This window comes from Armigeres subalbatus, chromosome 1, assembly GCF_024139115.2.
Source record: "Armigeres subalbatus isolate Guangzhou_Male chromosome 1, GZ_Asu_2, whole genome shotgun sequence".
NCBI classification, from domain to species: Eukaryota; Metazoa; Arthropoda; class Insecta; order Diptera; family Culicidae; genus Armigeres; species Armigeres subalbatus.
In genome coordinates this window covers 209,949,509-210,237,866 of record NC_085139.1, presented here as the reverse complement: position 1 = coordinate 210,237,866, position 288,358 = coordinate 209,949,509, and the positions used below count along the sequence as shown (strand labels likewise).

Below are 288,358 nucleotides of genomic sequence, written 5' to 3'. Positions count from 1 at the left end.
AAAAATATTTTTTTATTAAGTTGAAATTATTCTAAATAACTGTTTTGACTATTGTCCTCGACTTACGATAATACAGTAATATATGTACAGTGCATTTGAAATATGTGTAATGATGAGGATAAAAACTACATCGAAATAAAGTTCAATATTCACAGCCTTTTAAAAAGCAAAAATAGTAAAAATATTAATTGAATTGAAAAGGGAATAAATGAAGGATAATAAGCATAAAAACAACGTTAAATATACTTTCAGCGAAGAAAGAAATAGTTTCATAGTGAATTCAAAAAACAAAACGTATAAATAAAACAGTGTAATAAATATGTAGGATGAAAAAACTATACAGCATGAAAATGTAGCAAATCGTGCGATGCATTCATGGTATCCTTAGAGCTCGTTCCCAAATGAGGCTTGCACAATCTATAATAGAACAGAATGGTTAATAAATTTTAAATGTGTACGTGTTAGTTAAACAGACAAACAAACAAAACATTTTCATTATTCGCATTGTTCATGAATGATCGATAATTGATAGTACCCATGGAGGATGTTACGTTTTTACCCAGTTTACCACTTCGTTATCTGGTGTACCGCATGCCCAACAATATTCAATCAACAGATCTTGTTGTTGAAAATATTTCAATTGATCAATAGGGTAAATGTAATGTTTGTTTGTCTGAATAATCATTTTACCTGTACTAGTTTGTCCTCAACTTGAGAATTTTCGTTGCGTTCACCACTTAACTGAGAAAAACCTGAATCAGTTATTTGTGATAAAATAATTGGTTGATCAATTTTATAATAATCATGTAACTGATTCTGTACATGATCATTCGATCCCTGATTTGATCCTTGAAAATATATGGGGACGGAGAAGTGTTGGTGATACGGGACACTACGTTGCGTAATTGTATCAGTAGCTTGCGATGTCACTTGGAGTACCGTACGGTTCATTTCCATATCCAGCCCAACTTGCGTTGCTAAATCTTCAGCTCCAGCGTTTTCAGATCCATCAATGATAGGCTCCTCAATAACTAGTGGTGGATTTTCTGTAATTTCGACGAGCGGGCTTACGAAATTTACATCATCGGTTGGCGAACTTGAATTGGGGAAATTGTAGAGGATTCCGAACGACCCAAGTCACCATTTAAAATACGTTCAGTTCCACCTATTGAAACTTGTGTTGATCCGAAACAGGCTGGAGAATGGGGAGTAGCCTGACGGTTGATGGAACGAGCTGCAACATTCTCATTTTTTTGCGCCATGATCGATTCGTACTTGATGCTTTCTTGAGATACGAGTCTCTGTAGCTCCTCCTGCAGAATCAAGGCAGTCAACCTCGGCAGTTTTCTTAGTTGAGCAGCCAAGTTCTGAGTAAAATAATAGAATTCATCCTGAACAGTTGCTGCTGTTGGTGCTACCGATGATCGTATTGTGTCCAGTTTGCTGAGTGCATTTTGTATGTGTGGAGATAAAGCTTCTTCATGACTTTTCTTGCCTTTGGCCGATGATTGCAAGGTAGGACCTTTACGTTTTTGCACCTTTTTGGAAGGTGCAGTTACCGGTGCGTGATCTCGTGCCGTCTGTGCCAACTTCTGATTTCGATCGGCATACGAGCGAGAATTTTCCCCGTTTTCGAACATACTCGCATATTCCTCTTCATACTGTCTGATCTGATCTGCTGGATCCTCTACCGATTCCGAAGATGACAGGGATTCGTATCCTATTGGTCCTCTATTCTCTACCAGAGCTACAGGTACAGTTTCTGAGACAGCTAAATTGTCTTCCTGCAAATGAAAAAATAAAGATATAAACAAATACCTTTAGCGATTTGCAGCTATACTTTGGTATTGTATAAGCACTCTGCCGTTCAGTTTTAACATTTACTATCGAAGTCAATGTTTTGATTGTGATGGAAAAATACTTACAATATTGTTGTAGGACTCCCTAGCATCACACTTTGCCAAAAACTCGTTTGCGGTTTTGTACCATGAAAGCTTCGTATGGTAGATATCCGCAGCACCAGCTCCAGACTTCTTAGAAGCATTTATTTTGTTTTTCTCGATGTTATATGTGTCCCTGATAACCTTCCATCTGCGTTTCACTTCGTCGACCGACTCTGCTCCAATTGCCTCTCTAACCCACTCCAACGCTCCTATTCTTTTTTGTTTGTTTTTGTAGAAAATATTGCTGTAATTCCACAAACACTCGTTTTTTCGGTACGCTTCCAACAATTGCATAATTTCTTCACAGGACATACGCTTCTTCCGGTTAGATTTTCAGCGGCCATTTTGATTTTTGTTTTAAAATTGCACGACCCGCGATCCGACTTTGTCAAACGACGAAAACTGATTGAAAAAATAAAACAGTATGCATGCAGCTTGTTACTCGAGTCGGTAGTGTGTGTGACATCTTTTGCTGCTAGCTGCTAGTTCTAGCGTCAAATTCATAAGCTTCTGATTTCGCCCCGCTAGTTTTTACTAGCTGCTAATTGATGTTTACATTATGCTAGTTTGATGCTAATTTTAGCGGATAGTGAACTAGCGGCTAGTATTAGCTTATATGTAAACGGGCCATTAATTACCAAAACTTTTTGCCCTAGCTAGGAAAATGGATTGAGCTAGGGCTCTGTTTGGTAGATCTTACACCGCAACACACTAGGTCAAAGTGATCTACCGTGTTACGGGAAAATTGCCCATTGCCCAAACACCACCAATAGTTAGGTGAATGCTTCCGCTACCTGTTGATGGTGTTGGTTTGCGTGGGAGAGCTATCATATACGTCAAATCGTCGTTTGAATCTTTGTTTACAAAAGCAGATAAGTCGTTTTGAAAATTTTGTCTTGATTTACATTGCAAAGGGTTTATAACGGTGTTTAATAAGAGCAACATTTTTCTGATCGAAATCTATGATGGCCATATTGGAAATGGAGAACCATCTTTAAATCAGTGAAACTTATCACTGGAATTTATGATTAGACGGTGTTTATGCCGCAAAAGACACGTTTTTGGTCAAATATATGAAAAACAAACATATTTGGGTGTAATACCAATTAATTTAGTGAAGATTTACGTTATTGATGTAATAATAATTTTAAATTCATTGCCCAAAACTATATTATTTTGCGGGCGCGTAGTACTTAATCTCATTTTTGCACTAACTTTCACCATGAAATCTAGCGCGCACCTCATTTCCATGAAAGCACATTGGAAAAAAAAACTTGAAAAATTATTATTTTGTAGTCATCCTCATCATGATTTTCATCAACACTTTAGTTGGTTATTATTTGTTTGCAAGATTTTGTTTCTCTTTTTTCAAAGCAACATTTTTGACAGCTGCCGCAGCCAAATTCCCTTTTTTACGGGCGGCTTGAAACGGATTTTTAAATACTCTTATAAGAGGTTCATAGTGGTAATCTAAAGAGGGCCATTTGGACATATCTTACTCTTATAGTGGTCATCAGAAGGTAATCCTGTAGTAATGGGTTTTATTGTCAGTTCTTGTAATTCGATCTTGAAAACCATTCCTAGAGCGGAATAAAACTTAAAATGTTACTTGGGATACGACGGCACATCATCTGTGGAAGTCGGGCCTACTACGGGCTCCAGAAGAAACTGTGGTCAAAAAAGTCAAAAAAAGGTACGACACGAGTTGGGGGTGGGGAGGGTGGTAGCCTTTCTCAGGAGCATTTTCTCAGGTTAAGGAGCATTTTTAATTGGTTTAAGGAGTATTTCTTCTTTTTAGGGAGCATTTTCCTTAGTTTTCGGAGCATTTTTCTGTTGAATAGGGTTACCAAGCAAAACAATTAGCTTCATACTCCAGGGGCTATACAATGGTGCATAAGATTCTACTTTATGACAGCCAATTTCAAGGTACTTTTCCAACTATTTCACAATAATTCTTATATCAATATACTGCGCAATTATCATTAGTTAAATAGCAAATCTTTGTTTTTCTAAGGAGCATTTTCAATTGTTTACGGTACATTTTTTTCGTTTCTACGGTACACTTTTCAAGTGTTTACGGAGCATTTTATATATTTCAAGGTAATTTGGTCAATAATTTAAGGAAAAATGATCAGTTTTTTTTAAGGAGCATTTTTCAATTGTTTAAGGATAATATCATCTGTTTTAATGGACAACTTTTGGGCTGCCTGGTAAGATCCTCATCCAAGACTTGTGGAGAGAAGGTACTGAATGGGATGAAAAAATCAGCACAGACGTATACGCCACGTGGCAACGATGGGTCGAAGTGATTACGTACATCGGCGAGATTAGAATTCCAAGGTGATATACCTCCCACGCCAACCAACAAAGCTACCACGGTTCCGAACTCCCCGTATTCGTTGACGCGAGTGAAGTGGCGTATTCCAGTGCGCTTTATCTACGCACGTTCGTCGAAGGTAGACATCCACAATGCTGTTTGATTGCGGCCAAATCAAAGGACACTCCACTGAAGCTGTGGTCAATCCCGAGATTGAATTACAAGGCTTGTAGCGGTATTCTAGATTAGTTAATTATGTTTGCGTTGTATTGTACCTAATTGTAGAGTCAATACCGGAATTCAGTAAAGTTATCACGAACAGCAGTATAAGATCACTCGCATACAATAAATGAATTCATGTCACTTACTGCATGGAAGTTCACTATGAAAAATTATTATCGTTCACTCACTTGGCGCGCTCGTTCACTCATCCAGCGAAACATGCTCTGGATCAAGCGGGAAGGAGAAATACCTCCCATTTGGACCACTTGTTGTTCTAGGGGTTAAGAATAAGAAATCGTTGGAAAGGTTCTGAATAGACTAGATAGAGGCGAAGGATTCAAGAGAGAAAGGGACAAAACTAATAATTGGATCAAAAGGTAATCCGAAATCGTCTTTTGATAAAATCGGCCCACGATTTCCGGAACGAATGTGAAAACCCCCCATTGCGACTTATCTGAGGCATTCCAAGTTCTGACTCGTCCACTTTATTCTGACCCGTGGAAGAGGCAGCAGTGTGAAGAATCTAATTTTTATACTCGCGGTGTGTTTAGGAGGTTTGTTCAACGTGAAAGTGTCTTTATATCCAGTGTAATTAATTATTAGATTTCCTTTCCATAGGCAGTGCTAAATATTAATAAATTAGCAAGTGCGGTACTGTGCGTGATTGTAGATAAGAAAACAAAAAGGTAAAAACAAAAAGAAATGTTAATCGCTTTGAGTCTCGATCCTTAGCTCATCCATGTATGCAGCCGTCCAACGGCTTTTTGTTCCCAGTATTTTTTTGGACCACCGCTCCCCTCCTGCTCGGCACACCGCCCCTTTAGCGACACGTTATTTCCACACTGTTGACCCCACGCGCCAGCTATAAAGTTCCCCAACGCCCGGCCGGAGTTGGAAGGGAGTCGCGCCGACAACATCGCACTCCGGAAGAGCATAAATTTGCGCCTGAAGACCGTTCACGCGACGACGTCGAGATTGGCCCACCAACCGCTCGATTTAGGTGCCATTCACTCCACACGCTTTGTTCACTGGGTGAACCAGCGCAGTCACAACGACGCAACGCAGGAGGAAGACTTCGGTAAAGTAGAAGCACGTGAGTAAGCTTGTGATCGGAGACCTACAAATGTAGTGTATGGATGAAAGTGTTTTCGAGAAAGCGAAGCTTGGAAGAGTTTTCTTATTGGAATAGCCTAGGTTAAAGCATGTAGAAAATTCGCACAGTTAGGTAGTTATGCTGAAGTTTAAATTAATGGAAAGGAAGTGAGACATAGGGTACCCGATTAAAAAGTATGCCGACTAGCTGTAATAAATAAATGTTAATAGTCTGTTATAGGTGTTTGATGATGTATGTAGACTTCCTTCCGATGATTGCACTGGTCTAAAGGTTATTTTCACGTTTCGTTCGGTTCGTTTGTTGTAGTTTTGTTGTTGTTGTACTCCGAGTTGGGACTGCTTGGGAAACTCAGTCCTCCACTCTGTCTCTGAAGCTTTCGGATAGGGTTAACGGAAAGAACTTGGCCAGTGATGATAAACCGTCGCTCATGTGCATCGTCTGGTAGAAAAACGTACTTTGGATTACTTTTCTGAAACTGTTAGGGGTTGCGAACCGAGTATTTCGAGAACTAGAGCCTCTACTAGCACGTTCGGGTAGTTAATTAAATTCGAACCCGCCCTGAAGCGGAGTTTAGCCGGGCAACAAAAACGACAAGTGGTCCTCTGAAGAGGTGGCGCTTAAGCCATTTGTTAAAACAATTACTAGCGCACTAGTAGAGGGTTAGTCCGCCGTCAGGCGGGCTACAGGCTGCATCTTGGGAGTTCGCTGGTCAAAGTTCGTCAGAGAAAACCATACTATTCCGGTCTCCAAGATAGTGTTTTGGACGGACTCCAGAACGGCTCTAGCATGGATCAAGGCCGACCCAAGAAACTTCAGGCAGTTCGTGTCGTTTAGTGTGAGTAAGATACTGGAGCACACGACAACGAGGGATTGGCGATGGATACCATCGAAATGAAACCCTGCGGATGAAGCCACTAAATGGGGCAGCGGAACGTATTTCACCGACAAAACTAAGTGGTTTCAGGGTCCAGGCTTCCTGCGTCTACCGGAAAACGAGTGGCCTCCTTCCAACGAGCCAGCTACCACTACCGAAGAAATCCGAGCAACGATCTTACACCACTTTTTTTTCCTGGAATCGCCTGCTACGAGCAACAGCATACATACACCCTTCGTTTTCAACATAATCTGTCCAAAAGGAGCCTAAATACACGGGTGCTCCGGTACCATCAACAATATCGTCACGGAAACGCAGAAACAGTGGCGAATGAGGTCCACCAATAATACACCATCCCGAGACTTCGTATGGTGGTCAAGAAAGTAAGTCGTAACTGCGCAAGTTGTAAAATCCGTCGGGCTAGGTCAACAATCCCTGCAATGGCTCCACTTCCCCCTGCGCGGTTGGCGTACCACGAACGAGCCTTCACATACACTGGAGTGGATTACTTCGGTCAGTTGATGGTGAAGCTTGGAAGGTCGCTTTGTGGCCCGCCGAATTCTTCAGCGATAATGGGATGAATTTCCAGGGGGCTGATCGAGTACTGCAGCACCAGATAAGCCAGGGACTGTCTGCAACGTTCACCAGCACCAATACGAAGTGGAACTTCATGTCGCCGGGCGCACCTCATATGGGCGGAGCCTGGGAACGCCTAGTTCCATTTCATTTATTTAGTCTACATCTAAACAGATAACACTGAATCAACAATTTGACGCCACAATACACGGTTCGAGGCCGCATCTCTCCATCCTCGGGTACGCCGTACGCTCGCCAGGTCGTTTGGACCTGCCCATCTCGCTCGCTGCGCTCCACGCCGTCTCGTACCTTTTTTTTTTTTTTACAAGGGAGAATGCATTTACACACTAACCCAGTACACGTGCATTGTAGTTGCCAAACTACCACACGGAAGTGTACTGGAGTGTCGGACTCGACCATACCGGTAATACCGGCTAAACTCCCTTGGGCTCCACCATCGTTTCCCCAGGAACTACCTCCCACTACTACTTCTGGGGATGGCAGTACTAAACGTACTCGCTCGTTCTCGCTCACACAGGCACCCGTCCCGTGCGAAACTGACTTGGGTGCTCGCTCTATCGCACCCTCAAACACACCCTACATACTCTGTTGCACCTCTGTCATGCTGTGCGGGTCTGACTTTTGTGCCCACCCTTCTCATGCCATGTGGGTCTAACTTGTATGCCCACCCAAACCCTTGATTCATGCTCATACACTCCATGCTTGCACACACGCTAACGCTCCTATGGGTCTGACTTGTGTGCCCACCCTTCTCATGCCGTGCGGGACTAACTTTTGTGCCCACCCTTCTCATGCCGTGTGGGACTAACTTGTATGCCCACCTTTATCGTACCATGTGAGACTGCTCACCTCTTTCATTCAGTTCGCGCTGACACATACTACTCGAGTCATTCGACCTAACACTCCCTCTGGCATCCCTTGTGGGACTCTTCGCTTAGGTTCCCACTTCTGACATACCATGTGAGTCTGACTCACCTCATTCATGCCATGCCGTCTCGTACCTGCCGGATCGAAAGCGAGCACCATCTGTGCAGGGTTGTTGTCATGGTTCATTCTCCGCCGCCACACACCGTCTTCTTTCACACCGCCAAAGATGGTCCTAAGCACCCGTCTCTCGAATACTCCGAGTGCTGCAAGTCCTCCTCGAACATTGTCCATGTTTCATGTCCGTAGAGGACAACCGGTCTTATTAGCGTCTTGTACTTGACACATTTGGTGCGGTGGCGAATCTTTTTTGACCGCAGTTTCTTCTGGAGCCCGTAGTAGGCCCGACTTCCACAGATGATGCGCCTTCGTATTTCACGACTAACATTGTTATCAGCCGTTAGCAAGGACCCGAGGTAGACGAATTCCTCGACCACCTCGAAGGTATCCCCGTCTACCGTAACACTGCTTCCCATGTGGGCCCTGTTGCGCTCGGTTCCGCCCACAAGCATGTACTTTGTCTTTGACGCATTCACCATCAGTCCAACTTTTGTTGCTTCACGTTTCAGGCGGGTGTACAGTTCTGCCCCCTATGCAAATGTTCGGCTGACAATGTCCATGTCATCCGCGAAACAAATAAATTGACTGGATCGGTTGAAAATCGTACCCCGGCTGTTACACCCGGCTTTCCGCATGACATTTTCTAGCGCGATGTTGAACAACAAGCACGAAAGTCCGTCACCTTGTCTTAGTCCTCGGCGCGATTCGAGCGAACTGGAGTGTTCGCCCGAAATCTTCACACAGTTTTGCACACCATCCACCGTTGCTTTGATCAGTCTGGTAAGCTTTCCAGGGAAGCTGTTCTCGTCCATAATTTTCCATAGCTCTACGCGGTCTATACTGTCGTATGCCGCCTTGAAATCAACGAACAGATGGTGCGTTGGGACCTGGTATTCACGGCATTTTTGAAGGATTTGCCGTACAGTAAAGATCTGGTCCGTTGTCGAGCGGCCGTCAACGAAGCTGGCTTGATAACTTCCCAAGAACTCATTCACTAATGGTGACAGGCGACGGAAGATGATCTGGAATATAACTTTGTAGGCGGCATTAAGGATGGTGATCGCTCGAAAGTTCTCACACTCCAGCTTGTCACCTTTCTTGTATATGGGGCAAATAACCCCTTCCTTCCACTCCTGCGGTAGCTGTTCGGATTCCCAGATTCTGACTATCAGTTTGTGCAGGCAAGTGGCCAGCTTTTCCGGGGCCATCTTGATGAGCTCAGCTCCCTTACCATCCTTACCAGCTCCTTTATTGGTCTTTAGCTGTTGGATGGCATCCTTAACTTCCCTCAAGGTGGGGGCTGGTTGGCTTCCACGTTCTGCCGGGTACCTTGCTGCAGCGCGACCCCCCGCACTGCGTCCTTCTCCTAAAAAGTCTGTCTGCACTCTTCGTCGAACCAATCGTTCCGTCGACTTCGACCCACATACTCGACGTTGTTCTCCGCTGCGTCGTTGATGGCTGCTTTGACTGTATTCCAGCAGTCATCAAGAGGGGCCCCATCGAGCTCACCCTCTTCCGGCAATGCTGCCTCGAGATGCTGCGCGTATGCAGTGGCGACATCAGGTTGTTTCAGTCGCTCTAGGTCGTACCGCGGCGGTCGGCGGTACCGAACATTGTTGATAGTTTGGGGCGCAGTTTAACCATCACCAGATAGTGGTCAGAATCGATGTTAGCGCCACGATATGTCCTGACGTCGATAATGTCGGCGAAGTGCCGTCCATCAATCAGAACGTGGTCGATTTGTGATTCTGTCTGCAGTGGTGAGCTCCAGGTGTACCGATACGGGAGGCTGTGTTGGAAGTAGGTGCTGCGAATGGCCATATTCTTGGAGGCGTCGAAATCAATTAGTCGTAGGCCGTTTTCGTTCGTCAGCCGGTGAGCGCTGAACTTCCCAATAGTCGGTCTAAACTCCTTCTCTTGGCCAACCTGAGCGTTCAAATCTATGATGATTTTGACGTCTTGGCTTGGGCAGCTGTCGTACTCACGTTCCAGCTGCGCGTAGAATGCGTCCTTATCAATTATCATCATCAGTGCTTCCGGAGTGTGGGATATGGACATTGATTATGCTGAAGTAGAAGAACCGGCCTTTGATCCTCAACCTGCACACTCTCTCGTTGATCGGCCACCACCCGATCACGCGCCTTTGCATATCGCCCATCACTATGAAAGCTGTTCCCAGCTCGTGTGTGTTGCCGCAGCTCTGGTAGATGGTATGATTACCTCTAAACGTTCGCACCATTGATCCCTTCCAACAAACCTCCTGTAGCGCTACGATGCCGAATCCACGGTCCTTGAGCACATCGACGAGTATGCGTGTGCTCCCGATGAAGTTGAGAGATTTGCAGTTCCACGATCCGAGTTTCCAATCGCTAGTCCCTTTTCGCCGCAGTGATCTTCGCCGATGGTTCCGGTCCGTACTATCTTGTTGATTGTTCGTTGCGTATGTTTTTTAAAGCCTGGCTCGCAGGGCCTAACACCAAACCCCCTAAATTTCCGGAGGACCATTTCTCCTTATTCCCGGTGGATCATGGTGCACAGTTTCACTTAGAGTGCCTCGCTGGCACTCGGACGATGATCAGCCGCCCCTAACATGGAGAACAGACGCTCAGTAAGATTTGCACCTCCGGAAGGGGCAAACCCACCTTCCCTGTCAGCATACGACCATAGTTCCCACCGGGGTTGGATACCCGATCTTCCCTAAGGTTGCTCGTATCCAACGAATGCAACTTGTAGCAAGTAAATCGGGTAATGCTAAGTTCCAAAAAGTTTGTCTGGTCATTTTTTCAAATCAATGGTTTTCCGAAGCCATTCTGGGTCCTGAACAACTCTGCAGAATTTGGGACCGATTGGTTGCTTCCTCGCTTTCCGCATCGCGTTTGAAGTTAGTATGGAAATTAGTATGGCAGAACGTATATTTTTGCATTTCTACTACTAGAGGTTTCAGTTCATCGTAAACCAAGTGGCACATTGCGTTAAAGTATAACCCAAAGGATGCCGAAAAACTTTGCTGAAGAAGGCACGTTGCTGGAACGTCCACGAAAAAAGTTATAACGCTTCGAAGATTGAGTGTTCAAACCATATGCAAAAAATCGTTTATTCTGCCAGCACTGTCGAACTACGTAGACCAATGATTTAACTGAGTGTTATTTCAAAATAATTGATCCTATATAGCTTTAGAGCTAATGGAAGCTATCCGGAATCATTTCACAAAGAAAAAAATCCGACAAGAAGGAAGATGGGTTTTGCCCTTCGATAACCATAGGTCGTCCGGTAGTGCTGGCAGAAACATTGATTTCTTGCATATGGTTTACACAATCAATTTTTGAAGCGTAATAACATTTTTTGTATACCTTCCAGCTACATACCATCTTCGGCAAAGTCTTTCGGCATCTTCCAGACTATATGCTAACGTACTGAGTCACGTGAATAATGATAAATTGAAGCCGATAATAGCAAAAATGTAAAAAAGTACGTTTTCCCATACTAATCTCCATGTAAATTTAAAACGCGATGCGGCATGCGAGGTCGCAACCAATCGAGCCCATATTTTGCACAGTTGATTGGGGTCCCAAAACGATTCAGAAAAACTTTGATCTCACTTGATAGGATGAAGTTTGCGTTTTTCCATACAACTGCGCCCCGCTCTAATACACATACACACACATACTTAAAGACATCATCTCAGTTCGTCGATCTGAGTCGATCGGTATCACTCTGGGTCTCTGGGCCTTCTATCAGTAAGCCTATAGAGGCTTCCGGTACAACTTTGATGTACGAGAAAGGCAAAAAGGTATTAGGCTAGATATACCAGTTGTGGCTTTAGCACCAGTTGTTGCACTGGTGTTCATATGCCAAATGGCCAATCAAATCACCGCAAACCAAGTTCATATCGATAAATCATATTCATATAAAACCTTTGATCTCCTCCAAAACAAACAAAGCATAATTGTAAAAATTGATTTTGCTTAATTTTTAACGTCCTTTGCACCAGTTGTCGCACTAGTGGTCCCATAAGAAAATAATGGGATTTTCCAAATAAGGAACCAAAATTAATAATAGTGCCACAACTGGTGCATGCGTTCCTATTATGAATTAATCAATTTTGATGATTACAACAAATTTTATTGTGATTTCCACAGCTGTTCTAAGGAGCAGGAAGTAAAACCTTTCGCTTGATATATAAAGTCCACCCACACGCTTTTTACTTATTTCTAAAAAAAAAGTTGTTCTTATGTATGGCGACAATTGGTACACCCACCCTATTAAAAACTAAAAATGTATCGTAGCAAATAAGGATGATCAGGTATCAGGTATCAGAACGTCTGCTCCAGGGGCACGTTCACCTCAATTTGGGAGATTTGTGCCATCGCCTTCACAGCCTTTTTCATCACACACCTGACGGAAAAGGAAGTGAACTAAAGAAAAGGAATGTGGATGGGAGAACAAAGGGAATGTTTGGAAAAGGGCCCTTGAAGAGGGCATACAACGCATAAGCGTACAAGAGCTTATAGCTCCTTACCACAACGGGTTATGAACAACAAAATACTCCAGTTTCCAGCTATGGAAGAATGGCCAGGTACCCATATAAGGTGTAAAGTATTTACTGAATTCAGTTTCTCAATTTGAGTTCGACATGCGATTACAAACTTCGACCTTGAGTTGGCCGAGGCGAGAGCTTTAATAGCTGCTTGGCTATCTGAACAGAAGTATATTACTTTGCCCATAATGCGTTGCTGCAGTGCAGATTGCACTCCACACATGATGGCAAATATTTCCGCTTGAAAGACAGTGCAGTGTGTACCCAGTGAGTGTGACTGTTCCAATCTCAGCTCACGCGAATAGACGCCTGCACCTGCTCTACCTTCGAGGAGAGAGCCGTCAGTGTAACAAACAATGCTGTCCGACATACTTCTCTCCAAATAGCCAGATGTCCACTCATCCCGCGAGGGGAATTGTGTCGAAAATGTCCTATAAGGAAAACTACTAACTTGTGTGAGATCACTTGGAGCAAGGAAAATTTTGTCCCAATTAACCATAAGCGGTAACAACGAAGTGTGTGTAGAACTGCGGTTTACAGGATTCTCTTCCATAAAACAGAGAACCCATAGTCGGTAAGTACAAGAAAATGCTTCTTGTTTGAGATGTATGTGTAGTGGGGCCACGTCGAAGAGAACTTCGTTGTTGAGAGAAGTTGAAGAGAACGCACCAGTCATTGCCATTAGGCACATCCTTTGAAGATGGCCTAATTTAGACTGAATTGTCCTCACTTCCCCCTTTTGCCACCACACAAGTCATCCATAAGCCAAAATTGGTTGCATAACTGTTATGTAAATCCATTTGATATATTTGGGTTTAAGACCCCAACTTTTACCAAAGGTTCGTCGGCATTGGCCGAAAGCCATACACGCCTTTTTGATTCTGAACTCAATGTTAGGAGTCCAGGAAAGCTTTGAATCCAAAATTAGACCCACATACTTTACTTGATCAGTTACATTGATTTCAGAACCAAAAAGATGTAATGGACGAATACCATTACGGTTACGTTTTTCCGTGAAAAGAACAATAGATGTTTTATTCGGATTGACCGATAGGTTATATTGGCGACACCAACTTTCAACTACCTGAAGAGCATTTTGCATCAGGTCGAATAAGGTAGTAATGCACAAACCCATTATCAATGTAAGATAGTCGTCGGCAAATCCATAGGTAGGAAAACCGCCATTATTGAGTAACCTCAATAGCGTATCTGCAACGAGATTCCACAAAAGTGGAGATAATACTCCCCCTTGAGGGCATCCGCAGACACTTAATTTCCTAATCGCTGCTTGACGTAATGTCGAGTAGAGATGTCGGTTTTTAAGCATCTGGTGAATCCATTTGGTAATAATATTAGGTAGCCCATGACAACGTGCGGCTTCCAATATTGCATCGAAAGACACGTTGTCGAAAGCACCTTCAATATCTAAGAAAGCACCCAAGCACGATTGCTTTTGAGCGAATGCTTTCTCGATATCGTACACAACCTTGTGTAGAAGAGTCACGGTGGACTTTCCAGATTGGTAAGCATGTTGATTAACATGAAGAGGCATGTTTGCCAAACAGTCATCACGAATGTGATGGTCGATAATACGTTCTAAGCATTTCAGAAGAAATGAGGTCAGACTGATGGGTCTAAAACTCTTCGCTTCTTCATACGAAGCACGTCGTCCTTTTGGGATAAACTTTACAGTGACATCCCGCCAGGATATGGGAATATACCCAGTAGCAAAACTGCAAACTAAAAGCTTTTTCAAAACATGTTTGATATGTTGAAAAACCTTTCTGAAGTAGAACGGGATAAATCCCATCCTCCCCTGGAGATTTGTAGGGAGCAAAACTGTTAAGTGCCCATTGAATCGATTCAGTAGTTATGATTCTACGTGCTTGAGCCCAAGACCCATAGCTACATGAAAAGACATCAAAATCATCCGAAGATGTTATATCGACACATTCAGGGAAGTGCGTATCAAATAAGTGTTCTAACGATTCTTCATCAGAAGAAGTGTAGTCGCCATTTGGCTTGCGAATTTCGCCAACTTGGAAATCCTTGGATCTCGCAAGAATTTTATTCAATCGACTGACTTCACTCAAATTAGAAACATTTGCACAAAGGTTTTTCCAGCCGGATCGTTCAGCAGATCGTAGAACCTTCTTGTAAGCTTTGCGAACCAACTTGAAAGAATCCGTCCCTGCTGAATGGCGTCTGTTCCAACTCCTTCTGCACTGCTTCCTTAGCTTAGCCAAATCGGAATTCCACCAAGGGGTTCCTCTTGAGGTTTTTACAGAACGTAAAGGGCAAGCTTCTTCGAAAGCTTCCACGATGTGCAACGTTGTAGTATCAACTGCATCATCCAAGTCGGTAGGAGTTTCTATAGAAGGTAGATATCCATGAAATTTGGTAGAGAGCAACTCTGTGTAAAGATCCCAGTTTGTTGAACGGGGATTTCTAAAACGCAAGGTCTGCGAAGTAGCATTCAAATGATCAAAGTAGATGTAGCGATGGTCAGATATCGATTCCTCATCTGACACATGCCAATTCGTCAATTCGTGACTGATTCTATTGGAGCAAAGGGTTATGTCTAACACTTCTGCTCTATTAGATATCATAAAGGTTGGGCGATTGCCTATGTTAACTAAACTAAGTTTGGTACTACTTAAGTATTCCATCAAGCTGGAGCCTCTCAGATTGATATCCGAGCTACCCCAGATGATGTGATGAGCATTAGCATCACTGCCGACAATAAGCGGAAGGCCTTTAGAAGTGCAATATATGTCAACTTGTTATTGAAAGCATCCGTAGGTGATGGTTCATCATGTGGTAAATAAACCGAACAATAGACGTATTTCCTGACAGGTGTTCCGCCAGTTGCATCAATTGTGACAGCACATACATCTCTGGTTGTTAGTTCAGAGATAAGTGTAGCAACAATAGCATTGTTAACAAGCACACATGCACGCGGCATTGATCGAGAGTTTGCCATTTCTTTACTGAAAGCAGCAAAAACCGGGTTCACTAGGTTACCTAGGTAGAAGCTACCCTTGCGAAAATAGGGTTCCTGCACCAAAGCCACTTGGGATTTGCCATTTTGCATGAGTCTACAAAGATTAATCGTTGCTGTTCTTTTATGCTGAAGATTGATTTGAGCTATCTTAACTGAAGCCATTGCAAATTAATATAATGCACTCCACAACTTCAGCATTAATACGAACAGCAACGATGAAACCAAATTGGTATCTTATCAAGAAAGTCAAAGGCGAAACAACACAGAGTAGAATGTGTATAACGCATAAAGCGAATCCATATAGGTGACAATTTGTTGAAAAACTAAATAAAAACATGCTCATAATCCCACCCTTATTTAACCTCAAGTTGAGATTGAATAAGAGTAGCCGATTATTTCGGAGAAGCAAAAAGTCAACTACGCCATAGCTCCGGTTAGCGCAGTAAGGGCTAGATACTGTGAAGGGTGCCCTGGTGCTTCACAGGCTCCGTTAGCGGTTAGGTTCTTTTTAGACCCCCCTAACCATTCATTCGTAAGCACGGTAAGCATAAAGCCGCACCACACTAAGAATTTGGGGACACCTGTATGGTGGACTTCTACCACCGGAACAAGCAATCCGTAGCGTTATTCTTAGCCAGATAACTGGCTGCCGACACCACACAGCTATCTTGGCTTTTCGGGGAGAGAAGTTGACATTGATTTTACGTCAACTCTCAATGTGGCCGAACAGCCTGAATAAAAAACTAACCTATTAAAAACTAAAAATGTATCGTAGCAAATAAGGATGATAGTGTTAAGAAAACACAGAAAACCTAGTTTAAGAGATGATTTTTAAACAAAATTTTATACGGTTTAGATAAATAAGGCACCCCGGACCACTAAAGTAACTAAAGTTTATTCGTAATATCGTTCGTCCCATTTACAACGGAGTCGGCACTACCCATCCTGGGGCAGGATTGTCAGTCCGCGTAAACTGGCTTTGAATCCAGGTCCGGTACTGTCTGAGATCGATGTACACTCCCGGATTGTTGGCAGCTCCACATGTAATTCCAAACGACAAAACGCCGGCCAGCTGACCATTGCAGTAGATGCCACCTCCGATGTTGCCCTGACACACGGTATTGGCGTTGGCCGCAATGGTTCCGGCGCAGAACATCGTCGACAGGACGCGATTGGCATGCACAGTAGCAACGTTGCACGACGCTGTTGCGATTGTCGGGGCGGTGATCACTCGCTGTGCAGGGTTTAGTGCGGCGTTGGCAGCATTTGTGGCAGCTCCCCATCCAGCGTACAGACACTGGGTGTTGTCGGCTAAAACACGGGTGTTGATCACTGCCGGTTCGATAGTGTTGTGATTCTCTGGATACAGGGTTCCAAGTCGGATCACCGCAAGGTCGTTATTGCCCGTTAGCCGATTGTAGTTCGGGTGTACGAAGAGGTGCGTGACGTTTCGAATCTCTCTGCGACTGGTAGCCGGTACCAAATTAACATCACCGGCAATCACACGCAACCAAACTGGATTGATGAGGGTGAATGTGGTTGGGTGCATCACGCAGGAGGCAGCGGTCAGCACATGTTGACGGTTCAGAATGGTTCCACCGCAGTGCAGGTTGTAAGGGGAATCAATGCTCACCGCTGCAGGATATTGCCCCGGTAGAGTAACGGTACCTCCAGTCAAACGAGACGACGCATCTTCGTCAGCGAAGGCGACTAAAAAAAGTGGGATGAAATTCAAGTAACTTTTCTACATTGAATAATAACTTACCAGCAGCGATCACCGTTAAAATGAGCAACAGTTTCATTTTGCCAATCCAACCGTCACGGGATGCAATCAGATACTGCCAGTACTGAGTGATGTGCTGCACGACTATGCTTCCGAATTCGATGGGCTTATTCTTATCGCTTGCAGTGATTCCTCCCTGATTTCACCACACTTCGGCACGGTGATATGAAGTTTGATTGAAATCCCCGAAAATGAGGGGTCTATAATCTGAGATAATGATAACTAACTGAGATAACGCGTTTGCCTCGGTGGAATATTCACATCCATCCCATCAGTACGCTTCGCAGTCTACCAGGATGAAGTTCACGATTGCAGTTTTGCTACTTGGTAAGCTTCCTTCGCGTTCGATGTTATCATTTCCCTAATGTTTTTTTTGTCCAAAGCCTTTTCCCTCGCAAATGGTTATTTGCAGGATAACGATGAATATGATCCGTTCGAGCCGTTCATCAGTGGCGGTACCAATAGCGTGCTTGGACAGTTTCCTTCGATAGTTGCCGTTGGCGTTCCTACCCCAACTAATGCCTTCTGCGGTGGCGTGATTCTAAACGAAAACCATGTCCTGACGGCGGCTCGTTGTGTACTCACCGTCCAGAACACATTGCTATTCCCGAATCAGGTCACCATAATGTCCGGCGTTCTCCAGTTGAACTTTGCCGCTGCCCGTATTGGAGTGTCCGCAGTGTACGTCCATCCGCAGTACAATCCGTTCACATTTGCCAACAATTTGGCCGTGCTCCGCACCACGTCAAACTTCTTCCCGCCGGAGGTTGCTGTTCCCAACATTGGCTTCGCCGTCCTAGGAAATGAGATACCCTTCGACGGATTGGCGTGTCAAGCTGCCGGATGGAACAATGCTACCGCGACACCCGTCCAGCAGTTCATCAACGCCCCCGTCATCAACAGAGACACGTGCAACGCGTTGGCGGTGAACTTGGGCCGTATCGACGAGTCGATGCTCTGTGCTGGAATAGTAACAACCGGGGCTGGTGTTTGTGCTAGCAACATGGGAACCGGGCTATTCTGCGATGGCCAGCTGGCTGGAATCTTGTCCACCGGGTTTGGATGCGGAACGGCGAACAATCCCGGAGTGTACACGCAGATCCGCTACTACCAGCAGTGGATACGGCAGCAGTTTGATCGACAGGATATCCCTACCGGAGGATCCTCGCCGATTCCAATTTGGTAGACATATTTGGGAATAAGTTAAATAAATTTGCTTAATTAATTAACGGCTAAAGCATTCAAATTGAATCCGAAACCATAAAGGACAGTTCCTTTGAACCATTATTGCCTTTCTCGTGCAAAAAATGCTGAAAAATATTATTGAGTGCTGTGTAGCGTGTTTCGCGCATAAAAAATAGTGTTTTGGCAATAACTTCTGATCCCATTGTCAGATCTGGCCAATTTCAAATAGCAAACAATGGGACGACAGTTGAATGGAACTTGTTGCTAGTAATTCGGGCAATGTCAAGTTCCCAAAAGTGCATCTACAAAATTTGTTACACACACAGTCACACATACTGTCACACACACACACTGTTTACAAAGGCACCCATGGGATCACAAAAGGCGACTATCTACAACAGGTAGAGATAACGGCCCGGAGGGGGACCCTTTTAACATGGAAACGAATACAAAAAACAACGAAGGAGCAGGCGGAGCGAATGTTTTCGCAAAAAGTGGGAAGTTGCAGCGATCTCCAGTGATGTCGCAGGCAGCAGTAGCGAGTACCAGTAGTACGGCCAAGACTGCTGAGAACCAGGTAGGCCAACAGGCGCTCGGATCCGGGAATATGGTGTTCACCCAAAAATCGGAAAGTGGTGCTATTCAGAAGGAGCTACAACTTGAGAGGACCAACCTGATGGAGGTGCGGAAGCGAGTCAACGAGCTTTATGACTTCGTGAAGGACAAGCACAATGTTCACACGAAGATCAGGCTTCTAGTGACGAGCATCAAGTTCGCCATAAAAGCAGCCGAACACGAACAGATCGCGCTAAAAAAGAGAGCCGAAGCCGCTGAAAAGGTGCTGAAAGAAGCGGCGGAGCATACAGCAGCTGAGAAGCAGCAGACACCTAAAAGTCCCCGAATCACTCGCACGGAAAAACGAGGAAGGGATTCGCCTGGCGAGCAGGAAGTCACGAAAAAGCAACGGAATGTGCAGGACTTTACCAGCGTGCTGAAGGAACGCATCAAAGGTGGTGAGTGGCAGACCGTGGAAAGTCAGCGGCAGAAGAGGAAGAAGCAGAAGGAGAATATGGAAAAGAGGATCGAACAGAAGAAAAAAGAAAAACGTCGTTCTCCTCGGGAGAGAGTGAAAGGTGATGCCCTGATCGTAGAAGCGAGCGATAAAACGTCGTACGCAGCTATCCTGAAGAAGGTGAGAGAGGACCCGGAGCTAAAAGAGAAAGTGGTGAGAACTAGGCGTACCCAAAAGTGAGAGTTGCTGTTCGAGCTGAAGAAGGATCCTACGATCAAGAGCTCGGCATTCCGGGAGCTCATTGCCAACTCATTGGGCAGTGACGGTAACGTAAGAGCTCTAACGCAGGAAGCAGTGGTCGAGTGCAGAGACCTGGACGCGATCACGACGGAAGACGAACTGAGGGATGCACTGGTCTCACAATGCAAGCTGGGGGAAGTGCAAATGACGATTCGACTGAGGAAAGCGTACGGTGGCACACAAGTAGCAGCGATACGACAAAATGGTGGAGGCGGGCAAGGTGAAAGTAGGATGGTCGGTGTGCCCGTTGAGATTCGCCCCACGGGTCACCAAGCAGATGGAGCGATGCTTTAAAAATGCATGGCGTTTGGCCACCAGGCACGAAACTGCAAAGGCCCGGATAGATCCGGTCTATGTAGGAAATGTGGTGAAGAAGGACACGTTGCTAGGGACTGCACGAAGCAACCAAGATGCCTGCTCTGTAAACCGGAGGACGGAACGAGCATACGTCGGGTGGCTTTCAATGCCCTGCATACAAGAAGGCGATGGCGGGCCGGGATTGATGGAGATCATCCAGTTGAATCTCAATCATTGCGACACCGCACAGCAACTGTTGTGGCAGTCGACAACAGAAGCAATGTGTGACGTGGCAATTATTGCTGAACCGTATCGGATCTTTTCTGATAACGGCAACTGGGTGGCGGATTCATCGGGGATTGCGGCTATCCAAGTGATGGGCCAATTCCCTATTCAAGAAGTGGTAGACAGCCCAAGCGAAAGTTTCGTTATCTCCAAAATTAACGGGATCTTCGTGTGTAGCTGCTACGCATCCCCAAGATGGACCTTGGAGCAGTATAACCGGATGCTGGATGCACTCACGGAGATGCTGATCGGCCTTAATGTGATGTAATCAGATGTAATCATCGCAGGCGACTTCAACGCTTGGGCAGTGGAGTGGGGAAGCAGGCTGACTAACCCCAGAGGTTACAGTTTGCTGGACGTCAAGCTGTGCAACGAAGGTACCGTTAGTACATTTCGCAGAGATAGCAGGAAGTCCATCATCGACGTCACGTTCTGCAGTCCGTCGCTGGTGAGGAACTTGAACGCAAGAGATAGTGAGGACTATACACGTAGTGATAAACAGGCGATCCGGTATAGTGTTGGAACACGAATGCCGACGGTACGACGAGAGATTAGGACTAGCGAGCGAAAATGGAAGACGAAGGACTTCGACAAGGACCTGTTTATCGAAGCACTTCGAGCCGTCAGCGCCGCTACAGATCTCGATGCAGATGAGATGACAGAACTTTTGGGAGGGCATGCGATGCGACGACGCCTAGGACACTGGAGCCAAGGAGAAGCCGGCGGCTAATTTACTGGTGGAACGGAACTCTTGCTAGTCTTCGTGCTGCGTGTCTCAGAGCCAGAAGACGCTTTCAAAAGCAAGGTCCGAAACAGTCAGAGAGGAGCGTAAGATAATCTTCCGTTAAGCTAGATCGGCCTTCAAACGGGAGATAAAAGTCAGCCAATCAAACTGCTTCAAGGAGTTGTGCCGAGTAACCATTGCAGGTATGCAAGTCTCCAACGACGAGCTGTCATCAGTGGCGAAAGGTCTGAAGATGAAGAAAGCTCCGGGTCCGGATGGAATGTCGTCAAAAACGCTTTTAACAGTGGCAGCTGGGAGGCCATCGCCGCAGCGCTGCACGGTATGCGGGTTCCTGACTACTTGTGTAGAATCCTTGAAAGTTACTTTCAGAACCGGATCCTGGTTTACGAAACGAATTCGGGGCAGAAGTCGATTAGGGTTACGGCAGGTGTTCCGTAAGGTTCCATACTAGGCTCAACGCTGTGGAACATTATGTACAACGGAGTTCTAAAACTGAAGTTGCCCAAAGGCGTGAAGATCTTCGGATTCCCGGACGATGTCGTCCTTACAATAACCGGAGAGTCGTTGGAAGAAGTAGAAATGCTGGTGGCGGAAACGACCGACGCAGTTGAAAACTGAATGAACGGAGTCAAGCTGCAGCTTGCTCACCACAAAACAGAAGTGATGCTGGTTAGCAACTGCCGAGAAATCCAGCGGATCCAGATTACCGTAGGAGGGCACAACATACCATCCGTGCGGGCTTTGAGGCATCTAGGAGTGATGATCGACGACCGGTTGAATTTCAACACCCATGTGGACTATTCCTGCGAAAAGGCGGCTTAAATGGTCAGTGCGTGTTGGGAGAAATTTCGTTCCGGACGAAGAGCAAACACCTCTTGCAAGCAGGTCTTTTCGACACAGCTTCAAATCTGAAATTTAGTTTATTTAGTTCATTATTTAATCCATTTTTAATAATTATTAGCACTTACATTTGGTGTTCTTTGTACGTAACCGCAGAAAGTTGAACAGCGTGTTTCGCCTAATGGCCGTTCGAGTCGCGAGTGCGTACCGAACTATTTCCTCGGAGGCAGTTTGCGTTATCGCAGGGATGATTCCAATCAGCATAACCCTAGCAGAGGATATCGAGTGTTACCAACGGAGAGATACCAGAAATGTGAGGAAGACGGTGAAACTGGACTCTATGGTGAAGTGGCAGCAGGAGTGGGACAATGCGGATAATGGAAGGTGAACCCATTGGCTCATCTCCAATGTGTCGACGTGGGTGAACAGGGAGCATGGTGAGATGAACTTTTACCTTATACAGTTCCTCCTTAGCCGTGCGGTAAGACGCGCGGCTACAAAGCAAGACCATGCTGAGGGTGGCTGGGTTCGATTCCCGGTGCCGGTCTAGGCAATTTTCGGATTGGAAATTGTCTCGACTTCCCTGGGCATAAAAGTATCATCGTGTTAGCCTCATGATATACGAATGCAAAAATGGTAACCTGGCTTAGAAACGTAGCAGTTAATAACTTTGGAAGTGCTTAATGAACACTAAGCTGCGAGGCGGCTCTGTCCCAGTGTGGAGATGTAATGCCAATAAGAAGAAGAAGAAGTTCCTGTCCGGACACGGTTGTTTCCGCCAATATTTGCACCGGTGTGGCCATGCGTCATCGCCATTCTGCCCGGCGTGTATTAACGTAGAGGAGACTCCAAAGCACGTGATATTCGACTGCCTGAGGTTTGCAGAGGCACGTAGAAGAATGCCTGCCATAAGGGCATTCGCAGAGCGAATGTGTCGCGACGAAGGTACTTGGAATGCGGTAACCAGAGTCGTGACGCAAATACTGTCAGAGCTGCAGCGTCGATTGAGGAGGGACCAGCAAGTAAGCGTTGGTTTGGAGGGAAATCCAGCACAGTGAGCAGTGTTTGGTCTCGAGTCGTCGGGCCGCCAGCGAACCGGAAGTCTTCTGCCAACCGGAATCGTCGGACCGCTGAAGAAAGAAGTAAGAAGAAGGAAGTGCTTCGGGTATGTAGGGCACCGCCAGTGTCGACGTCATGCACCACCGGAACTGTCAAACCCCTCTGCAATCCGAAGACGAAGTCGGCGCAATGCGCGAAAGCGTCCCCTGCGATAGCCGTCGGTAGTCGGGGCACCATCAGTGCGGAAGTTTCCTTCACCGGAACTGGTGGACCACCCTCGACGCCGGGGGAAGTCAGGAGGATTCGAGTGAGGAAGCTTGTGGCTCAACCGCCGAGGGATCGAGACAACGGCGGCGAACTAGCCTAAGCTAGGGGCCGGAATTTAAGAAGAAGTGCATGAGCACAGAGTCGGAGTCGAGGTCTACCCAGACTGAGTCCCAACGATTCGCGGACTCGGACAAGGTCGAATCGACCGTGGGCGTGCCAGCGAAGACGGTGGTGCCAAAGTCTACCCAGACTGAGGCTCATGTCCTAGTCATCAAGACGGACGAGGCTACGCACTCGGACGTCTTGAAGGCGATGAGGAGTGACGTCAAGCTCGGTGACCTCGGCGCCGACTTACGTCGAATAAGACGTACCCGGACGGGCGAGATGATCCTCGAGATGAAGCGGGGCGTCTCGCAAAAGGGCACCGCCTACAAGAAGTTGCAAAGTCACAGTGCAGGTAAGATGGGCACATGGGTTGATACCGCACAGATAGAAAAATCAATTGAAATTTAAGCTAAAAGTCATGCACATAAATGGAACGCCATTATTAGCGTAATTCCATACGGGATATAGCCTTAATGTATACAATATTCGACGTGAATCGTCAATATTGCATACAAGTTGTAAGCAATCTTGTTAGCAAGAGGACCATTTCAGCGTAGAATAGTGTAAATATTCGCATGTAAAGATTTACGCGTTGTTTATTTTTCATTACTTTTTTCTGTGCGGAGATAGGTACGTGGGTCAAGAGACGCCATGGGGAAATCACTTTCCACCTGACCCAGGTCCTTACAGGCCATGGTTGCTTCAGACAGTGTCTACACCGGTTCGGACCCTCGGCCTCGACCGAGGTTGGGAGTAAACGGCGGAACACGTGTTGCTCGTGTGCCCACGTTTTTGCACAATGCGTGACCACATGCTTGCCACATTGCACAAAACCCCCCAAAAACCTTCTTCAAAAATTCATTTGAGAACTCTTCAAAAAAAAAATTTCCTTAAATAATCTAATAAAAAGTCCACCAAGACTGCTTCTTCTTCTTCTTGGCATTACATCCCCATACTGGGACAGAGCCGCCTCGCAGCTTAGTGTTCATTAAGCACTTCCACAGTTATTAACTGCGAGGTTTCTAAGCCAGTTTACCATTTTTGCATTCGTATGTCATGAGGCTAGCACGATGATACTTTTATGCCCAGGGAAGTCGAGACAATTTCCAATCCGAAAATTGCCTAGACCGGCACCGGGAATCGAACCCAGCATGGTATTGCTTTGTAGCCGCGCGTCTTACCGCACGGCTCAGGAGGGCCCCCACAAGTCCACCAAGAATTCCTTCGAATATTTCTCCAGGAATTTCTTTAAAAGCTTCGTAGATTTCTTCAGAAATTCCAGACGAGTTCCACCTTAACAACATTCATGAACTATCATAAGACGAGTTTTGTACTATTCCAACTAATTCCACCACGTTGTATTGCTTTACAGATACGCATTTTGTCCTCAACTGTAAGGCCATTTTCAGTGTCTCGTACTTTACTCGACTTGACTCTAGTTCATTATTTGTTTTTTATTGCGATTAGTCATCGGCGTGGCAAAATCATGATCGGTGGCGGCGGCGTGGGTAAAACAACCGGCGGCGGCGGCGCACAGGTCTATTAAACTGTGTTACAGACAACTTGAGAGAATCTTCATGTTTGTTTTAGCATCGCCGTTTTGACAACCTACAATTAACCTCGTGACGGTGCTGTCAAGTGACGGCAAACCCGAGTGCGAAACTTCAGAATCGTATTGTTTTGTGGTGAGTTATCGTGCAGCTACTAAGTGATCCATAAATCAAAGCCAGTTTTATATTTGTTTGCAGATATCTCCCCTTTCTCGCTTGGCCCGTCCACAGCAGCAGTTTTCAATTTCCTTGTCTTGAACCGAATACCGTTGACGGGACGGTCTTTGCTTTTCTGCGCTCTTCAATTTTCCAGCTCTTCAAAACAGCTCACTGTTTTCACTAATTTCCCCAAGATCATGACGTCCCATAACACGAGTTTGTATCGGTAGTGACGAAATTGAGGGGGTTGAAGGGTTCGTGCACTTTGGTTCACTGGTAACCTCCGATACCAGCAAATAAAGTCGGTGAAGCATCGTGGCAGGAAATCGTACATACATACTATGGACTCCACAAAATGCTCCGATCGAATAGAATTCGCCGCGGTACCAAACTGACTATCCACAAAACTCTTAGACCGGTAGTTCTCTACAGACAAAAGACCTGGACGCGTCTCGCGGAGGACCGAAGTGCACTTGGAGTTTTCGTAAGGAAAGCGCTACGTATCGTCTATGGTGGGGAGCACATGGCGGACGGTATGTTGAGAAGACGAATGAACCACCATCAGCAGCTGTTAGAAGAACCATCCATCATTCACACCATGACAATCGACTGCGTTGGGCCGGGCACGTAGCCAGAATGTCGGACAGTAACCCGGTGAAAATTTTTCTAGACAAATATCCGACGAACACAAGAAGGGGAGGTGAGCAGATTTGCAGACCCCCCGTAGACTGCGTGGCTGCTGGTGACGTACAGTCATAAACTGTGGCTGAATTTAAACGAAAGTCGTGTCTTGCGGAGGCCACCTTGGCTGAATAAATAAATAATAAGCGTCTCCGGATTCGATGATTAAATGGGACTGCAACTTTTTATCTATGATCTGTTTCGATTCATTTTTGTGAGACCATCAACATGCTAGTCTAATAGACATCAAATACGGCTAAATATCCTCTCAAGAGTGGACAGCTACGCTCCTAAGCAATTGGTTTCCTTTGAACGTATAACTGAGGTCATCACCTGACCAGACTGGCGAGCTCACGTTGCAAAATGTGGCACAATCTTGATTTCATAGAAACAGAAATAGATATTGCGAAAAAAAAATGAAATCTCGCAATTTTGCACAGGTCAAAAGCAGTATAAAGGTTCCCCCAAACACACGCGACGCGATTATATCGCTTGGCGACAGCGATTCTGTCGCCGTTGGTATGGAAGCGTAAATAGAACATTGCCTGCAGCGACCCAACGATAGAATCGCGGCGACTAGTTATCGCGGTCGCGGCGATGAAATCGCTTAGGTCTGGGGGAGCCTTAAAGCGTATGACCTGTTAGATGTCAAAACCGTCGTGACATGACATTACTGCTACAACCAACGACTATTTAGGACATAAAAATCCTAAAATAATTTCATACAAGCGGTATTTAAATTGAATAACAACAGAAGTGAACTCTGAAATTCGTTTATTATTGAAGAAGCCTCTTGAATATCTGATTTCGATATTAGGCGATGGTTATTAGGTTTTTTTTCCTTCCGAGTTGTCGGTGCTCTTTTGGGCTTCAAAGAAAATACGCGTCAGGTGAGTCATTAAAATTTTCTAATTACCATGATTCCGCTTGACCTGCTCATAAGATACGCTTATCTTATCGTTCAATCTCTGCCCATAGAATTTGAATTCAAATTGCATAATTGCGAAATAAATTCACCGAGTTTCGCCATGTTTTGACGCGATATTGCGAATCGCTTCCTGTGTTGATCCATTGCAATTTAGGGGGTTTTTCGTCAACAAAGCTACCGGTCTTGACACAATCTCCCTGAGGTTGATGAATATTCAGGAGCTTCCAAGAAAACGAAATTGATAGCCCACCCTTATCGATAAGCCCAAATAATCTCTTGAGTCGTGATAATTCACCGCACACTCGACCCACCGCCAACCGGTTCGATATCATCCACACACGACAGCTTTGATGGAGATTTAGGCCAGTTTGCCATATCTGTATCAGTCGCATTCTGGAAGTAGCCCAAACATGAAGCTCCTCGTGGTGCTATTTGCTGTTTTCGGTGAGTTGTACTCAGCAGACAACTTCTTATAACAAAATTGTATATTTTCAGTTGACTTTTTACAGCTGCTACCGCTGCGGAGTATGAACCTGAAGCTCGATTGATCGGTGGCACCAATGCCGCGTGGGGCCAATTTGCTTCGGCCGTTTCGATCAACACGCCATTTCTGCTTCATTGCGGAGGCGTCATCGTGAACCCTCAACACGTGCTCACATCGGCTCAGTGCGTTCTGAATGCTCAAAATCGGTTGATCGACCCCTTCTGGTTGACCATTGTGGCTGGAGATATCGCCCTGTCCCCGGTTGGATCTCGTCGCCAAACTCGGAAAGTGTCTCGAATCTACGTTCATCCGCAGTTCAACGTATTCACCCGGGAAAATGACGTTGCAGTGCTGCGGTTGGATCGTCCCTACGATTTGCCTTCCAATACGGTCAATTTGGCGCAACGTCGATTGCGGGTTACTCCGAACAATGAAGCGTGTCAGTTTGCCGGATGGGGAGCGACCTCGAATGCGGCCACTGCTGCCGTCAATGTGCAGCAGCGATTCCTTCCGATAAACATTAACGACCGCGATCTGTGCAACGGAGCCGCAATGCATGCCGGTCGTGTGCTGGAAACCATGATCTGTGCGGGTAATACGGCTGCCTCGGCCAATGCGGCCCCTTGCTTGGGAAATCTCGGTACGGGACTGTACTGCAACCGTCAGCTGGTGGGAATTTTGTCATTTGGACTGAACTGTGGTGTGGCGAACAATCCACCGGTATTTACTCAGGTCCGTTACTACAGCCAATGGATCGATCAGCAGTTCAACCGCACCGAAGGTCTGGCACCGAATTGGACTCCGGGGGTATTGTAGGTGGGGAAAAAGGGAAAGATATGTGTGCCAAACAGATATTTGTGTTTTAACAACCAATTTGTTCAGGTCTGGAATCCTTGTCTATATGAATACAAAAACAGTAAACAGTTGCTTAAGGTTAATAAATTAGTCCAATTGTCCAATTTCTGCGTAATTTTTGTGTGTAAGGCTTTTTTACCCGTATCCAATTTTTTTTTATTGCTATGAGGAAGTCTCTCTAGAGCGGACTTCTTGGCAAGTAAGTCAATATATATAACAGTACTTCCTTCCCGCTTGCGAGTTACGGTGCAGATCAGGACCGCTCTGACAATAAGGACCGAGCTTACAATAAACTTGCTCTCAACTACTCAACTCGCATAAATCTTTACAATCCCACGACCCACGTATTGGGTGATCGAGATTTGTAGCTCTTATCGTCCATGCCCGACAATCGCGCATTCATGGTTCTGAAATTCTCGCTTAGCCAATTAAGGGTCAATGGAAAAAATGGTTTAAGCACAAGCACATTTAACATCCTAATAATCTATTTATCAAGGTTTCATCCACTGCCCTTCCTTGCAAACAAGTTTTATTCATCATTGCAACTTACTTATTCACTGACACGTAGCTGATGCTATCGGTTCCGATCCTAGGGCCCCGCACATCTGTCGGGTTTTTTCTTTTTGTTTAATGATTTAAGACAAAACACATTTCATAGAACTTCGGTCATTCATTCATTTATTTAGTTTACATCTAAACAGATAACACTGAATCAACAATTTGACGTGTGTGATTCACACACACACCGTCTTCTTGCACGCCGCCAAATATGGTCCTAAGCACCCGTCTCTCGAATACTTGTCGTGTACATAACACATTTGGTGTTATTGATCGCAGTAGAAGCCCGCAGTAGGCCCGACTTCCACAGATGATGCGCCTTCGTATTTCACGACTAACATTGTTATCAGTCGTTAGCATGGATCCAAGATAGACGAATTCCTCGACCACCTCGAAGGCATCCTCGTCTATCGTAACACTGCTTCCCAGACGGGCCCTGTTGCGCTCGGTTCCACCCACAAGCATGTACTTTGTCTTTGAAGCATTCACCACTAGTCCAACTTTTGTTGCTTCACGTTTCAGGCGGGTATACAGTTCTGCCACCTTTGCAAATGTTCGGCCGACAATGTCCATGTCATCCGCGAAGCAAATAAATTGACTGGATCTGTTGAAAATCGTACCCGGCTGTCACACCCGGCTCTCCGCATGACACTTTCTAGAGCAATGTTGAACAACAGGCACGAAAGTCCATCACCTTGTCTTAGTCCCCGGCGCGATTCGAACGAAATCTTCACACAGTTTTGCACTCCATCCATCGTTGCTTTGATCAGTCTGGTAAGCTTTCCAGGGAAGCTGTTCTCGTCCATAATTTTCCATAGCTCTAGGTGGTCTATTCTGTCGTATGCCGCCTTGAAATCAATGCACAGATGGTGCGTTGCGACCTGGTATTCACGGCATTTTTGAAGGATTTGCCGTACAGTAAAGATCTGGTCCGTTGTCGAGCGGCCGTCAACGAAGCCGGCTTGATAACTTCCCACGAACTCATTCGCTAATGGTGACAGACGTCGGAAGAAGATCTGCGATATCACTTTGTAGGCGGCATTAAGGATGGTGATCGCTCGGAAGTTCTCACACTCCAACTTGTCGCCTTTCTTGTAGATGGGACATATAACCCCTTCCTTCCACTCCTTCGGTAGCTGTTCATTTTCCCAGATTCTGACTAACAGTTTGTGCAGGCAAGTGACTAGCTTTCTGGGCCCATCTTGATGAACTGCTTTATTGGTCTTTAGCTGTTGGATTGCATCCTTAACTTCCCTCAAGGTGGGAGCTGGTTGGCTTCCATCGTCCGCTGAACTGACGAAGTCATCTCCTCCGCTGCCTTGACTTCCACTGCCTGTACTCTCAGCGCCATTCAAATGTTCCTCGTAGTGCTGGGGTTGCATTGCGCATCTCGAATCGAATCACTCGATTCGTACGTTCTTGCATTCGTTTCGAAAAAAATGCGGCAATATTTGTATTTCGTTCGACTTCATTCAGTCGCAGTACAAGATTTCGAGTGGTGCTGAACTAGCTCAATCGAGTATGTCCTGTCAAACGAAATGTAAACAGAGAGAATTAGAGATAGCTTTCTCCGTGTTTAGTATGCTGCCTACTGGAGAGACAACCTCCACCGCATGGCGAATGTGAGTAAACAGAGAGAATAAGAGTAATTTCATCTGCGTGTAACATGCTGCCTGTTGGAAAGATGCATCCTTCAGGACATGAATTGGCAGTTAATTTATAAACAAGCAAATTGTGCTCAATGACTATTATAACCGTTTCAAAATGACCTCTTCGAATTTTTAAGAAACACAGCGGCTTATGCGCCACCCCCAACGATTGAGGGACCACTGGTCGTGTGATGTTACGTTGCCCGACTAAGCTAATTTAGCATGAGTTTAATTCTCGGGGAGTTCTGAACGGTTGGAGAGTAATTGTAACGATGGCTATGATTTTGAATGAAATCCAACTGAAGCGGACGAAAACGAAAGAGTGAATCAATTCGCACGTGCTCAGAAAAACGAAGTGGAACGGAAAGAAAACGTAACCCGGGCGAACTAATATACCACAGGGCTCAGGTAGCATAAATGAATGTAGAAAGGTAAGTTTAGCTTAAATTCATTTTAATTATATTATGTATCTTTTTTCGTTAAACATAGTTGTGTGTTGTGTGTTCATGGCCATGAGTGACATACCTGCGCAGGGTTTTAGCAAACGACGACTGCTGGTTCACCGGAGGTTCGCAGATTCATGCGATGATCTGCCGTCGCAGAGGCGGGACTAGGCCTATCTCCGGGGGGCACCAAGATGTTGGGCACCAGTGTCGTTAGGGCGTGCTCGAAAAAAACCAACGGCCGATCTATAGTTGCGGGGGAGGACGTCGGCAACTCCAGTACGCTGCCCGATCGTACGTAAACCGCACGCAGGTAGGCCGGAGGATGTCTTCTCTACCCCGTTTGTCTGCCAGAAACTGGCGGGCCGGAACGAGCTGTCGCCACAGAAAACGCGCCACGCGGACGGGAGCCGAATCAAGATGGCGGATGTCTAGATCCACGGATTCTAGGTCCAAACAAAAAAGCGCCTGTTGGACGCTTTTATAAAGAAGGAAAGCTCACAAGAGCAGAGTTTTCGCCACTTGTGGTATATATATAAACCGGAACGAAAAGGCTAGGAACCACGGTGACTAACTTCTGTACTCTAGCCGACGGATTTTAGAAATGAGCGAGAAGAATGGACATTGCAGTAAATGTCCAACAAAAATTAAAAAAATGTCAGTATTAATACTAACACACTTAAATTTATACGAGTCCACAGTTTATTATTTTCAAATTCATATGCCATCTTTACATAATCCGAGAACTTATAAAAATGTTATTTAAACTTAATTGGGAATGGTTCATGAAATAATATTTTATTGTGCTACAACTTAGTTATTTATTTTAAAGTTTTAAGTTTATTTGTGTTAATCAAAGAATATTACCTACAGACCCTAACAATATACAGACAACGTTACACTATAAAAAGCGAAATTATTTATTGAGTAGTTGCAACCGATTAAAACATTATGCCGATTCGATATGTTTTGTAAATTAAGTTATTGTTACGACCCAAATTATAAGTTTTGTGTTTATTCGAGTGTATGCCACAGATCCAATTTTGAGCTAAATCATTTAAAGTTAAAGGAGAATTCGATAATAAATTACTTTGATGTTTCCATGTGTTTTAGTTAAATGCACTTGGGTCATCTTTTGCGCGTAGATTTTCCCGATAGATTTTTCACGCGGTTTATCGAAATTGTCAAGAAACACGTGAAAACTGCGAAAAAAAAAAGATTTTAGTTGAAGTCGTTCTTACGCGGATTTCGGGATACTTAGAGATTGCATATTACCTGGCAACTATAAAAGTAGGTCAGGGTGTCTACTCATCTGTAAAAAACGAAATTCCCTGATTTTTACAGGTTTTTACATTAATTTCCAGGTAAAAACAAACGGGCCATATATAGATTTTAGCAGCAAAATAATCAACTCAATAAAGTAAATATTGCGAAAAATATTCCAGGAATTACTTCGCAAGTTCACCCAGAAATTGCTTCAGCCAGAGTTTGAATCCAAAAGAGAATTACAAGGTCTCTCACTTATCGTCTCTGTATACATATACGATCACGGTGCTTCATTTACCGTTATTATGAAAATAAATATACCATTCAATCTGCAGTCGCCATTCGATTCCTACTATAATTCTACGTTTCTGGACAAATTTTCAAAAAAATCGTTGGCTAGATTTTTGAGTTATGCCATTTTTAAGTTTTTTGATGAAAAATGCCTTGTAAATCAATTAAAAATCCATAGCACAACGTAATAAATTGCAAACGAGTTTTTTTTAATGCAAAATCAATTAAATATCTATCTGCCTGTATATAATGGTCATACACTCCATGTTATCCGGAGCAAAACCGACTGTAATATCTTGTTCTAGGTCGCTCGTTCTAGGGCCGCCAGTCACAGATCCCCCGGCACGCCTACAACACACGCATTTTACGCGCATCTTCCAGGATTGCACACAGCCAGCGAGTGCATGGTCTACCCTGGAGCCAATGTCCTCTTCCAGCTTCTATGCTAAACATGACTTTTGCTGGTCTCTCTTTCGGCATACGTGCATTATGTCCACCCCACTGTAATATGCCGTATTTTAAAAGCCTGCCAATGTCTGCATTTTTGTACACTTGGCGCAATTGATTCAAGCGTCTGAGCCATTCTTAATTTTCCACCGCACTGCCAAGTATTTTCCACTCAAATACTCCTAAAATTCGATGTTCTGCATCTTTTAACGACCATGCTTCATGGTCGTACATGGCTACTGGACGAATCAACGATGTATACAGAGCTAGCTTTGTCCGTGTTTGTAGGCTGCGAGACTCTAGCTGGCTACGAAAATCATAGAAAGTTCTACTTGCAGCTGCAACACGTGACAGCTGCAACAGGTGAAAACCTCGCGGATAACGTCATTATCACATATAATGAGTGTTCCAAGATATATGAATTCGTCGACAACCTCAAATCGCATCCAACCCATTCAACCTCGGGACTAACACCGTTTGGGCTGCAACGCTCACTGCCAGCCACCAGGTACATAGTTTTGACAAAATTCATGATCAGTCAGTCCTATTATTTAAAAGATTCTTCCATTGCACTGCAATCTACACCAATGATGTCGATGTCATACGCAAAACCAAGGAGCATGTAAGACTTATTGATGATGGTTGCCTTTCTTTGCACACAAGATCTTCGAATTGCACCTTCCAGAGCTACGCACAGTTGTTCCACTATAGGGACAGGGGAGTAAATTTCATTGAGAAAAATCATTTGGTTTCAATCGAAATTTTATGAAAAGTTGTAATTAACATCATATTTTTACCATAATGTATCAACTGAAACTATAGTAGAGTGTATAATTACAAAACAAAATCATACTACCTCCACTATTGGTGCTACCACCACTAAAGGTGCGGTTACCCTATTGCTTCAAAAGAAAATGTTTATTTTTTTTGAGGGTATAGAGATTTAATTGATTTTGCACAATAAAAAACTTGTTTGTTTTTAAGTTATTACGTTGTGCTATGGATTTTTAATCGCTTTTTTGGGCGTTTTTCCTCGAAAAACTTAAAAATGGCGTAACTCAAAAATCCCACCAACGATTTTTTTGAAAATTTGTCCAGAAGCGTAGAATTATAGTAGGAATCGAATGGCGGCTGCCGATTGAATGGTATATTTATTTTTATAATAACGGTAAATGAAGCACCGTGACGATATGTAGCATACCGCGAGAGACTTTTTTTCGCAAGCTGCCATGATAAGAACTAACTCGGGAGGCTATACCTCATGATAAGTTTCTTTTAAAAAGCTCCAAACGCGGGGACCAGTGGTTCTGATGATGCATTTCAACTTGTTCTACAAAACTGTGAGGTCTGCAACACAAAATGAGCGAAAACAAAGCGAAAATCATCACTTCTGTGTGGGGGCTGCCTATCCGATTTTGTTTTCTGACACTTGTATACAAGTTTGATAAATTTGTTATCATGGCTTGTTATGATTCGGAACAGTTTTTGCCTTTCTTTTATCGTTGTTCGTTGTCTATTGAGAGCGTTGTCTGCAAACCCTGGCTTCAGCCATAATTATTTAGACATAATTGATTGAAATAATGAGTTTAATTCATATTGTCGTTCTTTGGGTATGTCTAGTTATTATATCCACACTTTTTGGAACAAATCGTTGACTGATTTGCTCACAACAAGTTGCATTCGACGGGGTATCCTGTCCCATTGTTTCCTATTGAAAATTGGTCAAATCGGACTATGGGATCAAAATTTATGGCCAAAATATTAATTTTTGTTATGAACGAGAAAGGCACTATTACCGCTAGGGTGATTAATAAGGATTTTTTTGACTGTGAGGTATATCAATGAAACGTAAATCAATGAAAAATCGGAACCCATTTACCTAAAGTGCTATTTTAGACTTTTCTTATGTGATTTTTTCAATATCCTCCCTAATGCACCGATGGAGGCATCATCACTGCTAGGTAGATTGATCTGATTTTTACAGTGCCTCCTGGCTATTAGAATGAATAAATTATTCCTTTTCTTTGAAGCAGGGTAATTTCTATTCATGTTTCTTCCTTTTTAGCTGAGTTTTCAAGGGTGCCCACAACCGAACCACAAAATTGAAATGTTCAAAAATGTCAAATTTTCAAAATTGTTAATATTTTTTTCAAACCGATGAAATCAAACTATTTTTGTTGCTAGTTGTAAGGTTATTAGTATAGCTTCCATTGGTAAACAAATGTCGACATAAGATCAACTAGGGCCGAAGTTATGGATCAAAGACAAAAGGGTGCCCACAACCGAACCACTTCCCTTAATATATGAAAGTTCAAAACAACTCGAAACATTTAGGGCTCAAAAATTCTCCTTGAAATCCTTCTAGAAGCTCGCCTGGGAACTTCTGAATTCCTCCGGAAAGTTATCCACAAATTCCTCTAAAAATCGTTCGAAAATCCTTCTCATGTAATTGTAATTCCTCCTTATCTAGAAACCCCCCACTAATTTTTTTTTTCGGAAATTCACGAGGAAATTCCTTGAAGATTTCTTTTCTTTCTCCAAGATTTACTTCTAGATATTTCTTCGGCTATTCTCTCTTCAGGAAGAATCCGGCATTTCCTTCAGGAATGCATTCGAGAGTTCCGTCAAGAATACATACGGAATTTCTTCCCAAAATTCTACCAGAAGTTTCTTCAAAAATTTATGACGGAAATCCTCCGATTTAGCTCCTTGATGTCACTTGTAAATCTATTTTTTCTTCTAGAAATTCTTCTAGGAACTTCTTTGGGCATTCCTTTCGGAACTCTTCCTTTAATTCCCCCGGGATAACTTCCAGGATTTTCCGGGAATACCTCCAAACATTCAATAGCGAAATCCTCTAGCATTCCAATCTGGAATTCTTTTCGCAATTACTTCAGAATATCCTTCAAGAAATCCTCTAGAAATATCTTCATGAATTTCTCCTGGAATTCGTCCAAGTATTTTCCCAGAAATTCTTACAGGTATTTTTCCGGGAGTTTCTTCAGGCACTTCTCCAGGAATTCCTTCAGGAATTTCTCCGGGAGATTTTCCGCGGAAGTGTACTAGAATTCCTTCCGGACTTCACTCGGAATTTACTCGGATATCTGCCAAGAGTTCTTCCAGAAATTTCTTCGGAACAATCCGCAGGGATTTTCTTCAGCAATTCATCTGGGAACACTTTCAGGATTTCATCTGAGAATTTCTGCTTTAATTCCTCCTGGTATTTTTCTGGGAATTCCTTTAGGAACTTCTCTAAGAATTATTTCAGGACTTCCATGTGGGAGTTCCTCCGGAAGTGCTTGTGGGAGTTCCAGAAGTTCTCCCAGAAGTTTTTCCAACAAATTCTCCGGTAATACCTCCAGGAACTTCGCAGGGAATTCCTGGAGGATATTTGGCTGGAATTTCACGGGAAATGGGATTTCGGAAGTTCCTCTAGAAATATTTTTTCTCTTCCTCTAGGGTATTCCACCGGATGTTCCTCTGAAGTTCCACCAGTTGTTCCTTCGGGAATTCAATCAGGCTTTCTTCCAGGAATTCATTTAGCATTTCTTTAGGCATTTATATACAAATTCCTCAAGAAGTTCCTCGGAGAATTTCTCTGGGAGCTCTTACGGGAATTCCTCCGGGAGGTTCTTTTAACCCGTTTCGGCCCGGGCTACGATTTCAAAAGGTAAAATCCACCGTTCTCTTGTTTTTCGACCGATTTGCATGAAATTTGGAGGAAAGATGCATTAAACCCTAAATTTTTGTGTAGATGTATTGATTTTTTTTATTTATTCATTTAATTTTTTTCTATTTGCTAATTATCTACTACATGCATTCATTTCTTAGACTAGGTGTTCCGTGTTTTCTTAACACTATCATCCTTAGTTGCTATGTTACGCTTTTAGTTATTATTAATACATTTCAATTGCCTCTGGCAGTTAGGATATTTCCTCTGGTTGAATTAAACCATGTAGGAATTACAATGTTTACTACTTAAACTAAACTTAACCTAATTTTTACTAAGGGTACAAGGAGCTTATCGTTGCAATAGAAGATTGCAACGATTTTTGTCTAAAATTGGAAATGATTTTGTTGGACATTTGTTGCAATGTCTCAATAATAGAAATTCTATGAAGTTCATTGGTACTATACCACGGAGGCAATCATTTTCAAAATTTTATGTTGAATCCTCTGGAGTGCCTTCTTTCTGGTATTGCAGCAACTAGTCCATATTGGCACAGCATACAACATGGCTGGTCTAAAAATTTGTTTGTAAATCAAAAGTTTGTTCTTAAGACAAAGTTTTGATTTTCTGTTTATAAGTGGATATAGACACTTAATATATTTGTTACATTTGGCTTGAAGGCCTTCAATGTGATTTTTAAAAGTTAATTTTTGATTTAGCAGAAGTCCTAAATATTTAGCTTCGCTAGACCAATTAATTGGAACCCCATTCATAGTGACAATATGTCTGCTACAAGGTTTCAAATAAGAAGCTCTTGGCTTATGTGGGAAAATTATAAGCTGAGTTTTGGAAGCATTCGGGGAAATTTTCCATTTTTGCAAGTAAGTGGAGAAAATATCCAAACTTTTTTGCAATCTACTACAAATGACACGAAGGCTTCGCCCTTTGGCTGAGAGACCTGTGTCATCTGCAAACAAAGATTTTTGACATCCTGGTGGTAAATCAGGTAAGTCAGAAGTAAAAATGTTATACAATATGGGCCCCAGTATGCTGCCTTGGGGAACACCAGCTTTAACAGGTAATCTATCAGACTTAGAATTCTGATAGTTTACCTGCAGTGAGCGATCTGATAAATAATTTTGGATCAGTTTAATAATGTACAGAGGAAAATTAAAATTCATCAATTTTACAATCAAACCTTCATGCCAAACACTGTCAAATGCTTTCTCTATATCAAGAAGAGCAATTGCAGTCGATTATCCTTCAGATTTGTTGAGCCGAATTAAATTCGTTACTCTTAATAACTGATGGGTGGTTGAATGCCCATGGCGAAAACCAAATTGCTCATCAGCAAAAATAGAATTGTCATTAATATGAACCATCATTCTATTTAAAATAATCTTTTCAAACAGTTTGCTTGTTGTTTGAAGTTTGAAGAAAGCAAACTGATTGGGCGATAACTAGAAGCCTCAGCTGGATTTTTGTCCGGCTTCAAAATTGGAACAACTTTGGCGTTTTTCCATTTATCTGGGAAGTATGCCAATTGAAAACATTTGTTAAATAAATTAACCAAAAAGGATTAAGAGCTCTCAGGAAGTTTTTTTGATAAGTATGTAGAAAATACCATCATCACCCGGGGCTTTCATATTTTTAAATTTTCTAGTAATAGATCTCATTATTATTTATTTAATCAGACTAAGGCCGAAGTGGCCTGTGCGGTATATAAGAGTCTTCTTCATTCGGCTCGGTCCATGGCTACACGTCGCCAACCACGCAGTCTACGGAGGGTCCGCAAGTCATCTTCCACCTGATCGATCCACCTTGCCCGCTGCGCACCTCGCCTTCTTGTGCCCGTCGGATCGTTGTCGAGAACCATTTTCACCGGGTTACTGTCCGACATTCTGGCTACGTGCCCGGCCCATCGTAGTCGTCCGATTTTCGCGGTGTGAACGATGGATGGTTCTCCCAACAGCTGATGCAATTCGTGGTTCATTCGCCTCCTCCACGTACCGTCCGCCATCTGCACCCCACCATAGATGGTACGCAGCACTTTCCTTTCGAAAACTCCAAGTGCGCGTTGGTCCTCCACGAGCATCGTCCAGGTCTCGTGTCCGTAGAGGACTACCGGTCTAATTAGCGTTTTGTAGATTGTCAGTTTGGTACGGCGGCGAACTCTATTCGATCGGAGCGTCTTGCGGAGTCCAAAGTACGTACGATTTCCAGCCACTATGCGTCTCCGAATTTCTCTGCTGGTGTCATTTTCGGCAGTCACCAGTGAGCCCAAGTACACAAATTCTTCTACCACCTCGATTTCGTCACCACCGATGCAAACTCGCTTAACATTGGGCGGCTACAAGATGGTAGACTGGTAGATGGTAGATGGGTGGCTTACATTGTCTTCTCTTGAACCTCTTCCTATCATGTACTTCGTCTTTGACGTGTTGATGACTAGTCCGATCCGCTTAGCTTCCCTCTTCAGTCTGATGTAGGCTTCCTCCATCTTCTCAAAGGTACGTGCCATAATATCTATGTCGTCGGCGAAAGCAAATAGCTGGACGGACTTATTGAAAATTGTACCACTCGTGTTAATCCCTGCTCTTCGTATTACCCCTTCCAAAGCGATGTTGAATAGCAAACACGAAAGACCATCACCTTGCCGTAACCCTCTGCGGGTTTCGAAGGGACTCGAGAATGCCCCTGAAACTCGAACTACGCACATCACCCGATCCATCGTCGCTTTGATCAACCGTGTCAGTTTATCCGGAAAACCGTGTTCGTGCATTAGCTGCCATAGCTGGTCCCGATCGATTGTATCATATGCGGCTTTGAAGTCGATGAATAGATGATGTGTGGGCACGTTGTATTCGCGGCATTTCTGCAGTACTTGGCGAATGGCGAACACCTGGTCCGTGGTGGAGCGTTCGCCCATAAAACCCGCCTGGTACTGCCCCACGAACTCCCTTGCAGTTGGTGCTAGTCGACGGCATAAAATTTGGGAGAGTAACTTGTAGGCGGCATTTAGCAATGTGATTGCGCGGTAGTTGCTACAATCCAGCTTATCGCCCTTTTTGTAGATGGGACACACGACACCTTCCATCCACTCCTGCGGCAAAACTTCCTCCTCCCAAATCTTGGTAATGACCCAGTGCAGCGCTCTAGCCAGTGCCTCACCACCGTGTTTAAATAGCTCTCCTGGTAGTTGGTCAACCCCAGGGGCTTTGTTGTTCTTCAGCCGGCCAATCTCCTCCTGGATTTCCTGGAGATCCGGAGCCGGTAGAATTATGTCCTGCGCGCGTTCTCCCAGGTCCATCACCATACCGCCATCTTCGTCTGCCACATCGCCATTCAGGTGTTCTTCGTAGTGCTGCCGCCACCTTTGGATCACCTCACGCTCGTTCGTAAGAAGGTTCCCGTTTATGTCCTTACACATATCAGGCTGTGGCACGTGGCCCTTACGTGAACGGTTTAACTTCTCATAGAACTTTCGTGTGTTATTAGCGCGGTACAGTTGCTCCGTTTCTTCACGGTCTCGATCTTCCTGCTGGCGCTTTTTCCTCCGGAAAATCGAGTTTTGTCTGTTCCGCGCCTGTTTATATCGTGCCTCGTTCGCCCTCGTGCGGTGTTGCAGCAATCTCGCCCATGCTGAATTCTTCTCTTCCACTAACTGCTCACATTCGCCGTCATACCAGTCGTTTCTCTGATCCGGGGGCACCGTGCCAAGTGCAGCGGTTGCGGTGCTACCAATGGCGGATCGAATATCTCTCCAGCCATTTTCAAGAGACGCTGCGCCTAGCTGCTCTTCCGTTGGAAGTGCCACTTCCAGCTGCTGCGCGTATTCTTGGGCTAGTCTACCATCTTGTAGCCGCCCAATGTTAAGCCGCGGCGTCCGACTTCGACGCGTGTTGTACACCGTCGAGAGTTTTGAGCGCAGGCATACTGCAACGAGGTAGTGGTCGGATTCAATATTCGCACTGCGGTAAGTGCGGACGTTCGTGATGTCGGAGAAGAATTTACCGTCGATTAGAACGTGGTCGATTTGGTTTTCCGTTTCTTGGTTAGGTGATCTCCATGTGGCCTTGTGGATATTTTTGCGGGGAAAGAAGGTGCTTCGGACTACCATTCCGCGGGAGGCTGCGAAGTTTATGCATCGTTGGCCGTTGTCATTCGATACGGTATGCAGACTATCCGGTCTGATGACCGGTCTATACATTTCCTCCCTTCCTATCTGAGCGTTCATGTCACCGATGACGATTTTGACGTCCCGCAGTGGGCATCCATCGTATGCCTGCTCCAGCTGCGCATAGAACGCTTCTTTCTCGTCGTCGGATCTCCCTTCGTGTGGGCAGTGCACGTTGATGATGGTATAGTTGAAGAAACGGCCTTTTATCCTCAGCTTGCACATCCTTGCGTTGATTGGCTGCCACCCAATCACGCGTTGGCGCATCTTTCCCAGCACTATGAAGCCGGTTCCCAGCTCGTTGGTGGTGCCACAGCTTTGGTAGAAGGTAGCCGCTCGATGCCCGCTTTTCCACACTTTCTGTCCTGTCCAGCAGATTTCCTACGACATCGAAGTTGCGGGGATGTAATTCATCGTAGATTATCCTGTCGCAACCTGCGAAACCTAGCGACTTGCAGTTCCATGTTACAAGCTTCCAATCGTGATCCTTTATTCGTCGCCTAGGTCGTTGCCGATTGTATCGAGTCGTATTATCTTCTATGTCATTCGTAATAGTTGTTTTTAAAGGCGGCTTATTGGGCCTGCGCAAACCTCCTGTCTCGTCGGAGGGCCGTCGTGTCAGGGCTGTTTAGCGTCCCACCTAACACCAGGACTTGGGCTTGTGCGCTTTGAGCGGCACACGGTCGCTTTGGTGGGGCCTACTTGCGGATACATGCACCTTTTTATAGAGGTTTAACAGGGCCCACTGTCAAACCCCACCACATCCTAGGCAAGCCCCACAACTCGCAGATGGCCTGCGGAGGGGTCGTCAAGCCCTTGGACATAGTCCCTGCTGCCCGCGATAGATCTCATAGTAATAGATCTCACTTCATCCAAATTAGTTGCCCGACGAAGGGTCAAAAACATTCTCTTGATTGAGAATGTCTTCGAAGCTCCGTGTAACCTGATCCTCAACTGGACTAGTGAGACCTAGACTAAAATTATGGGCACTCTCGAACTGCTGAGCAAGTTTTTGAGCCTTTTCGCCATTTGTTAATAAAATTTTATTTCCCTCTTTAAGCGCTGGAATTGGCTTTTGAGGTGTTTTAAGATTTTTCGTTAATTTCCAAAAGGGTTTCGAACTGGGATCCAACTTCGAGACATTATTCTCAAAGTTGGTATTTCTCAGAATAGCGAAACGTTTATAATTGCATTTGGCAAATCTCGCCATATAACTTTCAAAGCAGGATCGCGAGTTCTTTGGTATTGCCTTCGCCTCACATTTTTAAGATGGATCAGTAGCTGAAGATCGTCGTCAATAATAATGGAGTTGAATTTAATTTCACATTTAGGAATTGCAATGCCTCTGGCTACGACAATTAAATTTGTCAAAGATACGAGCGCATTGTCAATATCACTTTTGGTATCCAAAGGAATATTAACATCAAAATTCCTATCGATATATGTTTTATATAAATCCCAATCAGCTCTATGATAATTAAATGCAGAGCTGGTTGGGTTATAAATGGCTTCTTGTGAGATTTCAAATGTCACAGGAAGGTGATCAGAGTCAAAGTCAGCATGAGTTACCAATTGGCCGCACAGCTGACTTGAATCCGTTAAAACTAAATCAATTGTAGAAGGATTTCGACTGGAAGAAAAACAAGTAGGGCCATTGGGATATTGAATAGTATAATATCCCGCAGAACAATCTTCAAATAAAATTTTGCCGTTGGAATTGCTTTGAGCATTATTCCATGAACGGTGTTTGGCATTGAAGTCACCAATTACGAAGAATTTTGATTTGTCGCGAGTCAGAATTTGAAGATCAGCTTTCAACAAATTCTTTTGCTGCCCATTGCATTGAAAAGGCAAATAGGCTGCAATGAAGGAAAATTTACCAAAATTTGTTTCAACAGAAACTCCCAGGGTTTCAAAAACTTTGGTTTCAAACGAAGAAAATAATTTATGTTTGATACGTCTATTAATGACAATGGCGACCCCACCACAGTCGCTGTCAAGACGATCATTTCTGTAGATAAAATAATTTGGATCTCTTTTAATGGAGAGTCCGGGCTTTAAATAAGTTTCTGTTATAATGGCAATATGCACATTATGAACTGTTAGGAAGTTGAATAATTCATCTTCCTTACCCTTTAGAGAGCGGGCATTCCAATTTAGAACTTTCACACAATTATTTAGATCCATTAAAACGGAGTCCGATAACATTTTTTTGTGTGTACTCTATACCAACCTGAACAGCTTCAGGAATGGTATTTGCTTTGAACATTGCATCAATCATGTGATGCAATTGTTCAGTTAAAAAATCAAAATTGGAAGCAGTCATGCTACCTGTATCGGCAACATGACCGTTATTTTCCGTTGGGACATGGGTATAAACCTCATTTTGAGAAGAGAAATTTTGTCTACCAGCAGCGATGTTTGCATACGTAGGTACATTCGAAAAATTGGAATTTACTGAAGTGCTTGCTACCCGTTGACGAGCGGCAAAATTTGTTTGTGAATTGTGGTGGGTATGAATTGCTCGACCGGTAACTGGTTTCGAAATTTGAGCGTTTGAAAAATTTCTACCCGTCGAATCTGGGATCCGATTGGAATTTCCCGTCATTAATTTTGCACGGGAATTCAAAACTTTTTTGCGTGAAGGGCATTCCAGAAATTGGATTTATGATTGCCCCACAAATTGCACATTTAAATTTATTGGAATCTTCTCTCACAGGACATGCGTCCTTGGCGTGAGAGGTTCCACCACAAATCATGCATTTAACATCCACGTGACAATGTTTGGTTCCATGACCCCACTTTTGGCACTTACGGCACTGGGTGGGGTTTTGGAAATTTCCTCCAGGCCTGCGGAAATGTTCCCATGTAACACGGACATGGGACATAATACAGGCCTTTTCCAAACTTTTCATATTATTAAGTTCACTTTTGTTAAAATGAACTAAATAAAATTCTTGAGAAATGCCCCTCTGGGAAGTACCAGAGTGTAATTTCTTTTTCATCTTAATTACTTGGACTGGCGAAAATCCAAGTAATTGAGAAATTTTAATTTTAATCTCATCCAGTGATTTATCATCACTGGGGAGACCTTTCAAGACGACTTTGAACAATCGCTCAGTTTTGTCGTCGTCTTCTTCTTCTTCATTGGCATTACATCCCCCACTGGGACATTGCCGCCTCGCAGCTTAGTGTTCAATTAGCACTTCCACAGTTATTAACTGCGAGGTTTCTAAGCCAAGTTACCATTTCTGCATTCGTATATCATGAGGCTAACACGATGATACTTTTATGCCCAAGGAAGTCGAGACAATTTCCAATCCGAAAATTATGTTTTATCAGTTTTGTCGTCGTATGTGAAGAATTTATGGCGCTTCTCAGTTAAATACTGAAGAAGACGTTTGCGATCATCAAAGGATCCCGGCAAAACGCGGCAGTCACCCTTCCTAGCAATCTGAAATGAAACCTTGATCCCCTGAAGGTTACTCAAAATCTCATTCCGGAAGCCAGAAAACTCGGCAACAGATACCACAATTGGCGGAATCCTTTGCTTTTTCGCATGAATCGAATCACCTGGGCTAGAGGTAGATTCGATTTGCTCAATATCATCATTAATCAAATGGAACTGATTGCTCAGTTCGATTGGAGAAGAGTTATTTCCGATATTAGAGCTAGAAGGAATATCTGAATTCTTCAGCTTCCTTCTATTTTTTCCGCGCTATGGCAGGACGGTCTTGAAACCTTGTTTCTTTGAAGGAAGTGGAGAATTCAGAGACTCCCCCTTCCTCTTGTTTTTATTAATGCTCATGGCTGAGCGTGGAGACGTGACCTTCTAAGAGGTTTTTTCCCAGAACGGTGTCCCTGCAGGATTACCACCGCTTGTCGGAATTTTACTTCCGCAAACGGGTCCAACGTAAAACGAAGGTACGGGTCCTTGCAAAGATCGTAACGGGATCAGTGAGTACAAATAGCGCTAAGAAGCACCGTTGAAATTAAAATAGCTTCGGGTAGTATTAAAAACTTCCTTCCGCAAAGAGAGAAAGAACCGCACAGCACGAAAGCACGATGCGGTCTGATGGTAAATTTGCATGCAAACCATCATCATTTCGTCATCATAATCATCATGTCATTGCATTTTCGCAAATGTTCCTTGTAAAATGTAAATATTAGTGTTAGGTCTCCTGTCATTTGAGCTTTCTATAAATAGGCTTATTCAAGGAACTTTGCAACACCAAGTATCAACACCACAACCACATATACACAGATTGATCAAAAACCTTACAGGGCGTTGGATGTGGAATTTATTCTGAAAATATCAACACAGCCATCTGTCTACCACCACACCTGTCAATCTTCAGCGCGGAAGCCTTCGCCATTATAACACTGTAATTCAGGCCTGAATGTCATATTCAGCGACTCAAGAAGTATACTGGAAGCCGTATCCAATAAAAATGCGCATCATCCATGGATAGCTAGGATCACAACAATCTTAGAAGAAAAACAAGGAAACACCACGCTGTGCTGGATTCCAGCTCATGTTAACATAACTGGAAACGAGAAAGCAGATCTTCTGGCTAAACGAGGAGCATCTATCAAAACTTCTATTGACATAAAAAACCCATACGAAGACTTCAAACGACTAACAAATGCACGTATAACATCTGCTTGGTGCAACACATGGAACGATAACACTAGTAAACTAAGGCATATTAAAAACACACCTTTCGAATGGGCTTCTTCCTTCAATAGTGATAGATTCATTGGCCGAGTCATCACTAGACTAAGGATTGGACACACCAAACTCACGCACGGACACTTCGCAAAGAAAGAAGATCCTGCCATCTGCCCTTCTTGTGGCACTAGAATCACAGTAGAACACATCCTAATAGATTGCCGAATTTACGACAAAGAAAGACAAAAACACAAACTCGGATCCTCATTACATTTGTTACTAGGAGATGATGCCAAAGCTCTCAAAGCAACTATTGATTTTATAAAGGATGTAAAACGGCAAAAAATGCTCTAACCAAACCAGAACCAGCAGCTCTAGAAAAAACCCTACACCCCAATCATCAGTAGAACCAAGAGCATTAATTCAATTTGCAAAAAAGAGAGCTAACCGCGGTGGAGGTTGGTACTCGGATTCTGATGGCTTTTCCGCAAACGTGACCTTTAAGTGGTCTTGTTGTGTAGGGGTTATCACGCCTATCTAGAGAGTAGGAGGTTGAGGGTTCGAGTCCCTCCAAGACACGTGGATTCTTTTTCGCAAATTTCATATCAATTTGTCCATTTCAAAACATATGCTGTGCATATGCACAGCCAAGATATTTAACAAAAAAATGGTTTTCGTACGGCCGAGTTGCCGAATAATATGCAATTAATTGCAAGAGCATTAAGTTGAATCCAATGGAATGCTCCATATCAAAGAACTCAAAAGGAAAAACTCGAAATGAAGACCAGGACGTCCCAATCGCAAGAAGTACACACCAGCTTTAACGAATCATGCTTAATAATATCATCGCTGAGATACAACCCTACACCACCATGATGAACAAAACCAAGAAGCAGATGAAGAAATCAGTAACAGTGATAAAATGAATTAATAACTCTGTAATCCTATTCCTTTCTCTTTTGTTTTTAACGGACCCGAATAATCAATACGGTTCAAAGGTCTATCATAAAGAACCAAACCAAAACAATATGTAATTTTGTAATGCACAAGAAAGTCATCATCGCCGCTAGGTGTTATTTGTTTGATTTTCCAGTTTGACGCTTTTATACGAACTTCAGTGTGCGTGTATTCAACCAACCCGGCCGGGATAACCCGGTTGTAGATGTTATAGTCGACAAACGCTACTACGGGAGAATGTAGCATGTACACGGTTAGAAAAAAGTACCTAATATTAGGTACTTTTCACTCAAATCGGGGGTTCAGTGCGGGAACCCAAAATTAAGTAGTTTTTTCTAGAAATTAAGTGAAATTCACTTAATATTAAGTAAAATATACTTAATTTTAAACAAAAACTATCCAAAAGTTAGGTAAATTTCACTCAACTTTTGTAAACATGAGATTACTCAACGTTGGGTTCCCACACTTTAATGCCCTTGTTGAGTGGTTTTTCTCTTCATTTTATGACAACAAAGGGAAGAGGAAGGGAGATGCAAGAGAAAATAAATACCTAAAATTAGGTACTTTTTTCTAACCGTGTAGCTTAGACAATATTAATTTGGTAGTGTAGTTTGCAATGCCCAAAATTGCTCGAATGAAAAGCTTTTCCGAGACACACGATTGGTGTCCGAATATCAGCCGAAACGGTTTGAATAGAGCCCGAACAGAAATATGTAGCGCGCGCAATTTTTTGAAATAATTTCGTTATTCGTAATTGGGTCCTTTCCGAGCGCGGTCAGCTACTAATTCGTTCACCTGTATTCGTAGAACTTAAATAAAGTTTAGAATAAGTAATAAAGTGGTTGTTGAATAAAACGGAGTGTTTTGAACAAACGGAAGTGTCTTGTGCGTCTTATTTTGGGATCTGATCACTACACCGGAAGGGTCACAACATTGGTGCCGTGACCAGGATAGTGATCTAGGAAGGAATCGACGCCGAGACGCCATTGGAACCTTGGACAATAGTGATCTACACTCTATTATACGGAACCAACCGCCATCGAGATCGTGACGATCTTTGGACGTAGCCATCGCGGTTTCACCAACGGTTTATTAGTGGCATTACTCGGACCTTGGCCCTCGGAATTGGCCATTTGGACAGCGGATACGATCGGTATTTCGGCGTGTGGAATTGGCCAACAAGAGCTGGTGTAATTTTATTATACAAGGCCTTAACAAAAGGCTCAATTGGTGAGTCTCTGTCCAGACATCTTTTTATTGGTTGGAAGGTGCTTCTCTTGTTGGAATTTCAGAACAATACGTTCACTTCTGTGCTTTCTTGAGACGCCATCGCTATCTGCTCCAAATATCGTACCGCTAAAACCTACGGAGGACGAATCCCAACGAATGGAGTTCCAGTTCGTGTTCTTAGAATTTTACCCATTCTAAAAAAGCCGTTGCTGTAGGAGAATTACATTTATACAAGGCCTAATTGACAGGCTCACCAGGTGAGTTTCTGTCCATCAACTGTAATTCTCGTTAGAAGGTGCTTCGCTGCTTGTATTTCCACAGAAATCGTCATCTTTGAGTACCGGGTCGATATTATCGTTGTGTTTGGCGCTAAATCCATTTGCATACAAGGCCTAGTTGACAGGCTCACCAAGTGAGTTCCTGTCCAACAAACGATAAATCTGGTTAAAAGGTGCTTAGCTTCTTCATGTTTTACAGTGCTACGTACCATTCATTGTCTGGTCTGATTGCCGTTGCCGTCGCTGAATCATTATTATACAAGGCCTGATTGACAGGCTCACCAGGTGAGTTTCTGTCCAGAAAACGATTATTTCCGTTAGAAGGTGCTTCGCTGGTTGCTTTCCTTACAGTTCAAGGCTTCAAGGAAATCATCATCATGTCGAAGAAGCAGAAGTTGCTTATGCGCACCAGGGACAACCTGGTCGAATTTGTCATGCGCATCGAGCAGTACCTGAACAGCACCGTTCAGTTCGATCATCAGCAGGTCATCATACGCATGGAAAAGCTCGAGCAGAAGTGGAAAGAATTCGAAGGGGTAATAGGCAACATCGAAGGGTTAGAGGACAACGAAGACAACATTCTACAGCAATTGCGAGTGGAATTCGAGGAAAAATTTTACACGGTAAGGGGAGGGTTGACGAATAAGTTAGCGAGACAGCATGCAACACAAAACACACAACCTAATAACAACACATCGAATGTACAAGCTGCGGTTCGACTTCCTCAAATCAATCTGCCGGAGTTCAACGGTGATTTTGAAAATTGGTTGCCGTTTCATGACACGTTTGTGGCTTTGATTGACTCTTCCGCCGATTTGAGTAATATTCAAAAATTTCACTACTTGCGTGCTTCTCTCAAAAGCGATGCGTTGAAATTGGTAGATTCTTATTCTATGAGCTATGCTAACTATATGGTTGCTTGGGATGGTTTGGTGGCTCGTTTCTCAAACAACTATCTTCTCAAGAAACGACATATGAACGCGCTTTTTGAATATCCGAGGATAAAAAAGGAATCTGCTGTTGCGTTGCATGATCTCATCGATTGCTTTGAGCGGAACACAAAAATTTTGGATCAACTTGGAGAGAAGACCAACGGTTGGGGTGCGATGTTAGTGCATTTGATGGTTTCGAAACTCGACGAAATTACGCAAAAGCGGTGGGAGGAAAACGTCCCACCGGAAAAGGAACCTACATTTACATCGCTGGTGCAGTTTCTTAAAAAGCAGACTCGAGTTTTGGATGCAGTTTCTGTTGATCAGCATTTATTCGTTCCGACTACGTCTTTGCCACATAATAGTTTCGAGCCTCGAATGGCCAAGGTTTCGGTCAATTCGGCGACTGAAAATTTCTCCTCGAACTGTTTTGCCTGCCAAGACAAACATTGGATCTCTCGGTGTCCAGCATTTGCGAAACTTCCTGTTGATAAAAGGCTGCAACTCACCAACTCCAAGCGGTTATGTAGTAATTGTCTGGGACGAAATCATTTGGCTCGAGATTACCCTTCAAAATACCGATGCAAAGCTTGCTCGAAGAAGCATCATTCGTTGCTGGACCCTGGTTTCCCTGGTTCTGGTTCTGGTCCCTCTTCTAATATCTCTCCAGCAGCGAATGTTGACGTACAGTTACCTGGTCCATCTTCATCTGGTGGTGGTTCAAACCTTTCTACTACTGTGGGTCCTTCGACGGCAACAATATCATCGAATTTGGCGGTAGGAAATACTAGGTCGCACGTGTTCCTGCAGACGGTGTTGTTGAAGGTGAAAGATGCATTGGGAAGGACGCACATCGCACGAGCTCTCCTAGATTCTGGCTCGCAGGCTAATCTGATGTCAAGGAGACTATTTCAACTTCTCCGGCTTTCTCGACTGGATAGGAAGGTGGTAATAACGGGAATCGGAGGATCGCGCAGCCAATCGGCATTTGAAGTCTCCACCACAATATCTTCACGCGTCCAGAAGTATTCGATTGCAATGGAATTTCTGGTTTTGGATAAAGTTACTGACGATCAACCTTCACGGTCTATTCCGTTGATGCACTGGAATCCTCCTTCCGATATAGCTCTAGCGGATCCGGAATTTTTTGTCTCGGCTCCGATCGATTTAGTGCTGGGTGCTCAATACTTCTACGACTTTCTAGTACGCGATGGTGGCCGGTTGCAGGTTCGAAAGTTTGGTAATGCTCTTCCTGTGTTCGTGCAAACAATATTCGGATGGGTTGCGACAGGTGAATCCAAATGCATGGATGAAATAAGCAATGTCAGTTGTCACGTAGCTAGAGTAGAACCGTTCGAGAAAACTATCGAAAAGTTTTGGGCTTTGGAGGAACTTTCGAACAAAACACCATATTCGCAAGAGGAAGAAGACTGTGAGGCGACATGATTGGAGAGTCTAAACAAGGTGCGATACGACGGTTTTCCCAAATAGAGAAACGCTTGGAACAAGATTCCGGTTTGCGTAAGCAGTATTCAGACTTCATGCAAGAATATTTGAGTTTGGGCCACATGAAGTGTATAGGCGAGGCAAGCGATCCGCAATTGGATGAAGGAAAACGGTCTGTTATCTCCCGCACCACCCGGTGTTTAAGGAGTCAAGTTCGACTACCAAGGTGCGCGTAGTCTTTGATGGGTCTGCTAAAACGTCTACTAATTACTCGCTGAATGATGCTCTGCTAGCTGGTCCAAATATACAAGACGATCTCCTCGACTTGATGCTCCGTTTCAGAAAACATGCTGTCGCATTAGTCGCTGATGTCACTAAAATGTACCGACAGATCAGGGTTCATGAAGACGACACACCTCTTCAGAGAATTGTATGGAGATTTAGCACTGTAGAACCTCTTCAAGTGTACGAGCTCCAAACAATTACCTATGGTTTAACTCCATCTTCATTCCTTGCCACTCGAGTTTTGAAGCAACTGGCTTTGGACTCGAAGAACAAATGGGATCTTGCTACTTCAGCGGTGCAGGAAGATTTCTACATGGACGACTTTTTATCCGGAGCTGATTCTGTACCCGAAGCTATCGAACTTCAAGAAGAAGTGCAAACACTGATGTCGCAAGGAGGTCTCGAGTTGCGGAAATGGTGCTCCAACAAGGTGGAAGTTCTGCGTAAGATTCTCAAGGAACTGTTGGGAGGAGAGGCAACATTGCACTTCGACGATCTACAAAAAATAAAAACGTTAGGAGTAGGTTGGGAGACCGGACCAGACCAGTTTTGCATCGAGGTTCAACCACCCACACACGAGGGTTATTTAACGAAACGCAAAATTTTCTCGACGATTGCGAAGCTGTATGACCCGCTTGGTTTGGTGTCACCAGTCGTGGCATGGGCAAAAATTCGTATGCAGCAGCTTTGGATTGCGAATTCTGGATGGGACGATCAAGTACCGAATGACGTTATGGTGAAATGGGAGGAATTTTCTTCGCAATTACAATGCCTGGAAGAATACAAGGTTCCGAGATACCTTTTCTTGCTGGGATCATCATCGATTGAATTCCACGTATGCACGGATGCATCAGAAGCAGGATATGGTGCATGTATCTACGCACGCTCGGAAGACCAGGAAGGAAACACAAAGATTCAACTAATTGCGGCCAAATCCAGAGTTGCACCACTAAAACGCATTAGTTTACCGCGACTCGAACTTTGTGCTGCTTTACTTGGGGCTAGGTTGTACGCTCGAGTATCGAAAGTTTTGCGCATGGAAGGTACTCGATGCTGGTTTTGGACAGACTCGACTGTAACTCTGCACTGGATTCAAGCAACACCAAATTCATGGCAAAATTTCATCGGCAACCGTACGGCAGAAATCCAGCAACTAACGCATGGCCATTCATGGAACCACGTGAGCGGAAACGAAAATCCAGCGGACCACGTTTCGCGGGTAATGCTTCCCAAGGAATTGATCGGAAACACTATTTGGCGGAGTGGACCATCATGGCTATCACGAGGAAAAAACGACTGGCCTAAGAAGTCAAACGTAGTTCCACCCGAAGATCTTCTGGAGCGACGAAAATCGGTTATTGTGGCACAAACAGGATCGGACCATAATTTTCTGTTCTACCGATACTCTTCTTTCCAAAGACTGGTTAGAATAACAGCTCTGCTTCTTCGCTTCAAAAACCAATGTCAACGAAAATTCGCTCCTAGTCCTAATACATTCGTATCAGTCCATGAATTGGAACAGGCCAAGGAAGTCCTTTCAAGGGTTGCACAACAGGAGGTTTTTACGGAAGAGCTCAAGGATTTGGCTAAAAATCGACCGGTTTCTAAACAATCACCACTACGCCTGCTTCATCCATTCCTAGACGAAAATAGCCTAATTCGTCTGCGTGGGCGTCTGGATCACTCTTCTGAAAATTACCAAACAAAGCACCCTATCATCCTTCCAAAGCATCACCCTCTCACATACCTAATCACTGAATACTACCACAAACTCTGTATGCACTCTGGGCCTCGCATGACACTTGCCTCTATGCACCAAGAATTTTGGCCTGTAAACGGCAAACTAGTCGCCAACTCTGTGTTCCGTAAGTGTTTGCAATGCTTTCGTCAAAACCCTACCCCTATCGTTCAACCCGTTGGCCAATTGCCGAAGCAACGCACCGCACCAAATAGAGCTTTCGCTGTGACCGGAGTGGATTTTTGTGGCCCTGTCTACTTGAAGCCTGTACACCGACGAGCTGCGGCACGAAAAGCCTTCATTTTGGTGTTTTTGTATGCTTTGCATCAAAGGCCGTACATCTGGAGCTAGTATGCGATCTGTCAACAGAAGCCTTTATCGCCGCACTACGCCGCTTCATCGCCCGGCGCGGCATGCCAACGGAAATACACTCCGACAATGGTACAAACTTTAGAGAAGCAAATAACACCCTGGTTGAACTGCATCGTCTTTTGGAGAACAAGCGCACGAGAGAAGCAATCAACAACGAATGCAGCCTGAAGCGAATACAATGGTATTTCATACCACCGCGAGCACCTTCATTCGGCGGATTGTGGGAGGCGGCCGTCAAAACAGCTAAAACGTCTTTGGTGAAAACACTCGGAAGCACTCAACTGCCCTATGAAGATTTCGCAACCATCCTGACCCAAATCGAAGCCAACATGAATAGTCGCCCGCTGACATCATTGTCGGGTGATCCTGGGGAGCTAGACGTTCTCACACCTGGCCATTTCCTAGTCGGTACGTCGCTACAAAGTCTGCCGGAGCCAGACTACACCAGTATCCCTAGCAACCGATTGCAACATTACCACGAACTGCAGAAGCTGGTCCAACAACACTGGGATCGATGGCGTAAGGAGTACCTCTACGAGCAGAACCATCAAAGGAAGAAGGCTGGATCAGCGACGAACATCCAAGTTGGGCAAATTGTGTTGGTACAAGATGAAGGAAAACCATCTATATCATGGCCGCTGGCACGAATTGTGCAAATTCACCCTGGAGATGATGGCGTAGTTCGCGTTGCGACACTACGAACTTTGAGTGGAACCTACAAACGTTCAACCTCGCGTATCTACCCATTACCATGCGACCAACAACACAACACCGATGAGATCTCGACACCTGCCAGCTAAAGTCCTAAAAATAAGCAAATATTAGTGTATAATTATAGAAAATAAGTCATTCCTAGTGGTACAACGATGAAGCTATGTCTGTTTTCTTGTTTTGTTGTAAATTTGGAACGTCAAATTTAGGTGGCCGGCTATGTAGATGTTATAGTCGACAAACGCTACTACGGGAGAATGTAGCATGTAGCTTAGACAATATTCATTTGGTAGTGTATAGTTTGCAATGCCCAAAATTGCTCGAATGAAAAGCTTTTCCGAGACACACGATTGGTGTCCGAATATCAGCCGAAACGGTTTGAATAGAGCCCGAACAGAAATATGTAGCGCGCGCAATTTTTGAAATAATTTCGTTATTCGTAATTGGGTCCTTTCCGAGCGCGGTCAGCTACTAATTCGTTCACCTGTATTCGTAGAACTTAAATAAAGTTTAGAATAAGTAATAAAGTGGTTGTTGAATAAAACGGAGTGTTTTGAACAAACGGAAGTGTCTTGTGCGTCTTATTTTGGGATCTGATCACTACACCGGAAGGGTCACAACACCGGTGCAATGTGAATAGAGATGTCGCAAATTAATCGATTACTTCGATAAATCGATTAATCTATGTGATAATCGATTAATTTTGAATCGATTATTACCAAACGATCAATCGATTCAATAATCGAGAGGAATCGATAAGTTACTAATCGAATTATCAGGAATTTACGACATCATAAGGATGCCGCAATTGGATTGATTACCTCGATAGATCGATTCATCGTTGTGATAATCGATTAATTTTGAATCGATTACTATCCAACGATTAATCGATTCAATAATCGACAAGGAACTGGCAAAAATCCCAGCATATATAGAAACGAAAATTTCCTGACCCCGGTCCCGGCCCGGCCCGGGCGCAATGAGAATAGGCCTAAGGCTATCTGACGTTTTGTTTTCACACGGACACCGAAACGCACCGAAGCGTTTTCCTATAAAACAAATCCTATCCTTTCCGTGCGCGTGCAAGAGAAAGATGATTAAACGTCTGAGTCAGACAACCTTGTGGAGCTTTTTAGTACAATTGCTCAAGTTTGCCACCGAAGCTTTATCGAAAGCTCCTCTATGGAATCATAAACTGATGCGCATATGCCCCTAATCATTATAGGGGAGTGTTGCATTCAACGTATTCCTATTTAACAATGGCTAATAAAGAACAAATTGATTTGGAGTTTAACTTTGGCTTTCTAAATCTAAATTAATTGGGACGGTAAAGGTAGCTTTAGTGTCCAATTGTTATAATTGTTTCCGTAATAATTTAGATTAAGTACCCCTGTGGTATTCTTTCTACACGACAATGCAGGGAGCCAAAACACAACCGAATGCTGTTAGAGACCGAACAGAAGTGAACGGATCAGATCTTTTATACGTAGATATAACTATAAATGATGACCATGCTTTCAGACCACAGTATATCTATCATACAGTGCGAGCTCTATAAAGCGAACACTACAGCTCTCCACCCTTTTAAGCTGCATCATAATTGATCCTAATTATACAATAAAAATATTTCGAGCTGACGATGGTCAAATATAAATTCACATAATGGGAATGATTTCATTTCGACATCAGATTATCTGAACGTATTAACTTATGATACAATTAAAAATTTCAATCGATTCAATTGTAAACAAAATCCTTAATCCTATTTGGGGGTCTAGCCCTTTTCGATCTACGCAGTGGAACGTCCGGTAATCCAGCCGCCTGAGCATCACGCTTTCTTCTTCGACCATTGCCGATTAGTTTCGACAGGGAGTTCCCCCGCTATCTTCCCGTTGTTCGCCCCTTGGCACTTCCATTATCTCTCGTGGCGGTATGAATACATTGGGATGCGTAGGTATAGTCAAAGTTTTGGGCATCTTCAGCTGGTCGCGATGCGCGATGATCCGCGCGCTTCCAATCATGATCTGGAAAGTAATGATTGAAAATCTTCGTACATAAATAGCTTTTAACCATCTTGAATGATTATTTGGATTGTGGTTCTTATACCACACCTCATCTCCTTCAGCTAAATGGTCTAGTTTATCTAAGCGTGTAAGCTGTATGACATTGCTAGTTTTGGTTTGCTCATCATTTGTCTGAGGTGCAGATAAGAACTTTTTCGGGACCCACTTACGGTTTAACATATCAACCAATGTCTTTGGCTTATATGCAAGCATCTTTTCAGAAGGGAATGTGCCATCGATAGAAACTGTATTACGGTAATTAAAAAGAAACAAATTAATCTGGTCCTCCAATCTTAATTCTGCCAATTCTGGCTCAAGTAAGAACTTTTTCAACACCTCCTTTACAGTCTTTACTGATCTTTCCGCCTGGCCGTTGCTGGGTGGATGGTAAGGCGGACTTTTTAGAACAATTATTCCCTGCTTTTCTAGAAAGTTCTAAAATCCATATGAATTGAAAGGAGGACCTCCGTCGGAAACTAAAATGTCAAGAAGACCAAAACGTGAGAACATTTCCACCAATTTGAGCAATACTTGACTACATTCAGTTCCATTTTTCATCCATTCTACCTCTATCCATTTGGAGAAACTGTCAATCATTAACAAAAAGGTGTGGTGATGAAAGTGGAAGAGATCGATGTGGATCCTACTGAATGGCCTGGTAGTGGGTTTCCATTTAGAAAGAATTTTTGACTTTGGGACTATTTCCTTACAACTACAAATTTCGCAAATGTCAATGAATCTCTCAATGGCTGAGTTGATTCCAAACCAGTACACATACCGCCTTGCTTGTTGCTTCATTTTCACAATGCCTGCATGGTTCGAATGTAATAATTTTAGCACTTTTCCTTGCAAGCTTCGTGGTATTACAACCCTGTCTTTGTATAACAGATAATCTCCCACGATCTCCAGTTCATTTTGATTAGAAAATACGTCATTAAACTGTCTATTTAAACGCTTAGGCCACCCACTCATGAAATAAATAGTTTTTTGAAGAAATTCATCTTGTTGTGTAGCCTTTGCTATAGCGATGCTGTTCATTGGGAACTCGTCTCCAAAATTGATATTACAAATACGGTCTACATCGTACTCCCTAGGAACTTCACATTCTGAAGGGTAACGCGAACAAAAATCCGCGTTCCCCATTTTGGCAGAAGGCCTGTAAAAAATATCAAATTCATAAATGGAAAGCTCGAATATATAGCGTTGAAGTCTAGTAACAAATATTGAATTCTTTCCCGTTTTACCAAAAATACCAACTACCTAGAGGTTTATGATCTGTGTGAACTGTACATTTTTTCCCATACAGGTATTTATGAAACTTCTTTATAGTACACACTAAGGCCAATGCCTCAAGGTGGAGTATAGGATAAGATTTTTGCGCATCATTCAAGGAAAAAGATGTAAATGAGATTGGTGCATCTGATACCACAACTATGGGCTTCAACGGATCAGAATAGAGAATTCCATAAATCGGCTCTCAAAAGTGCTGACTTACAAATCTCAAATGCCCTTTGACATTGTTCGCTCCATTCATATTTCACATCCTTCCTTAACAAATTGTACAAACAGTACAACTTCGATGATAAATTAGGTATGAACTTATGGTAATAATTAATTAATCCCAAGAATGGTTTCAATTTGTGGGACAATCAACACCAGGCCATGCAGTGGACAATCTCGACGGAACGGAACAACGACCGGACAAACTCGAGACACCCGCGTCACCGTGGAAAAGAATAAAAAGAGGAAACGTTTTAGATTCGGTGTGCTCTTTATTCGAACGAATGATTGGAACTAAAAAAATAACTGTAGGGAGTGACGCACCCCTCGTGCAATGTAAGTTAGGGAGAGTCGGCATATCCGGGTATAGCAGGAGAGAGAGTATGTAACGGGGGTGAGAGAAAGGATAGGAAGGGGGATTGAAGTGACGGCCATTGTATGGGACAGACGTGAGTGTTCTTGATAATAGAGAAGATCAAAATTATTATACTGTTATAACCGTGTTCGAAATCCAAAATCCTTACATCTGGCGACGAGGATGATGGAAAAGCTGGTGAGTAACGCTAGAATTGATTGAAATAGTCTTCAAAAAAAAAACGACTGGTGGAGCTGATTCTTTGGTTATGCTACAGGGCATAGTACCGGGAAAAGATAGGTTAGGTTGAAAAAAAAAAGAAAATGCTGAAATTTGAGAAGTGCATCAAAAGCGAGAAAAAAAAGAAACTGTTGGCAAAACTGCTGTCGGGAGACATGCCTCTGAATCTGAAGTAAGCAGTGGTGTTCTGAGGAACGCCGTCTGTGAGCGTTCTGAGGAGCTGGAGTGTCACAAGGTGGATCGCTCTGAGGAGTGAGAAGTGCATCTGAGGATGATGAATTGCTATGAAAGCATAAAGAAATGACTATATAAATGCCTTGAATGACTATATAAATTGCTTTCGTAAACACACAGTGAATCGTTCTAAGGAATCAATTCCATGTATGTGTGCCGATAAGTGCTGGGACACATACGAAGCAATAACTGAAAAAGTGTGCGTAAAATTGAACGTTTTCTTGGTATGGGTAGCATTTTGTCGAAATAACGATTGGTAACGTATTTTGGTTTGGATGCTGTTGACATTTGCTCACTCTAAAAAACTGTTTTGTTAAAGTAAGAAGTTTTGAACCAGAAAAAATATAAATATTGGGAACTTTTATTATTGGTCAACTTCGCTCAGTTAAGTATATCAGTTATTTACATATAATGCATTTCACAGATTGATGAATCTCGCCCGGTTCCTCCATTTCGTTGTGAGGAGATCGAAAAGAACCAACTGGCGAAGGAATGGAAAAGCTGGAAAACAGCGCTGGAAATATACTTCGATGCCTATGATATTGCGGATCAGAGAAAAATGCGTGCCAAACTATTGCACTTTGGCGGAAAACAGCTTCAACGAGTCTACGAGAACCTACCAGACGTCGATAAGTTGCCGATTGTTTCAATCAAAGCAAACTGTTACGACGTGGCGGTGGCCAAATTGGATGAATATTTCGAACCAGGAAGACAGTACATTCTGGAACGGAGTCGGTTGAGAAAAATTCGCCAGGAGAAGAGCGAAAGATTTACCCATTTCGTGCTCCGCATAAGATAACAACTGGCAGATTGTGGTTTGGAGAAATATTCTCCGGAAGCGCGTGAAGTACTGACCGACATTTTCATGATAGACATTATTGTGGAAGGTTGTACATCGGAAGAGCTACGACGCCGTATCATGCAGAGAGATGCTACGTTGGCAGAGGTTGAAGCTATGGCTGCTATGATGGAAGGAGTGGAACAACAAATGAGCGATTTGACGCCCATTAATGTCAAAGAACCAGCACAGAAAAAAGTGTTCCGAATGGAATCTCATCGGGTAAGTACAGATCAGTCGTCGGACGTAATCGAAAGTTTCAAAACAACCGAGAGATCACGTGTTTTAATTGCGGGACGCAAGGATACATAGCGTCTTCTACGGAATGCAAGGCGAGGGATCAACCATGTCGCCGCTGCAAGAAAACAGGGCATTTTGAAGCTATATGCAGGATGCCGAGAAAGAAACGGTTTACGAAATGCTTCACACCTAAGGGAACAAAGAAAGTGCGGTTAGTAGAACCCACCAACGATGACTCATCGGCAGACTTGACAGCGACCAAAGCGGAAGAGCCGAAATCTTAGTATTGCTTCCATTTCGGAAATGACACAAACGTCATTGAATGTACGGTCGGTGGTGTTCTGTTGGAGTTGTTGGTGGATTCTGGATCCGATGTAAATTTGATTCACGCTACAGCATGGGAAAAGCTGAAACAACAGAGAACCAACGTTTACGAGATGCGGAAAGGATGTCAGGAAGTAATAAAGGATATGGAAGCAACGTAGCTTTGAATGTGTTGGGGTCATTCCGCACCGAGATCAAGGTAGGAAACAGGACAGAATTGGCAAAGTTCTTCGTCGTACAGGAAGGGCAGCGGTGCATTATGGGTGACGCGACTGCGAAAGCCCTCGGAGTCCTGAGAATTGGCATTGAAATTAATCAGCTGGAAAAGAGGAGCACCCCATTCGGAAAGATTAAGGATGTTCAAGTGCAGATCCATATGGATCCTGCATTCAAACCGGTATTCCATTCGGTCAGACGCATACCGCTTCCATACGAGACGGCAGTGAAGGATAAATTGGATCAGTTATTGGCACAAGATATCATAGAGGTGATTGTTCCTAGTTTTTAGACATTGATTTACGTTGTCGTTGCAATTATTATCTGAACTGAATAAACATCCAATTGTTTGAAATGATTAACTATTTCATAAAGCAACAATAGAATTTTATAGTTTTAAATATTTGCGAAATTTAAGACGTAATATTTTTTTTTAGGTCAAAACGGGACCTACCAGCTGGGTATCGCCGTTGGTTGTTGTGGGTAAAGCGAATGGTGAGCCCCGTGTATGCTTGGATTTGAGGCGCGTGAACGAAGCAGTACTGCGAGAGCGGCATCCCATGCCGGTCGTTGATGAGTTACTCGCGCGTATTGGGAAGGGCAAATTCCGTAGTAAACTCGACATCCGCGACGCTTTCTTACAAACAGAATTGGCTCCAGAATCGCGTGACGTCACAACTTTCATTAATAGTCGAGGACTTTTTCGATTCAAGCGGCTCCCATTTGGCTTAGTATCTGCACCGGAAATCTTCCAAAAAGTAATGGAAGAGATATTGGCCGGATGCGACGGTACGGTTTGCTACTTGGACGATATTTACATAGAAGGTGATGATTTGAAGCAACACAACCTACGTTTGGACAATGTTTATGAACGTTTGCACAAAAGGGGCGTGATGTTAAATAACGAAAAATGTATTATTGGGGTGTCTGAGCTTCAATTCATCGGGCACGTAATTTCGGACAAAGGGATTCGTCCTTCTCCCTCTAAAGTTGATGCACTCGTATCATTCAGAAGGCCGGAGAATGCTTCCGAAGTGAAAAGCTTTTTGGGTCTGGCGAATTACATGCATAAATTCATCAATAATTTGGCTACTTTAGATGAACCACTCAGAAGACTGACTGAAAGAGATACACAATTTGAATGGTCAACTGAACATCAAACATCGTTTGAGGCAATCAAAAATGCACTGTCGAATGAAGCGAGCTTGGGGCATTTCAATACAGATCATTCTACTTCTGTAATAGTGGATGCGAGCCCCACTGCACTGGGAGCTGTACTAGTCCAGACAAACGAGACTGGAGTACATCGGGTTATATGTTACGCTTCTAAATCGCTTACCAGGACCGAGAAACGGTACTGCCAAACAGAGAAGGAAGCGTTGGCTGCCGTTTGGGGGGTCGAACGATTCCAAATGTATCTCTTTGGCAAAAGATTCGACCTCGTGACAGACTGTAAAGCCCTTCAATATCTTTTCACGTCACGTTCAAAAGCTTGTGCCAGGATAGAAAGATGGGTGTTGCGTTTACAAGCTTTCGACTATTCCCTTAAGCACATAGCAGGCGAAAAGAATGTAGCAGATGTCCTTTCACGACTATCAACATTGGAGCCCCAGCCTTTTGATTACTCTGAGGAGCTGTTTGTGAACGAAGTAGCAACAGTTGCGGCAATAAATGCTGCCGTGAGATGGGAAGAAATCAAGACTGTCTTGTCTTGTCAAGACGTCTTGATGCGAGGGGATTGTATTGTTGTCCCCAAATCTCTGAGGGACAAGGTACTGTCCCTAGCCCACGAGGGTCATCCTGGCGTCCGTATGATGAAAAATCATTTACGTGTAGCAGTTTGGTGGCCCAGGATGGACAAAGATGTTGAGGTTTATGTTAAGAAATGTCATGAAATTGTCATCATCGTTAAGAAATGTAGAGGATGTATGCTCGTGTCTGCACCAGACGCCCCAGAGCCAATGAGTCGACGGGATTTGCCATCGGGTCCATGGCAAGACATAGCTATAGATTTTCTGGGCCCTCTACCGGAAGGTCAATACCTGTTGGTAGTTGTAGACTACTGTAACATGATAATTTCCAGAATATCATAAATAAAGTATTTTGACGCTTTCAAGTTATTTACGACATGCTTACATGTTGGTCGAACATTACATCGCTTGGATGTACATTTCTATATTTCTTCACAAAGTCTTTTCCCACGAACAAATCTGGGTCATGTCGCTTAACAGCTAATTGGTTATATTTTACAGCTCAATACCCATCATGGGTGGCAACATTCTAGAACACTTGCATTCCCATGCATGTAACACTGAGTCATCAAATGACAACACATTGCACCACTTGACAATCGGTCTAGTGGCATCGAATTTCATGAGAACATGCAAAGCGCAAGAACATTCCTTTTTCCGTTCTTCGCTGACCTAACCCAACAGCGCATAGGTTGAACTAGCAATGCGTTTGTGCATGCTTATTAGTATTGGTTAGTATTCTTCTGATTGGACAAATTGGAAATGGGTTGTTCCTATCTTCTAGTTAAGCAACGTACTAGATTAAGCCGATAGGTTAGCTGTAAGCAAAGCAACTTAATAAAGAACAGATTATCGACAACCATCGTGAAAACTAGACTTCTCAGTGTTTCTTATTTATGATGTGAATTTCTTAAAGGATAACGAGTATCCTAAACTACTACAGCAGGTATTTTGAAGTGTGTGAGATGACTAACATTACAGCAGAATGCACCATTGACGAGCTCCGTACAATATTTTGTCGTTTTGGTGTCCCTGTTACTCTCACCGCAGATAATGCTCCACAGTTGAGTAAGAATTGTGAACAGTTCTTCGAATTCTGTCGAGACTACGGCATCAAGCTCATCAACACGGTTCCGTATTGGCCTCAAATGAACGGAGAGGTGGAGCGCCAAAACAGAACAATTCTCAAGCGGCTGCAAATTTCGCAGGAACTTGAACAGGACTGGCGATTGGAACTTCGGAAATTTCTTCTTACGTATCGTGCCTCGGTTCACTCCACTACAGGCAAGTCCCCAGCCGAACTGATGTTTGGACGGAAAATCCGCACAAAACTTCCACATTTGACAGATTCTTGGGAAAATGACGAGGATACAAGAGATCAGGACTCAATTCGAAAGGAGAAAGGTAGGGAGTACAGCGATGCCACAAGACGTGCAACGGTAAAGGATATTGTCGTTGGTGATACTGTACTTCTCAAACGAATGATAAAAGACGATAAATTGAGTATAGCATTCATGAATGAAGAAATTTGTGATCGTTAGGAAGCAGGGAGCGGATGTGATGAGTTAAATCTCTGTCAAATGGCAAAGAGTACAGAAGAACCACGGCTTACATCAAGAAGATAGGAAAACCAGAGTTAGCAACTTCAAATGTTAGTAATGCAGGAGAAGAAAGATACAAACGTCAAAACGATCCGGTCCCGAATTCCTCTAATGAGATACCTGCAGAAACCTTCAAAGCACCATCGCCAGCTCCACCAGAGAAGCGGAAACGAAAGGAGCCATCTTGGTTCGATAATTACATGACACATTACATTAAGAAGTTTCAAGGGGGATGTAGGGAGTGACGCAGACGCACCCCTCGTGCAATGTACGTTAGGGAGAGTCTGCACATCCGTGTATAGCAGGAGAGAGAGTATGTAACGGGGGTGAGAGAGAGGATAGTAAGGGGGATTGAAGTGACGGCCATTGTATGGGACAGACGTGAGTGTTCTTGATAATAGAGAAGATCAAAATTATTATACTGTTATCACCGTGTTCGAAATCCGAAATCCTTACACTTACATTTCTTCTCACTTCGTTTTCGGTATCGTCGCCGTTTAACGGCAACTGACGTTTGCTTTTGATACAGTGTTGCTAAAAAGAATATATCGCTTATTCTTCTCTGTCAATACAATTCAGTTACATTATTAGGAATATGAGCATTTTGAATAGTTGATATTTTGTCAGAGCAAGGCATCAAGCCTTTTTCGCCAATAATATGGCCTAAGTATTCCAGTTCCGTCACGAAAAATTTACACTTCCCCCAGTTTACTTTAATGTTTGCATCGCTAAGTCTTTCCAGTACTAATACTAGTTTCCTTTTGCAATCACTTAGGTCTTTACCTGCTATTAAAACATTGTCCAAATATACATAAACACCATCAATTCCTCTTAAAACTTGCTCCATAATTTGTTGAAAGATTGAGGCACTAGAAGAAGCACCCTGAGGCAATCTATTGTATGTGTACAACCCCTTAATGGTGTTTATAACCATAAACATTTTGGATCTTTTAGATAAAGCCAATTGAGTATAGGCTCCTTCCAAATCTAGGGCGCAAAAATATCGACTTCCTGGAAAATTGGCAAACAAATCTTGTGCGGAGGGAAGTGGGTATGTGTTAGGAATGATTTGTTCGTTGATTGAAACCTTACAATCAATGACCAGTCTTATTTCATTGCTCTTTTTCATCACCACCACTACAGGCGATGCCCACTCGCTGGTCTTTACCGGTGTTATAACATTCTCCTTCTCTAATCTATCCAAAAAATTTAATACTTTTTCCCTAAGTCTATAAGGAACGTCATACGCTTTTTTAAAAATGGGTATTTTATCTCTAAGTACAAGTTCAGCCTTACAGCCGACTATTGGTGAGGAAAAATCTTTCACAAAAACTTTAGAAAACCTTTGCTTTATCTCATCTATTTCGTTTATCTTGCAAGACTATCATATTGTTTACCATATTCATATTGTTTACCATATTTAAGTTAGAGAAACATTGCCTCCAATTTGGGAAAAATTTGTCCAGCCACGTTTGGCCCATTAAGGGAATAAAATCATTGCTGCAATTTAAAACTAAAATTTTCACTTGTCATAAGACGAGTTTGTACAATCCCATTGAATTCCACCACTTAATTGTATCTTGACAGTGAAGTATATTGTAACGCGAAATCGATTAATTACACTTTAGCGTGTATGCAAATTTGACAGGTCTGCGCTGCGCGCAACACTGTCTGAGTTTTGTTTATAACAATAAACGAACCGACAGGTTCTTTCCAATCTATCACTCGAACAAGACGGTTCCCTTTTTTACACCTCCCGAGAAAACCCACTACTTAAACCTCCTTACAGCAGTTCGTTTGCTGTACAATATAGTGGCGACGAGGAAAATTTTGATTTTGATACGGTGCAGCAGCAGTGAAGACAGTAGTGTATCTCCGGGATTATCTTGATTATCTTCCGTCGGAAGTCCCTTTTGCAGTCCGCATCGGTAGGACAGAAGATAAAAGTGGTAAAAAGGTGTTGAATTGAAGTGTTAAACTGTGGCGATTTTTTTTTCGGTGGTGGCAAGCGCGCTTTTGCCAACCGAATCGCCATTTGTTTTTTTTGCGTGGTTTCTCCCGCAACAAAAGAAGAACAATTTGGAAACCTAATAATACAACAGTGACAACCGTTTTATGCAAACTATTAATGGTGTTTTCTTTTATTTTAAACAGAAGTGTATCATCATTTTGCACAGCAGGGACATTGTGCGGCAATTCAATTAAAACGGGTCCGCTCCTCGGTCTCATTGGAAAATCGGTTGTTTCGTGGTGAGATTGACCAATTCATCGGGTGAGTAGCACAATTTTGGTCCTCATTGGCGTTTAATTTTTACTTTTTGCTATTGCCAAATATTGAGTGCGTAATTAATAGATAAATTGAAAAAAAAATGGCGCAGAGTGTTGCATGCTAATTGTTAAATAAATTGTTTAATTATTTAATTGTGTTACCTTTTGTTTTATGAAAAGTTGCGCAATAATTACAAAAGAAAAGTGAGGCGCGTTTTAAAATTTTTATTCATTTTGGAAAACAGTGAGTGATCAATGCTTTTTGGCTTTATTTAATTATACAATAGGAATAGAACACAATAAGAAAACAATATAATAATAATCCTGATTGTTTGTCAGTGAAAGCATTGAAAGTAATTATTATTTTGATTAATTGTCAGTGAATGTATCTAAATTATTGAACCGATTTATTGTTTTATTTGCAATTTGTGTTGTGTATTGGTTTCAAACATTGTGTATTGTTTTTTTGCTTAGATTTTGGCAGACATGTCGTTTGTTGTAGCCTTAAACATTGAGCCTTACCGTAAGGGCCAAACTTTTGCCACTTGGATCAAGCGTCTAGCGGTCCATTTCCGGGTGAACAAGGTCAAGGATGCGGATAAAAAGGACCAAATGTTCATTCTCGGTGGCGATTATTTGTTCGGTGTCGCAGAGAAGTTGTACCCCACGGAAGCTTTAATGGACGAGGTGGAGTATGAGACTCTACACTGCCAAAAATATCTATATAAGATATATGTGTCGCCGTTATAAATTTTTGCAATAGCTCCACCCTAATATAATCGATATAGAACCACACATAAATTAAATAATTGCTAATTCGAGACCACACATAAAGTTTATTTGGATATATATTTTATTAGTAGTTCGCGTGGAGAATGGTTATGTGTGCGCTGATATACATCATAAGTTAAATCTATGGATTTTTGCCAATAAATATGTGTGAATTTTTAGTAGTGTAGTCCAGAAGCTTAAGGAGAGGCTCGATAGGACCGATTCGGTCCTCATTCAGCGGTACAATTTTAGTACCAAGGTACAACAGCCTGGTGAAACCGCGAGCGATTTTATTTTCACGCTCAAGCTGCAAGCGGAGAATTGCGAGTTCGGCGATCAGAAGAATCGGCTCATTCTTGACCGGATTCTGGTTGGTCTGTCGGACAACAATCTTAAACATCGCCTCCTCACGGAGGATAGTTCTAAATTCACGCTTGAGCAAGCGGAAAAAAATATCGCTACGTGGGAAATGGCGCAACTCACACCAGGACTCTATCGAACAATGATAGCTTCCATGAATGATCGTCACCCTCTAACTGGAGGAAGAGGCGCGTTAGTGCGGCGGATGAAGGAGTTAGCCGAAGGTTTCCGTCGTCCGGTGAAGAGTCGACTTGGTGTGCGACCAAAAATTCGCCCTGCGGAGGAGCGCCATCACTATTCGCCACGGCCTCGCTTCCCATCGCATACTGCACAGCGCCGGGATCAGTCAGCTGGTCCGTCCCATCAGCGAAACAGAGCGAATGACCAACAACGAGTTGATCAGCGTATTTGCGACTACTGTGGGCGCAGAGGTCACGTGCGGAGGAAGTGCTACAAGCTGAAGCAGGAAAAGAGAGGGACTGTGCAGCACATCGACACCCTTGCTGCATCCAGTACTGGTAGCTTGGCTGAGCGATTAACACGATTGAGGTCCATGGATTGTGACTCGGATGGTAATGATTCAGGTGACTTAGAATGTATGCATGTTTCCTCTATAAACAAAATAAGTAATCCATGTCTATTAAATGTATTTACTGAACACCTTACTATACAGATGGAGATTGATAGTGGCTCTTCGGTAACAGTTATGGGAAAAAATATGTTCAATTCTAAGTTCAACCTTCCTTTATCAAAAAGTTTTGAAACATTTGATAGTGGTTAATGGTACCAGGTTAAAGATTGCTGGCGAAGTGGAGGTATTGGTTGAATTCAATGGCAAGAAGGCTCGATTAAACATGTTGATACTTGATTGCGATTACCAGTTTATTCCATTGCTGGGAAGAACATGGTTGGATGAATTTTTTCCCAACTGGAGAATTTTTTTTGGTAATTCTATGCCAGTGAACAATTTATTGGACAAATCAAATGATGCACTAATTGCAGAAATAAAGTTGAAGTTTGCTGATGTGTTTGTCAAAAACTTCTCAGTCCCGATTAAAAATTTTGAAGCTGACCTGGTTTTAAAAAGTGATGTTCCGATTTTTAGGAAAGCATACGACGTTCCCTATCGTCTAAGGGAGAAAGTTTTAAAATACTTAGACAAATTAGAAGCTGAAAAAGTAATTACTCCTATTCAAACCAGTGAGTGGGCATCTCCTGTAGTTGTTGTCATCAAAAAAAAATCAACGATATAAGGCTTGTAATTGACTGCAAGGTTTCTATTAACAAAGTTATCATACCAAATACTTATCCTTTGCCTGTTGCTCAGGATCTTTTTGCTAGATTGGCAGGGTGTAAAATATTTTGTGCGTTAGATTTGGAAGGCGCGTACACACAACTCTCCTTATCCAAACGATCAAGAAAATTTATGGTAATTAACACAATTAAAGGACTTTTTACCTACAATAGATTGCCTCAGGGGGCTTCCTCGAGTGCATCTATTTTTCAGCAAATTATGGATCAAGTATTACATGGTATGGAAAACGTTTGCGTCTATTTGGATGATGTCCTTATTGCAGGAAAAGATTTGCAGGATTGTTTGAAAAAACTTCATATGGTTTTAGATAGATTGTCTAAAGTGAACATCAAAGTCAATTGGGATAAGTGCAAATTGTTTGTAGCTGAACTGGAGTATCTGGGTCATATAATTAGCGAAAAAGGGTTAACTCCTTGCCCTAGTAAAATTTCAACTATAAAGGAAGCTAAAATTCCAACAAATGTGACAGAACTTAAATCATATTTAGGTCTTATTAACTATTATAATAAATTCATTCCAAATTTGTCTTCAAAATTGTATCATTTGTACAATTTGTTGAAGAGCAATGTAAAATTTGAATGGGATTGCAATACTGCTTTTGTAAATTCAAAGCAGTTGTTGCTAAAAACGGATTTTTTGGAATTTTATGACCCGGAGAAACCAATCATTGTAGTTACTGACGCATCTGGCTATGAATTAGAAGGAGTAATTGCTCATATTATTGACGAGGTTGAAAAACCAATTTGTTTCACTTCATTTTCTTTAAATGCAGCTCAAAAGAAGTACCCCATTTTGCATTTAGAAGCTCTTGCTCTTGTTTGCAACGCTATATTCTTGAGTTATCAATTTATGACTTCGAAATCCAGTACAGGCCGTCTGCCAAAATGGGCAATGCGGATTTTTTTTCGCGATTCCCATTAGAAATTTCAGTACCCAAAGAATATGATCAAGAATTTGTGAAAAGTATAAATTTTGGGAATAACTTACCTATTGATTTTCTGGCGATTGCTAAAGAGACAAAGAAGGATAATTTTTTGCAGGAATTTTATGCGGCATGGTTGGCCTGATAGAATTAATAAAAGTTTTGTTAATATTTTTTTCGAATCAGCAAGATTTGGAAATCATGGATGAGTGTTTACTCTTCCAAGATCGAGTAGTTATACCACAGAGTTTGCAAAGCGAGATTTTGAAACTTTTACATGGCAACCATGCTGGTGTCGTTAAAATGAAAAGATTGGCACGCCGCTGTATACTGGTTCGGGATCAATACAAATATTGAAAAGTTTGTTGCTGCTTGTGACATCTGTGCAAGTATGGCAATATTTCCAAAACAAAACATTACTTCAAAATGGATACCTACCACAAAACCATTTAGTAGAATTCATATAGATTTTTTTTCACTTTGAGCATCGTACCTTTCTGTTGATTGTGGACAGTTTCTCTAAATGGGTGGAGGTAGAATGGATGAGGAAAGGTACTAATTGTGATGCGGTTTTATCAAAACTTGTTCAATTTTTTGCTCGTTTTGGATTGCCAGATGTTCTAGTGTCCGACAATGGTCCTCCTTTCAGCTCGCATTCTTTCAAAGGGTTTCTTGAAAGACAAGGGATAAAAGTACTAAACAGTCCTCCATATAATCCGGCTAGTAATGGTCAGGTGGAGAGGCTGGTAAGAACTGTGAAAGACGTTCTAAAAAAGTTCTTGTTGGAACCAGGAATGTTAGAATTGAGTTTGGAAGATCAGATAAATCTGTTTTTATTCAACTATAGAAATGATAACATGACGATCGAGGGAAGTTTTCCTTCTGAAAAAGTCTTTGCTTATACACCTAAGATGTTAATCGATTTGGTTAGGGGAAGGGGGGGCAATATGCCCTAGCTAAGCAAACACTGCTCTATTGTCTGATTTGTAACGCTATTCATGGGTATTTTTACATTATGTATCAGTTAAACAAGTTAGCTAGTTGATGCCATTCAAAAATTGTCAAAAATCTCAATCATATTGATAATATTCACATTTCAAAAAAGTGGTGATATTTTATTGCCGGAAAACTCATGAGGCAAAACGCCTTTTAGCTGGCAACTCCTAGGGAACAAAGTACCACGCGTCGGCGAATCAGCATTCTAGTATGGATAGTCCGTGGAGACGCAAGTACTTTGTAGGTTATTGCCACTAGGGCGGTTTTGCCTCGCCAAAATGTTAGATGTTTCTTCAAAATGTGGAAATTTTCGGTTTTTCCGACCTTCCCAAGCACTATTTTGAAACTATCTTTGCCTATCCTACATAATTTTAGAGCTAGTTTTGTTACGGACATATTAATGACGGTAAATATGAGGGAAACCACAAAAGGCGTTTTGCATCGGAGGGGCGTTTTGGGGCCTCTTCCCCTAACCCTAAAAAGCATTATAAGCAGATGCTTGTACCACATTCCCCTGATGATGAATTAAAAACTAGTCGTAAAAACAAGGATCATCTACCAGATCCTTTAGATGACCTGATGCCTGGGGACATCGTCTGGTACAAGCATAACATGCCACATGTCCGTGAAAAGTGGATAAAAGCATCGTTTCTAAGACGTTTTTCTAAAAACTTATTACAGATCATGGTTGGAAACGAGGCGACAACCACCGTCCATCCCACTCAAATCAGAGTCGCTAAGGATGGACGCGGCACATCGGGCGTGCCAAGGCGAGCGATGCGTGTTGTCGAGGATGGTTGGCCGTTACCGACTGACGACGACACTCCTGGTTCTGGTCGGCCGCTTCCGACTACCGTTGAACCCGCGATTGCACCCTTACCCCTAGAAGAGAACGATGTCTGGCAGTTACCAGATCCGAGCGCGAGGCAGACCCCAGTGCTATCAGAAGAAAGTGAAATAATAACAAGTAGAAGTAGGAAAAGAAAATTTCCGTCAGAGCCGGTAGAGCTTTCTGGCCTACCTTGGCGATCAAAAAGAGCTAGGAAACCTAGAATAGAAAGTGAATTTGAATATTTTTAAGTTATTGAATTTTTGTTCTTTCGGATAATAGCCTTTCTTTCTGAAGTATATTGTAACGCGAAATCGATTAATTACACTTTAGCGTGTATGCAAATTTGACAGGTCTGCGCTGCGCGCAACACTGTCTGAGTTTTGTTTATAACAATAAACGAACCGACAGGTTCTTTCCAATCTATCACTCGAACAAGACGGTTCCCTTTTTTACACCTCCCGAGAAAACCCACTACTTAAACCTCCTTACAGCAGTTCGTTTGTTGTACAATATAGACAGATACGTATTTCGACCTCAACAGTAAGGCCGTCTTCAGTGTCTCGTACTTGACTCGACTTCGGCTTAACAGATTTTTTGTAATTTTTTCCATTGTTCAGAACTGTTCGGTAAATAATTTTACTGATTTTCAGTGATATAGACAGATATCACCGAAAATCAGTAAAATTATTTACCGAACAGTTCTGCTGTTGAGATTTCGGAAAAATTTTACAAAATTTAAAAATTCGGCGATTTATTTTAAGTGTGTGGTTGCCATCATCTAATGTCGGCAATCAATTCCAAGATGATTATAGCTTTGAACAAAATTGCATCATTCATCACAATCGATTTAAAAGATAAGCCCTTGCATGTCCTGTCGGTTGTTAATGTGGATTGATTGGTTAACGTTGAAGCTTATTCCAATCAACAATTTATCATTTTGCTACAAATCACATAGAGAATCTTTTTCTAAGACTTTGTTATCGCTTCGATAGAATTAGTTAGGTTGGTTGGACACTTGTGCAGTTTGATAGGCTGACGCAGATCGCTCAACTGACATCTCCCATTCGAGCGTTCGGTACACGCTCCGTCAAGGTGACAGAACGGGATGACTACCTACCGATGTGAAGGCAGTTCCTACCGGAGCGCACAGGGATTTGTTTTGCGATAACAGCAGGTGGATGCGGTCAAATATTTATCACATAGATTTATTGCTCGGTTTATGGTGGTTGTGAAGGAAATTACACGCTGTCGTTGCGTTTACGACGAAGCAAGATGGATCGCGCATTAGGCTCAAGTGCAGTTTATTTATTATTTACAGTAACCCTCTATAGGATTTTGACCGTTATGTTGTGTTGTGACAGTTGATTCGAAGTAAAGCGATCAGTGATTTGCCAATTATGGATCCCTGGTGAAAATATGCAGCCCACGGTATGTACCTTTCCTCGCTGACAGTGTTTTTTTCCTATGTAAGGGGGGTATTGTGGTGCTGCAATCTGCTCAACAGACTTCCTGGGTTTGACGTCTAAGAAGTGCGGGGTTGGTGACAGCATCCAACAGCAAACGAGGGAGGCAGAACTACATCCCCGACCCGCTAAATCATTTCCATTGCCGCCAAGCCCATCGTCCCTTCGGTACAACCAGAAAGTAATGGTTAAAAGGGGGGCCAGTACACAACGCACCCTCGAGGTTAGCTGCGTGTCCTTGCATCGAACATCGTGACTCGCTTTTTTAGAAGAACACCATGGTATCGTGCCAGCGCATTGCCGGCTTTCCAGGTGGCCTTACCACGCCCTATGTCCTCGGAAGGTGGGAAGGGTCGACTTCGCGCCTGCTCCCTCTGCACGGCTGGTATCAAGAATGATGATGTCGCGTGCACCCCAAATTGACCTCTCTGCGGTAGGACCTATTCGCCAACACACAGAGGGACCCACCGACGCAGTGCCTACGCCTGCCCCAGCCTTGACGAGGAGCCCTTTCCGTCCTCGGGCTCGGCACCCGCCCGGTTGACCGACGCCGCGAAAGCGACGATACCATGTTGTTCTTCGCGCGGCCACTTGTTCGATGGAAGAGTCGAGTTCGACCACAGGGCACCGGTATGACCCATGAAGCCGAATCCGAACCCTTGGATCACTCCCTATTTGCGCCTGAACTAGCCATTCCTCGAGACCACGTGCCATCTTCTGTGTAGCTCCGAGACGATTTGGACGATAGCCGATAAAACGGCGTTCCAGCCAACCTCATCTTTACACATCCTCCGGACTAGGCTGACTATTTGACCATTGAGGCCATCCTGACAGTCCTACGGATGCCTCTCGTGCCGCGCATTTCGAAGCACTCTATGTCTTCACCGATAACGATGTCAATAGGCATCATACCGGTGATGATGCTGAGTGCATCGTGTCACACGGTACGGTACGCGCTCGCAACTCTTAGGCACATGAGCCTATACGTACTTTCTTAAGGTCTGAGGGAAGCTCTCTCGCGGTAGAGCGCTATTTTCGTACTAAAATGTCTATAACTCGGAATTGGGAACGAATTTCGCTTATCCCAACTGACAATCTCTTTGAAATTTATCAAGGAATGTTCCTACAAAATTTCATGGACCTACTATTTCCCAAATTTGAATGAATGTCTCAATACTGAGCTATTGTACAACTGAAATTTTTGCTTCTCAGTACCTCTCTCCGATGATTTGAGACACAAAGGAACCGAATTTCGCAAAACCCAACTGACAAAAGTTTTGAATTTTCCAACAATCATTTTGATGTAATAAAAAGTATATGTCACCGCAATAAATTTTGCAGGAAGCTCTTTTTACTTCAACCAAGTTTTTTAAATTCCATACAAAAGTTACCATTTCGGGAGAGCAGCCAACAGCACATTTTCTTGTGGCGCACGGCAGGAAATGAGCGATGAGAGCGGTAGAAAGTCCGTCAACTTTGTATCTAGCGTGACACTAGAAAAAAGCGTATTCCTATTTGGGAACACGAGGATACCAAATATATAAATTGAAATCAAATATTGGAATTTGATGAGATAAATAATCGAAAATAAAAAAAACAAATAAGACAAATAGAACAAATAAGCAAAATAAAAGAGACAAATAAACCAACTAAGACAATCAGTACAAAAAAGATAATCAAGACAAATTCCTACAGAAGTCCCTCCAGGTATTCCTCCAGAAGTTCCTCCGGAAGTACCTCCGGAAGTACCTCCGGAAGTACCTCCGGAAGTACCTCCGGGAATTCCTCCGGAAGTTCCTCCGTAAATTCCTCCAGAAAATCCTCCAGAAGCTCCTCTAGGAAATCCTCCAGAAGTTCCTCCAGGAATTTCTTCTGAAGTTCCTTCAGGAATTACTCCGGAAGTTGCTCCAGTAATTCCTCCGGAAGTTCCTACAGTAAATCCTCCTGGAATTCCTCCAGAAGTTTCTACAAAAATTCCTCTAGAAATTCCTCCGGGAGTCCCTTCGGAAGTTTCTCCAGGAATTACTCCAGAAGTTACTCCAGTAATTCCTCCGGAAGTTCCTCCTGGAATTCCTCCGGAAGTTCCTCCAGTAATTCCTCCGGAAGTTCCTTCTGGAATTCCTTCGGAAGTTCCTCCAGAAATTCTTTCGGAAGTTTCTCCAGCAATTCCTTCAGAAGTTCTTCCAGGAATTTCTTCGGAAGTTTCTCCAGGAATTTCTCCCAAATTAATCCAGGAATTCTTTCGGAAGATCCTCCAGAAATTCTTTCGGAAGTTACTGCAGAAATTCCTTTGGAAGTTTGTCCAGAAATTCCTTTGGAAGTTTCTCCAGGAATTCCTTCGGAAGTTTCTCCAGGAATTCCCTCGGAAGTTTCTCCAGGAATTCCTTCGGAAGTTTCTCCAGTAATTCCTCCGAAAGTTCCGCCAGGAATTCCTTCGAAAAATCCGACAAGAGTTCCTTCGGAAGTTCCTCCAGGAATTTCTTCGGAAGTTGTTCCAGGATTTTTTTCGGAAGTTCCTCCAGAAATTCCTTCGGAAGTTCCTCCACGAATTCCTTCGAAAGTTCCTCCAGGAATTCCTTCGGAAGTTCCTCAAGGAATTACCCGGAAGATTTTCCAGGACTTCATTCGGAAGTTCATCCAGGAATTTCTTCGGAAGTTCTTCCAGGAGTTACTTCGGTAGTTCCTTCAGGGGTTCCTATGGGAATTCCTCCGGAAGTGCCTTCGGGAGTTCCTCCGGAAGTTCATTCGGGAATTCTTCCGGAAGTCCTTTTGTGAATTCCTCCGGAAGTTCCTTCGGAAATTCTTCCGGAAGTTCCTTCGGGAATTCCTCCGGAAGTTCCTTCGGGGATTCCTCCGGAAGTTCCTTCGCGAATTCCTCCGGAAGTTCCTTCGGGAATTCCTCCGGAAGTTCCTATGAGAATTCCTCCGGAAGTTCCTTCGGGAATTCCTCCGGAAGTTCCTTCGGGTATTGCTCCGGAAGTTCCTTCGGGAATTCCTCCGGAAGTTCCTTCGTGAAATCCTCCGGAAGCTCCTTCGGGAATTCCTCCGGAGGTTCTTTCGGGAATTCCTCCGAAAGTTCCTTCGGGAGTTCCCCCGGAAGTTCCTTCGGGAATTCTTTCGGAAGATCCTTCGGGAATTCTTCCGGAAGTTCCTTCGGAATTCCTCCGAAGTTCTTTCGAATTCCTCAAGAAGTTCCTTCAGGAATCTCTCTGGAAGTTTCTTCGGGAATTCCTCCGGAAGTTCCTTCGGGAATTCCTCCGGAAGTTCCTTCGGGAATTTTTCCGGAAGTTCCTTCGGAAATTCATCCAGAAGTTCCTCCAGGAATTCCTCCGGAAGTTCCTTCGGGAATTCCTCCGGAAGTTCCTTCGGGAATTCCTCCGGATGTTCCTTCGCGAATTCCTCCGGAAGTTCCTATGAGAATTTCTCCGGAAGTTCCTTCGGGAATTCCTCCGAAAGTTCCTATGAGAATTTTTCCGGAAGTTCCTTCGGGAATTCCTCCGGAAGTTCCTGCGGGAATTCCTCCGGAAGTTCCTTCGTGAATTCCTCCGGAAGATCGTTCAGGAATTCCTCCGGAAGTTCTTTCAGGAATTCCTCCGGAAGTTCGTTCGGGAATTCCTCCGGAAGTTCTTTCAGGAATTCCTCCGGAAGTTCCTTCGGGAGTTCCCCCGGAAGTTCCTTCGGGAGTTCCCCCGGAAGTTCCTTCGGGAAATCCTCCGGAAGATCCTTCGGGAATTCCTCCGGAAGTTCCTTCGGAAATTCATCCGGAAGTTCCTTCGGGAATTCCTCCGGAAGTTCCTTCGGGAATTCTTCGGAAGTTCCTTCGGGAATTCCTCCGGAAGCTCCTTCGGGAATTCCTCCGGAAGTTCCTTCGGGAATTCCTCCGGAAGTTCCTTCGGGAATTCCTCCGGAAGTTCCTTCGGGAATTCCTCCGGAAGTTCCTTCGGGAATTCCTCCGGAAGTTCCTTCGGGAATTCCTCCGGAAGTTCCTTCAAGAATTCCTCCGAAGTTCCTTCGAATTCCTCCGGAAGTTCCTTCAGAATTCCTCCGGAAGTTCCTTCGAATTCCTCCGAAGTTCCTTCGGGAATTCCTCCGGATGTTCCTTCGCGAATTCCTCCGGAAGTTCCTATGAGAATTTCTCCGGAAGTTCCTTCTGAATTCCTCCGGAAGTTCCTGCGGAATTCCTCCGGAAGTTCCTGCGGAATTCCTCCGGAAGTTCCTGCGGAATTCCTCCGGAAGTTCCTGCGGAATTCCTCCGGAAGTTCCTGCGGGAATTCCTCCGGAAGTTCCTGCGGGAATTCCTCCGAAGTTCCTTCTGGAATTCCTCCGGAAGTTCCTTCGAATTCCTCCGGAAGTTCCTTCGAATTCCTCCGGAAGTTCCTTCGAATTCCTCCGGAAGTTCCTTCGAATTCCTCCGAAGTTCCTTCGGGAATTCCTCCGGAAGTTCCTTCGAATTCCTCCGGAAGTTCCTTCGAATTCCTCCGGAAGTTCCTTCGGGAATTCCTCCGGAAGTTCCTTCAGAATTCCTCCGAAGTTCCTTCTGGAATTCCTCCGGAAGTTCCTTCGAATTCCTCCGGAAGTTCCTTCGGGAATTCCTCCGAAGTTCCTTCAGGAATTCCTCCGGAAGTTCCTTCGAATTCCTCCGGAAGTTCCTTCGAATTCCTCCGGAAGTTCCTTCAGGAATTCCTCCGGAAGTTCCTTCGGGAATTCCTCCGGAAGTTCCTTCGAATTCCTCCGAAGTTCCTTCGGGAATTCCTCCGGAAGTTCCTTCGGGAATTCCTCCGAAGTTCCTTCGAATTCCTCCGGAAGTTCCTTCAGAATTCCTCCGGAAGTTCCTTCAAATTCCTCCGAAGTTCCGTCGGAATTCCTCCGAAATTTCTTCGAATTCCTCCGGAGGTTCCTTCGGGAATTCCTCCGGAAGTTCCTTCGGGAATTCCTCCGGAAGTTCCTTCGGGAATTCCTCCGGAAGTTCCTTTGGGAATTCCTCCGGAAGTTCCTCCGGGAATACGGAGGAATTCCTGGAGGAACTTCAGGAGGAATTTCTGGAGGAACTTCCGGAGGAATTCCTGGAGGAACTTCCGGAGGAACTTCCTGGAGGAACTTCCGGAGGAATTCCTGGAGGAACTTCCGGAGGAATTCCTGGAGGAACTTCCGGAGGAACTTCCGGAGGAATTCCTGGAGGAACTTCCGGAGGAATTCCTGGAGGAACTTCCGGAGGAATTCCTGGAGGAACTTCCGGAGGAATTCCTGGAGGAACTTTTGTAGACAATTCCTGGAAGAACTTCCGAAGGAATTGCTGGAGGAATTTCCGGAGGAACTTCCGAAGGAACTTCCGAAGGAACTCCTGGAGGAACTTTCTTTATTTTTCTTCTTAGTCTTGTCTTATTTGTCTTATTTGTCTTATTTGTCTTATCTATCTTATTTGTCTTATTTGTTTAATTTGTATTATTTGCCTTATTGGTCTTGTTTGTTGAATTTGGATTATTTGCCTTATTGGTCTTATTTGTCTTATTTGTCTTATTTGTCTTATTTGTCTTATTTGTCTTATTTGTCTTATTTGTCTTATTTGTCTTATTTGTCTTATTTGTCTTATTTGTCTTATTTGTCTTATTTGTCTTATTTGTCTTATTTGTCTTATTTGTCTTATTTGTCTTATTTGTCTTATTTGTCTTATTTGTCTTATTTGTCTTATTTGTCTTATTTGTCTTATTTGTCTTATTTGTCTTATTTGTCTTATTTGTCTTATTTGTCTTGTTGTCTTATTTGTCTTATTTGTCTTATTTGTCTTATTTGTCTTATTTGTCTTATTTGTCTTATTTGTCTTATTTGTCTTATTTGTCTTATTTGTCTTATTTGTCTTGTTGTCTTATTTGTCTTATTTGTCTTATTTGTCTTATTTGTCTTATTTGTCTTATTTGTCTTATTTGTCTTATTTGTCTTATTTGTCTTATTTGTCTTATTTGTCTTATTTGTCTTATTTGTCTTATTTGTCTTATTTGTCTTATTTGTCTTATTTGTCTTATTTGTCTTATTTGTCTTATTTGTCTTATTTGTCTTATTTGTCTTATTTGTCTTATTTGTCTTATTTGTCTTATTTGTCTTATTTGTCTTATTTGTCTTATTTGTCTTATTTGTCTTATTTGTCTTATTTGTCTTATTTGTCTTATTTGTCTTATTTGTCTTATTTGTCTTATTTGTCTTATTTGTCTTATTTGTCTTATTTGTCTTATTTGTCTTATTTGTCTTATTTGTCTTATTTGTCTTATTTGTCTTATTTGTCTTATTTGTCCTATTTGTCTTATTTGTCTTGTTGTCTTATTTGTCTTATTTGTCTTATTTGTCGTATTTGTCTTATTTGTCTTATTTGTCTTATTTGTCTTATTTGTCTTATTTGTCTTATTTGTCTTATTCGCCGTATTTGGCTTCTGTCTCTTATTTGTCTGATTTGTCTGATTTGTCTTATTTGTCTTATTTGTCTTATTTGTCTTATTTGTCTTATTTGTCTTATTTGTCTTATTTGTCTTATTTGTCTTATTTGTCTTATTTGTCTTATTTGTCTTATTTGTCTTATTTGTCTTATTTGTCTTATTTGTCTTATTTGTCTTATTTGTCTTATTTGTCTTATTTGTCTTATTTGTCTTATTTGTCTTATTTGTCTTATTTGTCTTATTTGTCTTATTTGTCTTATTTGTCTTATTTGTCTTATTTGTCTTTATTTGTCTTATTTGTCTTATTTGTCTTATTTGTCTTATTTGTCTTATTTGTCTTATTTGTCTTATTTGTCTTATTTGTCTTATTTGTCTTATTTGTCTTATTTGTCTTATTTGTCTTATTTGTCTTATTTGTCTTATTTGTCTTATTTGTCTTATTTGTCTTATTTGTCTTATTTGTCTTATTTGTCTTATTTGTCTTATTTGTCTTATTTGTCTTATTTGTCTTATTTGTCTTATTTGTCTTATTTGTCTTATTTGTCTTATTTGTCTTATTTGTCTTATTTGTCTTATTTGTCTTATTTGTCTTATTTGTCTTATTTGTCTTATTTGTCTTATTTGTCTTATTTGTCTTATTTGTCTTATTTGTCTTATTTGTCATATTTGTCTTATTTGTATTATTTGCCTTAGTGGTCTTATTTGTCTTATTTGTATTATTTGCCTTATTGGTCTTATTTGTCTTATTTGTCTTATTTGTCTTATTTGTCTTATTTGCCTTAGTGGTCTTATTTGTCTTATTTGTATTATTTGCCTTATTGGTCTTATTTGTCTTATTTGTCTTATTTGTCTTATTTGTCTTATTTGTCTTATTTGTCTTATTTGTCTTATTTGTCTTATTTGTCTTATTTGTCTTATTTGTCTTATTTGTCTTATTTGTCTTATTTGTCTTATTTGTCTTATTTGTCTTATTTGTCTTATTTGTCTTATTTGTCTTATTTGTCTTATTTGTCTTATTTGTCTTATTTGTCTTATTTGTCTTATTTGTCTTATTTGTCTTATTTGTCTTATTTGTCTTATTTGTCTTATTTGTCTTATTTGTCTTATTTGTCTTATTTGTCTTATTTGTCTTATTTGCCTTATTTGTCTTATTTGTCTTATTTGTCTTATTTGTCTTATTTGTCTTATTTGCCTTATTTGTCTTATTTGTCTTATTTGTCTTATTTGTCTTATTTGTCTTATTTGTCTTACTTACACCAGCACCACTGTTATCACCCAAATACTTTTCAAAGCTTGTGTGGAAACCTTGTTCAGAAATCCTCCTACGATATTTTCTAATGTTGTTCTAGAAACGACTCATGTTTTCATTTTCCAAAACCAGCTGGAGTTTGTTTATTTTGATTTCCTCTTTGCGTGGCGCTGCTGCTGTTCTCTCGCCGAACCACTGCATGAGTGATACATTTTGTTCCCCATTGTTGCCAATTCCTTTTGTTCTCCGTTTACGGCAAATTCTCAAGCAATTGTAAACTGCATAATGATGAAATAATTTTGGCGACACTGACAGCATCATTCTGGCGGGCTGAATTGGGCAATTTTCTCTCTCAGAGAGTGCTATCACGTGCTTTTTTAACGGAAAACCCTTCCCTCAGACCTTAAATCGTTCTGTAGCAGTTAATACGCTGGGCCGTGCCCCCACTCCTCCACAATTACGATCAAGTGGGCTGCAGTCAACTCCACCTCTTCGATCGATTCGCCGTAGACCTCCAACGTAATATCGTCAGCGAAGCGGACGATTACCACGCCCACTGGGAACTTCAACCTCAAGACACCGTCATACACGACCTTCCATAACACCGGACCCAGTATGGAACATTGCGGAACCCCTGAGGTTATGTCAATGCACTTCCGTCCGCCTCCGTGTCGTATACCAGTAATCGATTCTGGAAGTAGCTTCCGAGAATCTTGTACAGGTACTCGGGAATTCCAAGACGCAGAAGCGCATCTGCAATAGCTACCCAACTGGCACTATTGAATGCATTCCTTACGCCTCAGCAATGGCCGCTTTGATGGCCAGGTTCGGAATACCATCCGGCCCTGGCGCCTTACCTAAACTAAGGGACTATGCAATCCCCGCAAGTTCTGCCACAGTTATTCTTTCCTCGTTGGCCCCTCTGGCCCCTGGCAGCTCCACAAAATGAGGCCAGGGACTTTTGTCATGAGGTGGGAAGAGCCCCGCGATGATCCTCTCCAGCATCTCTGGAGACCGCTCTGTAAGGGCCATCGCCTCACGTGTCTTGGCCATTACAGGCTTTATTGAAAGATCTATTGTCAGTCTTCAGAGCAGCTCTAAACCGGTGGCCTCGCATTTCTAGGGTGGACTTTCCAAGGTATGGTGGCATCGCATGCACGCAAGAGTACTGTTACCAGTTGCTCGCCGCTCAGACCACGAGTATTGTACTCGCGGCGGAGCGCTTCCTTAAACACCTCGTCGTCGAAGTACGCTGTCTTACACATACGAGGGCTAGGCCTCGCCTATTCTTCCGTCCGCTAAATGCTGGTCGTATAGTCGATACTGTAGCAAACCGCCAGGTGGTCGCTGTGAGTGTAGCCATCATCTACCCTCCAGTTCGAACTACTCGTTTGGTCAGGGCTCCAGAACGTAACGTCGATAATCGACTCGGCCCCGTTCCAGCTGTAAGTACTTTTGGTACAAACATTGACCAAGTCCACATCCAACATGGCCAGTGATTCCAGGAGGATCTGCCCCCGTTGATTCGTAGAACGGCTTCCCCATTCCACGGCCCAAGCATACCGCTATCACCACTGGCCTACATCAAGTTAGCCGTCAAATAATCCAGCATTCGACCGAACTGCTCGATCGACCATCAAGCAGGTCCATGCAGCTGCAGAAGAAGACCCCGTTGACTTTGGCAATGACGAAGCCTTCATGTGTCGAAGACACCAACTCTTGGACTGAGTATTTTCTTGTTGTCCATATTGCCGCCATTTTAGACCCATGGGTGACCCAATTACCGTTCCTGGCGGGTACCCGGTAAGAATCCGCTATGATGGCGATATTCGTCCCCCATTCAGTAACTCTCTGACACAGCAGTTGCTGGGCTGCATCACAGTGGTTCAGGTTTAGCTGCGTTACCTGCACTGAGATTTTGCAGCGCGCTTAAACGCCGGGCACTTCGAATCCCCCATGGGGTGCTTGCTGTTCACAGCATGGCTGGAACAAATCAAACAGTTGGGAGGGTTCGTGCAGCATTGTGCCTTATGTCCCTCCAATCCGCAGTGTCGGCAGAGCTTGCTTCTGTCAGGGTCTTCGAGTTGCTTGTGTATGCCCACAAGACACACCGACCATCCCACCTTGACGCTCCCTAGCTTGGGCTCCTTGGAGGCGTCCACTGCAGATAACCGAAACAATGTTACCTGCGTCCTTGTCGGACCTTTCTGTAGCCGAACGGCTGCAGTGGGCGTCTCCACTTCACACTGTCGCTGCAGTGCCGTGACGAGCTCTTCGACTTCGGTGATCTCGTCCAGGTCTTGAATCCTTAGATTCACCAATAGAGGTAGTAAACTATAGAGGACGATTGTCGCTGCTGTTCCCTTTGTTATCGTTTCCAAACATGTTGGGTACCTATCTGTCAAAACGTTCTGATTTTTCCTTTGTTGACATTTAGTGTCTTATCTTCGCCAGCAAAAGATGTTTCGCCAGTGACGACAGCGACAATCTTCCTCTATAGTTTATTACCTCTATTGATTCACCTCCGTCGTGAGTGCCCTCACCTTGACCGTCTCGCCTAGGACTTCCAACTTCTTGTAGATGGCACCCTTTTGCGAGACGCCCGCTTCAGCTCATCTCATTGACTAACTGCGAGCTGTTCGTTTCTTTGCCACCCGAGTGTTATCTGACACTCTTCTTTCGCGATCTGTCATTCCACTTGATGGTAGACTATCAGTCGCGAGGGATCCGACAGTGGTTTCACAACCGATTCGACCGTCGACAGTGTTGCCGGTGGCAAACCGGTCGACAAAATGACCCTTTCGGCCAAATGACTTTCGTCCAGATGGGTTTCAGCCTAATAATTTGTTCGGCCTAGGGGCATTCAGCCAAATGGCTTTCGGCCAAACGACTCTCCCCCGCCAAAAAACAAATCCAATGTTTCGTTCAGCCGAAGGAAAATTGTGCATCACTGCTTCGCATTTTCGCTTCATTGAGTCACATAAAACAATCTTGTGGAAAACAGCTTCAAATTATGTACAAACGTCAAATTTATTTTAATATCATTCACAGTAACAAGTGACGGCGTGCTTCGAACACACCCCAGAAGATGAGCTGCTGCTGTAAACCGTTGTCAGTTGTTCATCTACACACCACACAAATATCGTTCCGCGAAGGGTTACTTAGAGAGCATCCATAAATAACGTAACGCTTAGAAGGGGAGGGGGGCTTGCCCAAAGTGGGACAATCCATACAAAAATTGTGGTTGCTTCATACCAAAAGTGTGACATAGGGAGGAGGGGTGGTTTAAAAATAGCCAATTTTAGCGTTACGTAATTAATGAATCTTCCCTTATTGATAAGAGAGTGGAAGTATAAGACATGTTGATAGTTGTTTGCTACTCGACTGGAGCATGCTTCTTCCGATATGGAAAATGTGTACGAATTGGTAAACAGACAAGAAATGGAGATTCTGCTGATACGATCGAATATACTTACCCATGCTAAAAGTAACTCAACAATAATTATGTTGATATTCTTCTTTTTCTTTGTTGGCCGGACATCGCTACTGAGACATTGTCGCTTTGCATCTTAGTGTTTATTAAGGCTCTATAAATCGTAATCAATCCGATAATGACGATGATTTTATTGAAATCCGCACTAATATTAATGCAGTTCTGAGTTAAATTCAAAATGTTGGGACAATTTACCGACTTCCACCCCTCATTGCATATTCATGGCATTCTCATATAAATTTTTCATTTATCTAAACTAACAATTACTGAGGAGTTGATGGAAAAACGCTGAAAACTTTTGCTTTTTTCCCAGGCCGACATTCGTACACAGTCCGTCAAAGTTACCGGGTTCGGTTAAAAATTTACCGAATTCTCAACAGCTGAACAGTCGGTAGAGTAGAGTGGGGCAAGAGTACGCACTTAGTTTTCAATCGATCATGTGGCCCTTATGAAGCAAGCTTCTGCATATCAAATCAGTGTCGATGATTCATATACTCTTCCTTTATGTTACCCAGTGGAAAAAATATTGAAATTATTGAGATTCGTTTTAGTAGAACCCATAATGCAAGACAAGTGAAAAACGCACTCTTACCCCACCGGTGGGGTAAAAGTGCGCATCGGGTGGGGTAAGAGTACGCATTTATCCAATCATGTGCTTTAAGTATATATTAACACAAATAAGAGTTAATAACATTTAATTGATGTTTAATGAGCATATATTAGGGAATGTTTAAAGATTACGTAACTCTTAAAGGGGGAGGGGGTCCTAAAAATGTGCACTTTCATACGAAAAACCAGTGTTTTTTATATATACAAAAAAACTACAGAGGTAAAAATATATAGTTACGCGTGAACCTTTCCGATCAACCAGCAAGGTCAGCATAACCGCCCTTGCTAAGACATCATCGCGCCACCGAGTCACCACGCCACCAAGTCACCGTTGTTACCAAGGTGTAGTCAGCAGTTTTGGAGGAGTTCGACCCCGTTGGCCAGGTATTGCAGCGTAGACAGATTTAATTAATAAATAGGGTTCGATCAGCAAACGGACAGTCAGTCTTTATTCAGAGTAGGAAGTGTTAGTTACAATTAGATCTTAAGTAGTGAAACCGTATTAATGTACTAAAAAGTGAATAAAGTTATTTTTTTATAATAAACATTCTGTGAGACTTATAATTGGCGCAGCCGTACGGAACTGGCTGGAGTGAATCATTGTGATAAAAAAGTGGAATAGTTACGATTAATAACCGTGATTGAAGTGATTCCGTGGAAAGTATTCCAAAATATTTGAAACATCCGAAGCACCACAGGGAAGCTTTATCATCAAAGTGAACCGCTTAGGACTTGAGGATCCCCCCGCAGTGAACACTTGGACAACCAACACCGTCCAGCCGGGACTACGCACAACGACAGCATAAAATCGTGAGTAATTTTATTTAATTATCCTCATTCAGTGCAACTCAACTGCAAAGCGGGCATCAGTGTGTGATATATTCATAAACATTCACGTCGTTAGTTTGTACTACCAGATAGGCAAACTAAGAGAGAAGCGAATCAACACTTTACGTGGGCTTCTTGGCATGTAAGAGAGAAGCGAATTAACACTTTTTAGTGGGCTCCTTGACTACTTCACAAACAGAGTTTTTTCTTTGTCCCCCTCTCATACGCATTTTATTGTGGTTTTCAGAGGTTTAATTTGATGTCAAGACCCAAGTCTGCGTTAAAAGAAACTCGAGCGCTGTTCAAAAGGTACAAATTAAAATTACCGACAGTAGCTCAGACTCAGAAGCTTCCAGTTTAGATTCTGGTGAATTCTCTCATATGCCAGTTGAAGAGACCCCAGATATCTGCTCTCTAACTTTAGAAAACATTACGATGGAACAGATTTCCGCCCAGATGAGTAACCTTACTCAAATTATGCAACAGTTAATGGAACGGCAGGATCAGCAACAACTGGCTATTAACTCATTATCATTGAACCAGCCAAACGTCGCTGCAACGCCGCAACAAAATAGAGGAACGATGGAAGACTTTTTTAAGCTTCCTGATCCAATTAAAGTCATCCCAAAATTCGATGGTAGCCGAAAGCAGTTGACTGCTTGGCTCACAACGGTCGAAAACACTTTAGAAATTTTTAAACCCCTAGTAACACCAAATCAGTTTGCCATCTATGTGTCTGCTGTACACAAAATAGAAGGCAAAGCTAAAGACATAATTTGTCTTGCGGGAAACCCTCAGACATTCGAGGAAATTCAAGAAATTTTAACCAACGCTCTTGGCGACAGGCAGGAGCTAACAATTTACAAGAGCCAACTTTGGCAAAACAAAATGATGGACACCATGTCCATCCATAAATACTATTCAAGGTGTAAGGAGATTACGCAAAATATCAGAGATTACGCATTTATTGAGGAAGATGCCCTAGCCGCATTTCTTGCAGGGTTAAAAGAGCCGTACTTTGGTTACGCTCAGGCCGCTTGCCCAGAGGACATGGAAGCAGCCTATGCTTTTGTTTGTAAATTTAGATCCAAAAAGGCAACCGCTTCCAATATGGAACAACTTCCAACAAGAAATAGACAGAAACACAAGAACTTCAGAAACGATGAGAAAAAAGAACAGACGGAAAGACAAGACAGGCAAGATAGAAAATTTGAAAATAAGGAATCAGCTCAACCTATGGATATAGGTTCAACCAGATCAAAATTGACTCTCAACAAGAAACAATTATATAATACCGAAATCGCGTTCCGCCGTTTCCTCTAAACCTACGCACACCGGACACTCGGGCGAGGCCGAGTGTCCGAACCGGTGTAGGTACTGTCTGAAGCAACCATGGCCTGTAAGGACCTGGGTCAGGTGGAAAGTGATTTCCCCATGGCGCCTCTTGACCCACGTACCTATCTCCGGTATCAACCTATGTGTCCATCTACCCTTAGTGGAACTGTCCCACGCACGCTGCCATTTGACCATTGAGGCCAACCTGACAGTCCTACGGATGCCTCTCGTGCCGCGCATTTCGAAGCACTCTATGTCTTCACCGATAACGATGTCAATAGGCATCATACCGGTGATGACGCAAAGTGCAACACGTGTACACGGTACGGTACGCGCTCGCAACTCTTAGGCACATGAGCCTATACGTACTTTCTAACTTCGTTCTGTAGCAGTTAATACGCAGGGCCGTGCCCCAAGCTGGCCCCCCATACCTCAGTATGGACAGAGCAACGCTAGCCAGAAGCTTGCGCTTGCTGGCATAAACCGCAGAGCTATTGGACATCATCCGGGACAATGCCGCTATAGCTGTGGAGGCACGCTTGCAGGCGTAATTGACGTGGCTACCAAAGGTGAGCTTATCGTCGATCATTACCCCCAAGAGTTTGATGGAGCGTTCAGAGGTGACCGTGCAGTTGCCTGCCCTTATCACCGCTTGTTGCTCCGACTTTCGGTTGTTAACAACAACCACCTCAGTCTTGTGGTGAGCCAGTTCTAACTTCCTGGAACTCATCCACTCCTCCACAATTGCGATCGAGTGGGCTGCAGTCAACTCCACCTCTTCGATCGATTCGCCGTAGACCTCCAGCGTAATATCGTTAGCGAAGCCGACGATTGCCACGTCCACCGGGAACTTCAACCTCAAGACACCGTCGTACATGACGTTCCATAACACCGGACCCAGTATGGAACCTTGCGAAACCCCTGAGGCTGCACTTCCGACCCGCCTCCGTGTCGTATACCAGTACTCGATTCTGGAAGTAGCTTCCGAGAATCTTGTACAGGTTCTCGGGAATTCCAAGACGCAGGAGCGCATCTGCAATAGCTGCCCAACTGGCACTATTGAAAGCATTCCTCACGTTGAGAGTCAATACTGCACAATAGTGAACACCCCTCCTCTTACGCTGGATAGCTATCTCCGCGGATTTGGTAACCGACAAGATAGCGTCTACGGTCGACTTACCCTTTCGGAAGCCAAACTGGTTACTCGATAGACCATCCGCACCCTCCGTGCGTATCAACAACCTGCTGAGGATGATCTTCTCGAGCACCTTCCCCGCCGTATCAAGCAGGCATATTGGTCTATGTGCCGACGGATCCCCCGGTGTTTTTCCCGCTTTTGGCAATAGGACCAAGCTCTGCCTTTTCCATGCTTCAGGGAAGACTCCCTCGTCCAGGCATCTCTGCATGACAGATCTGAACATCTCGGGAGCCTCGGCAATGGCCGCTTTGATGGCCAGGTTCGGAATACCATCCGGTCCTGGTGCCTTACCTACACTAAGGGACTGTGCAATTCCCGCAAGTTCCGCCACAGTTACTCTTCCCTCTTTGGCCATTCTGGCCCCTGGCAGCTCTACAAAGTGAGGCTAGGGACTTGGTTCATGACGTGGGAAGAGCCTGCGATGATTGCGATGATCCTCTCCAGCATCTCTGGAGACCGCTCTGTAGGGGCCATCGCCCCATCTGTCCTGGCCATTACGATCCTATAGGCGTCACCCCATGGACTCGCGTTGGCACTTTGACACAGGCTCTCGAAGCAGACTTTTTTGCTTGATCTAATCTCAGTCTTTAGAGCGGCTCTAGCAGCCACGAACGCCACCCGTCGTTCAACAAGCTCCTCTTCTGTGCGTGCTCGCTGCATCCGCCTCCTTGCCCGTAGGCAGACGCGGCGCAGGTTCGCAATTGCTTGAGTCCACCAGTAAGCCGGTGGTCTCCCATTCCTAGGGTGGACTTTCCTAGGCATGGTGGCATCGCATGCACGCGAGAGTACAGCTGCTCGCCACTCAGACCGAGAGTATTGTTCTCGCGGCGGAGCGCTTCCTTAAACACCTCGTCGTCGAAGTATGATGTCTTCCACATACGAGGACTAGGCCTCGCCCCTTCTTCCGTCTGCTGAATGCTGGTCGTATAGTCGATACTGTAGCGAACCGCCAGGTGGTCGCTGTGAGTGTAGCCATCATCTACCCTCCAGTTCGAACTACTCGTTTGGCCAGGGCTCCAGAACGTAACGTCGATCATCGACTCGGCACCGTTCCAGCTGTAGGTACTTTTGGTACCGACATTAGCCAAGTCCACATCCAACATGGCCAGTGATTCCAGCAGGATCTGCCCCCGTTGATTCGTGGATCGGCTTCCCCATTCCACGGCCCAAGCGTTGAAGTCCCCGCTATCACCACCGGCCTACGCCCCATCAAGTTAGCCGTCAAACAATCTAGCATTCGACCGAACTGCTCGATCGACCATCGAGGAGGCGCATAGCAGCTGCAGAAGAAGACCCCGTTGATTTTGGCAATGACGAAGCCCTTGTGTGTCGAAGACACCAACTCTTGGACTGGGTATTTCCCCGTTGTCCATATCGCCGCCATTTTAGACCCATCGGTGACCCAATTACCGTTCCTGGCGGGTACCCGGTAAGGATCTGCTATGATGGCGATATCCGTCCCCATTCAGCAACTGTCTGACACAGCAGTTGCTGTGCTGCATCACAGTGGTTCAGGTTTAGCTGCGTTACCTGCACTGTGATTTTGCTACACGCTTAGACGCCGGGCACTTCGAACCCCCCATGGGGTGCTTGCTGTTCGCAGCTTTGCTGGAACAGATCAAACAGTTGGGAGGGTTCGTGCAGCATTGTGCCTTATGTCCCTCCAATCCGCAGCGTCGACAGAGCTTGCTTCTGTCAGGGCCTTTGCAGTCCCATTGCTTGTGCCCCGGTCCCAGGCACTTGAAGCAAACTTCGGGTTGCTCATATATGCCCACAGGGCATACCGACCACCCCACCTTGACGCTCCCTAACTTGACTACCTTGAAGGCGTCCGCTGCAGGTAGCCGAACCAATACTACCTGTGTCTCTGCCGGACCTTTCCGTAGCCGAACGGCTGCGGTGGACGCCTCCACTTCACACTGTCGCCGCAGTGCCGTGACGAGCTCTTCGACTTCGGTGATCTCGTCCAGGTCTTTAACCCTTAGATTCACCTCCGTCGTGAGTGCCCTCACCTTGACCGTCTCGCCTAGGACTTCCTCCGCCAACTTCTTGTAGGCGGCGCCCTTTTGCGAGACGCCCCGCTTTAGCTCGAGGATCATCTCGCACATCCGGGTACGTCTTATTCGACGTACGTCGGCGCCGAGTTCACCGAGCTTGACGTCACTCCTCATCGCCTTCAAGACATCCGAGTACTTAGCCTCGTCCGTTTTGATGACTAGGGCATCGCCCCTGGAGCGATTGACGCCTACCCTAGACTTCTTACTACCCTCATTCGCCTGGGCCTTCTTTTCGGCCCTTGACGTCTTCGGTTTCCTCTTGTTCTTGACCAGGGTCCAGGAGGCGTCATCCCCCTCTATTTCCCTGGTCTGGGGCGGCTGAGTGCTCTCAGCCTGCCGTAACCCCTTACCACCGTCTATCCTGGGTGAACGGACCTTTCCAGGTCCTTCCTCCCCCGGTTTTGGAGGTACCTGGCCGGGGTTCAGCTTCCCAGCCCCACTACCCTTGTTCGGGGTAGTAACCCTCCGCGTTTTGGAGCTCCCCATCCCCTGGAGACTGTCTCCCCCGTTTTTGTGTCAGCTTCGTTGGAGCAGCCACCCCCGACGTGCCCGCGAATACTTGAGCCTCAGTCTGGGTAGACTTTGGCACCACCGTCTTCGCTGGCACGCCCTCGGTCGATTCGACCTTGCCCAAATCCGCGAATTCTTGGGCCTCAGTCTGGGTAGACCTCGACTCCATGGATTTCACGGGTTCGCACTTGGCCGTCCCGACCGCCGTTTCCAGCTTGGCGTCCAACATCGACTTTCGAAGTTTCAGCAAGGTCCTCTTGAGGTCCTTACTGATATTATGCTTCGATGACGCAAAGTCGATGATGGCGTCCAGCTGTTCCGTCGCCACCTCGAAGGCCGAAAGCCCATCGCGTTTGCGGTTCATCGCCTCCACAGCCCATGGGCCGTCAATAACCTCTACCGGCGTTTTTTTAGCCGAGAGGAAGGTTAAGTGACCCACGCTGCGCACTGAGCTGCCGACTATTGCCTCTGGCCTCCTAGGCGGAGACCTGAACAACCCACCTCTTGCGAAGGGGTTGTCGCCTATACTACTACCACTAGTTGAAGAATTGCCTTGGTTTTCCATTTTGGTCCCACGAGTTGCTCGGGAAAAGAGGTCCACCACGCCAGAGCCCAGCATGACGCGGTAAGGGACAATTACTGTGGAGGGTGCCCAGTAGGGTGTCCCAAAATTGGACAAAGTCTGGGATTTTGGGGGCTCAACCTTCAAATGAAAGCTTAGGGTAAAACAAAGAAAAATTGTTCTACGACAACTCTGGGAAATGACGTTTAGGGGTGGCCCCGACGCGTTTTATGAAAAAAGTGCATTTTTTTAGGTAACATCGAAAATACCGGTATCCTTTTTATATTTTTTACATTTAACTTAGGGTCTATACTGTATGGTAAATTTTTGATACCGCATGTTTTAGGTCTATATATTTTTCACTGATGCTTTAAATGCCCAAAAATGATGAATTTTTCTTAATATTTTTTTATTAATGCATCCAAAACGGGTATCCATCATAATGCTTTCGAAACTAGAATATACATAGAAAGATGGGGAATTTTATAACGAATATTTTGCTAAAAATAGCAACCTTCTATCTCTATCCGTTTAAAAGTTATTCACAATTTACTGCAGCTTGGAAAAAGACTTTTTGAAATTTCGGATTATAATACCTGCAGCCGAATTCCGAAGGTTCAAGAAAAAATTGAAAAATTTCTTTATAAATAGAGATTTATAAATTCTCTTTCTCTTTCCAAAAATGTCTTCTCTTCATACCGTATTCCGATAGACTGAAGAGAAAGAAAAAACTAAAATTTCTTGCGAAGAAAAATATTAGTTCACAAATTTTCCACTAGATGTCTTTTGACAATTATTTGCATACCGTTTGCTCAAAACATCCTCATATCGAAAATAAAACTTGCTTTCGCTTATTGTTACCGAAATAATGAAGGGAAAAAATGATAAATATTCTATTTAGTGATGAAAATATGCAGTAACAGCAACATTGTTGTGATTTCCAACTGTCTTTAGCTTTAGCTTAGCTTTAGCTTAGCTTTAGCTTAGCTTTAGCTTAGCTTTAGCTTAGCTTTAGCTTAGCTTTAGCTTAGCTTTAGCTTAGCTTTAGCTTAGCTTTAGCTTAGCTTTAGCTTAGCTTTAGCTTAGCTTTAGCTTAGCTTTAGCTTAGCTTTAGCTTAGCTTTAGCTTAGCTTTAGCTTAGCTTTAGCTTAGCTTTAGCTTAGCTTTAGCTTAGCTTTAGCTTTTTAAATCTGCGTACTTTTTATTATGATAGTTGATTGTGCACATATGTATCATGATATTTAAATAATTCGGATGTTTTTGAATGTTTGCCTTGAAAAAATGTAATTAAATAATCAATCAAACACGATTCTTCTTCTTTCTCAATGGCTCTACATTCCATCTTAAACTTGGCCTGATTTTAAACTTAGCGTTCTATTAGCATTTCCACAATTATTTATTGAAAGCTTTTCTATGCTTGCCATTGCTTGAGTATGTATTTTGAGTGTTTATCAAGTACAATGGATGCATACCCAGGGAACCGAGAACATTTTTCACATTATTTTACACACATTATGGGATTGAAGACTCAATTATACCGTCAAATTTCATCCCAGAAAAATCTCTTATCGAATTTCTCCCACCAAAAGTTGGGAGAAATTTAAACTCTTTTTCATCTTTTTCATCTGTCAAAAAATTTCTTCCACACTTTCGTCGGAATTCCAAAATAAGAAAATTTTGAAAATCTCTTCGAGAATTTCTTTTCTTACAAGAGATTTTTTGACCGGAATTCGGCTGCTGGATCATGTTTAAGTAAAAAAACGCCTACTTTTCCATACCAACCAAATGAGCGCTTTAATAACCAATATAGTATTCATATGAGTTGCATAAAATTGATTTTAATACTTATTTGAGTGTTATAATGGAAACCCAACGATGGACCAGCAGTAACATGACTGACTACAAATTGTTCAGTTAGTCTGAGTGAGTGCTCAAATAGATTGATGAATATGGTTTCAAAACTACCCGTAGGTAGGTTCAGTTCGTGTCATGGTTTGTCGAGCTGTGCAATGTTTCTCGATAACATGGAAATTAGTTGTTTTGTGACCATCTTGAATTTTTGCAAGAACGATCATGTGAAGCATACAATAATTATCACTGAGTAGATAAAAGTTACCGAGTACGATTTTAATCTATCTCCTGAGCTCGTTCTGAGAGAAAAGAGTGGTGAGTGATAGATGTTTTTTGCCACAAATTACGAAAAAAATATTCTCCTTCGACCCAAAAACGCTTGATTTCGTCTCATCGAACTTGCAATTGAAATTGGAAGTCACTATTTGGTCACTTTTTCTGCAACTGAAAGCCACACTGAAAATAATCCACACGTTCTTACCTAATGTCCCTATTTGATAAATTTATTTGATATCAACATATGATTATTTATATAGTTTCCCACGTTTTTCAAATGTTTTACCTGCACATCCTAATGTAATTCACATTAAATTTGTGAACAACTCTTTTTTGCCGCCGTTCATAAAGAATCCACCATACTTTAAAGTGAAACTGTAACGAATTTTAACCATGTGTAGCGCCACATTGTTCGAACGTGTTTGACGTTTGAATGTTGCAACAATCTGCAGTCAATTTTTTCTTTCATTCAAAATGGCTGACAGGCAACAAGAGATGGAAAATTTACAGCAAGAAACCTCAAACGGCGAAATAAACTTGTCTGTGGATCTGGTTAATCTGCTCAACCGTAAGTTTTTCTTCGTTTTTTTGGTTTTAGTGGATATACTAATTACATATAATTCCTGGATATTGTGTATAGTTTGCTGACGCATCGTCAGTAGGTTCATTTCTTTCGCAGCTCGGAATCACATCGGATATTGGCACAGAGACGCAGGTAATATCAGCGACGGAAGACGCATTCTCCGATGACCAGAACCCGGTTGACGAATCCAATCAGCTACAGAGTTACAGTGTTGAGGTTGAAGAGGTAAATCAAATATTGACGATTTTTTTTAAACAAAACAGGACAAAATGTTTCTAATGTTCAGTGTTTTCAGGAAAATTTCATCGATACCGGTGAATCAACGGTTGAGTGTCCCATTGACGGCGATTCCTCCGGAGTTGAAAATGTCGAAAATTCCATCGGATCGTCGGAAGCAAATCGTGCAAGGGTCGAAAAAGAATCCCAGGAAGAGTCATTTCTGGCGCCGAATTCATCACGATTGCTGAGCTTGAAAGTAGAGGTAATGAGTGTGTACGTGTGCTTTTTCGTTTTCGGCTAAATTCACATATTCTAATAATTCCTACAGATAGCTGATGAACCTGCAACTGAAGAAGACATAAATCCGCCGTCGGCGATTAATAGCTCGGAATTGGAAACCGAAGCCGATGCTGAGGTTAGCAAAGATACTACTACAGTCACACAAAACAAACCGGACAGTTCGAGCATAAAGAGAACGCTTCTCCCAACGTTAACGCCAGCGCAGGAATCGGCCCAGTCGAGAGCAACGGTGGAGTTGAATTAACGCCAAAGTTGCTGCTTGAAATCTTACAACATTCTATTATCGGGCAGGACATAATTGCACGAGCATCCAAAGGTGTGCTTTCGGACGGACGCCAACTGGAATTGGCTCAAATAATCGCAGAATGGCATCTAGAGCACAGAAAAAAACTCTATGAAGATAATCTAAGAAGTTACGCAAAGACCATCACTTTGCTGTTCAGGAATGAAAAACTGGTAAGCTAAATAAATGTTGCTCTTTGTAATGTATAGACATATAACTTGTAAAGTTCATTCATAAAGTAGACCTATTTCTTGCACTTTGTATGCATATCAATTGTGTATTTGGTTCCTTTCACGCAATTGACTGATCGAATACCACTGAGAACGTAAAAATACAGTGAATCATTCTAATTTTTATTGAAAAGACTGGAATAAGTCAATTATTTACATGAGACGATATTTATAGAGTCATGTAACAGCTACTTATGAAGGTTGAACGTATTGCGCTCGAAAATGGTTTCGGCCTGAGACGAGACCTGCAAAGGCGCTGCTTCTTTTTCTTGTTTTGACACTTGTTCTTCTTTTCATCACAGTTGACCATCGAGTTTCAACTGTTTACTTGACTGTTTCACCTAAGCCCCAGGTGGACCCTTCTGAGCACAATAAAAGTGTATCCAATTCACGAAATAGTTAATTCATTTTCATAAGGATTTTTATACCGGGAACAAAACACAGGTTTATTACTGGTTATTAACAAGCTAAACGGAAGGTTTGGAATACTCGTTAAAGTAAAAAAGTCTTGGTAAAACAAAAATGATGTGGAATATTTTATTTGGGATACCAATACTTTCACTCAAAAAGCTGCTGGTTGCACCTGACAGTTCGTGACAGCAGTTGACTGGCAGCAGCTGAAGTTACATTTTTTCCTCTTTGCAGGTCTCGTCTCAGGTTTCGGCCCATCTTGCCTCAAGTTACTTTACCACCAAAACTACAACAGGCCTTTACATAAATTTTTATTTTATTTTACTCTTTCAGGAGTCCTACTACCTACCGAAAGGTGGAGACAAAAAGAACCCTGGAGGTAAAATATACAATAAGGTAAATACGATAAAATCAAAACTTCGGAAGCGTGAGAAATGTGAAGCCATCCATGTAAAGCGTTTTAAGCTTGGAAACTCAAACGACATTGATCGATGTGATGACCCAGTTGATGACCCTGTGGTTAATGAAGCTCGGAGATGGTTGAACATTAATGACGGACCTTGGACAACAGTTATGGATATGTGGAGGGCTTGTTTTCCGCTGCGGAGACAAATTTTAACTAAATCGATTGTTATCGTTGAACTCGAACATTTCAATCATTGGAGATTTATTGCCACGGAAAACGGACATCAGCTGGTAAGTAATTATGCTTAGAAGTTCTTGTAATGTCATCACATAAGTGTTTTTAGTAAAACGTGTATCTATGGATACAACTTGGCATTTGACTCAACAAAAATTGTATTACAATGAAATAGTTTTTTCCATATTAGCAATCCATAACTTTAAATGCTCAGCACGACAAACATTATATTGGCGGCCTTAGCCAAATGTATTGCTTCTTTGGTAAATACATAAGTAGATTATTGGAAGATTTGCTTTTCAAGTGCTAGAAATTCACTCTCAGATTTTGCAGCCGCTGATTTTATACATTCTCGTCTTCAAGTGAAGAGGACATTCTGGAAGAAATTAGGCTGGTATTTAGAAATCTTTTGCATTATACATTATAGTATACCGACCTTTGTCCGAAATCAGCAGTGGCATTCTGATTGCGAAGACCAACGAAGAATCCATCCACTTGACCGCTTCGAATAGCTGAATTATAAAACGAGAAAAGAAATTTTATTGACGCTTTTACAAAATTGCAATCAATCTAGAGACTCTGTCAATAGTCAAAATGAATTTTCAATGTATATCATCCAACATGCTGATGAGAAGTATAATAGGGTGGTAATGTTTTCCAATTTCGCGATTCCATCTACCAAAATTACCATCAACCATCTCTCATGCAGCTTCTTGTCCACAGTTATCACCACTGGTGCCTATTCATGCAATCTGGATGCCACTCGTTGACGTTGTAGTTTCGTTTTTTTCTTACAGGCAGCCCATCTTTTAGCTATATTACAAATCTCCTCGACTGGCGAAAGAGTATACAAATAAATTAACTGTTTTTATACAAAATACAATCATAGTTACCTTTTTTCGTTGAAGGGTTGCTAAGCTTTCCAGATTGAAATTTATTGCCTCTGCTTTGTTTTTTCTTCCTGGCCGACCTAGGGGTTGCAAACGGATTAAATTCAACTGTCGGTCTTCAAGAAAGCTTCTAGGACAGCTCGAGATTCCTCACTACTCGGCATCCAAGAATCGGGCTAACAAAATAACATTTATTTTTTCATCTGATTTTGTACACTGAAAACCAAAACTACACAAAAGTGGGTTGTTTAAACTCAAAACCGTAGTTTAGGTCAATTATCAAAATTTGAGTAAAATACCTTTTCTGGCACTACACTCAGAAATAGACCAAACCAGTAATAACATACAAACAAATCTCGCTTAACTTTTCACAAGGACCTAAGTAACATTCTTTCAAGAAATAATTTTAATAGCGCAATCAACAGAACAACATGAAAGCTATTGATTGTAGTATTCTCGCTTAACTTTTCAAAAGGACCTAAGTAACATTTTTTTCATGAATTAATTTGAGTACTGTAATCAAAAGCTTTCATGTTTTTCTGTTGATTGCGCTATTCAAATTAATTCATGAAAAAAATGTTACTTAGGTCCTTTTGAAAAGTTAAGCGAGTATTCAAATTAATTAAAAAAAATGTTACTTAGGTCCTTTTGAAAAGTCAAGCGAGAAATCATTTATCATATTTTCAAAGTTTATACTACGCTACAGTAAAAAGTAATCTATGCAAGATTAAATCGTTACACGGCGAGGATACGGAAGTAATACTAATCGAGTATAAATTACACGTAAACAAACGTGGGGTCAACCAGGAGAAAGGCAGTTGGCATAGCTTTTCCTCAGAGTGTATGTAGTTTGCCTTTAATCACATGTAAACAATTCACCTAAATCAGAGTTTAATTTATCCGAAGTGGATCTTGATCGTTTTGATCAACTCAAAATGCTCAAAATTGAGAACATTGAATTTATTCAAATGTGGGTTATTGGGCTGAGCAATCCTGATGAGGTGCTTGCATCTTGCTCTACACGCTTAGTTCACTTTACCTATTTATGGGTACTTGATTCACCCATATTTGGGTGAAAGCATACTATTTACATATAATATGGGTGAAATATACCTATAAAATCTGTAAAAATCACTTATAAAGTTGGTGAAGCCAGCTTCACCTATATATGGGTAAATGAACTTACCCATATTTGGATGAAAAAAATAACATTTTCGTTCAGTCGAAAACATCATGGATACCGGTGTGAACCTCGGTGTAAATATTTAATCTGATTCTCTCAATGTTAAGTGCTTGCATGAAGGATTTTTATATTTACTGGTGAGTATTCAACTGAATAGTTAATGTCTATGGCAAGACGCATTTCATTTTTACCTTTTACAAACATTTTCTTTTCAAATTTCAGATTTTCTTTTTGGCCAAGGTTAAGAATTAAAAAGCAACATGACAGAAAATTCACCTCACTGCATTCAAAACTCATGGTCACGGGAAATTGGAGTAGCAGGTAGCAGATGGACAGCTACAACAAAGAGGCGTATTATTCCAATTTACATGTTTGGTGTGGTGGTGGGCGGAATATCCGTGTTTGAGCTGCCGCTCAACAATCGTCAATTGGCGTCGTCGGCCACGGAAACACCTGCAGCATAGATTCGGATGCATCATGAGCCACGTTGTGATTAGCAGTAAGTCGCTAGCAATAACCACAACTAATGGTCCGGAAAACAAAATCCACAACAGCAATGCTGGTTTTACATCGGAAGATGCCAAATATTCCGAAAAGACCGTCTCCTAGAAGTATTGTTAATTTTTAAACAGTTCGCTTTTCACTTGTGATGTACCAAGAATATAAATTGCATAAATAAAAATGATTTTCATCACGTAGTTTTATAAACCTTTTCTTTCGCAATTAACGAGGAATCGAAACAAAATGCAATTGTGAATCCATAATAAAAACAGCCCCCATCTCAAAGCTCAGAAAAGTACCTAAATTTGGGTAATAATCACTGTTCCTATAAAACACCCAAATATGGGTAAATGATGATTCACCCATATCTAGGTATGTGCACTTTTTGATGATTTTGGGTACTCTTCACCCATATTTGGGTGAACTGAAGTAAGCGTGTAGTTTTGACAACAATTATGGGAAGAAAAGGGAAAACTACCCAAATTTGGGTAAATTTTTTGTTCGATGTTCTCATCAGTGCGTATATTGAACTCAAATTTTGGGTTGATTTATCTGTCCGTGTACTTATAATTCAGTAAATTATGCTTAACTTCAAGATAAAATTACTTAATTTTGGGCTCTCACACTAAAGCCCCGATTAGAGTGAAAAGTGCCTAATATTCGGTACTTTTAGCTAACCGTGTAGTCGCAAACTAATTAGAGTGAAATCAGGAGTGATTCAGTTTCATTCCAAATTTTCGACCACTATTCTAGTTTGAATCTGGAGCCAAATAGAACAAACTCTTTGGTTTCCCCAGCAGTGTTCTATTCATGTTTTTCAAATTTTCAATTAAATGAAACCATCATGTTGGCGCCAAGAAAAGCGCCGTAATTGCAAAGTGGATTGATCCGTAGATAAAATGACGCATTCATACACCAAAACAAATTGGGTTGTTTAGGGGTATATATGTTTTTACATATTCTGAATCTGCATAAAAAACTGAGCCTAACCCCATTTTTTCAGAATTTTTGGAGCCCCGGAACTATTTTTAATTTGCATTTTAAATTTGTATGGGACTAAAAATTTGTTCTTATGCTGCATGGGCCAACTGTCATTCTATGAAAGTTAGTGTCATTCTATCGATTGAAATGGCTTATTGTTTGCTGCACAAAAATGTAAATAAAAGGTTTACAAACAAAATAAAAATATGTTGGAGATCAGGAAAGCATGCTCTTTATGTTAAACTATAAAAAACCTCATATTTTTCTTTGCTAAACAACCCAATTGGAAAATATTTGAATCTCGTGATTCAATCGTGGTTCAAAACTGCAGAAAATAGAACGGAGCGTTATACCAGTTTTATTTTTTTGACATTTGACTGGTATAAAAAATGAATCTAGAACAGCTGCTGGGAAAATCAATGTTCCAGATTCATATTCAAACTGACAGCCCCGAACGATTTGAATCACTGCTGATTTTACTCTTAAGACAAGTTAATTTAAGATTAATTTCATCAATTTATCCAATTTTCTCATTTTCACATCGTCATCAAAACCGTGAAATCAGTTCAGAATTGGATACCACAAAAGGAGATTTGTGAGTTAAATATATAATCCATTACTATTTGTCAGTTGTAAGGGAAACTTGAACAAATTTAAAGTTTTTTCCATGAAAATGTGTGTATGTATGTTTTTGGTCGGTTCCAAAATTGGGTCCTTACCTAACGGTCCTTACGGTCCTTACCCGGGAGGGGCATGGAATCTGCTATATACCAAGACAGTGGACACTGTGATCCTCAAAATGTTTCTGTAAAGTTTGTTTCGGAAAGTCATGTAGTTTGATACCCATACCCCTTTTGTCTAATACCTGTTATTTTAGTTCTATTTATTAACCTTTTCAATAATATTGCTGCAGGTCGATATCGATTATGATTTGCTTAAAATTGGAACCGTTGATGCAATGATGAAGTGGCCAGCAATATTATCCGGTATTGAAAAGTTTATTGAGACTAAGCCACTGGATGAGACGTCATCGGAAATACTCCAAACTGTAACGGCAGACGGTTGTAATGAAGGTATGTAGTGAGGCATCACATTAGAGTAGTTAAAAAATCGATTTTAATTGACCAAGCTCATTCAATTCTATCTCATGATCTGACTTAGTACAAGCCTTTGCAAGTTTGTATGGAAATTATTTTTCCCATTAATACATTTTACCTCAAAAGATCTCTTTTGGGAATGAACATTTATATCCTTTTTTCTGAACCATGAAACTTTCATATATTTAATAACACCTGAATTGTCTCCGAATGAAAATATCAGAATATGAGCCAGATATGACAAGAATTATTGATCACCATAAAGCCTTTTGTTTTCATACCATTTTAATTTGGTTTTTAAATATTTTCAGGCGTTCGTTTTTGCGGAATATTGCTGCTGCTAAACTGTATATTGCACCCTCAGAAGATCTCTGTGAATCATCGACCAACTATCTTGAATGGTCAGGAAGACACTATCATTTTTGCTTCTACGTACGAAGAAGCCGCGAAAAAAGTAGAAGAAGTTCATCGACGATACAAAGAACTATCGATTCCATCAACTCCAAAATTGGTGGTTTTTGGTGAAGATTATAGGAACCAGTCAGGAGTATATTGGATTTACTACAAAAACTTCTACTATACTGTGTCGACAATTACCCGAGCTATCGATGTGCTCGTCAAATTTGTCGTGGTATTCGGACTGAAACCATCAAAAATATCATACCTTGTGTGGCTATTCATTTTCCATCACGTATATGGAATAAATCGTCCTGAGAAGTACGCAAGTGTAACAAAACTAGAAGAGTATCTGTCAACTTCCACCATGCCGCACATTAAGTGTTTTGTCCTGAATTGTACCCGTACGTTTGATTCGGCTACACAGTATATTCATCATCTTCTACAAGATCACCGTGTACCAAGGGACTATCGATTCCCATGTACCTTCGGCGGTTGTCCTTCGGTGTTTACAAAATTTTGTTCATATAAACGACATGTGCTGAATCATGATATTATGTTAAACGCTGACGATACTAATTCACAACCATCCGGAAGCGGAATTTGTACGTTGAAGCCATCAACTAATGAAAGTATCAAGGGCGACGAGAAAATAGGGAGCGAAGATAACCAATCCGTAGGGGAAAAGGATGGAGTTCTGGAATCACTGACAGCTATAAACACAGCAAGTATCAACTTCTCGTTGGATTTACATAGAAGAAACAACTTAACAAGAAATGATGTGAGGAGTGTTCAGGACAGCACGCAGCAGCTATATTCGATGATCGCGAACCAAATACAACGGATACCTCTACAGTGCGATGCAGATACCCAGTTTAAGCTTAACAGTTTGTTAGAAAAAATGATGACCATGTTCAATTTTATAAACACTGACTTTAAACTATTTAAGGTACTACAAAACAGAAACATTTTTAAATTGCCTGATGTTGTCATTGTAGAGAAAACAAATGTTAAAAGGTGCAAATAGGCCCTCATGATGATTTAGAGATAGATAATGATAAGCAATACATTGCTATAATGGACATAGAATTTCAGTTAAAATCATACTTCGAATGTAGAGACGTTTTAAAACAAACACTCATGTTCATGTCTAAGTTGGAAAATTCCAGTAAGATAAAAAATTTCGTTAACGGTGCTAGATGGAATACTGTAAAACAAAAATACCCTAATGATATTGTTATACCTTTGAGTTTCTACGCAGATGAGTACGAAATAAACGATGTACTCAGCTCTCATAATAAGAAGGATGTTATTTGTGGATTATACTACAATTGTCTTATTACACCAGATGAATATCGATCTAGGCTAAGCAATATTTTCATAGCCGGCGCTATAAAAAAAGTTGCTATAAGCGAAATAGGCATTAATAAACTAATTTCAAAGGTAATAGCTAGATTTGTCCACCTAGAAGAAAACGGATTATATGTTACTGTCGACGGTGAAAACCATTTTCTACGTTTTGCATTAGTGCTTTGCCAAGGAGATAATTTAGGAATTCATAGTTTGCACATGTTTTGCGGTGGATTCAATGCTAACTATTATTGTCGCTTCTGTCGACGATGTAAGGATATGCTGCAGAATGACACTGATGAATATAAAGAAGAGTTACGAAACGCACAAAACTACGCTGTAGATATTGCTACAAATAACCAGAAAGAAACAGGTTTAAAAGGAGAATCAGAATTTAATACATTGCCGTCTTTCCATGTCACTGAAAACTTGTCTGTGGACGCTATGCATGACATATTTAGCACGGGAATTTGTAAATACGGGTTTACTAACGCTTTAAACTATTTTATATATGAAAAGCAATATTTCAATCGTCAGCAGCTTAATACTCGTAGAAGAGCAGTGAGTAAGGTCGCATTGGATCAATCATTAGCTCGAATGCCGGATATCGACGAATTTTTCGATACAAATAGAAAATCTAAGTCAGAACAACATCAAGTGAAATGCGTGCATTTTGTCATTATTTTACTTTCATAGTAGGCCCTATGGTAAAACATGATGACCCTGTATGGGAATTTGTTAAAGTTCTTGTAAGATTAGTTGAACTCTCTTTGTTTCCATCATTTTCGGACACAGATATTGCTAAGCTTAGAACTCTAGCATCTCAGCACCATAAGCTGTATCAAGAACTATTTTCTGAATCACTAAAACCTAAACACCACTTCATTTTACATTACGGTACTGTTATTGAACAAAGTGGTCCAGTTGTAAAACAAATGTGCTTCAGATTCGAAGCGAAACATAAGCAATTCAAACAATATGCGCATGCAATTACTTCAAGAAAAAACATTTGCTACACCCTCTGTGTCAAGGCTTCCCTTCAGTTCAGTTATGATTTATTAAATGAAACCTTTTCAATTCCACAAAAGAAGCAAAGTTTTCTGAAACTGATTTTAGACGCAAACCATATTTTGATAAACTTGTAGGATCACATGACATTAACTTGGAGAAAACAATTTTATTTGCTTCAAGCTCGTATATCAATGGAATTATGTATAAACATGGATTATTTGTTACTTATACAAATCAAGATGTTACTGAACTATTGGAAATTGTTGAGATTCTCAAAATCGACTCAATTACATATATAGTTGGGCAGCTATGGCAATGTGGAGTTTTCAATGAGCACTTACTAGCATGCGAAGCGCAAGTTTGCACACAGTTATTTCAGATTATAAAATTAGCCGATCTTGATGGCCCTCCATTGATGATACATAATATTGATAACAGGATGTACTTTAGGAAAAGATATGATTTTACCGAGGAAGACAGTGATATATAATATTCAGTGTAAAAATAAAATAAAATGTTAACTTTTTTGTAATAAACATGTATTTTGTATAAGCATAATTCTATTACTAAGGTTTCAGGCACATAAATTTGTGTAATTCTAATTTTTATAAACAACATTAGTTGTACATGCCATGCTATATTATGCTGTAATAAATAAGTTAAATAAAAATGCTAAAACACCAAAATACTTTTGTGTAAATCATTTCCTGTGTTGTTTACTAGTTACGCCCTTTTTAATCTTGTGGTTGGAAATAAGATAATAGATTTCAAAATTGTTTCACTTTGAATTTCATGATAATTACATTTGAATTTCCAATATGAATGGCTATGACATCTTTCAATTTTAACCATCGATTTCAATTATCAAACACGTTACATCGATATGTGAAGCTTTACCAATCAAACTTGGATCATACACTTTGTATTGACGTGTAAGGCTAGTGGATAACACATGATTGACAAGTAGTGAAAAATCATATGTAAAACACGTGACTTTATGGTTTGAAATCCTTTCAGTGCACTATTTGGTCCCTTTTTTCGTCAGCTTTGGTCACTAAAGTCACTATTTTGAGTGGCTTCGGTCACTACCTGGGAGGGAGCTCTCGATACTACACATCAAATTAATTACATACTGTCGTCATGCAACAAGTAAATTTTCAACAAGAAAAAACAATCAACGTAGGCGCAACCTGAAAAGACTAAATTCTGTTTTGCGTGTTATTGTTGTTACATTGCCTTCAAAAATTTGCTTGCCGAGAGTTTCGTTTTCGGCTCACACTGACAGCTAGATTTCGGCTCGGCTTGACACACACATTTTTCGTATCTGTTTCTCCCTCCCAGGTCACTACCAGCCCTGATATCAAAGAATATTGTGGCCAAATTTCATAAAATTCGGTCGACAAAAACCCCCCTGCCAATAATAGAACAAAACCTGCCAAAGCCGTCTGTTCCCCTACAACACTTTGAACTTAGATCTAGTCTCGGTGATTTTGCATCCATTGTTTTGTAATGTATTTGTTTTCATTTGGTGCAGGTCCTAGCTGAATCGGTGGTAACTATTTTTACCTTCCCATAAAACTTGATTAGTTACTGAAATGACTTAGCTGAAAGAGAATACCCGCAACGCAGCGGAAATCTCACCAATGAAGATGATTGTTCATCAAGCATTGTTTGTTTTTATCAATTTTGTTGCCAGTTAACGCGTCTTTCTTATTTGTTTATGAGCCCTAAATTTCCACTGTCAGGCTAGCAGCTTAAACTAAATCAATCGATACCAATATTGCCCACCACCGGTCATAATTCAATTTAATCCATCAGATCGAGAATAGTGATAGTGCCCCCGATGATAGACCTTCCGCAGTGATAACACAAAGCAAAGCTCTCCTTGCCATTACTGTCGTCACCCACACCTACTGATTACCGACAGAACGTGAGTCCCGCTTAGAATGAGGGAGAGTGAGTGCACACGATCGGTGACCGCCCGGACGCTTAGAATGCGCGAATATTTCAAGAGCTGCGCTCCCTCACCATTGACAACAACACGCTCAGGCTAAATATCCCTTAATGTTGCGTCCCTGAGTAGGTACGTTGGCGGCGGCATATCGTTTATGATGTCGATTAACGTCACGCACTTTAGTCCCCGGTGGTGCACAGTGGTCGGGAGCCGAACAAAATATTGACACTCGATTCGTTTAGAATTTCATAGATTGGATTCTACTCAGAGCTTTTTGATCGAAAAATCTTACTTAATTCTAGTGAAGAGTAATGGGAGTGGAATAGATATGGAACAATTTCGGATGACCAACACGTGGCCTAGAGAGATTGCTATTTAAAATGCATAGCCATGTAACAATGTCGAAATGCAACACAAACTTCCGTATATACTCGACAAGCGCTTTTCGAGCTGCACTGAAAATTCTTCCCCCTGCGGCATTGTTTGATAAGAAATACAGTCTACATCTCGATGTTTTATACCTCGATATCTCCTTTTGTTGTCTACATCTCGATATCTCCTTGTCTCGATTTGTTCTTTTCATATTCCATTCCGCAAGCCGAGATGTGTTGATTAAGGATGAGAGCACTTTAAAAAACAAACGTGAGATGATCGACAGATGGAAGCAGATTTACGAGGAACACCTGGAACCGGCCTCCTGAGAGAAGGATTCCTAATCTCTTGATAGGAAGCTTTGAAGACTCTTGAAAGGAGGCTTCCAAGCCTATTGAAAGAATTCCTAACCAGTTGAAGGGAGGCTTCCAGGATGCTAGAAGGAAGACTTTCGAACCTCTTGAATGGAATTTCAAACCTCTTGAAAGAAGACTTCGGAGATTCGTGAAAAAAGGATTCCGACCCTTTTGGAAGGAGGCTTTCGAGCCTCTTGAAAGGAGGCTACCAAACCCTTTGGAAGGAGGCCTCTGAGCCTCTTGAAAGGAGGCTTCCAAACCTCTTGAATTGCGAACCGAGATTTTTGAAAGCAGACTTCAGAGCCTCTTGAAAGGAGGCTTCCGAGCCTCTTGAAAGGAGGCTTCCGAGCCTCTTGAAAGGAGGCTTCCGAGCCTCTTGGAAGGAGGCTTCCGAGCCTCTTGGAAGGAGGCTTCCGAGCCTCTTGGAAGGAGGCTTCCAAGCCTCTTGGAAGGAGGCTTCCGAGCCTCTTGGAAAAGGCTTCTGAGCCTCTTGGAAGGAGGCTTCTGAGCCTCTTGAAAGGAGGCTTCTGAGCTTCTTGAAAGGAGGCTTCTGAGCCTCTTGAAAGGAGGCTTCTGAGCCTCTTGAAAGGAGGCTTCTGAGCCTCTTGAAAGGAGGCTTCTGAGCCTCTTGAAAGGAGGCTTCTGAGCCTCTTGAAAGGAGGCTTCTGAGCCTCTTGAAAGGAGGCTTCTGAGCCTCTTGAAAGGAGGCTTCTGAGCCTCTTGAAAGGAGGCTTGAGCCTCTTGAAAGGAGGCTTGAGCCTCTTGAAAGGAGGCTTCTGAGCCTCTTGAAAGGAGGCTTCTGAGCCTCTTGAAAGGAGGCTTCTGAGCCTCTTGAAAGGAGGCTTCTGAGCCTCTTGAAAGGAGGCTTCTGAGCCTCTTGAAAGGAGGCTTCTGAGCCTCTTGAAAGGAGGCTCTGAGCCTCTTGAAAGGAGGCTTCTGAGCCTCTTGAAAGGAGGCTTCTGAGCCTCTTGAAAGGAGGCTTCCGAGCCTCTTGAAAGGAGGCTCTGAGCCTCTTGAAAGGAGGCTTCTGAGCCTCTTGAAAGGAGGCTTCCTGAGCCTCTTGAAAGGAGGCTTCCTGAGCCTTTGAAAGGAGGCTTCCGAGCCTTTTGAAAGGAGGCTTCCGAGCCTCTTGAAAGGAGGCTTCCGAGCCTCTTGAAAGGAGGCTTCCGAGCGTCTTGATAGGAGGTTTCCAAGCCTCCTGAAAGGAGGCTTCCGTGCCTCTTGAATAAAGGCTTCCGAGTCTCTTGAAAGGAGGCTTCCGAGCCTCTTGAAAGGAGGCTTCCGAGCCTCTTGAAAGGAGGCTTCCGAGCCTCTTGAAAGGAGGCTTCCGAGCCTCTTGAAAGGAGGCTTCCGAGCCTCTTGAAAGGAGGCTTCCGAGCCTCTTGAAAGGAGGCTTCCTGAGCTCTTGAAAGGAGGCTTCTGAGCCTCTTGAAAGGAGGCTTCTGAGCTCTTGAAAGGAGGCTTCTGAGCCTCTTGAAAGGAGGCTTCTGAGCCTCTTGAAAGGAGGCTTCGCGCCTCTTGAAAGGAGGCTTCTGCGCCTCTTGAAAGGAGGCTTCTGAGCTCTTGCTAGGGAGGCTTCTGAGCCTCTTGAAAGGAGGCCTGAGCCTCTTGAAAGGAGGCTCTGAGCCTCTTGAAAGGAGGCTTCCGAGCCTCTTAAAAGGAAGCCTGAGCCTCTTGAAAGGAGGCTTCTGAGCCTCTTGAAAGGAGGCTTCTGAGCCTCTTGAAAGGAGGCTTCTGAGCCTCTTGAAAGGAGGCTTCTGAGCCTCTTGAAAGGAGGCTTCTGAGCCTCTTGAAAGGAGGCTCTGAGCCTCTTGAAAGGAGGCTTGAGCCTCTTGAAAGGAGGCTTCCGAGCCTCTTGAAAGGAGGCTTCCGAGCCTCTTGAAAGGAGGCTTCCGAGCCTCTTGAAAGGAGGCTTCCGAGCCTCTTGAAAGGAGGCTTCCGAGCCTCTTGAAAGGAGGCTTTCGAGCCTCTTGAAAGGAGGCTTCCGAGCCTCTTGAAAAAAGGCTTCCGAGCCTCTTGAAAGGAGGCTTTCGAGCCTCTTGATAGGAAGCTTTGAAGACTCTTGAAAGAAGGCTTCCAAGCCTATTGAAAGAATTCCTAACCAGTTGAAGGGAGGCTTCCAAGATGCTAGAAGGAAGACTTTCGAGCCTCTTGAATGGAATTTCAAACCTCTTGAAAGAAGACTTCAGAGATTTTTGAAAAGAGGATTCCGTCCCTCTTGGAAGCAGACTTCCGAGCGTCTTGATAGGAGGTTTCCAAGCCTCTTGAAAGGAGGCTTCCAAGCCTCTTAAAAGGAGGCTTCCAAGCCAGCCTTTTGAAAGGAGGCTTCCGAGCCTCTTGAAAGGAGGCTTCCGAGCCTCTTGAAAGGAGGCTTCCGAGCCTCTTGAAAGGAGGCTTCCGAGCCTCTTGAAAGGAGGCTTCCGAGCCTCTTAAAAAGAAGCTTCCGAGCCTCTTAAAAAGAAGCTTCCGAGCCTCTTGAAAGGAGGCTTCCGAGCCTCTTGAAAGGAAGCTTCCGAGCCTCTTGAAAGGAGGCTTCCGAGCCTCTTGAAAGGCGGCTTCCGAGCCTCTTGAAAGGAGGCTTCCGAGCCTCTTGAAAGGATGCTTCTGAGCCTCTTGAAAGGAGGCTTCCGAGCTTCTTGAAAAGAGGCTTCCGAGCCTCTTGAAAGGAGGCTTCGAAGCATTTTTAAAGGAGGCTTTCGAGCCTTTTGAAAGGATGCTTCTGAGCCTCTTGAAAGGAGGCTTCCGAGCCTCTTCAAATAAAGCTTCCGAGCCTCTTGAAAGGAGGCTTTCGAGCCTCTTGAAAGGAGGCTTCCGAGCCTCTTGAAAGGAGGCTTCCGAGCCTCTTGAAAGGAGGCTTCCGAGCCTCTTGAAAGGAGGCTTCCGAGCCTTTTGAAAGGAGGCTTCCGAGCCTCTTGAAAGGAGGCTTCCGAGCCTCTTGGAAGGAGGCTTCCGAGCCTCTTGGAAGGAGGCTTCCGAGCCTCCTGAAGGAAGAATTCCTAGACTCTTGATAGGAAGCTTTGAAGACTCTTAAAAGAAGGCTTCCAAGCCTATTGAAAGAATTCCTAACCAGTTGAAGGGAGGCTTCCAAACTGCTAGAAGGAAGGCTTTCAAGCCTCTTGAATGGAATTCCAAACCTCTTGAAAGGAGACTTCAGAGCCTCTTGAAAGGAGGCTTCCGAGCCTCTTGAAAGGAGGCTTCCGAGCCTCTTGAAAGGAGGCTTCCGAGCCTCTTGAAAGGAGGCTTCCGAGCCTCTTGAAAGGAGGCTTGGAGCCTCTTGAAAGGAGGCTTCTGAGCCTCTTGAAAGGAGGCTTCTGAGCTCTTGAAAGGAGGCTTCTGAGCCTCTTGAAAGGAGGCTTCTGAGCCTCTTGAAAGGAGGCTTCTGAGCCTCTTGAAAGGAGGCTCTGGGCCTCTTGAAAGGAGGCTTCCGGGCCTCTTGAAAGGAGGCTCTGAGCCTCTTGAAAGGAGGCTTCTGAGCCTCTTGAAAGGAGGCTTCTGAGCCTCTTGAAAGGAGGCTTGAGCCTCTTGAAAGGAGGCCTGAGCCTCTTGAAAGGAGGCTTCTGAGCCTCTTGAAAGGAGGCTCTGAGCCTCTTGAAAGGAGGCTTCTGAGCCTCTTGAAAGGAGGCTTCTGAGCCTCTTGAAAGGAGGCTTGAGCCTCTTGAAAGGAGGCTTCCTGAGCCTCTTGAAAGGAGGCTTCTGAGCCTCTTGAAAGGAGGCTTCCTGAGCTCTTGAAAGGAGGCTTCCAGGCCTCTTGAAAGGAGGCTTCTGAGCCTCTTGAAAGGAGGCTTCTGAGCCTCTTGAAAGGAGGCTTCTGAGCCTCTTGAAAGGAGGCTTCTGAGCCTCTTGAAAGGAGGCTTCCTGGAGCCTCTTGAAAGGAGGCTCTGAGCCTCTTGAAAGGAGGCTTCTGAGCTCTTGAAAGGAGGCTTGAGCCTCTTGAAAGGAGGCTCTGAGCCTCTTGAAAGGAGGCTTCTGAGCCTCTTGAAAGGAGGCTTCTGAGCCTCTTGAAAGGAGGCCTGAGCCTCTTGAAAGGAGGCTTCCTGAGCCTCTTGAAAGGAGGCTGAGCCTCTTGAAAGGAGGCTTCCTGAGCCTCTTGAAAGGAGGCTTGAGCCTCTTGAAAGGAGGCTTCCTGAGCCTCTTGAAAGGAGGCTTCCAGCCTCTTGAAAGGAGGCTCTGAGCCTCTTGAAAGGAGGCTTCCTGAGCCTCTTGAAAGGAGGCTCTGAGCCTCTTGAAAGGAGGCTTCTGAGCCTCTTGAAAGGAGGCTTCTGAGCCTCTTGAAAGGAGGCTTCTGAGCCTCTTGAAAGGAGGCTTCTGAGCCTCTTGAAAGGAGGCTTCTGAGCCTCTTGAAAGGAGGCTTCTGAGCCTCTTGAAAGGAGGCCTGAGCCTCTTGAAAGGAGGCTTCCGAGCCTCTTGAAAGGAGGCTTCTGAGCCTCATGAAAGGAGGCTCTGAGCCTCATGAAAGGAGGCTTCTGAGCCTCTTGAAAGGAGGCTTCTGAGGCCTCTTGAAAGGAGGCTTCTGAGCCTCTTGAAAGGAGGCTTCTGAGCTCTTGAAAGGAGGCTCTGAGCCTCTTGAAAGGAGGCTTCTGAGGCCTCTTGAAAGGAGGCTCTGAGCCTCTTGAAAGGAGGCTTCTGAGCCTCTTGAAAGGAGGCTTCTGAGCTCTTGAAAGGAGGCTTCTGAGCCTCTTGAAAGGAGGCTCTGAGCCTCTTGAAAGGAGGCTTCTGCGCGTCTTGAAAGGAGGCTTCCGAGCCTCTTGAAAGGAGGCTTCCGAGCCTCTTGAAAGGAGGCTTCCGAGCCTCTTGGAAGGAGGCTTCCGAGCCTCTTGGAAGGAGGCTTCCGAGCCTCTTGGAAGGATGCTGGTTTGGTTTTTTTTTACACGGTTTAGTTTTAGTCGTGTAAGATCTTCAGCGTGAATGAAACAATGAGTTAACCCCACGAAAAAAATTACATAAAAATCAAATATTGACACTGACTATAACAATATTATGGTAGAAGTAATCAGCTGACATACAATTTCTATAAACATAGAAGCACCTTGTTCCATAGCTATCCGTTCGTCCAAATGTCCGCGAATCTAATTCAAGGCTCAACCATGCATCAGGTTAAAAATTAAAACAATGCCACCATTGTTGTCCGAGTTTTGTTCGCCAACGCGCCACTGTGAGCCATTCCCCCGCGCTTCCATATCGCAACGGTAATACAGTTTGAGTGCCCCCTTCTAGCGTTATGGGAGAAAATTCTGCACGCCGCCAGAAGAATCAATTAAATTTTGCCACCGGTCGGTGGTGGCCTTTCAGTCAACTGCCAATGCGCCCTGTGGGTGGATCTTCCGCAGGATAGGATTTCGCACCGGTCGAGATTGTGATTGTGCATCCCGTGAGAAAGTGCAAAACAACGCGTGAACAACTGGTTGGACAAAGGCGGAGTAATTTTTTCGATAGCTAAGTCAACTTGATACAGCCCGTGCCTGGCAGTGGCAGCTCACCACATAGAAGATCGGTTTCGAAAATAAAAGTGCATAATTGTGGTGTTTTCTTTCTGACGACGATATATATATTTAGTGATCACCAGTTAGTGCGTTCGGGGTGGAGATTGAAATTCGAAGAAAAGCTACAGATTTATGAGAGGCACGTCGAGTGTTCGTGTTCCACAGATCGTGTGCTGACGTTATCCTTGGCGGGTGAATTGATTCCTTCTATTGGACACAACGCGAAGCAACATGTCGTAAGTACAATGTAAATGATTTCAGTATGTATATGTAAAAACATTGGTAATTAACAGGGAATTTCCTTTACTTGTCTTAACATGTTCAGAAGATTTATTATGAGTTTTTATTATGAGAAAATAAACTAGAGACAGTGATGCCAGAATGCCAACCGTTGTTGCTGAAACTGTTTCCCCAAACAATACGTCCCTTAGGTAAATTTGTGTGTTTTTAGATTAGGATTGTTTTTAGAATTTTCTATCTGGCCTGGTTCAATCAATATCAGTTGAAAGAAAAAAAAGAGGCTGCATATTTTTTAAGCATATTTGACAAACATTGACTCCGCTCCCAGGGAAACAGACAAATACGTAAAACATTATTTGAAGGTTTGCAGAAACATTTGAATTGAATCAAGTTTATCAATGTAGGTAAAAACAATTGTCAATCGCTCAAGTGGAAATTTTCACTGTCCGGATCTGGGGGACCGCAAAATCAATTTCGCACCACAATCAAATCTAACAAATCATGATCGTTGTTCGAAAGGTGCCTTTGATCAATTTCAAAATTGATCCAAAACACCTAAAGTAAGGTAAAACACCAATATTTTGATCATTTTTTTTTTCAATCCAAAATTTTGTACCAAAGCAGGTGAATAAATTTTAAGAAAATTCCCAAACGAATGCGAAAGAATTTTCCAAGGAAGTGTAAAAGAATTTCCCAAGGAATTTTGTCGAAATAATTTCCCGAGGAGATTAGAAACAATTTCCTGGAAAATTTCGAAGAAGTTTCCGAGGAAATTTGGTTGAATTTTCAGAGGATTCCTTGGAAAATTCATAAAAAAATCTCAAGGAAATTCGTTTTCCAATTGAACTGGGAACAATTTTCCAGGAAAATATGGAAATATTTCTTGAGGAACATCGGAAAAAACTCGGGAAGCTCGGAATAGATTCCCGATTAGATTCAAAAAAAGATTCTCGCGGATTTTCTGGAAAATTTTCCGGGAAAAATTGGCAAGAATTTCCCGAAAAAATCAGAAATTTCCCCGGAAATTATGAAGCAGTTCAAGTAGAAAATTCAGTGATATTTCTGTAAAATTTACCAAGGGACTTCTTGAGAACTTCCCCACAAAATGCGGAAAACTTCCCAATCAAATTCAGAAAAATTTGTCAATGGAATTTGGAAGAATTTCTTGAAGATTTTGAGATGAATTTTCTGTAGAAATTCTAAAAAACATTCCCGAGGAAATTTCTCTTAGGAATTAAGAAGGTTCTCATTCGATTTTTCTTAGGAGATTCTCCTGAATTTTCTTGCAAATTTCCTCTGGGATTTTTTCCAAATTTCCTTCCGAAATTCTTTCGAATTTTCTCGAGGTTAATTTCCCAAGCAAATTCGGAATAATTTTTCAAGATAATTCGGAAGATTTTACCAAGGAAATTAGGAAGATTTTCACAAGGAAAATAGGAAGACTTTTCCAAGAAATATCGGAAGAATTTCCCAAAGAAATTCGGAAGAATTTTCCAAGAAAATTCGGAAGAATTTCCCAATGAAATTCGGAAGAATTTCCTAAAAAAATGCGGAAGAATTTCCCAAGGAAATTCGGAAGAATTTCAACGTAAATTCGGAAGAATTTCCCAAAAAATCGAAAGAATTTCCCAGAATAAATCGTAAGAATTTCCCAAGGAAATTCGAAAGAATATCCCATGGAAATTCGGAAGAATTTCCCAGGGAATTCGGAAGAATTTCCCAAGGAAATTTCCCTTTGGAATTAAGAAGGTTCTCATTCGATTTTTCTTGGGAGATTCTCCCGAATTTTCTTGCAAATTTCCTCTGGGAATTTTTCCAAATTTCCTTCAGAAATTTTTTCGAATTTTCTCGAGGATAATTCCCCAAGCAAATTCGGAATAATTTTTCAAGATAATTCGGAAGATTTTACCAAAGAAATTAGGAAGATTATCACAAGAAAAATAGGAAGACTTTTCCAAGAAATATTGGAAGAATTTCCTAAAGAAAAACTAAAGAATTTTCCAAGAAAATTTGGAAGACTTTCCCAATTCGGAAGAATTTCCTAAAAAAATGTGGGAGAATTTCCCAAGGAAATTCGGAAGAATTTCCAACGTAAATTCGGAAGAATTTCCCAAAAAAATCGAAAGAATTTCCCAGAATAAATCGTAAGAATTTCCCAAGGAAATTCGAAAGAATATCCCATGGAAATTCGGAAGAATTTCCCAGGGAATTCGGAAGAATTTCCCAAGGAAATTTCCCTTGGGAATTAAGAAGGTTCTCATTCGATTTTTCTTGGGAGATTCTCCCGAATTTTCTTGCAAATTTCCTCTGGGAATTTTTCCAAATTTCCTTCAGAAATTCTTTAGAATTTTCTCGAGGATAATTCCCCAAGCAAATTCGGAAGAATTTCCCAAGGAAATTCAGAAGAATTACCCAAGAAAATTTAGAAGGATTTCCGAAGGAAATTCGGGAGAATTTTCCACGAAAATTCGGAAGAATCTCCCATGAAAATTTGGAAAAAATCCCAAGGAAATTAAGAAGAATTTCTTAAGGAAATTCGGAAGAATTTCCCTAGGAAATTCGGAAGAATTTCCCTAGGAAATTCGGAAGAATTTCCCTAGGAAATTCGGAAGAATTTCCCTAGGAAATTCGGAAGAATTTCCCTAGGAAATTCGGAAGAATTTCCCTAGGAAATTCGGAAGAATTTCCCAAGGAAATTCGGAAGAATTTCCCAAGGAAATTCGGAAGAATTTCCCAAGGATTTTCGGAAGAACTCCCAAAGCAAATTTGGAAGAATTTTCCTATTTAATTCGGAAGAATTTCCCAAGGATATTAGAAAGAATTTTCCAAGGAAATTCGGAAGAATTTTCCAAGGAAATTCGGAAGAATTCTCCAAGGAAATTCGGAAGAATTTCCCAAGGAAATTCGGAATAATTTCCCAAGGAAATTCGGAAGAATTTCCCAAGGAAATTCGGAAGAATTTCCCAAGGAAATTCGGAAGAATTTCCCAGGGATATTTGGAAGAATTTCCCAAGGATATTTGGAAGAATTTCCCAAGGATATTCGGAAGAATTTCCCAAGGATATTTGGAAGAATTTCCCAAGGATACTCGGAAGAATTTCCCAAGGAAATTCGGAAGAATTTCCCAAGGAAATTCGGAAGAATTTCCCAAGGAAATTCGGAAGAATTTCCCAAGGAAATTCGGAAGAATTTCCCAAGGAAATTCGGAAGAATTTCCCAAGGAAATTCGGAAGAATTTCCCAAGGAAATTCGGAAGAATTTCCCAAGGAAATTCGGAAGAATTTCCCAAGGAATTCGGAAGAATTTCCCAAGGAAATTCGGAAGAATTTCCCAAGGAAATTCGGAAGAATTTCCCAAGGAAATTCGGAAGAATTTCCCAAGGAAATTCGGAAGAATTTCCCAAGGAAATTCGGAAGAATTTCCCAAGGAAATTCGGAAGAATTTCCCAACGGAATTCGGAAAAATTCCCCAACGAAATTCGGAAGAATTTCCCGAGGAAATTCGGAAGAATTTCCCAAGGAAATTCGGAAGAATTTTCCAAGGAAATTCGGAAGAATTTCCCAAGGAAATTCGGAAGAATTTCCCAAGGAAATTCGTGAGAACTTCCCAAGGAAATTCGTGAGAATTTCCCAAGGAAATTCGAAAAAAAATTTCAAGGAAATTCGGAAGAATTTCCCAAAAGAATTTCCCAAGGAAATTCGGAAAATAATCCCAAGGAGATTCTGAAGAATTTCCCGAGTAAATTCGGAAGAATTTCGCTAGAAAATTCGGAAGAATTTCCCAAGGAAACTCGGAATAATTTCCCGAGTAAATTCGAAAGAATTTCCAGAGGAAATTTGGAAGAATTTACAGAGGAAATTTGGAACAATTTCCCGAGAAAATTCGGAAGAATTTCCCAAGGAAATTCGGAAGAACTTCCCAAGGAAATTCGGAAGAATTTCTCAAGGAAATTCGTGAGAATTTCCCCAGGAAATTCGTGAGAATTTCCCCAGGAAATTCGTGAGAATTTCTCCAGGAAATTCGTGAGAATTTCCCCAGGAAATTCGTGAGAATTTCCCTAGGAAATTCGAAAAAAATTTCAAGGAAATTCGGAAGAATTTCCCAAGGAAATTCGGAAGACGAGCATCGTTCAGGTATCATGTACGTAGAGAATGTGTCCCCGAATTTCTCTGCTGGTACCGTTATCGGCGATCACCAGTGAGCCCAAATACACGAATTCTTCAACCACTTCGATTTCGTCACCACCAATACAATCTCGTGGTGGGTGGCTTACATTGACGACCTCTCTTGAGCCTCTTCCTATCATGTACTTAGTCTTTGACGTGTTGATGGCTAGTTCAATCCGTTTAGTTTCGCTTTTCAGTCTGATGTAGGCTTCCTCCATCCTCCTAAAGTTTCGTGCCATGATATCAATGTCGTCGGCAAAACCAAATAGCTGGACGGACTTCGTGAAAATCGTACAACTCGTGTCAATCCCTGCCCTTCGTATTACTCCCTCCAAAGCGATGTTGAATAGCAGACCCTCACCTTGTCGTAACCCTCTGCGCGTTTCGAAGGGACTCGAGAATGCCCTTTAATTCGAACTACGCACATCACCCGAACCCTCCTCCTTAGCCGTGCGGTAAGATGCGCGGCTACAAAGCAAAACCATGCTGAGGGTGGCTGGGTTCGATTCCCGGTCCCGGTGCCGGTCCAGGTAATTTTCGGATTGGAAATTGTCTCGACTTCCCTGGGCATAAAAATATCATCGTGTTAGCCTCATGATATACAAATGCAAAAATGGTAACTTGGCTTAGAAACCTCGCAGTTAATAACTGTGGAAGTGCTTAATGAACACTAAGCTGCGAGGCGGCTCTGTCCCAGTGTGGGGATGTAATGCCAATAAGAAGAAGAAGAAGAACATCACCCGAACCATCGTCGCCTTGATCAACCGTATCAGTTTATCCGGAAATCCGTTTTCGTGCATTAGCTGCCATAGCTGGTCCCGATCGATTGTATCATATGCGGCTTTGAAGTCGATAAATAGATGATGTGTGGGCACGTTGTATTCGCGGCATTTCTGCAATACCTGACGTATGGCGAACACCTGGTCCGTGGTAGAGCGTTCACCCATAAATCCCGCCTGGTACTGCCCCACGAACTCTCTTGCAATTGGTGTTAGTCGGCGGCATAAAATTTGGGAGAGTACCTTGTAGGCGGCGTTCAGCGATGTGATTGCGCGGCAGTTGCTACAATCAAGCTTATCGCCCTTTTTGTAGATGGGACACTCCTGCGGCCGTACCCCATCCTCCCAAACCTTGGTAATGACCCAGTTCAGCGCTCTAGCTAGTGCCTCACCACCGTGTTTAAACAGCTCTCCTGGTAGTTGGTCAACTCCAGGGGCTTTGTTGTTTTTCAGCCGTCCGATCTCCTTCTGGATTTCCATAAAAAAAATCGAATGGCTTGCCAAAAGTAGGACCCATGCCCATGTTTCGGAATGGACAAATTGATATGAAATTTGCGAAAAAAAAACCACGCCTCTTGGGGGGACTCGAACCCTCAACCTCCTGCTCCCTAGATAGTCGCGAGAACCAACCCCTGCACAACAAGACCACTTAAAGGTCACGTTTGCGGTAAAGCCATTAGAATCCGAGTACCAACCTCCACCGCGGTTCACTATTTTTGCCATTTGAACGTCATGTGCTATACTGTTGTTTATTCACAGTCAAGCGAACCACATTGTTTATTATCGAGAACTTCACACACTACTTTCTTGCTAAATGCTAATGCTAAAGTGCAGACTTCCCATCTCCTGTTGCATCATATACGATTTTGAGTTGACTGGGTTCTGTTCGCGTTCAAGTCAAGTGACTTGCTCAATTGGTTTGCCCCGTCGTAGCATTGGAGCTTGCTAAACCAACCGAATGATGACACGAGCCACTCACTATCTTTCGTATTTGTAAACAACGTGAATGACAGGGGCGTTCGAAAAAACCCTAAATAAATTTTATAGCATCATCATACTGAAAGCCGTTCGGCATTGAGTCAGCTTAGTTGGCAAAATTTCGGGTTTTTTTTCTCTTCGGGTTCAAAAATATAAATATTTTCCTGCCCTAGGACAAAACAATAATTTGTTTCATCATTTTATTGTTTGACATTTCGTGCATTATCTATCGCATATTTACGACCGCATTTAGATTACTTGACCTAAGAATAGCATCAGGCCAACTTTGCGACAATTAAATGAGCTTTATGATTTTATTAACCCAAGGTTCAAACCATCTTGATACGGATTTATTGATAGCTGGGCCTTGAGGATTTGAGATTTGAAAGAATCGGATGGTTTTGCCTTTCTCGCAAGGTACACTGGGGAAGTGTAAAATTCGACTTGAAAAATTGTACTTGTACATACTTTACAGTTTTAACCACATCATGTGTTATAATATACTTCAATGTTGACACTAATTTACTTAAAAATCTGAATAATACGTACACCAACAAGGTTAACGCTTGTCATTTTAGGTGAGTAATTTCAATTCTCAATTCTTACTAAAAAGTGAGTAGTGCGAAATAAGAAGTGAGACGTCTCACTTCTCCCTTTCCACTAAAAATTTCACTGTGAAAAGTGAGAAGTTCACTGTCTACAGTGAGAAGTTAGATATTATTACAGTCAATCCACCATGAGTAGATATTGAAGGGACCATCGACTCATGGAAATATTGAGATGTGGAAGAGAAAATCATTGAAAAGCTGTTTGAAGCGACTATCACAGTAAACCAGAGAATATTTTTGAATTTGGCATAATTTTCTTCCATGAGTCGATATCGAGTCATAGAACGTCCCACTTCTCACTACTCACTTCTCACTGTGAAAAGGGAAAAGTGCGAAGTGGATAGTGAAACCTCATTTCTTATTTCGCGCTACTCACTTTTCGGTAAGAAGTGAGAAGTGAAAAGTGAGAATTGAGAAGTGAGACGTCTCACTTCTTACTCCTCATTTCTCACTTCGCACTGTGAAATGTAGGAAGAACGAAGTAAGAAAAGAGACGTCTTTCTTCGCAGCGAAAAGTGAGAAGTGAAACGGCAAATGACCTATTTGGCCGAATGGCATATACGGCCGAACGACTTATTTGGTCGAATGACGTGTTCGGCCAAATGACCCATTCGACCAAATTACCTTTACGACCAAGTGACCTATTCGACCAAATGACCTTTCGGGCCAAATGACCTTTTCGGCCAAATTACCTTTTCGGCCAAATTACCTTTTCGGCCAAAAGACCCTTTCGGCGAAATGACCTATTCAGCGTGATGGGCTAGTGGCCTTCGGCCAGGTGGCATTCTTTCAAATGGTTTCAAAGGGCTCTTCTCAGTTGCCGCGAAGGCTTTGGTTCGCTCCAAAAATAAACTTTGTTCGACGAATTGAGGCGATGTCTGTGTGTTTTCGAGGTGATGTCTGTGTGTACACGAAAAAAAACTCTCATTTACCGGGAACTTAATTTTAACCGATTTGCTCGCGGAAAACCTAATTGGGAAACATATATAGAAAAAAAACACTTTTTGACACTTATACTCAACCGATTTGCTTGCAACAAGTTGCATTCAATAGGAAATTTAGTGTAAACAAATGTGAAAATATGACTTTTCCACCTGTTAGTGTAAGTAAGTATGCTGAAACCGTATGGCATTGTCTCTCTTCAGCTTGTGCGAAGACAGAAGTGACGTCACATGTTTACATTCAAATCGAATGTGTAGATGCGTTCTGAGTCTGGCTTGTTTTTTGTATGCCGTGACCCTTCTTCATCTACTCAAAGTTACGCACCATACCCTTTGCGTGTTTTCAATGGACTCGAGAACGTCCCTGAAGCGCAAACTACAAGCATCATCCGATCCATTGTCTCCTTGACTAATCGTGTAAATTTGGCCGGAGATCCATATCCGTGCATTAACTGCCACCGGTGGTCTCGATCGTCGACTGTGTCGTATGTACCCAATCTGATTTGCGTATGAGGCTGATTCGACCTGCGTTAGACCACCTGTCTCGACCGATGCGCTTTCTGATACAAGCTCGTTGAACAAATTCCAAATGTCGAGATGATTGTTCCTTACCGCATCGTGACATCCGCTATCGCGCTGCTCCCGGATGATTGGTCATTGTCCAGTGATTTAAGGCCGATAAGAACCCAATTCAAAGCGCCAAATAATGATCGACAATTATTGGTCGATTTGGACAATGCTGATAAGATTGATTGGGCCCGGTGCAGAGACGCAACGAGTGGAGTGGAATTCTTCAATGTCAGCCCCTTTATCGGACAGACGTTTTTGCATTTATCATGACGGCAACGACAGAGCGCTTGTCTACGTCAAAGGTGCTGCTATAGATTTTGGATGAGTAACACAACTCGTTCGGAGGCAGTGTGATACACGACTATTCATTGGAGGTATTTCGATAAATACTGGAAAAACGGCCATAAGCGTGCTCAATAGTTTTAATTGGAGTTGAGAGCCTTGTTGAGGTTGATGAAATCGCGACCACGCGTTGACAGCACTAATTCCTTCTGCGATTCACGAGCGATAACTGATGGATTAGGCTTCTGCGCGGATCGCAGTGGTCTGTGACTGCGAAAAACTTCAACTTTCATTGTCGCAGTGTTAGTTGAAATGTTATTCATGTAGCTTAGGAGCGTTATTGTTGATTCATAAGAGTGTTCATGAGGCTCAGCTTTTTCCTACTCAGAAAACGTACACAGCAAAAAAAAATGGAAATTTTACATCAGATTTGATGCACATCATCGCCGTCGTAAATCGCATGTATTATTACATCTGTTTTGTGTAACAAAAAGTGACGTAATTGGCATTTTTTCGCCAAAATTGAACTGTGTAAAACGTAATATGTTCGACGTAATGATAAAATAATCTGCCAGCAGAATCCTTGCTTCCGGCAGCTGGGTTAGGGGTGTTTGGGAATTTTCTTTCATGCTTCCAAAATGCACTTGTAAAAAATGTTATATTTTATTTCTCATAATTTTGCACGTAAATATACAATATAATACAAATTATTGATTTTCGTTTTAATTTGCGACATTTTGACACATCGAATTTTTGTAAAAAGTTTGAAAAAATAGCAATAACTTTGTTTTTTAAGGTTTTTATTCTAAGATTTTCAGTTCCTAAGGCTTAACGTTTAGGTTTAGTATTTTAAGATATTTGGATTTTTAGTGGACCTGTGCGCCGATAAAAATATTGTCGCCATGGCATGATAGATCATTTCCAGTTGGCGTGGACTTATTGTATACATAGAATTTTTGACAATGTTAGATTTACTGCACTTAACGAAGAAATCCTTCGGAAATTCCTCCAAAAACACCTTCGGAAGTTCCACCGCAAATTCCTTCAGAAGATCATTCAGTAATTCCTTCAAAAACACTTCCAGAAATTCCTCCGTCAAATTCCTTAGCAGTTACTCCCACAATTCCTTCAGGAGTTTCTCCATATAGAGTACTCCAGGAGTTCCTTCGAATATCCCTCCAAGAGTTCCTTCGGAAATTCTTCCAGCGATTCCTCCGGAAAAGCCCCATGAGTTCCGACGGAAAGTCCATCAGGAGATCTTCCAAAAATTCCTCCCGAACTTCTTCCAGGAATTACTGCGGCAAGTACTACAAAAACTGCCTCGAAAATACCTCCGAAAATTCTTTCAGGAATATCTCAACGAGTTTCTACAGAAATTCCTCCAGAAACTCCTTTGCCAATTCCTCCAGGAGTTTCTTTGGAAACGAGTTCCTCCCGAAGTTGCTTCAGAAACTTTTTTCGATATACCTCGGCAAGTACCTCCAGGAATTCCTCCAGATGTGTCTTCGGAAATTCCTCCAGAAGTTTTTAAGAAATTCTTCCAAGAATTTTTCCAGTTATTCCTCCAGGAGTTCTTCCGGAAATTCCTCCAGGAGTTCCTTTGAAAATTACCCCAGGAGTTCATTCGACAATTCCTCATGGACTTCCTCTAGGAGATCCTCCGAAAAGTTCTTCAGAAGTTCCTACGGAAATTTCTTTGAAAATTCCTTCGGAATTTTCTTAAGGAGTTCTTCCATAATTCGTCCAGGAGTTCCTTAAGAAATTCCTCCGAAAATAACTCTAAGAATTGCTCCAAAAATTCTTTCAGTAGCTTCTACGGAAATTCCTTCAAGAGATCTTTCGGAAATTCCTCCAAGAGTTACCCACGAGTTTCTCCGGAAAACTCGGCAGGGACTCCACTGGAAATTCCTTTTGGATTTTTTCCAGAAATTCCTCCAGGAGCTCTTTTGTATATTTCTCCAGAAATACCTGCAGATGTTCCTCTGGAAACTTTCTCCAGAAGGTCATTCAAGAATTATTCCAGGAGTTCCTCTTGAAAATCTTTCAGGAGTTTCTTCGGAAATTCCTCCGGAAATAGCTCCAGTAGCTCATTTTAATATTCCGAATTATTCCTAAAATTCCTTCAGTAGCATCTAACGGAAATTCCTTCAAGAGTTTTTTTTCGGAAATTTCTGCAAGAATTGTATATGAGAATTGCCGGAAAGTTTGGCAGGAACTCCCCCGTAAATTCCTTCACGAACTCCTCTAAAAATTCCTCAAAAAGCTCTTTCGGGTATTCGTCCAGAAATACCTGCAGAAGTTCTTCCGGAAACTCATCAAAAGATTGTTCCGGAAATTCCTCCAGGAGTACCTTCAAGAATTATTTCAGGAGTTCCTCCTTAAAATCTTCCAGGTGTTTCTTTGGAAATTCCTCAAGAAGTTTCTCCAGAAGTTATTCCAGAAACTTGTTCCGAAATACCTCGGCAAGTACTTCCAGGAATTACTGCAGAAGTTTCTTCAGAATTTTTTAGGAAATTCTTCCAGGAATTGTTCCAACAATTCCTCCAGGAGTTCCTTCAAAAACCCTTCCAGGAGTTCATTCGACAATTCCTCCTGGACTTCCTCCTGAAATTCCTCCAGGAGATCCTCCGAAAAGTTCTTCAGAAGTTCCTACGGAAATTTCTCTAAAAACTCCTTCGGAATTTTCCCAAGAAGTTTTTCACGATTATTCCAGAAGTTCCTTTAGAAATTCCTCCAAGAATTACCCACGAATTTCTCCTGAAAATTTGACAGGGACCGGAAATTCCTTCAGAAGCTCTTTTGGATATTTCTCCAGAAATTTACGAACGTTACGAATTTCTCTAGAAATTTCTCTAGCAGCTATTTCGGGTATTCCTCCAGAAATACCTGCAGAAGTTCTTCCGGAAACTCTTTAAAAGATTGTTCCGGAAATTCCTCCAGGAGTACCTTCAGAGTTCCTCCTGGAAAGTTTCTTTGGAAATTCTTCAAGGAGTTCCTTCAGAAGTTACTTCAGATTTTTTTCCAAAACGTCTCGGCAATTACTTCCAGGAATTCCTCCAGAAGTTTTTCAGGAAATTCTTCAAAGAATTCTTCCAGTAATTCCTCCAAGAGTTTTTACGGAAATTCCTCCAGGATTGCCTTAGAAAAATCCTTCAGGAGTTCATCCGACAATTCACCCTAGACTTCTTCCCAAAATTCCTCCAGCAGATTCTACGGAAAGTTCTTCAGATGCTACTACGAAAATTTCTCTAAAAACTACTTCGGAATTTCCTTAAGGAGTTCTTCCACAATTCCTCCAGAAGTTCCTACAGAAATTCCTTCGAAAATACCTCAAAGAGGTACTACGAAAAATCCTTCAGTAGCTTCTACGGAAATTCCTTCAAGAGTTTCTTCGGAAATTCCTCCAAAAATTATCCACGAATTTCTCAGGAAAATTCGGCAGGATCTCCCCCGGAAACTCTTCAAGAAATTTTTTTTCCTAAAATTCCGCCAGGATTTCCTCCAGAAGGTCCTCCAAGAATTATTCCAGAAGCTCCTCTTGAAAATCTATCAAAAATTTCTTCCTTTGGAAATTCCTGAAGAAGGTTCCTTCTGGAATACCTCAATAAATCCTCCAGAGACTCGTCTACTAATTCCTCCATAAGTTTGTTGGGATGGTTCTCAAAGAATTCACCCAGAAATCCTCCTTCAGAAATTCTTTCAAAATTCCAGAAATTCCTCCGGAAATACCTTCAGGAGTTCTCCAGGAATTTCCTCCAGAAGCTTCAGCAGAAAATTCACTATGCGTTCCTCCGAAAATTGCTCCAGATGTTTGTTCGAAAATTCCTCTAAGTTCCTCCAAAATTCATTAAAGTTTTATTTTTGGAAAGTCCTTCAAGAGTTTCTCCGAAAATTCCTCCAGTAATTCTCCATGAATGTCTTCGGAAAGTCTGTCAGCAACTCCTACAGGTGCTCCTTTGGAAATTTCTCCAGAGAAACTCACTGGGTTTCCTCCGGAAGCTCAAGAAATATTTTCAGAAATTCTTCCATGAGTTCCTCTAGAAGGTCCTTAAAGAATAACTTTAGCTTCTTCAAAAAAAATTCAAAATTTCGCCTTGGAGAATCTTCTTAATTTAGGCATTTGAAATTCAATAATTAAAAATTAAAATTATAATTTTGGATTATAAAAATTAAGAAATCGTTTTTTTCTTTATTATAAATTTAAAAATTGGAATTTCCTAATCCACAAAAAAAATAAAAATTTAAAATTTTGTTCTAAAAATTTCAAACTATAAAAATATTATGAATTCCAAGTTACACACTCAGATCGTGATAATCTCAATCGCCTCCGTTTAATTGTGTCGGAGCGCGCTCATTTATAAGATTTTAGGATTTAAGGATTTTAAGATTTTAAGATATTAAGATTTTAAGATTTTAAGATTTTAAGATTTTAAGATTTTAAGATTTTAAGATTTTAAGATTTTAAGATTTTAAGATTTTAAGATTTTAAGATTTTAAGATTTTAAGATTTTAAGATTTTAAGATTTTAAGATTTTAAGATTTTAAGATTTTAAGATTTTAAGATTTTAAGATTTTAAGATTTTAAGATTTTAAGATTTTAAGATTTTCAGATTTTCAGATTTTCAGATTTTAAGATTTTAAGATTTTAAGATTTTAAGATTTTAAGATTTTAAGATTTTAGGATTTTAGGATTTTAGGATTTTAAGATTTTAAGATTTTAAGATTTTAAGATTTTAAGATTTTAAGATTTTAAGATTTTAAGATTTTAAGATTTTAAGATTTTAAGATTTTAAGATTTTAAGATTTTAAGATTTTATGATTTTAAGATTTTAAGATTTTAAGATTTTAAGATTTTAAGATTTTAAGATTTGAAGATTTGAAGATTTTAAGATTTTAAGATTTTAAGATTTTAAGATTTTAAGATTTTAAGGTTTTAGGATTTTAAGATTTTAAGATTTTAAGATTTTAAGATTTTAAGATTTTAAGATTTTAAGATTTTAAGATTTTAAGATTTTAAGATTTTAAGATTTTAAGATTTTAAGATTTAAGATTTTAAGATTTTAAGATTTTAAGATTTTAAGATTTTAAGATTTTAAGATTTTAAGATTTTAAGATTTTAAGATTTTAAGATTTTAAGATTTTAAGATTTTAAGATTTTAAGATTTTAAGATTTTAAGATTTTAAGATTTTAAGATTTTAAGATTTTAAGATTTTAAGATTTTAAGATTTTAAGATTTCAGGATTTTAAGATTTTAAGATTTTAAGATTTTAAGATTTTAAGATTTTAAGATTTTAAGATTTTAAGATTTTAAGATTTTAAGATTTTAAGATTTTAAGATTTTAAGATTTTAAGATTTTAAGATTTTAAGATTTTAAGATTTTAAGATTTTAAGATTTTAAGATTTTAAGATTTTAAGATTTTAAGATTTTAAGATTTTAAGATTTTAAGATTTTAAGATTTTAAGATTTTAAGATTTTAAGATTTTAAGATTTTAAGATTTTAAGATTTTAAGATTTTAAGATTTTAAGATTTTAAGATTTTAAGATTTTAAGATTTTAAGATTTTAAGATTTTAAGATTTTAAGATTTTAAGATTTTAAGATTTTAAGATTTTAAGATTTTAAGATTTTAAGATTTTAAGATTTTAAGATTTTAAGATTTTAAGATTTTAAGATTTTAAGATTTTAAGATTTTAAGATTTTAAGATTTTAAGATTTTAAGATTTTAAGATTTTAAGATTTTAAGATTTTAAGATTTTAAGATTTTAAGATTTTAAGATTTTAAGATTTTAAGATTTTAAGATTTTAAGATTTTAAGATTTTAAGATTTTAAGATTTTAGGATTTTAAGATTTTAAGATTTTAAGATTTTAAGATTTTAAGATTTTAAGATTTTAAGATTTTAAGATTTTAAGATTTTAAGATTTTAAGATTTTAAGATTTTAAGATTTTAAGATTTTAAGATTTTAAGATTTTAAGATTTTAAGATTTTAAGATTTTAAGATTTTAAGATTTTAAGATTTTAAGATTTTAAGATTTTAAGATTTTAAGATTTTAAGATTTTAAGATTTTAAGATTTTAAGATTTTAAGATTTTAAGATTTTAAGATTTTAAGATTTTAAGATTTTAAGATTTTAAGATTTTAAGATTTTTAAGATTTTAAGATTTTAAGATTTTAAGATTTTAAGATTTTAAGATTTTAAGATTTTAAGATTTTAAGATTTTAAGATTTTAAGATTTTAAGATTTTAAGATTTTAAGATTTTAAGATTTTAAGATTTTAAGATTTTAAGATTTTAAGATTTTAAGATTTTAAGATTTTAAGATTTTAAGATTTTAAGATTTTAAGATTTTAAGATTTTAAGATTTTAAGATTTTAAGATTTTAAGATTTTAAGATTTTAAGATTTTAAGATTTTAAGATTTTAAGATTTTAAGATTTTAAGATTTTAAGATTTTAAGATTTTAAGATTTTAAGATTTTAAGATTTTAAGATTTTAAGATTTTAAGATTTTAAGATTTTAAGATTTTAAGATTTTAAGATTTTAAGATTTTAAGATTTTAAGATTTTAAGATTTTAAGATTTTAAGATTTTAAGATTTTAAGATTTTAAGATTTTAAGATTTTAAGATTTTAAGATTTTAAGATTTTAAGATTTTAAGATTTTAAGATTTTAAGATTTTAAGATTTTAAGATTTTAAGATTTTAAGATTTTAAGATTTTAAGATTTTAAGATTTTAAGATTTTAAGATTTTAAGATTTTAAGATTTTAAGATTTTAAGATTTTAAGATTTTAAGATTTTAAGATTTTAAGATTTTAAGATTTTAAGATTTTAAGATTTTAAGATTTTAAGATTTTAAGATTTTAAGATTTTAAGATTTTAAGATTTTAAGATTTTAAGATTTTAAGATTTTAAGATTTTAAGATTTTAAGATTTTAAGATTTTAAGATTTTAAGATTTTAAGATTTTAAGATTTTAAGATTTTAAGATTTTAAGATTTTAAAATTTTAAGATTTTAAGATTTTAAGATTTTAAGATTTTAAGATTTTAAGATTTTAAGATTCTAAGATTCTAAGATTTTAAGATTTTAAGATTTTAAGATTTTAAGATTTTAAGATTTTAAGATTTTAAGATTTTAAGATTTTAAGATTTTAAGATTTTAAGATTTTAAGATTTTAAGATTTTAAGATTTTAAGATTTTAAGATTTTAAGATTTTAAGATTTTAAGATTTTAAGATTTTAAGATTTTAAGATTTATTTTAAAGATTTAAAGCTTTTAAGATTTCAAGATTTTAAAATTTTAAGATTTTAAGATTTTAAGATTTTAAGATTTTAAGATTTTAAGATTCTAAGATGCTAAGATTTTAAGATTTTAAGATTTTAAGATTTTAAGATTCTAAGATTCTAAGATTCTAAGATTCTAAGATTCTAAGATTTTAAGATTTTAAGATTTTAAGATTTTAAGATTTTAAGATTTCAAGATTTTAAGATTTTAAGATTTTAAGATTTTAAGATTTTAAGATTTTAAGATTTTAAGATTTTAAGATTTTAAGATTTTAAGATTTTAAGATTTTAAGATTTTAAGATTTTAAGATTTTAAGATTTTAAGATTTTAAGATTTTAAGATTTTAAGATTTTAAGATTTTAAGATTTTAAGATTTTAAGATTTTAAGATTTTAAGATTTTGAGATTTTAAGATTTTAAGATTTTAAGATTTTAAGATTTTAAGATTTTAAGATTTTAAGATTTTAAGATTTTAAGATTTTAAGATTTTAAGATTTTAAGATTTTAAGATTTTAAGATTTTAAGATTTTAAGATTTTAAGATTTTAAGATTTTAAGATTTTAAGATTTTAAGATTTTAGGATTTTAAGATTTTAAGATTTCAAGATTTTAAGATTTTAAGATTTTAAGATTTTAAGATTTTAAGATTCTAAGATTCTAAGATTTTAAGATTTTAAGATTTTAAGATTTTAAGATTTTAAGATTTTAAGATTTTAAGATTTTAAGATTTTAAGATTTTAAGATTTTAGGATTTTAAAATTTTAAGATTTTAAGATTTTAAGATTTTAGGATTTTAAGATTTTAAGATTTTAAGATTTTAAGATTTTAAGATTTTAAGATTTTAAGATTTTAAGATTTTAAGATTTTAAGATTTTAAGATTTTAAGATTTTAAGATTTTAAGATTTTAAGATTTTAAGATTTTAATATTTTTAAATTTCAAGAATTTGATATTTTAAGATTTTAAGATTTTAAGACTTTGATATTTTAAGATTTTATGTGTTGAAAAAAAAAAATCAAAATTTCAAATATTCAATTTTGTTTTTTTTTTTAACTGCATACGTCTTTTAAGACACGGCCAAAAGATGCTAATCAGGCCGTAACTGCATTGTTAGACTTCTCGCATGTTACTATTGCATCGCCACTACTTCCGTTAATCCCATTCCGCCAGATTGCTCTTGTAACGGACTCCATCGGGTAGTAGGTGGAAGCATGATCCTGGCGGTTTTTGCCTGCAAAAAATATTAAATATTTTTTTCACCGTTCAGTACCGGTCGGGGTTTTCATTTTAGTCGATCACAAATTAAAACTTACCAGCGTGGTTTCATTTCTCCTGCTTCCTGCTCTTGGTTGATCTTTGCCGGAACCTCGACTGGCATAAATACTATTTTGGAGAAGTATAGGCACGATCTTGGTAGTTTGGATCTGCAATTGGATCCCCAGGGCAGCCTGACGTCTTATTGGCAAGAGATCGATTACCCGGGTACGATGATGAATCTGAAAAACATCCCACAATTACTTTTCGGGCGATCGGAAAAACTATCCATAAGAAACTTACCTGCACAACTTCATTTACAATGTCGATTCCTTGTAGGTATCAACGTAGCATTTTGTGGGTCCATAGCATCCTTCTCGTTATTTGTCTCTCTGTAAAATGATGTGATGCATTGCGCCGGCTGGGTGCAAATAAAACTGTATAAAAAACTTACCTACAGCAGATTTTCTACCAATACCAAGTCGGAAACACTGTTTTCATATATCAATCACTTACTAAAGACTTACTTCTGTTTTTGAAAGCAATTAAACTAATATTATATCCAAAATCATTGTTTTTCGATGCGAGCGAATGAAGTAAAAATTTGACTGACTGCCGGCGGTAGAGCTTGCTTTGTTGACAATTTACATGCTTTGTTAAGCGATATTAATCAGTTTGGCAGGTAATTTAGCGTTGGATCGACGTAGCTGAGAAAAAAATTTTCTCGATTGAATGCTGCAGCGAGGAATGTAATAAAGCGCCAATATTGGACAATATTACATAAAATTCGTTATTACGTGCGAATTTCATGTACGTTCCACGAAAATACGTCGCGGCATATTAATATATTTTTTGCTGTGAGTGATGTTCAGAGTGAATGTATTGTCGCTATTGCACATAATATTTCCGTCGAGATTCGGCTGTTTCGACTCACAAAAGTTTTATCAAACTTTTGCTATATTTTCCACCACTGTGAAGCAACAAGCTCTCGAACATGTGCATCTGAGTACAAAACAGAAGGCAAAAGGCGGTGGTGCACACAAATGCAATTGCAGTACGAAGTCCCATATATCTAAACGGGTACATCGTCAGTGATAGCGACCTTCGTTATCAGAAGATTGCCCGCTGATAAGCTTGTCGAAGCTTAACACTAATCCTGGCTGGTTTACGAGCACTTCGTCGCCGAACGATGAGTTTGTTCTGATTCAGCTCGAGGCTTGGACAACGGTTGTTTGTGCAGCACAAATTACGAGCTTTTTGAAGGCGCGTGCATCGGTGGTTGCATTGACATTGATTGGAATCAGCCTTTTCTTTAATTAAATAAGTCGAGAATCGGGTGACATTTTCAATTACCCGGTAATTTGTGTTCAATGTCGCTACACACAAAACATGCATTTAAAGGAGATGTTCCGACATACGAATTACGAATTCAGATTTGCATTGCTAATATGTACAGAACAGATTCACAGTTGATATTTGCCTTAATAATTATCACATAAAGCGCCAAATCTCATTAGGGTAAATGCGATTTGGCTTAGAGGCCATCCCCCGTTTATTATAGTGGTAAGACCACGGCTATGGTACTGAAGGTGGATGGGTTCGTCCGAAAATTTTCGGGCTGTTGGGAGAAAGAAAAGCCCATTTCAGTTGAACTCTTTTTATTCCCTTTCGGATGGGGAATGCGCAAAACGTTTTCTTTAGATGTTAAGTAAAAGCGATATAAACATAACTAACTAGTGGGAATGTTTCAGAATGTTTTGAGCGCCGGTTAGCGATTGACGTTTTCGTATTGGGTTTTATCCATATTTCAAATAACGAACAAGTACCGTAGAAAGGAATGTTGACCGATTTAATTTCAATTATTCAACAAAGTTCGCACCAGCCTCAAACATTCCAACGCAGCCTATTTTGGATTTGGATATTTATTTTTCACATTTCTCTTATGTAAAGTTTAGATGCGGCAACTGCATTGATCACCTCAGTAGAATTCAATTAGATTGCCAAAAATTGAACGTGTGAATTGGATTCAGGTGTTTGGGTGTTCAATTGGCACAATTTGAACTGCTGCTGACCACCTGACATGTTCGTGGGCAAATACCGGATGATGCGTTTTGTACGGCGCACTAAAAATGTAATCCGATACGATCTGGGACAATCTGTCAACTACCCAAAGAATACAGTAGCTTTATCGTGAACTCGCGCATATTTACATTTTTTCTTAAAACCTTTTGTCTTTAGTAGCATTTTTTTTTATTTTGGTTACCGATTAACATCAGATTTTGCACGATTCAATGATACCGATATTTAAAATATGGCAGTCCTGTCCATGCAGCAATCATACCTAAATTATAGTACACTTTTTCTTCTTCTTCAATGGCTTTATATTCCAGTTGGAACTTGGCCTGGTATTAAACTTAGTGGTCTATTAGAATTTCCACATTCAAGTTCAACTTTGTTACTCACCTGTTCAGCGGTGAGGTGTTTGTGGTCTGCTTCATTGCAATAGAGATCAAGCACCTCGGTGTGGCCTGACAGGTGTGGGCTTAATGGCCTTAGGTAACACACACCTCCGGTCGGGCCCCTCATGTACGTACATGTGTAGGACTTGTCCCCGTAGCCGGTAGCCCACCGACCGTGCTACCTGCAGTTTTGCCTTGCCCAGTACCTTTCTGACTTCCGCGGAAAGACCTGGAATGTAGCCTTCTGCGTACCTGAAAAGCTTCTACCTATCCGAATTGCGTTAACTTGGACGCCACATCGGCCTTCAAGTACGTGTTTCAGATCAACGAACTTCGGTGATTTTATTCAGCTGTTTTCACTGGATTGCCTCTTATCAGTTCTGGGCCAGAACCTCTTCCGTTAACTTTTGCGCACAACTCTTCCGCGCAGCATCCCATTTCAGGACGAGAATCAACTCGCCCATCTGCGTTTTGTTTTCTGCCTCCCCTACACCCAACCGGTGATTGTTTGATTTACTAACAAATCTGTATACTGCCCCTATTCGTATAAGCGTTGAATGTTTCAAACTCGTTTTACATGGAGGCATACAAAAAAATCTATTAAATTGATTAAACATGCAAACATTGCTATGGAACTATTGAATGGATCATAATTATATTTCTTTTCTGTGCAAAAGTGTATCAACATTTGGAATGTGACTGTTATGCGAATAAATAGCAATATGGGACAACACAAGTGGGTTTTGATTTTCAAATTTCTTGAACGAAGTCTATTATTTTATCAGTTTTTCTTAAACATGAGGACATTTTAAGCTTATTTCTGAAAAAAAAATCAAAATCGCCAAAAATCGACATTGGACTCTTATGCTAATCGCGGCAGTATAGGAGCCTACCAAAACCTGTATATGCGAAACTGAGCATATGCGAAAACGCTATTTTTTTTAACAAATTTTGCAAGCATTTTTTACAATATTTGTTTGTGAGCTTACATTTTTTTTGTGTAAGAATCTAAAAATTTCGCATATGCCCAGTTCTTTACAGGTTTTGGTAGGTTCTTATGAAGGATTGAAATATCGACATCTTTGGTTACCTTAGATGGATTATTGTTTATTATTTATTGTTTATTGTTTGCTTTTAAATTCATCTGACAAAACATTGTCTTAATGAATAAAATCTTATTAACTAATTCGCATATCCTAATTAATCCGCCGGATGAAGGTTACCAATGGAAGATTGAAGTCGAATTCAGCGTACACCGTGTTGAAGGATGCAGCCATTGCACGGATCGGTTCATGTGGGCCGTATTGTCTATTGCGGGCTTCAAGAGAAAGAAAATTCCGTGGTCTCATAATCCGTTCCGGTGCGTAGATATTGAACTGGCGCAGAATTTCTGGAGAATCTATGAATCCGGTTAATAATTTAGCAGTAAAAGCTATTTGTGCGATTCGACGTCGGTTTTCCAGAGTGTCAATTCCTATCAGTCTGCATCGATTCGCATATGGGGGTAGATTCACCGGATCGCGCCAAGGTAGGTGTCGCAAGACACGACGAACGAATTTCTTCTGTACGGACTCAATTCTGTCGATCCAGTAAGTCTGATAGGGGCACCAGACGATGCAACAATACTCTAGTTGAGATCGTACGAGCGAACAGTAGAGCGATCGTAAACAAAATGGGTCTCGAAAAGTCATTCGCAATTTTGAAGATGAATCCGAGCGTATGGTTGGCCTTATTAATGATTTCATTGTAGTGGTGCTTGAAAGAAAGCCCCTGATCTAAAAGCACTCCCAAGTCTTTCATGCTGTCCACTCGTTCCAAAATAATCCCGGACATGTTGTATTCAAATAGTACTGGATGCATCTTACGGTGAAAGGAAATTGATTTGCATTTTTGAATACTAAGCGTCAGATTGTTAGTGGTACACCAGAGCTCGAATTTGCTTACAAGCTCCTGCAGTTGCATACAATCTCCAATGCTGTTGATTACCATGTATATTTTAAGATCATCAGCAAAGAATAGACGGCAGCCGGGTGGAAGTACATTTGCAACTTCATTGATGAATAGAGAGAAAAGCAGGGGTCCAAGGTTACTGCCCTGAGGCACTCCAGAGGGTTTGAAAAATATCAGATTCAGCACTTCCAATTTTGACACAAACCGTGCGATCAGTGAGATATGTTTTAAGCCAGGAAACCATGTCGTGACAAATTCCGAGCTTTGCGAGTCTGCTGAGCAAGATACCATGATCAACTCTATCGAACGCCGCCTTGAGGTCAGTATAGATTGCGTCCACTTGTCTGCCTGAATCGATATTGCGGATACAGAGTGACACAAACTCAATAAGATTAGTTGACGTTGACCTCTTGGAGTAAAATCCGTGCTGAGATGTCGTAATGTAGTTTTTACAGCTTGCAAACAAAGCTTCGTTAATAATAATTTCGAATATTTTTGAGCAGCTGCACAGAGAAGTTATACCTCTATAATTTTCAACGTTCGATTTGTCACCTTTCTTAAGAACTGGACATGTTGTAGAACTGGGAACATGTACGAAAATTTCCATTGCGTAGGGTACTGGCTTTGTCGTAGTGATAAATTAAATAGTAACGTAAGAGGTGACACCAACGTGCTTGAGAATCCTTTCAGAATAAGTGAAGGAATACCATCGGGTCCAACAGCTGCAGATGATTTCAGCTTTCTTATTGCAGATCCAACATCTTGCTCGTTAATCCGGAAGCAGCGAAAGTCGAAAACGTTCTCTGGCGTTTGTCGGGTGGCATTTTCGATTTGACTATTAGTCGCAACATGGCTGTTGAACGCGTGCATGAAATGAGATGCAAACAATTCGCATTTATCCTCGTATGACTGAGCCCAACGTTCTTCAAAGTGCATCGATGATGGAAGACCACTCTCCTTCCTCTTAGAGTCAACAAACGACCAGAATCGTTTCGGATTTTGTCGTAGGTCTCGTTGCATTCGTACAACATATTTACCGTACAAGAATCGATTGTACAGTCAGTAGTCATTGCTGCAGCGGGTGAAATGTTGCTTCGTGCAGGCGTTACGATGATTGGAATATTGTCTTAAGGCAGCTGCTCTCAGCCTCTTTAGACTGCGTAGACGACAATTCGACCATGGAGGTTTAGGTACAGGTCGTTTCAGAGGCACATGAGTTTGAAAAATTCTGTTGATAGTGTCACAGAAATATTCAACACCCTCGTCAATATTTTGTGCAGTCTCAATCGGTGACAAGTCAATCTGGGCGAACTCTACCTGAAGTGCTTCAAAGTCGGATCGTCGGAAATTGTATGTGGGAGCAACAGGGGACTCATCATAAACGATTGGCGTAGGCAGCATCAGTAATAAATAGAGCGCTGGGTGATCGGCGTCAAGATTTACCAGTGGATCGATAGATTCTCGTACTGCACAACAATCTAGAGCAGGTTCATTGGCAAAGACTAAGTCCAGAAAACGCCCATTTTGGTTGGACACCATGTTAAGCTGTGCTAGTTCGTTAAAACACATACCATCGATCAGTGCGCTGGCAGAGGCAGAAAGTATTGAATTTGAGGCAGGCTTTGGGAGTCCATCATCTGATATTTCCCACAACAATCGTGGTTGATTGTAGTCACCAAACTGAAGAAAAATATCGTTGTGTTTCAAATCAGCCATGACGTTTCGAATGGAATCTAGATGGTTATGAATGCAAGACAGATCGTTTCGACGATCGGGCGGAAGATACAGAACGCCAATGCTAATATGTTTGTTCTCACATTTGATTCTGACCCACAATTGTTCCAAAGAGTAACTGATCAAAGCAGGGTCGAGGAAGCAGGTAAGCCTTGAAGAGACAGCAATCAGAACACCACCGCCGCGGGTTTTCTGGCTGTTTAGAGGACAACGATCAGTTCTGAAAACTGTGTACTTATCCCCGAAAAATTGTGTAGAAAGCAGGCGCGCGTCTAGCCACGTCTCAGTCAACACGATGACGTCATAATTGCAATCCAACGCCGCGATGAAAAAGTCATCAATTTTGGTTCTCAAACCGCGCACGTTCTGATAATAAACGCTGATGCTCTCGGCACTGGAAGGACACTTGTTGTCACGTTGCTTCGGCGACGATTGATTCACAACTCGGTTTTGTGGTGCGTAATTGCAAGTGTTATGTACATCAGGAAGAGAACTGTTCGGACGGCATATATACTTGCCTGCAGTGGGAGTTTGGAAGCCCCCTTAATTTAAAACAGGGTGATGCACTCTCGAATCTACTGTTCAATATAGCGCTCGAGGGAGCGATTAGGAGAGCTGGTGTGCAAAGAAGCGGTACCATAATCACAAAATCGCATATGCTCCTGGGATCTGCGGACGATATCGATATTATCGGGATTGATCGCCGTGCCGTGGAAGTGGCTTTTGCGCCTTTTAAGGGGAAGACAGAGAGGATTGGACTCACGATCAATACCAGCAAAACGAAGTACATGGTCGCTGGCAATCAACGTGGGTTCATTAGTGGTGGTGGTAGCGAAATGGTGTTGGATGGTGAACATTTTGAAGTGATGGAAGAATTTGTGTATCTTGGAACATTAGTGACGTGCGATAATGATGTTACCCGCGAGGTGAAAAGGCGTATTGCAGCTGCAAATAGGGCTTATTACGGACTTCGTAACCAGCTCAAGTCCCGTAGTCTGCAAACGAAGATAAAATTCGCGCTGTATACTACTCTGATTCTTCCGGTGGCTTTATACGGCCATGAAACATGGACGTTAAAGGAAGTTGATAGGAGAGCTTTCGGAGTGCTTGAGCGTAAGGTGCTGCAGACAATACTCGGCGGTAAACAGGATAACGGTATGTGGCGGCGTCGCATAAATCACGAGTTGTACCAGGTGTATAAAGGGCTGGATATTATTAAGCTTATTCAACACGGCAAACTACGGTGGGCTGGTCACGTTGTTCGTATGCCGGAAGAACGTCAAGCGAAGATAATATTTAGTAGAGAACCCGGAAAAGGCCGCAGGCTTCGTGGAAGGCCGCGTACACAATGGCTTTTTGCAGTTGAAGAGGACCTGTGGGCGCTCAATGTTCAGGGCGACTGGAAGCGAATGGCCCAAGATCGAGTCAAGTGGAGAAGGATACTCCATTTGGCGCAGGTTCATCGAAGAGCTGTAGCCCATCAAGTACTTGATGAGTATGGGTATTGATGAGTATGAAGGATTGGTATAAAATCAAACATTCGCTGTTTGGATGTAGGGCACGTATCAGGTGATCGCGTAATTTCTATTCCGCCTGCGTTGGGGTTAAAACTCAGAGTGACTAACTTCGTAAGAAGCACTTACTCTGGGATGGAAGGATGCTGCTATGATGTAGTTCCTCTGTGAATTCCTCTGAAAGTTCCTCCGGGAATTCCTCCCGAAGTTCCTCCAGAAGTTCCTCCGGAAATTCCTCCGGAAGTTCCTCCGGGAATTCCTCCGGGAATTCTTCCGGAAGTTCCTCCGGGAATTCCTCCGGAAGTTCCTCCGGGAATTCCTCCGGAAGTTCCTCCGGGAAATCCTCCGGAAGTTTCTCCGGGAATTCCTCCGGAAATTCCTCCGGGAATTCCTCCGGGAGTTTGTTCAGGAATACACTTGACGTTTCCTTCAAAAATTCCTCTGCAAATATAAAAATACCTCCGGAAATTCATCAGAAAGTTCCTCGAGGATTTCCTCGGAAATTCGTGCAGGAGTTCCTCCAGAAGTTCGCTCAGGATTTCCTTGAGAAGTTTTATCAGGAATTTCTCCGGAAGTTTGTTCGGGAAGTCTTTCTGAAGTTTCTTCAGGAATTCCTCCGGCAGCTCCTTGAGGAATTTCTCCGGAAGTCTTTCAGTACTTGTCATAAGACGAGTTTATACAATTCCATTCAATTCCACCACTTGATTGTACCTTTGACAGATATGTATTTCGACCACAACAGTAAGGCCGTCTCATACTCGACTTGCGAGACACTGAAGAGCCTTATCTATATATAACACTTGTGGAGGAATTCTTGAAGGAAACTTCGAGTAAATTCCTGAACAAACTTTCGGAGGAATTCCCGGCGGAACTTGAAAAATATTTAAAATACATACTGACGAAAATAAACAAATAAATAAGACAAGTTAGATCAAAAAGACAAGGGAAGTCAATTTTGTTTTCGCATTAACTTTTATCCGTACCCAAGTACCTAACGAGCACTGCAAACAGGACTTTGACAGATGTTGCTTCAACTATTCTATGAAAATCGCACCCCCATCTAATATTCCAACGGAGCCTATTTTGGATTTGGATATTTATTTTTCACACTTCTCTTGTGTAAAGTTTAGATGCGGCAAGTGCATTGATCACCTCAGTAGAATTCAATTGGATTGCCAAAAAATGAACGTGTGAATTGGATTCAGGTGTTTAGATTTTCAATTTGCTCAATTTGAGCTGCTGTTATTTACATGACATGTTCGTGGGCAAATACCGAGTGATGCGTTTTGTAGCGAGCTAAAAATGTAACTCGATACGATCAATGATCATTTTCCATTTAGTTACCGAATAATGCAGGATATCAGATGATCATTTTAAAATATTTGACGAGCCCCATGGTGACATTCTGGAACTTGCGAAACGTTCTAAATTTTAGGTCTTGGGGTCTATGCAGTAACTTCCTTCCAAATATCTTCGGCATATGCCAAAACTCTTTCCAAACAGATTATTCTAAAATTCGAATAATCATCTGATATCCTTGCCCTGAATCGTGTAAATTAACTGCATTGGCATTTGTCTACAGTATGTTGTGACATTTATCCCTCCTGACTGGCATGATTTGGAATTTGACATGTTAAGATATTATGCAGCGTACACACTAGTCAAGCAGTTTGACGAACATTGACTCCGCCCCGAAGAAAAGAGTTTTGGCATATGCCGAAGATATTTGGAAGGAAGTTACTGCATAGACCCCAAGACCTAAAATTTAGAACGTTTCGCAAGTTCCAGAATGTCACCATGGGGCTCGTCAAATATTTTAAAATGATCATTTGATACCCTGCATTATTCGGTAAGTAAATGGAAAATAATCATTGATCGTACCGAGTAACATTTTTAGCTCGCTACAAAACGCATCACCCGGTATTTGCCCACGAACATGTCATGTGAAAAGCAGCAGTTCAAATTAAGCAAATTGAAAATCTAAACACCTAAATCCAATTCACACGTTCATTTTTTTTCAATCCAATTAAACTCTACTGAGGTGATCAATGCACTTGCCGCATCTAAACTTTACACAAGAGAAATGTGAAAAATAAATATCCAAATCCAAAATAGGCTCCGTTGGAATATTAGATGGGGGTGCGATTTTCATAGAATAGTTGAAGCAACATCTGTCAAAGTCCTGTTTGCAGTGCTCGTTAGGTACTTGAGTACGGTTAAAAGTTGATGCGAAAACAAAATTGACTTCTCTTGTCTTTTTAATCTAACTTGTCTTATTTATTTCTTTATTTTCGTCAGTATGTATTTTAAATAGTTTTTAAAGTTCCGCCGGGAATTCCTCCGAAAGTTTGTTCAGGAATTTACTCGAAGTTTCCTTCAAGAATTCCTCCACAAGTGTTATATATAGATAAGGCTCTTCAGTGTCTCGTAAGTCGAGTCGAGTATGAGACGGCCTTACTGTTGTGGTCGAAATACATATCTGTCAAAGGTACAATCAAGTGGTGGAATTAAATGGAATTGTACAAACTCGTCTTATGACGGAGAAATTCCTCAAGGAGCTGCCGGAGGAATTCCTGAAGAAACTTTAGAATAAAGACTTTCCGAACAAAATTCCGGAGGAATTCCTGATAAAACTTCTCAAGGAAATCCTGAACGAAATTCTGGAGGAACTCCTGAACGAATTTCCGAGAAACTCCTCGAGGAACTTTCTGATGAATGTCCGGAGGTATTTATATATAAAACTTGCAGAGGGTTTTTTGAAGGAAACGTCAAGTGAATTCCTGAACAAACTTTCGGAGGAATTCCTGAAGGAACTTCTGGAGGAATTACTAAAACAATTTCCGGAGCACATACGGTTGAAATCTTGTAATGAAGACAAAACCCCTAGATGAATTATTGCAAGAGTTTCCAGAAGATTTTTTTTTTAGGAATTTCAAGAAATTCTGGTTGCAATTCTTGAGGACTATTTGGAGTTATTTCTGGGAAAATGTGCACAGGATTATAGAATACCATTAGATTGAAGTGACCAGACGTCCCGGATCATGCTGAATCTACCTGTCCCGCATTGCCAGGCGTCCCGGAAAACATCCCGAATTCTAATATGAAGCTATCTGTAGAATCCAGGACACGTGAAAACATCTCCGAATTATCCACCTAGCGGGGATGGTGCCTTTCAGATGCATTTTGAAAATTTATGTATTTTGGCCATAACTTTTAAGCAAATAATCCGATAACAGGACAGGATTCCCCGTCGAATGCAACTTGTGGCGAGCAAATTGGTTTAAGATAAGTGCTTAAGGGTAAGGATAAGTGGCCTGCTATCAGAAATTATTTTTTGAGTGAACCTCTAGCCTTTTTGTTACACCTTGGTGTTCAAAAAAAGCAAAAATATTTTGGTTATTTTAAATAATCTATGTACATAGTTTCCGTCAGTATAAAAGAATTCAGGGATTCTGAAGGATCAACAAAAGTATAGTCGATTTCTCAGGCTCTGCATTTCGCAGAAAAATTAAAAATCTAAAGCATTTGTATAGCCTGGATAATTTAGAGAATTTGGAATTTTCTCATTTGGACTTACGTTTTCAAAAATCACGCGAGAACTGAGTTTGTTATGGCTTAAGTATTGTGCATTTGGTATTATTCCTTTGGTATTTTACCTCTTATGCAGGGCTAGTTCATAACAGAGTATGGTATCAATGACAGAATTAGGTATTATTGAGCCAATTTCTCCTGCTCGGGATTTATCTATCAGGCCAAACGACTTGTGGCCTAGTGACCTTCGGTCAAATGGCTTCCAGCCGCAAGACTTGAAAAAACGAAAGGCCCTTCCTCCCCGCATAATCGATTACTATATATGAAAGATTAACTTTATCATTATCGACCATATTGCACTATACTCGAATAATTCTACTAGCTGTAGGTGAAAATTATACATGAAACACAACTCAAGTTGTTTCGCAGACAACCTGTACAGTATTATGCAAAACGACTATATGGGTAATGGGCGGTTAAGTATAATTACCATATAAAAACATCAGATTTTCAGTACAAAATTATTGATGGACCAAAAGACAAATAGAGTTTTTATAATCCATTTCGGAATGCAAAAACTGAACAGTATATTGTTCTTCAATATTCGGATTATAAGGTTTCATTTTGAAATGGATATCTTGTGTTATAATAAGTGTATGGTTCGTTGAAGTGATTAAACGCCATGGTATATCACCCAACAAGTGTAAATGTATAAGCCACTTAACATTACGTAAAATTAATTAGAGAGTACAATGTTTTTCTTTTCTTTTTTTCAAATTCAGCAGAGCTCTGTCTAGTAACGCACCTTTAAAAACTGAACATCACGAACAACATCGCAAGCACTTATTGTTAGTGCTGATGGTTCGAAAACCAATCACTGTCAATAAAAATGTTTTTGCAAATTCGGTTAACTTTTTTCTTCTCTATAGATCTCAAACTACGTTTGCGATCTCTACTCCGCCCATATTTAATACAGCAATCGCCGCCTTCTTTAGGTTGGCGACCTCTTGATAACAACCATTTCTGATTGTTTCCTGATCAGCTTGACTTTCGTGGGACCAACCGTTAAGGCAACTCGTTCAGCAACCTTGTCTGGAAAGGAACAAATATTTTGAGCAACATGAAATTCTGCTCTCAAACAGTTAAACTTACTGAAAATGAAATCCAATATGTGAGGGTCCAATTTCCCTGGCTGCTGGATACAGCGGAGATCCATCTGGTTTTTTTCAGTTTTGCATAGCGATGACAGGGTTGACCAGTGACACTCATGTCTTTTAAATTTATCCGCTCCTACCAAATGGGTAGCCAATAGCCCAACAAACATGCTGTCAGACGTGGACCTCCCGTTTAATTCTTCAATTTCATGTACAGTCATTGCAATTCCGTCGTCTCCGATGAACTTGGCCTATACGAAACCAAAGTAGAAAATGAAAAGTCATTAATGTACAAAAGCAATGTCGAATCATTTACATCTCATTTGTTACAAAATAAATAGTAACCCAACAAGAATAGTGTCATTAGTGTCACATTTTTTTCATGAATTAATTTGAATATTGCAATCAATAGATAAATACGAAAGCTTTTGATTGCAATATATTCAAATTAATTTATGGAAAAAATGTAACTTAGGTCCTTTTAAAAAGTCAAGCGAGATTTATTAAAACATTGAGTTGACCCCACGAAAAAATTGAAGGAAAATTAGATAGCATTTCAAAAGATGTAGAAATTATGGAACCGAGACATCTATCCACTGTCGCCCAGTAAATCTTGAGAGTCGATGCCTTCAGTTGCCTGCAGAAGTGATGGATGCGTAGGTCCTACGGTGCCTTGAGCGTTCGATTTTGGCAATACTGCCTGCCCTTTTTGATTAGTGGTTCTCTGTTCGGATGATGATCCAAACAACGGAAATCCAAAAGCTTGTTGTGTCTTTCCAGCGTTTCCCTGTTCCTGTGTAACAGGCATATTACTTCCGCTGACGGCGTCTGATTTGGGTTGAACGATGATTTTCGGATGATCGTATTGCTCTTCTGATACTTCTGTGGAATGTTGAACGAAAGCTTTGGAGTCGAAAATCGTAATTTCCTCAACTACCACATTTTCAGAATTCAGTTGCTCAAACGATGGGGCAGCACTTAATTCTGCGGAAGATGTTTGCGATATGGTAACCAAGTCTCGCTTGGTTTCCTTTTCCTGCGGTGTATTGGATAACGGATCTTGTGATTTCATTTGCAATGAGTCAACGGTTTTGTCTTCAATTGCAACGTACGCGTAACCAGAAGTTCCAACCGTTTCTCCTTGCTGCTCGAGTGCAGCTTGCAACTATATATAAAAATGAAATAGAATTAGTAGTTTGTCGACAAAGGCTGCGAACTAATATACGATTTTGTTTACATTGATGATTTCAAGAGGCCCGGAAGCCTCCTTTCAAGAGGCCCGGAAGCGTCCTTTCAAGAGGCCCGGAAGCCTCCTTTCAAGAGGCCCGGAAGCCTCCTTTCAAGAGGCCCGGAAGCCTCCTATCAAGAGGCCCGGAAGCCTCCTTTCAAGAGGCCCGGAAGCCTCCTTTCAAGAGGCCCGGAAGCCTCCTTTCAAGAGGCCCGGAAGCCTCCTTTCAAGAGGCCCGGAAGCCTCCTTTCAAGAGGCGCAAGCCTCCTTTCAAGAGGCCCGGAAGCCTCCTTTCAAGAGGCCCGGAAGCCTCCTTTCAAGAGGCCCGGAAGCCTCCTTTCAAGAGGCCCGGAAGCCTCCTTTCAAGAGGCCCGGAAGCCTCCTTTCAAGAGGCCTGGAAGCCTCCTTTCAAGAGGCCCGGAAGCCTCCTTTCAAGAGGCCCAAGCCTCCTTTCAAGAGGCCCGGAAGCCTCTTTTCAGGTGGCCCGGAAGCCTCCTTTCAAGAGGCCCGCAGGCCTCCTTTCAAGAGGCCCGGAAGCCTCCTTTCAAGAGGCCCGGAAGCCTCCTTTCAAGAGGCCCGGAAGCCTCCTTTCAAGAGGCCAGGAAGCCTCCTTTCAAGAGGCCCGGAAGCCTCCTTTCAAGAGGCCCGGAAGCCTCCTTTCAAGAGGCCCGGAAGCCTCCTTTCAAGAGGCCCGGAAGCCTCCTTTCAAGAGGCCCGGAAGCCTCCTTTCAAGAGGCCCGGAAGCCTCCTTTCAAGAGGACCCGAAGCCTACTTTCAGCTGGCCCGGACGCCTCCTTTCAAGAGGCCCGGAAGCCTCCTTTCAAGAGGCCCGGAAGCCTCCTTTCAAGAGGCCCGGAAGCCTCCTTTCAAGAGGCCCAGAAGCCTCCTTTCAAGAGGCTCAGGCCTCCTTTCAAGAGGCTCAGAAGCCTCCTTTCAAGAGGCTCAGAAGCCTCCTTTCAAGAGGCTCAGGAAGCCTCCTTTCAAGAGGCTCAGAAGCCTCCTTTCAAGAGGCTCAGAAGCCTCCTTTCAAGAGGCTCAGGCCTCCTTTCAAGAGGCTCAGAAGCCTCCTTTCAAGAGGCTCAGGAAGCCTCCTTTCAAGAGGCTCAGGAAGCCTCCTTTCAAGAGGCTCAAGCCTCCTTTCAAGAGGCTCAGAGCCTCCTTTCAAGAGGCTCCAGGCCTCCTTTCAAGAGGCTCAGGCCTCCTTTCAAGAGGCTCAGAAGCCTCCTTTCAAGAGGCTCAGAGCCTCCTTTCAAGAGGCTCAGAAGCCTCCTTTCAAGAGGCTCAGAAGCCTCCTTTCAAGAGGCTCAGCCTCCTTTCAAGAGGCTCGGAAGCCTCCTTTCAAGAGGCTCCAGAAGCCTCCTTTCAAGAGGCTCAGAAGCCTCCTTTCAAGAGGCTCAGAAGCCTCCTTTCAAGAGGCACGGAAGCCTCCTTTCAAGAGGCTCAGAGCCTCCTCTCAAGAGGCTCAGAAGCCTCCTTTCAAGAGGCTCAGAAGCCTCCTTTCAAGAGGCTCAGAGCCTCCTTTCACGAGGCTCAGGCCTCCTTTCAAGAGGCCCAGAAGTCTCCTTTCAAGAGGCCGGAAGCCTCCTTTCAAGAGGCTCGAAGCCTCCTTTCAAGAGGCTCAGGCCTCCTTTCAAGAGGCTCAGAAGCCTCCTTTCAAGAGGCTCAGAAGCCTCCTTTCAAGAGGCTCAGGCCTCCTTTCAAGAGGCTCAGAGCCTCCTTTCAAGAGGCCTCAGAAGCCTCCTTTCAAGAGGCTCAGGAAGCCTCCTTTCAAGAGGCTCAGGAAGCCTCCTTTCAAGAGGCTCAGGCCTCCTTTCAAGAGGCTCCAGCCTCCTTTCAAGAGGCTCAGAAGCCTCCTTTCAAGAGGCTCAGGCCTCCTTTCACGAGGCTCAGCCTCCTTTCACGAGGCTCGGAAAGCCTCCTCTCAAGAGGCTCAGAAGCCTCCTTTCAAGAGGCTCAGAAGCCTCCTTTCAAGAGGCTCGGAAGCATGCTTTCAGGAGGCTCAGAAGCCTCCTTTCAAGAGGCTCAGAAGCCACCTTTCAAGAGGCTCAGAAGCCACCTTTCAAGAGGCTCAGAAGCCTCCTTTCATGAGGCTTAGAAGCCTCCTTTCAAGAGGCTCATAAGCCTCCTTTCAAGAGGCTCAGAAGCCTCCTTTCAAGAGGCTCAGAAGCCTCCTTTCAAGAGGCTCAGAAGCCTCCTTTCAAGAGGCTCAGAAGCCTCCTTTCAAGAGGCTCAGAAGCCTCCTTTCAAGAGGCTCAGAAGCCTCCTTTCAAGAGGCTCCAGGCCTCCTTTCAAGAGGCTCAGAAGCCTCCTTTCAAGAGGCTCAGGCCTCCTTTCAAGAGGCTCAGAAGCCTCCTTTCAAGAGGCCTCAGAAGCCTCCTTTCAAGAGGCTCAGGCCTCCTTTCAAGAGGCCTCAAAGCCTCCTTTCAAGAGGCTCGGAGGCCCCCCTTCAAGAGGCTCCGAAGCCCCCTTCCAACAGGCTCCGAAGCCTCCTTTCAAGAGGCTCGGAAGCCTCCTTTCAAGAGGCTCGGAAGCCTCCTTTCAAGAGGCTCGGAAGCCTCCTTTCAAGAGGCCCGGAAGCCTCCTTTCAAGAGGCTCGGAAGCCTCCTTTCAAGAGGCTCGGAAGTCTTCTACTTAGAGAACCGGAAGCCTTTTCTAAGAGGACCGGAAGCCTCGTTTTAAGTAACCTGGCCGCCTTCTTTCAAGTGGCTTGGGAGCCTCCTTTTAAGAGGTCGAAAGCCTACTTGCAAAAAGCTTAAGAGGCTCGGAATGTTCCTTTTAAGAGGCTCAGAAACCTCCTTTCAAGGGACTCGGAAGTCTCCTTTCAATTAGCTTAAAAGCCTCGTTTCGAGAGGCTCGGAAGCCTCCTTTCAAAAGTCTCGGATGACTTCTATCAAGAGGATTGGATGCGTATTTCAAGAGGCTCGGAAAGCTCCTTTGAAGAAGCTCGGAAGCCTTCTTCCAAAAGCAAAAAATAGGGGGTACCTCAATTAATGCAAAAGTTCGAAGGGGTACCTCTTATGAAAAAGGTTGAGAACCGCTGCTATAGTAGAAGAATCAGAACTCCTATTTGGCCAGATAAATTCGATTTTAACTGACAACTCTGACACATACTTTATTTTCCATGCGATACAGACTAACCAGGTAAACGAACATGTCTATGAAGCTGAAATATTAGATGAATTGTATCTCGTAAAGTTGAACGATTCTCTCACTAAGTTCATTAAAATACAATCAAATAATGTCGTTTATCTTTGTAAACTACAATATAAAATGCATACAGATTAGTTCGATTAAAGTGTTATATTTGCAAACAACAATTGTACGGATTATAATAACTCTTTATTTATATATTGGATTTATGTTTGGAGAAATACACAAATGTATAAAAAGGCATGTCTCTTTTTATTCTAATGCTTTTAAAATCCACCTAAAATTCTACTTATATTCTGGTGCATGGTGTTATAGAATGTATTTTTTGTGTAAATCGTGTAAACCGTATCCTTAGTATATAAGTGCATGTCGAATTACTATTGAGAAGCAATCGGTTACGATACTTACATAATTTTATCGGAGGCACGAAAGAATATACTGCTATTAGAATTTGTTTTTTTTTTCTTCAAATTAGTTTCTAAAATCTGCATTAGGTTTTTTCGGTCTATAAAACATATACAAATATTAGCTGGATGGTTGCAGATGTAGTAACAATGTAATATGTTTGCATAATAACGTTCTGTACCCTTCAGAATATTGTTTTTAAATAAACTAAACGTTACTATGGAAACTTGTCGTACCGTTACCACATCTACAGTCCTTCATTTAAAGTTTTTTGAGGTTTGCTAGATGAGAAAAATCTAAAGTGGATTATACAGAATAATTGAAGCAGCATACATGAAATCGATGTTACATTCTGCATGGTTATTTTATAATCATATACGGTACAATCTTAAAGATAATGTGCTGTTTGATCATTCATCAACAACAACATAAATGGTCACAATATGGTTTATTTCTAGTCAATCATATGTCACAGGAAATGGTTTTCATTTATGCGGGTCGGCTATCCAACGAGATGAAGCATCGATGGGTGTGCTCCTCTTAGCCATGATGTCCATGATTCGAGTCCGGATTACATTTTGTTTTAAGTATAATAAACTCTAAACATTTTATAAGTTTGTCGTATGAAATGCATTTCATAAGATAAACTTATGAATATCAACACGTTTTCTTATGTCGAATTCCAAAAGAAAATCGTATGATGCTTCTAATTTTTTTATGCGAAAGGTGTCCCACCCAAAAGTAAATTTCGCTATCCGCAAAAATCAGTGCGCGTACCTACCTTCATGATATGATTAGTCGTGATCTTAGGTTGTGATCAACGTACTGTCAGTCCGGTTGTGTGATCATATGTTTCTAATCAAAACAAACACGATGCCGCGCACACCAACATATCCAATGATTATTTTGTTGACCATTAGTTCCAAGTTTTCTTGGACAGCATACCGTTAGATTAAATGAATAACAGATTATGAATTATATCTCCTCAAAAGGTACTCTAACTGCACAAGCTGATCAACAAAGATTCAATAATGTGTACGAATGTGTAATGAACGAATTCCAATCGACGCGTCAAAGTTCTACAGCCTTATGCACCAACACTTTCTACCAATACCGATCGTTTTCCAAACCATTTTCTCCACCTGAGCCGTTTCATTCACAAAACGGTTTTCGACTCGGATTTTCTACATCTGGTTATTTTTTCCGCTTCAACCTGATTTGTTTTCTGTTCAGAAAACACTCGGTTCAGCATTTGAATCGCATTTGGGAAAACTATCGCAAAATGCTACTCTTTTCTCATCTTTGAACTTGACAGTGATCCAAAAAGTCTGTCGCGCATGTATTCATAGCACCGCCGCCGATATGTACCGCGCGCTTTTACTTAGACTTGGAGGTTACCGCATGGTACCGTTCGGTAGAATCTGCCGACAATTTTTATCTCACGAATGGAAAACAAATAGAGTCATTGTAAATTGTTTGCGCTGAGGTGCCTATCCACGATTCCGACCGGCTGCGAGAGAGAGAGAGAGCTCGAACATGCGTTGACCGAAATTTAGCAATCTACGGTATCTACGTGCGAGCAAAACAATCGTTCGTCATTACTTCCGAATTAGTACCCAGCCGAGCAGAAAAATCCGCCAGTAGCCACATACAAGGACCGAAATTCACCGCCGCCGGTGTGTTCGGTTCAGTTGAATGTGCTCGATCGGTCGTTAAGGATCGCGCGTGGGTGTCATCCGTTAAGCTCTGATAGATCGCCGATCGCGCCGCGGCCAGTTGTTGATTCAGCGCGTAATAAACTACGAAGCATCGCCGCCGCCAGCATGGATCTGCGGATCCCTCGCATCGAGATAAGGTGAGTGAACGCACTCTCGTGACCGGTGTTGATGTGCGGTGTGTTGGATGCCGCCGGCCGTTAATGGTATCACGTTTTTGCTCAAACAGGGGGGGGGGGGGGGTTGGGAAATAAATCATCGGACGGGAAGCAATGACGTTCGTGCCTAGTGGGTGGCGAGCTATGTGCGAAAGTGATCAAATTGTTGAAGGGCAAACAAAACTACAATGTTATCAAATGTTAACAGGGGAAGTCGATTTAATATTTTTTGTGCGTTGTAAAGAATGGGAAGTACATACGTACTTCACTTTATTTCCGATACATGCGCGGAGATAGCAATCTCTCTGAAGAAGGATGACTTACGTAAGAAGGCAATGGAAGAAGTAGAGTGACGGGAGTATTTTGGTACACTTTAGAGAGTTTTCCGTCAATCCGACCAACATAAGCGCGATTTCTCAACACTTTGTCACTAATTTATACGTTATTACAAGGCTTATTTCTGCGTTATAACAACTTTTTTTTCAGGTTGAGCGAACAGAAATTGCTCAAAAGTTATAGAAGAAACATTTCTCAAACGTACAAGATACTCAAGGTCGGAACAGGGAAAACATACTTCCTTATTATTATTTGCTCAGGCTAAGGGAGAAGCGGCTTCCGCTGTATGCCAGACGTCTCCGTTCAGCTCGGTCCACGGCTGCACGTAGCCAACACCACACAGTCTTCGGCAGGTCCGCAAATCGTTTTCCAACCGATCGATCCACTTTCTTCGCTGCGCGCCTCGCCTTCTTGTGCCCGTCGTCGGATCGCTGTCGAGAACCACTTTCATCGGGTTGTTGTCCAATTCACCGCAGTCGTCCGATTTTCGCCGTGTGAACGCCTGAAGAGCGCTTTTTGCGATAGTCAGCTTGGTATTGCGGTGAATTCTATTCGATCGGAGTCCAAAATACGTACGATTTGCTCTCTTCAGGCTGATTTAGGTTTCCTCAATTTTCGCAAAGCTAAGTGCCATAATATCAAATCGTCGGCGAAGCCAAGTAGCGGAACGTATTTCGTGAAAATCTAACCACTTGCAATAGCAGTAACGAAAGACCACCACGTTGTTGTAACCCACCTCGCGTTTTATAAACCATTCGGCCGAATGCCATTTGGCCGAAGGCCAATAGACCGAAAGTTGTTTGGCCAAAAATACCATTTGGCTGAATAGATTATTGGGCTGAACATTTAGCCGAACAGGCCATTAGGATGAATCGATCATTATACCGAATAGGTAATTTGGCCGAACAGGTCATTTGGCGGAACAGGTTTTTAGCCGATCACGTCATTAGGCTCAACAAGTCATTCGGCCGTAAAGGACGTTTGACGTCTAACTTCTCACTTCGCAATCATTATTTCTCACTGTAAAAGTGAGAAAAAAAAAGTTGGAAATGAAGATTGAAAAGAACGGCATCTCCCTTCTTACTTCGCTCTTCCCACTTTTGACAGTAAGAATTCACTTAAGTGAGAAATGATTTGTAAGAAGTGAAAAGTCTCGATTCTCACTTCTAACTTATCATTCCTTACTTCTCACTATTCATTTCTCATTTCTCAGCATTTATGTTACCAAAGTTCCTACTATTTGTGTTTTTAACCACTCCGCCATTATGTTTTTAATCACTCCGTCTATGATATCGAACAATCAATTATGTGAGCAAGTGACGACGGAAATCTTCATAACCAGGGTTTGAATCCACAGAAGAATGAGAAAATCTCTCACTTATCATGTCTGCATAGACTCTCGATAGGTAGCATACCGTGAGAGTTGTTTTTCGGTAGTTGTTACGATAATGAACTGACTCGGGGGAAGGGGGGGCTGCAACTCATGATAATTTTCTTTTAATAAGCCCCACTTGCGGGGGACACCGGTTCTGATGATGCATTTCAACTTGTTTTACACAGCTGTGCGAAAAAAATATGGTCCCCAACATAAAATGAGCGAGAACAAAGCGTTTTATCAAACCCCCTCGGTGGGGGCCGCCTATCAGAAATCAGTTTTTTTTCGAACTTGTATACAAGTGCGATAGTTTTGTTTCATGGCTTGTTATGATTCGATGAGGTTTTTGCCTCTCTTTTATCGTTGTTCGTTATCGATTGAGAGCGATTTCTGCAAACCCTGTTCATAACTTTTGGCTGCGTGACTATATTCGTGGTACACGGTTAGAAAAATTACCTATTATTAGGTACTTTTCACTCAAATCGGAAGTTCAGTGTGGAAACCCAAAATTAAGTAATTTTTTTATGAAATTAAGTAAACTTCACCTAATATTAAGTAAAATATACTTAATTTTAAATAGAAACTAACCAAAAGTTAGGAAAATTTCACTCAACTTTTTTAAACATGAGATTATTTAACGTTGGGTTCCCACACTTTTATGCCCTTGTTGAGTGGTTTTGCTCTTCATTTTATGACAACAAAGGGAAGAGGGAGGGAGATGCAAGAAAAAAAAGTACCTAAAATTAGGTAGTTTTTTCTAACCGTGTAGGTGTGGGGAAGGAAAGGAAAAGAGGGTCGAATAAATGACAGAAGGTTGAAAAAATAATTGGGTCAAAAGGTCGAAAGGACGGAAGATCGAAGAGACAAAAGGTCGACAGAAAAAAAGTCGAATAGACAGAGATTGGAGGTTTCATTTTATCAATCATAGACTGTGCTTACGAGGTATGCCATACATTTTAAACGAGGTGTATATTAATTCCATCATGGGGATAGTGTTTCTTAAAATCGAATTTGCGACAATATTTTTATTTGTTTAACTCAGCTTACAAGCGTTACTAGGATGAGGATAAATTTATTTCGTTGAATAGTAATTTCTATTTTATTATTTTGTTATTTTTTCAGTTACTTATTTATTCGATATAATAGTTATGGTTTATTGCCAGGAGTTCCTTCGAAAATTCATATCTATATTCCACTAGAGAATTCCTTCTAAGATTCCTCTAAGACGTTTTACTGGAATTCCCGAAAAAGTTTCTCCAGAAATTTCCCAGAAGTTTGACCAGGAATTCTTCCGGAAGTTGCTCCAGAAATTCCTCTACAAGTTTCATTCCTCTGGAAGTTCCTTAAGAAATTCATCCGGAAGTTATTCCAGGAATTTCTCCGGAAGTTCCTCCAGGAATTCCTCCGGAAGTTCATCCAGAAATTCCTTCGGAAGTTCCTTCAGAAGTTCCTTCAGGTATTCCTCCGGAAGTTCCTCCAGAAATTCCTCCGGAAATTCCTCCGGAAGTTTATCCAGGAATTCTCCGGAAGTTCTTCCAAGAATTCCTCCGGAAGCTCCTCCAACAATTCCTCTGGAAGCTCCTTCAGAAATTGCTCTGGAAGTTCCTCAAGAAATTTATCCGGAATGTCCTCCAGAAGCCCCAGTCTACACAAAATCGTATATGTCCTCCACTTTAGCATTTTATGTGACATCATATACGATCTTGTGTTGACTGGGACCTCCAAAAATTCGACTAGGACTCCAGAAATGTATCCGTAGATTCTTTCAAAAATTCCTCAGAACATCCATCTTATATTATTGCCAAGTATTTCTCCGTTAATTCTTTCAAATATACTCAAGAAATTACCTTATTTCCTCGGAGATTTCTTCAGAAATTCCCTTGGAAATTTCCACACCTCCTTTCCCATAACTTCCACCAGAAAACCATTCAGAAATTCCCATGTAAACTCCTCCTGATATTCTCTCCGGAGTCACTTCGGAAATTCCACTCAGATCTCTTCATTAACTACTTCAAGGTCTTTCCAGGTCTTCCTCAAGGTCTTTGAATTTCTTCATAAACCAACGTGGAAGCCCTCGATAGCCATCTCCTACTCGCTTTCAAAACTCTTCCAAGAACTCTGCCGTAAATTCGAGATATTCGTCTGCAAATTTACCTGGCTATTTCTTCAGATATTCTTTCAAAAATGTCGTTAAATCTCTTTTGGAATTACCTTCAAAAAATCGCTTTGAAATTCCTCTGGAAATTATTTAGGGAATTCTTCCTGAAGATGCTGCTGGAATTCTCAAATTTTCTGCGGGTACTTCCACTGAAATTTATACAAAAAATCATCCAAAAGCTCTTAGGAATTTCCCGATTTTTTTTCAGGAATTCACAGCAATTCCCACTTTTTCTCCCAAATCAAGAATTTCCTCGGAATTCCTACAGAAATCTCTTTATAAGTTTCCCCGAAAATTTCCTCAAGAATTCCCCGGAATTTCGTTTTGGTATTCCTCCAAGAGCTGCGCCGGGAAGTTCTTTTTTCAGGAATAATTTCCCGAGAAATGTTTGTGGGAATATCCGAAAGAGTTTCCAAAGGATTGCCACTTCCCATTTCCATTTCCCAAAAGATCACTGGGACTTGAACATTAATTTTGCACGGAGCCGTCGCATGGCAGCCATGCAATTCGGCTCGCTTAAGAAGCAGGCTATGAAGAGTCCTACGCTTTTACACTTTTGCATTTCCTAAAAGGGACATAAAATAATTTGATATAACGCCATTTGACATAAGGTTATTTGTCATAAAGGCCATTTGGCATAATTCAGAAAAGCGAAAAAGCTGAGGATCATTTGGCATAACGGACATATTCTTCTTCATCTTCATCATTGGCATTACATCCCCCACTGGGGCATGGCCGCCTCGCAGCTTCGTGTTCGTTAAGCACTTCCGCTGAATGCAAGTAACACAATGAAGTAAAGTGAATATTGTTTTCGACACTTTATAGATCTGATCTTATCTACTACATTCTTCTTCACCTCTACTCTACAGGAATGTAGTGAACGTATAATTCAAAAAAAGTTTATGCAAAAACTATTTGAAACATAACACAATGAGGCCGAAAAAGCTTCAGATTACCAAATTCAGTTTTAGTCCAACCCAATCCTAATGCAATACAAATCCTACTCATATCAAACACTCAGTCCAAATCAAGTCGAAAACCAATTCAAATCCAATCCAAATTACACGTTATCCAAATGCAAGCCGAATTTAATAAAATGCTCAATCATATCTAAATCCAATCCAATCCCAATCTAGCCAAATCCAATATCTCATTCAAATCTAATCTTATCAAATCTAAATTTATTATTTATCCAATCCAAATTTAATCTGAATCTTAATCAAATCCAATCCAACGTCAATCCAAACCAAATCCCTATTTAAATCCAAGTCCAATCGAAACCTCATCCTAATTCAATCCAAATCCAATTCAAATCAAATTAGAAAAATAGTCCAAATAAAATCCACATCAAATCCAAGTGCAATTAAAATCCAATCCAAATCTAGCCATAGCCAATGAAATACTCCAAAATCCAATCCAATTTTAATCATTTTTTTTTTTTTTGCAAATCCAATGCAAATTAAATCTTAAACCATTAGAAATCCAATTCGAGTTCAAATCCAATCTAAAATCAATTACTCTTTCAAATATAATCTTTATTTCAATCTGAACACAAATTCAATTCAAATCCGATGTAATACGAATCCTATCCAAATCCGATCCAAATTTAATACAAATCCAGTCTGATTCAAATTCAATGCAAACATAGCCAAATCCAAATAATAACTCATTCAAGTCTCTTAATGCAATCCAAATTTAATCCGAATCCAATCCAAATCCAATTCAAATCCAATCCAAATTTAGTCCAAATCAAATCCAATCCAAATTCAAGTACAATTCAAATCCGATCCAAATCTAACCAAATCCACTGAAATACTTGTGTGGCAGTGAAATAGCACCTGCCGTTTACTATGTAAGTAAATATTAAATTTCTTTGAAACCATCGAAGTAGGCCTGATACCAACAATCGAATAAACAATAATCGAAGCAGTCGTTGCACGTGGATGTCAGTCACATGTGCTGCACCATCAAAGGTAAATGGTGTTACTGGAGACTCCCGCTTGTATATTAACAAAACAAACTTCACAATACTTTTTCAAATTTCATTCAAATTCAATCTAAATTTAATTTAAAATTAAATTTAATTAAATTGCAAATCCAATCCAAATCCAATCCACATTCATGACAAATCCAATTCAAATTCAATCCAAATACAGTCCAAATCCAATCCAACACAAATCTAGCCACTTCAATTACTCATTTAAATCTGATCTTCATTCAATCCAAATTTAAGCTGAATCTAATCATAATCCAATGCAAATCCAATTTAAATACCAATTCAAATCTAGATCCAATGGAAATTTCAAACCAATTCAATCCAAATTCAATTCAAATCAAATGTAGCCAAATTAAATCACTCATTTAAAAATAATCTTTATCCAATCCAAATTTAATCTGAATCCAATCCAATTCAAGGCCAATTTAATCCGAATCCAAATCCATTTCAAATCCAATCCAAATGTAATGCAAATCCAGTTCGAATCAATTTCAATCAAAACCTAGCCAAATCTAAATAAATACTCATTCAGATCTAATCATAATCCAAACCGAATTTAATCTGAATCCAATCCATTTCAAATCCAATTTTATCCGAGTCCAATCCAAACCCAATCCAAACTTAATCAAAATCCAGTCCGAATCAAATCCAATTCAAATCCAATTAACATTTAGTCTAAATCAAATCCAATCCAAATCTAGCTAAATGCACTGAAATACTCATTCAACTTTAATTTAAATCCAATTTATATTTAATCTGAATCTATTGCAAATCCAGTCCAAATCAATCCAACACAAATCTTGCCAATCCAAATACTCTTTTAAATCGAATCTTCGTCCAATCCAAATTTAATCAGAATCTATTGCAAATCCAATCCAAGTGCAATGAAAATCCAGTCCCAAATCTCAATTCAAATCCAGATTCAATGGAAATCTCATCCCAATGTAATATTAATCCAATCCCAACCCAGTTCAAGTCCATTGAACATCTCTAAACCAATGTAAATTCCACACGGTGTGTCTATGGGGAAATATTATTTTTCAAAAATCAGTATCTCTGAAACACCCACCACGTGAAAGTATATGCTCTCCTCTTTCATATAGTGGGTAAACTAAAATGTTCTATCGGGGGATTTAGAACAATTTTTATTTTTTTCACTATTTTTGGTGCAAACTCCATAGAAATCTCAAATGATAGCCGATTTAACCCCCTGAAAAATGTAAATATGGAAAAATGACCCTCGATAGAACATTTTAAAAATGCACATACGTGAAAGAGGAAAACCTATACTTTCGTGTAGTGAGTGTTTTAGAGATACCGATTTTTTGAAAATAAGCCTCTTCGGACAAACACACCGTGTCCAATAAAGAGATTCAAATTGAAAACCCATCTTTAAATATAATTTTGCTAGAATATATTTTCTAATATAGTATCAGAGAACAAGAACAAGTCGTACGAAAATGGTTGCAGCAACTTCATTGTGACTAAAACTGGTTCTATTTGAGTTGCAGTAACCTGTGTGAAACATTTTTAGCGGCTAGGGCCGTCCTACTCCACTGCCCTTCCGTCGGGGATGCTAGCATATTTCCTTTATTTGTCTCCATTTTACGCTTATATTTACTTGATTGCTTTCCCTATATCACTTCTTCCGGGAAGCACTAGTAAGACCTACAGATAAAAATCGTAATTCTACCAGCTGCGTCTTTGTTGTGACCCGACCTAGATTTCTAGTCTCGACCGTTTGTCGCAACAATAAGCCATTTTATAGAAAGCTCATATGACAGGAGACCTGACACTAATATTTACTTTTTACAAGGAACATTTGCGAAAATGAAATGAAATGATGATGATGATGACGATATTATGATGGTTTGCATGCAAATTTACCAAAACAGACTGAGCCGTTCACTCAAAATTTCGATCAACTGATGGAATCTGTCTCATAAAATTGCTTATACTCAGAGATACTCAGCAAACTGGTTGTCATTTCGCTCTCACACACGGCAGAAATAAACTACTCAATAGTGAGTTCAATTCACCCACCCTCGAACATGCGTACGGGAAGCCAAAATTGAGTAAATGGGGTCGAAGTAGTTCGCCTTTAAGGCTACTTTACACCACGGGATTTTGGTCCCCGTGCATTTTAAATGGGGCCGGGAAAAAGTACCCAACGGAAAATTTATTTACGCAACTGAAGATTTATTTCACTCAATTTTGAGTTCAGGCAATACACTAAAAATTGGCTACCCGTACACTCACGTAAAATACCTTCCGAAGTTTATTAGTTTGCCTTATGAAAATTAGCCACAAGGAATCAGTTTGAAAATCATAAGGCAGCCTTATGAACCAGCATGAACTTTGGATGAACCAAATCCATAATAGACATATATGTTTATCTTATGTTTACCTTACTAGTTTCATTAATCAACCTTATGAAATTTCATAAGTTTGTTTAATGAAATTTCATAATATGAATATATATGAATATAAATTTATCTCAATGAAAATAAAACAAAGTTTTTATGAGAATACACTACCAAAAATCCACACATATTTATTGGCAAAAATCCATAGATTTAGCTTATGATGTATATCAGCGCACACATAACCATTCTCCACGCGAACTACTAATAAAACATATATCCAAATAAACTTTATGTGTGGTCTCGAATTAGCAATTATTTAATTTATGTGTGGTTATTAGGGTGGAGCTATTGCAAAAATCTATAACGGCGACACATATATCTTATATAGATACTTTTGGCAGTGTAGAATAAGGTTTCAGAACTTTATTTATATTTTGATAAGATTAAAGAGTTGAGATTGAATTTTACTTTTGATAACTTTAAGAATATTTTTACATATTTATACAATCATAAGCTAATCTCTGTCGTTTGTGGATTTTTTTCTTCGGAATGTTGCCTAATAAATTCTTACTCTTTATCCGAAAACTATATGTGACTATTTGCCACATGTTATATTTTACTATTACATTGGCTCCTATTTTAGAAGACAAAGACAGCTGATGAAATCTCTAATCTAGTGTCGGATGACTCCAATAAAGGCCATCACATCGGTACCGATATCGAAGTCAGCACGACGAACTTTAAAAAGTCGCAGCTCGCACGGTTTTGATGTTGAGCAATTTTATTATTCAATTTATTATTCAAGCAATTTTATTATTACAGCTGTTTGTCTAAACATCCGAACAGAATCCTTCTGAGATTCCACCTCTTGAGATTTCGAGCAAAATTATTTTGAAATCTGTTGGGATACCTAATTTTGAATTTCGGAATCTCTGAAGGTCTTATAAGGATTATTTTCCCATTCCTGAAATGAAGTATTCCCGTCGGAGTCCCTTAAGAATTCCCGTCAGAATTTTGAAAAGATTTCCGTCAAAATCCTCTAAGGATTTTCATCGGAATTCCTTAATAATTCCCGCCGTAATTCCTAAAAGATTTCCGTAGGAATTCCCAATGCATTCCCGTCGGAATCCCTAAAGAATTCTTGTTGGAATCCCTGAAGAATTCCCGTCGGATTATCGAAAAAATATCGTCAAAATGCTTTAAAGATTTCCGTCGGAATACCTGAAAGATTTCTGCCGTAATCCCTAAAGTATACCCATCGAATTCCCTAAAGGATTCCCGTTAGAATCATTAAAGCATTCCCATTGGAATATCTGAAGGATTCCTGAAGGATCCCGTCAAAATCGATTCAAGATTCCCGTCGGAATGCCTTAGGAGGTTTCTGTCGGATTCCCTAAAGTATTCCCGTCTGAATCCCTAAAGGTGCCTAAAGTATTCCCGTCGAAATCCTGAAAGGTTCCCCTTCAGAATCCCTAAAAGAATTCCTAAAGAAAGAACTCCCTAAAATCCCTAAAGAATTCCCGTCGGTATCCCTGTCGGAATCACTCAAGGATTTTCATCGGAATCAGAATTCTCTGGAAATATTCGAAGGATTCCTTTTCGAATCCCTTAAGGATTATTTTCCCATTACCGAAAGAATCACAGTTGGAATCCCTAAAGGATTTACTTTGGAATCAAAATCTATAAAGGATTCGCTTATAAATTCCCTTGAGAATTCTTAAGCGAATCATTCGGGAATGCGTAAATTAATCCTTTGGGAATGCCTCAAGGAATCCTTTGAGAACGCCAATGGAGCCTTCTGATCCGAGTATTGTGTGATCACCTTTTCGTGGCTCATCTGTTGCTAGCTTTTCCCGGCTGCGTACGACGTCACTTGAGCTTGCCCTCTCCCATATGCCGTTCCTTATCCAGATGCACATTTTCGCACGTTCCCTCGTTGTTTTGACCATCCAGCTTGCCATCCAGATATTCGTGATCCGATCGGTTGTGAACTTTATTGTCGCGTGAATCCACCGTCCGAAAACGCTCCTCCACCTCCACCGGCTTTATAGCTGATCGAGCTTGGAACAATTTCGAATTGCCTGTTTTATTCGTACCGTTGCCAATACTATCGGCATCCTTATTGGCTTCGGTTGACCCATTGCCGGTTGAGGGAAAATTGATGCAATTGCTGAAATTAAATTGTTGGATTTAGAATTTCTTTATGATTTATTTGAGGTCACAATTTTATCTGCAATTACTTCAGTTTTTAGATTTCATAATAAACTATAACATTATGTTCGAAAAGTTAACGTTGAATAAGTAAAGTCCTATTAGTGATTCTTTCGTAAAACTTACATAGAAAATGATGGGCCCAATCCGCAAACTGCTTGATACTCCGCTAATAATGTCGTCCGGCTCCTGCACTCTGCAGCACCTCGGGATGTACAAATCCACTATGAACTGCTTTCCACAACCGATGCCAGTCCCTTGTCTATCGAATACACGTTGAACTTGCCATCACGAACAGTCCTCTCTTTGCTAGGACTGCTTCCGCTGTTTTCTGATTTCCGTATTTCACCGTACGTTAGCCAATTTGGTGGCAATGTGAAGCGATTAATGCCCCAGAACTGGCTGTTTTAGGCTGTGTTTTGTCGATCAGTTTGACCAGAAAAAGGGATGTTCGCAGCTAAAAAGCAATACTTATCAGAAAATATTGTTTTATTATGCGTGAAGCGCACTTACCTGTCGGATGTCTGTTGTGGCGAATCAATCGCTACCGTCTGCCGGAGTTCCCACTTCCAGCATAAGTTTTCGGGTCAGCTCCAGCATCTATCATAATTAGGTGACTTCCAGAAATTACCATTGAAATGGAAAAACCAAGCAGCAAGCATTGTGAGCCGGAAGATCCAAACTGATGTCGCAGATGTATTTTCGGTAAAATTACATTTTATACTGACAGATCCGTCGGTATCTGGATCAAATCTGTAAGTATTGAAACATAACAAGTGATTAAAAAGTAGTGTTTTTAAGCATTTAAAAAGCTCACGAAATACGAGAAATACGTAATAGCGGATGCACAGCACCAGGACGGAACATGAACATCGGAGATTTTAATCTTATGACCATGAAACAAAACAATTAGCGCGAAACTCTTTTGAATTTTAACTAAGTATCTTTGATCAACTTCTTACCTGTATCTGATAACGGACGGTTGCCCAAAAACGTGCAGAAATTAAAAATTTGGAAAAATAACTTGGTCGACCGGAATGCAAAACAAAAACAATGGCGATAATATTTTCCGGTGGATGAACACATGAACATATTGCTCCATAAGATTGCCTTATGATTTTTATTCATAAGGAATAATATTGGGATTCATAAGGCATAGGTATGTAATTAATACGGATGATTATGAATTTCATAGGAGTCTTATAAAACGGTTATGAAATGAACTTTTAGTGTTTCATAAGGGGTAACTTATGAATTTCGATATTTTATTTACGCCAGTGTATTGAACTGGCGTCGTTGCACAGAAAAAATAAAGAACCTAAAAAAAAAGTTTAAAGAACTCAACTTTAAGTACGAAGTTCGAATTTTTAACTCAATAGTAGGTAGTTTTCTCACTCTCTCTTTTGAATGTTATTATAAACAAAGAGAGCTGCATCGACCCAACGTGTGCTGTTCCGTGGAAGAAGCCAAATTTGAGTTGTTTTCACCGTAGTCCCGGGTGAGTGAAAATAACATAAATTTGAGTTGGTGGAACTTCATAGTGGGTGAAAATTCAACACGGGAGTAAAGGCAAAGTACTCACCGGATTTTTTCGCATTTTACTTATTTTTGGCTTCTTCCACGCAAGGGCGGTTTTGAGTGAAAGGAACCGTAAAGTAAGTTGTTTAGCGGTTCCGTGTGGATTGCTTCGCTCTTTTGTTTTTGACAACAGAAGAAAGAGTGGATGAAGTCTAGGCCAACATTTGAAAAGGGCGTAACAGCCAAAAATTATTCTTCGTCTTCATATAAAGTTATATATGTGGACAAAGAATCAGAAGGAATAAATTTTGGCTGTTACGCCCTTTTCAAATGTTGGTCTAGAAGTTGAAAGAGAAGAGAAAAAATAACTCAAAAGTAAGTTTAAAAAACTCAACACTGGGTACTTTTTTTCTTCAGTGCACGATCATCCCGAAAAGTTTCTTGCTGAGTGAAATCAAAATATCTAAGGTCGCTCGCTATACGTTTAAACGAAATATACTACAAAAGAGTATATTCTAATTGGAAAATAACTGAATGCAAATAACACAATGAAGTAAAGTGAATATTGTTTCCGACACTTTATAGACCTGATCTTATCTACTACACTGAGCAGCCGCTCAAACATCAGAAGTCGATTATGTGCTTGATCATTTAATTGTATTTGGCATGTAGAATTTTATCACTTGTTCAACAATCCCATTTAGTAAAATTACCGTTGGGCAACCGCCAGCTAATCGAATGGCGAATCGCAAACAAACATATTATTTATGGGGGTGTTCTCATGTAAATAAACATGTTTTCCGATCGCGCTAGAAAATTTCAAAGATTTCCGTTGGACAATATTTACCCATTTAAATCGAAACCTTGAAACAATAAGCCTTGCAAGCAAATGCTCTCTCAGGTGCAATTATTTCGCACAAACGTGAGCTCACGCCTAGGCTTATCGTTTCCAACGTCATGGTTTGTGTTTGCTCCTACACCTAATGTTCAAATTATCAAAAAACGAACCGAACCAGTTGTTTCAATTGACTCAAATCAAATAAACACCGTAATTAAAGCAAGTGCAAATTTTCCGAATCTCGTGCGAGCTTGGTTACCACACTAATTAGCTTTGTTTAGTATGGTCTTATCTATATCAAAGCCCACATCAATTCGCGAAGTAAAAAAATGATTGCCCAAAATTTCAGTAGGATTAATTTATAACCATAATAACATTAAGCAAATACTCATACGGCACGAGGAAATGAAAACAAAACAATCGCATATCAAACGGGACCTGTTGTCAAGACCGGCACGTTTCTGTCACCTGCGGCAACTGCACTCATCTGGACGCGAGAGGATGTTTTGCGAAAGCAAAAACGCCTTTTGGTAAAGCCGAAGCAGGTTATCTCCAGTGCGGGTAGCAGATTGCCCTGCAAATGATGATCACTTTTACGGTTGCGACAACTTATCAGTGCGTGCAACTCGTTAAGACAAAGATTAATTGTCTTGTTTTGATCGTGATGACGTGCGGCGAATGGGAAGAACACCAAGGTGTTCAACGCATCGCATTATGATGTGACTCAGCGGGGATTCAATCAAACGATTCTGATGCTAGTCCGACCCGACTGACTAACCACACGACACTCCGTCACGAAACGAAACAAGAGGAGAGCAGTCAACATTTTGACCATCGCTATCCAGCTGTACCACTGTTGACTGCTCTCCTTTAGAGACAAAATGCGCTAGTTTTTCACTTTTCGTGTCGTGACGCGAGAGCATTGGCCCCTTCGGTGACGATAAAAATAGACAACAAAATGTGTGAAACATGTCTAACTACGAGAAGTCTAGAGCAACATTTGAAAAGGGCGTAACAGCCAAGATTTAATCCTTCTGATTCTTCATCCACATATAAAGCTTTATATGTTAACGAAGAATCATAAGGAATAAATTTAGGCTGTTACGCCCTTTTCAATTGTTGGTCTAGAAGTGTGGGAACGGTAGTCTTTAGACGACTTCAAACACGTCACACATTGGCCAACTATGCGGTGGGAGCAGATACCAACAACCGAGTCAAGTTCAAGAATATTTGTGACCAATTAGAAGCTAGGAAGCGTCCTCAGCTAGATTTATTAGTTGTATCCGCAAGCCTGTGTGTGAGGTCAGCTGGCAAAATATTCAAGAAAACGTACTAACTTTTCGGGTAGTCTGCCAACATGGGCTCTCACTGTTTATGCAGTTTAAAAAAAATGGCATTGACACAGGCTTTTGAACCGAGATCCTCACATGGACATCAGTTCATCCGGATGTCATTATCAAATTACCATGTTATAAATTACTTATAGTCATAGCTATACTGCCCACAATCGCATATTTGTCCCATATGGATGGGTAATCCAGCAAAGATGGGCCTGATATGCGATCATAGGCAGTATACTGATCTTATGAACATGCTTTAGGCAGGTAGACCAATCAAAAGCCAAAGCATCCTCCGTATTTCGAAGGAAAAGCCTTGGAAATTTACATATACCTAATAGGATCATACAGCCCAGATCCTACTCTTCGTGCTCCAAGATAAAGTAAATTCCGACGTCCGTCGTAGAAAATCCTGGAACGGAGATGCTGATGTCCGCGAGAATAGTCGGGGCATCAATTTCTCCCTTCAGCATTTTTGCAACAAATGCAGCTTGCGTGATTGAGCGTCGTCGTTCGATGGTTTCTAATCCGAGAAGTTGGCAACGTTCCCCGTATGGTGGCAAATTGGAGGGGTCGTTCCACGGAAGAAAGCGAAGGGCATACCGCACGAATTTCCCCTGCATTGCTTCAATTCTGGTAATCTAATTAGCGTGGAATGGACACCAGACTCCAATACTTGACTCCAGAATGGATCATACCAGCGAGCAGTAAGGAAAGGTGGTCGGTTCCCGGCACTGGATGGGTGTAACGAAGTAACGAATTATGCTTGGAAGACAATTTTATACTGAACTAATTATTGTATAAATATTGACTAAAAGAAAGCATATCAATGAAAAGAATAAGAAAACTATTTCCATTCAAACCAAATGTCCCTTCGAAAAATTGTCCTTCCGACGAAATATCATTTGACCAAATGTCGTTAGACTAAATGTCAATCAACGAAATGTTCCGAAGCCGACTACGATGAAGAACTGGCAAAATAACATTGCGCCGAAAAATAGAATAGAGGCTATTTCACTATCAGTACCTAATATTTTGCTATTTCGGTAGGTTTTCAATTTTTCTATAATCCACCAGGGTCTCCAGAAATTTCTGTTAGCTCAGGTGAAAAATCCTCATTGGCTTCCGTATTCGTTTCTTCCACTGCTGATTGAACTTCCTCACGTCCATTGAAGTCAGTTTATCCATGTATCATGTGGATTATTTATTAAAATTAAACCAAAAATATATTGACGAATTATTCATTTAACCGTATACAACATATTACCGACTAAACACTTTCAACATTCGACTAAATGCCCATTTTACTGAATGCCCATTCGACTAAATGTCCATTCGACTGAATGTCCATTTGAATAAATTTCCAATCGACTAAATGTCCATTCGACTAAATGTCCCTTCCACCAACTGTCCTTTCGACTAAATATCATTCGACTAAACGTCATTCGAAGACATGCCATTCGACGAACTGCCCCAAAGCCGGCTGAACGGGACATTTGGCCGAATAGGGCATTTGACCGATTATGTCATTTGAAAAGTGAGAAATGAGGAGTGAGATATGAGAAGTGAGTAGTGAGACGTCTAATTTCTCACGCCGCATTTCTCACTCCTCATTTCTCACTTCGCACTGTGAAAAATGAGAAGTGGGTAGTGTGAATAGGACATGTGGTCGAATAGGACATTTGACCGAACATGTGATTTAAAAGTGAGAAATGAGGAGTGAAAAACGAGAAGTGAGTAGTGAAACGTCTTACTTCTGACTCCTCATTTTTCACTTTTTACTGTAAAAATGAGAAATGAGAAGTGAGCAGTGAGACGTCTGCTAACTTTTCACAGTGAAAAGTGGGAAAAATGTAGTGAGAAGTGAGACGTGCCACTTTTCACACCTCACTTCTCACTTTTCAAATTACCTATTCAGCCGGATATCCTGCTCGGCAAAATGACATGTTCGGTCAAATGGCCTATTCGGCCAGATACCTTTTCTGCCAGATGACCTTTTCGGTTAAATGTCCTATTGTGCTCTGACCAGCTGTATACGTACTTTGATACAAGGATGATTTCGATCATTTAGTGATTTGGGTTTGATCATTTAGTAATTTGTTAATAACACATTTTAAAAGAGCCTAGGGCTGAAAACCTCTCATATAAAGACAAAAAAAAAACATTTCAGGAGTTGAATTTTAGAATGTGTTTTATAATGGACTTTCGGCGCAATGTTGTTTTTCTGCCACTGTGGCAAACAGTTCGTTGTTCAAATTCCACTAATTACGAAGTAAAAACACTAGTTACAGTAGCCATCCTTGCCTGTAAGAATAAGTTAAAAATAGCAGTAATTTGATAAGACATTTACATGCAAACTTTTTTTTGCAGTCCTATGACAACAACTACAGAGCAGTTATCGGACCGCTAAACGTCCAAAACATGTCCAGTTCATAACATGACATGACAGCAGCATTGTGCAGCATTGTCACATGCGCTTCGATTGCATTTGACGTCAACTGATAACCGTTTTACGTCTAAGTAAGGTGGCATGAGCCAAGTGAGATGTGGCCATGTTTGATTTATTGGATGGTTAGCGTGAAGACTGTTCCAGTTAGTATTTTGTTGTTTCGAAGACGATAATCTAAGGACAGCATTTTGATCTGGAATAATCATGCATTCAATGCGAAAAACATTGGTCTAGCTAGTCTTCTTTGACAATAAATAAAATAAGAAATTGGTGTGAGATAAATAAGAATCTTAGAGCGAAAACAAAAGAAAATATTACTGCAGAACATACTTAGGAATTATTTACAGAACAAAACAATCTAAAACCTAGTTGACCATTTCACACTTTTTTTTAACTAATTTAATTTGCTAATTATCTAATACATGCATTCATCTCTTAGACTAGGTTGTAGTATTCAGAGTAGCGGCCATCTCACAATGCGGCGCAGCAATGAACCGTTGCATCATGACGTCATACGACAATTTTTATTTACCCGTATTTTTATCACTTATTACTAATATATTCAAATGGAGAGTGAAGTTTCATGAGGGCAATGTTAACATTTTTTTCACGATAGAGATCAGTATTAGTGCATATGCAACATTGAAAGTTCGAATCAAGTCTTATCTGAAACTTGCCACATTGTACGCAATAGCAGAATCAATTCACAGTCTAGAATCACTTATACAAACTAAAATCATTAGCCGCTACTCTGAATACTACATAGGTGGTCTGTGTTTTTTATCACTTATTATTAATATATTTCAATTGCCTCTGGTAGTAAGGACTTCTCCTCTGGTTGAATTGAACCATGTAGGAATTACAATATTTTTAGCTGAAACTAAACTTAACCTAATTCATACTAAGGGTACAAGAAGATAAACGTTGAATAATAGAAGAGTTGTGGAAGCATTCGGGGAAAATTTCCATTTTTGCAAGTAACTGGAGAAAATATCCAAACTACAAATAACACGAAGGCTTCGCCCATTGGCGGAAAGGCCCGTGTCATCTGGAAACAAAGATTTTTGACACTCTGGTGGTAAATCAGGAAAGTCAAAAGTAAAAATGTTATCCAATATGGGTCCCAGTATACTGCCTTGGGGTACACCAGTTTTTACAGGTAATCTATCAGATTTAGAATTCTGATAGTTTACCTGTGGTGAGCGATCTGATAAATAATTTTGGATCAATTTAATAATGTCCAGAGGAAAATTGAAATTCATCAATTTTACAATCAAACCTTCATGCCAAACACTGTCAAATACTTTCTCTATACCAAGAAGAGCAACTCCAACATTGGACCGAATACGACATTTGACCGAACAAGTGATTTGAAAAGTGAGAAATGAGAAGTTAGTCGGCTCACTTCTCCCTCCTTATTTCTCAGTTCTCACTGTGAAATATGAGAAGTGAGATGTGAGTAGTGAGACGTCTCACTTCTTACTTTGCACTACTCACTTTTTACAGTCAGAAGTGAAAAGTAAGTAGTAAGAAGTGAGACGTCTCACTTTTCACACCGCATTTCTCACTTTTCAAATCACATGTTCGGTCAAATATCCTATTCGGCCAAATGTCCTATTCGATCAAATGTCCTATTCGGCCGAATACCTTATTCGGCCAAATGTCCCATTCGGCCAGATGACCTTTTCGGCCAAATATCTCATTGGGCCAAATGTCCCATTCGGCCAGATGACCTTTTCGGCCAAAAGTCCTTTTCGGCCAAATGACCTATTCGGCCAAAAGTCCTTTTCGGCCAAATGACCTATTCGGCCAAACGTCTTATTCGGCTGGATAACTCATTCGGCCAGATGGGTTTCAGCCTAATGGCTTGTTCGGCTTAGTGGCATTCAGCCAAATAGCTTTCGACTGAATGGGTTTGGGCCGAACAGGACATCTGGCCGAATGGAACATTTGGCCGAATAGGAAATTTGATCGAATAGGATGTTAAACTATCACTCACTGAAGTTAAACTATCAGAATTCAGAATCTGATAGATTACCTGTAATGTATATAAGTATATAAGTGATAAAGTAATAAGTGATAAAAAAACACGGACCACCTAGTCTAAGAGATGAATGCATGTATTAGATAATTAGCAAATTAAATTAGTTAAACAAAGTGTGAAATGGTTGTCTAGGTTTTAGATTATTTTGTTCTGTAAAAAAAATTCTAAGTATGTTCTGCAGTAATATTTTCTTTTGTTTTCGCTCTACGATTCTTATTTATCTCACACCAATTTCTTGTTTTATTTATTGTCAGAGAAGACTAGCTAGACCAATGTTTTTCGCATTGAATGCATGATTATTCCAGATCAAAATGCTGTCCTTAGATTATCGTCTACGAAACAGCAAAATACTAACTGGAACAGTCTTCACGCTAACCATCCAATAAATGAAACATGGCCACGTCTCACTTGGCTCATGCCACCTTACTTAGACGTAAAACGGTTATCAGTTGACGTCAAATGCAATCGAAGCGCATGTGACAATGCTGCACAATGCTGCTGTCATGTCATGTTATGAACTGGACATGTTTTGGACGTTTAGCGGTCCGATAACTGCTCTGTAGTTGTTGCCATAGGACTGCAAAAAAAAAGTTTGCATGTAAATGTCTTATCAAATTACTGCTATTTTTAACTTATTCTTACAGGCAAGGATGGCCACTGTAACTAGCATTTTTACTTCCTAATAAGTGGAATTTGAACGACGAACACACAGTTGCAGAAAAAAACCATTATAAAACACATTCTAAAATTCAACTTTTGAAATGTTTTTTTTTTGTCTCAATTTGAGAGGTAAAATTACTAAATGATCAAACCCAAATCAATAAAGGATCGAAATCATCCTTGTATCAAAGTACGTATACAGCTGGTCAGAATAAATTTATTGTACCAAACTACTTCGCTACGATAGACTAATTGGCAATTTGCTCAATTTGATCCGTGCATTTAATTTGGTCCCGTGCGATTTGCATCCGATTCATTTGCCACCAGTAAGCCGCAAACAGCTCGTGCCAACTATCACTGACCGAATTCTCTATCACGATTCGATCACATCCCTTTGCACCTATGAACGTTAAAAATAAGTCGCATCGATTGAGAATAACCCACAGCCAGTGTTTGTTGCTGATTCCATCTGTGGAAGGTGGGAAAAAATCGTCAAATGTGAATGTTGATCCTGTTGATGGTTAATGAAGTAAATGTCGGGTAATATACCGACGTAATTACTCAGTAACAGGTTTTTGCTGTTGCAATATGGCGTCAAAAAGGATATTGAATTGGCAATTTTGAAAACTAAACACTTTCAGACATTTTGAAATTGAATTTAAATTTCGAATTCACGTCATTTCGTCGTTATCGATTTTCCATATAATTCCCCACGGTGAAATCCATGCTGCCAGAAGAGCGATTTCCCCCAATGCAGATAACAAGCCGAGAAGTTGGTGGCATTCCGTGTCTCAAATTATTTATCAATCAAATTCAATTTGCAAAATCCCTCATCATTACGCGCATCAAATGGGAAAATCGATGCCCTTGAAGTGTGCCGCGTGTTCGCACCGCGACTGGGATTTTTTTCTGTACACAAACGGAACGGTATTCTATCGGACAAATGGATTGTAGAACACACGTACGCAGGTAAGGTACGTTCATCGTCAACGGTGGAATTTGGCGTGTTCAAATGCGTCGATTAGGTCGGGTCGATTATGATGAATTGGTGTATCGTCGCGACACCGGCGACGATTCGTTGTCGTAGTTTGCTTCTGTTTGGCTGGATGGGCTATCTGTGGATTGTTTACTATGGAGCCGAGAGATACAAACTTGCCTATACGGATGGCGGTCAAAGCACCTGATAAGTCCATGGGGTGGCATTAAGGCAGATACTGACCCAGCCAGTCTGAAGAGGTTCAGCGTCATTTAGTTATCATCTTCTCATCCGACTAGTGGAATGTACTCAAATCGAAGTTGCTTTATTAGTGAGTAGTTAGTGTTTGTTAGTGTGTTAATCAGCTGATGTGAATCTACTCGAATCTAAACCGGTGGAATCTTCACGATGCATAAGAATTCAACGTTTTACGGAGACTTTGGGATCAGGTAATTCAAAATAAAGTGTATTTGGAATTTTAAGGAGTTCAAAAGTAGGTAGCGAACATGTGTGCTGGGCAAAATATGAAACAAATTGTTTTTTTTTCTGTTGTAAGTATAGTTTTATTTGTTGCATAAATGAAGAAATGCATCTGGATTTGTGTTTATGGATAACTAAGTACTAAGTTCTCTATTATGTCAACAATAGAAAAGTGTGCTAATTTAGTTAGTAACATTTAGACATCCAGCCCATAACTTCATTTCGTTGGATTAATTGTTCGGAAGGGTAATAACCAGACCGATTTTGTTGCGGCAACTCAAATGTGACTAAATTCGGTTGCATAAACACAGAAACTTTTGTGCAACGTGTGTGCTGCTCGGGAGCTGCATACAATGCTGATTCATACTGCTGTGTCAAAAGCTCTTAATACCGTAGCATAGCATAGAACTCTTGCACAAATCGTAGAGTGAGTTGCTTAGCTTACCTTAGCTTAGACTGACTATACATATCAATGGTTGCTACTCCATGATTGATCAGTGCTGGTGCGAAGTGCACTTCGATCCAAGTGAATAGTGGTTAGGATCGACCATCTATTCTCGAAGGGCACGTTCCAGCAGCTCCCAAATATTGCCCAATAACGGGGCAGGCTAAGTCCTTACAGTCAGTTGGGAAAGAAAAGGAATGTTAGTGTGCGATTATTGTTGCTACTAGAGACCGAGAATACCTCTGCATCTCCACAATAACCACGGAAAGAAACTTGTGTTAGTTGGGTGGGGTAATCAGAAACATAGATCGGGATTCACCATGGAAAGTGATGTGACCTATGCAACTTCTATTTTACTAGTTATTACGAATATTTTTATTTGGAATATAGTATTAGCATTTCCTATCTGATGTTTTACATCGCAAGAATAAACAAATTATCGCTCAAAGTGAGTTATTATTCATTTGAATTTGTACTAAAACGCCAATTTCAGGTCATTAGCAAAGATGCATTGCAACGTGACTTTTTACCGACCTGTGTAATTAGGAAAACATCACAGAAATATACTTGCAACGAGTAGCTATATCTGGATAAGTAAGACATAATGTGGCTAGCTGACATAAAAGAAAACTGTCTGATTTGAATTAGTTGACTAACTCAGTCGATGGTTGTTTGTTTTTACTGTTCCGAGTGCTTGGTATGAAATCTTCCCATTCTCTCGGATGTTTTAAATTTCAATTGATCAAATTTAGACCAACAAGTGAAAGGGATGATTCCTTGTCTACATACGGAGACCAAACAAAAGAAAATTGCCAATTTTCATAGTCAATGAATACCAAGTAAACGGACTCCTGGAATTGAATGATGCGGAGCGTGACAATATGGTCCACACAAGATCTTCCGGCACGGAATCCGGTCTGCTGGCGCCAGAGAGCCACATAGATCTTCTCCTAAATCCGGACAACTTTGCATAGAACTTTGAGGACGGCACACAGCAACATAATGCCTCGCCAGTTATCGTATACAGTCAGTTCCCCCTTTTTGGGCACCTTCACTAAGATACCTTGCATCCAGTCGACCGGGAAAGTTACGGTGTCCCAGATACTACGAAATAAACGATGCAGTAGTTGAGCGGATGTCATGGGGTCAGCTTTGAGCATCTCGGCTGATATGCGATCGATCCCTGGGGCTTTATTCGATTCCATGCTTTGGATGGCTGTTTGAATCTCTAGCAGTGATGGAGCTTCGATATTGACGCGTGTTATACGTCGGATCCTAGGCAGATCATGCCGAGGTGGTGATGGCCTGGCTGGCACTTGAAAAAGTGGTTCGAAGTGCTCGAACCAGCGTTTCAGCTGGTCAGTTGGGTCGGTCAATAACTTATCAATCGCGTCTTTCACAGGCATCGTTGCATTCATATTCGCCCCGCTTAAGCGCCGTGAGATATCGTAAAGGAGGCGAATGTCTCCGGTTGCTGCGGCTCTCTCTCCTCCGTCGGTCAGAGAGTCCGCCCACGCTCGCTTGTCCCGTCGACATGAGCGTTTTACTTCCTTCTCAAGAGCCGCGTATCGTTGACGGGCTAAGACTTTGGCTCCTCTCGTTTTTTGATCGATCTATCGCGGCTTTGACTTCTCTCCTCCAGGAATTCAAAATTCTCCTCCAGGAAAACAAAATTCTGCGAACAGCTCTCCGTTTTCGCTCATTTCTCCGAGACCATGGCGTCCCATAATGCGCTCATGGTTCGAGTTGTCGGATCCGATCTTCGCATTGAAGTCGCCCAAACAGATCTTGATATCACCCTTCAGAATTCTATCTACGACGGCATTGGGTTGACTGTACAAGTTCTCTTTGTCTTGCAGATCGGCAGCATCGGTTGGTGCATAACATTGGATTATAGTAAGGTTTCGGAAATCTGGCAATCTAATTTCTCACTTCTCACTTGTTACTGTTCACTGCTATTCAGTGTTCACATTCATTGCTCAGCACATACTCTCATACTCACATACTCTCACGCTGTACTTACTTCGAACATCTCACCTCTTACTTCACTTAATGAGGAAACAATTTTCAACTATTCGGCCGAACATTGGCATTCGACCAAGTACATAACAAAACATGGTCACCACGCTAGATAGAATGTGCGATTCTGATAGAATGTAAACAAACAATGTGAACAAATTTCATTCATATTAACGGGGTCCACTTTTTAATTTGATCAAACAAACTGCTCTTTTTCTGTTTTGTTTTGTTTCTACGTTCCATTTTTCTTTTTTCAATCCCACATGCTAAATGACGTTTGAACACTTTTGAATTTGAACGATGTTCAAACCAATGGGGTTCACATTAAAAAGTGTTCGAATTAAGGTGACTGGGAGGCACGACACACCGGTATATTATTCCCAAGATTTTTTTATGTACAGCTTATCCGACTTCGTCAGTATAGATGGGAATAACCAGCGCGGGGGGGAAACATACATTTTCAGTGCAAAACGTAAACAAACGAGCATAAATCCCATAGAAAAATCCAAGATGGTTGAGTTGGGGATATTGACAAGTCAGAACAAAAGATATTTTAGTTACCAGATAAAGATTGTCACTGTCGTCGCTGTCCGGAACATCTTTTGCTGGCGAGGATAGGGGAGCTAAATGTCAAAGAAGGAAAACATGTTCTGGACAGCAGAACAAAGGGAACCGAAGCGACAATCTTTATCTAGTAACTAAAATATCTTTTGTCAGAACACCGCCCAATGAATGCATCCTGATTATTCCTATCTTTTGTCTCTGTCTAGCTTTATCATCTCGTAATTTTGGGGCGGCAGGCTTCGAGTTTCTATTGATTGATGTAACCAGGGATGCCAGATATACAGACATGTCTGTATTTATACAGACTTTTAGTCTTGCATACAGACCACATGCAGATTACAGACATTATACAGACTTTTGATTGATGTTACAGACTTTTACAGACATTTATTATCTTTGGAGGAAAACCGAAGCAGAAAAACATGAAAACCTGAGAATCTCCGACAATCTGGGAGGTGGTCCGAGATAGTGAAACCGGTTCCAGTGACCCCAATGCCGACTCCACCCATGCGTAAACCTGTGTTCATAGTTGTGGAAATATCTGTGGCTCAACCACCGACCTTCTAAGAGCCACGGAATTGTCACCCGTTCTGAAATTGCAAACTATTTATATTCGCCGCACGCCGTAGTGTGTCGATTCCGGTCCCCCTCAGCTAGGAGAGGGATCTTGTATTCTCCAGCAGTGGATGCAGCGAACGAGCTGCAGATGGCCGCCAGCGCACGGTGGCCAAAAGGCAGAATGTCAGCCTCGGCAGAGGCAGACTCGGCTGGTGTTGCGATTAACAATTCTGAGGCGACTCGAACGTTGGAATTGAAGGACCTCCTGTTGTTGATTCGATGAGGATGAGAGAAGGTCCGAACCACGTTGTCTCTGGTCCGACAATTTGCTTTGAGTTCGCGGAAGTGCGAAAGGAATGAGAGTCTCCGATCAATGGATACTCCGAGAACTATACACAATATTTTTGTTGGAGATGGGTTAGTCACCCAACCGGCGGAATGAGGATGTATCCTCGAACGCATTTGCTGGTTGACAGAGTCAACCAAGTTCCGGACAAAAGCAAGGAGGTTGCCGAAAAATCCTCATTCTTGCCACTGTTAGAAGTCCTGATGAAGGCCTTGGTAATGTTGTAGATCCGCGTGCTTGCCGTCATTGTAGGCGTTGTGCAGTACATCTTCCAGATATGCGAAGTATGTGTCCGTACCGTATTCCGGGCGGAACGCTTGTTAGCGAAAGCCGAACCTATTATCGACTTCTAATTTACAGCCGTTGATTAACAAACCTTTCCACGGCTTTGAAGACACCTCTTGTCAGAGAAATAGGCCGGTACATTGTGACATCCCGAGAGAAAATGTTGTTTTTCTGGATGGGTAAAACGAGGCTTTTCCGCCATTCATCCGGAAAGATTCGATCAGACCATGCTTGGTTGATCAACCCCAGAACCAGACTTTGGCGGAATTGGGAAAGTTTTTGATGATGAAATAACCAACCATATCGGAACCTGATGATTTTCCATTACTCATTGAGAGGGCGAAGGCAGCTCTGAGGCGGAAAACGCAGAATTGAAATTGACGTTTTGTGAATCCGGGGAGACTCTAAAGATGGAGAGTGTCCGCTGAATCTCAGCTGGATAATCGCTAACGGAAACTAAATGAATTACAATTATTTTTATTATACATTTTTAATTATTTCATAGAGCGAAAAATTATTTCGAATTTCAGATTATTGAAGCCTTGATAGCCTTGAAAGCCTTCATATCAAAAATGTATGGTTTTGAGTAATTTTCTATTTCCAGTAAACCTCCATACAGACAAATACAGACATTTTACTGAGATAAACACAGACATTTAAAAATTGTATCTGGCATCCCTGGATGTAACTGTTAATGTATCAGAATGTATATTGCGAGTAAGCACGCGCCGGTGATATTTTTTCAAAGTCATATTTGTCGTAGAATAAAAAGATAAGCGATGAACATGATGATGATTTGATTATTGTATTACCGTATTACGAAAAACGGTCATATTACCGGGGATTCACGGTACCAAGTAGTCTAAGTTCCACTGAAAACGATAATCTGTTCAGGGAAAGAATTGTCCGAAATAACAGCGTACTTGCTTTAAAAAGAGTAGGGAAAACACCATCTCCAAACTCAAACAAAGTACCGGAATGGCTGCGATAAGAGAGGCATACTTGAAGAGTGAATCGCTATCTTCCAGAGTGCTATAAAACCAAACTTGTTACTTGGGAGGGGCTTCCCCCCAGGGTCATTTATAACACACTATCCGAGTCGCTCAAAGGATTTTCAATCCAGAACGTTTGGCAAAAGAAGCCGACTTATCAACAGTGCTTTAAATAATCGAATGTTTTTGGTGAAGCCCATCGGCCTTTCTTGACACCCTCACATTCATATTCGACTGAACACCGTCAATTTCCGATCGAACGTCAGTCAATGAGTATTTATTTCAGGCATTGCCATATCTTCTGAACACAGGATATTATCTTTGCTTGTGAAAAGGTTTTATCTCGAATCAAAGAGCATTTGATGCTGATCCTGATACCGTGGGTATATGAAAAAGTTTTTTCAGCATTGGAATCGAATGCAAATGAAGCGTTTTTCATTGATACAGATGCACGAAGACCTTTAGTTCATTTACACATTAAATACTATGAAAAACATGATGAAATAATGCATGAAATCAACACTTCCTGAATCAAAATACGTCCAACATGGACGGATTTCGAATCAAAAGATCAAAATTCGTACAACTATGATATGGAAATGCTAATATCATCTTCCAAACTTGGACGTACATGTTCATGATAGCATTAGAGGCGAAAGTATAGAATTGATAGTTCCGTTAGGATACGGCAGGCATGAAGAATGTTTTTATAGAAGTCGATTTGAAAGCGAGCGGAGGGCAATATTTGTGATGGCACATATCGCACGACCTTCCTTCTGCCAAGCTCCCGTATGAAGGGGGAGGGAAGAATATCAGTGTGGAAGCTGATATATCTTCACTGGCAAAAGGAAGGTGGTTTGACTTGCTCATATGCCATCGCGTGCGGAAGGATTTGCTATCGACGAGTACTGTCTCCAAATTTCTAATATGACATCAGCATTTAGTCGAATAGGATTTTTATCGCACAGTTCTGTTTTCTCATTGCGTCCGTCTCGTCGCAACCAACTTGGCTGCCTCGGAGAGAACAAAGCAGAGAAAGGCACTGCTGCTGTACCGCATGAACATGTACGTCCAAGTTTGGAAGATGATATTAGCATTTCCATATCATTGTAAATCGTTTAACTTCACGTAGAAGTAACACACACGAAATCATTAATTTAGTCGTACAACTAGTTTTTAACTAAAATTTAAATTAAAACATTCTGATTGACTAAACCACCACGGTTAATATTTCAATACGCACCTTGAGAAGCGATCCCTTCGATTTATATTCCGCTTATAATTAAAAAAATACTGTAAAACTGAACACTTATATGATGATTTAAACAATTACCAACATAGACCTGTCGCAGACGTACAACTGAAGGACACTTTCAGCGCCAAAGGTCAATATAATTAAGGCTAATTATGTTTTCTTCGAACGCATTGACTATCCTCAGTACCAATCATATGATTGAATCTGTGAAGAAGTAAACTGAGTAAGTCTTTCAATAGCCATACGACGTTTGTCAAATTTCGGACCGAAGGAAGGTGAAGGTGAAAATTTTATGCTCTGCTACGTAGTTGATCTCTTAATTTAGAGGGCCCGCCTACCAGGTATAGTAAAGAGTTTGTAAAGGGCATCTTAATTTTCAAAAACTGTTTTGACGTAAACTACGTCTAATGGAACGTACACACGGTCAAGCAGTTTGACCAACATTGACTCCACCTCTCGTTTCAAACATCCATCAAGTTTCACCAACAGCGACACGAACAATCAATTTATTCGACCAACAATATCACACACGAACGACAGATGCGCCAACTTGAGCACCAACCATCAAAAAATATATGGAGGTTTGTGCAACTTCACTACAAATGCTCAAATATGTTCGGCGAACCTTGACTCCACCCCCGACAACTCAAACCAAAATCAAACCGTTTTAATTTTTTCCAACCGAGCCGCCAACTGTCAAATGGTTGTTCGAACAACTTCACGCACGTTCAAACAAAGCAGCAACCGAAGCGTTTTCTTGGAGGCGGAGTCATTGTTCGTCAAACTGCTTGACTTGTGTGTACGTTGCATAAGACTTTGGCTCCTCTCGTTTTTTGATCGATCTATCGCGGCTTTGACTTCTCTCCTCCAGGCCTCATCGGTGATCCATTGTTTTCTGTAGGTGCGCAGTTCGCCCAGATTGTTCTCGCTGGTGGCGATATCAGTAGTACGTTTATTCCGTACATCAAGAAGGCTCCGTTTCCATTTTCGGCTGATGCAGTTGTGGTCGATTTGATTTTCTGTAAAGCCGTCACGGGAGACCCACGTGACCTTGTGAACCGGTCGATGAGGGAAGAGCGATCCCCCGATCACCGTGTCGTTATTACCACAAAATTCTGCGAACAGCTCTCCGTTTTCGCTTATTTCTCCGAGACCATAGCGTCCCATAATGCGCTCATGGTTCGAGTTGTCGGATCCGATCTTCGCATTGAAGTCGCCCAAACAGATCTTGATATCACCCTTCGGAATTCTATCTACGACGGCATTGGGTTGACTGTAGAAGTTCTCTTTGTCTTGCAGATCGGCAGCATCATTTGGCGCATAACATTGGATTATAGTAAGGTTTCGGAAATCTGGCAATCTAATTTCTCACTTCTCACTTGTTACTGTTCACTGCTATTCAGTGTTCACATTCATTGCTCAGCACATACTCTCATGCTCACATACTCTCACGCTGTACTTACTTCGAACATCTCACCTCTTACTTCACTTAATGAGGAAACAATTTTCAACTATTCGGCCGCACATTGGCATTCGGCCAAGTATGTAACCCTAAACCGAAACAAAAGATGGTCACCACGCTAGATAGAATGTGCGATTCTGATAGAATGTGCGATTCTGATAGAATGTAGGTAAACAAACCAGAGCATAAAATATTCATCTTCATGAAGCAATTTCAGTCCGAATTTTGACAAACATCGCATGACTATTCAAAACATAGAATGACATAGTCAGACGACTACTCCACCAATTCATTCATTCGGCTGTCACTGAATGTGCTTACAATGTGCAGGAAAAAACATAATTAGCATTGTTTGATGTTTACCGTTGAAAGTGCCTCGTGGATGAAAATCGGATTCAGTTCTATGTGATAAACTACTTTACTCATTTAAAACTTGTTCAGGTTTCAGATAATTTATCAATTTGCAGAACGTACATAAATATTCAATGACTAATATTCAATCGAATATTGACAGTCCAGAGGCGACTATGAATGTGCCTGGAAGTGAGCTGACAAGTGAAGAGAGATGGACGCCACCAAAATTTTTCGATTATTTTACACTCTGAAACAAACAATGTGAACAAATCTCATTCATAATAACGGGGTCCACTTTTTAATTTGATCAAACAAACTGCTCTCTTTTCTGTTTTGTTTTGATTCTGCGTTCCATTTTTCTTTTTTCAATCCCACATGCTAAATGACGTTTGAACACTTTTTAATTTGAACGATGTTCAAACCAATGGGGTTCAAATTAAAAAGTGTTCGAATTAAGGTGACTCGGGGAGGCACGACACACCGGGTTATTTTTCCTATCTTTTGTCTCTGTCTAGCTTCATCATCTCGTAATTTTGGAGCGGCAGGCTTTGAGTTTCTATTGATTGGATGTAACTGTTAATGTATCAGCACGCGCCGGTGATATTTTTTCAAAGTCATATTTGTTGTAGAATAAAAAGATAAGCGATGAACATGATGATGATTTGATTATTGTATTACCGTATTACGAAAAACGGTCATATTACCGGGGGTTCACGGTACCAAGTAGCCTAAGTTCCACTGAAAACGATAATCTATTCAGGGTAAGAATTGTCCGAAATAACAGCGTACTTGCTTTAAAAAGAGTAGGGAAAACACCATCTCCAAACTCAAACACAGTACCGGAATGGCTACGATAAGAGAGGCATACTTGAAGAGTGAATCGCTATCTTCCAGGGTGTTATAAAACCAAAGTTGTTACTTGGGAGGGGCTTCCCCACAGGGTCATTTAGAGCATCATTATCGGTCGCGAGCATTTTAATCACCCGCGCAGCGCTTTCATTTTAGTTTCGTCACTCGTTTCCGTATCGGTCACTATTTTCGGCTCTCAATTTGGTTGCTGTATTCCGTACCGGTGACGTTTGACAGTTGACCGGTAAAGTGTCAAGTAATGATACTGCGCTGCCAAACGGCTTAAACTCACCACCGGTAATCTTGCTCTTATAACACTATTGCTACGTTTTGACAGGGCAAGTGAAATGAACAACTCAGTTGAATTCAATTGACTTGCCAAAAATTGAACATGTTCAACTTTTTTTCCGTTCAAGTGAATTGAATTAAGATGTTTACACGTTCAGTTCGCGTTCGGTTCAAGGGACCATCCAGAAACCACGTGGTCATATTTTTGAAGATTTTCAACCCCCCCCTCCCCCCATGTGGCTTATCGTGGTCATGTGGCAGACCCCCACCTCCCCCGCTATGACCACGTGGTTTTTTTTTCAAGTACAAAAATTAAAAAAAAAACCTTATGTAACTAAAACATATGGTTAATTCGATCAATTTTGAAGATGGACAATTTCAAATGATTCAAAACCAAACTAAACCCAGCATGGAAATTGTAAATTTTCATGAAGTCGAAAATTTTGATGATTTTATTATGTTGTAATGTGTATCAGGTATTAGGATATCTAGAACTCGCACACCTTCAATGCATCAGGAGGATACAAAAAAATGTGGACTCGCGAATATAAAAATTTCGAGAAAAATGTATAATGGTTTAGAAATTTTCCAAAATATCCCTACATTTTTAATTTTTTTTAAATTTTTTTATTAGTGTTTTTTTTAAATAACTATAAAGTTCATCATTGAATATCCCTATAGATTCCAAAGAGTATTTGGGACTTTCCATAGCTCTGGAGATACTGGATATTCTTAAGAAGCGAAGCATCTGAACTGAACTCCTACAACGAAAAGTTTATCAGAGAATCACAAAGTTAATATGTAATCTTAGAGATGTAAATAAAATCTCCTACTGTTGTTTTTGCCTTTCTTGTATACAAAGTATACGTAAAGGCTATATGTTCGCTCCAAAAACGAACTTTTGATAGGAGTCTCGGAGACCCATAGTGTTATATACCGATCGACTCAGCTCGACGAATTGAGGTGATGTCTTTGTGTGCGTGTGTGTGTATGTGTGTGCGCAAAATAATCTCACTCATTTTCAGGCACTTATCTTTAACGGATTTTCTTGCAACAAGTTGCATTCGACGCGGAATCTTGTCCCATTGTTTCGTATTGAAAATTGGCCCAATCGGACTATGGGTTTCGAAGTTATGGCCAAAATTCATTTGTTTACATAAGAAACACGTACAAAATTCTCACTCATTTTTCAGGCACTTATCTTTAACGGATTTTGTCGCAACAAGTTGCATTCGACGCGGAATCTTGTCCCATTGTTTCGTATTGAAAATTGGCCCAATCGGACTATGGGCTTCGGAAGTATGGCCAAAATATATTTTTGTATAAGAAAAATTCTCACTCACTTTTTAGGCACTTACTCTTAGCTGATTTACTCGCCACAAGTTTTATTTGACGAAGAATCTTGCCCAATTGTTTCGTATTAAAAATTGGCCCAATCGGACTATGGGTTTCGAAGTTATGGCCAAAATTCATTTGTTTACATAAGAAACACGTACAAAATTCTCACTCATTTTTCAGGCACTTATCTTTAACGGATTTTCTCGCAACAAGTTGCATTCGACGCGGAATCTTGTCCCATTGTTTTGTATTGAAAATTGGCCCAATCGGACTATAGGCTTCGGAATTATGGCCAAAATATATTTTTGTATAAGAAAAATTCTCACTCACTTTTTAGGCACTTACTCTTAGCAGATTTACTCGCAACAAGTTTTATTTGACGAAGAATCTTGCCCTTTTGTTTCGTATTAAAAATTGGCCTAATCGGACTATGGGTTTCGAAGTTATGGCCAAAATTCATTTGTTTACATAAGAAACACGAACAAATTTCTCACTCATTATTCAGGCACTTACCTTTAACGGATTTTCTCGCAATAAGTTGCATTCGACGCGGAATCTTGTCCCATTGTTTCGTATTGAAAATTGGCCCAATCGGACTATAGGCTTCGGAATTATGGCCAAAATATATTTTTGTATAAGAAAAATTCTCACTCACTTTTTAGGCACTTACTCTTAGCTGATTTACTCGCAACGAAGAATCTTGCCCAATTGTTTCGTATTAAAAATTGGCCCAATTGGACAATGGGTTTCGAAGTTATGGCCAAAATTCATTTTTTTTTACATAAGAAACACGTACAAAATTCTCACTCATTTTTTTTTACTCATCTTTAACGAGTTGCATTCGACGCGGAATCTTGTCCCATTGTTTCGTATTGAAAATTGACGGAACCGGACTATGGGATTCGGAGTTATGGCCAAAATAAATTTTTCAAAATCTCACTCATTTTAGTCACATATGTACCCTCAGCCGATTTGCTCGCAAGAAGTTGCATTCGATGCAGAATCCGGTCCCATTGTTTCCTGTTGAAAATTGGCCGGATCGGACTATAGGCTCAGAAGTTATGGTCAAAATACTTTTTTTCACCAAAAGTGCGTAGAAATTACTCACTCGAAAGAAACGAGAAAGGCACTATCACCGCTAGGTGGATTAATCTGGGTTTTTTTTAGTAGTATTCCTGTAGAAATTTCAGTATTGTTTTTAGAATCATCAATATTAGAAATGAATAATTATAAATTTATTTTTTTTTTAATTGTTCATTGCTAATATTGATTTATTCATGAAAATTTTGTATTTTTTCGTTGAACATTTTGATTTCTTTCTGGAAAATTCTTATTTCATTATTGCAATTTTTGCTTTTACAAGTGCTAATTTATTATTGTTGTGTGTATTATTGTTCTTTATTGTCAATTTCCTATTTTATTATGGAAAATTTCTATTTTTTCTCTACTCAAGAGATTTTCAATCCAGAGCTGGCTCTCTCAAAATTTCTAATTCTTCATTGAAATTTTATTTTTATATCGACTCGTGGAAGCCAATGATGCCATACTAAAAATATTTTCTCGGTCACTCTGATGGTTCTTTCGAATAATTTCCCAAGGAACTTCTATTCCACATCTCGAATATGCTTCAGTCAATGGTCCTTTCATAAGCGACTCATAGAGGAATGAATGTATTATAGACCAATTATTATTTTGAAGTTCGGATCATTCGTTTTATCTAATTAACGAACTTATGAATGATAATTTCGGGTACCTTGTCTCTTGGATCTCATGTTAATGGAAATGCACATTGAGGTGCATGATTAATTTTTTCGATCATTAATTATTCAATATCATGAAAACTAGGCTTCTTAAGCCTAAATTATTGCCTACATTTATTGCATGGTTTAGTTTTAAATTCCAAGATCTTCTTAATTTTCAAGAATAATTATTCTAGAGTTGCAAGGAAAACCCTTCGGAATATTTATAAGAAATTCTTCGGAGTCTCCCGACATTTTTTTCCGAAATTCTGTGGAAGAGTTCCGAAAAATGTTCGGTAGAAGTTTTGAAGAACTAGAAGAATCCGTAGAAGGATCCGAAATGCATATTTACGATGAAAATTCCAATAAACATCAAATTCCGAAGAATTTCCATTTTAAATAAGAAAAAAATTTTGCTTATTTTTTTAGAGAATTTCTTAAAGATTTTTTTCAAAATCCTGGGCAACTTTAATGAATCTTCAAAGGAAATTCTTCTAAATTTCCAATGAATTTTTTTTTCGTTTTCCAAAAGAAATTCTTAGAAATTTCAGCAGTTTTTTTTAATTTCCAAAAGAAATTATTCGGAATATGCCAAAATATTTCCGATGGAAATTCCTAAGATTTTCCAGTAGAAAATCGAAAAAAGTTCATCTGAAACACAGATAATGAATTTCCCGAGGAAAATCTGATGTTTTTACAAGTGGAAGTTACGAAAAAAAAATGTAATTTTGAAGCATTTCCAGTAGGAATTCCTTAAAAAATTAAATCAAAATTTTAAAGATTTTCTGATGTGAAAATTCCTTAAATTTTCTAAATCATTTCCTGTGCATCTTTGCATGGAAGAATTTCTGGTGAAGATTCGGAAGAACTTGTCGAAGAAATTCATTAGAATGTTTTTCCACCGAAAATTATATGTACAGGGGTTAGACAAAAAGGTTGAGATAGGCAAAAAATTGTCGAAGTTCAAATCAGCATAACTTTGCGTAGAATGATCCGATTTTGATCAAACTGGAACCATCGGACGCGGAAACTCTTCTAGTATACTGGCCCTATGCGAAACCTATGATTGCCCCTTGGCCACCGGTGGTGTTCCGGGTTTTCCGAGGGTATGTTAAAAATGCATTTTTTCTGCTGCTTGTCATTTTATATGACGTTTACTGCTATCATGTTTTATGTTTTCCCCAGAAACTAGAACTAATATGCTGATCAATGCTGGCTGCAGATCGAAAATCCGATAGGTATACGCAGAGATATGGCCATTTTCGTGAAAACGGTACTGGATTGGTCATACACCCTGAACAAATGTCACTTTCGCAGAACTTCCTGAACCTGTTACAAATTGGCCAAAGAGTCTCACAGTCCTCAAAATATATCTCTAATAAAGATCCTATATTCATCGTCTTGGGAAAACATGAATTTTGACACCCATATATGCATGGTTCCAGATGGTGCCAAAACCGGCCCCTCCTGGAAGGCCCATGGAACCTGCTATAAGGGTGGCAGTGGACACTATCATTCTGGAAATGTTTCTGTAATCATCGTCTCGCAAATCCATGAAGTCAGATACTCATATTTGCATTATTCCGATCTGTTATCATTTCATCATGTTTCCGGAACAGTTTTTACGGAAATGGCCGTATCTCTGTGTAGCTTAGATGGATTCTTGATCTACAGCCACCATTGGCCGGCATATTAGTTCTAGTTTTCGGAAAAAGCATAAAACATGATGAAAGTTAACGTCACATAAAATGACAAGCAGTGGAAAAAATGCATCTTGAACATACCCTCGGAAAACCCGGAACATCTCCGGTGGCCAAGGACCAATCTCAGGTTTTGCAGAGGAACAGTATACTAGAAGAGTGTCCGCTTCTGGTGGTCCTGGTTTTATCAAAATCGGATTATTATACGCATAGTTATGCTGATTTGAATTTCGACTTATTTTTACCAATCTCAACCTTTTTGTCTAACCCCTGTATTTCCCACGGGACTGTTTTTAATTTTCAGACAGAATGCACATAGATTTTTTTTCGGAGTTTTAAGGAAATTTTTTCGGAATTTACACTAGAGATGTTTTGCTTTTTTTTCATTATCAATTTTAGCAAAATTTCCAAGCAAAATTTTTCAGTGGGAATTGTTCAAAAAAAAATCTGAATGCCAGCACTTTATCAGGATTTTATGAAGTAATGTCAAAGTTTTTACAGGATTTTTACTTGATTTTTCCTGAATATTTCTTTTGAATTTTTCTTCTTAAGATTTTTTCTTGGATTATTGTAAAAACATGAACATTTTTCAAAATTTTAGCTGCAGTCCGCTGATGCAAAAGTGTCGGCGGCGTGATGCCAAAAACCATCTGCGGCGGAATTTTTTAAATATATTTTTCCATTTTTCCTTTCTATTTTTTTTGTGGAAATTAAGACTGAATGGCAACCTGTTTTTTCGTTTATTTTTGTATGGATATAGGATCTTAGGCTAAGATGGTCTAATAATGCAGATATGCATCGGCGTTGCGACCGACGCTGCGTTATCGATTTTTCTCGATGCATACCTACGTCTTTTTAACGCTGAGTTGAAAAGACGCTACGTAGGCATCGGCCCTTAGATGCGCTTTGCGTTTAATGATTAAATCATTGAATTTCAATAATTTGTATTTTTTACACAGCTATTGTTATTCACCAAAAGTTTTTCGTGTAAAAAAAACCACGTGGTTCGAGAGCAACACCCCCCCTCCCCCCATGTGGCTTATCGTGGTCATTTTCCAAAGCCCCCCCTTCCCCCATATATGACCACGTGGTTTCTGGACGGCCCCCAAGCGACTTGCTCAATTCACTTGCCTTGTCTAAACGTAGCATATCCGAGTCGCTCAAAAGATTTTCAATCCAGAACGTTTGGCAAAAGAAGCCGACTTATCAACAGTGCTTTAAACAACCCGGGAGCAACTTGACATATGTAGTACAATGTATCTGTACTGTACCCCAAAATTTTGGTCCGGGTGGTCCTATCAAACTCGAGATTAATCGAATCATTTCACGAATAGGGCGAAAACCATAATGGAACGTACACACGGTCAAGCAGTTTGACCAACATTGACTCCACCTCTCGTTTATTCAAACATCCATCAAGTTTTACCAACAGCTGCACGAACAATCAATTTATTCGACCAACAATATCACACACGAACGACCGAAGCGCCAACTTTAGCACCAACCAACAAAAAATATATGGGGGTTAGTGCAACTTCACTACAAATGCTCAAACATGTTCGGTGAAACTTGACTCCACCCCCGACAACTCAAACCAAAATCAAACCGTTTTATTTTTTTCCAACCGAGCCGCCAACTGTCAAATGGTTGTTCGAACAACTTCACATACGTTCAAACAAAGCAGCAACCGAAGCGTTTTCTTGGGGGCGGAGTCAATGTTCGTCAAACTGCTTGACTGGTGTGTACGTTGCATAATGTGTACGCTGCATAACGCTTTAGCGGCAAACTATCGAGTGGCTATCGTCGGCGTCAGCGGCACTTCAGTGAAAAGTTTCTCAAGATTCTGATTTGGTTTTGTTACTGTTTGTGACTGGGAAGGAGAATTATTGGAAGTCAATCGTTTCTTTTAAGTATCAGTACTGGAAAAGGTCGTGATCGTCATAAAACAAAGAGCAAAGCATAAAGTTGCCGTCGGCAGCAGAATCACGAGTGCGCGTCAGAAGTGCAAAAATGTATTCGCATGGATGGAAATAAAACCTCAAACAAGTAGCAGACTACCTACTAAAATTATAATCTTGACGAGAAATTTTACTTAACTGCTACGGCTGCTATCCATACGAATCATTTTCTACAGCGTCTTTCTTTGACGCGCGCGTGATTCTGCTACCGATGGAGAATATCTGTCATTACCAAGCGAATCATCTGTACATTGATCAAAATTAGTCTCGCCTCAAATTATGGGTTAAGAGCTGCTTTCACTGATGGTAGCCAATCGTTAGTACTTAAGACAAGACAATTTAATCTGAGCGCTGCTGATGCTGACGACGACGACGACGACCGCACGACTCACTCCATTGGTGGGAATAACATTTCCAGCAGGAGCTCCGCCGTTGTCAATGGTGGGACCGCGGTCTCCTCTTCGCGACATCTTGAACGAAATGGGTAGGGCGTGGAAAAGCTGCTTTCTTGTAATCAATTCAATTTACCCCGTAGCCACGCCCCTCTGGTGAGTATTACGGTTACACAATATTTCCACTCATGCCGATCAACAAAGAAGCGGAACTAATGGGTCTCCTTTATTGATTATAAGAAAAATGCTTTCCCACGATTTTTACCGGGAAGGTAAGCCTTTTCAAGACGGAATCGAAACAAATTTCACTGAAGAAAAGGAATTTCTGATGGAAGATAAAGATCAACCTAATTGTGAAGTGAATATTCCACACATTACAACATGTTTGACCAAAATGTGTCTCAGATATTTATACTTCAACCATATTCATATGTCAACCAATAAACCAATAATACCTTAGTTAACACCAAAAAGCTAAAATCATAACCATAATAAACAACAATGCTTATTGTGTTACAATAATATCCTTACGTTTTCTAACGTCCACCTAGCGGCCGTGGCTTGTACACAACCCTTCTGATTTTTTTTCGGATTTTGCATGGCTTTGGACTTTGTTAGGAACTTTTATTAATATGAATTTGCAAATGATGTAATTACGGGCATTCAAGTTATGAACCTATCTGTTTGAATATTATTGTATCAAAACGTTCCGTTGGAGAATGTTCTGCAAAGTTAAAAAAGAATATAAGTTCGAACCGGTTATTAGCTGGATCTGGTTTATGACAAACGCGAATTTGCCATCTCCAGATTATACTCGTAAACACATTTAAAAACCAATTAACGATCAAATTCATTCTCAGTCGGTTCAGAAAATCTTCCGAAAACCAGAGAAAAACGAAAGTCATCGTTTGCCTACCACCACAGCCAAAGACCGACAGTTTTTCTATTTTTCCTTCATCACTGATATATCACTGACCGTGCCTACGTAAGTTGATGCTCAGCCAGACGGACAAAGCTTTCCGCACACATGTCGCTGGTCCGATCGTTCTGAAGACGTGATAAAACGGTCCAACATGTGCTATTTTAATAACGCCCGCCTCGCGGCATTCTCTTTCGCTGCCGCCGTCGGTAGACTATGCTGCGGCGGTATAATTAGCTTATTTCCGAGAATGACTGACACTTATGACCCACTCGTCGCATTGCAATTGTATCATCAATGAATGCGTACCGTCCAAGTTCAACGCAAAAGTGGCATCACCTATGGCCGGCCTTTTGGTTGACAATTTGAACAAAAGATTGCCATCAACCCGACCTAATGTGTTTCTCAATATGCCGCCTGACGTCCGATAAAGTCGCTCTCGAAGCGGTTCCATCCGGTTAGTTGACCACTCATGACCATTTTCCTACCCATCAACGCGACACAGCACCCAAAATTAAAATGAAACTTTCTTTGTGTTTGTTTCCCACCAAATTGAGACTCATTCGAATTTCCTTCCAATTTTCTCTCTCTCCAGACGAACTTCTAGTGACACCCAACTGGACAAGGTTCACGGCATTAAAGGAGCCTCCGTGTACAACATCCACGGGCTGGCTGGTTCACAGGGATCCCTGAGCATCCCAGCCATCCACAAAGACGTCCCTGGCTATCGGGGCAGCAATGAATTCATTTGTAAGTATTTTGCCTACCTTAATTTTTTTTTTGCGACGTACGCCAACGCTGACCACGCTCACATATTCGCTCGTGGCTTTTCCGCTTGTGTTATACATTTTTTTTTCGAGCGAATCGACGGCAGTTAAACCAAAATATTCGTCTAATATCAATCCCCTTTGTTTCATTCCTCTCAGTATCTGACGACAAAAAGTCCACCATGGACCATCTGCGCGAAATTGGTCCCTGGTGCCGACGAAAGTATCGGAGCATCTTCCGGAAGAAAATCCTCTACAAACGCGTGCCAGTGCTCAACTGGCTTCCAAAGTACAACCTAGATGACGCAATCGGCGATCTGGTGGCCGGATTTACGGTCGGCCTCACCGTTATCCCGCAGGCGTTGGCTTACAGCAGCATCGCCGGACTACCAGCGGCGGTAAGTTTCCCAAACATCCCGGTGCATCCGCAGATCTCTATTTCGAAACTCTATTCCCACAGTACGGTCTGTACGGTTCGTTTCTCGGCTGTTTCATCTACATCTTCCTTGGATCGTGCAAGGATGTACCCATGGGACCGACCGCCATCGCCTCTTTGCTGACATTCCAGGTGACGAATGGAATTTGGCAACGGGCGGTACTTCTTTGCTTCTTGACGGGTTTGATCGAGCTGCTGATGGGTCTCTTTGCCCTTGGCTTCCTAATTGACTTTGTATCTGGACCGGTGAGTTCCGGATTCACGTCGGCGGCTTCGCTGATTATTCTCAGCTCGCAGGTCAAAGATCTGCTGGGAATAACGGCCAAGGGGAACACGTTCATCGAGCAGTGGACGGCCATATTCGACGACATCCATAACACTCAACTGGGCGATGCGGTCATGGGATTCACGTGCATGGTGGTGCTTTTGCTGATGAGGCTGCTGCCACGGATTAAGTTTGGTCCACCGGACGTGGAGGATCAGTCAATGGTGCAGAAAATCGCGAACAAGACCCTGTGGTTGATCGGAACCGCTAGAAACGCAATAATCGTGGTTGTGTGTGGAGCAATCGGAGCTTCTTTCTATAACAATGGTCAGATGCCATTCAAAATGATCGGCGATGTGCCGGAGGGTCTTCCCTCGGTTCAACCGCCACCGTTCTCCGTTCCGGAGGTTGTGGACGAAAATGGAAACGTTGTGCAGGAGTACGAAAGCTTCGGTGATATGTTGGGAAATTTCGGATCGATGCTGATCGTCATTCCTTTGATAGCTCTATTGGAAGATGTCTCCATCTGCAAGGCTTTTGGTGAGTATCATGAAAAAAAAAATATGTTATGCTGCCAAGTTATGACCAAGAAGAATACATTCAGGTGTTCTAATGTGTCAATTTCATTATTCCGTCGTATTGGATTTTATTATGGGACAGCCACGTAAAGTTTTGCACTGAAAATAAATTATTCCCTCTCGCGCTCATCTCTTCTATCGACTATTTTTTGGTCCGTCTGTAAATTGGTTTCGGTTGAGTATAATTATAAAATTAGTCCACAACAAGGCGCCACCAACTCTAAACTTTTCACAGCAATATCCCGAAAATGCAAACAAATACTAACAAAAAACTATATCGAATCTAATGACAAATTGATAAATAGACATTAGGACCATAAATAGACATGGGACCCAAAGCTGTCGAGTTCTAGCCTAGGCGCTCCCAACATTTTTTCTTTAGGTGAGAAATTTCAGTTTCACCGATTGTTTCCTTGGTTTGAAGTTTATTTACGTTTTCAACCAAAAAAGGAAAATGTTCTTACAGGGGTGTAAGTGACAAAAACTTAGTTTTGAGATAAATGAGTGCAAAATTTTCAGTACAATTACATCTTGCCGCAAAGCATTTAAAACCAATGCTTTGTTTGCTATCATCATTTCACGCCCTTAACTAAGTTCAGAAAAAATATTCAACAGAAAGTTTTCTATGAATGAATGAACTTGTAGACTGATTTATGAGGAGTTGATTTGTGTACTTTGAAATTCATTGATCGCCATGAAGAACATGATATGTAGAGTCGAGTACGATACACTGAAGACGACCTTACTGTTCAGGTCGAAATACGTATCTGTCAAGGTACAATTAAGTGGTGGAATTAAATGGGACTGTACATGTACAAACTCGTCTTATGACAAGTGAAGACATTCCACTAAAAAGCTCAAAATAATTTTCCTAATAATATGAATGTTATCAAAGGCAGCTGCGATATGTGTTGTGTTGTGACGCATTCACATAAATCCAAGAGTGCGTGAAATCACGCATTCTAAGCATGTCTGTAGGGTAACCGTAACCTTAGTGGAGGTGGTGGGGTTCAAATGAGATTTATCATAAGTATCATAATTATACACGTTAGACGCGTCGCGCTTTCAACATCATGTTAAATGCTACTTGATTTCGTTTGAAAAACTATTGAAAACAATGATTTTCCTTAATAAAATTTACTATTCTGCACCTATAGTGAATAGCACCATTATGGGAATCAACAATAATTTTTATCACCACTAAGGGAACAGTATACCTATTAGTGAAGCAAGCAATATTTGAGGGCTTTGGGACAGTTCGTTGAATGGCATTTCATCGAATGACGTTTGGTCGAATGGACATTTAGTCGAATTGACATTTGATCGAGTGGACATTTTGCCGAGTGAACATTTAGTCGAAGAGACATAAAATTTTTTTTAGGAAAGGATATTTAGTCGAAAAGACATTTAGTCGAAAAGATATTTTGAAAAAAAGGACATTTAGTCAAATGTTGAAAGCAATTTCAGCCAGTAATGAGCTGTCCACAAGCCACGTAGACCAAAATTTCACATTTTCAAACCCCCTCCCACTTAGTAGACTTTTGTAAACTTTTCCGACACCCCTCCTTCCCCCTTGAAGACTTTTTCAAATTTTCCGAAATATCATATGTGATTGGAACAATATGGAAATCAATCACGTTTTAAGCAATTCAGCTATTCAAAAAATTTCAATCAAATTTCCACAGGAAATTCATCCAAATCTTTACAGGAAATTCATCCGAATTTCCACAGGAAATTCATCCAAATTTCCATTGGAATTTCATTCAAATTTCCACAGTAAATTCATCCGAATTTCCACAGTAAATACATCGAATGAATTTCCTGTAGAAATTCTAATGAACTTCCTGTAGAAATTCGGATGAATTTCCTGTGGAAATTCGAATGAATTTCCTGTGGAAATTCGGATGAATTTCCTGTGATAATTCGAATGAACTTCCTGTAGAAATTCAGATGAAATTCCAAGGAAAATTCGGATGATCTTCCTGTGGAAATTCGGATGAATGTTCTGTGGAAATTCGAATGAATTTCCTGTGGAAATTCGAATGAATTTCCTGAGGAAATTCGAATGAATTTCCTGTGAAAATTCGAATGAATTTCTTGTGAAAATTCGAATGAATTTCCTGTGGAAATTCATCCGAATTTCATGTGGAAGTGGAAAATAGGATAAATTTCTTGTGGAAATTCGGATGAATTTCCTGTGATAATTCGAATGAACTTCCTGTAGAAATTCAGATGAAATTCCAAGGAAAATTCGGATGAACTTCCTGTGGAAATGCGGATGAATTTCCTGTGGAAATTCGGATGGAAATTCGAATGAATTTCCTGTGGAAAGTCGAATGAATTTCCTGTGGAAATTCGAATGAATTTCCTGTGAAAATTCGAATGAATTTCCAATGGAAATTCGAATGAATTTCCTGTGGAAATTCGAATGAATTTCCTGTGGAAATTCGAATGAATTTCCTGTGGAAATTCGAATGAATTTCCTGTGGAAATTCGAATAAATTTCCTGTGGAAAGTCGAATGAATTTCCAGTGGAAATTCGAATAAATTTCCTGTGGAAATGCAAATGAATTTCCTGTGGAAATGCAAATGAATTTCCTGTGGAAATTCGAATGAATTTCCTGTGGAAATTCGAATGAATTTCCTGTGGAAATTCGAATGAATTTCCTGTAGAAATTCGAATGAATTTCCTGTGGAAATTCGAATGAATTTCCTGTGGAAATTCGAATGAATTTCCTGTGGAAATTTGAATGAATTTCCTGTGGAAATTCGAATGAATTTCCTGTGGAAAATCGAATGAATTTCCTGTGGAAATTCGAATGAATTTCCTGTGGAAATTCGAATGAATTTCCTGTGGAAATTCGAATGAATTTCCTGTGGAAATTCGAATGAATTTCCTGTGGAAATTCGAATGAATTTCCTGTGGAAATCCGAATGAATTTCCTGTGGAAATTCGAATGAATTTTCTATGGAAATGCAAATGAATTTCCTGTGGAAATTCGAATGAATTTCCTGTGGAAATTCGAATGAATTTCCTGTGGAAATTCGAATGAATTTCCTGTGGAAATTCGAATGAATTTCCTGTGGAAAATCGAATGAATTTCCTGTGGAAATTCGAATGAATTTCCTGTGGAAACCGGAATGAATTTCCTGTGGAAATTCGAATGAATTTCCTGTGGAAATTGGAATGAATTTACTGTGGAAATTCCAAAATGAATACACCACTAGGTGTTCCAATCTGCCAATTTCACGATTCAGCCATATTGGATTTTAGTATGGGAGAGCCAGCGGGTTTGTTTTCATTTTGCACTGAAAATGAAATTTTCACCCCGCCTTCTTCTCTTCTACAAACTAGGTAGATTGAAACACCTAGCTGTGTACACATCTTGGAAAATTTATTGGGAAATTCATCCGAATTTCCACAGGATATTCATTCGAAATTCCACTGGAAATTCGGATGAATTTCCTGTGGAAATTCGGATGAAATTCCTGTGAAAATTCGGATGAATTTCCTGTGGAAATTCGGATGAATTTCCTGTGGAAATTTGGATGAATTTCCTGTGGAAATTCGGATGAATTTCCTGTGGAAATTCGGATGAATTTCCTGTGGAAATTCGGATGAATTTCCACAGGAAATTCATTCGAATTTCCACAGGAAATTCATTCGAATTTCCACAGGAAATTCATTTGCATTTCCATAGAAAATTTCCTGTGGAAATTCGAATGAATTTCCTGTGGAAATTCGAATGAACTTCCTGTGGAAAATCGAATGAATTTCCTATGGAAAATCGAATGAATTTCCTATGGAAAATCGAATGAATTTCCTGTGGAAATTCGAATGAATTTCCTGTGGAAATTCGAATGAATTTCCTGTGGAAATTCGAATGAACTTCCTGTGGAAAATCGAATGAATTTCCTGTGGAAATTCGAATGAATTTCCTGTGAAAAATCAAATGAATTTCCTGTGGAAAATCGAATGAATTTCCTGTGGAAAATCGAATGAATTTCCTGTGGAAAATCGAATGAATTTCCTGTGGAAATTGGAATGAATTTCCTGTGGAAATTGGAATGAATTTCCTGTGGAAATTGGAATGAATTTCCTGTGGAAATTGGAATGAATTTCCTGTGGAAATTGGAATGAATTTCCTGTGGAAATTGGAATGAATTTCCTGTGGAAATTCGAATGAATTTCCTGTGGAAATTCGAATGAATTTCCTGTGGAAATTCGAATGAATTTCCTGTGGAAATTCGAATGAATTTCCTGTGGAAATTCCAAAATGAATACACCACTAGGTGTTCCAATCTGCCAAATTCACGATTCAGCCATCTTGGATTTTAGTATGGGAGAGCCAGCGGGTTTGTTTTCATTATGATGATGATGATGATGATGATGATGATGATACTACCATCTATTGTAGCAAGGCACCTGCCGATAGCACTGGCCATATCTAACAAACGATTTGATCATGATTATACTATTGTTTGTATTTCATCAAACTCCTGTATGAAGGGCCAAAAATGGGTGGGGTGGTTCCATAAGCAGAGACACTTATGCGAATCCACGGGATGAATAGAGAATCTCCTTCCAGAAGAAAGTTAGTACAAATAATAACATAATCTAGCCCTCGTTTCCCAGATTGACCCAATAGATGGGGAGAAGAGCCCGCCCTTTATCCACGAGATGTTAGCAATAGGAAGTTGGCGATTCCACTCTCCCTATCCAAATCGCTTCAATCGGGTGCTCTGATGGTTGTTTTATATTTTTATATACATAATTATATAGGTTTAATATGAATCATTAAAATATACAATGGAATTTTCTCACCAATTATCCGTTTGTAAAAAGTACATTTCATCTATCTTTTGTCCTTGATGAACGAGATATTTTCTTCAACATCAGTATTTGTTTTGGGTTTCGAGCCAATATTAGAAAGCGTTCAAAATTTGAAAAATGGAATTCTTGAATCGATCCTTAAAGTCCTTGTAGGCCTAATCGGGACCCACGGGAATCACCGCCAGCGGTAGGATCCCGCTCAGCCCGATCAGCGCCGAACCGAGCAGCGAGAAAATTGACGGGGTGTACTCCATCGATTTGAAATACGCCGGCACGTAGTTCTTAATCACCTCCCGGTACAGGTAGACGAACGTTTCGTCCATGAAGACCGTTGAGAAGTTCATTCCTTTCTTTCTTGCACGCTGATTGCCTGCGGTCTTCCGAGAACTGCCAACGTCCGCTCCAACAACGCACACCGCAATTTAGCACAACACGCCTGATGACCGCTTTAGTTTGCCAATTCACACGACGATGTTTTGGCGACACATATTTCACACGAGAAGCTGCTGCTGCTGCTGATGTTATCGGACTGCGCAAATCGTCTTCCACAGATCGCGCACAGCCACTAGCCACACTACGTAAAATAATATTTGGGCTTTCCTTTGTTTTCACGAAAATCCGAAAAAAAAGTCTATCAAATAAATGTTCCGTTCTCAAAACCGTCACCTTGCCGAATTAATTGATGTGAGTGGTAAAAAAAAAAAAATCGGTCCTAATAAAATTGTCAAAAACGAACCGAAAAAAAAGTCACGTCTTTTCGAGACCACAGCATACTTAGCGGGTTTGTTTTCATTATGCACTGAAAATGAAATTTTCACCCCGCCTCCTATAAACTAGGTTGAAACACCTAGATTGAAACACCTAGCTGTGTACACATATTGGGAAATTTATTGGGAAATTCATTCGAATTTCCACAGGATATTCATTCGAATTTCCACAGGAAATTCATTGGAATTTCCACAGGAAATTCATTCGAATTTCCACAGGAAATTCATTCGAATTTCCACAGGAAATTCATTCGAATTTCCACAGGAAATTCATCCCATTTTCCACAAGGAATTCGTCCAATTTTTCACGGGATATTCATCCGATTTACCACAAGAAATTCATCCGAGTTTCTAAAGGAAATTCATTCGAATTTCCACAAGAAATTCATCCGAATTTCCACAGGAAATTCATCCGAATTTCCACAGGAAATTCATTCGAATTTTCACAGGAACTTCCTGTGAAAATTCGAATGAATTTCCTGTGGAACTTCGAATGAATTTACTGTGGAATTTCGAATGAATATCCTGTGGAAATTCGAATGAATTTCCCAATGAATTTCCCAAGATGAGTACACAGCTAGGTGTTCCAATCTGCCTAGTTTACAGGAGGCGGGGTGAAAATTTCATTTTCAGTGCATAATGAAAACAAACCCGCTGGCTCTCCCATACTAAAATCCAAGATGGCTGAATCGTGAATTTGGCAGATTGGAACACCCAGTGGTGTATTCATTTTGGAATTTCCACAGGAAATTCATTCCAATGGAAATTCGAATGAATTTCCTGTGGACATTCGAATGAATTTCCTGTGGAAATTCGAATGAATTTCCTGTGGAAATTCGAATGAATTTCCTGTGGAAATTCGAATAAATTTCTTGTGGGAATTCGAATGAATTTCCTGTGGAACTTCGAATGAACTTCCTGTGGAAATTCGAATGAATTTTCTGTGGAAATTCGAATGAATTTCCTGTGTAAAATCGAATGAATTTCCTGTGTAAATTCGAATGAATTTCCTGTGGAAAATCGAATGAATTTCCTGTGGAAAATCGAATGAATTTCCTGTGGAAATTCGAATGAATTTCCTGTGGAAATTCGAATGAATTTCCTGTGGAAATTCGAATGAATTTCCTGTGGAAATTCGAATGAATTTCCTGTGGAAATTCGAATGAATTTCCTGTGGAAATTCGAATGAATTTCCTGTGGAAATTCGGATGAATTTCCTGAGGAAATTCGAATGAATTTCCTGTGGAAATTCGAATGAATTTCCTGTGGAAATTCGAATGAATTTCCTGTGGAAATTCGAATAAATTTCCAGTGGAAATTCGAATGAATTTCCTGTGGAAACTCGAATGAATTTCTTGTGGAAAATCGAATGAAAATCGAATGAATTTCCTGTGGAAATTCGAATGAATTTCCTGTGGAAATTCGAATGAATTTCCTGTGGAAATTCGAATGATTTTCCTGTGGAAATTCGAATGAAAATCGAATGAATCTCCTGTGGAAATTCGAATGAAAATCGAATGAATTTCCTGAGGAAAATCGAATGAAAATCGAATGAATTTCCTGTGGAAAATCGAATGAGAACCAAATGAATTTCCTGTGGAAATTCGAATGAACTTCCTGTGAAAATTCAAATGAACTTCCTGTGGAAATTCGAATGAATTTCCTGGGGAAATTCGAATGAATTTCCTGGGGAAATTCGAATGAATTTCCTGGGGAAATTCGAATGAATTTCCTGGGGAAATTCGAATGAATTTCCTGGGGAAATTCGAATGAATTTCCTGGGGAAATTCGAATGAATTTCCAGGGGAAATTCGAATGAACTTCCAGGGGAAATTCGAATGAATTTCCTGTGAAATTGAATGAATTTCCTGTGGAATTGAATGAATTTCCTGTGAAATTCGAATGAATTTCCTGTGGAAATTCGAATGAATTTCCTGTGGAATTCGAATGAATTTCCTGTGGAAATTGAATGAATTTCCTGTGGAAATTGAATGAATTTCCTGTGGAAATTGAATGAATTTCCTGTGGAAATTGAATGAATTTCCTGTGGAAATTGAATGAATTTCCTGTGGAAATTGAATGAATTTCCTGTGGAAATTCGAATGAATTTCCTGTGGAATTCGAATGAATTTCCTGTGGAAATTGAATGAATTTCCTGTGGAAATTCGAATGAATTTCCTGTGGAAATTCGAATGAATTTCCTGTGGAAATTCGAATGAATTTCCTGTGGAAATTCGAATGAATTTCCTGTGGAAATTCGAATGAATTTCCTGTGGAAATTCGAATGAATTTCCTGTGGAAATTCGAATGAAAATCGAATGAATTTCCTGTGGAAACTCGAATGAATTTCTTGTGGAAAATCGAATGAAAATCGAATGAATTTCCTGCGGAAATTCGAATGAAAATCGAATGAATTTCCTGAGGAAAATCGAATGAAAATCGAATGAATTTCCTGTGGAAAATCGAATGAGAACCAAATGAATTTCCTGTGGAAATTCGAACGAACTTCCTGTGAAAATTCAAATGAACTTCCTGTGGAAATTCGGATGAATTTCCTGTGGAAATTCGGTTGAATTTCCTGTGGAAATTCGGATGAATTTCCTGTGGAAATTCGGATGAATTTCCTGTGGATATTCGGATGAATTTCCTGTGGAAATTCGGATGAATTTCCTGTGGAAATTCGGATGAATTTCCTGTGGAAATTCGGATGAATTTCCTGTGGAAATTCGGATGAATTTCCTGTGGAAATTCGGATGAATTTCCTGTGGAAATTCGGATGAATTTCCTGTGGAGATTCGGATGAATTTCCTGTGGAAATTCGGATGAATTTCCTGTGGAAATTCGGATGAATTTCCTGTGGAAATTCGGATGAATTTCCTGTGGAGATTCGGATGAATTTCCTGTGGAAATTCGGATGAATTTCCTGTGGAAATTCGGATGAATTTCCTGTGGAAATTCGGATGAATTTCCTGTGGAAATTCGGATGAACTTCATGTGGAAATTCGGATGAATTTCCTGTGGAAATTCGGATGAATTTCCTGTGGAAATTCGGATGAATTTCCTGTGGAAATTCGGATGAATTTCCTTTAAAAGGATGAATTTCCTGTGAAAGGATGAATTTCCTTAATTTATGTGTGGTTCTATATCAATTATATTAGGGTGGAGCTATTGCAAAAATTTGTAACGGCGAAACATTAATCTTATATAGATATCTATGAATATGATTGATGATTAATGATTTAATGTAAAATTCTATGATAAACGATTGATGATTAATGATTAAATCGTATTTTTTCGAAATTCATCGAAATTTATCGAAAATCATCCGAATTTCCACAGGAAATTGATTCGAATTTCCACAAGAAATACATCCGAATTTTCACAGGAAATTCATCCGAATTTCCACAGGAAATTCATTCGAATATCCACAGGAAATTCGTCCGAATTTTCACAGGAATTTAATCCGAATTTCCTGTGGAAATTCGTATGAATCTCCTGTGGAAATTCGGATTAAATTCCTGTGAAAATTCGGATGAATTTCCTGTGGATATTCGAAAGAATTTCCTGCGGAAATTCGGATGGATTTCCTGTGGAAATTCGGATGGATTTCCTGTGGAAATTCGGATGAATTTCCTGTGGAAATTCGGATGAATTCCCTGTGGAATTTCGGTTATATTTCTTGTGGAATTTTGGACGACTTTCCTGTGGAAATTCGGATGAATTTCGATAAATTTCGATGAATTTCGAAAAAATACGATTTGATCATTAATCATCAATCGATAATCATAGAATCTTACATTTAATCATTAATCACTAATCATATTCATAAATATTTATATAAGAATAATGTGTCACCGTTATAAATTGTTGCAATAGCTCCACCCTCATATAATTGATATAAAACCACACATAAATTAAGGAAATTCATCCTTTCACAGGAAATTCATTCGAATTTCCACAGGAAATTCATTCGAATTTCCACAAGAAATTCATTCGAATTTCCACAGGAAATTCATTCGAATTTCCACAGGAAATTCTTTCGAATTTCCACAGGAAATTCATTCGAATTTCCACAGGAATTTCATTCGAATTTCCATAGGAATTTCGTTCGAATTTCCACAGGAATTTCGTTCGAATTTCCACAGGAAATTCATTCGAATTTCCACAGGAAATTCATTCGAATTTCCACAGGAAATTCATTCGAATTTCCACAGGAAATTCATTCGAATTTCCACTGGAAATTCGAATGAATTTCCTGTGGAAATTCGAATGAATTTCCTGTGGAAATTCGAATGAAATTCCTGTGGAAATTCGAATGAATTTCCTGTGGAAATTCGAATGAAATTCCTGTGGAAATTCGAATAAATTTCCCGTGAAAATTCGAATGAATTTCCTGTGGAAATTCAGAATGAATTTCCTGTGGAAATTCGAATGAATTTCCTGTGGAAATTGAATGAATTTCCTGTGGAAATTCAGAATGAATTTCCTGTGGAAATTGAATGAATTTCCTGTGGAAATTGAATGAATTTCCTGTGGAAATTGAATGAATTTCCTGTGGAAATTCGAATGAATTTCCTGTGGAAATTGAATGTATTTCCTGTGGAAATTCGAATGAATTTTCTGTGGAAATTCGAATGAATTTCTTGAGGACATTCGAATGAATTCGAATTAATTTCCTGTGCAAATTCGGATGAACTTCCTGTGGAATTTTTAAATGAATTTCCTGTGGAAATTCGGATGATTTTCCTGTGGAATATGGAAATTCGGATGAATTCCCTGTGGAAATTCGGATTAATTCCTTGTGGAAATCAGAATGAATTTTCTGTGGAAATGTGGATGAATTTTCTGTGGAAATTTGGATGAATTTCCTGTGAAAATTCCGATGAATTTCCCGTGGAATTTCGGATGAGTTTCCTGTTGAAATTCGGATGAATATTCTCTAGAAGATTGGATGATTTTTTTTGGAAATACGGATGAATTTTCTGTAGAAAATCGGATGAATTTTCTGTGGAACTTCGGATGAGTTTCCCGTGGAAATTCGGATGAATTTCCTGTAGAAATTCGGATGAATTTCCTGTGGAAATTCGAATGAATTTCCTGTGGAAATTCGAATGAATTTCCTGTGGAAATTCGAATGAATTTCTTGTGGAAATTCGAATGAATTTCCTGTGAAAGGATGAATTTCCTGTGGAAATTCGGATGAATTTCCTGTGGAAATTCGGATGAATTTCCTGTGGAAATTCGGATGAATTTCCTGTGGAAATTTGGATGAATTTCCTGTGGAAATTGAATTCCTGTGGAAATTCGGATGAATTTCCTGTGGAAATTCGGATGAATTTCCTGTGGAAATTCGGATGAATTTCCTGTGGAAATTCGGATGAATTTTCTGTGGAAATTCGGATGAATTTCCTGTGGAAATTCGAATGAAATTCCTGTGGAAATTCGAATGAATTTCCTGTGGAAATTCGAATGAAAAACTTACTGTGGAAATTCGAATGAATTTCCTGTGGAAATTCGAATGAATTTCCTGTGGAAATTCGAATGAATTTCCTGTGGAAATTCGAATGAATTTCCTGTGGAAATTCGAATGAATTTCCTGTGGAAATTCGAATGAATTTCCTGTGGAAATTCGAATGAATTTCCTGTGGAAATTCGAATGAATTTCCTGTGGAAATTCGAATGAATTTCCTGTGGAAGTTCGAATGAATTTCCTGTGGAAATTCGAATGACTGTCCTGTGGAAATTCGAATGAATTTCCTGTGGAAATTCGAATGAATTTCCTGTGGAAATTCGGATGAATTTCCTGTGGAAATTCGGATGAATTTCCTGTGGAAATTCGGATTAATTTCCTGTTGAAATTCGGATGAATTTCCTGTGGAAATTCGAATGAATTTCCTGTGAAAATTCGAATAAATTTCCTGTGGAAGTTCGAATGAATTTCCTGTGGAAATTCGAATGAATTTCCTGTGGAAATTCGAATGAATTTCCTGTGGAAATTCGAATGAATTTCCTGTGGAAATTCGAATGAATTTCCTGTGGAAATTCGAATGAATTTCCTGTGGAAATTCGAATGAATTTCCTGTGGAAATTCGAATGATTTTCCTGTGGAAATTCGAATGAATTTCCTTTAGAATTTCGAATGAATTTCCTGTGGAATTTCGAATGAATTTCCTGTGGAAATTCGAATGAATTTCCAGGGGAAATTCGAATGGATTTCCACGGCAAATTCGGATGAATTTCCCGGGAAATTTTGATGCATTTCCGCGGGAAATTGGAATGAATTTCCACGGGAAATTCGAATGAATTTCCTGTGGAAATTCGAATGAATTTCCTGTGGAAATTCGAATGAATTTCCTGTGGAAATTCGAATGAATTTTCTGTGGAAATTCGAATGAATTTCCTGTGGAAATTCGAATGAATTTCCTGTGGAAATTCGAATGAATTTCCTGTGGAAATTCGAATGAATTTCCTGTGGAAATTGAATGAATTTCCTGTGGAAATTCGAATGAATTTCCTGTGGAATTCGAATGAATTTCCTGTGGAAATTCGAATGAATTTCCTGTGGAAATTCGAATGAATTTCCTGTGGAAATTGAATGAATTTCCTGTGGAAATTGAATGAATTTCCTGTGGAAATTGAATGAATTTCCTGTGGAAATTCGAATGAATTTCCTGTGGAAATTCGAATGAATTTCCTGTGGAAATTCGAATAAATTTCCTGTGGAAATTCGAAAGAATTTCCTGTGGAAATTCGAATGAATTTCCTGTGGAAATTCGGATGAATTTCCTGTGGAAATTCGAATGAATTTCGTGTGGAAATTCGAATCGAAATTCATTCCTGTGGATTCCTGTGGAAATTCGAAAGAAATTCCTGTGGAAATTCGAAAGAAATTCCTGTGGAAATTCGGATGAACTTCCTTTGGAAAATCGAATGAATTTCCACAGGAAAATTGATTCGAATTTCCACAGGAAGTTCATTCGAATTTCCACAGGAAATTCATTCGAATTTCCACAGGAAATTAATCTGATTTTTTATAAAAAAAATTCGTAAAAATGTCACTCATTTTTCCGGCACTTATACTGGACCGATTTGCTTGCAGAATACTCTCCTATTGTTTCCTATTAAAAAATGGTCAAATTGGACTATGGGCTCAAGATTTATGGCCAAAATACTATTTTTATAATGAATGTACGAGAAGAGCACCATTACCGCTAGGTGGATTAATCAGGGTTTTTCTTTTATAAATTAATAAGTTAATAGTTATTGCGCTAACTTTACAGAAAGCATCTCCTCACTGGTATTGCATCTGAAATGTACCAATCATTTGGAAAGGAGGGTAGGTTTTATGCCTTTAGGAGAAACTGTCCGTTTGGAATATCACTCTCTGGGGCTTTTCCTGCTCCAATAAAAAATAAGTAAAATGGGAAATATCATCCAAAAGAGTTAGAATGAAAAATATGATTTTAAAGCAGTTTCACATAAAACGCCTTAGGGGTTGCACACTAGTTACGTTAGCAATTATGAGGGGAGGGAGATCTGTCATTTTCCTACGTTCCATATAAATAAAAAATGATTTGTATGGGAAAAATCTTACATGGGGGAGGGAGGGTTGAAAAACCCAGAAAAATTGCTTACGTAATTAGTGTACGGCCTCTTAAGTTTTTTTTTTATATATAAGAGATAGAGACTCGGCTTGTTCAGCAAAGTTGTTCGTAATAACATTAGCCACAACTTTGCTTAAGGGTCTGTCCATAAACCACGTAGACTCTTGAGGGGGAGGGAGGGGTTTCGAAAAAGTCTACGTTAGTCTACGAAGGGGGACGGGGGAGTATACCAAAAGTCTACGTAGACATTTTTTTATTTTATTTTTTGGAAAATAATTTATGCAGAAGCTATATGCAAAGTTAACTTGTTTGATTTTTTAAAGATTTCCCCAATTTTTTTGCAAGACTTTATCGAAATAATCTAATGGATTTCACTGAAGTAATAGTCTGATCTACGGCTTAAAACTATATGGATATTCCCAGGATGTTCTCTGTGCTGAGCAGGAAAATTCTACGGAGTATTCTATAAAAACTTTCGAAAAAAATTCAAAATTTCTGCTTGGATTTTATTGCAGATTCCAGGGTTGGGAAAAATCAAATTTTCAAAAAATCGAGGATGATCAAACTCACCCGCGATCTTACTTTTAAATTATCAAGTGATAAAAACTCGCCAGCGATTAAGAATCGTTTGAAACTCGTATCTTGATTTGAAGCACCTACCGTTACATTTTGAACACTTTTTCCTTACTACCATGAAACCATAACGCCATATAGAAGATATAACGGGACTGTTGACAATTAGCTGATCATAGTAAAGATTAATGTTTGAATGAAAATTCTGTGTTTATTATCGTTTGAGTACATAATTTGAGAAGTTGTCGCCGGTGACAACTCGGCTACTGTTTTCACGTGAAAAGTTTTCACATGAAAATTGCAATCATTATCGTCTGATAATGATTCAGCACAACACTGGCAGATTCTACAATTTTTTTTTATTTTCGTCGGGAATACTAATGCGAATTCTTTGGAATAATCGATGGAAAATCGTAAGAATTTCTAAAGAAACTATTGAAAATTTCCACGAGAAATTATTTGAATTTCCCACCAAAAACTCTGTGAGTTTCCGTAATAAATGTTCGTCATTTTCGTAAGAAAGCTTTTGTAATTTTCATGAAAAAAATTTCAAAATTTTTACGAGAAATTCACCAAAATTTCAACTGAAAATTCTCTATAATTTTCACCGCAAATTATTCGGAAAAGTCTTTGGAATGTCTATAGCGTTTAAAAAAATTCTCAGAGAATTGCTCCAAATCTGCAAGCAAGAACGTAGGAAACCATTCCAAAATTTCACGGGAAATATTTCGGAATGTCCATTTAAACTTAAAATTACCTCGGAAAATAATTCTAAATTTTCACGGAAATTCTGAAAAATTTTCGGTTTTATACAAATTTGAACCGGCGTGAAGAATTGTAGGTCAGATGTGTGACAGATTTTAAGCAGTGGCGCGCCGATGCAAAAGTGTCGGCAGCGGTGGTGCACACCTCTAGGAGGAATCGAATTCAACAAAATTTGAATTAATTGACTTGGAGGTTTGGTTTCAGGAGCAGTGGACAGAGGATTAAATTTGATTCCGATTTTGATTGTCCAATCACATATTATGCATCTCGAGATAAAATAGAATACTGCGGCTTCCTGCTGGTTGCTTCTCAGGTAATCGCAACGGTCACTAAACTCAACAGAGTCAATGAAAATCTCACCCACCGTATGCACTTGCCATGATAAACACTCTCCATGTACTCAGTGACTCCAGTTGCCTCTCACTAATACAATCGAACACTGCTGTCATTTCGCGAAAAGCACGTGGTTTTGTTTTGAGCGGGAAAATTCTGCCTAACTTTTAACACGGCGGCTATCTTGACGTTTACCTTCGCAGTCGAGCCTGCGAGTGTAAGACCGCCGCAGCATTCTAGAAAAAGATAAGCGCGACAATATGATATTGTGTAAAATTTTGAAAAGTCTACGTAGACTTCAAGGGGGTGGGGGAGGGGTTTCGGAAAAGTCTGCGAAAGTCTACTATGGGGGAGGAAAGGGTTTGAAAATGTGAAATTTCAGTCTACGTGGTTTGTGGACAGCCCCTAAGACACCGCGGCCGTGCACGGGGGGATTAATCATCATTGGAACGACGAATTGAGGAGATGTTAAACATTCTTGGTTTTCTAAAAGGTGGGGATGGTAACAATGATGTTATTATTCTGTTCAGATTACAAGCTTTATCACTAGATATGAATAATATGAAACGATAATATAATATGTGAACTTTGACATCAAGATACAAATCAAATGATAAAGCACTATTTCTGGATTCTATCAAAACAGAGCGCATTTGACCTTCTGATTGATTATTTGTTTAAATAAAAATGCTTAAAATTCGATTACTTTGAATAATATTCATGGCATCATTCCAAAAATGAGCTGTATAGTGGTCACTTCAGAGCTTTCATCCACATTTACCATAGGTCGTATCGGAGATCTTGAAGATGTTCACGGCTAGGAAAAATGTCTTTCGGTTGCGAAAAAATTGCGAAGATGCTATCGATGAATGGTGCTTCGTTCCTTTGGCAGAGAAACTGATTGGGATGAATGCTTTAGGAGACTTCGTGAGCGAAGCTGGCGTCATTATTATCTTTTTGAAGCCCATCGCATATTGAAATTTAAAAAAAAAACTTTAAATAAAGAAAATAACTCTTGGCGACTGTGGAAACTTAATTGAAAATCAAATCGTTTTCGGCCGTTGCAGTCTTGTAAAGCAGCAAAACCAAGTTTGCTTGTTTTTGCATCTTTACAAGACTGCAACGGCCGAAAACGACTTGATTTTCATTTAAATATAGGTTTCAGCGAAAATAGTTCATTTTTTGGAATATTGTTTGATTTGATATTGTTGAGAACTTTATCTTATTCTTTATTTATTCATGCACTTCATTGTAACACTGCGGATTCTATTGGAATCAGACGTTTGAAATCTAGATATTTAGAAAAGTTACGCATTTAAAAAATAATCACTTCCAATTTCAATCATGGCACACTACACGTTTCGTAGAATCAAGGGATGCTTAACAAAAATCTAGCCAAAGTTGCTCTATAAGTCATTGCTTTCCTGGTTGGGACTTGGGAGATTCATAATAGCATAGATGTAATAGTTCTACTTTTTTCAGTCACTTTTTATTCAAAATTTTATGCAAAATTATTATAAATCAATTCATCTTTCTTTTCTTATTTTGCTCCCAGCCAACGGTAAAGCGGTCGATGCCACCCAGGAGCTGATAGCTATCGGCGTCTCCAATATCGCCAATTCCTTCGTACAGGGCTACCCCGGAACTGGAGCACTTTCTCGTGGAGCCGTTAACAATGCCAGCGGTGTTCGAACGCCCTTCGGTGGATTCTACACGGGAGTCATCGTCATCTTGGCTCTCCTCTTCTTCACTCCGTATTTCTTCTACATACCGAAAGCTGCGCTGGCAGCCATCATTATCGCAGCGGTGATCTTCATGATAGAGGCCCGCGTTATCAAGCCCATGTGGAGAAGCAAAAAATCCGATCTGGTACCTGGAATTGCCGCCTTCGTCGCATGTTTGGCGCTGCCTATCGAATACGGCATTCTGGTCGGTATCGGCCTGAACGTGATCTTCATTCTGTACCACGCCGCGCGACCGAAGATCCACCTGGACCAGCTGATCACCCCGTGCGGAATTAAGTACCTCATGCTGACCCCCGATAGAGTCTCATCTTCCCGTCGTCCGATTTCGTGCGCAACCTTATCAACAAGCACGGTCTCAAGAATCAAACGCCGGTGGTGATCGATTGTACGCACATCTACGGAGCGGATTTCACCGCTGCCCAGGTCATCGATACGCTCATCAAGGACTTCAAAATGCGGAACCAGATGCTGCTGTTCCTGAACCTGAAACCGTCGGTTTGCAACGTGTTCGAGGGAGCGGAACTGGAATATCGGGTTTTCTACGATATCGAACAGCTCGAGAAGGCTATCCAGGAGATCCGACGAAAGAGTTTCCAAGCTTAGGAGGCGCACAGTTTGAGCTATTAGAGCGGCAAAAGACAGAAACTCAGGACCATTCAAACCGCTTGCCTAGTGGAGTTAGTCATTTAGTGTTAGATAATGATCTAATGTTAGAACAATTTACTTATCCAAAAACGCATTACGTTTTCCGCAACAGAAAAGTGATCTAGATATTAAGCCGTTTGTAGAGCTAACACAAGAAGGGAGTCATATAATTGTGATGGCGAAAATTTCCACTGTTATTTTTTTCAATATGCTGGGCCGTATTGGAAAAGGGGTGAACCAGTGTGTACTTATTGGACAGATGAATAATGTCGACGATCGTTGAAAAGTTGTTATTTTGATTTGCAGATGAAAAATTGTTAGAACGAAAATGAGAGCTATTGTTGGCGTGGGTCGAAGAACCCACCACAAGTAAGGCCCATTGTAATTTTGGTAGGATTAGTTGACTTTTTAGTTTGGTAAGTTGATCCTTACTGTTGAAATATACGAGATGCTCCTTATTTTAAATACTGTTGAATCGAAAACAAATGCTGGTTGATTATTATTCCGAAATCGTCGAACCCTGATGGGTCGCTTGATCACATCACGCTCATGTTTTTCATGCAAAATCCCATTTACCGAAAAATCATTTAGCTCATGATGTCGTTAAGGCTCAAGACTCCATCACAATGTTTTGAAAATTAATGACTGTATCGCTTGTTTGTAATAGTGAGGCAATTGGTACGGAAAAGTGCAGCAGCAATAGATAAATTTTGTTTACAACTGGGGTGGGTGGAAATGTGGTGTTAAAAATATGCCAGCTGATGCATAATGTTGCCAGACTTGACGAAATGTTTATTTTATATCATAACACATGTTCACGGTGTATCAAATATATGGGTTTTTACCGGTTAAATTTTTTTATACACCACTTCGAATGTAACAGAAGCTTACATAACATGTTTAAATATTTATTTTTGGTTTATTTGTTCAATCCGACAAACAGCAATGATTTTTTCCAATAAATAAATCTGGCAACGGTGAAGAGATGATTATTTTCTTGTGTATGCACACCTTTGTTTGCTTGTTGGCGTGGACGTGGCTGGCGTATACATTGTATTGTTCAAATTGAATGAAGTTGCATCGCGTAGATTTTGTTCTCACCATTTCACTTATTGCGCTAGTGAATTGGAGTCTTCCGCATTTTATTGCATTTACAATACGGTCGTCGAATTTGTCTCTCACTTCGATTTTTGGAAAGCAGTTTTCGACAGTTTTTGGACGTGAAGTGAATTTATCGGTAGTCAAGATTGAATAAAAAGGTGAAACTCAGTTAGTGAATATGTTTTAGGAGTGTTTAAATCAAGGAGACAGTGGGAAAAGATCAAGTGAAAAATCAAGTTGCGTGTGTATGTGTTAGCTCCGAATATTCGGAGTTAGTATGCGTTCGGTAAAAATGCGAATGTCGGTCTAGGAAAAAAGCAGTTTTCAGCGTTTTTCCAGCAATTCCTCAGTAATTGTTAGATTGGATAAGTGAAAAATTAAAATGAAAATGTAATGAATATGCAATGATTGAGGTAAGTCGGCCAATAGCCCCAAAATATTGAATTAAGTTCAAAACTTTATTAGTATTAGTGCGGATTCGAATAAAATCATCGTCATCATCGGATTGTTTACGGTTTATAGAGCCTTAAAATCAATCGAAGCATGATTTATTGATTTACACAACAATTTTTTTATGCGAAGATCATTAATGAAATTCTACCCACACAGGGCATAATTTAATGAGTCCTATCGTATCCGTATCCGTATCCGTATTGTAGTTTTGACAGAATTTACGAACAGCTTTGTTTTTTCAGTCTGCGTTTAGAAGGTTACTCTTCACTGCTCTGTGATCTACGCCAATGCTAACGATGTCATCCGCACAACCAAGGAGCATGGAAGACTTGATGATGATGGTTCCGTTTCTTTGCGCACCAGATCTTCGAATTGCTCCTTCCAGAGCTATGTTGAAAAGCAGATTAGAAGGCGCGTCGCCTTGCGCGTCGTCGGGAGGTCATGGTCTAGCGTTATAGGCCAAAATTCGTTCTGTTTCACTGCCTTAAAGTCCACAATTAGATGATGAGTCCGCAACTTGTATTCCCGGAATGTATCAACACGGAGAAGAACCAGATTAGTTTGAAACAACCATATTGTTGGTTGAATTTCAAACTAAAATTTTAGTTGTTTCAAGGCGAATCTTTGTTATTTCAAAACTGCTTTTTTTATTGAATCAAACTGGAACAATAGTTTGGAGTAGCACAAAAAACAGACTTGAATTTATCTATATTTTTGTTCATTTTAAACGAATAGTTATGTCAATTTAAACATTATGCTTCGTTGTTTTTAACAAAATGCAGGTTGAATTTGAAGACGAACTTTTATTTTATGTTTTATACTGTTCGACGTTCTAGAGCGTCATCTTCGTTAAATGCGGTTAAATATTCGAATTTTGGTTCAAACACAACTAATTTGCTGCTGATTTTATTCATGTTGTGCTTTCATCAGAGAGCCATTAAGTGGCACAGAGTCTACACGAACGACCAGATTATAAACAGGTAAGTTCCATTTTAATCCGATTAATTAGCTAAAAATAATCACGCAACATATTTTCAGGATGTTTTTCCAGTACACACGATCTCCTATCCCGGCAGAATTTGTATCATCACATACGCTCCGGTGCACAAAAGGTATAATTTCAAATCAAGCATATGTTGGCATTATTAAGGGTATGCGATAACACATTTTTTCCTGACGAAACGATACGAAACGAAATTTGAAAAGCTATTGTTGGTTCGAAACGAAACGAAACGAAATTGAGGTCCATTTGATTCGAATGTTTATACCATTTACCATAAACAACGTAAAAATATTCATCGCTTAATATTTCCAACAGGCCTCAGTAAAAATAAAATAAAGCCGATTTTTCAACTACAATCAACAGATTTCATATTTATTGGATCTGTCCTCCATTTTGAAAAGTATTACAGATTCAAAGTGCCACCCTTCCATTTCAAACAACATCTTGAATAAAGTCTCCAGGCAAATTTCCAACCAAATTCATGAAGATTTATTGAATCTGTGAGACTTTCCAAACAGATGTTGGTTGCAGTAGTAAACTCGACTTTTTCTAAATTTTTACTGAGGTGTGATGGAAATATTAAGCGAGCATTTTTTTTGGTTATGGTGAGGGGCATTTTTCATCCATCATTTTTTCTCGGCCTTGGAAGATAAACGAAAATCGTGACTGCTAGACGAAAACCTTTTTCGTTTAATCACTTCACCTCTCACTCACTTTTTTTTGAGAACGATTAGAAAAATTCTATGGTGCGCTGATGGGAGTCGGACTTTAACAATAATATCTGTGAGATGCTCTTACTCTAGCAACACCATTACGCTATCTGTATGTAGGCATGAGGTTACAGTGGCCAAGTGTCCCGGATTACGCGGGACAGTTCCGGGTTCAGCCTACTTGCCTCACATTGCATGGCGCCCCGGAAAACGTTCTCCATTCCATGATGAATCTGTAAAGCCTGGAAATTCAAACCATTGGAAATAGAATGTAAAAAATCTATAACAGATCTGAATAATTAAGAGAATATAGGAAACTTGAACCTAATGAAGTTGAGGGTCTTGAGGGTCTACTGAAGTTATAGGATGAAGGTAATTTTGAGTATCCAAACAAGTTTCACAATATTAAAAATACACAGTCAGTTTTTATTTCTGCAGCTCAGCACAATAAAGAACAGACTTCCGTACAAAATACGGTTATTTGCTGATTTCCAATGAACTATTTGCTGTGTTTTAGCAATAAAAAATAGGCATACGTGTTTGCTGAAAGCTAGGACATGAAGTGACAATTCAATTGAGACTGCCTTGTTACTATTCAGTCGGTAGCTCTGATGAGGTGGTCGCCAGTGTAACCAAATTAATTTGGTACAGAACCTTTCATACAATATGTTTCAAGATGTTTATCTTCCTCGATAGGAACTATCTAAACTCGATAGAAAGATCCATTATTTATGTAAGAGAAGCGAAAGTTACAAGCACAAAAGATTTCACTTGAATAAATATTAGGGTGGTTCAAAAATCGATTTTTCTCCACAGTGCTCATCTGATTCTTTACCATGTTCTGAATGTTCTCTGAAAATTTGAGCTCATTTGGATTAAAACTGATTTAGCACAAGCCGTTTCAAGTTTGCATGCAAATTAGTATGGGGAAATTTATAATTTTATTATACTGTTAATGACGCTTCCCCATCAAGCGCATGTTAAAGGAAAACCTACATAGCTAAATGGATTACTCAACAGCTTTCACTCAGTGAAAACCGCATCTCAAATAATCGTTCTAATAATTAGTAATCGAATTTAATCTTTTCCGTGGTTTTCTGGAGCTAATTGCATAACTCATCAACAGGCAACATTGCTGCTCGTGGTGCGAAAGATAGCACACACAAAATCAGGCTACTATGTTGCACTGCACATTTCAGTGATGCCCTCAAAGAAGTTTAACGATCATGACTAAAGATTCGCAACCTGTCTTAAAATCGATTACTAATTATTGGGACGATTAATCAACATGCGGTTTTCGTTGGGTGAAAGCTGTTGAGTATCCCTTTTAGCTATGTAGGTTTTCTTTTAACCTGCGCTTAATGGGGAAACGTCATTAAAAGTATAATGAAAAAATAAATTTCCCCATACTAATTTGCATGCAAACTTGAAACGGCTTGTGATAAATCAGTTTTAATCCAAACGAGCTCAAATTTTCAGAGGACACTCAGAACATGGTAAAGAATCAGATGAGCACTGTGGAGCAAAATCGATTTTTTGAACCACCCTAATAAATATAACTGCTAGATGGAAAAAAATGAATATAATGCTTAAAATTCAACAGTTATAAATCTTTTCAGACCTTGAGAACAATGTGTAAGCCTTTAGCTATTAAATGTAAACTAATTTTATGCCATCAAACTCGAACGCAGACATTTACGTTTATTGCTAAATATTAACTTTTAAAACCAGCAAAACAACAAACTTCCCTACGCCGCACCGGTATGATTGTGACAGAAAATCGATACAATTTTGAAGCATTTGAATCACATGGATCTGCAGGATCTAGTAAATGTGAGAAAATTCTAGATTTCCATAATATACGGAATCAAAAATATCTGAAGGTAAAAGTTTAGGCCATGACAATGATCTCAATCGGAAGGATCTGAATCAGTTCCAGAATCTGAAATAAATGAGATATCAATCTTGAGCATTCTTAAATCTGCATAGATCTGAAAATCTAATAAATCAGGACAACTTCTGAAACATCACCATCTCCATTTCACTTTTTCTAAACAATGGTTGTTCAAACTGAATACTTTTAAAAGACAACGGAAGGCGGACAATACTCAGTAGACAAGTTAGGAATATTTCGTTTATCGAAAAGTTTCAACAACTAGAGCACAGATCGAACAATCGCCTCATAATACATTACATATTTCCTAACTCAGTGAACTTAAATAAAAATAGAGCATACCAAAACGATGAGATGTACAAATTATGTTTACTTCACTGAACAATAGTATTTAAATCAACAGCTATGCATCACGTTTTATACTTGAACACTTTCAACAAAACATTGAAGAAATTTTTAAGTGGAAAGCTAAATGTGTTTCTGTTGAAGATACAGGATTGTGTAACGTGGTGAGATTTAGGTAGTGAAAGAATTTACATGTAAGCTACACCGGGGCAAGTTGAAATGCGGGGTAAGTTGAAACGGAAGCTGTAATTTATATCGGAAATAACCGATTGAACTGATTATTTTTTTTTCAACAAACTACTCCTCTAAGAGCAACTCCACGGGAGTTACCATCTGGGTCCCTATCGCTATTTCTGGGCCCTATATAGGGACCCACTTCTACACCGTTAGTATCTAAACGGGAATGTGAAATAAGAACAGGAGGACGCCTTCCAGGAATGACTCAGAAAGATTCTTTAACAATTTTCAGTATGTTCTCCCAAGAGTGTCTCCCAAGAAAATGTTCCGCAAGTTTATCTTTTCTCTGTTTTATTCATACAGACTGATTTTTTTTTTAAATTCATCTATTAATCCCTGGAAGAATTCCCCAGGAATTCTTCCTGAAATATTTGAGTTCTTTTAAAAACCTTTGCAGAAGTTCCCTCAAGAGTACTATCGTAAGATTCTGCAGGAGTTCTTCCAACAATTCCCTCAGAATTATTCAAAAATTTCTTCCAGAAAACATCCGAGAGATGTTAAAGCGTTCCTGCAGGAATTTGTGAAGAGTAATTGCTGGTAGATAAGCTAGTGGAAACTTCAGGAGAAATTTATTCGATTGTCGAGGGAAAAACCTGGAAGGGAAAAAATCCAGAAAGAATAACGGTTTAAAAAAGAGTTTTGTAATATATTTAATTACTATGTCAGTTCTTCAGTTAGCCTTGATGGCGAAAGCGTAGATTGGGAATCAAGGATGCTTTCGTTTGGAAAACATTATCGTGCTTACCTAACACTGGCATAGAAAAACTTGTAATTATTAACTGAGGAAATGTCTCAGTGATGAACTTAAATTTTATATACAAAAATCACGTGGAAAAAAAGACATAAAAAATGCTTAAAGAATAGCAAGTCGAAAAGCAGGTCAAGTTCCAGTTAGAATGTAACGCCATTGAAGGAAAAGAAGGCTACTTTTAGCAACGCCCGGTGAGAACTCAATATGTTTATGAAGTCGCTATACTTAAAATAGAAACCATCGGTGGAAAGATGGAGCGCTTTCCTAAAATAGCACGCGAGATGGAGAACTATAATGAGAATAGCGATGAGGACTCCCGTGGAGGTGCTCTAAACGCACCTTCTGGCTGCCATTCCACAGTGTTTTATTTCGTCATTTTCACGATCGAAATACAAAAACTCGAAAAGTGTTGATAGGGTTTGTTCACAGAAGTTTCGTTAAAAACAGTTTGATGATTAATCCCCCTAAAAGTTAGTTGAGAAAATTATTTTTCCACCAGAATGAGATAGACACGCAGTGTCTTCCGCAAAGTTGTAGCAAATGTTAATACGAGCAACTTTGCTGAACATGCCGAGTCTCTATCTCTTATATATAACAAACTTAAGACGTTTTATGTAAAAACCCCATAAAAAACTAATTTTTCATTCTAACTCATTCCAATGATTTTTCCCATTTTCCGTCTCTTCTACAAAGTTGTTAAACAAGCAAAATTACATGTTTTTGCAGAACATTGTAACATTCCATCTCACATACAACAAAAGTTATCTTCAAATTATACATATTCTTAGAGGTATTTCCACTTTTCTTGTTTTTATTAATTACTCCCTTAATTGCAAAAAGTCGCAAATTTCTTCATCATATGCTGAAAATCGCTTATTTCATTTTTCTACTGACATTGAAAACTTTTGTCGATGTTCAGAAACTTACAATGTTCAGCAAAAACATGTTATTTTGCTGGTTTGACAACTTTGTAGAAGAGACGGAAAATGTGAAAAATCATTAAAGTTAGTTTAAGTTTAGAGAATTTTTTTAAGAGGATTTCCACATGAACCATGTTAAGTTTGTTATATCAAAAATATAGAAACTCATATATAAATATATATATATTATTATATTTATATAAGAATTCATAAAAAATATTATTCAAAGAATTCAAATTTCCGAAAGTATTCATGTGATGTCGAAAATACAATAAATGTACACAGCACACATGTCGAAGCGTTTCAATATAATTAAAACAGCAGAAACATCTGCTGCAGGTAAATTTTGGGACAGACGAGGAACTGACGCATTGATTGCTGAAATTGTTGGATCCCGTTGTATCAAAAGCCCGAAGTTGTCCAAGAAGTCGAAGGAAGTTGCTTACATAAGATACTAAACTATATTAGTGAAAGTGTGAAAGCGATGACAAAGAGAACAACGAATACAAATCTAGTTGAATTTGGAAACAACTTTGTTAGATTTCGGTCGACTTTTTTTTATTTATTGAGCCTTCGCCGCCATGAGTCTCTGGGTCTACCTCTGCTGCGATATCCCGCTGGGTTCCAGTCTAATGCTTGTTTACAGATTTCGTTTCCGCCCCTACGTAGAGTGTGGCCGACCCAGCCCCACTTCCGATCCCACTTCCGAATTTCTGTTGCTATCGGCCTCTGGTGACAACGACGATGGAGCTCGTTGTTTGAGATCCAGTTGTGAGGCCACCTGGCCCGAATTATATACTGCAGGCATCTGTTAATGAACACCTGCAGCCGTTGAGTGTTCTCCACTGAAACACACAATGTTTCGCTAGCGTATAACAGCACAGATTTCACGTTAGAGTTGAAAATTCGTATTTTGGTGCGTTCACTTATCTGCCTGTTTTTCCAGATATTTCTTAAACTCGCAAAGGCAGCCCTTGCGTTCTCGATCCGTGCGCCTATGTCGATCTTGGTACCGCCGTCTGACGCCATTTGGCTACCAAGTTATTGGAAACTTGCAACATTCTCCACTGGTTGCCCGGCTACCGGCTACTGTGAAACTGGAAGGAGTCACCGTGTTTACATCCAACGATTTGTTGACGTTGTTGACTAAACCTGCCGAGGAGGAGCGCTCGGCAAGTTCGTTGAGCTTACTCTGCATATCAGAGCGCCGTTGCGCGAGGAGTGCAACGTCATCCGCCAATTCGAAGTCGTTTAGGTGCTCTATGGTTATAGGCTGCCATAACAGCCCGCGGTTTGGTTCACAAATTTAAATATTCGGGGCTGCAAAAGATTCGTTGCTATACTATAATTCCGCGAAATTCCGCGGAATTTCGTTTCGAATGCTCTAAACGAAATTTTTCGAAATACCGCATATGCTTGGGCATTATAACTAATAGAAAACGAATATTGCAGCAAAATTGATGCCGTACGGATTATTATTTGTCTGGAGCCTCGTATAGAAATGTTTAATGCCGGAGACGCACCACAAAAAAAGTTTGCTGTGGATCCCAGATGCCTCCTATAGAACTATCTACCTTGACTCCTTTTACACATTAGACTCATACGTACATAGTTCAAAATCAATTATCTGATTTATAAAAACTCAATAAAACATGCTGCGTGAAATTACTGATTGTTATTTAATTGGAAAATAAAAGTGGACAAAAAAGAGAAATATCAGCAACCATCTATGGGTTTGTTCCAAACAATGTTTTTGTTTGTTCTAAACTAAACATTGGTTATTCCAAGTTGATTTTTGTAGTTTGAAACAACCAACAGTTTAGTTTGTTTATTGAACTGTCAAATTAAACAACCAAAATCTTCACACTTAACTCATTTCACAGTATTCGGTAAATTTTACCGAAATCTCAACAGCAGAACTGTTCGGTAATTTTTTTTTCAGATTTTTTGTAATTTTTTCCATTGCTCAACTGTCAAAATCACCAAAAAATAGTAAAATTATTTACCAAACAGTTCTGCTGTTGAGATTTCGGTAAAATTTTACCGAGTTCGGCGATTTATTTTAAGTGTGATTGGTTGTTCCAAACAAATTTTGTTTAACTTAATATCGAAGTCGCTACAGAAAACAATGTTGATCTTAAGTTAGTTTCAATCAACTGTTCGGCTTATCCGGCTAGCATGAACTAACAACACCAGATATTCCCAAAAAATAATAAATCACATTCAAATACATCATGTAAACAACAGGTATTTATTTAGCATTTAGCATTTTGCCTAGAGTGCCCTACACTGTGCCAGCAAAGTACTCTTTAATGGGTAAAAAAGTACCCATTATGAAGTTAAATAGTTCAACTCATTAAAAGAGTAAACAGCGTTTACTCATTAATGAGTAAAAGGCTTCTACGTCAAATTCCGGGGTATTTTTTACCCATTATCGAAAAAAATGTTTTTGCTGTAATGGGTATTTTTTACTCTTCTTTATGTTTAGGAAGCCATTTGAAGTTTAGTATGATATACAAACAAATGACACAATTACGAGGAATCTATGAAATAACGAATAAACAGAATTGTTCTTTATTTTGTCATATTTCAAAACAAATAATTTACAAGCTTCGCTTCGCATCACATCGCTATCAAAATGGATGTATGGGCTCAACAGGTACACAAGAAGGAACTTCAATAGCGGCTGCCTCTAAAACCGTCTCTGACTACGTTCCTGTTGGCGTAATAGGAAACCTTCAACCGTCTCCGGCTTCGTCGCTAGTTGGCGTAGGAAAGACAGACGATCCCCATTCGTTGAATCTCACAGAAGTTCAACTTCCATCGAGGATTTGCCAATTTCACATCGTCGATTGCCGGAGCACGACTCGATCCTTTTGGACGCTTGAATACCCATCCAGTTCGTCGTTGTTCCTCGAATCATTTTGCTAACTTCTATGTTGAAGACCCGGTAGTTTGGAGCTCCCTAGATATTGATTTGAAACGATAATATGCTGTTATTGGACATTCGAGGAAAATATAACCATGGTTGCAACTCACCTAAGCTTTTATTTGTAAGTTACTATCGATCCGATCCACGATCGAGCTCTCATAACCATTTTCCGCCCGCCACTGGGAATGAAATTCGGCGTGTTGATCACCAGCTGTGTCACATCTTTTAGTACCGTTTCTGCAACAAAAACCAAACGTTAATCACCGAAATAGGTATAGTTCGAAACAACCGGAACAACGAGAACAAAACAGATTGTCATTCCATTAGCAGAATATCCTCACCGTACCATATCGATCAGCTGCCAAACCTTTTCCCAGTTTCCGAAGGAATTCGTAGATTTCGGAGAAGTTTTGATGATGCTGTTGCTGGAATGATAGATTGTTATACTGGATCATCCCGATAAAGGCTGGTTCTCAAAGTCTGCTGATGCGCGGTACCGGGAGCAGCAATATTTTGCTTTGCTTTTTGACACCGACTGCCGACGACGACAGGGGCAACAATCGTTTGTTCAAAAGTTCAACTTTTTTTTCACTCATTAATGAGTAATAACTCGGAGCATATAAATGTGCATAAAATACGCATTATATGAAAAAATAAATTACCCATTATTTGACAGGTTCATACCTTGCCAAATAAGGGGTGATTTTTACTCTTTAAAGAGTATTGTCAGGTTTACAGTGTAGCCTTTCCTATCGCTAGTCTATTCTTTTAATAGTTCTTAAATCTAGCACTTTCAAGCGTACTCCCAATGGGCCCATTGTATGGCTCTGATGGTGTCGCTGCGCTTGCCCCTCGACTTACGCACACACGAGACCTGTTGCGCGTCAGGCGTCGTTGTGCACCGCTCACTACTCTCGACTGGATCAATGCGTCGCTTGCGGGTACTGAATGATGGACTTGTGCCTCACTCCTGCTATGGCCACGGAACGTTTCTCATGTGACTCGTATAGCGGCCGCAGGAGGTTTCACGTTCTCGGTCGGCTGCGGTCAGCGTCTGTTGATATGAGACGAAATTGGGTGAAACAAAAAGGCCTTCTATTATCATAGAAGGCCTTTGGTTATTGTCACAGTCGCTCCTCGCGTCGAACCAGTGGTGCTATTCGGTCTTGTGTGTAGGTATGCGCTACGGCAATTAATAGATTCTCCTCTACCCTGCCAGATAGCGGTATTTAGCCGATGTTAGAACGCGATACCTTTGACATTCGCTCGCTGTATTGGCAACGTCTGCGGTGTGCGATTCAGTCTAAACGCCCTGATGCAGTTATTATTAGCATGCAACCCGACTTGCAGCAGTTCGTCCCTGCAAGGCCGTATTCTGTATTTTAACAGATCACTTCTTCCTGCCGAAATTTGCTCCACTGGATCCACGATACTACGAGCACGGCAGACATCAACACGTCTACATTCGATGACGATCACCACAGTTCTGTCTGAGCTCCTCTCGATGTACAGTTTTGATATAGATAGCCGCTCAGCGGAAACGATCGTACATATTGCAGGAAAATTCTTGCCTCGTTGTTCATTGGCAAGCGAGCGACCCATGCAGCCGTGTTTAATTTCACGCACTAATACTAAATATTCTTATTTAATTTACCCGTTGCTAATGTATTGGCTATTGAATGATGAACGTAACACAACGTATTAGTTTGAATCAACCTGTGATTTTGTTTGTGCCATATTCAACCTAACATTATGCTTGAAACAAACTAATTTTTGGTTGTAATTACCAAAGTTTTTTCTCCGTGAAGGATTTGTCGCAGAGTAGTATTGTCTAATACGTTGTTGAACGCCCTTCTCAAAACCGCTTCGATACATATGTCTCTGCAAACGGGCGCAGTCTGCTAAACAGAATTCGGGAGATTACCTTGTAAACGGTATCGAGTATAGATAGTGGAATATATGATAGATTCTACTATCTATAGTATCGCGGAGTGTTATACATCGATAGTTAGCACAGTCGAGCCTGTGTACTTTCTTGTAGACAGGACATATGAGGCTAACACGCCAGCTCCAAAGCATTTTTTCTCCCTCCCAAATCATTTCAATCACTTGGTGGATTTCTTTCGTTCAGCCAGTCACTACCGGCTTTTATAAGCTCGGCCGGAATTCCGTTCTTTAGCTCACGAATTGTCTTTCACACTTCGTAGAGGGTTTTTGGTGTTGTGAATGGCGATGCGAATCATACATAGGCGTTTCATTCTTGCTTCTGTACTTCTTGACAATCATTGGAAGACTGATTTGACATATATGATAAAAACCAAAGCCTTCTATGTTATTCTTATCACTCTGTCTATCACTACATTACTCCCTTTCTCTAACCTCCTATTTTCTTCAATTTGTAAAGAATATAACAATCTACATAATCAAAAATGATTTGAGGTTTCCTTTGTCATGATTTAACTCATAAACTCATAAACTCTTTACCTTTGAAAAGAAATAAATTCACCCCTACAACACTCCAGTAAAATGCTAATATCTTTGCGTAATAAACTCTAATCTTCTCGCGGTTTTCAGCATAATATTCTGTATTTTATTTTACAAGAACTGAATGAGTATCATGGTTCTTGATCGTAAATTGTGCCGTCCAACTGCAAATCACTGTATTTGGATGTTTCTGCATACATTTTTCCATATAAACTTCCAACGAGTTTAGCACTGCCCAAACGTTGACCGATTTGGCTGAAATTTTGTCCAGAGCATCAAGGCATCAAATAGAACCGAATAAGAGGGCGGCCCTTCAAACAATTTGAAAAAGTGTTTTTTGAGCAACCCTAATCTATATACATAAAAATGAATTTCTGTCTGTCTGTGCCTTCATTTTTTTTCATTTATTTAGTCTACATCTATACAGATAACACTGAATCAACAATTTGACGCCACAATATACGGTTCGAGGCCGCATCTCTCCATCCTCGAATACGCCCCACGCTCGCCAAGTCGTTCTGCACCTGGTCTGCCCATCTCGCTCGCTGCGCTCCACGCCGTCTCGTACCTGCCGGATCGGAAGCGAACACCATCTTTGCAGGGTTGCTGTCCGGCATTCTTGCAACATGTCCTGCCCATCGTACCCTTCCGGCTTTAGCTACCTTCTGGATATTGGGTTTGTTTTAGAGCTGAGCGAGCTCATGGTTCATTCTTCGCCGCCACACACCGTCTTCTTGTACACCGCCAAAGATGGTCCTAAGCACCCGTCTCTCGAATACCTGAGTGCTTGCAAGTCCTCCTCGAGCATTGTCCATGTTTCATGTCCGTAGAGGACTACCGGTCTTATTAACGTCTTGTACATGACACATTTGGTGCGGTGGCGAATCTTTTTCGACCGCAGTTTCTTCTGGAGCCCGTAGTAGGCCCGACTTCCACAGATGATGCGCCTTCGTATTTCACGACTAACGTTGTTGTCAGCCGTTAGCAAGGATCCGAGGTAGACGAATTCCTCGACCACCTCGAAGGTATCCCCGTCTATCGTAACACTGCTTCCCAGGCGGGCCCTGTCGCGCTCGGTTCCGCCCACAAGCATGTACTTTGTCTTTGACGCATTCACCACCAGTCCAACTTTTGTTGCTTCACGTTTCAGGCGGGTGTACAGTTCTGCCACCTTTGCAAATGTTCGGCCGACAATGTCCATGTCATCCGCGAAGCAAATAAATTGACTGGATCTGTTGAAAATCGTACCCCGGCTGTTACACCCGGCTCTCCGCATGACACCTTCTAGCGCAATGTTGAACAACAGGCACGAAAGTCCATCACCTTGTCTTAGTCCCCGGCGCGATTCGAACGAACTGGAGTGTTCGCCCGAGATCTTCACACAGTTTTGCACACCATCCACCGTTGCTTTGATCAGTCTGGTAAGCTTTCCAGGGAAGCTGTTCTCGTCCATAATTTTCCATAGCTCTACGCGGTCTATACTGTCGTATGCCGCCTTGAAATCAACGAACAGATGGTGCGTTGGGACCTGGTATTCACGGCATTTTTGAAGGATTTGCCGTACAGTAAAGATCTGGTCCGTTGTCGAGCGGCCGTCAACGAAGCCGGCTTGATAACTTCCCACGAACTCGTTCACTAATGGTGACAGACGACGGAAGATGATCTGGGATATCACTTTGTAGGCGACATTAAGGATGGTGATCGCTCGAAAGTTCGCACACTCCAGCTTGTCGCCTTTCTTGTAGATGGGGCATATAACCCCTTTCTTCCACTCCTCCGGTAGCTGTTCGTTTTCCCAGATTCTGACTATCAGTTTGTGCAGGCAAGTGGCCAGCTTTTCCGGGCCCATCTTGATGAGCTCAGCTCCGATACCATCCTTACCAGCTGCTTTATTGGTCTTTAGCTGTTGAATGGCATCCTTAACTTCCCTCAAGGTGGGGGCTGGTTGGCTTCCATCGTCCGCTGAACTGACGTAGTCATCTCCTCCGCTGCCTTGACTTTCATTGCCTGTACTCTCAGCGCCATTCAGATGTTCCTCTTAGTGCTGCTTCCACCTTTCGATCACCACACGTTCGTCCGTCAAGATGCTCCCATCCTTATCCCGGCACATTTCGGCTCGCGGCACGAAGCCTTTGCGGGATGCGTTGAGCTTCTGATAGAACTTGCGTGTATCTTGAGAACGGCACAGCTGTTCCATCTCCTCGCATTCCGCTTCTTCCAGGCGGCGTTTCTTCTCCTGAAAAAGGCGGGTCTGCTGTCTCCGCTTCCGTCTATAACGTTCCACGTTCTGCCGGGTACCTTGCTGCAGCGCGACCGCCCGCGCTGCGTCCTTCTCCTCCAGAATCTGTCTGCACTCTTCGTCGAACCAATCGCTCCGTCGACTTCGACCCATATACCCGACGTTGTTCTCCGCTGCGTCGTTAATGGCTGCTTTGACTGTATTCCAGCAGTCCTCAAGAGGGCCCCATCGAGCTCACCCTCTTCCGGCAACGCTTCCTCGAGATGCTGCGCGTATGCAGTGGCGACATCAGGTTGCTTCAGTCGCTCTAGGTCGTACCGCGGCGGTCGTCGGTACCGAACATTGTTGATGACGGATAGTTTTGGGCGCAGTTTAACCATCACCAGATAGTGGTCAGAGTCGATGTTAGCGCCACGATATGTCCTGACGTCGATAATGTCGGAGAAGTGCCGTCCATCAATCAGAACGTGGTCGATTTGTGATTCTGTCTGCAGTGGCGATCTCCAGGTGTAAGTCTGTGCTGTCTGTGCCTTATAGACTCGGAAACTACTGAACCGATCGACGTGAAAATTTGTATGTAGAGGTTTTTGGGGCCGGGGAAGGTTCTTAAGATGGTTCGAGACCCCTCCCCGCTTTGGAAAGGGGGGTTCCCATACAAAAAAAAACTAATTTCTTCATAACTCGAGTTCCCATACAAAAAAAACTAATTTCTTCATAACTCGAGATCTAATCAGAAAATAAATCAATTTTAGGCGAAACGAAGTTCGTCGGGTCTGCTAGTTACAAAAAAAAAACAAATCATACGTACAATGTACATAAATCAATTCAGTGTCCAGAGCTACAAATATTTGATATTTGAAAAGTTGAAACCAAATGTCAATTCCGAGCAATGCAGGGCTAGTTCTGCTAGTATTTTTTATTTATTACCAGACTAAGGCCGGAGTGGCCTGTGCTGCACATAAAAGTCTTCTCCATTCAGCTCGGTCCATGGCTGCACTTCGCCAACCACGCAGAGGGTGGTTGGAGGGTAAAAAAACCATGCCAACCATGCGGAGGGTCCGCAAATCGTCCTCCACCTGATCGATCCACCTTGCCCGCTGCGCACCTCGCCTTCTTGTGCCCGTCGGATCGTTGTCTAGAATCATTTAAACCGGGTTACTGTCCGATATTCTGGCCACGTGCCCAGCCCACCACAGTCGTCCGATTTTCGCGGTGTGAACGATGGATGGTTCTCCCAACAGCTGATGCAACTCGTGGTTCATTCGCCTCCTCCACGTACCGTCCGCCATCTGCATTCCACCATAGATGGTACGCAACGCTTTCCTTTCGAAAACTCCCAGTGCGCGTTGGTCCTCCACGAGCATCGTCCAGGTCTCGTGTCCGTAGAGAACTACCGGTCTAATAAGCGTTTTGTAGATAGTCAGTTTGGTACGGTGGCGATATCTTTTCAATCGGAGTGTCTTGCGGAGTCCAAAGTACGTACGATTTCTAGCCACTATGCGTCTTCGAATTTCTCTGCTGGTATCGTTATCGGCGGTCACCAGTGAGCCCAAGTACACAAATTCTTCAACCACCTCGATTTCGTCACCACTGATAGAAACTCGTGGTGGGTGGCTTACATTGACCTCTCTTGAGCCTCTTCCTATCATGTACTTCGTCTTCGACGTCTTGATGACTAGTCCGATCCGCTTAGCTTCGCTCTTCAGTCTGATGTAGGCTTCCTCCATCTTCTCAAAGTTTCGTGCCATAATATCTATGTCGTCGGCGAATCCACCCCTTGCAACGCGATGTTAAATAGCAGACACGAAAGACCATCACCTTGCCGTAACCCTCTGCGCGTTTCGAAGGGACTCGAGAATGCCCCTGAAACTCGAACTACGCACTTCACCCGATCCATTGTCGCTTTGATCAACCTTGTCAGTTTATCTGGAAATCCGTATTCGTGCATTAGTTGCCATAGCTGGTTCCGATCGATTGTATCATAAGCGGCTTTGAAGTCGATGAATAGATGATGTGTGGGCACGTTGTATTCGCGGCATTTCTGCAGTACTTGGCGAATAACGAACACCTGGTCGTGGTGGAACGTTCGCCCATAAATCCCGCCTGGTACTGCCCCTCAAACTCCCTGGCAATTGGTGCTAGTCGACGGCATAAAATTTGGGAGAGTACCTTGTAGGCGGCGTTCAGCAATGTGATTCGCGGTAGTTGCTACAATCCAGCTTATCGTCCTTTTTGTAGATGGGACACACGACACCTTCCATCCACTCCTGCGGCAAAACTTCCTCCTCCCAAATATTGGTAATGACCCAGTGCAGCGCTCTAGCCAGTGCCTCACCACCGTGTTTAAATAGCTCTCCTAGTAGTTGGTCAACCCCAGGGGCTTTGTTGTTCTTCAGCCGACCAATCTCCTCCTGGATTTCCTGGAGATTCGGAGCCGGTAAAATTATGTCCTGCGCGCATTCTTCCAGGTCCATCACCATACCGCCATCTTCGTCTGCCACATCGCCATTCAGTTGTTCTTCGTAGTGCTGTCGCCACCTTTGGATCACCTCACGCTCGTTTGTAAGAAGGTTCCCGTTTATGTCCTTACACATATCAGGCTGCGGCACGTGGCTTTTACGTGAACGGTTCAACTTCTCATAGCGCGGTACAGTTGCTCCGTTTTTTCACGGTCTCGATCTTCCTGCTGGCGCTTTTTCCTCCGGAAAATCGAGTTTCGTCTGTTCCGCGCCCGTTTATATCGTGCCTCGTTCGCCCTCGTGAGGTGTTGCAGCAATCTCTCCGTACTGCATTCTTCTCTTTGTTACCGAATATAGTTACAATGGACGAACCATTGGCATACTTGCATAACATGTATATACATAGAAAACAATATCGAGGCGTTTCACCTATTTCATAGTTAAAGTGTACCCACTGTCCTATCCCCTCTCCCTATTTCGGCCCACGGAAGCAAAATTGAAAGAAAGATGGCAACACCATCTCCGCTATACCAAAGCCAAACGCCGAAGGAGGGGTGCAGAGAAAGAGAAAATCGAGGGATTCGAGAGAAAGATCGTGGACTAGTCGGGGAGTCGTATTTTGACTGTGATCGGATACAGACTTCTCGATTGACCGGAGAAAAGCTGTAAAAGAAGATCCTTGGGAAGCGTTGATTTGGCTAGGACTAAGTGTGCTGGTGAAGGGAGCCTAGAACGTCCCGAATATTGAAGAGTGTGCGCGGTGAACAGCTTCGATGCTGGATCATTAGGCCGAAGGTCATTATGCCGAATGAGAACTGGGGAGTGGGAAGTGAGAAATAAGGAGAACGGAAGAAGAAAAAAGGAAAAAGAAGTAAGAATGAAGAAAGAAAAACGAAGAAGGAAGAAAGAAGGAACAAGGAAGAAGGAAGAAAGAAGAACGAAGAAGAAGATTGAAGGAAAACGGTAGAAAGAAGGAAGAAAGAAGAAAGAAGAAAGAACAAATAAGGTAGAAGAAGAGGGAGGAAGAAAGAAGGAAGAAAGAAGAAAGAAGGAAGAAAGAAGGAAGGAAGAAGAAAGAAGGAAGAAAGAAGAAAGAAGGAAGAAGGAATAAGGAAGAAAGAAAAAGAAAGAAGGAAGAAGAAAGAAGAAAAAAGGAAGTATAGAAGAAAGAAGGAAGAAGGAAGAAAGAAGGAGATGGAAGGAAGAAAAAAGAAAGAATATAGAAAGAAGAGGGAAGCAGAAAGAAGGAAGAAATAATAAGGAAGAAGGAAGAAGGAAGAAGGAAGAAGGAAAAAAGAAAGAATAAATAAGAAGGAAGAAGGAAGATGGAAGAAGGAAGAAAAAAGAAAGAGGAAGGAGGAAAGAAGAAGGAAGTAGAAAAGGAAGAAGAAAGAAAGAATGCGGGAGAAAGAAAGAAGAAGGAACAAGGAAGAAGGAAAAAGGAAGAAGGAACAAGGAAGGAAGAAAGAAGAAGGAAGAATAAAGTAGGAAGAAAAAAAGAAAGAAACAGTACGGGAGAAAGAAGGAAGAAAGAAAAAAGAAGAAGGAAGAAGAAAGAAAAAAAGAAGCAGGAAGAAAAAAAGAAGGGAAGAAGGAAGAAGAAAGAAGAAAAGAAAGAAGAAGAAGGAAAAGGGACAAAGGAAGAAGGAAGAAGGATTAAGGAATAAGGAAGAAGGAAGAAGGAAGAAGAAAAAAGGAAGAAGAAAAAAGGAAGAAGCAAGAAGGAAGAAGGGAGAAATAAGAAGGAGGGAGAAAGCAGGAAGAATGAGGAAGGAAGAAGATAGAAGATGGAAGATGCAACAAGGAAGAAAGAAGAAGGGGTATGGTGAAGGATGAACTTCCAATTTTTCAATTTTTGCTTCTTTTTGCTAATTCGGCCTAACGGCCATTCGGCCTAATGACCATTCGGCCTAATGACTTTCGGCCAAATGACCTTCCGATAGAAAAGCCCATAGAGCGTCGTGAGTCCCGCGGAGCCGGAAAAAAACCTCGACTATTTCTCAAGCTGCATCCACGTACTAAACGCTACCGTCTCGCCGGCTGTTCATCCCACCGAGATGGGAACAAACCTCGAAGAATCCCCAATCGTCGCAGTGTTCAGCGTCGCAGCTCATCCCGCGGAAGCGAGACAGAGCTTCGACAAACTGCCCAAGTGTCCAACATTTCAGCCTCGTCGGCTGCCGTCCCCTCGATGCCATGAAAGTGCATTAGGAAGAATCTCAAGCCACCGTCTACGTTTCCAATGCTCCAGATCACTGGCGGCATCCTCGTGGAGCCAAGAGAGCTTCGACCAACCGCCCACGTGTACAACATTTCAGCCTCGTCGGCTGCCTGCCCCTTGAGGCCGTGAAAGTGTATCAAAGAGAATTTCAAGCCCCCCCATCTACGTGTCCAAGTGAAGCCGAGAAAAATCTTCGACAAATCGCCTATGTGTTCAACGCTGCAGATCTCTGGCTGCGTTCCCCTAGAGAACTGGGGAAAAAATCTCGAACTAAGCTTCCGCCCACGACGTGTCCAACGCTACGACCGTGTCGGCTGCCTACCTCGCGGAGCCGGAAAGACGACACAAAGAGTCATCGAGCCCTCCCCTCCCATTTGTCCAAGACTACAGCCTCGTCGGCAACCTATCCAGAGGACCTGGAGAAGCATAGTCGCCTCAAACTACCAACCACTGTCAGCCCGGCCAGCAATCCACTCGCGGAGCCGAGGAGAAGCTCCTTCAAATTCCGTTGTAGGTACCGTTGAGTACCTAGGTATGTCAAAACACCTGAGCAGGACAATGTCGACCAACTTTGTAAGGCCGCAACGCTTCCTTACCTCCCACTAACCCAAAACCCAGGAATATCAAATGGAAAATAAAATACAATTAAAAATGTACCTATTTTTTAAATCGTTGGTTCTTTCAAACCCTAACTCTATGTGCATGCAATTGCGTCGAACTTTCGTTGTATTGTTCACCTCTCTTCGCTATTCCGTCATGTATCCCTTGAGCAGGTACAGGTAAGCCTGATAACCCCAACGGTGAGGTAGTTTGGGATTTGTGGACGTCCACTGCATAGACGGCGGACGTCACTGGCAGTTACATCTTCCACTAACTGCTCACAATCGCCGTCATACCAGTCGTTTATCTGATCCGGGGGCACCGTGCCAAGTGCAGCGGTTGCGTTGCCACTAATGGCGGATCGAATGCTTATGGCGTAAGCCCAGCCATAGCATCAAGATCACATATCCGAGGGGAGAGAAATTGCGTGTTCTGGTTGATTGTCATCATGTCAATCGAATAATGACCATTTAATAATGATACTTTATTCAGCTTTCGTATAGTGATATTCTGTTTGCTTTTGAAAATGCTAATTAAAAAAGTGTGATCAGTGTTGTATAATATATAAATTGTGAATCATTTCCATTGTACTTAAAATCATCGATTATGAATGCAGTGGCCCTCAAACATTTCAAACCACCGTTTAGATCGTTCTTCCGAAGACGAAACATAGAGGTTCATGTGATCTGAACAGGTATAGCAGTTGACTATTTTTGTTTTTGCTTTTTGCAGCGGCATCGCAAGGGAAGCGTCCTGTCAGGCTTGGCCCAAATATTTAGTTCCATATTGTAATACTTCTTCCCTTTAGTTACCACAGCTTTCCTAAATAGGCGTTTTTTTTTAGTATGTAGTTTTCCATTCAGTAGTTTTGGCGCCCATCGTCTTTTAGATTGGGCTTGCCTAGTCCTCGAGGGTAACATTTTTAAACAAATACGACATCGATTCCTTGTTGTGAATACGACGAATTGCTTCTGCTAGTAAAATACTGATGTCCACCGTTTTGATCTTGTGGCACTGCATTTTCTGGATCTCGTGCGGAACTGTGTTGGTAACGACAACCTGTTGGAAATACGATTGGAATTGTTAGAAGGTCGCAACCTTATGGAGGGGTTGCAAATTGTTATACCTCATCGATAGGGGAATCTTCGATCAACCTTGGGGCATCCTGGCTGAGCAGTCCATGCGTGGCCATCACATAGATTTTGTAGGCTCCTCTCTCTTTCAGCACTTCGGCTGCAGCCACAAACGACTGTACGTCGTCGATGAGATCATCCTGGGGGTAACCTCATTAATAATCATCTATACCATGGAAGATGGAAGAGACTTACCACCATGATGGCGATCCTGCCGCCAACATCTCCCACCACGTTAATTGGAGGCTTCTCCTTAGCCGGGTGCACCGGAACTCCACCGGAGACGTCCATGGTGCGAGATTTGGGCAGCAGTGGGGGCGAGTTTCGGCCATCAACCTCATCCGTTTCCGATTCCTTCTGCTCTCCGTGGATCACGGCGATTCCCAGTCGTAGACGTTCGGCGTACGAAGTTGCTTTCTTGGCCGAGCCGGGATTACGCGCCACGATGACTGAGTTGCGATAATCAGGGATCTAGAACCATATTTGTTTTTTTTTTATCAGACCCAATCAGCACTTTTTTTGCTTGATAAAACCATAAGTTGCTTTACTTACAGATTCCTGGATATACTGAAGCAAGAATGGAGAGGCTCGCAGATTGTCCACCGGACAATCGAAGAAGCCCTGGATTTCCTTCTGGTGCAAGTCCATTGTGATGATGTGCGACAGGCCCGAGGTGCACATCATTCGGGCCAGCAGTTTCGACACGATGCAGCCTCGTTTGCGCATTTTGCATTGCTTGGAGTACGGTAGGTATGGAATTACGCCGACGATGGAATTTGCGGAGGACGTTTTGCAGGCGTATGCCATGATCAACAGCTCCATGATGTTGTTGTTGACATCTCTGTGAAATGGAGCAAATGTAAACCGTAGCCGAAGCTATGTGGAATTAAAAAAAATTGCAACTTACTTAGTACCAGTTTGAATGATGTAGATATCTTTGCCACGAACTGAATCTCCAATTTCGACCATCGTTTCCCGATTAGTTTTATGATACACTGAACAGCCTCCATTGTTCACGCCCAGACGACTGGAAGTAAGGACGAAGATGCATTTGAATTATTCTGCTTAACCCTTTTCATAGAAAGTATATCACGGATGGCATGGTAAATGCTGGGTAATGTGTACCGTTGCTGGTAGCTCAAGGAACAAAATAATATAAACATCATTTTGCGGTCATTAGCCTCTCACCCAGCAACCTCCTCGTGGTGGTGGCCACACAGAGTTCGATCAAAACCTGTAAATTTTCGTTTAAGTTGATGCAACAAATTGATCTCCGTGTTTAACAACATAAAGTTATAGTTGGGTTTAACTTTACCCGTGCTGTCATTTCATGGTTAATATCTTTAATAAACGGCACGGCAAATGCTGGGTAAAGCGTACCATTGGTACTTCGCGTACCTGAAAGAATAAAATAGACCCCATCTCGCGGTCCTTAGCCTCTTACCCAGCAAACTCCTATCCCTACCTCCCCGCGGTGCTGGCCGGGATACGAGCAACCTTAGGGAAGATCGGGTAACCAACCCCGGTGGGAACTATGGTCGTATGCTGACAGGGAAGGGGGGGTTTGCTCCTCTTCGGAGGTGCAAATCTTAATGAGCGTCTGTTCTCCATGTCAGGATCGGCTCACAACAGCGTCTGCTCTCCATGTTAGGGGCGGCTGATCATCGTCCGAGTGCCAGCGAGGGACTCTAAGTGAAACTGTGCACCATGGTCCACCGGAAATAAGGAGGAATGGTCCTCCGGAAATTTAGGGGTTTGGTGTCAGGCCCTGCAAGCCAGCCTTTAAAAATCTTAAGCAACGAACAATCAACAAGAGAGTACGGACCGGAACCATCGGCGAAGACCACTGCGACGAAAAGGGACTAGCGATTGGAAACTCGGTTCGTGGAACTGCAAATCTCTCAACTTCATCGGGAGCACACGCATACTCGCCGATGTGCTCAAGGACCGTGGATTCGGCATGGTAGCGCTGCAGGAGGTTTGTTGGAAGGGATCAATGGTGCGAACGTTTAGAGGTAATCATACCATCTACCAGAGCTGCGGCAACACACACGAGCTGGGAACAGCTTTCATAGTGATGGGCGATATGCAAAGGCGCGTGATCGGGTGGTGGCCGATCAATGAAAGAATGTGCAAGTTGAGGATCAAAGGCCGGTTCTTCAACTTCAGCATAATCAACGTCCATAGCCCACACTCCGGAAGCACTGATGATGATAAGGACGCATTCTACGCGCAGCTGGAACGTGAGTACGACAGCTGCCCAAGCCGCGACGTCAAAATCATCATAGGAGATTTGAACGCTGAGGTTGGCCAAGAGGAGGAGTTTAGACCGACTATTGGAAAGTTCAGCGCTCACCGGCTGACGAACGAAAACGGCCTACGACTAATTGATTTCGCCGCCTCCAAGAATATGGCCATTCGCAACACCTACTTCCAGCACAGCCTCCCGTATCGGTACACCTGGAGATCACCACTGCAGACAGAATCACAAATCGACCACGTTCTGATTGATGGACGGCACTTCTCCGACATTATCGACGTCAGGACATATCGTGGCGCTAACATCGACTCTGACCACTATCTGGTGATAGTTAAACTGCGTCCAAAACTATCCGTCATCAACAATGTTCGGTACCGACGACCGCCGCGGTACGACCTAGAGCGACTGAAGCAACCTGATGTCGCCACTGCATACGCGCAGCATCTCGAGGCAGCGTTGCCGGAAGAGGGTGAGCTCGATGGGGCCCCTCTCGAGGACTGCTGGAATACAGTCAAAGCAGCCATTAACGACGCAGCGGAGAACAACGTCGGGTATATGGGTCGAAGTCGACGGAACGATTGGTTCGACGAAGAGTGCAGACAGATTCTGGATGAGAAGGACGCAGCGCGGTTGGTTGCGCTGCAGCAAGGTACCCGGCAAAATAGAACGTGGAACGTTATAGACGGAAGCGGAGACAGCAGACCCGCCTTTTTCAGGAGAAGAAACGCCGCCTGGAAGAAGCGGAGTGCGAGGAGTTGGAACAGCTGTGTCGTTCTCAAGATACACGCAAGTTCTATCAGAAGCTCAACGCATCCCGCGAAGGCTTCGTGCCGCGAGCCGAAATGTGCCGGGATAAGGATGGGAGCATCTTGACGGACGAACGTGTGGTGATCGAAAGGTGGAAGCAGCACTACGAGGAACATCTGAATGGCGCTGAGAGTACAGGCAGTGAAAGTCAAGGCAGCGGAGGAGATGACTACGTCAGTTCAGCGGACGATGGAAGCCAACCAGCCTCCACCTTGAGGGAAGTTAAGGATGCCATTCAACAGCTAAAGACCAATAAAGCAGCTGGTAAGGATGGTATTGGAGCTGAGCTCATCAAGATGGGCCAGGAAAAGCTGGCCACTTGCCTGCACAAATTGATAGTCAGAATCTGGGAAACCGAACAGCTACCGGAGGAGTGGAAGGAAGGGGTTATATGCCCCATCTACAAGAAAGGCGACAAACTGGAGTGTGAGAACTTTCGAGCGATCACCATCGTTAATGCCGCCTACAAAGGGATATCCCAGATCATCTTCCGTCGTCTGTCACCATTAGTGAACGAGTTCGTGGGAAGTTATCAAGCCGGCTTCGTTGACGGCCGCTCGACAACGGACCAGATCTTTACTGAACGGCAAATCCTTCAAAAATGCCGTGAATACCAGGTCCCAACGCACCATCTGTTCGTTGATTTCAAGGCGGCATACGACAGTATAGACCGCGTAGAGCTATGGAAAATTATGGACGAGAACAGCTTCCCTGGGAAGCTTACCAGACTGATCAAAGCAACGGTGGATGGTGTGCAAAACTGTGTGAAGATTTCGGGCGAACACTCCAGTTCGTTCGAATCGCGCCGGGGACTAAGACAAGGAGATGGACTTTCGTGCCTGTTGTTCAACATTGCGCTAGAAGGTGTCATGCGGAGAGCCGGGTGTAACAGCCGGGGTACGATTTTCAACAGATCCAGTCAATTTATTTGCTTCGCGGATGACTGGACATTGTCGGCCGAACATTTGCAAAGGTGGCAGAACTGTACACCCGCCTGAAACGTGAAGCAACAAAAGTTGGACTGGTGGTGAATGCGTCAAAGACAAAGTACATGCTTGTGGGCGGAACCGAGCGCGACAGGGCCCGCCTGGGAAGCAGTGTTACGATAGACAGGGGATACCTTCGAGGTGGTTGAGGAATTCGTCTACCTCGGATCCTTGCTAACGGCTGACAACAACGTTGGTCGTGAAATACGAAGGCGCATCATCTGTGGAAGTCGGGCCTAGTACGGGCTCCAGAAGAAACTGCGGTCGATTCACCACCGCACCAAATGTGTCATGTACAAGACGCTTATAAGACCGGTTGTCCTTTACGGACATGAAACATGGACAATGCTCGAGGAGGACTTGCAAGCACTCGGAGTATTCGAGAGACGGGTGCTTAGGACCATCTTTGGCGGTGTGCAAGAAGACGGTGTGTGGCATCGAAGAATGAACCATGAGCTCGCCCAACTCTACGGCGAACCCAGTATCCAGAAGGTAGCTAAAGCCGGAAGGGTACGATGGGCAGGACATGTTGCAAGAATGCCGGACAGCAACCCTGCAAAGATGGTGTTCGCTTCCGATCCGGCAGGTACAAGACGGCGTGGAGCGCAGCGAGCGAGATGGTGCAGAACGACTTGGCGAGCGTGGGGCGTATCCGAGGATGGAGAGATGCGGCCTTGAACCGTGTATTGTGGCGTCAAATTGTTGATTCAGTGTTATCTGTTTAGATGTTAACTAAATAAATGAAAATGAAATCTTTAATAAAAAAAATCATACGGGTTGAGTACAAGACACGACCGCTCGACGTAAACTACGTAAAACAGTTTGGTGAAATGAAGAATATAGTGTCATCATGCAGGAAAATTACAAAATTACTCTTTTGATTTCATATGATACTACACTGGTTTCGAGCAATATTCAAAATAATAAACTTTTGGATACGACAATTTAAATTTGCATTTTAAAAGTTACTTATATATTATGTAATTAAGCCAAATTTGTTAAATTTTCGAGTTCTGTACAATATGAGTAGTTTAGTTTTGTCATTCAAAATCTCACATGATTTCGCGACGATCCCCAATTTCAAAATTTTCATTTTACACCCTATATCAGAGTTTTCCCTTTAGACCTTATTTTGTACTTTTAAGATGCTATTTGTACGACTGAGATGCTACAGAGGCCATCTTTATGACTGAATATTCGGTTGTGAATCGCACTTTGTACATAATAACGAACAACAGCAACTAAATGATTGGCCGAAGCTTGCGAGAAAATTGTACTTGTTGCTGACAATGGCAACTGGATGATTTCCTACACCAGAACATACGCCATCGTTGCGTCCCATCGATGATTATGATTTTTCAAACGTCAGTTAAACTCACTTTCTCTCATGTCAAATTTATTGCCTTTAAAAGGACCGATTGATCTTCGATCATGCGGCTTCCCAATCACTAACCTAACAGCAGCTTACCGATACTGCCGTAATCTGGAAAAGTGACGTAACAGCCATTTTACAACATGCATGTTTTCCATTTTTCTGTTAAAGAGCTCGATGAGTAGTACTCGTTAACACCATTTTTGGAAAATGGCGTATACCGTCGTGCGGGGCTTCTTTTGACTCCGGGGGCTACTTTGGATTTTTGATTTTCTAAAAAAACTAAACGAAAAAAATAACAAATTTGAAACAGAAAGTTTCCATCCAACTTTCAACAAGACATCCGAAGAGTGATAATGGCAATTTGATAGTAGTTTACGTTATAGATCTTGTTTCAAAATGTCCAAAGTAGCCCCCGATTTTTCAAAAGAAGCCCCGTACGACGGTACGTCACTTTTTCAGATTACGGCAGGATAGTCCGAGTCTTGCGAGAAAATTGGACACGAGTGCTGCTGACGCCGAAGATGATTTCCATCATGTTGAATTCTCTGCCACAACCTTTCCGTTGGGAGCGCTACCCATGCCATCGGTGGGAGCGAATTTCCTGCAGTAAGAATGCCGACGGCCACCACCGATGCTGATGGCTAACCGCTGGGGCCTCTCTTCACGAAATCTCCACCAAATGACGCGCAACTTTGCTCGAATGAAATGGCTCGCGCACGTGGGAAAGCTACTTAATCATGTAATCAATAAAGTAAAACATGTAGCCACGCCTCTTTTTTTTTACTTAAATTCAATTTTTTTGTGTTCATACAATAGTGTATCACTAAATTAATGATTTCGTGTGTGTTACTTCTACGTGAAGTTAAACGATTTACAATGATATGGAAATGCTAATATCATCTTCCAAACTCGGACGTACATGTTCATGATAGCATTAGAGGCGAAAGTATAGAATTGATAGTTCCGTTAGGATACGGCAGGCATGAAGAATGTTTTATAGAAGTCGATTTGAAAGCGAGCGGAGGGCAATATTTGTGATGGCACATATCGCACGACCTTCCTTCTGCCAAGCTCCCGTATGAAGGGGGAGGGAAGAATATCAGTGTGGAAGCTGATATATCTCCACTGGCAAAAGGAAGGTGGCAGAACTGTGCAATAAAAATCCTATTCGACTAAATGCTGATGTCATATTAGAAATTCGGAGACAGTACTCGTCGATAGCAAATCCTTCCGCACGCGATGGCATATGAGCAAGTCAAACCACCTTCCTTTTGCCAGTGGAGATATATCAGCTTCCACACTGATATTCTTCCCTCCCCCTTCATACGGGAGCTTGGCAGAAGGAAGGTCGTGCGATATGTGCCATCACAAATATTGCCCTCCGCTCGCTTTCAAATCGACTTCTATAAAAACATTCTTCATGCCTGCCGTATCCTAACGGAACTATCAATTCTATACTTTCGCCTCTAATGCTATCATGAACATGTACGTCCGAGTTTGGAAGATGATATTAGCATTTCCATATCATTGTTAATAATGTATCAGTTAAAGTGTTTGGCCACCTGGCCCTTCATCCTCATTTGTGTTTTCTTGTTTGTTTTGTAAAGATAATTGTTTTGTGTTCAATTTTTACATGTTAACCTTGAGGAGGCATTAGTTAATTTTAAAATTTAATAACCTAACTAACTATTTACACTAATATTTACAATCATAATTTGATAACCTAGATAGGAACAAGCGCCCTAATCGCTTCTTGGTCCGAGAAGGCGCAACGAACCCTAAAGTTTTCTTTACACTCACCAAAGCGTTCATGTAGGGTTTTTATGCCGGCCAGTCGGTAGACCTCAGATGTTCTTGTCCTGGGAGGGGTGTTGAGGTTCATCCTCATGAATTTGTCTTGGACCCCTTGAAGTTTGAGGTGGTGGGTTTTAGCGCAGCTCTCCCAGACCGGCATGCCGTATTCGATCACAGGGAGGATGATTTGCTTGTAGACAGCAAGCTTATTTTTCAGGGACAATGACGACCGACGGTTGATCAAAGGGTATAGTAGTTTCAACAAAACGTTACACTTCGTCACCGTCTTGTCAACCTGTTGGCGGAAAATAAGCTTGCTGTCGAGGGTCAAGCCAAGGTAGTCGGCCTCATTGGCCCATTCCACAGTCGTGCCATTGAGGATGATTTTACAGTCCCCAGGCGGAACAAGTTTAGGGGATTTAGAGTGTGGGAAAATGACGACCTGGGTCTTCGCCGCGTTGATACAGATCTTCAGGCTGGTGAGGTACTCTGTCAGGGCATCCAGGCTTCGTTGGAGTTTTGCCACTAGTGCTCTGATCACTCTACCGTTGTAGACGATGGAGGTGTCATCTGCGAATAGAGACAGAATGCCGCCTTCTGGAGGTTCTGGCATGTCGGAGGTGAACAGATTGAAAAGCAGGGGCCCGAGGATACTGCCTGGGGGACGCCTGCGACGATGTTGTGCGCATTGGAACTTGCTCCGCTGATTGAGACCCGGAATGTCCTTGCCGACAGGTAATTGTTGGTGATTTTCACCAGGTAGCTGGGAAGATTGTAGCGTTGTAGTTTGTACACCAGGCCATCATGCCATACATTGTCAAATGCATTCTCGACATCGAGTAAGGCCATGGCGGATGTTTTTGAGACAAACTTGTTCCGTCTGAGGACGTTGGTAACTCGAGTCAATTGGTGTACAGTTGACCGACCGCGTCGGAAACCAAACTGTTCCTCGAGCAAGGTATTGAGATTTTCGGCAGACTCAAGTAATCGGTGATGAATAACTTTTTCGAATAGCTTGGATAACCCTGAGAGAAGACTGATGGGTCGATAACTTTTGGGGGAGGAAGGATCCTTCCCAGGCTTCCGAATGGGGATGACTTTCGCTGACTTCCAGGACGATGGGAAGTAGCTGAGTCGGAGACACTGATTAATTATCAGCGAAAGGTGCTCAAAGAATGGAGCACTCATGTGTTTGAGCTCAAGATTCAGGATGCTGTCGAAGCCTGGGACCTTCATGTTCTTCGATGATTTGATATAGGCCGTCAATTCGCCAGCTGAGATCTCCAACTCCTCCGAGAAGTCGTTGGGAATCAAATGGATGTTGTTAGCATGCTCGTTTACGGCTGCTTCGTGTGGACTGACGATGTTCTGCCCAAGATTTTGTGAGCTGACGAAGTGACGACCTATTTCAGCGACCTTCTCTGCAGGAATTATCAAGCGATCCTTTGAGCCATTATTATCTAGTGGGATCAAAGGTGGAATGGGCCGAGGCTTGGATTTTAGTATAATCTGGGAGAGTGCGGATCTTATTTGAGAAATCGTTATTTTTGAGATCCACCATTCTGGCCTGGATAATTTTTGTGATTCGATTGCAGCTTGCCTTAAACTCAGGCAGTCCAGTACGCTGGAACTGCCTGCGAGGGACATTCCGCAAACGAATCAAATCTTTGGTGAGTGTATCGATGTTTAAGGAGTTGCTTACCTGCCGAGCCGTCGGTACGTGTTGCTCCCGGGCCGCCGTGATCGCCTCCTCGATAGCGCAAAGCTGGCGGTCGATACTTTCCGGCGTCTCCGTAATCGACGGTGTTATCGACGCAGTGCTGGAACCACTGCCAGTTGACTCGATGGTAGTTTCGCCGTAACTGCTGGTGCCGATTGACCGAGGAGCCCACTTCCGCCACCACCGGATAGTGATCCGAACTGAGCTCCTGGCGGACGACTGGCTGCGAGACGTGGTCACTCATGTTTGTTATGTAGAGGTCGAGGGTTGCGTGGACACCGGACCGACTCAGCCGAGTGGGGGAATCCGGGCTCAAGATCGTGTAGTGGCCTTCCTCCATGTCGTTGCTCCAGATGGTGCCGTTTCGATTGCTGCGACTGTTGCCCCAGGCTTGATGTTTGGCATTGAGGTCGCCGGCAATGATAAACTGACCTTGTCTCCGTGTAAGTTTGACGATGTCCCTCCGAAGGGCAGCCGATTGTCCATCGCCGGCTTTGGCTTGTGTTGGACAGTACGCAGCGATGAGCGCGATTGTGCCTACAGAAGTGGTGATTTCGACACCGATGACCTCGATGACACTGAGTTGGAAGCTTGGAAGCAGACGACAGTTGATGTTGTAGCGAAGAGCGATAGCCACACCGCCTCCCCTGGTCGGCCGGTCAAGTCGTACGATGCGGAAGTCCGGGATGTTGACGTTTACCTACGGTTTTAGGTGCGTTTCGGTGATGAACGCCACGTCTATTTCCTTCTCCTCAAGGAAATCCTTCAGCTCAATTATTTTGCTCTTTAGCGAGCAAGCGTTCCAGTTGACCAGGCCCACCCTAGCAGCCATTTTCAATGATGAACATGCCAAGAGTGAAGACCTGGTCGAAGCGGGTTTTGCAGCCGCGCAGCCGAGTGGCGAGCTGCGCGAAGATCGGCATCAGTTGCTCCGGAGTGTACAGCGGGGCAGATTCTTCCGGTGGGACGGCTTCGTTTTCCGACTGCCGACGGAACCCAGGAGGAGGGAGCGGGGGCCATTCGCTGGTGGATGGTGCCGACGATGCTGGAGCTTGGACCGATGCAGCTGCCGCTGCCAGTCGCTTGTGCGGCTGTAGCGGTGGGAGTATTGGAATCACACGACGGGGAGCTGGGATGGCTGGAAAGTTCACCTCGTTGATTACAGGAACACGGTTCTTCTTCGGAATGGTCCTGGTAGAAGCCTTCTTCCGGATTTCCAGGAACTCAGCTCGCTTTGGGCAGCCTTTTGTGGTGGCCCGATGTTTGTCGCCACAGTTGGCGCATTTGGGATCGGCCACCTCCATTTTGTCGCACTGGGGTTCACCACACTTGTTGTAGCGCAGGTTCATGCGGCAGTTCATGGTTCCGTGCCCGAAATTGAAGCAGTTAGTGCATTGCGTGACATCGCGGTGCACTGGCCGATATCGCTCCCAGTCAACGACGGTGTAATTTATAACGCCAACCAGCTCTAGGTCCTTCCAGGTAGTGGAGCCGTGCTCAAGATGGAACAGGTAAAGCTGGTCGCGTTTTCATGTCGTTGAGTCCTCGCAGCAAAGCTTTGAGCGGCTTCGTGCCGGGGTGGTCATGAGTGTAGTACTCACACTTTTGGACCTCGAGGAACTCCACGACGGATTGATGATCCTTGTTTGCCGGCATCACTTTCACGCCCTCGCTGCAGAGCCGAAAAGTAGATTTCAGCCCCTTAGTGATCAGCTGGCGAATTTTTGAGCGTAAATCCGGCGGATCGCCCTTCACAAACACTGGGGGGCACTTCTCCTTCCGCTCCGGTTGCACCTGCGGCAGCTGCGATTGCTGCTTCTTCCTCTTTTTCGGCGGATTGCCGGCGCCATCAAGGGGCAACGGCGAGAACACGTTGCTTTGCAAAATCTGCTTGGAGGGGTTACCCGCGCCTCCAAGAGCAGTGCGCTTAGGTACTTTTCCCGCGACCGGATCGGCCACCGAGTCTCGCATGACGGATCCGGGAGAAAATAACGCCAACGCGACGGAGCGAAAACGTAAACAGCGAACGAACGAGAAAATACACTTGGAAAAATAGCGCGAGCAAAAAACACGTCCGTATGTGCTGCTGTCTCGAACTGGAATGCCACGCCTCTTTGAAGAGTGTTATGATTGCAAATAATATTTGCACTCATACCGATAACAAAGAGGCGGGACTAATGGGCTTACTTCATTGATTACAAGAAAGGTGTTTTTCCACGTGCGGGAGCCATTGTGTTCGAGACGTGTTGGAAAAAAATACAACTACTCAACCTGTGTCGACTTTGTCTCGGAGCATATGGTAGGAGACCATGCAAGTTTCGTAAGCAGTGTAACATTGATGGATGTCAGCGACGTCACCAACCCTTATTGCATTCCAATAAAGTTTCTAATGAAACCAAGCGGGACAAAGATGATAATAAGGTTTATCTCCGAGACGGCAAGTTAAAGGCTAATAGTAATGACAAGTTGGATAAAAATGAGACTTCGACAACACCGACGACAATCTTTATTTTGCTGAAAACACAACGCTTTTTCGAATTCTTCCGGTAACGCTACATGGGAATAATCGATCCATTTCTGTTTATGCATTCCTGGATGATGGGTCGGAGAAAACATTGGTCGACGAGGAGGTAGTTAAACAACTAGTATTCGGAGAAACGCAACCATTGTGTCTTCAGTGGACAGCAAATTTTAAAAGAACGGAGGCCAATTCTCAAAGGGTCGCATTGGAGATCACCGGAGCCATTGGAAAGGCCAAGTTTTCTCTAGTCGATGTTCGCACGGTTGGCAAGCTGGATTTGCGGTATTCTGAGTTGGCGAAGGCGTTTCCTTATTTGAGAGGCCTACCTGTCGATGACTACGAAAATGCGATGCCACGCATTCTCATCGGAAATGATAACGCACATGTTACATCAACACTGAAGCTTTACGATGGGCATCCTGGAGAACCGATAGCAGCGAAATCGCGACTAGGATGGACCATATACGGATCCAGCCAAGACAGATTTGTAGAAACAATCCATAGCTTCCATATTTGTGAGTGCCAGGAGGACAACATGAACTCGTAGAACAGTTCTTTTCGGTAGAGAGCCTGGGAGTAATGGAAGGGGTGCAACCGGAGTCTTTGGAGCAACAGCGATCTAATCGAATACTGAGGAAAACCACCATGCGGATCGGCCAACGATTCCAAACAGGACCTTTGTGGAAGTATGGAAATTTCGAGTTCCCGGATAGCTATGTAATGGCTTTTAGACGGTTACAATGTTTGGAGAGACGAATGCTGAACGATCCGGTCATTGGAGAAAGTGTGAAGAGACAAATACCCGAGTATATAAGGGGCCGTCCAGAAACCACGTGGTCATATAGGGGGGGAGGGGGGGGTTTGGAAAATGACCACGATAAGCCACATGGGGGGAGGGGGGTGTTGCTCTCGAACCACGTGGTTTTTTTTTTAACACGAAAATTTTTGGTAAATAACAATAGCGGTGTAAAAAAGAAAAATCATCAAAATTTAATGATTTAATCATTAAACGCAAAGCGCATCTTAGGGCCGATGCCCACGTAGCGTCTTTTCAACTCAGTGTTAAAATGAATTTAGCATTAAGCATCGAGAAAACCCGGTAACGCAGCGTCGGTCGCAACGCCGATGCATATCTGAGTTATTTGGCCAACTTAGCTTAAGATCCTATTTCCATAAAAAAATAAACGAAAAAGCAGGTTGCGTTTCAGTCTCAATTTTCACCAAAAAATTGGGAAAGAAAATGAAAAATATTTTCTAAAAATTCCGCCGCAGATGGTTTTGGCATCACGCCGCCGACACTTTTGCATCAGCGGACTACAGCTACAATTTTGAAAACTGTTCATGTTTTTACAATAATTCAAGAAATTTGTTGATCAAAATCATTATCATATCAGGGGGGAAGGGGAATTTAATTTCTTTTTGCTCTTTTTTCGTTTCAGAGAGCGAGCAAAGGCGCTTAAACCTAGGCTATTAGCCAGGGCAAGGCTAATACCTTCGCCCCATCCGAGGAAAATCATCGGCAAGGATAATGGAGTGACATAAATTTCTTAGCAAAGTCACTCCCAACGTATTTCCACAAATTTTCTATCATTTGCTTATAATGATACTCCTACTACCCCTACCCCTACCCACCATCCAATTCCTTGACATCTATGAGGGCGTCGGTGAGTCGCTGGCCTCTCGTTAAGTAGATGTCATATCATCATTTCCTTCCCTTTCCTAGTAACGGAGAAGATGGGCGTGGCCGGCAATGATAGCTTTCATGTTTTATCATTTTGGCCCCCAATTGGATTTCCATTGAATCCCAAATGGAAATCCATAAGCAATTGGGGTAAGAAAGGTAAAGAATATACATGACAACTATCAGTATGCAATCTACGAAATACTCCGTTGCAACGCAACGCAACAATAATTCAAGAAAAATCTTCAAAAGAATGTCTTGTGGATATTCAGGAAAAATCCAGTAAAAAAATTCCTGTAAAAACTTTGACCTTACTTCATACAATCCTGATAAAGTGCTAGCATTCAGAATGTTTTTTGAACAATTCTCTCTGGAAAATTTTGCTACAAATTGGTCATGAAAAAAAAAAAACAAAATATCGCCAGTGTAAATGCCGAAAAAAATTCCATGTGAATTCTGTCTGAAAATTCAAAACAGTCTCGTGGGAAATACATATAATTTTTGGTGGAAAAAAATGTTCATATTTTCATATTTTTAGAACATTCTAATGAATTTCTTCGACAAGTTCTTCCGAATCTTCACCAGAAATTCTATTTCATTTCCAAAATAAGTTTTTCGAGCATTTTAGGGAGTGCACTTCAAAATGTTTAGTCTCCAGTTAGCCTTACGAGCAAAGGCATAGGATTGCCAATCCGGAGATGACGAGTTCGATTCTCGTTCCTGTCTAGGATGTTTTCGGGTGTCAAACATTGTCGACACCCTAGGTATAATGTATCCTTCGTACTTGCTACACAAGATATATAATCGTACAATGGCTGGCATTTAAAACTTTCAATTTATAACTGAGGAAATGCTAATAGAATAAACTAAGTTGAAAAGCAGACCAACTTCCAGTTGGAATATGGATCCATAGAAGAAGAAGAAGACTTCTAAATTTTTCAAGAAAAAATCTTCTGAATTTTCATGAGAAATTAAATAGCCAATGCCACATGAAACACTTTGATATTACCGTTGATTTTTTGTTTTTGGATTTTTGTTTTCAAATTTGGAATTTTGAAATGAAATTTTTTACGCTCTTTGTGAGTTCTATCACATTTTTTAAATTTTCCAAATATTTTTTTTATTCAATGCATTATTTAGAATTTCCACGGAAGAGTCTATGGATTATCTTCAAAAAATACTTTGGATTTTCAAAGAATAAATCTTTAGAATTCTCAAGGTTCGTGTTTTTTTTAATTTGCACCATAAATTCTTCCAAAATTTCATGGCAAATTCATTCTTCTTCGGAAAGTCATTTTGATTTCTTTGTAGGTTCAGCTAAACATTGCTTTAAATCTTTACCATGCAAAGAAGCACAAGAAATGATTTAAAAATTTTAAGGAATTTTCACATCAGAAAATCTTTAAAATTTTGATTTAATTTTCTAAGGAATTCCTATTGGAATTGCTTCTAAAGTACAACCTTCACAAGTACTACAAAAGTGCAATTTTTTTCGTTATTTCCACTTGTAAAAACATCGAAATATCCTCGGGAAATTCATTATTGGTGTTTTAGATGAACTTTTTTTCGATTTTCTACTGGAAAATCTTAGGAATTTCCATCGGAAATATTTTGGTATACTCCAAATAATTTCTTTTGGAAATTAAAAAAACTGCTGAAAATTTCTAAGATTTTTTTGAAAAACGAAAAAAATTTCCATTGGAAATTTAGAAGAATTTCCTTTGAAGATTCATTAAATTTGCCCAGGATTTTGAAAAAAATCTTTAGAGATTCTGTAAAAAAGTAAGCTGGATTTTTTCTAATTTATGCCGGAAGTTCTTCGGAATTTGATGTTTATTGGAATTTTCATGCATTTAGGATCCTTCTACGGATTCTTCTAGTTCTTCAAAATTTCTACCGAACCTTTTTTAGGAACTTTTCCACAGAATTTCGAAAAAAAATCGTTGAAATACTGAAGATTTTTCCGTGGAGACTCCGAAGAATTTCTTCTAACTATTCTGAAGGGTTTCCCTTGCAACTCCAGAATAATTATTCTTGAAAATTAGGAAGATCTTGGAATTTAAAATTCATCCAAGCAATACATGTAGGCAATTATTTAGGATTAAGAAGCCTAGTTCTTATGATATTGAATAATTAGGCTAATTGATCGAAAAATTTAATAATGCACCTAATTAGAACATTTAGGTGCATTTTTAAATTTTTCGATCAATAATGCACAAAATTCTAGTAGTTCGTATGAAAAAGGTTATGACATAGAGAAGTTTGCATTTAAAAAATCAACATGAAATTCTAAATAAAATGCTTTTTAAATTCATAAAAGGATCTTAGAACTAAGAAGAGTCCTGCGATATGAAAAAAAGTGGCAGTGTTCCAGAAAAAAAAACTCCAACTCCTAGGGTAATAAATAGTGTTATAATAACGATTGAAATTGAATTCCAAAACAAATCTCAACCCTTTCAGGACGGATGGGTCATATATGCCCAGCGTTTTAGATTGGCTATTAAATCACAAAAGACAGCTAGACCACCATTTTCTTCAGTAAAATTGTTCATCTAGATACAGTGAACTCTCCCTTACTCGATATTGAAGGGACCATCGAGTTAGGGAGGTATCGAGATACGGAATATATTTATATTTGACCGAATGCCATTTAGCCGAATAGTTTAAATTTGTTTCCTTATAAAGTGAATTGAGAAGAGAGATGTTCAGAGTGAATAGTGAACAGCGAGAACTGGGAAGTGAGAAATTAGATGTTCGAAATGAGTACAGAGTAGTGAGAAGTGAGTACTGAGAAACGGAAGTGAGTATTAAGTAGTGTGATCTGTGCAGTAACATGTGAGTAGTGGGAAATGAGACATGAGAAGTGAGGAGTGAGAAGTGAGATGTGATAGTTGCAAAGTGAGGATAGTGTGATATGAGTAGTAAGATAAATAGAAGCAAAGGGTGAGCAATGAGAGATGATAATTGGGTAATGAGAAGTGAGATGTTGAGTAGTGAGCAGTGAGTGGAGGGACATAAAGCAGACCTCAGACGAGAGATATATTGACAATACTTTTCTCATCAAACCTTTCATCAAACTTGTCTTCAATATTTTCACTGATTAGTCGGCGTGGCCGTAGCTGAAGAAAAATTCAAATTTTTCGTGAATTACTACGAATCAAATAGCGGTATAGCCAACAAAACACGCACACACTCAACCGTCGTCGACTCCTGTGGGCAAACTGCGGAGGCGATGAGGAGAAATATTGAAAAGAATATCAAACTTTTCTGATTTCCATCAATATTTACTTCAATATATTGGGATCGTACTCACACCATCAATCTTTTTCTTCAATATGCAAGAGTTTGTCAAACTTTTCCTGTCCTCTGAGGTAAGGAAGGAAACAGAAAAAAACGTTTCTCATTTCTCGTTTCTAGGCTCTCAGTTTTCACTTCTTACTGCTCCCTTCTCACACCTCATTTCCCATTACTTACTTCTCTTTTCTCACCTCCCTCTCCCCACTATTCACTTCTCATTTCGCACTTTTCACTATTCATTTCTTACTTCGCACATCTCACTTTTCAGTACTACTTCGCACTACAAATGTCGCACTTCTAACTTCTCCCTTCTCACTTCCCACTATTAATTTACCACTACTCACTTCTTATCTCGAATTTCTCACTGCACACTTTTAACTTCTCACTTCTCACTATTCATTTCTCACTTCTCACTTCACACATCTCACTTCTCACTCCATACTTCTCATTTTTCACTTTTCACTTCTCACTTATACCTTCTTATATCTCACTTCTGACTTCTCATTTCTCACTTATTACTTTTACTTCTAACATATAATTTTCCCTTCTTGCTTTTCACTTCTCATTCCTCATTTCTCACTTCTCACGTCTCGCTTCTCATTTTTCATTTCTTCTAAATTCTTCAAATATCTCACTGCTCACTATAAACTTTTCACTTCTCACTATTCATTTCTCACTTCTCACTTCACACATCTCACTTTTATCTCCTCACTTCGAGTTTCTCACTTCTAACTAATCACTTCTTACTTCGCACTTCTCACTCCTCATTTCTCACTTTTCGCATCTCACTTCTCATTCCTCTCTTCTAACTTCTTATTTCTCACTTCCCACTTCTCATTCTCACTTCTAAGCTTATCACTTTTCACTTCTAACTTCTTATTATATCGTGCATGTACCTGTTTCAGACAACATCGAGTTAGCGAGGTAAAAATACATTGGAAAATTACTTCGACTTAGAGAATATCGAGTAAGGGAGATATCGACTTACGGAGGGAACGCAGTATGCTAGATTCAAGGGACTTTGCATTTCATCGAGTAAGGGAAAATATCGAGTTACAGAATATCGAGTTAGGGAGAGTTCACTGTATTGGTTTTACAGAAAAAAAATATGGGAGCTCAAATTTGACTGACCCTGAAAACTCAGTTATCCGAAACTTTGGGAAGATTTCAATTCTAAGAGCATGCAAATGAAGTTGAAATGTTTGAATCATTCTGAACACTCAGATAAGATGGGTCATCCTGAACGTTAAGCCAGTGATTGCTCTCAAGTTCAGCCCACGACTTCTCGGGTGATCAATCATGACATTTGTAATGTCCTCATCATCGGTATGTACCCAATCCGATAACCATATGTTTTAGTTACATAGGTTTTTTTTTTAATTTTTGTGCTTAAAAAAAAAACCACGTGGTCAAAGGGGGGGGGGAGGGGGGGTCTGCTAAATGACCACGATAGACTACATGGGGGGAGGGGGGGGGTTGAAAATCTTCAAAAATATGACCACGTGGTTTCTGGATGGCCCCTAATGAAGGCAGCGCCGTAGCGTGTGGTTGGCCAGGTTGGCCCCCGCCAAGGGCGCCAGGCCTTAGGGGGCGCCGAAAGCCAGAGCTGCTGAAAATGATGAAAATTCTCATCAAGTTTTTTTACGCGCTTGAATTGAACAGGAAATACAATTGAGAAGAAGAATGGAACAAGTTTCTACGGAAGAAGCCCCAGATGAGGACGCAATTTGCACCAGTTCTGATCAATCATGGAGTAGCAACCATTGATATGTACAGTCAGTCTAAGCTAAGCTAAGCTAAGAAGCCCCAGATGAGGACTTCAATACGCCAAAGACGAAACACAGAGTAGACTGTAAAAAACCGCGTATAATTTTTGTTCGATGCTGATGTTCACATAGTTGCCATTCTCGACGATGTTTCACTTTTGGGAGACAATACCGAGAGGAAGACATATGAAAGGGAAACGGCACACGCTTAAAATCAATAACACAGAGATATGTTTGCTTCACACAAAACGGACCTAATGCAGAACATCCCCTAGATGAGCGACAGTTACACAGCCACAAAAATAGCTCGTGTGGTTTTATTGAAGCTTGGATTTCAATATTTTCAACAGTATTTGGTTCCTCATGAAACAAGAAAGCTGTACAAACATTTACATGTTGAAAAGGACCGTTATCACGACCGTACGAGGCATTTTTGTGCCTGTGAAACTGTCGCTCATCTAGGTGATGTTCTGCATTAGGTCCGTTTTGTGTGAAGCAAACACATCTCTGTGTTATTGATTTTAAGCGTGCAGACATTAAACTGGAAAACAAGAGAAATATATTCGTGAAGGAGTATGGCAGACTAGAGGATGGAGGGACGATGATTACATTCTTACATAAGAAACTCTCAAAAATTGGTTATCAAGGGACATGTAATAGAGATCAAGACCCGCCAACACTTCGCTAATCCCAACAAAAAATTTAATTAATTGCATATTATTCGGCAACTCAGCCGTACGAAAACCATTTTTTTGTTAAATATCTTGGCTGTGCATATGCACAGCATATGTTTCGAAATGGACAAATTGATATGAAATTTGCGAAAAAGAATCCACGTGTCTTGGAGGGACTCGAACCCTCAACCTCCTACTCTCTAGATAGGCGTGATAACCCCTACACAACAAGACCACTTAAAGGTCACGTTTGCGGAAAAGCCATCAGAATCCGAGTACCAACCTCCACCGCGGTTAGCTCTCTTTTTGCAAATTGAATATCTTTCGGATGCTTGATTTGCCCAATCTCCACATTTGCTTTACTGTTGTATATCCACAGCCAAGCGAGTGCACATTGTTTATTAAACGAGAGGATCGCACTCCATGCCCCCAGCAACGGACTGGGCGGGACGGTATAGAATGCGAATTCAATCGCACTCTGCTGTGCCAAAGGCTTGCTTGGCTAAAGCATTTGATGAGTTTGATTGCCTTTACGTAAGCGGTCGCGTGTACTCAGACGACTAATGACGGTGAAAGACCGACACTTGATTACAATTAATTGCATATTATTCGGCAACTCAGCCGTACGAAAACCATTTTTTTGTTAAATATCTTGGCTGTGCATATGCACAGCATATGTTTCGAAATGGACAAATTGATATGAAATTTGCGAAAAAAGAATCCACGTGTCTTGGAGGGACTCGAACCCTCAACCTCCTACTCTCTAGATAGGCGTGATAACCCCTACACAACAAGACCACTTAAAGGTCACGTTTGCGGAAAAGCCATCAGAATCCGAGTACCAACCTCCACCGCGGTTAGCTCTCTTTTTGCAAATTGAATATCTTTCGGATGCTTGATTTGCCCAATCTCCACATTTGCTTTACTGTTGTATATCCACAGCCAAGCGAGTGCACATTGTTTATTAAACGAGAGGATCGCACTCCATGCCCCCCAGCAACGGACTGGGCGGGACGGTATAGAATGCGAATTCAATCGCACTCTGCTGTGCCAAAGGCTTGCTTGGCTAAAGCATTTGATGAGTTTGATTGCCTTTACGTAAACGGTCGCGTGTACTCAGACGACTAATGACGGTGAAAGACCGACACTTGATTACAATTAATTGCATATTATTCGGCAACTCGGCCGTACGAAAACCATTTTTTGTTAAATATCTTGGCTGTGCATATGCACAGCATATGTTTCGAAATGGACAAATTGATATGAAATTTGCGAAAAAGAATCCACGTGTCTTGGAGGGACTCGAACCCTCAACCTCCTACTCTCTAGATAGGCGTGATAACCCCTACACAACAAGGTGGAGGTTGGTACTCGGATTCTGATGGCTTTTCCGCAAACGTGACCTTTAAGTGGTCTTGTTGTGTAGGGGTTATCACGCCTATCTAGAGAGTAGGAGGTTGAGGGTTCGAGTCCCTCCAAGACACGTGGATTCTTTTTCGCAAATTTCATATCAATTTGTCCATTTCGAAACATATGCTGTGCATATGCACAGCCAAGATATTTAACAAAAAAATGGTTTTCGTACGGCCGAGTTGCCGAATAATATGCAATTAATTGTAATCAAGTGTCGGTCTTTCACCGTCATTAGTCGTCTGAGTACACGCGACCGTTTACGTAAAGGCAATCAAACTCATCAAATGCTTTAGCCAAGCAAGCCTTTGGCACAGCAGAGTGCGATTGAATTCGCATTCTATACCGTCCCGCCCAGTCCGTTGCTGGGGGCATGGAGTGCGATCCTCTCGTTTAATAAACAATGTGCACTCGCTTGGCTGTGGATATACAACAGTAAAGCAAATGTGGAGATTGGACAAATCAAGCATCCGAAAGATATTCAATTTGCAAAAAAGAGAGCTAACCGCGGTGGAGGTTGGTACTCGGATTCTGATGGCTTTTCCGCAAACGTGACCTTTAAGTGGTCTTGTTGTGTAGGGGTTATCACGCCTATCTAGAGAGTAGGAGGTTGAGGGTTCGAGTCCCTCCAAGACACGTGGATTCTTTTTCGCAAATTTCATATCAATTTGTCCATTTCGAAACATATGCTGTGCATATGCACAGCCAAGATATTTAACAAAAAAAAAAAAAAAAAAAAATTTAAGCTTATTTTCCCAAGACTATTTTTAGCTGAATAAGCGCTTCACCCGCTTTCAATATTTGTTAGGAGGCTTTGGTTTTTTTCCTCGGAGATATTCCTTTAGCGTAGATCTGGGGCCACGATGTTCCTTGCACGCCCACACGACATAAACAATATCCTGATATTCCTAGCTGCAAACAGATTGTCTTCCGAGAGCCTCGCTCTGAAAAGATGTGCATTTAGAGTGTAGGGTAAATGATCTATTTTGGACATCTGAATATATTTTGGACTTTTGGCCATATTTTGCGTGTTTTTCTACTTAGCTTTCTTTGAATTAATGGGAATCATGCGCCTATTTATTCTCTTTAATTTTCACGTTTCATACCATACTTATAAAACATATTGAAGAAAATATAGCCAAAAGTCCGAAATATATTCAAATGTCCAAAATATCCTCGTTACCTTATAGTGATTGGACAGTAGACGACACATGGTGCGAATGAATTCTCGTCCCTTATTCAATTTTTAAACCATGGACGCTTCGTCATCAACGGGCGAATAAAATACAGCCAAATATCCAACTTCCCTTTTTCCAGTTCTGTTGGTTTTGTTTGGTTTGGATTCCTGAGGCTAGTTGTTTGCCTGACGAACTAATAGAAAAAATTTCTTCGAAGGATATTTCCTGGTCGTAAACATCATCGTACAAGCGCTCAACCTTATCCAAAGGGTCCGCTTTCACATTTCCCGGGATCAAGCAATGATAAGGGACCCAGGCCAATTGATTTTAAAAGTATCCCAGATCTTATCATGCTGTTTGTTTTGAACATGCCAAGAAAGTAAGGGGCGCTTAATAACGGTTTCGCCAAGGGCGCTGGGAATCCACGCTACGGCTCTGAATGAAGGAGTACATCCACAAAGCAACCAGCAAAGAACTTGCAGAGTCAGATGCACGGAGAACATGTTACTTGCCATTAGGTATGGTCATCAATCCTAAGAAACCATAAAAAAATTCGTATGTTTTGCGATGCGGCGGCAAAGGTTGACAGAATTTCCCTATATACGATGTTGCTTAAAGGACCGGACTTGCTAAGCACGTTGACGGATGTACTCTTCGGTTTTCGTGAATAGCGGATTGCTCTGTGTGCGGATTTGAAGGAAATATTTCATCAACTACATATAAGGCCCGAAGATAAACATGCACAACGACTGTTATGGCGAGAAGATCCAGCTCAAGCTCCGGATGTGTATCTAATGGACGTGACAACATTTGGAGCAACGTGTTCGCCGTGCTCAGCACAGTTTATTGAAAACCTTATTTTTAAATTCGTGTTCCTATAGTTGCAAATCCGATTGTTTTCATATGGGATTCGACACCATTTGAACACTACCGCAACTAATGGTGCAAAGCAGAGAAAAGTATAAGGTATTTTAGTGATATTTTACCGACTGTGTCGACTACACTAGGGTCGCCTTTTACGCGTTTTTTTTTAATTATTTCTGGCCTTTGAATTTTTCAAAACACTAGGGGTCGTACACATATTACGTAAGCATTTTTTCTGAGTTTTTCGACCCTTGTAAGATTGTTTTCATACAAATGATTTTTTATTTATATGTTGCATAAGAAAACGACGGATCCTCCCTCCCACCATAAGTGCTTACGTAATATGTGTACGGCCCCCTAGCGAAAGAAACCCAGCTTTGCCCGGGTGTTGCAAAAGTCACAATTAAATGTTTGCAGCACCGCACTCTAGATCAATTTCCGCGCGTTTGTTTTGTTCTCCTCAACAGCTAACCCAAAATTGTATTCTAATGATTTTTTTACATTTCCCCGTTAAAATCACCAACTTTTTGTACATACGGCGAGCGAAGTAGCTGCTTCTGGCGACGCCAGTAAAGCAGGCTATTGTTTCTGCTGCTACCTGCAGCAGCAGCACAGATAAGTGGCAGATTTTGTTTTATTGTTCTCCCTTTTGGAGCGGGACTGATTGAAATCAATTGAATTAGTTTTTTTTCTTATTATTCTTTTTTTCTGATTTGCTAATAGTTTTAAGTTAGTATCAGATAGAATTGTCCTTCCACCTCTCGGGGTGAGAATGGAAGCAGAGACTATGGGAGGTGGTGAGCCACCAAAAGAGGTTCGCACACGGTTTTACCAGGCATCTTCGCCTGGCCCTTGGGTTGTTTACTTTCGGCAGAAAGCGAAAAGCCTAGATTTTCTCGGCATCAAACGAGACTTGACGCGTCGTTTTACGAAGCTTGAATTCAATCAAATCAACAGAAACAAGCTACGCATCACCGCACCTACACACCAGGTGGCGAATGAAATTGCTGGCGACAGGGCGTACAACATTGAATATTTAGTTTATGTCCCCTCGCGGGAGGTCGAAATAGAAGGTGTGATCAACGCAGCGAGCTTAACTTGCAAGGATGTGCTTGCAGGGAAAGGTCGCCTAAAGAATGCCCTGCAATCTACCGTGGATATCCTGGACTGCAAGGAATTGCATTCAGCAACCACAGTAGATGGTAAAAAGGTATATGCTAAGTCAGGCTCGCTTCGGGTGACGTTCGCCGGTTCGATGCTCCCAAAATATGTAGATATCGAGAATATGTTGTTTCCGGTGCGTTTGTTTGTACCAAGGGTATTTAATTGTACCAACTGCAAACAATTAGATCACACTGCCGAGTTTTGTGACAACAAACCACTTTGTGGTAAATGTTCCAAAAGACATCGGGAGGATACCTGCCAGCAACAAGCCACAAAATGTGCTTATTGTGGTTTGGATCCTGCCCATGGTTTGCAAGATTGCCCGGTGTACAAAAGACGCACCCAAAAAGTGAAGCGCTCGTTGGTACAGCGCTCCAAGCAGTCTTATGCGGAAATGGTTAAAGCGCAAGACACATCCGCCACTGCCACCGCAAAGACTGCTTTTTCAGCTGCCGTTCAAGTAAGTGACTTTTATGATTCCATCTCCATTGATGAATCGGACTCTGACGCAGCCGACATGGATGATTCTTCGGAGGTACAAGCGCCCGAAAAGAGGAAGCAACCGTCTTCCCCGGGATCGCGCCGAAAGAAAACAAAAGTCATCCATAAAGGCTTGGCAAAATCTGAAGGTAATGGGGGATTATTTAAAATCCCGAAGCAACCAGTCTTCACTGCAGATCCCTGCTGCTCTAAGACATTCCCGCCATTGCCTAAAACCGATGTTCCTAAGAAACATCCGGCTAGGATTATCAATGAAAAGGAAAATGCTACTCGCACTTCCGAAAAGAGAATCTCGTCCAAGCGAGGATTGATATCCTTTAAGGACCTCGTGGACCGCTTTTTGAATCTTTTCAATATTCCGGATTCATTGAGGCCAATCATTGACCTCTTTATTCCAACAGTAGAAAGTTATCTGAAGCAATTGACTGTTTCATGGCCCCTTCTTGCAGAAATTGTATCTTTCGATGGATAATACGGCCAACACCGAAGATACAATCACTGTGCTGCAGTGGAACTGTCATAGTCTAAAAAATAAATTGGACGTGTTCAAGTTTTTGATTCGCAATTCCGATTGTGATGTATTTGCTCTCTGTGAAACATGGCTTTCTTCTGAAGATGAAATCAACTTCCACGATTTTAATATTATTCGCCAAGATTAGGATGATCATTATGGTGGCGTTTTTTTTTTGGATCAAAAAATGCTACTCCTTCTACAGAATTCCCATTCCGACTGTTTCCGGCTTAGAAATCGACGCATGCCAAGTAAATGTGAAGAATAAAGATCTTTGCATAGCTTCAGTGTACATTCCTCCAAATGCCTCTGTTAATCGTCGACATTTTTGGAGCGCAGTCTCCCTCCTATCATCTCCAGTATTGATATTGGGTGATATGAACGCACATGGTATTGGATGGGGCGAAACGTATGACGATTATAGAGCGCCTATTTTCTATGATTTGTGTGACGATTTCAATTTGAATATTTTGAACACTGGTGAAGTAACTCGAATAGGACCAAATGGTCAACAAAGCCGTATTGATCTATCTTTATGTTCAAATTCACTATCGTTAGATTGCACGTGGAAGGTTATCCAAGATCCCCACGGTAGTGACCATATGCCGATAGCCACCACGATTAAAAGTGGCTATCAAGAATCTGAGCCAGTTAATGTTCCTTTCGATCTCACGAAGAACATTGACTGGCAAAAATTTGCATCGGCCGGCGGTAAAAATTGGTATTGAATCAACTGATATTCTTCCGCCACTGGATGAGTATCGATTCCTTACCGAATTGATTCATAAAAGCGCACTGGAAGCTCAGAAACGACGCGTTCCAAGTACATCTGTCATAAGAAGACCAGCCACTCCTGGATGGGATGATGAATGTACTAAGTTGTATTCTGAGAAATCTGATGCCTTCAAGGCCTTCCGTAAACACGGAAGGTCCGAGCTTTTTGAAGAGTATTTGAGTGATTAATTATTTTAGAGCGTCTTAGGGGAAATGCTACAAGGTTAAAATACTATTATTCTTCCATTTACTTCCACTATTAACTTTTTTATGTATCAACAAGCAGATACGTATTTCGTTTCCTACTTGGAAACTTCTTCAGTGTTTGTTATCGACTCGATAACAAACACTGAAGAAGTTTCCAAGTAGGAAACGAAATACGTATCTGCTTGTTGATACATAAAAAAGTTAATAGTGGAAGTAAATGGAAGAATAATAGTATTTGAGGCTTGAAAGAAAGCTCAAAAATATTCTCAAGGCAAAAAAACGTAGCTACTGGCGACGTTTTGTCGAGGGACTATCGCGAGAAACCTCAATGACAACACTTTGGAAAACGGCCCGCAACATGCGGAACCGCATTTCCACCAACGAGAGTGAAGAATATTCCAACGGATGGATATTCAATTTCGCAAAAAAGGTCTGTCCAGATTCCGTACCAGCAGAACCGCTATTTCGAGAATCAGTCACTGATCCCGGTTCTTTGGATGGGCCATTCTCAATGCTGGAACTTTTTATGTCTCTTCTTTCATCGAATAACTCTGCTCCGGGATGCGATAACATCAAATTCAATCTTCTTAAAAACCTCCCAGATATCGCAAAAAGACGATTACTTGACCTGTACAACTGTTTCATGGAGTACAACATTGTGCCACCTGAATGGCGACAGGTGAAAGTAATAGCTATTCAAAAGCCTGGGAAACCAGCGTCTAATTACAACTCCTACCGACCGATTGCCATGCTTTCATGCATGAGAAAATTATTGGAAAAAATGATCCTTTCAAGAATCGACCATTGGGTTGAACATAATGCATTACTCTCAAATACTCAGTTTGGATTTCGTAAGGGTAAAGGAACAAACGATTGTCTAGCGTTGCTCTCTTCAGATATACAGCTGGCCTTTGCGCACAAGGAGCAATTGGCTTCAGTATTCTTGGATATTAAGGGCGCTTTTGATTCAGTTTCCATAAAAGTGCTGTCAGACAATCTGCACAGTAATGGATTGCCCGTTATTTTGAATAATTTCTTGTACAATTTGTTGCCAGAAAAACAAATGAATTTTACACTCAGCACTCTGACAACTTCCAGAAATAGCTACATGGGTCTTCCCCAAGGTTCATGTTTAAGTCCCTTGCTTTATAATTTCTATGCTAAAGATATTGACAATTGTTTGGAAGGACAATGCACGCTCAGACAACTTGCAGATGATGCCGTGGTCTCTCTAAGAGGTCCAAGTGCAGCTGTCTTGCAAGGACCATTGCAAAGTACCCTAGATAATCTGACTGTTTGGGCCAGACATTTGGGGATCGAGTTTTCACCGCAAAAAACTCAGTTGGTTGTGTTTACTAAGAAGCGGTACCCTGCTCAACTGAAACTAAAGCTGTTGAATGATGACATCAACCAATCTTTATCTTCTAAATACCTTGGGGTCGTGTTTGATTCTAAATGCACCTGGAGACTTCATATTGAGTATTTGATAGAGAAATGCCGGAAAAGGATCCATTTTCTACGTTCTATCTCCGGAACATGGTGGGGTGCTCACCCGGAAGACCTCATCAAACTCTATAGAACGACTATTCTCTCTGTTTTAGAGTACGGTTCCTTCTGCTTCCTCTTAGCAGCTGATTGCCACCTTATCAAATTGGAACGAATTCAATATCGTTGTTTGCGTATTGCCCTTGGCTGTATGCATTCAACGCATAACATGAGCCTGGAGGTGCTTGCTGGAGTCACTCCTTTAAAGCACCGTTACTGGGAGCTCTCATTAAGAATACTAATCAAATGTGGAACAAGTAACACACTTGTCTTACACAACTTCGATAATATGCTTGAACTGGTTCATCGGTCAAGATTCTTAAGAGTTTATCTCAACTACATATCGTCAGATCTTTGTCTTCCATGTTATACTCCCCCTCGAGTTGACTTCACCAATGACAGTTTCTCAATTGAATACGATCTGTCCATGAAACATGCTATTCAAGGAATACCAGATCACCTTCGAAATCTTTCTATTCCCTCCATTTTTTCTGAAAAATATGAACATGTCAATCGCAACAACAGATATTTCACTGATGGTTCTCGCATTAACGGATCCACTGGCTTTGGTGTTTTCAATGTAACTTCAACCACCTTCCGAAAACTTCAGGAACCGTGTTCGGTTTATGTTGCTGAGCTGGCAGCAATTAACTTCGCTTTGGGGATAATTTCCAATCAGCCCGTAGACCATTATTTCATCTTCTCGGATAGTGTTAGTTCTATCGAGGCACTCCGGTCGATGAAACCTGTTAAGCACGCATCTTACTTTCTTACAAACATAAGAGAGCAGATGCGCGTTTTGGTCGAAAGATCATTCAAGATTACCTTTGTTTGGGTCCCTTCTCACTGCTCAATCTACGGCAATGAGAAGGCTGACTCGCTGGCAAAGGTGGGCGCACAGGAGGGTGAGGTTTATGATAGACAATTCTCGAGCAACGAGTTTTTCCCATTAATCCGTCAGAGTACTATTCAAAGTTGGCAAAGAAATTGGACACACAACGAACTTGGACGGTGGCTATTTTCTATAGTTCCAAAAGTTTCTGGGCGAGCGTGGTTCAGAGGTGAGGACTTAAGTCGAGGCTTCATTCGCGTGATGTCGAGACTTATGTCTAATCACTATTCACTAAACGCACATCTGTACAGAATAAACCTTGTCGATAGCAACTTATGTAGGTGCGGAGCCGGTTATGATGACATCGATCACGTAGTTTGGTTCTGCTCGGAAAACGACGTTTCCAGAGAGCAATTATTGGATACCCTAGTGGCCCGAGGTAAACAACCCTTCCAGGAGATAAGAGGTGTTTTGGGGGATCGTGATGTGGTCTATATGCAAGCCATTTATAGTTTTCTTTGTTCCTCTGACATAAAAGTCTAATACTTTTGTTTTTTTTCTTTTCTTCAAAGTTTTTTTTTTTTGGTTTTGTCTCTGTCTGTCTGTCCCGTAGAGCGCCGTAGCTCTGGCCGTCCGGAAGATGCTCCCATTCGAACCATTCTTCGAGCACTACGACACACCACATCGTCCCCGACGCCAAATGACCGGATGAGCTGCTGAAATTCCTTGATTATGATGATTCCCTGATTCCCGAATCCTGATCCCCGTCCATCCTTAAACATTGTAAACCTAACCTCGAGTCACCACGAGTACGTTGGCTCATTTCCCTCTCTTACTAATTTAATAATAAGATTATGTCGATTGTACATATCTCAAATAAACGTGGCTCCGTAAAGTGTTATACACGCCTGAGCCTACCAAATAAACGAAATTGGGAAAAAAAATGTATTTCATTTTTTCACTTGCAAAATTGCGATATATAGCTTTTCGAAACAGAATTTTATAATAAGTTGCCGTTTTGGAGAGCAACCTGTTGTTTTTCCATCTTAAAATGTAAGTGAACCGTACAGTAAAGCGCAAAAAAATGAGATTATGATTCTTTTTGTCATTCCATACTACTGCTAGTTCATCGGTCGTTCAACACTTCAATCAACGCAGTCTTGCCTCGTGAACACCAATAAAGGCCTTGAAAATTGATGATAGCTACATCAATAAAATTGTCTCTCCCCAATACCACTCTCCCGTGCATTCCCTCAAACTTACCTGGCAATCAGATTCGCCAAATCGGGATGCGAGTTTCCATTGATGATGCAAATGTCCGAAGTGGCCGGAGCATCCATTTTATCCAGCTTCAGTATCTTAGCCGGTCGAAATCCTCCAAACCTACAAGAGAGTGCAATTGCAAAATTATCATCACATATGTAACAGATGGGAAAAATTGAACAAATCACACAAAAACGATTCAACCCGGTTAAATTGTTTTCATTGCACAGAACACTTCCGAAAGGTGAGAGCGGTCGAATTTCATGAAAGAAGTACAGAATTCGTGTTTTGTAGGAAAGCAGCACAATCTCCGGTAAAAAGCGAGGTTATTTTTTTTTCGAAAGCGAGCGTAGCCAGCAAAAACACAACGCCAAACAAAAAAGGTAGAAAATAGATTAACGAAGAAGGGATAAATAAAAATGTGTTCGAGAATTACTTATTTCGGCCCAGAAGCATCGTACTTTTGGTCTTCCCTGCAATTGAAGACTGAACAATGGATATCGATGGCAGGTCTATCACTAGCTTGTACTGATATCCGAATCCTTTATATTACTTATATAATTGGATTAGCTGACGATTCGGCCTACAAATGCTACACTTTTCCTATCCTGGAATGGATGCACTACTAGCTACGGAAGCAACCAGAGAACCGGTCAACCTATTCACGACGATACTTATCCAAGGGAAAAACACAGCCAAAACGAACCCAAATCCGATGAACACGCACTGCAAGTGGTGGAAATGTGTGAATGCTGAAAAAATGTACGGGTTTTTGACAGAACTATGCCATGACACTTTGAATCGAGCGAAAGATATCGAAAAGAGTACAAAAACAAATACGCAAAAACACACACCGCTCGATAAACTTGTACACAGCGAAGGTATGTAACTTGCAAACTGTTGCAACCGACCTCAAAGCGAATAGTGCAGTAATTTTTCCGCGATTTTACTTGTTCTGTTTTGCCTCCCTTTGAATAATTAAAATAAAGAATCGTGTAGACGGCGCTGAATGTAAACACTGGATGACAGATGATTGACAGCGCGGCACAAATACATCGATCTAAGCTGAGCCTTCTTAGCAAACGCTTAACACACGCCATTTATATTTCCAATAGGAATAATGGTTTGCGCCATTGGTGGGACTGAAGCGTTCCAAGCGTTCGCATGCATTGGATTTGTCGGAGTTGGAAATCCAATTGGAATATCCTACATGATTTTAGTGCTCTGATTAGAGTTTAAAATATCTTTATGAAGCTACTTAGAAATCCTAACAAATTTAGTACGCTTTTTATACCGAAGTTGGATTTTTTTCAGATAAAGACAATTTACCCCACGGAAGAGGTGCGCTGGATTCGCCTAAAGATGCGCATAACAACGCATAAATTAGTTTGATGGATAAAATTTCGGAAGAAAATGAGGTTTGGAAGTTAAGAACATCGCTGGATCATTCAAAACGTGGAATGACTTCTTCATCAACTCATTCATCCGATTAAGGGCATACAGTCTTATGCAACGTACACACCAGTCAAGCAGTTTGACGAACATTGACTCCGCCCCCAAGAAAACGCTTCGGTTGCTGCTTGGTTTGAACGTGTATGAAGTTGTTTGAACAACCATATCAAATTTTGATAGTTGGCGGCTCGGTTGGAAAAAATTAAAACGGTTTGATTTTGGTTTGAGTTGGCGGGGGTGGAGTCAAGGTTCGCCGAACATGTTTGAGCATTTGTAGTGAAGTTGTACAAACCCCCATATATTTTTTGATGGTTGGTGCTCAAGTTGGCGCTTCGGTCGTTCGTGTGTGATGTTGTTTGTCTAATAAATTGATTGTTCGTGCCGCTGTTGGTGAAACTTGATGGATGTTTGAATAAACGAGAGGTGGAGTCATTGTTGGTCAAACTGCTTGACCGTGTGTACGTTCCATTAGTCACTAGCCCTTAAACCAGTGGCAACTGAGAACAGAAGAAGAAGAAGAATTCATTCGATTGGCATTGAGAATGCAGTGTCCACAGAAAACACATCAGTATGCAATGTTTATTGTATAGTATTGTTAATCCATTTGACCATGTCTTCATGAATACCTAGTCTAACATTAACCTAGTTACAACAAATTCTAATTCAAATTACGGGTTTTAAATATTCCACTTAAAAATCAAACCAAATACTCGACAAAAACAGTTGAACAAACTACACATAACAGAAAAGCGAAGCTTTAACTTTGAAAGCTAGATCTACGATCTACGTAAAATATTGGGTGGAAAGTTTATTTCCATTTCACCTAGAATGTTTGATGAATCTATCTTTATGTTCTACAAATAAAACGCGGTGCAAGTCGCGCCTCTTAGAAACCGTTTTCATCCCTAATAGTCGACAACGTTCCTGGTAAGGTGGGAGCAGGATTATTCCACGGTAGACGTCTTGGTGCATATTTGACGAATTTGGATTGAATACTGCCTCTTTTCTAGATTTCCAATTAACCATAAAAAGACTCTAGACCAGCGGTTCTCAACCCTTCGAACTTTTGCATTAATTGAAGCCCCTTTTGTTTTTGGTGTAAATACAAATAAGCGTAATTCATGAGATCTACTATGAAGAATGGACCTGAAAACTAACGGGATATATGCTGCAGTGCATCGCTTAGTTGTCCCACATGAACAGGAAACACAGCAAAGATGGGACAGATATGCGATTCACGGCAGTATGGCTCTCCATAAAGTTGGCTGAAATTTTCATTATTCCTTTCCAATTCAAATTGAGCTTATAAATAAAGACTTTTATGACTATTGAAGGCTTCTTAGCCTCTTAAAAGGAGGATTCCGAGCACCTTTTTATCGGCGGCTTTGTAGCTACTTGAAGTAGGTTTCTAAGCCTCTTGAAATAATAATTCCGAGCCCTTTGAAGGGAGGTTTCCGAGCCTCCTTTCAAAGCTTCTGAATCTCAGGAAAGTTGACTTCCACGCCTCTTGATGAGAGGCTCTTAGCTTCTTGAAGTTAGACTTCCGAGCCTCTTTAATGGCGGCATTTGAGCCTCTTGAAAGTACGATACCAAGCCTCTTGAAAGGAGGCTTCCGGGCCTCTTGAAAGGAGGCTTCCGGGCCTCTTAAAAGGAGGCTTCCGGGCCTCTTGAAAGGAGGCTTCCGGGCCTATTGAAAGGAGGCTTCCGGGCCTCTTGAAAGGAGGCTTCCGGGCCTCTTGAAAGGAGGCTTCCGGGCCTCTTGAAAGGAGGCTTCCGGGCCTCTTGAAAGGAGGCTTCCAGGCCTCTTGAAAGGAGGCTTCCGGGCCTCTTGAAAGGAGGTTTCCAGGCCTCTTGAAAGGAGGCTTCCGGGCCTCTTGAAAGGAGGCTTCCGGGCCTCTTGAAAGGAGGCTTCCGGGCCTCTTGAAAGGAGGCTTCCGGGCCTCTTGAAAGGAGGCTTCCGGGCCTCTTGAAAGGAGGCTTCCGGGCCTCTTGAAAGGAGGCTTCCGGCCTTGAAAGGAGGCTTCCGGGCCTCTTGAAAGGAGGCTTCCTGGCCTCTTGAAAGGAGGCTTCCGGGCCTCTTGAAAGGAGGCTTCGGGCCTCTTGAAAGGAGGCTTCCTGCCATCTTGAAAGGAGGCTTCCGGGCCTCTTGAAAGGAGGCTTCCAGGCCTCTTGAAAGGAGGCTTCCGGGCCTCTTGAAAGGAGGCTTTCGGGCCTCTTGAAAGGAGGCTTTCGGGCCTCTTGAAAGGAGGCTTCCGGGCCTCTTGAAAGGAGGCTTCCGGGCCTCTTGAAAGGAGGCTTCCGGGCCTCTTGAAAGGAGGCTTCCGGGCCTCTTGAAAGGAGGCTTCCGGGCCTCTTGAAAGGAGGCTTCCGGGCCTCTTGAAAGGAGGCTTCCGGGCCTCTTGAAAGGAGGCTTCCGGGCCTCTTGAAAGGAGGCTTCCGGGCCTCTTGAAAGGAGGCTTCCGGCCTCTTGAAAGGAGGCTTCGGGCCTCTTGAAAGGAGGCTTCCGGGCCTCTTGAAAGGAGGCTTCCGGGCCTCTTGAAAGGAGGCTTCCGGGCCTCTTGAAATGAGGCTTCCAGACCTCGCCTCTTGAAAGGACGCTTCCAGACCTCGCCTCTTGAAAGGAGGCTTCCGCGCCTCTTGAAAGGAGGCTTCCGAGCCTCTTGAAAGGATGCTTCCGAGCCTCTTGAAAGGTGGCTTCCGGGCCTCTTGAAAGGAGGCTTCCGGGCCTCTTGAAAGGAGGCTTCCTGCCATCTTGAAAGGAGGCTTCCGGGCCTCTTGAAAGGAGGCTTCCGGGCCTCTTGAAAGGAGGCTTCCGGGCCTCTTGAAAGGAGGCTTCCGGGCCTCTTGAAAGGAGGCTTCCGGGCCTCTTGAAAGGAGGCTTCCGGGCCTCTTGAAAGGAGGCTTCCGGGCCTCTTGAAAGGAGGCTTCCTGCCATCTTGAAAGGAGGCTTCCGGGCCTCTTGAAAGGAGGCTTCCGGGCCTCTTGAAAGGAGGCTTCCGGGCCTCTTGAAAGGAGGCTTCCGGGCCTCTTGAAAGGAGGCTTCCGGGCCTCTTGAAAGGAGGCTTCCGGGCCTCTTGAAAGGAGGCTTCCGGGCCTCTTGAAAGGAGGCTTCCGGGCCTCTTGAAAGGAGGCTTCCGGGCCTCTTGAAAGGAGGCTTCCGGGCCTCTTGAAAGGAGGCTTCCGGGCCTCTTGAAAGGAGGCTTTCGGGCCTCTTGAAAGGAGGCTTTCGGGCCTCTTGAAAGGAGGCTTTCGGGCCTCTTGAAAGGAGGCTTCCGGGCTTCTTGAAAGGAGGCTTCCGGGCCTCTTGAAAGGAGGCTTCCGGCCTCTTGAAAGGAGGCTTCCGGGCCTCTTGAAAGGAGGCTTCCTGGGCTCTTGAAAGGAGGCTTCCGGGCCTCTTGAAAGGAGGCTTCCGGGCCTCTTGAAAGGAGGCTTCCGGGCCTCTTGAAAGGAGGCTTCCGGGCCTCTTGAAAGGAGGGTTCGGGCCTCTTGAAAGGAGGCTTCCGGGCCTCTTGAAAGGAGGCTTCCGGGCCTCTTGAAAGGAGGCTTCCGGGCCTCTTGAAAGGAGGCTTCCGGGCCTCTTGAAAGGAGGCTTCCGGGCCTCTTGAAAGGAGGCTTCCGGGCCTCTTGAAAGGAGGCTTCCGGGCCTCTTGAAAGGAGGCTTCCGGGCCTCTTGAAAGGAGGCTTCCGGGTCTCTTGAAAGGAGGCTTCCGGGTCTCTTGAAAGGAGGCTTCCGGGTCTCTTGAAAGGAGGCTTCCAAGCTGCTAGGAAGAACACAGCTAATAGTTTGGAAAATTCAACGACTTGTAAAATCGCAGCAGAATTTCAAAATCGAGAACAGCCTAAATTCATGTCGATATAAAAGAACAGTGAGATCAGTTGATTGTTACGTTTATTTGCATGCTCCATATATGTGCATGAAAATACATTTAAAACCAATACATGTTTTCATATGTCAATGGTTCCGAGCTACTTGGAAGAAGGCTTCCAAGAAATGTAGGGTGATTCCAATCATCCTGCAACTTGGTAACCAATCTATTCGAAAAAAAGCTTTCATGCCTTACAAACGGAGGATTCCAAACCTTTGAATTCTAGATTTTAGTTCAGAAGCATATCTTTAACATATTATTCAACATTTTGTTTCGATCAGGTAGGTAGATCGCATAAAAGATTTTTTTTATTTGTTTATCCGACGTTTTGTCCTTTTGATCTTTTGATCCGCAGCCTTTCATACACTGTGCTGGTTATTTGATTCAATTGATTTGATTTTTTTACCGCCATGCGTATTGCTTACAAGTTTTAGACAAAGTTTTGAAAAAGAAAAAAATATATACTTCCGATAAATTAGTTTTGATTGGAATTGTAATACGTCCGCCATTACGGATTTTTGTCCAAGGTACCCCCTGTACATGTACCTCAGGTTGAGAGCCGCTGGTGTAGCCGATCAACAATCTGAAGTAAGTTTCGAAAATTTTATGAGCAGACGATTATTTTGTGCCTGAGATATTGCCAAGTCAAATCCTGGTCAATAAAACCCAAACACCGTAATTGTGAGTTTTTTTTTTGAGCCCTTCAGGAACGTCGTACAAAGTAGGTCAACATTTCGGATCATAGTTTTCCACTGCATAAAAAAAGTCAAGAAGTTTTAGACCTTAACATTGTTGCGTTTAAAAGTTGTACCAATTTGAAAGTGGATTCGGGTCATATTGACCCAAACACGTTAAGATGGTTAACCGGGCAGGACCTGAACCCAACCAACAACGAATCTTCTTCAAAGTTTATTGAGCTAAGTCTTTCTGTGCTGAAAACAATTGTGGATGTCCCCGGCATAAATATAATTGATCTACACCTATTTTTGATTGGACGAGTATTCATTTTTTCCTAATCAGCATTACAAGGCCAACATCCTAACTGGTAAACCATCCTCTCCATGGGTTGCGCTTAAGCGTTTTTTTTTGCATAAAACCTGAAGACTCGTTAGGCTGGCACAATACAAACTTTTAGCGCTTGAACGAAGCACGGTGTACGAACGTACCACCGCAATTCCTTTTCCGACCATCCTAAAATTTACCAATTTATAGGCCATCTTGTCTGATTTCCTATCAAAGTGGAATACTGTGTCCCACAAATGACGACATCTTTCTCCCCAAATCGATTGAATATCGAAACACAGCATCTTGCATGATGGACGTATGTCGTTCGATACGCAACGGTAGGTACCTCCACCAATAAATCGAAATTAATGGCTTTCCGCGTGCTGCCCACCTCTCTGGCCCAAAACGGTAAATGGCGCCCCCGCCATCCAGTGATGCGATAATGATGGCACGTTGAAATTTGTGCCACCGACGACATTAGTGGAGCGATGACAGTGACGATTAGACGATGTGACGGTGCAATATTTGCGCTTTGATAGCCAATTGGGGAGCAGTTTACGGCTAAAGGAAGCCATTTCACCTCTTCCGCCGCGTGAGTTAGCAGTTAAACATCAAATTGTGGAGTCCTGTACGCATCGGCGGTATTATCTAGGGAGGGAAGGTGTAAGCAATATGCCAGCGCCTTTTACCGCCTGCTCATTTGACTGGATTTTATTACACTTCAAACCTCAAACAGCGCTTCCAGTTAACCCGGCTCGGTCTGGGGAGCCAAACATCCTCGTAAACGCCAAAATCTAATTAAAATTTTAACCTGCTTAATATCATAATCTGTCCCTCCCCATGCCGCACCACCGAAACGAATGCTTCGGGGCTCGGAAGGTAGCTCTCAGCATCCCAGCCCAACCAAAAACAGCGGTAGTGGCTTAATTTGTGTTCCCCTGCGAACGCACTCCGTCGCGTCGCGTAGCGTAGCACGCCATCATCGTCACGGATTAATTAAATTAAGGTGAACCTTTTTTTCCACCACGCCGAGGACCGACCGATGAAACGGTGAAACAGCAAATTAGCAGCCACTTGTTCATTTCCTGTCGAGCCCCCGACCTCTAGATATAGGGGAACTGTGGGTAAAACCGACACTGCGGGTAAAACCGACACCACTTCAAATCTCTGATTTCAAGTGATTATCGGACAGAATTTCGACACACTTTGAATAAACGTTTGATTTCTTGTATTTCTAATCATTTTGTAACTGGCGGAGACGTGTAAGAGTCATAATAAACAGACAATTAGCATTGATCATCATTGAGGAGATGACTTATGTAAAATTTTGGCATCGGTGTATAAGCTTTTTCGACAATAATTTGTTGATTTTCAGTATTTAATCCATCTCTGATCCATAATTGAACATCATTTTGTGTATGTTGTGGAAAAATAGTTTACTTTTCTAATTATGAACATTCACATGTATCTCATCATTATTATGCTATCAGTTGGGGTAAATTCGACACCTGCCATCGAATCACGAAATACCTCTGTTTTATTAGACACATCATTCGCATAATATAATTCAAGTATTGGAAAAGGGGGCGCCAGGGAATATAACTTAATCATTGACTGATTACTTACCATATCATCATTGGGCGTGACAATAGGTCTAAGGGGTAATATTGAGTAATCAAGGAAAACCTGCAGGTCGGATAACAAGAGCACTAAAAGAAGAACCGTATTTTTAGGCTTATTTTGCTCTTAGATATATTCAATCCGTTCTCTAGTTTTGTTCTTTCGTGATCCGTTTCCTCCTGTAGACATGTAACTTGTCACCTACGGAACTAGCCATTTTCATTTCTTGTCATAAATGCACCATATGCATTTAGTTTCAATCGCCGTTATAAACAACTTTTTAAAATAAGTGAAATTCAAATGTAGATCAATATTTACAGTAGTTAGTAAACTTGTTAATAACATTCTTTTACTCTATATATTTTCCACCAGACCCACTAAAGAAAAGAAATAAAATAAAATATGATATGTGGTGATGATTTTAAATATATGAAATTTTGTTCAACCATCGTTTATGAGTGACCCCTAAACATGAATTTCATACACAAACATCAAAATAAATGTTGTTAAACATTTTCAATTACGTGATAATATCATTTAGAAGTGTTCTGATGTTCGATTCCATAACGACTCGATGTGTCGGTTTTACCCTCATGTGGTGTCGATCTTACCCGCACCCCAGCTGTTTGGACTGGAAGATGGACTGTTCGCGTTTTCATCATAAATCAAATTCTATCAAGAAATATTGTCCTGAGACCTCATGGACTGATGCATGAAGAGCCAAAGTATGCTTGTATGAAATTTCTAGACCGAAAAATTGCTTCATAGATTGGGGAATTGTAAAGTTGCTTAAGGTGTCGGTTTTACCCACTTTTCCCCTAGATCAGGCAGATCAGAACGGTGTGGTTGGTATGGTGGTGGTTCTGTTCTGCGACCACACGGAAGTTCACCGTCGAGATAGTGAGCGTGCGAAGGAGGAAGCAGGGGAGGAAGGAATTTATGTCCGACATCTGGCTTCTGGGGTAATGCGTGGAGCGTACCTTGCTTGCAGGCGACAACGACGACGCGGTGATGATGGCACGGTGCGTTATCGTATCATAATTGCGATTTGCTTTAGGGCTGGGGGTTTTTCCGGTGAGCGGTTCTTGCTGCTACTGTTCGGAGGTCTACGGGTATGGTAGGTTAATTGGGTATCGCAAAGAGGTGGTAAATAAAAATATTAGGCCGTAATTAACGCGTTTGTTGGTTGTCATTGTGATAATTTACACTTCAAATGAGCAGTGGATTGAAAACATTCAAGATCGTGAGAATATAAAAGGATCATAAGCAAATAAGTAAATTTTAGAAACGATCAGAAACTATTAGAAGGATTCTTCGGCAAGCAGCAATTGGTTTTCTCTTTCAATACTTAAATATTTTAAATTTAAATTTGAAACATTACACTAAGAATTTCAAAGCTTGCAGATAAAAATCTATATTTTGGCTCGAAACATTTAAAATATCAAGCCAAAGACATCAATAGGAAAGTCATTCAAATGTTTATTCCTGCATGTCTGAAGTTTACGTTTAGGACTACTGAGAAAAGCACTATCATCGCGATTGATTCTGTGGATAATCCTTTCAGACAAGATCGTCATTCAACTGAATGTATCTTGAGACGATTTACGCTCGCTCTTCCCTGATTGACCGGTTCACAAGATCGCGTGGGTCACTCGTGTCGGCTTTACAGAAAATCAAATCGATCACATCTGCATCAGCCTTAAATGGGAACGGATCCTTCTAGATGTACGGAATAAACGTAGTGCCGATATCGCGTCTGATCATCACTTCCTCATCGGCGAAATACGCCTGCGCATTGCGTGGATTCGTCGGCAGGATGAGAGAGTTGGACGATGGTTCAACACATGTCGACTGGAAAATTCCACGGTGAAAAGGTCCTTCGTTGAAGAACTGGAGACGCATGCTGCAGATATTCCGGAAGGTGGCAGCGTGGAAGACCAGCGGACCGCCATAAAGAATGCCTTCACGCCACCAGCGAGAATAATCTGGGCGAACTGCGCACCCAGAGAAAACAATGGATCACCGATGAGACCTGGAGGAAGATACAGGAGCGAAGAGGAGCCAAGCCGCGATATAGCGATCAAAAACCGGAGGAGCTGAAGTCTTAGCCCGTCAACGATACTCGCCTCTGGAGAAGGAAGTGAAACGCTCATGTCGACGTAACAAGCGAGCGTGGGCGGCCTTTCCGGCCGACGAAGGACAGCGAAGGGGACAGCTTAAGCGGGGCGAAGATGAATGCAACGATCAACCTCCGTAATGGAGGCAGTTATTGGAAAATAAACAAGTAGTGTGACCCCTTCTTGGTATATGTTTGTAATCCAAGTAGTTCTTGTTATTGTCGTGGGCTCCAGGTAATCTACGAACTCCATACAATCAAGGTCTGTGGATCAACCTTCGTAATGGATACAGTTATTGAAGAATAAACAAGTTGTGTGACCCCTTCTTGATAAATGTGTGTATTCCAAGCAGTTATTGTTGTTGTTGTTGTGGGCACCAGGTAGTCTACGAACTCCATAGCGTCAAGGTCTGTTAATCAACTTTTTGTTCTCGTGAACTCCGTAATGGACGCAATGACCTCTTCTTGGTACAGTAATATCCCGATTTTATCACTCCTAGTGAGTTTTGGGGTGATGTATTAGAAAATGTGACAACATTTTTTTAATTGTATCGCAAATATGAATCAGTTTATGCCTTGGAAAGGCAAAATACGTGAACGGAACCCGTAATTTCTTATCGAAGAGGCTTTTAAAATTCTTGACAGGTACTTTGAAACAATTCATAATAAACCACAGGCGGTGAAAGTTATTTAATGAAAATCATTGTTGTTTTATTGTTTTGAAATGAAATCGGGTCGAAAACGTGATAAAATCGGGGTCGACAAAATCAGGGTAGACAAAATCGGAGAGTGACAAAATCGGGCCAATAATGTATATGTTCGCATTCCATGTAGTGCTTGTTATTGTCATGGGTTCGATGTAATCTATGAACTCCGCAGTGTCAAGACTAGCTGATTAACCTCCCTGATGGAGCCATCAATTGAAAAAAATAACAAGTTGTGCAACCTCATTTGAGTGAATGTATGCATTCCAAGTAGCTTTAGTTGTTTCCATGATACTAGTAACTATGAACTCGATACAGTAATGATCTGCAGATCAATCAAGTAGTTCAAGTTGTTGTTATTAGCTCTAGGCGGTTATTGAACTTCATTCATATCACGTACGAAACTGTTTATTTCTTGGAAATGCAAAATTTGAATAAATTGGAACGAGACAACTTCACGCCGGAAACTTAAGGAAAAAACGGGCTAATATCGCAAAGATCATGTATCGTATTTACATCAGATTAAAGAACTTATAGTTATTTGTGTAAGCCTAGAAGTCTTACTCCATGAATTTTTAGGAAGGCCATTAGCATATGCCATGAATGCATTTTATTCTATGGACCACAAAGGACAAGTACCAAATTTAAAACAGGCTGATATATCTCTGATTAGGTATGCAGATCCTAACGCCTTACTTCTGTGTTTTCTTGGATGACCATGAAAATTTGAAATGACGCATTCTATTCTACGTACCATAAAGGACATGTTTACCTTTTCAAACAGGCCGACAGATCTCTAGTTACGCGTGAAGTTCTTATGATTTTTCCAGGGTTTTCTTGGATGACCATCGATCTATACAATGGACGCATTCTATTCTACGTACCATAAACATCTCATGTCACGCGGGTAGATATTAAGGCTTTAAACTTATGCAATGCACACATTCTATTCTTTATACTACAAATGCCATGAACCACTTTTGAAACAAGCCAAAAGATCTATGGTTACTTGTGTAGATGGGGGCAGCAGGGACTATGTCCAGGGGCTTGACGATCCCTCCCCAGGCCATCTGCGAGTTGTGGCGCCTGCCTAGGATGTGGTGAGGTTTGACAGTGGGCCCTGTTAAACCTCTATAAAAAGCTGCATGAATCCGCAAGTAGGCTCCGCTAAAGCGACCGTGTGCCGCTCAAAGCGCACAAGCTGGGACGCTAAACAGCCCTGACACGACGGTCCTCCGACGAGACAGGAGGTTTGCGTAGGCCCAATAAGCCGCCTTTGAACACAACTATTACGAACGACTTGTGTAGATCTAAAGGCCTTTCCCATGATTTTCTTGGATGACCATGAACCTATGCATTGGATGCATTCTATTCTATGTACCACAAAGGACTTATACCACTTTCTAAACAAGTCGAAAAATCTCTGGTTACGCGTGTAGATATTAAGGCCTATTCCAGAGTTTTCTTGGATGACTATGAACCAATAATGCAATGGACGCAATCTATTCTATGTACCACAAAGGGCTTGAACCACTTTTGAAACAAGACGAAAGACAAGGCCTATTCCAGAGTTTTCTTGAATGACCATGAACCTATGCAATGGTCGTATTCTATTCTATGTACCACGAAGGGCTTGTACCACTTTTTAAACAAGCCGATTTTTTTTTGGTTACGCATGTAGATCTTAAGGCTTATTCCAGAGTTTTCTTGGACGACTATGAACCAATGCAATGGACGCAATCAATTCTATGTACCACAAAGGGCTTAAACCACTTTTGAAACAAGGCGAAAGATTTCTGGTTACGCGTGTAGATCTTAAGGCCTATTCCAGAGTTTTCTTGGATGACCATGAACCTATGCAATGAACGCATTCTATTCTATGTACCACAAAGGGGTTGTACCACTTTTGAAACAAGTCAAAAAATCTCTGGTTTCACGTGTAGATCTTAAGGCCTATTCCAGATGGACCTGTGCGCCACCGCCGCCGGTGGTTTTACTTACGCCGCCGCCGCCGACGATTTTGGGTCGACGCGCCGCCGATCATAATTTTGCCACGCCGATGACTAATTGCGATAAAAAAATCAATTAACTTAAGTCGAGTCGAGTAAAGTACAAGACACTGAAGATGGCCTTACAGTTGGAGACGAAATACATATCTGTAAAGCAATACAACGTGGTGGAATTAATTAGAATAGTACTAAACTCGTCTTATGATAGCCCATAAATGGTGAAAAGGTGGAAATCGTCAGAATTCAATTTCAAATTTACCTTACGAGATGGTGTCTCTAAGTCAGTGTGGTGAAATACATTGTCTGCTGGATCAAAAAATATGTTGGTTGATTAGTTTATGAGTTTGCATGCGGCTTTATCTAGTGGATTTCGTCTACCAAGCAGAATAACACATAAAATGTTCAACTGATCTTTGGAATTCGTCTAAGCCAGGCCTTGGATTTGGCATTCAGTCGGGCACCTAAACCTGTAGGTGACTCGCAAATTATGTTTGATGTGGCTTAGATAGCACCAAAGCACCCTCATTCTTATAGAATCTGGCATTTGTGTAGTTAACTTATTGCAGTTCAGGAATTTCAAGGTAAGTTAGCACATTAATTATCTTGCCAATATTTTTTTTAATTAAAATCAACCAGGCCACTTATTTAATCAGTTTTCTTTCTTTTTTGATTTGTGTTATGAGCACAGTTGACTTATTTGAGAAACCAATTCAGCAAAATAATTAAATCCCTACTGTGAATGATTTTCTAGCTTTTTGTCCAATATAACTATTTATTTTGAAATCAATGTTTGAATATTATTGACAAAACCGTTTGGTATATTTTCTTGTACATTCCTTCAAAGTTTTTTAAAAAACCTAAAAAAATTACTTTAGGAATTCTTTTTTCTCCGAAAATTCCTTCAGAATTTCCATTACGATTTTTTTCAGAACATCTTTTACGAATTTCTTCAGGAAATTCCCTATGGAATGTATACGAAAAAAATGTTTCAGGAATTCCTACGAAAAAGGAATTCCTCTGGATTCCTTATTTATCAACACTTTTTTTAAGCAATTCCTTCGGAAATTTCTTTAAGAATTGCTTCGGAAATTCCTCCTTATGATTTTTTTCAGCAATTATTCCATGAATTTATTAAATCAGAAATTTTCTCAAGGAACTTCTTCGGAACTTCTTCCAGCAATTCCTTTAAAACATTCTTCGGGAATCCTTCCAGAACTTCCTGCAGGAATTTTTCCGAAAATGCTTTCAAGAGTTAATTCCGAGATTCTTTCAGTAATACCTTGGTAACTTTTTTGGGTTTTTTTTTGTTTTACTCTTTCGAAAATTCAATTAGTAACTCCATCGAAAACTATTTCATTCTCCAATTATTTTTCAAAGGATTTCCGGAAAGAAATTCCAAAAGAATTTCTGAAGAAATCTACGAGGAAGTCTTGGAGGCTTTTCGAAGAAACTTTTAAAGAAATCTATGGAGAAATATCAAAAGGAATTCTTGGCGGATTTTTTTTAGAAAAAATATTTAGTAGGCATTTCCTCTAACAGAATTTTAATTTCAATTAATTTCTAGATAAATCCAGGAATTCCTTTGGATTTTTTTTAGAAATCGATTTGCAGTTTCCCTGGGAATTTGCATCAGGGAGTCCTTCAAAAACTTTTCCGGAAAAGTATTCCAGAAAGTCTTTCAGACTCTTTCGGATATTCCTTGGAAGTTCCCTCAGGAATTAGTTCGGAAATTCATCCACGCATTCTTTCAGAAATTTGTTAAGGAAAACCTTGGGAAAATCGTTGAGATATTCATCCGAAAATTTCGAATTTCTTCTAAGAACTCGTTTGGAATACCTTGCAAAGTTCTAGGACAAAATTTCCTTAAGAATTCTTGAACAAATTCCAGAAAGAATATCCAAGAAACTCCTGAAGGATTTTTCAAAGTAGCTCCTGAAGGAACTTCTGATAGTCTTAGATTTCTCCGCAAATTCCTCTGGACATTTCGTCAAGTTTTCGTTCAGAAACACGGATATACCTTTTGAAAATCCTTCACAAATTCTTTTTGAAATCTCTACGGAAAATGTTTGAGGAGCTCCTTAGGAAATTGTTTCAGAATTCCTCCTTTCTAAAAACTTTCTAAAAACTCCTACAGAAATTCAATTACGGATTACTTTGGAAATTTCATCAAGTTTTGAAAATTTGCGTAGGAATTTATTTGAAAATTAATTGGGAAATTCCAGCGAAAGATACCTTTTGGATTTTTTTTTTAAATTTCTCTAGGGGTTCCTGAGCAAGCTCCTTGTAATTTTTTCCTGAAATTACCTTAGGGAATCTTTCAAATCTTCGTTAAGCAATTTCTAGAGATTTTTTCCGGATAATCCTTTAAAAAATCTTCCAGTAAATTCTTTGGTTACTTTAGGAAGCTACGCTACCTACAGACACTGACAAAACTACCTCTGTAAGGGGAAGGGTCGTTTGGCCGAATTCCACTTGGCCGAACAAACCATTAGGCCGAAACCAATCTGGCCGAAAGGGTCATTTGGACGAACGGGTCATTTGGCTGAACGGGTCATTTGGCTGAACGGGTCATTTGGCCGAACGGGTCATGTGGCCGAAAGGGTAATTTGGCCGAAAGGGTTATTTTACCGAAAGGGTCGTTTGGTCGAAAGAGTCATTTGAGACGTCTCACTTCACACTAAAAAAAGGAGAACCGCGAAGTGAGTAGTGAGACGTCTCAGTATTCACTTCGCGTTTCTCAACTTCTACAGTGAGAAGAGAAAAATTAAGAAATAGAAGTGAGACGTCTTACTACTCACTTCAGTTTCTCACTGTTCCCTGCAAAAAGCGAGAATTGAGACGTCTCTCTTTTCACTGCTCGCTGTAAAAAATGAGAAGCATGAAATGAATAGTGAGATGTCTCACTACCCACTTCGTACAACCTACTTTTCACAGTGAAGTGAATAGTGAGACGTCTCTCTTCTCAGTCATTATTTTTTCTCTTCCCATTGTAGAATGTGAGACGTGAGAAGTCTCACTTCTCACTTTTCACTGTGAAAACTTAGTAGTGCGAAGTTGGTAGACAGACGTCTCACTACTCACCTCATGCTTCTCACTTTTTACAGTGAGAAGTAAGAAATGATGAATGAGAATTTAGACGTCTCTCTTCTCATTCTTTTTTTCTCATTTTTCAAATAACCTATTCGGCAAAATGACCTATTCTGCCAAATGACTTATTCGGCCAAATGTCCTATTCGGCCAATGTCCTATTCGGCCAAATGTCCTATTCAGCCAAATTACTCCTTCGGCCAAACGACCTATTCAGCCAAATTACTCCTTCGGTCAAATGACCCTTTCGGTCAAACAACCTTTTCGGCCAAATGACCCTTTCGGCCAAACGACCCTTTCGGCCGAATGACCCTTTCGGCCAAATGACCCTTTTGCCAAACGACCCTTTCGTCCAAATGGCTTTCGGCCTAATGGTCTGTTCGGCAAAATGGTATATTCGGCCAAATGACATTGGTAAAAAGATGCAAACTACGGGGGTGACAATGGCTCTGGGGGGTGAAAATGGGTCATAGCTCTCACCGGCAGCCGGGAGGTCGTAGAACAAAATCGTTCAAAAAAGTTTTTTATATTTTAGTCTTCTTGCCCTCAGACACATTCAATCCATTCTACAAGCATTCTAAGTAGTTGCAACAGTGACCCATTCTCACCCCCATTTGACCCATTGACAGCCCCGACGACGGTATCGAATTCTCGAAGTATTTGAGCAGAAAATACTGCGCGGTGGAGAATAGTAAATGGCGCAGACGAACGAATGAATCACGATTGTACCAAGTTTATGAAAATGCAGACCAAGGCAGGCTAATAAAATATGGCAGATTACAGTGGGCTGAACATGTACTGTGTATGCTGGAAGAGAGACCAGCAAAAAACCTTCCGAGAGCCTGGAAGAGGGCGTTGGCTCCGGGGTAGACCCCGCACTCGGTGGCAGTGCGCAATCAAGGAAGATGCTCGTACAGCTGGTGTGCAGGGAGACTGGCGACTGGCGGCCCAAGAACGAGCAACCTGGAATATGAAATTAAATACGGTTTTCCTCCGAATAACACGGAATGTACCAGAATAGATATAGGTAAATTCAAAATGAAATTTTTGGACATTTTCCTGAGGAATTCCTTCACGACATTCTCCATTTCTTTTGTTTTTTAGGGTCCCTTCAGATATTCATTCAAAGCTCTATAACAAATTTATTCGGAAATTTATTTGAAATTCTGTTAGGAATTACTTTGAAAATGTCTGTGAGGATTTCTTCGAAATTTTCCTGAAGGGTTCCTACTGATTTTTCTTTGGGAATTCCTTCAGTTCCCAAAGTTTTTTTTCGGAAATTTCTTCAAAAATCTTGCCGGATTGCCTTCATAAACTTGTTCCGACATTACTTCAGGAAATCCTTTGGAAATTTCTTTGGAAAACTATTTTAGGAATTCCATCGGAAATTTGTTCATTGTTGAATAAATTACCGAATGAATTCCTGCATGATGAGCTCTACTAAAAGAATTACCAAATTTCTGTAGGTATTCTCATAAAATTTTACGAAGGAATTCCTTATGAACTTTAATAAGAAATGTCTGTAGAAAATTCCTTGAATAAATTCTAGTTTCCTCCAGAAATTCCTTCAGGGACTACACCAAGAACTTTTTTGGCAATTTCAGGAAAAATATTAAATTTGGTTGGTCATCCCCAGTCTTAATCAGCTAGTATTTATTTTTATTTATGTTGATCATAACATTTTAACATAAATAACATTTTAAAATCAGGTTTTGATTAGTGTCACCGACAATTGACTATTTTGAATGTGCTGCTTGATGATCGGCAAACGTAAAATATTGCAATTTTAATCCACTGAAGTCGATTTGTATACGGGCGATTCCTACCGTGTGAATCAAAACCGTATGACTCCAAAAACCCGCATTTAAATTGATTTTTGATCCATTGATTTTCATCCACGCCGGTTCACGCCGCCGCTGCCGCCACCGGTAAAAGTCAACGGCGCGCCGCCGTGACGCCGCCGCCGCCGGGGCAAAAGTAACCACCGCGCCGCCGCCGCCGATGACCGTGAGCCTATGCAATGGACGCATTCTATTCTATGTACCACAAAGGGGTTGTACCACTTTTGAAACAAACCGAAAGATCTCTGGTTTTGCGTGTAGATCTTAAGGCGTATTCCAGGGTTTTCTTGGATGACCATGAACATATGCAATGGTTGCATTCTATCCACACAGGTACCTATTTATTGCGGCTACATGATGCGGCAGAAAAATACCCTTCCTTAAGGGAAAATTCACGACAAAACGAATGGTTCTATTTTCGTTCGCCGGAAATTTTGGGAACTTGCCGTTTTGCCCCATTTATCCCTAGAAAACATATTTTTTCTATGACAACTATACTTAAACTTAATACCGATTGAGGCTAACTACTCGTATGTTTTCTGATGGTAATTTTATATAGAATACGTCTGGTATATATTCCGCCCCTGTATTGTGACTGGAAGAGGCTGTTTTGCCCCATTTTCCTCTAATCAATTTTCTTCAATTTTCTATGACAGCTACTCTTTACAACCAATTGCGGCTTACTACTCCTATGTTTTCCGATGCTAATTTAGCAGAGAACAAGTATGGTGTGTATTCCAACCTTAAACTATGACTGCAAGTGGCTGTTTTGCCCCATTTACCCCTAAAAACATATTTTTCCTATGGTAGCTATACTTAAAAACCAATTACGGCTAACTACTCGTATGTTTTCTGATGCTAATTTAGTAGAGAATAAGTATGGTATGTATTCCGACCCTGAATTCTGACTGGAAGTGGCTGTTTCGTCCCACTTTGCATATTTTCTATGACAGCTATGATTTAAAAGCGATTGTGACTAACGAATTCTATGTTTTCTTATGATAATTGTATGGAAAATAAGTATGGTATATATTCCGGCCCTAGATTACGACTGGAAGCAGTACTGGTAGTTTTCATGACTGTCATGTGAAAGCGAAAACAGTTGCATTTTCATTTTCAAGAGACCAAATGAAAATGTAGCCGTCTCCCGGTCGGCTTTGGGACAGTTCGTCGAATGACATTTCGTCGAATGACGTTTAGTCGAATGACATTTAGTCGAAAGTACATTTGGTCGAAGGGACATTTAGTCGAATGGACATTTAGTCGAATGGAAATTTAGTCAAATGGACATTTAGTCGAAATGACATTTAGTCGAACGGACATTTAGTCGAGAGGACATTTAGTCGAATGGAAATTTAGTCGAATGTTGAAAGTGTTTAGTCGGTAATAGGTAATAAGTTAAATGGATAATTCGTCAATAGATTTTTGGTTGAATTTGAATAAATAATCCACAAGATTCATGGATAAACTGAACTCAGGAATTCAGTCGACGTGAGGAAGTTCAGCGGAAGTGCGGAAGAAACGAATATGGATGTCAATGAGGATTTTTCACCTGAGCTAAAGAAGCTTATGGAGACTCTGGTGTATTATAGAAAAATTGAAAACCTACAGAAATAGCAAAATGGTAGGTACTGATGGTGAAATACCCTTTTTTTTTTCGGCACATTATCAAAAACCAATGATATCAATGTCACTTCTTCATCGTAGTCGGCTTTGGAGCATTTCGTTAATTGACAGCTAGTCTAATGACATTTGATCAAATGACATTTCGTCGAAAGGACGTTTAGTCGAAAGGACATTTGGTCGAATGAAAATGGTTTTCTTATTCTTTTCATTGAAACTCTTTCTTTCACTCAATATTTATACAATAATTAGTTCAGAATGAAATTGTCTTCCAACCATAATTCGTTTATTATTGGCCGAAAATATAATTCCGACCAAATGGTCATATGAATTTTTTTTGACCAGGTGGTATAGATTCATCGTAGTCGGTTAGAGGGGTTCGCCAAAGTCAATATCCAGTCGGAAATATTCTCGGGATATTCACCGTTTTCGTATTATTTATTGTTTTTATGGACCCATCATTCTTTGGACAATATTGGAGCAAAATTTATGTGACTTTTAGAAAACCCGAATAAATAATTTATTTTTTTATTGTTATTGACTAAAGTTCTTTTCTTTCAAATAGCCATTCGACGGAACATTGTTAGACTAAATTTACCAAGATTTTTAATTCGCAAACTCGCTTTCGACCAAACGTCATTCGACCAAATGTACGAAGATATTTTATACTTAAATCAGATTTCGACTAAATGTCAATTCGACCAAATGTCCTTTCGACGTAGTGTTCTTTCGACCAAACGTCATTCGACCAAATGTCCTGCGTATCTAGTGAATTAAAAAAACATTTTCGACTAAATGTCCTTTCGACCAAATGTCCATTCGACGTAATGTCTCTTCGACCAAATGTCATTCGACTAAATGTTATTCGACGAAATGTCTTCCGACGAAATGGTATAGATTCCTCCCGGTCACCTGTCACAGTACAAGCAGTCATGATGGGAATGTTGCTTTGTTTTTAAATCTAAATTTCCAAATAGTTTTAATAGATCTGTGCAAATAACGATGTATAGTCGATAAAATGATTGTATTGCTTTTGATTTTCGAGTTAGAAATAACATTATTGAAGGAGAAACAGCTTGTTTACAATAGTTTGATGCGCTTTCATGAAATAAAAATCCGTGAAAATTTGGCGGAATTCCTTTCATTGTCTATGTTTTCTATGAAAGCGGGAGAGAATAAAATGTAAATATCGTGTGACCTGTCTCAATGAAAATGAAAATCTCAGTACTGACTGGAAGCAACTGTTTTGCCCCATTTTCCTCTAATAAATGCATTTATTCTATGACAGAATACATATCGTCTACGTTCCGGATCTAGATCGAAACTGAAAGTGGCTGTTTTGCCCCTTTTTCCTCTACAAAATGCTTTTTTCCATACCATAGCTATTCTGGGAATGTTGAAATTTTTAAATATTGATGTAATGATGTCTAATGGGGTTTCTACAACTAACACACAAGCTCAGGAACCTATGAATTACTCTGTTGATCTTGTAGACTTCCAAGATATGAACTCAAGAATAGTTTGGAGTACCGTTGATATTCTGGTAACCCTGCTACAGGTAACCCTGTTCACAATATACGATACTAAAAACTAGTTTAATTATGTCTCAAGAAATTATCATTGCCAACTTCATATTAGGATTGAGGCCCCGTAAAACGCTTTGTTGTTTAGCAGACCATCAAGATCTGAACTCAAGGAAGGTTATTTTCCCACATATTTCTACTTTTGTATGTTTGCATCCGTTTTGAAGCAGTATGCCCAAAATTTATGTTAAATACGAAGAAATAAAATCCGTGAATCGGAACATGCTGGGTTCATTTCTGTTCGTAATTGGGAGGGCGCACTGTTGAAATCAAAGTGATTGTTTTCAGAATCATCATTTTACGCAGGTAATATTTAGCAGAGATGAATTTTCTTCAAAGTATAAATCATAATTACTTGCAGCAGCAGAAGTTGTCAGTAACAGTCAAGTAAAATTTTATCACTTTTCCAGCGGCAGATCATCGCAACCATGAATTCGACAGCAATCAAAATTAGCATCAGTGATTTCAAATTAAATTTCAAAATGTAATATCTTGCATTGGCACAATTCTGGTCAATCACAGAACATACAGCAACCATGTGGATATATGCACATATGGTTAAATCATTTCTTCATCTTCATCTTCAAATCATTTTCAATCAATCTTCAAAACATCCTACCTAACAGTTCTGCTGTTGAGATTTTTGATTTAATTACAGAATCTGCAATTCATTTTAAACGTGGAAATTTACAGTCAGTCAAAGCTAGCAAGCAATGCAGGATTCAATCCGAAACATTTGATTTCAAATTCAATTCAAAGCGAACTCAGCCCACTACCTTCCATAACTCAAGTCCCCTGAGTCATCCTAAATCTTTGACCGCACTCAGTTTACCTCCAATCAAACTAAGCCTTGAAATGGACACCGGAGTAAAAAAATCACTACGGAATATCAATTTACGATCATTCAAGCAGATCTCTCTGGGGAGGTTGAATGGAAAATGAAACTTGACACCTGTTTACTTCACTCCCGCCGTGTAGCCTTCGCTACCGTACGCCGCCGTAAAATCCCAAACCAAACGAGGGAAGTTGAAATTCGCTGAGTTACTTAATAAATAAATAAACATAGGAAGCAGCAGTCCTTTGAATGAAACGAACAAACTTTTTATTCGGCGTCATTTCCCCGTGTTTTTCCTTTGGAAGCACTGTTTCGGAAGGGCATGATAAGAAAATCTTGGGTTGATGTCTCATTCAGAGCTCTTTAGAATTTATCATGGATTTCTCCACTAGAAGGCGATTCTCACTTTCTGATAGTTTTTCGGATATTCCAGCAGATCGCTCCAATTTGCAGATTCCTTGGACATTTTCAAGAATATACGATATTTTCAACCGATTGCTTGCAGTTGTGAACAATCTATCAAAACTTTATGAGATATCTTCTAAAACGTTTAAGTGAAACTGCACCTGAATCCAAATAAACTATACCACGCGTTTTCATCTTTTTATTTTGGCTTTGCTGCGATGTCGACATGCTGGAACGTTTAGCCTACTTCATCTCATAGCTCTATTTCCATCCCATCAAAACAAAGCAATGGTAAGAATTTGGTTTGTTTATTATTTTTTTTTTTCAGCAGTGAGCACGCATGGTTACAAAAAAAGCGACGAATTTGGTGCCGTATTTCTTTGTTTAGCGATGAGATGAGATATATGTAGAGTGAGATGGAATCGGAACATTTCCCTACATGATGACAGCTACTCGTTGCTTCAATATTGATAGGTGATGCCTTTGAAAATGCGAGTTGAAATAAAATTGGTTCCAAGCGTACTGTTCTAAAGAACGGCAAAATTTTCAAACCTGAGATATTCGAAAACCCGCATACCTCTTCTTCTGCTCTGTAACCTGGGTTTTCCTATAAAGATATAATTGATTGCTATTACTTAGATGGGTACCACGAGAGAGTGTAGGTGAGCGCCAACTTTTTTCCCTCTGTTGTAAGGTAAGAACATGAGACGTTGTTCGCCCCTTCCCGCGTCAGGTATGGCAAAACTTCAAACTCCCTCGTCTTGAACACTTTCCAGTTTCACTTCCCGTAGCGAGCGAACAACGGAGGAGAGAAAATTTAACTTTTCTATTTACATATGAATAAGGAAAATAAAGAAATTTCTGCTGGCTGCCGTCGACTCGGGAGCAAGTTGTCGGGCGAAACAGTTGTCTGTGCTTCTGAAACAGCCAGGAAATGGATCCGTTTTTAAAAGAATGTGAAACGTAAGAGTTCAAAAGTTGCCAAACATACATTTATAAGACGAGGACAAACAAGTGCCGCATTTGCAGTCAGCATTCAGCGACAGGTTGTCGGAAAATGTAGGTTAGGGATGAATTTCCAGCGAATAAATTGACGATAAGATGGATTGAGATATGGGATTAGAATGTGTGTTTGAAATGCTTTAAAGATGAACTGAACGTTATTTGTGAAATACAGATTAGCGACCTGGTTGTTTAGTTTCCGTTTAATGTAAACTATCCCATATTCCCATACAATGATTTTATCTTAATTGTACGCTAAACACTTCTCTGGAAAAGTTTTCCTTCAAGATAATCTTCTGAATTTCCTTGGAAAAATCTATTGAAATTACTCAGGAAATTGTGCAATTTTACAAGGAACGTTCTGTATGATTCTTTGAGAAAGCCTTTGCAATTTTCAAGAAATGCGTTTTTGTTTATTTGACTTTTATGGTAACGTTACTTATAAAATTATAAGACTTCTTGCATTCAGTGATCGGAAAACACGGAGTTTAGAATATTGCAAAATTAGGTCAGATTTAAGCATCTCTACTGAAATGCGATCCATCCTGGAGGGTTTGTTGATTCCATGTTTTCATGTGGCTTCGATCTCCTTCAGTGATGGGACTTCAGTTGACTCTGGTAAGACGCTTTTTACCGTTTGATGTTCTCAATGATAATCTTTCCTCAGGAAGATATCCATATGAATATGCAGAGAAAATCATTTGTGTTTCTAGAAAATTGCTCTAAATTTGAAGGAAAGTTCTCCGGAAACTAAATATTTTTTCCAGCATTCAATTGCAACGAAATTCTTCCACATCAATTCAAGATCTGAGTTTTAAAAAATACCGAAAAAACTTAATTTTAGGAGAAGGGTCATTTGGCCGAATGCCCTACGCGAAGTTGTTGGCCAAATATACCATTTGGCAGATCATTGGACCGAAAGTTATTTGGCAGAATGGGTCATTTACGAAAAGGTCAGTTAATGAAAAGGTCATTTGGCCAGAAAAGTTCATTTGGCGGAAAGGTCATTTGGCCGAAAGAATCGTTTGCTGAAGCGGTAATTTGGCCGAATAGGATATTGGGCGATTAGTCATTTGAAAAGTGCGAAATTAGGAGTAAGAAGAGAAATTCTCATTGCGACTCCTCACTTCTCGGTAAAAATGAGGATCCGAAGTGAGTGGAGACGTCTCAGTACTCATTTCGCGCTTCTAGCGAAGTAAATGAAATGAAGTGAGAAGTGAGTTAGAAGGATCCAGGTAGACAGATTCCTCGACCACCTCGAAGGTATCCCGTCTATCGTAACACTGCTTCCCAGGCGGCCCTGTGCTCGGTTCCAACCACAAGCATGTACTTTTCTTTGAAGCATTCACCACCAGTCCAACTTTTGTTGCTTCACGTTTCAGGCGGGTGACAGTTCTGCCACCTTTAAATGTTCGGCCGACATGTCCAATGTCCATGTCTTCCTCGAAACAAATAAATTATGGATCACTGTTGAAAATCGTATCCCGCTGTTACACCCGCTCTCCACGCGCACCTTCAGCGCAATGTGAACAACAGGCACGAAAGTCCATCACCTGTCTTAGTCGCGCGATTCAGACGAACTGGTGTTCGCCCGTGTTCGCACACAGTTTTGCACACCATCTACCGTTGCTTTGATTGTCCTAATTCCATAGCTCTGCACGTTCTCTACTGTCGTAGCCGCCTTGAAATCAACGAACAGATGATGCGTTGGGACCTGTATTCACGGCATTTTGAAGATTTGCCGTACAGTAAAAGATCTGGGCCGTTGTCGGCGGCCGTCAACGAAGCCAGCTTGATAACTTCACGAACTCGTTCACTAATGGTGACAGACGACGGGAGATGATCTGGGATATTACTTTGAAGGCGGCATTAAGGATGGTGATGGTCGAAAGTTCTCACACTCCAGTTTGTCGCCTTTCTTGTAGATGGGGATACTAACCCTTCCTCCACTCATCCGATAGCTGTTCGTTTCTAGATTCTGACTATCCAGTTTGTGCAGGGTGAGTAGCCTTTTCCGGGGCATCCTTACCCGGGTGAAAGCCATGATCAGAATAACAAAACATGATAGGACTTGATTGATATAAGAGATAAAGAACAAGCAACAATATCAAAAAGTACCGAAATATCATTTCAATATCAAGATATGCTATGGATAAGAACAAACTAATGGCACATGATATTGATCACTTATTACAAATGCATAATTTGATTCCTTATGATATTTTATTGCAAAATATTGATATTGTCGTCTGATCTTTTATCTCTTATATCAATCATATCCATATCTAATTTGATATCTTATCAACATTTGATATTGAGCTATTTTCTTCTACTCGGTACCAGCTGCTTTATTGGTCTTTGGCTGTTGAATGATTACCTCTAAACTTCGCACCATTAATCCCTTCCAACAAACCTCCTGCAGCGCTACGATGCCGAATCCACGTCTGAGCACATCGGCAGTATGCGTAGCTCCCAGAAGTTGAGAGTTTGCAGTTCCACTAACATGGGAGAACAGACGCCTGTTGTGAGCCGATCCTGACATGGAGAACAGACGCTCAATAAGATTTCACCTCGGAGAAAACAACCCCCTTCCCTGTCAGCATAGCATGTTCCCGGGGTCAGTTACCGATCCCCCTAAGGTTGCTCTGTATCCCGAGCCAGCACCGCGAGAGGTAGGGATAGGAGTTCCTTCAGGTACTCAATGGTGTCCTTTACCCAGCATTTGCCGTGCCGCGGATACAAACATACACACTTTAAATAAGTCGCATATTTCTGCGAAATTACACCGGAATCTAAACAGCAGAACTGTTCGTAAACAATTTTACAGATCTTCGTGGTTTGAAAGTAGACAAAATCGCAGAAAATCTGTGAAAAATAATATAACCTTCTTCACTTTCAACTTCCATAACACAAGAACTCGCTTTTTGTAAAAGTACAACGTCCTAAAATGCTTATAAAGCCAATTCAAATGATATCAATGTGATTTTTCAGAAAATAATAAAGGGGATATATAAGTTATATTATCTACCTAGCCAAAGGCTTTTTAAAAAAGTTAAAACTATTACAAGGAGTTCGAAAACAGAGCTTCACGGATCAACGATAACGAACAGAATGAATTTATTGCACATTGGAATCTACAGTACCCTATTTCTGCTGATTAATGATTTATTGCTACTTTCGTCAACATCGTGATTCCTGCTGATTGGGCATGCTACTTCTGGACTACTGGAGGGATTCGATGGTGTCGGTTATTGTCGTTAAGGTGGATAAGGTACTAAAGTATAGAGGAAGATTGTCACTGTCTTCACTGGCGAAACATCTTTTGCTGGCGAGGATAGGGCACTAAATGTCAACGAAGGAAAATCTGAAAATCAGTATCGTTTTGACAGATGTACCCAACATGTTTGGGGAACGATTACAAGGGAACCACAGCGATAATCGTCCTCTATAGTTTATTACTCTCTATTGGGTGCACATGTTTGTTGTTGGTGTTGCTGTTGGTATCAGCGGCTGATGACAATGCATTGACGGTGCTCAATAAGGGCTATTTGTTGTTGTTGTTGTTTTATGGTCCACAGCTTATTCCGTAGTAACTCGGTAGAAGGATTATCGTGGTTCGATGGGGTTCGATAACTCATACTCTCATTGAACACATTTTTAGTCCAATGAATCTTCTGCTGGTCCTCCGGAAGACCTATGAGTCAAGGAAAAAATGATTCAGTATCCCACTGAGCGGCGCTAGTGTATAGAAATACCAATTCGTTCGATATCTCGGGATCTATGGGTTTAGGAAATTTCGTCTTCTACAAAGTTGTTCAAGAATTGGAAACCAATATGTTAAGAAACTGTTTAGTTCAGAATTCAACCGCAAGGCAACGCTTAGTGTTATGAGTTATTAGTTTAGATATATATCTCGAATGGATGGGAGTTAGAAAGTTGCAGTCTTCTCAAAGTTGTTCGAAGATTGGAAACTAATATATGAGAAGCTACATTGTTAAAATTCAACGCACCGTGGCACTACTTTATATGAGAGATCAGTTTGGTTTGATATCTCAGGATCTATTAGTTTTGAAAAGGATGTCTTCTAAAATCTGAGCATTGGAAATCCATTATGCTGAGAAAACCATTTTCCTACCAACAAGACTGATAAATGCCTAAGAGAAGGAATTGACAGAGGAAATGCATGTTTCATATCCTACCTTACCGTCAGCAGTAAAAATTGCATTCTTCGAAAGAGATCATATCTCCTCTTGCCTTAAAACCAAGAAAATGTGAATTTAAAATAAGAATCATATTCTTTCTTGCCTTCCGCCAGAGTAAATGCATCCTCAAAGAAGGGATCATATATCCCTTGCCTTAAACCGAGCGAATGACTGAATTCAAAAGAAAAAATCCAGATTGATCCACCTAAAGTGATTGCCTTCTCGTGCATTATAAACAACCAATCAAACAATCAAATGCATTATCAGAACATTCGTTGAAATGCTGAATTATTTGTGACATTAATTTAAAATCACTAAGTAAGTATTATTAGCGTGCGCGTTTATGCGAGATTTTTTATTATATCAGAAAGCTGAGAAACGTTCTGGTGTTATGCGTCGTAACTTGCATGCAATCAAACTTGGTTTCAATTCGTTAACATATAACTGCCGTTATACGCATAACTGTCCCATGTAGAGGAAATCAAATGCAAAAGTACAAATGTGCGTATGACGGGAACAAAAGTCGTTACTAAATCGAGTAGAAGACTTGCATGGGTTGATACTTCAAGGCATTTTATGCGCTATAACCACAGATCTGTGCTATAACTTGAGTACTGCAAACCTCTTTGCGCCAAAACGGGGGAGCGTAAATGGAATCAGAGCGAAAGAGGAGCTTATTTAATTTGGGCGTAAAAAAGGGGCCTTTATTTGGAATTTGGAGCGTAAAAAGTTTGCAATCTTATAGGTAAAAAATTTGACATTTAACTCACTTTTGTCTTAAGATATGTCTTTACCAATTTTGGGATTAGGGTCGCCCAAATTGTTTCGTTATCATGGTCGTCCAATGTTTGAATGTCTGAGGCCTTAAAATGTCAATGTACGCAAAATCAACAAGTCATGAGTGGTGCAGATCCTTGAATAACGCACAAAGATGTTCATCATCGTTTCAAGTATTCAAGTTTTACAAGAACCTCCTGAGCTTGGACCTGTGTTTTAGATACATTGATAGAACGACAACCATTGCATAGTCCACGGCCATCCAAGAAAAACCTGAATAGGCCTTAAGATCTACACGCGTAACCAGAAATCATTCGCCTTGTTTCAAAAATGGTACAACCCTTTGTGGTACATTAATAGAATGCGTCTATACTTCAGGTTCACGGTCATCCAAGAAAACCCTGGAATAGACCTTAAGATCTACACGCGTAACCAGAAATCTTGCGCCTTGTTTCAAAAGTGGTACAACCTTTGTGGTACTAGAATAGAATGCGCCCATTGCATAGGTTCACGGTAATCCAAGAAAACCCTGAATATGCCATGATCTCACGCGTAACCAGAAATCTTTCGCTCTGTTTTAAAAATGGTACAACCCCTTTGTGGTACATAGAATAGAATGCCCCATTTCATAGGGTTAACGGTCATCCAAGAAAACCCTGAATAGGCCTTAAGATCTACACGTAACCAGAAATCTTTCGCCTTGTTTCAAAATGATACAACCCTTTGTGGTAATTGAATGGTGCGTCTATAGCCTGGTTCACGGTAACCAAGAAAACCCTGAACAGGCCTTAAGATCTACACGCGTAACCAGAAATCATTCGCCTTGTTTCAAAAGTGAGTAAACCCCTTTGTGGTACATAGAATAGAATGCGCCCATTTCAGGTTAACGGTCAGTCCAAAAACCCTGAATAAGCTTTAAGATCTACACCTGTAACAGAAATCTTTCGCTCTGTTTTAAATGGTACAACCCTTTGTGGTACATATAGAATAGAATGCGCCCATTTCAGGTTAACGGTCATCCAAGAAACCTGAATAGCTTTTAAGATCTAAGCGTAACCAGAAATCTTTCGCTTTGTTTCAAAAAGATACAACCCTTGTGGTACATTGAATAGAATGCGTCTATAGCCTAGGTTCACGGTAATCCGAAAACCCTGAACAGGCCTTAAGATTTTCACGCGTAACCAGAAATCATTCGCCTTGTTTCAAAAGTGGTACAACCTTTGTGGTACATAGAATAAATCGCCCATTTCAGGTTAACGGTCATCCAAGAAAACCCTGGAATAGCTTTAAGATCTACGCGTAACCAGAAATCTTCGCTCTGTTTTAAAAATGGTACAACCCTTGTGATGGTACATGAATAGAATCGCCATTTCATAGGTTCACGGTGATCATTAGAAAACCCTGAAAAGGCCTTAAGATCCACCACCAGAAATCATTCGCTCTTGTTTCAAAAGTGGACAACCCTTTGTGGTACATGAGAATAAATGCGCCCATTGCATAGGTTCACGGTAATCCAAGAAAACCCTGAATATGCCTTAAGATCTACAGCGTAACCAGAAATCTTTCGTCTGTTTTAAAAATGGTAAACCCCCTTGTGGTAAATAGAATAGAATGCGCCCATTTCATAGGTTAACGGTCATCCAAGAAAACCCTGAATAGGGCTTTGAATCTACACGCTAACCAGAAATCTTTCGCCTTGTTTAAAAATGGGTACAACCTTTGTGGTACATAGAATAGAATCGCCCATTGATAGGTTCACGTAATCCAAGAAAACCCTGAATATGCCTTAAGATCTACACGTAACCAGAAATCTTTCCCTCTGTTTAAAAATGGTACAACCCCTTTGTGGTACATAGAATAGAATGCGCCATTTCATAGGTTAACGGTCATCCAAGAAAACCCTGGAATAGGCCTTAGATCTACACGCGTAACCAGAAATCTTGCGCCTTGTTTCAAAATGATACAACCCTTTGTGGTACATTGAATAGAATGCGTCTATAGCCAGGTTCACGGTAATCCGAAAACCCTGGAACAGGCCTTAAGATCTACACGCGTAACCAGAAATCTTGTTTTTAAAAGTGGTACAACCCCTTGTGGTAACATAGAATAGAATGCGCCCATTGCATGGTTCACGGTACCAAGAAAACCCTGGAATATGCCTTAAGATCTACACGCGTAATAAGAAATCTTCGCTCTGTTTTAAAAACTTTAACCCTTTGGTAACATAGAATAGAATGCGCCCATTTCAGCTGGTTAACGGTCATCCAAGAAAACCCTGAATAGGCTTTTTAGATCTACACGTAACCAGAAATCTTTTCCCTTGTTTAAAAAATGGTACAACCCCTTTGTGGTACATAGAATAGAATGCGTCCATTGCATAGGTTCACGGTCATGCAAGAAACCTTGAATAGGCCTTAGATCCACACGTAACCAGAAATCATTCGCCTTGTTTCAAAAGGTACAACCTTTGTGGTACATAGAATAGAATGCGTCCATTGCATAGGGTTCACGGTCATCCAAGAAAACCCTGGAATAGGCTTTAAGATCTACACGCGTAACCAGAAATCTTTCGCCTTGTTTCAAAATGGTACAATCCACTTTGTGGTACGCAATAGAATAAAATGCGTCCATTGCATAGATTAACGTCATCCAGAAAACCCTGAATAGGCCTTAAGATCTACAGCGTAACGAAATTTTCGCTTGTTTCAAAAATGGTACAACCCCTTTTGTAATATAGAATAGAATGCGTTCATTGCATAGGTTCACGGTCATCCAAGAAAACCTTGAATAGGCCTTAAGATCTACATGCGTAACCAGAAATCTTTCCTTGTTTAAAAAATGGTACAACCCCTTTGTGGTAAATAGAATAGAATACGTACATGCATAGGTTCACGGTCATCCAAGAAAACCCTGAATAGGCCTTAAGATCTACACGCGTAACCAGAAATCATTCGCCTTGTTTTCAAAGTGGTACAACACCTTTGTGGTACATAGAATAAAATGCGTCCATTGCATGGTTCACGCGTCATCCAAGAAAACCCTGAATAGGCCTTAAGATCCACACGTAACCAGAAATCATTGCCTTGTTTCAAAAGTGGTACAACACCTTTGTGGTACATAGAACTGAATGCGCCCATTGCATAAGGGTTCACTGTCATCCAAGAAAACCCTGAATAGGCCTCACGATCTAAAACGCGTAACACAGAAATCTTGCGCCTTGTTTCAAAAATGGTACAACCCTTTGGGGTACATAGAATAGAATGACGTTCATTGCATAGATTCACGGTCATCCACAAAAAACCTGAACAGGCCTTTAAGATCTACAGCGTAATCAGAAATCTTCGCCTTGTTTCAAAAATGGTACAACCCTTTGTGGTACATAGAATAGAATGCGTTCATAGCATAGGTTCACGGTCATCAAAGAAAACCCTGGAATAGGCTTTACGATCTACACGCGTAAACAGAAATCTTTCGCCTTGTTTCAAAATGGTACAACCCTTGAGTACATATAATAGAATGCGTCCATTGCATAGGTTCACGGTCATCAAAACCTTGGAATAGGCCTTAAGATCCACAGCGTAACCAGAAATCTTTCCCTTGTTTCAAAAGTGGTACAACACCTTGTGGTACATAGAATAAAATGCGTCCATTGCATAGGTTCACGGTCATCCAAGAAAACCCTGAATAGGCCTAAGATCCACAGCGTAACCAGAAATCATTCGTTTGTTTCAAAGGGGTACAACACCTTTGTGTACATAGAATAGAATGGCCCATTGCATGGGTTCACTGTCATCCAAGAAAACCCTGAATAGGCCTACTACGATCTACACGCGTAACCAGAAATCTTGCGCCTTGTTTCAAAAAATGGTACAACCCTTTGTGGTACATAGAATAGAAATGCGTTCATTGCATAGATTCACGGTCATCCAAGAAAACCCTGAGGTTAAGATCTACACGCGTAATCAGAAATCTTTCGCCTTGTTTCAAAAATGGCTATACCTTGTGGTACATAGAATAGAATGCGTCCATAGCCTGAGTTCAAGTCATCAAAGAAAACCCTGGAATAGGCAGATCTACACGTAAACAAGAAATCTTTCTTGTTTCAAAATGGTACAACCTTTGTGGTACATATAGAATAGAATGCGTTCATTGCATAGATTCACGGTCATCCAAGAAAACCCTGAACAGGCCTTAAGATCTACGCGTAATCAGAAATCTTTCTTATGTTTCAAAATGTAAAACCCTTTGTGGTACATGAATAGAATGCGTCCATTGCATAGGTTCACGGTCATCCAAGAACCCTGAATATGCCTTAGATCTACGCGTAACCAGAAATCAATCGCCTTGTTTCAAAAGTGGTACAACCTCGTTGTGGTACATAGAATAGAATGCGTCCATTGCATAGGTTCACGTAATCCAAGCAAACCCTGGAATAGGCCTTAAGATCTACACGGTAACCAGAAATTATTCGCCTTGTTTCAAAATAAACCCCTGTGTGGTCCATAGTATAAAAATGTGTCCATGTGCATATGCTAATGGCCATCCTAGAAATTTATGGAGTAATACTTCTAGGCTTACACCAATAACTAGTTGGTCTTTAACCTGATATAAATACGGTACATGGTCTATGCAATATTAGCCCGTTTTTTTCCTTACCTTCGCGTGAAGTTGTCTCGTTCCAATTAATTCTACATTTTGCATTTCCAAGGATAAACAGTTACGTACGTGATATGAATGAATTTTGTATACTACCTGGAACCCTTGACAACAAGAACTACTTGAATGAAATACAGGCATACCTCGATAGTACGTACACCTCCGTAATTTTAGTGTCGATACTATCGAAGAGCGTACAATATCGAAGCAAAAAAAATACAAAATTTTTTTTGCCTTTCTATTTATTTGGGAGGGTGTAATGTTTATAAAACCGCTCGGAAGCCAAGTTCGATAGAAAGGCTCTGTATTCTAAGCAAATTTAAATTTGATATAGTACACACGGACCAGAATGACTCAGATTTTTCTTGAAATGGTGCACATGTTAGATTGCGCAAAATTATCTTCATTGTAAATGGGCTATTTTTTTATATAATATTACCTAGGATGGTCGCAAACTTGTTTATTCTTCAATAACTGCCGCACTCCATTACAGAGGTTGATTCACTGACCTTGACTCTGATGGAGTTCGTAGACTACCTGGACCATTGACAACAACAAGAACTACTTGGAATGCAAACATATACAGGAAGGGTTACACAACTTTTTATTCTCCAATAACTTCTCCGTTACGGAGGTTGATCCACAGACCTTGACTCATGGAGTTGGTAAAACTTCCTGGAGCCCACGACAACAACAAAAACTACTTGAATAAAACATATACCCAGAAGGGTCACACAACTTGTAAATTTTCAATAACTGCCTCATTACGGAGGTTGGATCCATGACCTTGACTCTGTGGAGTTCGTAGACTCCTGGAGCCCACGACAACAACAAGGACTACTTAGAATACAATTATATACCAAGGAAGGTCCTTACAACTTTTTATTCTTCAATAACTGTCTCCATTATGGAGGTTGATCCACAGACCTTGACTCTGTGGAGTTCGTAGACTACCTGGAGCCTACGACAACAACAGAACTACTTGGAATAAAACCTATACCAACCAAGAAGGGTTATCACAACTTGTTTGTTCTCCAATAACTGTCTTCGTTACGGAGGATGATCCAAGACTTGACTTTACGGAGTTGGTAAACTTCCTGGAGCCCACGACAAATACAAGAACTACAAGAAATACCTAGCAGCACACATATTTCTACATAGGTTACAGCAACTCATATGT

The 288,358-nt window shown here is 41.1% G+C and overlaps 6 protein-coding genes, 4 long non-coding RNA genes and 2 pseudogenes across 13 annotated transcripts; 6 read left to right on the top strand and 6 right to left on the bottom strand.

Annotated features, from left to right (window-relative positions):
• Positions 1–16,471: 16,471 nt before the first annotated feature.
• LOC134210446 (serine protease 1-like) lies at positions 16,472–17,447 on the bottom strand. Its single transcript, XM_062686494.1, has 2 exons — positions 17,358–17,447; positions 16,472–17,302 (listed from the first exon to the last, which is right to left on the bottom strand). The coding sequence occupies exons 1-2, from the start codon at positions 17,392–17,394 to the stop codon at positions 16,512–16,514; spliced, it is 828 nt and encodes a 275-aa protein (XP_062542478.1). The 5' UTR covers positions 17,395–17,447; the 3' UTR covers positions 16,472–16,511.
• A 176-nt stretch (positions 17,448–17,623) lies between these two features.
• Positions 17,624–18,604, top strand: LOC134210436 (trypsin alpha-3-like). The gene is made up of 2 exons (XM_062686487.1): positions 17,624–17,702; positions 17,759–18,604. The coding sequence occupies exons 1-2, from the start codon at positions 17,672–17,674 to the stop codon at positions 18,559–18,561; spliced, it is 834 nt and encodes a 277-aa protein (XP_062542471.1). The 5' UTR covers positions 17,624–17,671; the 3' UTR covers positions 18,562–18,604.
• An 8,534-nt stretch (positions 18,605–27,138) lies between these two features.
• LOC134210427 (transmembrane protease serine 11D-like) lies at positions 27,139–28,242 on the top strand (annotated as a pseudogene).
• A 19,900-nt stretch (positions 28,243–48,142) lies between these two features.
• On the top strand, positions 48,143–50,143 carry LOC134206964 (uncharacterized). The gene has a single exon (XM_062682705.1). It carries the CDS (start codon positions 48,143–48,145, stop codon positions 50,141–50,143), a length of 2,001 nt encoding a protein of 666 aa, XP_062538689.1.
• Positions 50,140–53,338, top strand: LOC134206963 (uncharacterized). Its single transcript, XM_062682704.1, has 3 exons — positions 50,140–50,369; positions 50,486–52,433; positions 52,499–53,338. Exons 1-3 carry the CDS (start codon positions 50,140–50,142, stop codon positions 53,336–53,338), a joined length of 3,018 nt encoding a protein of 1,005 aa, XP_062538688.1.
• Positions 53,339–64,341: 11,003 nt separating this feature from the next.
• LOC134205724 (uncharacterized) lies at positions 64,342–70,286 on the top strand. 2 transcript variants are annotated; one of them, XR_009978181.1, is made up of 3 exons: positions 64,342–64,568; positions 64,766–64,883; positions 69,925–70,286. It is a non-coding gene; the product is annotated as an uncharacterized LOC134205724 (long non-coding RNA). The 2 variants fall into 2 exon arrangements; XR_009978182.1 differs by lacking the exon at positions 69,925–70,286 and adding an exon at positions 65,354–66,046.
• A 24,451-nt stretch (positions 70,287–94,737) lies between these two features.
• Positions 94,738–95,387, bottom strand: LOC134210421 (uncharacterized). Its single transcript, XR_009978824.1, has 3 exons — positions 95,286–95,387; positions 95,034–95,109; positions 94,738–94,973 (listed from the first exon to the last, which is right to left on the bottom strand). It is a non-coding gene; the product is annotated as an uncharacterized LOC134210421 (long non-coding RNA).
• A 31,717-nt stretch (positions 95,388–127,104) lies between these two features.
• On the bottom strand, positions 127,105–127,668 carry LOC134210418 (uncharacterized). The gene is made up of 3 exons (XR_009978823.1): positions 127,570–127,668; positions 127,326–127,508; positions 127,105–127,243 (listed from the first exon to the last, which is right to left on the bottom strand). It is a non-coding gene; the product is annotated as an uncharacterized LOC134210418 (long non-coding RNA).
• Positions 127,669–139,055: 11,387 nt separating this feature from the next.
• LOC134205722 (uncharacterized) lies at positions 139,056–145,877 on the bottom strand. Its single transcript, XM_062681263.1, has 3 exons — positions 145,173–145,877; positions 139,607–139,859; positions 139,056–139,546 (listed from the first exon to the last, which is right to left on the bottom strand). The coding sequence occupies exons 1-3, from the start codon at positions 145,176–145,178 to the stop codon at positions 139,446–139,448; spliced, it is 360 nt and encodes a 119-aa protein (XP_062537247.1). The 5' UTR covers positions 145,179–145,877; the 3' UTR covers positions 139,056–139,445.
• Positions 145,878–146,061: 184 nt separating this feature from the next.
• LOC134205721 (sodium-independent sulfate anion transporter-like) lies at positions 146,062–204,250 on the top strand (annotated as a pseudogene).
• Positions 155,321–157,927, bottom strand: LOC134210411 (uncharacterized). The gene is made up of 4 exons (XR_009978822.1): positions 157,669–157,927; positions 157,220–157,459; positions 156,833–157,163; positions 155,321–156,665 (listed from the first exon to the last, which is right to left on the bottom strand). It is a non-coding gene; the product is annotated as an uncharacterized LOC134210411 (long non-coding RNA).
• Positions 204,251–224,601: 20,351 nt separating the features above from the next.
• Positions 224,602–255,384, bottom strand: LOC134205720 (phosphoribosyl pyrophosphate synthase-associated protein 2-like). Of its 3 annotated transcripts, none has more exons than XM_062681260.1 (7): positions 255,250–255,384; positions 254,396–254,515; positions 226,173–226,292; positions 225,818–226,106; positions 225,461–225,736; positions 225,259–225,405; positions 224,602–225,191 (listed from the first exon to the last, which is right to left on the bottom strand). In XM_062681260.1, exons 2-7 carry the CDS (start codon positions 254,470–254,472, stop codon positions 225,033–225,035), a joined length of 1,068 nt encoding a protein of 355 aa, XP_062537244.1. In that variant the 5' UTR covers positions 254,473–254,515; positions 255,250–255,384; the 3' UTR covers positions 224,602–225,032. The 3 variants fall into 3 exon arrangements, with proteins under 3 accessions (XP_062537244.1, XP_062537245.1, XP_062537243.1); XM_062681261.1 differs by lacking the exon at positions 255,250–255,384 and adding an exon at positions 255,102–255,126; XM_062681259.1 differs by lacking the exon at positions 255,250–255,384 and adding an exon at positions 254,832–255,040.
• Between the last annotated feature and the right edge of the window lie 32,974 nt (positions 255,385–288,358).

What these genes read in the sequence shown, in the direction of transcription:
- LOC134210446 (XM_062686494.1), bottom strand. Translation starts at nt 17,394, where the DNA reads ATGAAACTGTTGCTCATTTTAACGGTGATCGCTGCTG. An exon ending in TTTAACGGTGATCGCTGCTG is followed by an intron (nt 17,303 to 17,357) that starts GTAAGTTATTAT and finishes CACTTTTTTTAG; the next exon opens with TCGCCTTCGCTGACGAAGAT.
- LOC134210436 (XM_062686487.1), top strand. Translation starts at nt 17,672, where the DNA reads ATGAAGTTCACGATTGCAGTTTTGCTACTTG. An exon ending in GATTGCAGTTTTGCTACTTG is followed by an intron (nt 17,703 to 17,758) that starts GTAAGCTTCCTT and finishes TTTTGTCCAAAG; the next exon opens with CCTTTTCCCTCGCAAATGGT.
- LOC134206964 (XM_062682705.1), top strand. Translation starts at nt 48,143, where the DNA reads ATGTCGAAGAAGCAGAAGTTGCTTATGCGCACCAGGGACAACCTGGTC.
- LOC134206963 (XM_062682704.1), top strand. Translation starts at nt 50,140, where the DNA reads ATGATTGGAGAGTCTAAACAAGGTGCGATACGACGGTTTTCCCAAATA. An exon ending in AGTCAAGTTCGACTACCAAG is followed by an intron (nt 50,370 to 50,485) that starts GTGCGCGTAGTC and finishes GCTCCGTTTCAG; the next exon opens with AAAACATGCTGTCGCATTAG. An exon ending in GCCCTGTCTACTTGAAGCCT is followed by an intron (nt 52,434 to 52,498) that starts GTACACCGACGA and finishes TTTGCATCAAAG; the next exon opens with GCCGTACATCTGGAGCTAGT.
- LOC134205722 (XM_062681263.1), bottom strand. An exon ending in CATATTGGATTTCATTTTCA is followed by an intron (nt 139,547 to 139,606) that starts GTAAGTTTAACT and finishes GTTCCTTTCCAG; the next exon opens with ACAAGGTTGCTGAACGAGTT.
- LOC134205720 (XM_062681259.1), bottom strand. Translation starts at nt 254,851, where the DNA reads ATGCTTCTGGGCCGAAATAA. An exon ending in TTCAGTATATCCAGGAATCT is followed by an intron (nt 225,737 to 225,817) that starts GTAAGTAAAGCA and finishes ATATGGTTCTAG; the next exon opens with ATCCCTGATTATCGCAACTC. An exon ending in GCAGGATCGCCATCATGGTG is followed by an intron (nt 225,406 to 225,460) that starts GTAAGTCTCTTC and finishes GGTTACCCCCAG; the next exon opens with GATGATCTCATCGACGACGT.